At 47.0% G+C, this 285,792-nt stretch overlaps 5 protein-coding genes, 4 long non-coding RNA genes, 1 other non-coding gene and 1 pseudogene across 32 annotated transcripts; 6 read left to right on the forward strand and 5 right to left on the reverse strand.

Annotated features, from left to right (window-relative positions):
* Window positions 1-12,240: 12,240 nt before the first annotated feature.
* Window positions 12,241-53,371, reverse strand: LOC112673703 (tyrosine-protein phosphatase non-receptor type substrate 1-like). 3 transcript variants are annotated; one of them, XM_025469535.3, is made up of 9 exons: window positions 53,328-53,371; window positions 52,682-52,769; window positions 34,635-34,988; window positions 29,512-29,832; window positions 28,586-28,924; window positions 26,567-26,674; window positions 23,526-23,550; window positions 17,200-17,239; window positions 12,241-14,957 (listed from the first exon to the last, which is right to left on the reverse strand). In XM_025469535.3, exons 2-9 carry the CDS (start codon window positions 52,758-52,760, stop codon window positions 14,703-14,705), a joined length of 1,521 nt encoding a protein of 506 aa, XP_025325320.1. In that variant the 5' UTR covers window positions 52,761-52,769; window positions 53,328-53,371; the 3' UTR covers window positions 12,241-14,702. The 3 variants fall into 3 exon arrangements, with proteins under 3 accessions (XP_025325320.1, XP_025325317.1, XP_048956186.1); XM_025469532.3 differs by having other exon boundaries at window positions 17,188-17,239; XM_049100229.1 differs by lacking the exons at window positions 12,241-14,957; window positions 53,328-53,371 and adding an exon at window positions 14,986-15,602 and having other exon boundaries at window positions 52,682-52,813.
* Window positions 52,664-145,537, forward strand: LOC112673704 (uncharacterized). 6 transcript variants are annotated; one of them, XR_004809230.2, is made up of 5 exons: window positions 66,848-67,006; window positions 114,521-114,645; window positions 131,274-131,362; window positions 131,903-132,013; window positions 145,105-145,537. It is a non-coding gene; the product is annotated as an uncharacterized LOC112673704 (long non-coding RNA). The 6 variants fall into 6 exon arrangements; XR_004809229.2 differs by lacking the exon at window positions 66,848-67,006 and adding an exon at window positions 94,450-94,672; XR_003144987.2 differs by lacking the exon at window positions 66,848-67,006 and adding an exon at window positions 98,536-98,640.
* On the reverse strand, window positions 62,832-139,871 carry LOC125753478 (uncharacterized). The gene is made up of 2 exons (XR_007405430.1): window positions 139,537-139,871; window positions 62,832-63,304 (listed from the first exon to the last, which is right to left on the reverse strand). It is a non-coding gene; the product is annotated as an uncharacterized LOC125753478 (long non-coding RNA).
* Window positions 145,538-150,324: 4,787 nt separating the features above from the next.
* Window positions 150,325-173,670, forward strand: LOC112673706 (signal-regulatory protein beta-1-like). Of its 3 annotated transcripts, XM_049100299.1 has the most exons (10): window positions 150,325-150,665; window positions 151,973-152,049; window positions 153,198-153,274; window positions 153,616-155,477; window positions 157,142-157,453; window positions 158,315-158,635; window positions 161,726-162,034; window positions 166,064-166,390; window positions 166,505-166,614; window positions 173,021-173,670. In XM_049100299.1, the coding sequence occupies exons 4-9, from the start codon at window positions 155,414-155,416 to the stop codon at window positions 166,609-166,611; spliced, it is 1,440 nt and encodes a 479-aa protein (XP_048956256.1). In that variant the 5' UTR covers window positions 150,325-150,665; window positions 151,973-152,049; window positions 153,198-153,274; window positions 153,616-155,413; the 3' UTR covers window positions 166,612-166,614; window positions 173,021-173,670. The 3 variants fall into 3 exon arrangements, with proteins under 3 accessions (XP_048956256.1, XP_025325324.1, XP_025325322.1); XM_025469539.3 differs by lacking the exon at window positions 166,064-166,390; XM_025469537.3 differs by lacking the exon at window positions 153,616-155,477.
* Window positions 173,671-175,764: 2,094 nt separating this feature from the next.
* LOC112673707 (tyrosine-protein phosphatase non-receptor type substrate 1-like) lies at window positions 175,765-205,223 on the forward strand. 10 transcript variants are annotated; one of them, XR_004808888.2, is made up of 7 exons: window positions 175,765-175,922; window positions 191,059-191,412; window positions 193,268-193,588; window positions 194,186-194,524; window positions 195,126-195,279; window positions 199,752-199,850; window positions 203,335-205,223. XR_004808888.2 is itself a non-coding variant. In XM_025469543.3 (6 exons), coding segments are annotated over exons 1-6 (1,185 nt in total). In that variant the 5' UTR covers window positions 175,765-175,852; the 3' UTR covers window positions 203,337-205,223. The 10 variants fall into 10 exon arrangements, 5 of the variants coding, with proteins under 5 accessions (XP_025325328.1, XP_025325326.1, XP_025325327.1 ...); XR_004808887.2 differs by lacking the exon at window positions 195,126-195,279 and adding an exon at window positions 199,609-199,646; XR_003144996.3 differs by lacking the exon at window positions 203,335-205,223 and adding an exon at window positions 200,383-202,774.
* On the reverse strand, window positions 201,998-207,772 carry LOC112673709 (uncharacterized). Of its 2 annotated transcripts, XR_003145009.3 has the most exons (3): window positions 207,593-207,772; window positions 204,497-204,571; window positions 201,998-202,691 (listed from the first exon to the last, which is right to left on the reverse strand). It is a non-coding gene; the product is annotated as an uncharacterized LOC112673709 (long non-coding RNA). The 2 variants fall into 2 exon arrangements; XR_004808897.2 differs by having other exon boundaries at window positions 201,998-204,571.
* A 63-nt stretch (window positions 207,773-207,835) lies between these two features.
* Window positions 207,836-231,361, forward strand: LOC112673708 (signal-regulatory protein beta-1-like; annotated as a pseudogene).
* Window positions 222,187-222,293, reverse strand: LOC112674321 (U6 spliceosomal RNA). The gene has a single exon (XR_003145372.1). It is a non-coding gene; the product is annotated as a U6 spliceosomal RNA (small nuclear RNA).
* LOC125753488 (uncharacterized) lies at window positions 222,906-224,613 on the reverse strand. The gene is made up of 2 exons (XR_007405461.1): window positions 223,694-224,613; window positions 222,906-223,068 (listed from the first exon to the last, which is right to left on the reverse strand). It is a non-coding gene; the product is annotated as an uncharacterized LOC125753488 (long non-coding RNA).
* A 17,393-nt stretch (window positions 231,362-248,754) lies between the features above and the next one.
* Window positions 248,755-266,685, forward strand: LOC112673710 (signal-regulatory protein beta-1-like). Its single transcript, XM_025469546.3, has 5 exons — window positions 248,755-248,887; window positions 255,739-256,092; window positions 258,558-258,878; window positions 259,468-259,797; window positions 266,321-266,685. The coding sequence occupies exons 1-5, from the start codon at window positions 248,818-248,820 to the stop codon at window positions 266,449-266,451; spliced, it is 1,206 nt and encodes a 401-aa protein (XP_025325331.2). The 5' UTR covers window positions 248,755-248,817; the 3' UTR covers window positions 266,452-266,685.
* A 3,402-nt stretch (window positions 266,686-270,087) lies between these two features.
* Window positions 270,088-277,710, forward strand: LOC112673711 (signal-regulatory protein beta-2-like). 4 transcript variants are annotated; one of them, XM_025469551.3, is made up of 5 exons: window positions 270,088-270,346; window positions 270,851-271,011; window positions 274,373-274,720; window positions 276,575-276,912; window positions 277,307-277,710. In XM_025469551.3, exons 2-5 carry the CDS (start codon window positions 270,939-270,941, stop codon window positions 277,352-277,354), a joined length of 807 nt encoding a protein of 268 aa, XP_025325336.1. In that variant the 5' UTR covers window positions 270,088-270,346; window positions 270,851-270,938; the 3' UTR covers window positions 277,355-277,710. The 4 variants fall into 4 exon arrangements, with proteins under 4 accessions (XP_025325336.1, XP_025325332.1, XP_025325334.1 ...); XM_025469547.3 differs by having other exon boundaries at window positions 270,089-270,346; window positions 276,575-276,925; XM_025469549.3 differs by having other exon boundaries at window positions 270,089-270,346; window positions 276,575-276,898.
* The last annotated feature ends 8,082 nt before the right edge of the window (window positions 277,711-285,792 follow it).

A 285,792-nucleotide genomic window follows, 5' to 3' on the forward strand; every position in this document is an offset into this window, starting at 1 on the left:
TAACGCGGTGCGGTAACAGCTGCCTGAAGAGTAAAATGCTAGAAGCAGCCGGGTAGTAAATGTATTAGCACAGATGTTAACTCCTCACAGCCCTGCAAGGTGGGCACATCATCTCCACTTGGCTGGGGAAATGAGCAGGGCTGAAATGACTGGCTCAGGGTCCTGCGATTGGAACTGACAGGATGGAGATTTTAGCTTAGGACCGTCTGCTGGTTTTCCCTCCTCTAAGGGAGAGGGTGCCATTCCATGGGGTCAGCTTGGAAAGCCAAAATCAAGTCAAATAAAAATTGCACATGACATAGCCTTAGGAGACACCAGGTTGGGGACATCTCCTGGCGAGTCCGGCACAGCCAGGTTTTTCTGCAGCCCTGGAGCAGGTGGCTCTTCCACCTCTGAGCTCATGGGCCTGGTGTGATATTAGAGTGTAATGTTAGTGGGTGTTAGGTACTTATTTTACCCTCCCAACCTTCTGAAGCTGGTATTCTTACACTTACTTTATAGATAGGGAGCCTGAGGCACAGAGGGGTAGCGGCTGGTTCAGGTTATACAGGTAGTCAGTGGTAGAGCTGGAATCTGAATTTAGGCCAAACCCGGTCTCCCAAATCCTTCACTCTTGATGCTATACTGCTGATTTAAAAAAATAAAAAATCTTCAAGTCTAAACTACCTCAGGTAGTTATAGGATGAAAGACCCTCAGGGACTGAGCCCCAGAGAACAGATTCTCACCTGTATCTCACATCGGTCAGGACGTGCATGCGCATTGGGCCACCGATACTTTAATTTTCATCTTTATGTTCTCTTAAGAGGATATTAAACATGCGTAAGCTGTGAATCCCTTGTAACCTAAGCATGTAAGAAGCCCAAAGGGACAGAGAAATGAAGACAGGTGTCTCTCTGCCTGCAGTGGTCAGGGAAGACTCCTGGGAGGAGGTGGCATTAGAGGTATAAAGGGTCAATAGGAGTTTAAATAGCGGGGCAGCCCAGGTGGCTCAGCGGTTTTGCGCCCTCTTCAGCCCAGGGCGTGATCCTGGAGACCCCGGGGTCGAGTCCCACGTCGGGCTCCCTGCATGGAGCCTGCTTCTCCCTCTGCCTGTGTCTCTGCCTCTGTGTGTGTGTGTGTCTCTCATGAATAAATAAATAAAATATATTTTTTTAAAAGGAGTTGGAATAGCATTCAAGGGAGAGAGAGGCATTCAGGGCGAGAAGAGTCAAGGTAAGGTCCTACAAGTGAAAAGAGATTGTCTTTGGGGAAATATCAAGTCCTTCTAGGTGGTTGTGTGAACTGGGCAGAAGGTGAGATCTGGTGGCAGGCCGGGCCCTTGGATGCCTCAGTAAGGAATCAGGACTTTATCCTGAAGGTGATGATGACGAGTGTGGGGACTCTGAGTTCCCTGGGGACTTCATCGTTTCACAATGTAGCCTGAGGAAGAAACTGAGGCCCTGTAAGGACCAAGTGAAGCCTGTCCTACATCCTCCAAGGCTCTCAAATGCTGGCTGAGTGCTTATTCAAATGTTCTTGTTATCATATCTGTGAAGAAGAGGAAGAGGAAGAGGGCATCAATTGGGAGATATAGATGGGGGGCCAGATAAAATACACAGGCTGCCCACACTCAGTTAAATTTGAATTTCAGACAACAAATAATTTTTAATGTAAGTATTCCCCAAATATTCCATGAGATATACTCACTCTAAAAAAAAAGTATCCGTTTTTTGAGTGAAAGTCAAATTGAATCGACTGTTCTGTATTTTTATTTGCTAAACCTGTCAAATCTAGGCAGAGGGGCACAAGGCAATTTTCAAATAAAGTCCAAACTCCTGTAAACCGGTCAGGGTCCCATAGAGAAGCAGAGGCTTCATGAGTGATCTGGAAGGAAGAATTCATCACAGGGCTGTGACCTCATGTAATGGGGGAGCTGGCGGGGCCTCTGCACAGGCTGTCACCTCCACATCTCCTGTGGGCCAGCTGTGTCTATGGATCTGTCACAAAGGAGAGCTGGCACAGCAGGCCCAGGACTCAGAGAAGCTGAAGATCTGATGGGAGCTGCAGGATCCTGGGGATCTGAGCACTGAACCTTCCACCCCTCACCCCTCACCCCTCACCCCCTCACCCGCACACCCTGCCACCTAGATGAACAAATGGGTCAGTGACAATATGCGTGGGCTTTGTACCAACCCTCAGAGCATAAAGCAATGGTGCCTTCTTCACTTGCGTCTTCAAAACCTTGAGCGAAATGTTGCATGGGTCCAGCATCAGCGCAGAACCATACAGGAAAGGATTTCTGGGACACACAGCTCCAACTTGGCTAGGTTGACAGACACAGTTTAAGGCCTTGTGGCTGGTGAAAACCATGATCACAAAGGGAGGGCGCTGGGAGGGCCAGATTTGAGTTCCAGTTCTTGACTGGCTCTCAGATAAGTTGGCTTCTCAAAGGTTGGGTTTCTCACCTGTGAGATGTATAGAAAACTCAGACCTCCCTTACAGAATTGCTGAGAAGACAAAACGAGACAATGAGTCCCATCTAGCAGCTGACATCTCATAAGAAGCTAATGAATAATAATTCCTCTCTGTGTCAAAGACTTGGCTATCCAGCTATTTTGCTATGGGAAAAAAAAGTCCCTCGTCTTAAAAGATAAAATATTAAGAACGGTCTGTTGCAATATCTTCTCTCACATAACTCACCAGGTCAGTCTTGGAAAGATAACATAAACCGTCTTCAAAAGCATCTCCAAATGCCAAGATTAAAATCAGACACCGCATGCTAGCTGGTTGTGAATTACTGAGATCTGAGCACTCCTTCCCCTTCCCCAAAATAAACAACAGAAATAAGCCCTAAATGATGAGAAAAATAGTAAAATCATGCTCCCATACTGCTGCAGATGCTGTGGCTGCTGATTAATAGAGAATGCTTTCTTTTAAAAGGCCACTTATCGAAAGGAAATCTGGCATCGGAGCAGGCCCGGAATGGAAGCCACAAGGCCGAGGAGCAGGTGGTGGCCGTGGTCAGGGGACAGTGACAAGGCCAGACAGGCACCCCCCAGGGGTGGGAGGCAGAGGGCTCAGAGGACAGCAGCTCTCTCCATTCCTAGTGCTCAGAGAGCGGTAGAAAGGGAGGGGTTTCCAACTAGCCCTCCATCACATATAACCCCCGGGCCTGTTATCAATGTCATCTCTGTGCCGTGCCTTATTTTCACGGCTGAAAAGAAGAAAAAAAAAAGCGACTTCTCCGTGGTTGGAAGAATAAGGGTAAATTGGCCTCTTTGGGGTGTTGGAGGCCTGTCTCTGACTCCCACTGGAAAAGGCGGCCCATGGGCAGTCTTTTTAGCCACTTAGCCTGATTTTGAGATTTTTCTTCTCGACAACTTGCGATTCCAGATTGCAAGGAGAACTAACGAATGCATTCAGGCCTCGTGGGTTTGTGCCAGGGCCGGAGAGGTTGGGGAGAGTGTGGCCAGGAGCAGAGCAAGAGTTGCCGTTCAGGGGTGGCAGCTGGAGCTCCTGTGCGTGGGACGGGTGGCGCAACGTGGCGATCTGGACAGGATGAAACCAACAAACAAAAATGATCGCGTGTTAAAGCCGACCATCCCACTTCCAGGAATTTCTGTGCTGTGATGTTTACTGCAAAACTATTTGCAAGTAGGGAAAAATATAGAGGGAGCCCAAACCTCCGTCGATGGGGGAATTCGTGAGCGTCCTCCTCCTCCCATCACTGCTCCTCCAATCCGTCCTGCCCAACAGCTGGGGTGGTTTGTAAAAAGCCACATTGGAGCACACTGCTCCCGTGGTCTAGCAGCTCCCTATTTCAGTGTCTCAAGCTAAACCCCAAGCTCCTCAGAGTGGTCCCAGTCTGCCCATTTCAAAGATGCGCATTGTCTGCCTCCAGTCAAACCGCAGGGAGCTCAGTCCAGCCTCGGGGACTCTGCCCTTGCCGGTCCCTCTGCCTGGAGTCTTCTAGCCCTCCTGCCTCCTCTGCCTCCCCTTCTTTTCTGCTGGCGGCAGCGGGAATGCCGTGTCATGTCCTCGGGGAGTTACAGCACCATAGCCCAACTTTTTTCCCTCCCTAGCAGTACCTCTCCATCTCTTTACCTCCCGTCTTATTTTCTGCAAAGCAATCAGCCCAAGGTGAAATGATCTCAATTATTTGTATATTTATTAACTGTCACCCCACTAGGACTGAAAGCACCTCTATGTGTTCGGTGCCCTGGCCTGGTATATAGAAGCTGCCATTGTACACGTTTGGCAAATGCATGAATGGATGAACAAATAAACAAGAATACCATGAAGCTGTTTAAAAGCGTGAGGTTGGTCTCTGTGTGTTACTTGGAAAGGTGCCCCAGATACATAAACTCATTGGATATGAGCCCACTCATGTAGACAACAGTGTACACAGTAAGAAAGAGCTACCTGTTTTTGAAGACTCGCAATCATCTGGGCCCATTTGCAACCATGTTTGCATTTCTTGTCTTGTCTCCTTTGAGCTTCCTGGCAATCCTCTGGGTGTAGGTAGGGGTTTAGGGGCCGTTCTACGGAGGAGGTTACGCTGACATAGAGAGGTGGAGAATATTGCCCAAGGTCACACAGACGGAAAGTAGGGGGACCAGAAAAGAAATCCGGAGCATCTGACTTTCAAGAGTATATTCACTCAGTGGTATAGAGTGATGATCTCGGCTGGTGGAGAGGGGCCAAGGTGACAGTCAGGAGGCACGGAAGTCAGGAGAGGGGCCCAGAAGCCAGCACTGTGTGACCTCAGGCAAGTCATCTCCCTTCTCTTTTGTTTCCATCTCCTGGGGCCTGGGTGCTTGGATCAAGGTTAGGGTGTTCCCTCGGGGGTGGGGACCCAGGCACTCCCAGCTGTCGCCCCACCCTTCCTTCTGTTCCCACCAGGCTGGAATGTGACACCACCCCGCCCCTCTGCTACTGGGCTGGGGGAAATGCCCAGGGGCCATTCCTGAAATAGCTGAGCTGCAGGCTCAAGGTGCTAAGGGCAGGACAGGTGATTTCAAAGGGCCTTTGCCAATCTCTTGAAAGATGAGACCTTAGAACTTGTTCTTAGTCAGCAGAATACACAGCTTGGAAGGGAAATCAAGTTAGGAGTAGGTGGCTCAGGAATTTCGTGCAAGCCAGAATGGCACTGTTTCCACACATATATGAGAGAAGAAGGTGTGGTCTTGGGCTCACTCTCCCCGTGTGTTCGTCTGGATGTTGCATTTGGGTTCCCTGTTACCTCCCCTTCTGCACGCTCATTGCTCATTGCTAACTGCAGCTCCATATATACTTTGGGGATTATTTGGTGATTTCCAGCCCCTTACCCCAGCCCAAGACACCCCAGGAGCCTAGGACTTTTCTGTTGCTCCCTATGTGTCCACAGTATAACCTGCAGTAGACGGTGGGTAAAGCTTCCTTGAATGGATGAATTTTCCCCTTCCACCAGCTTTACCACGTTAGAAAGGCCCTGGGGTTTCATCCTGCCTCTGAGACTAATTAGTTGGGTAACTTTGAACTTGGCTTTCAAAACTCTAAGGCCCTGTAGTCAGCCTGTCTGGATCAGAACCCACGCTTTGCCTCTTCCTAGCCTCATCACCTTGGGAAAATTTCTTACCTTTCCTGTGCCTCGGTTTCTTCATTTGGGAAACGGGGAGCCCTGATGGCACCTGTGTCACAGGTTGAAGTGGAAGATGAGTAGCTTAGCACATGAAAAGTGCTTACAATAACGACTGGCACGGAGGAAATCTGGATAAACATTAACTCACACCATTTAATGTAATTTATTTTAAGAGGATTTTATTTATTTAACTCATTATTTTATTATTAAACCTCCTTTGCTGAGCTATAACTTACAAATGATGAAATGCACTCATTTTAAGTACACTGTTTGGTGAGTGCTGATGGCTGTCACACCCACGTGAGCACCACCTCAATCAACATAAAGGACATTTCCATCTCCCCAGAAATGCCCTCTGCCCCTTCAGCCAAGCCCTTCCTCTTCTCCAGCACCCGTGTCTCTGCTCTCTGGCACGGTAGATTGGTTTTGCTGGTTCTAGAACTTGATAGGAATGGACTCACACAGTGTGCACCCTCTAGGGTCTGGCTCCTGCTCAGCATCACACTTTTTTGAGATCCATCCATGTGGTTGTATCAGTACTCTGTTCCTTTTTATTGCTGTAACTCATCCTAGTACGGATTATTTTCTCCTCTGTAAAACGAGGGCAGGAAGTTCCATCTCAGGGTGGGTGGTGAAGGACCAAGCAGGACCCCGAGCCACACCTCTGCCCCGATGCAGCCACACCCCAGCAGTGCTGTCTCTCCATTCCCCCAAGAGGGCCCCCCCCTCCAATGCCCCAGGGAGCCCGGAGTGCAAAGGGTCAAGGGCTCTTCGGAGCAGCCCTCTGAATAGATGCAGGGCGGCGAGATGATGGCTGTGTTTATAAAGCAGATTTGTTATTTTTTAATTCTTCGCCTTGTGTCCTTTCCCCTACTTCTCTCTTTTAAGGATAATTAAAATGCAAGCAGGCACTCCCTGCGAGGAGACAGCTGAAGATTTAATTGCCCCAAGAAAAATTTTCCAGCTAAAGGTCCTGGGGTAATGGCAGCTCGGGGCCCGGCTGCCCCGGCGCCTCTGCCTCTCCACATGATCTTGGCGGTAATGCGTTAATCTGCACGTGCATGGGGTGCACTTGCCGGCACCCCTGCGAGCGCGGACAGGAGGGAGCCCACAGCCTCCGTGGGGCCACAGCCCGCTGGCCATTAAACCCTCACCCTGCCTCCTCCTGGAGACCGGTCCCTGGCCCAGATCCAGGCGACCACGACCAGCTGCCACACCAGCTGACCCTGCCCAGAGCGGGCCCCCAGGGGGCGGGAGGCCCGGTGGCCAGGACGCACCTTCCCCCACCAGGGCTGGGCCTGCTGTCCTTGAAGTGGGGCCAGGAGGACGCGTCTGTTGGGGCCTCCGAAGCCCCACCGGCTTCGAAGTGGGGGCCGGCCGCACCGGGGTTGTGCAACCTCAGGGTAGGGGAAGATCTTTGCAATGTCTCATCATGTTTTCTAAGACCAGCCCCACTCTCCCCAGAGGAGGCACCAAAGGCTCAGACAAGGGTCACTGGCTCCTTGCCTGCTGGGGAGCACGCAACCATTTTTTTTTTTTAAATAATTGCTCTGAACCCAGGATCATGATGAAAGGCAGAGGGACTCAGTGGGGAAAGTCAAATGGCTCAGGGTTTGAATCCTAGTTCCAAACCTGCCAGCAGAGGCACTTTCTGTTCTCCTAAGAGGCCTTGCAGTCTCTGGCTTCTGGGCTTTTCTATGTGATATCATTTCCTCACCTTTCTCCTCCCTTCCCACCCACACATCCATCCTCCAAAGCACATAACCTTCCACCCAGTCATCCTCCCTCCCATCCTTCTATCCATCCAACAAATATTTATTGGAAGTCTTGTGGGCCAGACACAGAAGTGTTACTGTTGAGTAAAGCCAACACCCTGGGAGGCTGCTCCCAGGGCAGTGGAAGAGGGGGATGTTAATTAAGGAACCACAAGGTCAATATCTAGCCACAAACAGTGACAAGGGTTACAAAGAGAGGTTCTGGACAGGGTTGTTACAGTGGTGTTTAACCAGGGAACTCGGCCCAATCTTTGCATTGGAAGAACAAGCAGGAAAGAGACCCAATGGGTGTTCCAAGCAGAGGGAGTAGCATGTGCAAAGGCCCTGTGGTTCATTCCAGGAACTGTTAGGAGGCTAGTGTTGCCAGTGCAAGAGTGATGGGGGTAGGGGTGTACGTGATGGAAGATGGGGCAGCAGAGCTTGGCAAGGACTGGAAGGATCATTTCTCCAAAGTATTAGCGCCACCGCACCCTCTTTGTTTGGCTCATTTCTTACTCATCCTTTGGGCCTCAGCTCTGGGTTTCCTCTTCAAAAGGCCTCGATTGCCCTTGATGCACACTGAGTGAGGTCAGTGTACTTTCTCCTAATAAGAAAATACTTGGAAGTAAGGCAAAGAAAGTGGGACCTTCTTTCAATGCCTACTGGGGCATTGTTTAAAAAGATCCACTGAAGGATCGGTTAATTCTACAAGCAGTGTAGCTGTGTTTGGCTTTGCTATTCTGTATTTGCATCCATCCTGTTCTACAACTTCCTGAAAATTACCCATGGACACCCCCTTGTCCAGATGCTCTGGCTCCCTTGTGCCCCATGAGCTCATAAGGGTGTGGCCTTGCTTTAGTCAGCGTGGCTCTCCAGGAGGCTTGCAGGGCCTGGTGCACAGCAGGAGCTACAGAAATAATTACTGGCTGAATGAGTGATCTTGTCTCTCCACCTCCCTGAGCCTAGATTTTCTTATCTGTGGAATGGACAACATAGTGCCCATCTTCAGAAGTAAGAGTTCACTGAAATAAAGAATTCAAGTGCCCAGGACCCTGTCTGGCACATGGTAAGCTTCAGTCCCCCTTCTCCCAGGGGCTGTATCCCAAAGGCAGGAAGTGACATGCTGGTGTTGGGGAGCTTGTGGTCTGCTTGGGGGACAGGCAGGAGGGAGGATGACCTACCATGGGGCCAGGGCAAAGGTAGCTCCACCTGGTACCTGATTGGACTAGGCTGGCCAGAGAGTCCATTCCAGGCCTGGGAGGAGCAGGACGTGTCCCTGAAGAGGTCAGGTGGGGTGTGAGGAAGAAGGGAAGAAGGAAGAGGGGACTGGGTGTTGGATTCCCCAGAGTTGGTAAGAGGGAGCCACCCCAGGCTAACGAAGGAGGGAGAAACCTAGTTAAAGTTGCTTCAGGCAGGAGGGGAGACCCACCATCGTCAAACTCCTCTGAGAACCTGGCCCTGGTGTATGAGTGTGAGTGTGTGTGTGTGTGGGAGTGTGATCGTGTGTGAGGATGTGTGCAAGAGTATGGGTGTGAGTGTAGGAGTGTGGATGTGTGTGTAAATGCAGTGGTGTGAGTGTGTGAATTGTGTGGGTCTGACCATGAGTGTGTGTGTGTGTGTGTGTGTGTGTGTGTGAATGCCTGTAGGTGTGGGGGTGTGAGCATGTGAGCATATCTGTGTGTGAGTGTGAATGTGAGTGTGTTGAGTGCTGTCTGCCCCACACTGTTGCAATGGGTCTTAGGTCTACTCTCTGTGTTACCTTCACTAGAGCCCCATGGTGAAGAGTCCACCCAACCTTCCAGGAGTACACACTGAGGCTCAGAGGCAAAGCCACTGCCCAAGGTGACAGGGTGAGGACTGTGCAGTGGCCTGTCATGCCTGAGTGGTGGGGCGAAGGGCGTGGGCGTGGGGTGAGTCAGTAAGGCAACCTCAGTAGACAGATGATGGCAGATAAGTAGCTTGTCCCATAGCCTTGGCCTTCCCCGTATTGCACTTTTTCTTTCACTGTATCATGTGCTTTTTTGGTCACCGAGATGCTATTTCTCAGAATTGCTCAACAGTGTTCCCAGAGCCATCCCTGGGCCAGGCCCTGGGCTGGGCTCCTGGACTGTCAGGTTGGGGCAGGCATCCAGGGTTGAAGGTGGGGGTTGAAGCCCCAGGGGGACATCCTATCTTTTTTGAGGTATAACTTACACGAGAAAATGCAGACATTAAATGTGCACTTGATGGAGTCTTACGTCTGTAAACCCCCACATCGGCCCACTCAAATGGAGGTACAGAACGTCTTGTCGCCCCAGAGAGCCCCTCAGACCCCTCCGCATGGCTGCCCCCGACAAGGATAGACCCCATCCTCCCAACCTCTGTCACCAAAGAGTTGCCAGTTTTTGAACATCTGGGGCACATATCTTTTGGGAAAGCATTTTCAATTTCAAAATCTTATGTTCAATAAAAACAACACAAAATCTTATGTTCAGAAAACAAACCCAGACCCCAGCAAACATAGTGCCACAGTTAAGGGCGGGGTGGTGGTGGAGTCGTAGAGATGCTGATGGTGCCAGGCTGAGCCCCAGGGAAGCTTAAGGACATGTTGGCTGGCCGGTGTCGAGGCAGGCGATGGGGGCTGCCCCAATACTCTGATGTTTCGGTGGTTGAGACTACGTGGCATTTCTTGGCTCCCAACAGACATCCCAGTGCACGCCAACACGGTCTGCGGCCCCTGCTGTATCTCCAGCAACCCTCCACATGCCCGTCCAGGACCCACCCACACCCACAGTGACACCATTTCCTGGATGGTGGCCCTTAAACAAGACGTGCAATCTCTCTGTGCTTCCATGTCTTTATTAAGCAGAGGATAATCATAGTACCCATCTTATAGGCTTGTTAAGAGAATGGAGTGAATTGATTTTAAATAAGTTAATATTTGTACAGAGTTTAGGAGACTATCTGATACGTAAAAAGTACTTATGTAAAAAATAAATAAACAAATCTTGGTCAAATTTTGGCTGGTGGAAATATGCACGCAGGGGTTTTCACAGCTGGGCATTGGAATCTGGAGATGGCAGAGATTTTCCTGATTATCATGTGAAAGGGGTGGGGGATGGGGGGAGGCTGCAAATGTCCTCTGGGTCTTCACGGGGGTTAGGGGTGGGGGTGGGGTATGTGGTGTCCTGTGGTTCTCCTTTGCATAAGGCAGAATCAGAGGAGATACCCGATAAATGCCAAATGTTTGACTGATTTCCTGGAGGGCAGGAAGGGGATCACTTGGCTCCTATCAACTTTCATTTTGCCTGCCAACCCACAGCCCTGGAAAGTGGGCCGTGAAGGAGGTGGGTCAGGTGCGCCAGGTGCTGCATAAAATACATCCCCCATGTCTCCTTGCCCAGACACGCAGTCCATCATTCCCCACCTTCCCAGAAAATGCAAGGCACTTCCCTGCCCACTCGGCCTGGATGCATGCCTTGAACACCTTATCCCCGCCAGCAGCACACAAATTGCCCGGGTTGGGCCCCAAGGGCAGCTGAGAGCTCAGCTCTCTGACCTGGCCTGCGAGGCAGGTGACTTCTCTGAGCCCTGCTGGAGTCTCCTTTGCCCTACGTGCCTTAGGTCCCTGATCACGGGGTCAGGCCGAAGGCTCAAGGATGATCCCATGTGGGCTCGCAGATCCAAGTGCAAGTCCCAACTTGATGACGGGTTCATTGCATGAGCTTGGAGGGGTGCCACGCATCTCCTACACCTCCACCTTCTTTCCCGGCCAAATGGGCACAGCCACGGCTATCTGGCCACTCTGAGAAGGGAACAGGGCAGTACGATGTGATGAGGAAGAGCCAGACTCTGCCACGGGACACTGGGGAAATGACTTAGCTTCTCTGGGCCTCGGTTTACTCATCTGTAAAACAGGGATGACAAGAGTTCCAGCCTCATCTGGTGGTTGGGGGGGATTAAATGAGATAAGGACTGTGAGATGCCGGGGCATTCCTTACCATATAGCCTGGTCAGTGCCAATACATGAGGTCTTAATTGTTGACTCAGGGCGCAGAAGCTGGGCACTGGGGTTGGGCAGCTGGAGCCGGAGTCTCAGCGACGTCACTCGGCAGCTGTGTGACCCTGCATACATTCTACCACTTTCCTGTGCCTTCCTTATTCACGGGGTCGGGAATATTTCCTACCTTAAGTCGTGAGGTTTGAAGAAGCTCATCAAGGGCAAGTGCTGACACTCAGTAAACATGACTTGTTAATATCATGACCATTATTATTTCAGTCATTAATATTATTAATATTCTAATGGAGGAGAGCTAAGAAAGCCAAATTTATTGAGCACTTATTATATGCCAGCATCTGGCAAGAATATTCTAGGGCCAGCACTGGGTTTCTGCATTCAGTGGAGGGGGAGGTGAGGTTCCCAGAGGGTGACCCACTTGTACATGATCCCACAGGTGGGGACATGTGACTAGTCCCAGCTATGCAATGTCTGGGGTGGGAAGGGAAGACCGACACTTAGTGAGGCAGGCAGGTGCCAAGTGTGGGGCTCGGCATCCCTTTGATCTGCACAAGAACCCTGGCTGGGGGTATGACTGTCTCCATTGCATCAATGACATAGTGAGTCTGAGTGTCCGGAAGGAGGTGAGCTCTTTGACCTCTGCCAAATGGCAAAGCCAGGATTCAAATGTGGTTGTCGGTCGGGATTTCGCATCCACAGGTGTCTGGAGCACAACTTTCCACCGACTCCCTGTGAGCAAGGCGAAACAAAGTCTTTGTGTCTAGAAAACCCAAGAGAGAGACCCAAACCCTTCAGCCTCCAATCCCCGAGGCCATACACCATCTTCTCCCAGGTTCCTGGGGATAGGGGCCCCCATTCCCAAAGACAAAGACACTCAACATCCGAGGGGTTGTTGTTACCCAGAAATCTTTATTACAAAAATATTTTGCAAGCCAAAAAGTTTAAGTTGCAACTATATACAAAATGGGGCCTGTTTCCTTCCTAGCAGTCTTAAAATAAACTCCCGAAACCACGCTCCTTCCGCAGTGTTGTTTCGACCTCTTCCTTTTCCTGGGGTTCGATACACAAGGTATGGGAATCTCCAGGCTGCCAGGCCGGAGCTAAAAGCTGCACAACTTCCTTGGCCTCATTCCCTTACTCCCCTTCCAAAATTCAAAATAAAATTAAATTAAAATGGCACCAAGAAAACATTCTCTTAAAATTCCGTTTGTGTGTGTGTGTGTGTATGTGTGTGTGTGCATGTGTGCACACGTGTGCACGCTCAAGCACATGTGCCTTCTCTGGGCAGAAGAGAGGGAGACCAAGGTTTACAAGCCATCCTTTTGGAATTTGGAAATAGCTTGAGCCAGGTGGCTGCACCGCTGTGCTCCCAGATGCCACAGAGAAACTGGCTCACTGGGCCAAAGCGGCCCACATGGCCTGTTGGCTCAGCCAATTCCTGGATGCCATCATGTAAAACACCAAATCACCGTCCCCAGAGAACTGGGTCTGAGCAGAGCTCCCGGTGTTCCATGCGTAGGACCTGCTGATGGACAAGATGGCTCAGCCTCTCGCTCTGATGGCCTGGAGTCCCTGGGACATCAAATGGCAGGACCCAGGGGGGCAGAGAATATGAACCTCTCAGCTCCAACAGTAGGTCGGTGATACGTGAAGACTGAATAAACAGGGCGTGCAACACATGCTGGCCCTGGGACCAGCCAGGCCCCCTTCACCCCATTGGAAGTGTGGGCGTCAGGGTAAGAGGTCGCAGCATCTGCCCAACCTCCTGCCCAAAATCCTGTCTTGGATTTATTCCAGTTTGATCTCGAAAGGATATGAGGGCGTCAGGGGTAAGAGGTCGCAGCATCTGCCCAACCTCCTGCCCAAAATCCTGTCTTGGATTTATTCCAGTTTGATCTCGAAAGGATATGAGAGCAGAAACAGAAGATTCCTCCTACAGGGATCAGCTCAGTGAGCTGGAATGGGAGCAGTCACTAAAGGGTGGGAACAACAGCCAGGCATAGCTTCCCTCCCCTGCACGGCATCCAGCACTTGTGAGATGGCAGAGAGCGGGGGTGGGGTGGGATGGGGGCATCTTTCTCCTCTTTCTGGATGAGAAGACTGAGGCCTCAGTTTTCGACAAGACTGCCCTGTGAAGGATGCAGCCTGGAGAAGTAGTGGGCAGGCTTGGACTTAGCACACTGGGGGCACGGAAGGCAGCAGTTTCAGCCACGTGGCTCAGCTGAGGACGTGGCCAGTTTTGTCCCGGAGAAAGAAGGCTAAGCACCTCCATGGAGCAGCCACACCACGACCTTCCTTGCCCCATCCTCAGGGTCTGGGACGGGGAAGGACTCGGTTTCTGCTGTAAGAAGATCCCTCCAGGACAATCAACTGGTAAACCTTAGACCGCACAAGACCCAACCAGGTACTTCAACACATGACAAAGAGCCAAGATAACGTTGCTGTCATTTTAAGAAAAAAAAAAACAAAACAAAACACCACAGATCAAATTTTCTAACACCTCAGTTTCAAGATTGCACATTTCACATTTCTCAATAATTTACAGGCGTCCACAGCGAGATGTTGCTGAGTTAGTGCGAGCTGGAGGAAGCAAGCTCAGGTCTAGAAAGGAGAGGAGGGGCCACGTGGAGCTTCACGGTTGGGATGATGGGTCCTCAAGGAGTCTCGGAGGGCCACCAGGAGGAGAAGGGCTTTGTTACTCAGTCCTTGGTGGTGGTGGTGGTGGTGGTTGTGTGGGAGTTCCTTGGAGGATCCTCCCCTCCCCCAGGGCTTGTGCCTCATTAGTCCTGGGATCGGGAGGCTAGGACTATTGGCAGCAATCTCACCAAGTCTTGGGATGCGGGTCCCAGAGGTTTTTTTTTAATTTAAATTTTTTTTCCAGCTTCTCCATGGATGGGGCAGTTCGATCTACAGGGAAAATTTTCCCCAAGCCTCAGTTGGGTGGTAGTGAAAGGAGGTGGGGTTCTCTCCCTCCTCATCCCGGAAGATCAGGCTGCAGAGCATTAAGGGCGAGGTCAGGTTCTCCAAGACCATGACCAAGACCCACATGTTGATGGAGACAGGCATGAGGATTCCCGGACCCCCAGCAGCTCTGGCCAGTTCCCAGGTCGGTCCCCCGGCGGGTCTGGCAACATTGGCCTCCATGTGTGGCCATGTGGGGGGACTGTGGCTGCCCTGGAAATGCTGGAGAGCCAGGCGGGTCGGGGAAACAAGAGCCAGCCTCATCCTGGGGTCCCAGGGCCTGCACCATCCCGGCCCTCTGGGAACTGGGCTGGCTGTCCCCATCACGGCTGTCCCACATGGGACAGGAAGGCTCATGAGGACAGACCCTAGAGACGACCATGGTCCTATTCACTTCCTCTGGACCTGGACGCTGGCGTACTCCGAGTAGGATGGCTCGGGCTTGGGGGCCGTCTGCTTGGGAGCCCGGTTGAGGTGGACCATGTCCAGGTCGGCGTAGGTGAGGGTGTCCTCGGGCGCGGGCGGCGGGCCAGTCTGAATGCTGGCATACTCTGTGTGGTTGTTGGGCTCGGCGGCCCGGGGGGCAGACTTCTTCCCCTTGGGCAGGTTCAAGTCTGCATACGTGATGTCATTGTTGTCCTGGATCTAAATGTAGTGGAAAGAAGTTCATTCTGGAGCCTCCCGCCGCTCATCCACCCCCTGGCATCAAGGCTGGATGCCTCTGGCTCCCCTTGGACCCCACTGGCTCAGCGCTAATTCACACCCTGCTCTAATCTGGCCCAGGTTCCCTGTTTCCAGCCTGACCCCTCCACTACTCTCATGGCCTGAAGGAGCTTCCCGAACACCTGTGGGGTCACTTCAGTGTTGCCTTGCTGTCCCTCCCCCGGAAGCTCTTGCCTGCCTTTTCACTGCTCTTCCCTCTGCCTGCTGTCCATCCCCCTTCTCCTTGAAATGAAACCCACCCCACCCTGTACATTCCAGAAAAAGCACTGCTTTATCCTAAGACCCTGCCCTTGGCTGGTTCCAGGGCCCCCAATCCATGCTTCTCCATTACAGCACCCACCACCCAGGACCGAGTCGGTGGGGGGGTCTGAGTAGATCCCAACGCCCAGTGGGTGGAGGTATTCACTCACTTACTGGTTTCTTCAACATCTATTCACTAGGTATCTGTTATAATGCAGGAACCAAGGCTGGCATTGAAGAAGCCTCATCAGTGTTGAATGAGTGAATGAATGGATGGATGGATGGATGGATGGATGGATGAATGGACAGATGGACAGCAATTTCAGCCTCACTCAGGAAGAAAAGGGATAGAAGCATGTGAGAAGGAGCCCCCAGGTAGCAGATGCAGTAAGAAGCCTGGACTTTGAATCTTGGTTGTGCTCCCTCTAGCTGAGGGACTTTGGGCAATTCACTTGACTCCTCTAGGCCTTGGCTTCCCCATCTGTAAAGCAGGGATATACTAGTGTCTATTTCCAGGGTCCCTGTGAAGATCAGATATGATCACCCAGATAAAACTCTTATTTTTTTTTTTCAGATAAAGCTCTTAGAACAGAGCCTGTCACAGAGCGAGTGATCGTGTATGTTCAATAAATATTAGCAATCATCAACCACCTAGCAAACTCGAGCATCTCGCAGGTGCTAATCTTCTCACTCACAACTGCCACCTTAACATTACTCACCATGAATCACAAACTCTGCTCCCCCTGTGCCCCACACCTATGCTGTAGAAGAGGAGGGGGTGACAGCAACCAATGCTCCTAGTTGGTGTGTGGTGATCACCACAGACTCAGCTCCCGAGGGCTTGCAGGCTCCATGCTATCACATGGACCATCTTCTCTAGGCCCTATCTCAGCCTCTTGATAGGAATTACCCCATTTTACAAGTGAAGAAACTGAAGCCCAGAGAGGTTAAGTAATTTGGTCAAAGTCATACTGCTGGAAAGGATCCCAAGCCTGTGGGACCCTAGAATGTGGTCTCCCCACGCAGTCTGCACACTCACTCAACTTCTCTCTGGGAAACCCACACTAGCAGCACTAAATTCCCTCCCTGGCAAGGGCTGGCATCTGGCACTGGGGAGTCTAGACACAAGGTGGCAAGCTCCAGAAGGGCTGGGTTGTGACTGCCTCGTTCACCGTCAGGAAGTCTTGGTGGGCTGTGAATTCTGGGCAGGTTTCCATGACCAGTTCTCACCGTCATCTTTTACCCCGAAAGTTCCAGAAAGAAGTCTGGAGGTAAAATGGCTGGGGAGAACGCCTTGTTTTCTAATTACCCCTCGAGCTTGAGCCCCACTGGGGGCCATACTGAGGCAGGAGAGCAGGCCACGGTGTTTAGGCCTACAAATGCTGTGTCTTTTAACAGCCCTCTCTACAACAGATTGTGTCTAAGACAACGACAACAGCCCAGGAAATGTCAAGGACACCTGGTGCTCTCTCGCTCCAGGTTCAGGGCAGAGGAGCCCTGTACCTCCAAGGTCTGATGGCATCAGCCAGTGAGAAAAGCAGGGCTAAGTTTCTCGGAATCAGGCCAACCATGTCGTCTGTCCAATTGCGTTAGCAGTGTTGAGAAAGCACCAGAAAGTGAGCATGCCCTTGCACAAGGCAATTAGTGAGCAAACTGTGGACAGCGCCCCCTGGAGTTGTGCGATGGGTGTGCTGGGTCAAGGAGGCTGTGACCTCTCTCCTGATTGAGGCAGAGGGAAAGAGTGTGCAGAGGATGAGGGGGAAATCAGAAATGTCAGGCTCCCCCAGTCTCCCCATCCCACTCTGGCCCCCCTCCCCGCACTGGGGAAGGACTCTTAATTTAGAACAGGATCTGGAACTTTGGTTGAGGCAAGGAAATCACACCATCAACATTCCCGGGAAGGGCATCTCACCAAGGACTGTACCTGGGTTATTTCTCTGGTGTTCTTCTCGGGCTCATGCAACCTAAAAAGGAAAGAGACGCACAGATAAAAATATCCTCACTATCTCAAGTGCTCATGCAAATCAGTAAGCATAACATTTCGTCCCATTTTCTATACGGGTGGAGCAAGTCTCAACAGAAACACAACTGTTTATCAAATGTTTGGACAACAGGGTCACTCTCACTAAGAAGGAATTTTAAGCAGTACACTTTTTTTTTCCCCCAACCTACATTTTTCAGCAAGATCTTTAAAAGTTAAACTACTGGGTGCTAGGGAAGGTATGGTGAAAACAGATACATTCATACATTGCTGGTGGGAAGGGCAAACCCATAGAACCCTTTTGGGAAGCAGCCTGGCAAAATCAAGATCTTGGAAGGTGTCCTCATCTTTTGACTCATAAACGCACATTTTGGGGGTAATTCAAAATACAGAAAAAGCTTTGTGCACAGAGGCATTTGCCACAAAGCAGGATAAGGAGGAAGGTTTATATGTTACAGCTCTGCCAATTGGGACTGGTTAAGGAAATAAGGATAGAGTCACAGATGAAGATTTAAAAGGTTTATGAGATTTTTTCTTTATTACAAATGATTACATTAAAATGATAAGTGAAAAGGCAACATCCTCTGTAGAACGATCTCAATTCTAAAAATGTGTGGATAACACGGCAAGGAAACATAGTAAAATGCTAACAGCAGTGGTCTTTGAGAGGCTTTCGCCCCCCGCCCCTTCCTTTTATTTCCCATATTTTCCACATGTTCTATATTCTACACATCTAGGTCTTAGCATTAAAAAAAAAAAAAAAGAAAGAAAGAAATAAAAGGGAAGGAACAGTGTCCTGGTTAATCAAAGAAGCTGTTCATGCACTTGATTCTGTAATTGGAGGCCATGGCTCGGCTCACTGCAGGGTCACAGTCAAGGTGGTGAGCAAACCAGAGCCACGGTTCTGCAGGAGTTGTGTAAATTCTCAGGCCGGCAACTCTGGGGATGTGAGCCTGGATAATGTCAGAAATGAGCAATGGGGCTTGGCAGCAGGGTTATTAATGGATTTGGCATGAGATCTTGGCTCAGAAAGCAGTTCTGGGGCATGACAAGCCCCACGTGGCCACAGAAACAGCCCTCTGGGAGCAGGGACACCGGCTGCTAAGGAAGATCACGAAGATCTCTATCCGCACCCCTACCTACTAATTCCAACCCTTCCAAGGCTCCCCACTGCCTCTGGTTCAAGTAAAACCCATCGCCCGGCTCATAAGCCCCTTGTGGGCTGGCCCCTGCTGACTGTCCAGGCCCTTTCACTGCCTCGGCCTTATTTACTCACATTTCCACCACCAAATATTTCACAACGGCTACTCAACGAGACATACTTTGCAATAACAATAGCCTGGGAAGCCACCCTCGACCACTTTTTCTCTCTGCTAACTTTTGGGCATTCTTCAAGACTCAACTATGGTGTCACCTCCTTGGCAAATCTTCTCTGACAGTGCTGGGCTAGCTGGGCTGCCCCTCCATGACACCTTCAAGCCTCCTTGCCTCTTTTCCCAGCTGGCATATGTGTCCACCTGCCGCCTGCCTGTTATGCATCCTCAGCACGTGGGTACAGGCACATAAAAGTGACTTGGAATGAAGACAGTCAGACTGTCCCAGGGCCTTTGCACATGTGGCCCTCCTCCTTGCCTCTTCATTTGCTTCACTGCTTCTCTTTCCTTGAATTTCATTTCAAACAGTCCTTTCTTGGGGAAACCTTCACTGAACCTCATCCATTCTCAGAACACTGGGTTCCTCTCTTTCAGAACAATACTGCAGACAAGAAGCAAGTATCCATTTTGTTGTGTCTGTCTCTCTCATCTCTGAGAATGGAGCTGCTATTATCCATCCCTGCGTGCAGGCTAAAAAGTGGGAATCTTCCCAGATTTTCCTCTGTCCTCCTTTACAACCCATGGTGTGAACCCATCACAACACTTGTTGACTCTGCTTCCAAAATCCTTATCAAACCCAGTGACTCAAGTCTCCTCCACCATCTCAGCTCTGTAGATTCCTGAAGAACCTCCTCCCTGGTGTCCCTGATTCTGTTCCCACCCCTCAGCGTGCCATTCTCCACATGGAAAAGGCATAGGTGATGTCATGGCATTTTCTGTTTAGAATGCTCAAACCCTTGTCACCACACAGTGAGATCCAGCTCCATACTCAGAATGGTGAACCCATGTGATTGGCCCTCCCTGAATGTTCTAGTCTCCCGTCTCTTCCCTTTGCCTGCTCCAGCCCAGCTGCCCTGGCCTCCTCCGTGTTCCATGAACATGTCCAACTGCTCCCGCCTCGGGGTCTTGGCACTGGCTGTTCCCTCTGCCTGGCTTACTCTTGCCCCAGATATTCCTATGGAAGGAGCCTTCCCGTCCTTCGGCTACTTTCTGAATGTCACCTCCATAGACCAGCTTTCTCTGACCACCCACTGCACCCCACCTCCTGCCCTGCTCCTTGCCCAGCTTAATTTTATTTAGCCAGCACCTGTATCACATTGTGTATCAACCTCCCACCCAGCTTGTTTGGTGACCTGCCTCTGGATGGATCACGGGCTCCACACTAGAGCCCTGACACCCCATGATGGGCTGATGCACTGTCAGCATGCCCTAAGTGTTGAATGAATGAACACCGAATCAAAAGGGCCACGAGACCAGGGCTGGTGTCTTCTTTGCTCTCCTTCGCAATGCCCCTCCCCGCCACCGACTTAAGGCCTGGCACTGAGCTGGGCTCGATTCAGATGAATAAATGAATCAGAGAAGCCCTAAATATTCCAAAAATAAACGCAGTGAATGTCTGACAAGTGAACAAATGGCCGAACCGAATGAACCCCAGTGCCCAATTAAGGGAGCAGGGACATATTTTTCTCTTGTCTGAGCTGGGGAAGATTACAGACAATGTTCTACTGGTAAGTCCCTAACCCAGGGAGTTAGAAATACCCAGTCCCTCCACCAGTCTCACAACCTGAAGGGCCCTCTGAGCTCAAAGCAGCTGTACCCGCCACTCGGCATCCTCCCCAAGGTGCTTGGTTGTTATCTACACCCGCGTCCTCGGGAAAGCGTCAGATCCCAGCCAGCTGACTGAAGCCAGAGCTGCATGGGAACCACCATTCCCGCTAGCCAGCCTCCGCTTTGGTTTAGGGAGATGAAAGGGAGCAAGCAATCTCACGGATCCCTTGGTAGGTTCATGTTGGAAAAAATAAAACAGAGGCAGAAAATGGTTGGCTGCTCTGGGGAAGAAAAAAATAGGCAGCGGGAGCCACCAGAGCCATGATGAGCAGCACCGGCTGCAGTGTCAGAGCAATCTGGGCTGGAGTCGGGAGTTCTGGCACTTGCCAGCTGTGGGGCCTTGGGAATGTCACACGACTTCTCTGAGCCTCGGTTTCTTCCGCATACAAGAGGACAAGAATAACCTTCTAGAATAGAGGTTCTCCAAGTCTGAGTTGGAAGCAGCAGCAGTAGCAGCACCTGGGAACTTGTCAGAAATGCAAGGTCTGCATCAGAAACTCTGGGAGGGGGGCGGGCAGTCATCCATGTTTTAATAAGCCATCCAGGGGATTCCGCTGCATGCCTGAGTTTGAGAAGCTCTGTTCAATTAATGTGGGGTGATAGTAAATCAGAGGGGTTTTGCCATAATTAAAATTACCATTGGGTTACTAGAGGGAAAGGGCACAGATCGGTTCCCAGGACGAGTAAGTGCCTGACAAATGTTAGCTGCTGACACGGTCATTACTATTATTGACGCTGCCCCTTTCTTTGGGGGAACTTCTTATCTAACTGGAGAGATAAGACAAGCAAAAAACAATGACAACAATAAAAACAAAATAAAAAAAGAACGATCCTCCTGTGTGTGAGGCCCTGAAGCCACCGAGGAGAGTTTTAAGGACTTGGAAGAGGGAGAGATTGGGGATCAGGGCTGTGGTTTGGGATGACATTCATTCATTCCTCATGCATTTGTTCATCAACAAACCTTACCTGAGCACCTATTCCATTCCAGGCATGGAGGCAGGTTCAGCAGAACCTGGGGGAAAGGCTCATGCCCTCAACGGGGGAGGGTCATAGCATGGGGCAGGTGCAGAGACAGCTTGAACACACTGTGGTGGCAATGCAGGGGCGCCAGGTGGGCTCCCAGGATGGGCCCTGGGGATGGTAATGCCCTCACTGAGTCTGGGGGAAGGGCGGGAGGTAAGCAGGTGAGAGGAGGGGTGCCCCCGGGAGCCCCCTTGTTGCACACCTCCAGGAGGTGCTGTTCACAGAGCCTACGGTGACTGCTGCCCCCTGGTGCAGTGGAGACCCTGGGTGGTGCGGGAGCACATCTCAGGGAGGGAGGCCAGCACGTGAGGACTGGGAGCAGAGTGAGGACACAGCGTGTGGGAGGCTGTGAAGGGAGTGTAGCGTGGCTGAGTCACCGAGCATGAGGGCTGGGGAGTGGCCGGAAGTGAGACTGTCCAAGTCAGCGGGGGCTGGACCATGAGGCGCTTGAGGGCCTCGGGAGCATCGCTGGATACTGTTTGGGGCTGTGGGGAGCCACTGAAGTTTTCAGGCAAAGGACAGAAGTCAAGTCTTGGGGTATCTGGGTGGCTCAGTCAGTTAAATGTTTGCCTTGGGCTCAAGTCATGATCTCGGGGTCCTGGGATCGAGCCCCACATCTGGCTCCCTGCTCAGGGGAGAGCCTGCTTCTCCCTCTTCCTCTGCCTCCCCTCTCCCCACTGCTTATGCCCTCTAAGTAATTTAATAAAAACCTTAAAAAAAAAGTCAAGTCTTGCCCTTGGAAAAGAGTATACTTGGTATACACACAGCACACCCATTGCCCTCAACAACTTTGGGACTGTCCTTGACTCTAATCCATCAGCAAATCCTCTTGCCTCTACCTCCAAAACATATCCAGAATCTGCCCCTTTCTCAGCCATCCCACCACCATCATCCAGACCACCAACATGTGCTTGGACCACTGCAGCAGCCTCCTCCTGGGCTTCTCTGCCTCCACCCTCACCTCCTACAGCCTGTTCCCCACAGGCCGGTCACGGCGGTACCTTTAAAACAAAAGTCAGATCATCTCCCTCCTATGGCTCCTTATCCCACTGGGAGTAAAACCCTAGACCACTGGCCTCCACTCCAGAACCTCAGCTCCTGCTCTGCAATTCTGAAATCCACAAAGCTCTAAAACGAAAAAGGAGAAGAAAAGATTTGCACAACCCATTTGTTAGCAAAACCTGACCTGAACCAACATAAAGCTATTTATGGCTTTTATTTATTGCCAATTGGGGCATACCCATGCAATTTATTTGTAGCTTCCATGCAGGTATATTTAAGTGGTAGATTATGGGGTTCTGGATCTCTCCACTGGGGGAGAAGATGGGGCACTCTCCTTTAAAAGCTAGGAAGTCTGAATTAGTAACAAACCGGGCTGCATGGCCTTGGGCAGAGACCATGGACCTGTATCTCCCTGGCTTCCTCTGGTCCTCAGGCCTTGGCCACGCCCACTCTTGGCCACCTCCACCCCCCACCCAGCAGACACATCCCCCTTCTCAGCTCCTGGGCTCAGGTCCCGGTTCACATCCCCTCTTCAGCAGAGGTCCCTCTCCCCACCCACCCCCCAAGCTAACCCCGGCCATTCATGTCCATCCCCTTGCCGGGCCTCATTTGTCACCACCTGACAAGACAGTACACATGGCTTTGCCTCTAGGCTTACTGCCTGCTTCTCTCCTGGATCCTGAGCCCCACGAAGGCCTGGATTCTTGCTTACTGCCCCAGCACCCGGACAACAGCTGACACATATAGGGATTCAGCAGAAGTCACCGAAAACATGAATCAGCAAAGTAATGTACTGTCTGCGGCATAATGTCATTGCTTTGGCCTCCGAGCAGGCCCTTGGCTGCAGGAGGGCAGATGGTTTCTACCCTACTTACCCGGCATCCCCAGGGCCAAAGGCAGCCAAGGTATGAAACACCTACTGAATGAATGAAAGCAAGAGCAAAGTACACAGCTGGGATCTGGGGGCTGTGTGTGTGGGTGGCGGGTTTCTGCCACCATCCAAATGGGATTTGATGAGGGTCTCGCTGTCTGTGGACAGCAGGCAGGAAATCAGAACCTCGGTGTGCCAAAATCCCCTCAAATCCCCTCATTTGAGACGATTATTAAAAACGAAGCTGGCAGAGCAGCTTAAAAAGGAAATAGAAAGGTTGCCTGGCACAGGGGTGAGGGTCAGTGGGTGAGGATCGGGCTTCACAATTTTGAGGGGCTGTCAACCATCCCACCGACAACTATGGAGGCATCCTAGCCCAGCAGTGCACTCACCTTGTAGAAGAAGTGGAGCCCTTGGCTGAAAGAGAAAAGAAACCAAAACCAGTTATTTAACCCAGAAACACACTGTTCTTATGTAACTTTTGTGGGGGGTAGGGCAAAGGTTTGCCTCCAGGGAAGCTGTGAGGAATTGCTGAAATCACCTCTGAATCACAGGAATCGCCTATGCTCACTCCAGTGGGGTGGCCCAGTATCTTCCAACAGGAGGACCAGTGGGCTGGGGCTTCCTGCTTTCCCATCTCTGGGGGTTCCCAAGGTCATATCCCAGAGCAGCCTTCAGCCCAGGAGGGGCCAACTGCCTTGCCTCTGCCTGGCCTTACTTCCACCCACTATATGCCTTACCTGAGACCCTAGAGGAGCCTGGATCCCAGCCAAGGTCCTTCACTGCTGGGGAAGAGATTCCAGCAGAGCTGGAGTTGGGGGAGCAGGTGCAAATCCTATGTCTGTCCTTAACTCACTGGCTGTGTGACCCTGGGTGGGTTACTTCCCCTCTCTGAGCTTGGATTTCAGCTCTCCAGCTCGCACAGTTGGGCTGGACATTCATTTATTCTCATGTCACCACTTTCCAAAAAAAGGATCTTACGAGGGAAGAAAGGGCCCATCTGGTTCAGAGATTTTAAGCCTATGATATGGGGCATCCCACAGAGAAGTTGCTGGTGTTTGGCCACTATCTGACTCCCATCTAATTGTAAAATTGTAATTAAAAAGCAACCTGCACACCAAATGTGCTCTGCACTGCACTTTACCAGGCAAGAAGCTGCCACCATGCAAGAATATTCCCTGCCGGCTGAACGCCTGGTACCAGGGCAAACAGTGGATTTTTAGGTGAGCTGGTACCAGTTGGGAAGCCTGTGGCTCAGCATCCAGCGTCTGAATGGAAGCTAATGGACTGCAGAATGCTGGGACACGAGCTGTCTTAGGGTGTCCAGTCATGAGACATCAATCACCCTCGTTTTACACTAGAGAGACTGGGTGGCTCCCTAGGGACCTCGCAAGGGTCACACAGCTGGTAAGCAGTAGAGCTGAAATCAGGACGTTTCACTGCGAGTATTGAAGTAGACGACGGGCAGACTCCTCGAGGGACCAATGAGAGAAGGGTCATCTCGTTAAGGAGGAGATGCTGCACAGAGTGGTCCCAGACACTGTTCCTGGAGACTGACCACGTTGGACTCTTGGCCTCACTCCTTAGCGGCCATGAGGCCCTGGGCAAGTTCTAGAACTTCTCCATGCCTCAGTTTGCTCATCTGTAAAAGGTTAGTGAAACCACTGCAGAGGTCTGTGGTGAGAACAATGCCTGGTGCATCAGAAAAACTGAGTGAGCGCTAGCTGTCACTGTCACCAGGGCCTCTGTGTGAGGGCTGGACTCTGCACACAACTAGACCCGTCACTCAGGGGCTGCGTGGCCTTCACCAGTGACTGCAGCTCTCCAAACCCCATCTCTCTTCTGGAACACTCAGTTCCTAACGCCCAAGCCCACAGTAATGAGAGTGCATGTGCCAGAGCCTGACATGGTACCCAGGGACGGGCCTGGGATTTCACTAATGGCCACCAGGGGTGCCATCCGATGGGCTGGCCTCAGTGGGCAGTGGAGCCCGCTTCTCCACCCTTCCTGCGTGAGGGCTCTCTGTGGACTTAAGGGAAAGACCACTGGGTAGATCACTTGGTGGAACCTCTTTCAGACTCCAGACAGGCAGGGCCAGACTCCAGCCCTCCTGGAGGGGAGCTAAGGCTCGGCCAGTACGGCCAGTACTCCCAGCAGAGTCCTTCCAGCCCAGCCAGGAGGGAGAGAAGCTTGAGGAGCCAAGGTGAGGGGGTGCAGAGATGTGTGACTGATGAACAACACGCCCATCGGAACCCCGCCCAGGGGTCCGGGTGCAGAAAGACAGCTCAGGACAGCACTTGGTGGTCTGTGGCACATGGTTGATCACAACCAGCATTTTAAGGAGAATTTAGTAAATATGACAGAAAAGAAAATATCAGAGTTCCAATTTTAACTATAGGAGTGTGGTGTGCATCAGGTGGAGACATAAAATGTGTTTTTCTAACTTCTAGTCAAGTAAGTTTCAGAAACACTGGCTTAAAATCGTCTCCTCCAAGAGTGGCAAAGAGAACACGTATTTTCTGAGGGCTGAGAATGCATGAGAACTGTTATTTTATGTGAGCTTATTTGTGTTTCCTAACTCTTCTCCAAGGGAGGAACAGCTATACCCATTTTACAGATGTGGAAACTGAGGCTCGCAAGGGCCAAACTGATTGTTTAGGGCAGATAACAAGGCTCTGGAATCCTGGTTGATGCAAATCCAAAGTCAGAAGCCTTGCCATGGCAACAACTACACACATAGGCCTGCACACAAACAAGGGCATGACGTCCTAGCTTTGCACTTATACCCTCCTGCTGTGGACTCCAAGGCTGTGCAGCTTGCCACCATGAGAAGAGCTTTCCAGGAAGGTGGCTTTTGTTTCTGGGCTCACATACTGATACTAACAACAGGAGCTAACATTTACTAAGCACCTGCTGTATGCCAGGCACTCTCCTAGCACTTTTCCATGACATCACCCACTTAATTTTTCCCAATAGTCTTGGAGGAGGTGCTGGTATGATCCCCACTTCCTCCAGTCTCCCACCTAGGGGTGGGCATGTACCTGGATGGGTAAGAGGAAAGTAGAAGTTTGCTAGGATTCCTGGAAAATCCTGTTTCTTTCTTGAGACCCTCCCTTCACACCCTGGCATCTCCCTGCTCCCCACGTTGGTAGTGGTCCCATGGGGATGAGGCCTGGAGTGGTGATGGCTATCTTGCAACTGCAAAGTGAGGCGGAGGGAGGCACCCACCAGGGGGAGGGAGCCACCCACACTCTGGCCTGGTAAAGGTGCTGTGCCGGCCCTGACAGGACTCTGCTACCACTGGGCTTCTTGTGGAAACAACTAGACTTCCTCACAGCTTAAGCTACGTTAGCCCAAAGCACCCTCATGGCCTCTCCTTCTTGGAGGGACAGCCCAGGGGCCAACTCCTGGAGGAAGAGGAGAATCCACGCACCTTTCTTCTGTCGGATTCGGAGGAGGTAGAGGGCTGCGATCAGCAGAGCCACCAGCAAGGCACAAACCACGCCCACCACAATGAAGATACTCCGGCTGTCATTATTGTCTAGGGACCACAGGGAATAGAGGCTTCATGTATGCAAATTAAAAACGGTGAAACTTAATACCCACCACCCCTTTTCACCGCTAGGTAGGCATCATTAACTGAGAACACCTGGCCATACATATTTTGAGCCACATGAGCATGTTCATGGGTATGCACACACTTCCCCACCTGGGTCACCTGTGGGCAATGCAAAACCATGCTGAGGTGCCAGGAGGAAAAATGTGTGTTGCTGACAGTGATGGAGGAACCCTGGCTCAGGATGTGGGCAGAAATCTCACTCCCAGGGGACAGAAACATGTTCCTTCTCATCTGGAATGAACCAGAATGGCCACCATGGCAGCACAGGTCCATCTGAAACTCTGAGTCACAACTGGCTGTCACACATAGGCTGGGGGTGGGGGGGTGGGGTGGGCGTTGAGGGACGGTGAGGACTGGCAGACGTGCAGCTGACTACTGGACTCTACAGAGCTCTCAGGAGCTGTCTACTCATCTGTGCCCGGGACCTGAGCAGAGGAGCTCTGAACTCGGGACCCTTGTAATGGAGACTGTGTAGGTAGGGCTGGCGCCAGGGCACAGATAGGGAATCCTGCACTAGTGCATTGTGGGTTGTCAGGAGCAGGGTTCGGAGTTGCAGAAACGTGGGTTCAAATCAGTGCACTTGGTTGTGTGACCTTGAGCAAGTCATTCAAACCTCCTTCTATATACTGACTTCTTCTTGTGTTATTGAGGCCAATAATAATCTCTACCTCATTGAACAGCTCTGAGGATTAACTTGCTAACTAAACAATCAACCAAGTCACTCACTTACTCTCTCCTTTTTAAGAGTATGTGCTGAGTGTCCACTATGTGCCAGGTCCTGAAGCTACGATGCTGAACAAGACAACCATGGTCCTTAGCAGCTGAGTCTTAAAGCTGAAGGGTCAAGCACATTTTCTTTGACACTACCATGAATAAGTGAAGAGGCCCAGAGGAGACAGTGACTTGTCCAAGGTCACTCAGCACATCTGCGACAGAGCCAGAGTCGAAATCCACATGTCCTATCTCCTAGTGTAGTGCTCATCCTATGAAAACCAGGCATCGGTGACATCAAAGGGTCACCCTGCAGGGCCCCAAGGCTCCTAGAGCTTCCCTGTTCCCTTAGAGATGCACTAAGGAAAGAAATGGCCTCTATTGTAATCCATTCAAAAGGACAGCCAGGTGCAAGGCAGAGCCATGCTAATGACAAGTGATGGAATATTCCATAGTGGCACCAAAATGCCAACGAGGTGCTGCTACTTTGAAGAGAGATATCTTGAGAACAGGTTGGAAGGGGCTGAGAAAAATCACATCCAACACCTCTCACTCTAACAACAGAGAGGCAGGGCTGTCACTGTCTTAAGTGGGCATGGACCTTGGCCTAGAAATGCTCTTGGGGAAATCGTCCCCCAGAAACAGCTGCACATGTAACAGAGTCTGTGCAAGGTCATTCATTACCGCAGTGATTCTACTTGAGATAAGCCGCAAAGATTCTGAAGCCCCCATCCCATTCCAGGGCTGCAGGCTTGCAAAGGAGGCCAGGGAGACAAAGCTGAGGTGAGAAAGAACAGCGGGAGGGGGTGGCTGGCCTGGCATGGTGACAATCTCAGTCAGGTGCAGGAGCAGGAGGCAGGAAGCTAGAAACAGACAAATGTCCCTCCCTCCCTTCTCTCTCGAATGTATGCTTCTGTCAAAAAGATCTACAAAGATATGTACCAAACTCTTACCAGTAGTCCCTCCTGAGGTGTAGGCTTTGGGCAAGGGGCACTCACTTTAAAATTCTACTTTGTATCTACAAGACTTCTAGATTATTCCATAATAAACATAAATGACTACTTTTAATGTTAAAAAAAGATAAAATTCAAAGTGCCAGGCCAGTCGGCATTGAGGCCTCACCCTCGGGTTTAAGTGTTTCCTGGTCCTTCTGGCGGGCAGAGGCCACAAGGGTATGGTTTTTGGTGACTGCAGGCTGCCCGTCATGCTGCACCTGGCAGGTGAACACCACATCTTCCCTGTGGGTGGATGAATTCACCAGGAGCCAGCTCGTCCAGTTAAAGGTCCCATCCTTGTTCTCTAGGAGGTTGGAGGCCACTGAGGGAGTTTCTGTTCGGGACACGTTTCCATTCTCCAACCAGGTCAGCTGTAGGCGCTGAGGGTAGAACTTCTTCACTTGGCAAGTGACATTCACCTGGTCCCCTGCCATGGGGTGCTGGGAAACCTCCAAGGTGGGCGGAACTGAAACAGCACAGAGCAGAAGCTCTGACCTTATGGAACAAACAGATCACAGCGGAGGAGCCGAGAACTTAGCTCCCACCACACAGCAAGGGAATCACCCAGAACACTGCCAGGCATGCAGCTGGTGCTCAAATACTGAGGGCAGTCTTCGCATATGAATGACACCCCTAAGTACAGTGCCAGCACACAGTAGGAGCTCAAGGACCGATAGCTCCTATTAGGGCAAGAATGAGTGAAATCAAGACACACAGCACCTGGCAGGCAGTTAAAACAGAGTAACTGTAGCAAAACAAATGAAATCACCAAGCACGCGGTGGCTTGGATTACAGCAGGTGCTCAATAATTGGAAGCGCTATGGTAAAGCAAATCAGACTACCTAGCACAGTGCTTGGCACATGGTAGGTGTTCACCAGGCAGCTGCCATGGAAACCGGGGAGGTGAGTGTACATCCAGGTGCAGGGTGACTGGGAGGGTCTGTCAGGAGTCAGACTCCAGGCAATGGAAAGCCTGGAGCAGAGTGGGGGAGGGGCAGGCTCCTAGGCTTGGGGGCCAGACCTGGGCTTGGGCTGAGGGTGAGGGGCGTCTACCTCGAAGGGTCTCAGACAAGTTGGCAGTCCCACGAAGAGGAGGGCCCCCCTGCAGGGTCACGTGGGCCACCTCGCAGATGACCTGGGAGCGAACGTCCCCCGGGGCCAGCACCAGCTTGGTTGTGCTAGAGATGCTGTAGGACGCGTTGTCTTCCTCTGGGTACACAGTGGTCTGAGAGGCTGTCAGTTCATTCCCGTTTTTGAACCATCTCAGGGTGATGTTTCTGGGAGAGAAGCCGTGCGACTTGCAGGTGAAGTTCACTGTCTGCTGAGGCGTGGCCCTGGCCGTGGGGCCGGACACCACGGGGGGAGAGGGTTTGGCTACAAGAGGAGCATCAATGAACAGTAAGCATGACGGTAGTCAACAGCACTAACCGTACGTGTGACACTGTGGAGAAGCCTCAGCCCTCCTGATAGTGTGAGGAGGGCAGTGTCATCTCCTCATCAACAGAGGAGGACACGAGGTTCCAGAGCTGAACTGTGAGTTGGGCCCAGGGGCTCAGGTGCAGTTCCAGGCCTGAGCTCAGAGTCCCTTCTCTCCTCTGCCAGGTGACTTCCCAGCAATCTGGGCACAGGAAGGACATTTCTGATGGCTCTCACTCTTGGTATCCAGGGTTCCTCGCTGCCTCCCTGGAAACCTCAGAGAGCCTGTGCAGCTTCCTTACAGGGGAAGCAGGGGCGGAGCAGGACCCCATGGAAGCCAGAACCAGGCTGGCTGGCTGACCAGAGGTGTGGCCATGGCACAGCGCGGCTCCCCCATCTGTGAAATGGGACAGGGGGCATTTCTCTTTCTCTGGGGTTGCAGTGAGGGGCAAGTGAGGCAATGATGCAGTTTTGCTTGGAATTTAACATGGAAATGCTTCTCAGAACGAAACACGGATCTATCTTTATCCCAAACTTAATTTATACCCAGAGCTCTCTGTTCAGGTATTTATGAATTTCCTCTCATTTTCACCCTTTTTTACAAATATTCCACAGGGTCTAATCTGTGCTACCCCTGAATCCGAGAGGGAGGGAATGAAGGGATGTTTTCGAATCTGCATTCTTTTCTCGGGTCAGTTTTGGGTTGAAAACCAAGATCATTATGTGCTGAGGAAGCCAAAGGTCATTAATTTCTTAGTCATGGCTTAATTTCAAGGACAGAAATACGGAACTACGAGTAGGCAGTAGCTGTCCCGTGTCCTGAAAGCACACCCACATTAGTGAATCAAAGGGGGGGGCATTTTACTCATAAAAGGTCCTATAGGGTACCTCCAAGTTGTTAATTATTACCCAACACCTTGTATAACAAACACAGGAAATATAAATATTTACATTTGTGAATATTTAACTTCCTAAAACTCATCAAACATGTTGAGGACATGGGAAGGAGGTGTCACTTGAATAAGTGAAGTCATGAAATCACCAACAGCCTGGATGCCCCTAGAGAGATGAGGTGCTGTGCTCAGCTGCCAGTCACGGGCAGCATCTTGGCCATCTGGCTCTGGGCTGGTCTCTCCTCGCCCCTCAGCTTCTTCATCCCTCTGCCAGCCCTTTTAAGGGGGGTGCCCAGTACGGTCCCGTTAATAGGACAAGGCTCCGGGAGGAACACGGCTGGTCCAGGGCATGCATGCAGTGAATATAGGGCAGAGCTCATCTCACCACACATACAACTGATTAATTTTAGCTTCTCTGTTCTTCCTTCCTGTGCCTCTGGGCCTGTTTTGGTACAAAGTGGATCCAAACACTACCTTGGTAACATGTGAGGATGGATGTAAAACACAGAATCTGGCATACAGTAGGTGCTTAATAAGCAACACCTATGATTATTATCATAAGATCTGGTCGTGACTACTTCTGAAACTACCTATTTGTTCTTTTGGCAGTAAGAAGGCAAAGCGAAAGCTTAGCAGAAACACAAGGAGAGTCCCAAAGCCTGCTCCCCGCAGCTGCCATGCAAAACCCCAAATGAGAAAAGCAGCAGAAACCAGCAAATTATGATTCTCTCCCTCTTCTTTTAATAATCCCCTCAGGAAACAAGTTTGGCGAATTGGCTTTCAAAACACAAACGAGATCACAGGCGTATTCCTGCAGATTAGCTATTTACAGAGAGCTGGGAGCATTCTGAAAGAAGGAGGACAGATTTTGTCCGTGACATTTTGGTGTGTTGAGGCTGCGAGGGCTCTGGGGCTGAGCGGCGAGCATTTGTGGGGATTCCAGCACCTGCTCAGACACACATGTGCTTGAAGACGGGAAGGTCCCCTAGCAGTGACGCTCAGATCTGAGCAGGGTGTCGGCTCCCCTCCTGGGGCTGGAGGACAGGAAGCAGCTCGGCCCTAGGCATGCTGTTTGGGAGGGTGTCCTGGCAGCTCCACTGGTGCTCATTTTCCCAGGAATTGCCACGGGCTCAGGTTATTCTGAAGCACCCAACCAACCAAAAGCTCCTCTCCCAGTCCCGGTAGCTCAGGGAGCCAGCTTTGTCAGGGGTAAAAATAATTCAACGTGTCCTCTGTGATCTCTGAATATCCAGCTCAGGGCTCTTCTGCCCATTAGCATCCTCAAGACTAGTTAAAAAATTCACCTGCCCAGGCTCATGTCTGATTAAGTTAGTTAGAATATGTAGAGGGGAGCCAGGGTCTGGAGAGCTTTTTTCCCCAGGCAATTCTAATGAGCAGCCCAGGTTGAAAGGTTCCCAAACCCCACTTACATTCGGGGCCTGGGAAGAAGGGTGACCCCGTCAAGGTCCTGTGGCTCGGGCATATCACTGCCATGTTCGTGGGATACTGACCACCTGCTAGGCCCTGCTCTAAGTGCTTTACGGGCATTTGCTTGTTCAGTCCCTGCAGCGGCTCTGTGGGGTCATGCTGTCGCTGTCACAGTCACAGACAGATGAGGACACAGGACCCAATGTGGGGATGACTCATCAGAGGTCACAAGCCAAAAGGCAGAGCTGGGTGGGAGCCCAGGCTGTGGGGGCTGGCCACGCCCTCTGACGCCCAAAAATCACCTAACCCCCACATCTGGAACTTTCTGGACCTCTTCTCCGATCCTCAGACCTCTGACTGGCAGCCTGATTGTTGCCAGGTCACAGATGGGACAGGGAGGACCTGAGGGAAACTGAGGCTAGCCCAGGGTCGCACAGTTCTGACAGGACCACCATCCAGGGCTCACTGAGGGTCTGTCCCCTCCTCCGGCTCACTATGTTCCCCCTAACGTGCTGCCAAGGCTGGCGTGCTGATTCACTTGCTCGGGGTAAGGAAACGAGTCCAGCAAAGGGAGCAGAGTCACAGCCCTGAAGGAACACCTGGATTTGGGGCTACCTCTCCTTGCTGGGTGATGCAGACGGAGCCTCAGATCTTCCAGTTGTCCTAAAAGGAGGACTCCACAATTATCACCATTTTATAAGTGAGAAAACTGAGGCCGAGGCAAACAAAGGGGTTGCTCCTCACCCCTCACTGCATCCCAGGGGGGCTTCCTGCGGCCCTTAGCTTTCACCGCCACAAAAGAGCAAGCATCCCACCTTCTCCAACCCGACAGTGACCACCACCCTCCTTGGCTCTCTGACATTCTCCCCTGTAAGCAGTTATGGGGAGGGGTCCCTCTGGGTGCCCAGACCTGCTGACCCTGCGGCAACAGAGGGAAGATGTGAGGTCCCAACATCTGAATCTAGAATATGAACTTTGGCTCAGGAGCCCAAGACACCATCCAGGATGTGTCTCCCAATCATCCTCAGTTTGCAGAGCCAGGAATGGGGTGCCCAGTATTGCTGGGATTGTGGGGGCCCCTCTGCTCTGTCCAGGCCACTGTCCCAGGCTGCTCAGTGAAGGAGCAACATCACACAACGAGAAAAGACTCCTGATGCTCTTACATGTGAGGAGCTGTCCCCCAGGAACAGGCTCAACACTTCATGAGATGTTGGCATGTCTATCTGATCTGGGCATGAGAGGCTAGCCCACCTCCCCACATCCCAGGACTCTTTTTTTAAATGCGTATTGCTGAAGAACAGAATACAGGATTTTAAAGGAGAGGGTTATAGCATTCTGAACCTTTGGAAAAATGATGAAAAGGAGAAATACTGGCTTATTATTGAAACGGTCAGTATAACCTGGTTTTATGAGGTACCTACGAGGCTCTTCCATGGAAACAGTATCCAAAGCTGGGGCAGGAAGGAACCTGCAGGAATCAGATGGGTTCTGGAATGATCTCCTCACTCACTGGATACATGAGCAGGAGCAAGACGCTGTCGTCTCATGACAGGCTCTGAATTTGTACAAGGGAGGTTGGGCTGGATGGGGCCTTCATGTGCTGACATCCCAGGGTTCTGGACCCTGGGCCTCTGGCAGAAAACCCTAAATGACCATTTTTGTGTCAACAGGGAAACCCTCCTCACCCACATGGGGCACCTCTGCCCTGGGTGAGGACATTCCGAGATGCCCCAGGTCTGCTGGGAGCCTGCCATGACCGTGAGTCAGTCCCTGAATCACATGAGGGTTTTCTGGATAGATCCACAGCAAATGCTAAACCTCCGGCATCTCCTCCAACCAGGGCTGTCAGGGTAAACAGTGCGTCTTTGCCTCTCAGGAATGTCTTTTCAGAGCGATGTTTCCGAAGATAAAATAAAGAAACACATTCTTCCTTCTCTCCACCCTGGATGGGTTTGTCCTCATTGGATAGGGAGGGAATGTACACTTCATGAGAGGGGAGCCCTTGTCTGTTTTGTTCCCTGCTGCTTCCCCAGCACCCAGAGCAGAGCGTGTATACAGCAGGTGCTCAGTAAGTGCTGAGTAGAGAGAGGAGTCAGCCACATGGAGGGGAGTGCTCTCTGGAACTTGGATTGAGGTCAGACCTTGTGACTGGGCAAGCCACTCAGACCTCCAGTCCCTCATCCCTGGAACCAGGGCTGGTCAGGATTGAAAAAGGTATGAGCTGTGGAGCCTGCAAACTGAGGTTCTATGTTTTCCCACCATTTTCTAGTCTGAGCAAATAGCACGACCCCCCAGGCCTCAACTTCCCTGATCTATGGAAGAGGCTGATATAGGGGCACCCACCACAACAGCCAATTCTTAGCTGGTGCTCAGACAATGGAGGGCATTCTTACTGACTTGTCACAACCAGGGGACAATGGAGGCTCAGGCCATACTCACCGCTCACAGTGACCAGGGTGCCTGGTCCAGACTTCAACTCCACATCGGGGTTTCCTTTCTGGAACTTCACACAGTAGTAGGTTCCCGTGTCTGCTGGGGTGATGTTACTGATGCGGATGGAAAAATCCGTGTTGTTCCTCTTTGTAGAGTCTGAAACATTTGTTACTCGGGGGAAGTGGCCTCCTTTGAAATGGAAGATCAACTCCCGGCCTGGCCCGGTCCCCCTGAACCACTCAACCTTCCCAACGGGGATCAGGGAGGTCAGGGTGCAGTGCAGAGTAGCTGTCTCTCCAGCTGCGACAGACACTGACTTCTCAGGCTGGATCACCTGCAGCTCTGCCTCACCTGCCACACCTGGAGGGGAAACAAAGTAGTCATTTATCCATCCTTATTTGATCCTGCATGTTTCCTCAAGGGTTGATCCACAACAGCACGTTGAGTACACCGTGAGCAGGCCTTGACTCAGCACGTTGCATGTACACGGCACAATGAGCCTGTGACGTGAGACCCTATCAAAACCCAGTAAACTGAGGTTAATGATGTGCCAGGGAGCAGGCTGGAGGGCCTGAGCCCTCTCCGGAAGCATCACGTCTGACCTGGGCTCTGAACCTACCAGGAGGTAAGGGGCACAGCGGGGCAGTGGCTCAGAGGTCGGGGTTGGGGGGCTAGTACGATGTGTGTGGGGCTCTACGGGGAGCTTAGATTCTCTTTGGGGCCTGGCTTAGGAAGCAGATCCCCGGGAGGGAAGCCACACCGAGCAGCTGGGGGGCGTCCAGGCAGTGGAGTAGTGAGGTGGGAGGACTTGGATTTGAGTCCTGGCTTGGGCCTCACTGCTCTGTGACAATGGCCATCCCTTGGGCCAAGAACATCCAACAGGAAATGGGTATGGATGGGAGTGCTGCCCTTGGTCTGAGCACATCCTTCAGGGCTCACAAGCCTCAGTTTCCTCATCTGTCAAACAGTTACTGCGATCCCATCTCGATGGATCTCTGGCATGACCAAACGACAAGCCTCGGCCAGGGACAGTTGCAAAAGAAGCATCTAGTCTTTGGAGCCATCTGACCTGGCCGGAAACGTGGCCCGCCTTTTATTTACACGTGACCTGAATTATCCATTGATTTCGAGTCTTAGTTTCCTTATCTACAAGACTGGTAGAGCAACCGCTAGCCCTCTGCTTTGTTCTCTGAGGAGAAAGTGCGATGGCACGTAGAAGTTACTTAGTATCACTGGGGGCACAGGGAAGCTACTACTGTCATTACACAACCAATAAATGATACAAGGGGGATGCTCTGCTGTGTGAACTTCATTCCTGCTCTTGTTGATGCACCTGCAGGCCAGGCCGTACTGGATGCTGGGGACACACAGGGGTTGGATACATGTCAGCCCTCAAGGGCTTCCAGGCTGGGTAGCTGGGAGGCTCCCTAGGAGTGGTGGAGGGGAGGAGCCTGAGCCCCAAACTGGAGAGGAGTGGGGCACTTGAGACAGAGGACAAGGTGGTGATGGGGGCGGGGGACACCAGGAAGGTGACCAGGCAGTGGGAAGTGGCTGGGAGAAGCCGCTGAGATACTCAGGTCGAGGTGCACCCAGGCACTGATTCTGAGCAAGGTAGGGTGGCGGGGAGAGAGGACAGATCATAAGGCCCTTGGAGAAACACAGAGACAGGGAGATAGAGAGAGGGACCTCAGACATACGCTGAGGGAGAGACATGGACAGGCATGGACAGTGAGTGAGGGGAATGGAGTGGGGGGAGAGAAGACAAAAGATAGGCAGGGAGTAGTGGCAGCCCGGGGTAGGGTGATCTGTCTCCTCCTGGTCACACGCTGACCCACAGTGTCGCCTTGTCCTGTTCTGACACCTTGCCTAGGTCACCTTTGCCTTGTACACCAGAAAGGATGCAGCCAATGCCCTGAGCAGCCCCCTCTGGCTCTGGCTGGGCAGGAGAGAGACCTCGGAGTCTGCCACCTGCCCATGGCCTGACACCACCCGCTGGCAGGGACAGGGCGCTTAAAGGCTGGGAAGCCCCCCGACTCCAGGCTGCCCTCATGGCTGGCAAGCCTGGGGCCTCAGAACAGGCCTCTCTACCCCTGTGCCTGTTGTCCCAATCCTGACTCCCAGGCTAGAGGTCACCCAGTTCTTCTGGAATGTGCCAGATAGGCAGAGCTGCAGCCAGAGGGTGGCCCGACCCTCACAGGGGAGAAACCAGAGTCCACAGGGGGGCAGGGGCTCGGGGTGAAGCTGGTGGCCAGGTGTGTGACAGGCACACGGAGGAGGCCCACCGAGGCAGCCAGCAGCCCTGAGACAGCACAGGCAGATGCCAACAGCATGCAGCCAAGAACAACCCCAGTGGGTCTGCATTCTAGCACGGGACACTGGAGGAACTGGAAATGCCGCCTGGGGGAAGCGCAGGCCCAAGCGCTGGTTTCCCTCTTGGCCAGCTCAGCACCCACCCTCTCTGGGCCTCCATCCCATCATCCATCAACTAGGGTACCGGTGTCTGCTCCATGGGATGGTCATGAGGACGAGGACACAGTGGGACATAACTGCCTGCCTCATGGGTGCTGGGTAAATTTTAGTTTCTGTTCCCATTATCATCACCGATCTAACGTTTATATCCTTGATTGTCATGTTCCCTCCCCCCCCCCCCCCACCAGGATGTAGCATCCACAAGGAACTGTTTCCAACCCCCTGCCTGGAACAGTGTCTGGCACACACCAGGCCCTCAATAAATACACGCTGAATGAACGCTCATGAATGAAGGAAGGAGGGATTTCACTTGCTCCTGGGCAAAGCCCCTCTCTGAGTCTTTGCTCATCTGTTGAATGGAGCTGCCACAGGCATACCCAGGAGACCGTGGGAACTGGGCGCCCGGGACCGTGCCTGGCCCCTGGGTGTGCAGAAGAGATGCCAGTTATTATTATCCTTATCAATAACACCACACAGGGCCGTGAGTCAGCAGCTGGTGAGGGGAGCGGCGCGAGCAGGAGATGGCTGCAGAACCAGGCGTGCAACGTGTTGGAGCAGGGCTATTCTTGGGGTGCAGCCGGAGGCCTGTAATCACACCCTGGGCAGGCGACAATAAAATCTGGAGTTGGGTAGGGCTGGTCCCCCCCCCCTTTTTTTAGCTCCTCTTGCGCTCTCTCCACCAACTGCAGCCAGATTTAGGCGGCTTAATTAATTAGCTAGTGTTTATAAAGCGTTTGAAGAATTTTAAAAGTGCGACGTAAGTGCCAAATATTATTTTAATCTGTGTATATGTGTGTTTTTTCCAGCAGAGAGGTTTTTTTTCTTGCTTGCTTGCTTTTCTTTTTCTCTGCAGGTTCTGTTCTGGGAACCGGGCTTGTTAAAAATCACTCCTGCGGTTCTGGGCCTGGGGTCATCATGCTGGCATCGCGGACAAAACCATTTCCTGCTCTCTCCTGCCCTCCTGGCAGGGAGAGCCGCTGTCCAGGGGCCTGAACCGTCTCCAGGAGAAGAGGGCGGCTGGGCAGGCATTCTCGCACGCTGCTGGTGGGAGTGGAAATTGGAACATCCTCTCGGGAAAGCAGTTTGGCAGGATGTACCAAAGGTGTGAAAGCTGTTCACCAGCCTTTGCGGGGCTGTTCCATGAGGACATAGCCCCAAACATGGCGTGGGGTTCCCACATGACGATCTTGAAAAAGTTGGGAAAAAACCCAGACAGTCGAGACGGGGATGGCTAAATGAATTACGGCCTATCCCTTACATGGAGTACAGGTAAGCCCAAAAAGCCACCACCAGGAAAACTGGTAATGTGGACATTTTTTGGACTTCATAATTTTAAACGACACTGTGATTATGCAAATAAAACCTGTTCGTTGTAAAGCTTTAGAAAAAAACAAAAACACAATCATAATCTCATAAAATACCATCAAAGGTAACTGCAATCAACATTTTGAGGTAGTTAAAACATGAGTGAGTAAAAACAATGTAAAATCGGACTCAGATAACTAAGATCATGAGCAAACATTCTGCTTCGTTCACTCAAGCGTTCTCACAAAAATAAAAAATTGGAAATATCCTAACGTCCAAGAGAAGGGGACTGATCGATCCCATGATGGTAAACCCCTATGAGGAACAAGTGTACAGCCATTAAAAATGATGGTGTAGAATCACAATTATCAACACAAAAATATATCATGAGATCAGGGACAGTGACCGAGTGACACATTCAGTGTGATCTCAGGCTTCCAAGTTTAAAAGGAAGTACATATTAAAGATTAGTAGTGGTTAATTCTGCAGTAGATTTACAAGGGATTTTCCTGTTTATGCTTTCTGTTTGCATGACTTGTGCAATAAAAAAGTAAGAAAAACTGTGCTTTCAGTATGATTATGACTTTGTAAAATAAAATAAAACTCTTTTTAAATAAACAACAGCAAGGTACTATATACAAGGCCATAAAACGCCACACTCTCTGGATCATGAATCTAAAACTGAGGGGTTTTTCCTTCTATTTTGGGGATTTTTCAGACTTCCTAAACTGGAGGAGTATTAAATATTTACACTATCCTATTTTATAAAAAGGAAAATCTATACATGTAATACATCTGTCACATACATGTTCACTGTTGAAATGAGCCTGCCCTCCAGGAATCTTGTCTGTGTGTTCACTAATGTTTTTCCCCAGCTCCTGACACAGTATCTGGCACAGATTAGATGCTCAAGAAACATCTGCAGATATGACTAGTCCCTGGAATATCTAGAGACAAAGGTCTAGAGTGACAAACACCATGATGCTGAGGTACATTATGTCCGGGAAATGAGGCCCAGGGTTGGCCCATTGTCTTTTTCACTTGAAAAAACAATATCACTGAAAAACAATATTCACTGAAAAAACAATATATTGAAATCTGTTTTTTCAGTGAGTATTTACTTCTTTTGGAAAAAAGTTTAATGAAATAAAACCTGGGAGTAATTTTTCTAACAGGAGAAGTCAGCACAGTGGGTGATGATGGCTCCCTGTATTTGTTGTAAGACAGGCTGGAGGCCACTGTCAGATCGCCACAAACTCAAGGTGCCCAGGGGCCTGGAGGCCATGGCCACAGCTCTGGCTCAGGACCCTGGTCAGGTGCAGACAACCCCTGGCTCCCACAGCAGGAGTAGTTCAGTGGCCCCTTCCCTATCCACGACCATTCCTGGCTGTTCTCGTGGGGGTAGCTGCTGGTTTATGATCCCCCACACACACCTTGTTAGGGGCTGCCTTTGGCCCCTTCTGGGTTATGATTTAGGGTTGTGGGTGAGAGTGCTTTTAATGCAAGAGTGTGGAGGAGTGTGCAGATGCAGATGCAGGAGTGTGCACATATGTGCACACATGTGCTGGGCAAAAGGGGCGTGTGCACCTGTGAGTATGTGCAGGAGATGATGCATGTGTGCAGGTGAGTACAACAGGGCTGCTCAAGAGTGTGCACGAATGGTGCCCAGTGAACAGTGGCACAAGGGGGTATGAGCTATGTGCGGGAGAGTATCTGAATCGTGGGCGGCCTGGGTATGTGTGAGCATGTCGGTGGCATGAGAGGGTGTGTCCGTGCCCAAGGGTGTGAGCAGATGTCTGGGAGGGGTATGAGTACGGGGCTGCCTGTGAATGTGTGTGCGGGCAGGGGAGCATAGGAGTGGGATGTGTACGTGCATGTGTAGGCATGTGTAGAGAGAGTGTGTGTGTGGGGAGCCTGAGTGCGATGGGAGTGGTGTACACACGAGTGTGAATGTGAGTGTGTGCACTGGCAGAGTGTTGTGGGCAGGGACAACAGTGTGTGTGGGGACCACTGTTGGCATAACATCTGTGTATCCACGTGCCCAGCTGCGAAGGTGTCTGACATGCATGGGTTTCCACACATAAGGGTGGTGGGGGGGTGGGGAAGAGCCACTTCCCTCAGGTTTGCCATCAGCTGCTGGTGGGCAAGGCCTGGCATGGCAGCTGGTCTCAGGCACCTGCTTATGCTTACTACGTGCTCATGTGGTGAAGAGGCCAGGCCCAAAGTCTGGAACCCATGGCCCAGGGCAGGTAGCAGACAGTCCCTGGGACTGATCCATGCAGGGCTGCCTGGTGGATGGCTTATGGATCCTATGGTTTCCCAGAGGCGGGGCTCAGGGCTGGATGCAAGTTTGCCAGGCCTCCAACAGCCACAGCGAGGCACTGACTTTCTCTGGAGGTGGCCTGGCTCTTTGTGTCCTCCTGAACCCCACTCCCATGCCAGGCCCAGTCCTAGATGCTACAAGACACAAAGCGGAGGGCAATGGGTCCTGGCCCTTGTGGGGCAGAGTCCTGGACATAGGCAATGACCACCTGTACAGAGATAAGTGAATGAAGAGGGGCTTGGGATAGGGTCTCGGGAAAGGGGTGGGATGTGGGGAGACCTACTGGAGGTTGGTGGCCCCTGAGTGGGGTCATGAAGGCTGACAGAGGCTGGGGAGATGAGAAAGCATTCCAGGAAAGGGGACCCATAGGAGCAAAGGTGCAGAGGAGAGGAAGAGCTCTGCACAATCCAGGGACCAGGGCAGAGTCCTTAGGACATGTTCGCCGGCCTTGAGCCAGCTAGGATGGGGCTAGCCCGGGACTGGGCTTCAGGAGCATGGGGCTAGCCAGGGACTGGGCTTCAGGAGCATGGGGCTAGCCGGGGATGGGCTTCAGGTGCATGGGGCTAGCCGGGGATGGGCTTCAGGTGCATGGGGATAGCCGGGGATGGGCCTCAGGTGCATGGGGCTAGCCGGGACCAGCCTTCAGGTGCTTGGGGCTAGCCAGGATGGGCTTCAGGTGCCATCCGCACGGTAGGCTATCACCAGCAGAGGTCTGGTGCCGTGGACAGACCTGTCGTGCTGCAGCAGGCACAACCCCAGCTGCATTGGAGCCAGCACAAATGGGGATGCACAGGGTCTCGTCCATAAGTAATTTGCATTACTTTCTCCTCCACCCCGACTCCAGGCAATTCTGGGCACTGTACCATATCCTTGCAGGGAGTGCGCAGACCCTGGCACCCCCTCCACACAGCAGGAGAACCCCTGCAGGGCCAGCAGTCTAGAATCAGGGCTCTGGGGCCAGAAGACCCGTATGTCTCATCCCCAGCGGGGGTACTTGGCAAAGTCCCTCTTCTCTGAGCCTCCGCTCTCTGCAATCTGTAAACAAGGAGGTACCAATGGCTCTCTCCCCAGGGTCGGAGGTTAGTGGCTCAAAGAACTGGACAGAGGATGGTCTCCCGCCCTGTCACGTCGCACAACCCATCTATGAGCAGATCTTGCCAGCTCCACTGCTAGGATTTGGCCAGACTCTGATCTCTTCTAGCCACCTGACCGCACCACTGTCCCTGACCTGGATCCTTGTCTCAGATTCCAGATTGGCCTTTTGTGCCTTCCCCTCCTTTTCTCTACAATACACGCTCTCCTTGTAGCTAGAGGAGCCTCTAAAATCTAAGCCAGATAACCTCTTTCTTTGCTGAAAACCCTCCTGCAGCCTTCACTGCACTGTGAGACTCAGAATCCTTCTGGTGGCTGCCAGGGCCCTACAGTAGCTTGCTCTCAATTGTGCGAGATCCTGAATGGATTCACCTCAGGCCCTTTGCACCTGCTGCTGCCTCTGCCTGGTACTCTCATCCCCTAGATACCTACACTCTGGCTCCTTTACCTCCTCAGGTCCACCTGAAAGGCCACCCCTAGCCACTCTGTATAAAACACTATCCCTTTTGTGTCCCTTGCTCTGTTTTATTTTCCTACGTATCACCCACCACCCAACATATTACCTAGGTATTTGCCGATTTCATTAGCACCACCTCCCTACCCTAGACTTACTTATGAGCCCTTTGAGAGAAGACACTTAGTTTTTTCCCCGCAATATGCTCCAGGTTTATGCCAATACCTGGTATTCGCTGAATGTATGTTCAGATTTAGATTCTAACTCGGCCACTTCTGAGACCCCAGGAAAGGTCTTGACCCCTCTGGACTTGTGGTTTCCCATCTGTAGAATGGGGATGATGATAATAACTCTAGGATCATGCTAGAATAAAACAGGCTGATGCATGTGAAGAGCCTAGTACTGTGCCTGGTAGAGAGGAAGCATGTAATGCCGGGCAGCTGTTACTGTGCTGCAGACATTTAAGGACAAAGGAGAGGATGGATGATCATGGTTTTAAGACTGAGAAGCTAAGGATTCTCTCCAATGCAGAACCTGCTCTGCCCCAACACAGGCATGAGATTGCTCACTGCTGCATCTGCTGGCTAGGAAGCCTGGAGGCGGGGAGGGCCAAAGAACCTTGTGAGTTTTTGCTCGGTGGCGAAGGGACCTGGAGGTGATGAAGCAACGCCTGCAGTGTGGCCTTCTCTGCCAAGCAGCAGGGAAAGAACTCTCAATATGTGTCCTTTGTATCTACCAGGCCCAGAAGGACCTCTCAGGCAGGGAGAACATACAGGGGACACAGCTACACCATCCACTGTGCTTGGTGCCTCAGTGACTTAAGGACCTTCTTCTCACCTTCCCATTTTGCAGATGGAGAAACTGAGGCTCAAAGGTGGGGCCTGGAAAGGCTGAGAATGCATGCATCCTCCCTACCACATGCCACATGGTTCCTCTAGGACAGGCCCCAGTGCTGCCCAGCTATGCTCCCATGGGTACCACATATGCATGAGGTCACATAACAGGGAGCCCCCACGTAACTGTCCTGAGCAGCCCAGAGAGAGGAGTGCTGTTGTCACCAACCCCCATCCAGGTGAGGCGGCTGTAACCCTGAGAGGCAGAGAAGGGGCAGAGGCAGGACTCAAAGAGAAATCTGCTCCCAGAGCTGGTGAGCGATCGTTTCTCCCTGTGATGATGGAGTCCCCTCCAGCTCAGGCTTCTGGATTCTCACGCTGCCAAGGATCGCACACATTTTCCCAGCCGAGATAAAGGCCCCCTTAAAAGCGACACGCATTTATTAAATGACATTTGCCAAGGCTTCAGCACACTCTGCTGCCGACAGCAGACAGTCTCTGGATGAGCTTTTTCCCCAAGCTGACACTATCCACTGATGCCTTTTATAGCGCTCCTTGCAGCTCACAAAGCACTTTCCACAGCTCTTAATTCCCTTAACCCTCAACAGTTCCCCGTGTGAGAGGAAACAGTGGTTCCAGGTTCCATTTTGCAGATGGAGAAACTGAGCCTCAAAACAGGGAAAGGCACTTGCTCCAGAGCACATGCTTACAGAGTAAGTGGCACATGCCAGATTCGAACTCAGCAATGGGCCCCAGAGCAAGCACCCACTCCACTGCCTCCCCTGCTAGAGAGGGGGCCTGGGGTCTCATAAAGACAAAGGGTGAGTGAGACAGGCATCTGGGTTGGAGCATCAGAGATGGCAGGAGCTCAATAGGAGGGCAACCAAGGTTGCCTCCGCATCACAGAAGGAGAAATTGAGGCTGAGAGGGGCAGCGTGTGGGTTTCAGGTCTTCCCGCCAGTGAATGATGGAATGGAGGTCCCACCTGTTCTCTCCAGCCCCAAACCAGGAAAAGATGACCATGCAATAAGAACAGCGATAGTAACCATGATGGGAAAGCATCACACATCACCATTACCAGGAGCACGACCGGCCTCGCCAAATCTCCACGGGGACCCAGCAAGGCGGGGCCGTTACTGCTCCCATTTCACAGAGGACAAGACTGAAGCTCAGGGAGGTACAGTCCCTTGGCCGAGGTCGTGGGGCTGCCGAGCAATCTGACTCCACCTGCATCTTCACCTGCTGAACTGGATGGCACTCACGCAATGAATGGCTCTTTGGGAGCGACTGACCTCAGGCTGGGCCCTCCACACCAAACCCTGCCCAGAGACTGGAGCACTAATGGCATCACGTTTCATGGGTTGCCAGCTCATTCATCACAGTGTCTACACCGGGGCAAGCAGTTTTGTGTAGCCAGAATTTTAAGTACAAATGTGGGGTCTCTTGGCTACCTCCCTCCACCCGGGCTGACCCTGATATTTGTGTGCTTCTTGATGCTTTGGGGATCCCTATGACAGCAAGATGGGTGGGGATTTGTGCAGTGGGCATGGCCCAACCACAGAAGTGAGACTGTGTAGTCGTCAGGGCATGACTCTGCTTTCAGACTAGGGTTGCTGCCTGTGTGCCCCGAAGGCTCTGAGCCCTCTCCTGAAAATGGGGATCGTAGCACCCACCTGTTCCTTCATTCAGCTGTATGTATTAACCTGCCTACTGCTGCCAGCCCCTGTGCAAAGGCCTCAAGAGGCCCAGCAGCGAATAAGACAAAAACAGTCCCTACTCTCATGTAGCTTACATTTTAGCAGGGAACACAAGGCTGAAAGAATGACACAAATATAGAAATGGCTGGGAGTGCTCAGAAACAAATTTGTTGTCATGACTGAGAATAACAAGGAGAAGCCGCTTTCAGAATGGGGTGGCTGGGAAAGGCATCTCTGACCAGGCGAGATGGTCACTGTTGAAACCTGAAGGAAGCAAGAGACAAGAAAGGTATAGGAGAGAAGAGCATGTGCAAAGGCCCTGAGGCAGGAAAGAAGCTGGTGTGTAAGACAACTAGAACGAAGGCTGCTGTGGCCAAAGCCCCCAGACGAAGGAGAGTGTGGTATGAGATGAGGTCAAATAGACAGATGTGGTCCAGAAAATGCCAAGCCCCATGGATCATGGTAAGAAATTTGGTATTATTCTAAGTGCAGTGGGAACCAGGAACTTGGGAGCAGGAACAAAGAGGATTTGATTCACCCAGCTGCTCTGGGTGATGAGACGGGAGGAGGCAAGAATGGAAGCAAGAAAGCGGTGATGAGGATGCTGAAGCACTTAGGGCCTAGGCTCGAATCCTAGCTCTGTACTTATAGGCTGTGTGATCTTGGGCAAGTCACTGCACTTCTCTGGGTCTCAATTTCTTCATCTGTCCAATAGGTATAATAATAGTTCCCGTCTCACAGAACTGTGGTGACAATTTAATGAGGTGATACATAGCATACTGATTCTATACATGGCCTGGCATGGTCAATGTCACAGTGCTCAGTGAACCAGACCCTATTTTGTCTGGCCCTGACCTCTCCCAACTGTCACACTGTCTATCTCCCTTCACTCCAGCCTCACTGACTCCTTGCTATTCCTGGAACTTATTCCAGCCTCAGGGCCTTTGCACTTGCCACTCCTGTGTGGCTTGCTCTTCTGATATTCCCATGGCTGCTCCTTTAGTGTTATTCAGGCCTCCGCTCCTCAGAAAGGCTCTCCCTCTGTCCCCACTCGACCTTCTATTCCTTTGTCCTGTTTTACCTTCTTTATAGCACCTGTTTCCACCTCATGCAATATTTACTTGGGTCTGTTTTGCTTCTTCGCTAGAACGTCAGCTCCATGAGAACAGGTGTTTTTGTCTACCCATGCTTGTATCCCCAGCAACTAGAGCCACCCTGACACATAGTAGATGCTCAAAAATATTTGTTAAATGAATATTTATAATTCAAATGATCATAACGAGAATAGTAAAGGAGTTAAGAGTAAACTGAGGCTGGGATCTGGCTTTAAATCTCACTGGCTACATGGCCATGGGAGGAGCCCGACTTGGCTTTCGGGAGCCTCGGTTTCCTTATCTGTGAAATGTGAGTGAAGGACTCCACACTTTTTGGCACACAGTGAGCGTCAGACGACAGGGCACATCGAGAGATGTGGGAACGGCTGAAGTGACAGCTGATGTCTAGCATTTGTTTTCTAAAATGTCCCTCGACCCCTCCACCCCCAGTAAAGTGAGGAGCAGGCACAGTAAGAATGATAGATCAGTTGAAGCCAGGGGTCCTCCCACCATTCCTTCTCATTTTTGTCTAGGTTTTAAATTTTCCAAAACGAAAAGGTAAGGAAGGGAAGGACAGCATGGATTCGAGGCTCAGCTCACTCCTAGCACCAAAGGCACTATTTCTTTCCACCGTGGGCTTCCATTTCTGGGGGACACTGTCGGCTTTAAAGAAGGGTGGCAATGGGGACGGGCCTGGCAGCAGCCCCCAGCGCTCCGGCCGGCTCTCCAGGCTGAGGCTCATGGCTCTCCTGGCTCCCCATCTCCCTCCTGATCCCCTTGGCTCCTGGCTCCAATCTGCGGCCATCTCACACCCTGCGCCCCCAAATGGATGTGCCAGGAAATCCTACAGACACAAAGAGCCGATTCGTATCATGTCTGACTTCCACCTCGGCTCTTCCACATCCCTCTGGATGGAGGGCCTGGCCAGGGGTCTGGCCAGACACCTGGCAGGGGAAAGCCATCTTGCGGAGGGCTCCATCAGAAGACCTGCCCCAGCAACACCCAAGTGAACAGGAAAGCAGTTTCAGCTGTGAAAATAGAGTCTTCCTTCTCCAGCATGGGACGGAAACCCATCTTGGGAACATCCGCCACTTCCGCCTCCTGGGACGATTCAGCGATTGATAGAAATATGAGAGAAGTGCCAAGAGAACGGGATATCAGCACCCTGGGGCCTCAGTTTCCCTACCTGTCAAACAGGGCTAAGAGATGTCTACTTAGCAGCCTGGGCTCTACAGTCGGGCTGATCTGGGTTATCAGCCGGACTCTGCCACTTACTGTGTGACCTTGGGTAAGTTACTCCACCACTCTAAGCCCAGTCTCCTCTTTGGTCAAATGGATCTGATAACCGTGCACAGCACCCAGGCTAACTGTGAGCACCACCGGGATCACACGGGCCAAGTGCTGAGTCCAGCAAGTGGCTGGAAACAATGGTTTCCATTATTATTACTTTAGTATTTTTCCATGGATTTCAGGATCCTGTCAGATTTCTGGCTTTAATGATGGAAACTTCCAGCACAGCCCAGTTTCAAAAAGCCTTGGCCGGAAGAGAGGGTGCTCAGTGTCCTACCTGGGCCTTGCAGTGGATCTGCTGTGCGAGCCCACCAGTCCCGTGCTGTCTCCCACAGTGGGGCACAGCAAGCTTTTCAGTGAGAGCACCAACAGCTCTCCCAGGCTTCCTCTGGTTTTCTGGGCCTGGGAACACACGATTCCAAACCTGTGGATCCGGACAGAGACACCTAGAGGCAGCCTGCGCCCATAGCCTCAGTCCCGGGAAAGGACAATTAAATCCCATCAGCCTGGGGTTCTGCTCAAGTTGTCCCTCCCCCTACGGCCCCAAAGCTACAGGGAAAAACCCCAAACTGAGCTGCACTCACTCCTGTAACAGCTTTTGTTATGTTGTGCCCGCTATGTGCAAGAAGCTGTGCGAGGTACTTGACAAAAGTCAGCCCCACTTTTGCAGAGGAGGAAATCTGAACAGAACACAACTGTGGCCACAAGGCTGGCTGGCACGTGCCGAGTGCTTACTATATGCCAGGCACATTACATGCATTACACGTGCATGTACAAGGACTTCACCCTTGAAACAAGAGTTGCTAATGTCATCTCTATGTCACAGATGAGGAAACCGAGACACAGAGTGCAGTAGATTGCCCAATACATGGTAGAGCAGGGATTCACACCCAGGGCTCCAGGTTCGAGCCTGGGACTTAGCACTAGGCTCTGCTTGCTCCAAATCCAGAACCCCCTGGCTGCCAGGGGCTGATCATGTATGCACATGGTGATAAAACAAGGAGACAGCAGGGAAACCTGGGTGGCTTAGTGGTTGAGCATTTGTCTTTGGCTCAGGGTGTGATCCGGGGTCCTGGGATCGAGTTCCGCATCAGGATCCTCAAGAGGAGCCTGCTTCTCCCTCTGCCTGTGTCTCTGCCTCTCTCTGTGTCTCTCATGAATGAATGAATGAATGAATAAATAAATAAATAAATAAATAAATAAATAAATAAATAATAAATCCTTAAAAGAAAAGGAGTGCAACAAGTAGCCTCAATCAGGGCCAGGATAAAAATCCTGGGGGTGGGGGAGGGGAGGGCTCAGAGAAGGAAGAGCTCCCATGGATCATAAGGCAGTACAAACTGAAGGAGGAATAGGCTTGGGCATAGGAAGATAAGGAAGTACAGGGAAGGGCATAGGAAGATAAAGAAGTACAGGGAAGGGCAGCTCTGATGGCAGGAATAGCGTAAGCGAAGGCATGGAGAGGAGAGAGTGTAGCTGAGGGCCCGGATTTGTACCAAAGTGTTTACCAAACTGGGTTAGGCCGCGTACTAATGAGCATTTCACAAGCCAAACGCCTTGTGTTCATATGTTTGGGGAATGCTTGGAGTAAACAGGGTCCACGTTGGGATCCTACAACTCTGGGCTCCTCAGGCCTCAGGTGCCAATGGGCGCGAGCGGCCAGGAAAGCCGTAGTGCGCGGGGAGGAGGCCTGGCTGTCTTGCAGCATCTCAGGTCAGCTTTTTGGAAAACATGTGGCTGAGAACCAAGGCCTGTCAGGGAGGAGGCCCGGCACACTGCTGCACTTTTCTTTTCAAGTGTTTTTGGAGAAAACTGGGACCCACTCAACAGTTTTGAGCCGGGGAGTGACATGATCTGCATTGTGTTGACAGGCCAGAAATCTGAGCACATTTAAAGGGGGGGGGGGGGGGAAGAAGAACCTTCCATCAGTCCAAGACTCTACAAATAAGAAAATAACCTGTCGCACGGAGCCATTGGAAGCAGCGAGCGAGTGTGTGTGGGCTCCGTACAACAGTTTTAGACTCCCTTCCTCTCACACACCCCCTCTCCATCTGTCGCAAAGGGCATCGGGAAGATGCAAGGAGGAATATTCCAGCTCTGGGGGCTCCAGAGCTCGGCAGCCCAGATGGGGGGCTCTGGTGGAAGCCACATCGCTCCTGTGAGCTGTTCCATCCTCTGTGTGCCTTCTGAGAGACGACCGTGACTCAGGGAAGGACTTCTGCCCCAGAGGAACTCCTCACGCACCTCCATCTAGGCCTGGAGGGAGCTCCTCTCGCTCCCTCCAGCCTGGACTAAAGTCACCCTGATTCAGTCAGTAAAGTTCTTCCCTCAGAGCCTACCCAGCCAGAAGGACTGGATTCAGAATCCCGGTGCCCTGCCACATACTCCTTAGGCAAGTTACTTCTCCAGTCTGGGACTCAATTTTCCTCATCTGCAAAATGGGGGTAACAGCCAACTCGTGCTTTGCCTTGCTGCTTAAGGAGATGACACAGACAGGCACTCGGCACAGTCAACTTTCAGAGACGTGGGTTCTCCTCCCTTCTCTCTCAACATGTGGTTCACATCAGGACTTTGTACACGCTGAATGACTACAAATAGAGCAATGAATCACACGGTGCGTCTCCAGGGAATTGGTAAAGGAATAATTAATGGCCAGAAAGTACCTGGAGAACACCATGGCTTTAAGGAAACTTCCAACAGCCTGAGCCCATTGAGGCCCAAGTGCCCCCCCACCCCCTATGTCTTCTTAAGAAAGAGGAAGTGAGATTAACTTCACCATTTAGGAAAGTACACAGGAGCTACCAGTATGTCCCCCCTCTACCAAAGGGTCAGAAGGTCACTGGAGAGCCCAGCTGTCCCCCAACACCTGAACCCCAACGTGGCCTGGCCTCCTCCAGGCCAGAGTGAGGAGCCAGTGGGAGCTCATCAAGGTCCACCCAGTAGGGGACCCAGAGGACCATGACCTCGGTGGGGCCACCCAAGGAGCCCACATGTTCTGCACCAGGTGCTGCAGGCTGCTGCAGAGCCGGGCTACCCAGGTGTCCCCAAGCCCCAAGCCCAGCTCCCAGGCTCCAAATCTCCCTCAGCGGGGTTGTTTTAGGAAACAGGCCTCACGTTGGCTCCAAGAACACAGGTTGGTGACTTCACTGGCATCGTTTTAGAATTTCCCTTTGGCAGCATTTGTGCTATAAGCAATCTTTAGAAACTTCTTCTCCTGCCTTCCCCAACCCAGATAATTCACATGACCAGCCCCCTGCAAACAGTGATCATGTGGAGTCCCAGTAATCATGTGACACCTCCCGGGCTGACAGTTCTGCCCGAGACACTAGTAGTCATTCAACCTAACGCCGCCTTCCTAAGCCTGACATTTGAGTTTCTCACTTGAACAAATCTATTTTCTTGGAAAATTGGACAACTGCCTCCTTCTACCTTCCTGCCCTCCTCTCCTGCCTCTCTTCTGCTTTGTCATAAACTCCATGCTGGGAGCAGCCGAGGGAGGGGCCCGAAACCCCATCCTGCCGTCAGCCCAGGTGAATCCCATGCCAGGGCCGAGAGTGTGACCAGCAGCCCAGAGGACACAGAGCGAAGGATGCTGGCAGGCTCCGCTATGATGGCAACACCCCACCCCTGCCCCAGCACCTTCTGCCAAAAAATTTATTCTTACCTCCTAAGATTTATTTATCTCAAAGTTAATCTAGGCCCCTCTGCTGCTCCCACTTTTTCAGGCTATTGGTGCTGAATGGATTGGAACGGAAGTTTTACGACCTAATCTTTACCATTCTATAGATTGTTTTTATAGGCAAAAAGGGGTGATTTGCTCACAAGAAGGGTGTTGGCGTTCCCAGCCAGGACCCCGGGAAAGGCAGGCTGCCCATCCGAACACTTGTTAATCAGTGTCACCGGTCATTTGCCAGAAACTGAACCACAGGGTCCTGGTTGGAGAAGGGTCTAGAATAGACATTTAGAAATTAATGTGGGCCCAGTTCCCTGTTTCAGGAAAATTAAGTACTTGCGAGAGACACTTGTGCATTTCCCGGCCAGGCCAGGCAGGACGTGGGGGCAGGAACTGGGACTTTTGCAGGGTGTAAATGGCTGGCTCGGGCAGGAAGGAGCAGATCGGAGATGCCACTCACCAGGCAGACATGAAATGTATCAGTGCTTCCTTCCTACCAGCCAGGACCCAACGAACATGGAACATGCCGCGGGAAGACCCAGGGTGGAGTGGGGTGGGGTGGGGGGGATGCCTACGCGGATTCCTGGGGTTCTGGGGAGACTGCAGGGCAGAGAGAAGCTGCTGTCCACCCCCACTTCTCCCTCCACCCACTCTGCCAGTTCTCCCTTCCTCACTGCTATCAGATGGTTACCAGTCTCTAGGCAAATGCAAAAGGCACGAGGGGGGGGGGGTGGACGGGAGGTGGGTACTGAGCTCATCTTTACCTCCCTCCTCAAGGATGGTGATGCAGACCCCTCTGCCTACCACACAGCTTCAAGTAGCCAAAAAACAAGATCCCCATTCGTCTCCCCACCCTAACTCCTTTAAAGCCATTACTCTGCTGCCTGTGCCCTCCCAGGAGACCCATGGTTTTGCAAAACCCCTTTAAGATGCAGGACTCCTGAATGGTGACCTCACCCCTTGGCGAACACACACACGGTAGCCTTCAGAGCCCGCCTGCTGGAGACAGCCAGGTGTTTGATGTAAGCCAACAAAAAGACATGCTCAGAGCCACAGGTAACAGCCCCATGGAGCACCTGAACTGCAGGGAGCTGCCTGGAAGCCGGGGGGGGGGGGGGGGGGGGGGGGGGGGGGATGGGGGATGGCAGGAGGAAGTGGGGGAGCCTAGAGAACAGCCAGGAGCAGACCATCCAGCAAGAGGCTTTGGCAAGCACAGGGACAATCCACCAGCGCTTTCGCATCGGGATCTGTTGATCACAGCAGCTCACCCAGAGTTACTGCGGCCTCCCTTCCTCTCTGTCTCTCATACACACACCAACACTATGTTACTCTGCACACCAGAGGGAGAGCTCACTCTTCCCTCATTGCAATAGGCTGCTTCTGTCCCCTTCCAGGTAGTACCTGGGGGACCTTTGCCTCTACCCCCTTCTCTCAGACCCCGAAGTCGGACTGTCAAGAGCATTAAGTCCAGGGAAAGAGCTTCTGGAGAAGCCAGGGGCACCTGGCTCTGAAAGCTGCTGACAGCCTGCCTCCCCCATCAGACTGGGCAGGGACTGGGTGGACCAATTCATCTGGGTATGTCCCAGTGCCCAGCACGATGCCCCCGCGATCAAAGTCCACGGAGAGTGGGTCCTACCCGTGGCTGTGTGACCTTGGGCAAGTGGCTGGCCGTCTCTGGGCCTCAGTTTCTGCCTCTGTAATCCCGGTTACAGACACGTCTCCCCTTACTACCGCTGGACATTAGCCCAGTGGCTCCCAGAGGCGCTCCGGCAGGCCTGGGTCCCCGGTCTGGCAACGGCAACGGCGGGGGCAGGGGTGCTTACCTGTCCAGGCGCAGGACGCGGCGAACAGGAGGCAGAGCAGCGGCCCGAGGCGGCCGGGGGCCGGGCCGGCGGGCTCCATGGGCCGCGGCTGCGGAGCGAGGAGGGAGAGCGGCGGTGAGTGCGCGCTCGGGCGGGCGCAGGCTGGAGCGGGGAAATGACTAAGGCTCCCCCTCCTCTCCCCCCACCTCCCCCCGGCCGGGCTTCCCCCCCACCTCCCCGGAACAGGCGCCTGGAGCGGCTTAGGAGCCGCCGTCGCCGCCGCGGTTTTCGGAGGAACCCCCAACCCCGGGAGATCGGGAGGCGGAGAGGGGGAGAGACCCCGAGCGCGCGAGAATCAAGCCGGGGACGGCCAGGGAGAGGCGGCGGGAGAGAGAAACAGACCCGAGGGAGCCAGGCGGAGAGCCAGAGGCGCCGAGAGGCGAGAGAGGGGGAGAGGGGAAGTGGGGAGAGGGGGAGAGAGAGAGGGAGAGAGGGAGAGAGGGAGAGAGGGAGGGAGAGGGAGGGAGAGGAGCGCGCGAGGCGGCGCGCGGATCGCGGCCCCAGCGCGGGAGAGAGGAGGACCGCGCAGGGGCGAGGGGCAGCCGCCGAGCCCCGCCGAGCCCCGCCGAGCCCCGCCGCCGCCCCCGCCGCCCCCGCCGCTGCCCACCTGCCCCTCCCGGGCTCCTCGCGGCGCCGGCGGCTCGGCGGGGCTCGCTCCCGGCCCGCAGTCCCGGCCGCTGCCCCCGCCCTCCCGGCAGCCCGGCCCCCTCCCGCGCGCCCGCCCGCCCGCCCTCCCCGCCTCCCTCCTTCCCGCCAGCCCGGGGAGGCTGCGGGGCTCGGGCCCGTCGGCCCCCTGTCGCCCGCCGGCCGCGCGCCCGGGGGAGGGGCGGGGAGGGGAGGAGCGGGGAGGGGAGGGGAGGGGAGGGGGGCGGGGGGCTGCGTCGGCCCCAGCCCTCCCGCCGGGCCCCGATCCCCGCCGCCGGCCGCCCCGCGAGCGCCCGGGACCGGACGGGCCGCCGGCCGCAACGCGGTGCCAGTTCGGGCGCCCGCGCCGCTCCCTCCCGCTTGCCGGGCCCCGGTCCCGGTCCCGGTCCCGGTCGCGGTCCCGGTCCCGGTCGCGGCGCCCCGTTCCGCCCGGACCTGCGCCGCCGCGGGGGCTGGGACGCAGGGCGAACGCCGCGGGGGCTGCCCAGAGGCCGGGCCCCGCTCCACTTTGCGCAAACTTGTTTTCCTAAGGTCAGCGCCGCGAGCCGGCTACATCGTCCTCTTAAGGTGGACCGGGGAAGTTGCGGCCGGCCTCCCCCTCGCCTCCGGACCCGGGCCGCGCGGCGGGGCCCCGCTTCCCGCCCGCTGGCGGCCGGCGAGCGGCTGGAGGCGGCGCGGGAGGGAGGGGGCCGGGGACGCGGCGGGGGTGCCCGCCTTCGGCCGCTCGGGGACTGCCCCTGCCCCTGGGCCCGAAGCCCGACGCCCCTCGGGGGGTAGGCGCGCGCTCCAGGGGCCCGGCTCTTTGAGAGCTGGGCCGAGGTGAAGGAAAAGCAGGAAGTAAGTGAATGTAGGGGGAAGGGGAGAGGAAGGAGAGAGTGATGGTACAAAAATAGCGTGTGTGTAGGAAGGACTTCAGTACCGCCTGGAAAAGAGGCGCAGGGAAGCAGGGAGGAGAGGGAACGCCAAGGGGGGCTGTGGCCGCCGAGAAGCCAGAGGGGCAGGGTCCCGACCAACCAGGGGCAGCGGGCTCTCTGGCAGGCAGAGCCAATTCAGGGGGTGCAGAAGGCCCAGGCCGGGGTGTGGGGGAGAGGTGGGGCTTGAAGGCCTGGGCTCCCGGAAGATGATGGGGGGCAGGAGTGGGGGAATGAGAGGTAGGGAGAGCAGGGGAAGGGGCCTGGAGACAGGACAGAGCTTCCTGGTGAAGCGCCTCTCTCTCTCTCTCTCTCTCTCTCTTCCCCTCACCCCCACCTCCCTCTCTCTCTTTTTCCTTGAGGGAAAGCTGTGTTCCCAACAGCACCCAGGTCAGTGAGAGGGACTGGGGGTGCCCTGGCCACCTGGCAAAGGGATACCACACGGTAGGCATCAGAGGAGTCCAGGACCCTCTGCACATTGGAGGGATCTGGGCTTGGAAATAAGCTATGACCAATTTTCTTCACAAGGCCTGTAGGAGAATATGAATGAAGCGAGGTGGAGAAAGAGCCAGTCCTATCAACAGAGAAGCAGTTGAGGCCCAGAGAGGGAGTGGACTTGCCTAAGGCCAAACAGCGAGGCCTGGAGTAACAACAAGATATCAATCTGGGATTTCCAGGCTGCAGAACTTTGCAAAGTGACTCCACCCCCGCCCCCACCCCAGACTCCCTGTCAGTGTCCGGACAGGGTGTTGTGCTAAGACAGGGAGGCAGCGCACACCTGTTGAGAGCATGAAGCAGTCTCCCTGGGTTGCAATCCTGCCAGCCTGCTCTTCTGATTGTACAGACTTGAGGAAATGCCTTGCCATGTCTGTGCCCCAGCTTCCCCATCTGCGATTAGGCTAACAGGAGGATCAACCTAAAAAGGCTGGTGCGGGGATCAGATGAATTCATATTTGTACAGTGCTTCAAAAAGTGCCTAGCATGTAATCTGAGTGCTACACAGCATTTGATAAATAAGTAAACTGCTTGGCAACCGTCCTTGGGAGCCCACAGGGTTCTGAGCGGTGTTTGAAGTGCAGGGGGATTTTCTTTTCTTGGGGTGTGGGAGGCACAGCAATGACCCACACAAGGTCCACGTCCGTAAGGAATTTACATGCTAGTGGGGAGACAGATAAGTAGACGAGTAGAAATAATTAATGAACAACAGAAGATTGAGCATAGAGAGTGAGAAGTGAGGGCAGGGCCTGCGTGAGATGCTGGGAGCAGAGTCACCAGATGGGGCAGCAAGATGAGGATTTGGGGACTCGACATTCCAGGTGAAGGAAACAGCGCATATCAAGGCCCTGGGGCCAGCTTGCCCAGAGAGGAATGAGCAAATATGGGGGAAAGCGCTCCAGCCCCATGGCCTTGAAGACCTTGGTAAAAAGCCGGCATGTATTCTGCAGGTAGGAAAATCATTGGAGGGCATTGAGCAGGGAAGCACCATGGTCTGATTTATATGTTTTAAAAGGCTACTCTGGTGGAGGCTAGAGGGTATGCTTGAGAGAGGGGAGCATGGAATCAGGGCACCAGTGAGGAGGTGGTTTTGGGGTCCTCTTCATATCTGAGGTAGGAGGCGGGCAGTCTCCGTCTCTGCAGGCCACATCTGGCTGAGACCATGAAGGTGACCCGCTGAGGCTCCTGGGAAAATCCATCACCCGAATCCTTCTGGGGTGCAAGGAGAGGGCAGGAGCTACCGCTGAAGGTCAAGAGACGAGGCGGTCTCCTGGCCTGGGCTTCCAGAAAGCTCTGCCATTCACTGTTCCCCAGCACACACACACACACACACACACACACACACACACACACACACAGACCTGCTCAGGATTAGGAAGCTGCGGATTAGGAAGGATAATAATTGAACCACCTGCTATTTATATAGAGCACCTTTGGCAAAGGCAGCCGGCAGGGCTGCCCCACGCAGGGGCCCCTTCCATCCTCCTCTCTGCCCCAGGAGGGGGTCTGGCCTGTTCTCCTGGTCCAGCCATCACAGAAAAATCACCGTTCGCTGTCAGGGCTGGAAGGTCACCGAGACCAATGGGCAGCTCGGTATGCTGAGGTTGGGTGACAATGTGCCTGAGGTCATGCAGATTATGGCAGATAATTGAGGTGAATCAGCTGCCTCCTCTGAGGAGGCGTCCTGGGTTGCCCTGGATTAAAATCGAACTGCTTTCATACATATATCCTTCATTATTCATGCACTCAACAATGTTTATGAAGCACCTACTGTGTGCAGGCACTGTGCTAGACCTTGGGGATATAGCAGTTGGGAAAAAAAAAAAAAAAAGACAAAAACTCCTGCCTGCAAGGGGCTGAAAGTTGCCAGCAGAGGGAAACAGACAACTCAACATGGAAGATGGGGTGAAGGCTACAGGGGAAAATGAGCAGGGAAGGGGCCCAGAGAGCCTGTGAGAGGAGATGGGTCAAGGAAGGCCTCCGAGGACATGATATTTGAGGGAAGACTGAGGGATTCGAGAAGCCAAGCCAGAGGCTGTCCCTCCTTGCTTTTTCTTCTCTGTCACTCCCTGTGGGCAACCTGTCAGCAATCCCTGGCTCTACCTTCCCGGCATGTCCAGAACCAAACCACTTCTGGGTGCCTTCATCATCTCCCACCTGGGCACCTTCTTGCTGCCTTGGGCCCTCCTTCCCCCATCTCCTCTCTACTCAGCAGCCGGAGGGGCCTTTAGGGAAATCAGGTGGCATCCTTCCCCTGTTGTCCAGGGTGCACTGGAAAGCAGACTGGAACAAGCATGAGGAGGGGCAGGGGGATCAGGGGCTTCGGAGCCAAGACTTTGCCAATTTGGGTTCTGTGGCTCAGGGAAACGTTTTTATGTGTGTGCGTGTTGTGTGAGCCTCAGTCTCTTTGTGAAACGGGAATAGGCAGGCCCACACTGACACGAGGGGTCACAGTCACGAAGCGGCCACAGTAGCTGGGGTGGGGGACGGGCCGTGTGTGCACACCAGCTCCCGTGATGTGTCATCTCACCAAAGCCCCAGCAACAGCACCATGTTCCCAGAGGCGGAAAACCACCGGGCCAGGGTCACTTTCCCGGGCAGGCTGGGACCTGCCGGCAGCCCGCTCTGCCTGGGCTCTGCTCCTGGCTTCCCGGAGCCCCGGGCTGGCGTCAGCAGGCAGGCGGGCCGGCCAGGCTGCCTTTGCACGGGTCCTTTCGGGAGACGAGAGATGCCAACCGCCTAGTTTTCTGGGCGAGAGGAGCCATGTGGAGTTACAGGCCTCAGCTATGGAGCCAGAACAATAAAAATAAAAATAGCCAGGACTCCCAGGCAGCCTGGGCCAGGGAGCCCACTGCCCCAGAGAGGAGCTCCTGGTGAGTGGTGAGCTAGCCTGGCGGGGGCAGGCGGTGAGAGCGTCCTCAGCTCCTCACCTCCTCACTGGGGGCTTGCTCTGCTCCCTGACCCATGCTCCCTGACCTGTATGCGGGCTCTGGCCGAGGTGCCCCTGCTCACGGGGATGGAGTGACCTGCCGGGGCCCCACAGCTGGTGAGTGGCCAAGCCAGTTAGGATTAGAACTCAGTTCTCCAGCTGCTGATCCCAGGACCTCATCTTGAGAACCACATGATGACCACATGATGGTTACAGCCAAGGAAACGGAGGCTCAGAGAGGTGAAGTGACCTGCCGAGTCCACATGGCTAGAAGGTGACCCCATTATAAAACCAACAACTGGGGGCACCTGGGTGGCTCAGTGGTTGAGCATTGGCCTTCAGCTCAGGGTGTGATCCTGGGGTCCTGGAATCAAGTCCCGCATCGGGGTCCCTGAGGGGAGCCTGCATCTCCCTCTACCTTCTCTGCCTCTCTCTGGGTGTCTCTCATGAATAAATAACATTTAAAAAGTAAATAAATAAAATAAAATGAAGGCACTGTCAAGTCCCCCTCCTTAGTGTGGTCTGAATATGTCATAAAGAACATGCCTGAAAAGCACGGTAGCTGCTGGACAAATGGGAACTGTTGTTTTCTGGAGAACAAATGGGAACTGTTGTTTTCTGAGTTTGTTGTTGTTTTTTAAGATTTTTTAAAAATTCTATTTATTCATGAGAGACACAGAGAAAGAGCCAGAAACATAGGCAGAGGGAGAAGCGAGCTCCCAGTGGGGAGCCTGATGCGGGACCCAGTCCCCGGACCCCAAGATCACAACCTGAGTCGAAGGTAGACGCTCAACCACTGAGCCACTCAGGTGCCCCAGTGCCTTCATTTTACAGACAGAAAGGTGCCTTACTGAAGTCTCTGCTCCCAGGTCACCTCCGCAGGCCCCCCTGTTAAAAGAGTCACCTCTTCAAACCCCAAAGTGCTCTACCCCCTTCCTAACTTTGTCTTCCTAGCACACAGCATGACCTGCCAGGGGTGGGGGTCTTTGTGGCATTGTGCATCTCCTTGACCAACCACAAGTCAGCCCGACCCAGGGGTCCAATGCCTGGCCCTGGAGGCATATCCTGTGGCTTAGATGTCAGTGCTACTCAGATTGGCTATGGGGCAAAATACCTTGCCCCTCTGGGCCTCACTTGCCCAGACTGGAGATTAATAGAAACATACCTCAAACGTCTCTTGCAAGGGATGAGTTCATATAGGAAAAGATCTTGCTGATTGCTATTGTTTTCAACCCATCCTGCAGCCCCAGGGCCTTCAACAGTAGAGAGTAGGTTGTCCGTAAATATGTACCCAGTTAAAAAAGATGCCAGGGTAAGAAATCAGCAGAGCCTAGATTTGAAGGGTCTCTCTGAGGCTGTGCTTTAAAGTACCCCACTTCTAATCACCTCTCCACAGCACCCCACCTTTCAACCATAGCTGCACAGGAATCAGAGCTGCGGTTCTTCTGAGCAGGCATCATCATCACCTGGAGGGGTTGTTAGTGGATCCCGGGGCTCCACCCTCTGATTAACTGATTCAGCGGGTCTTAGGTAAGGCCTGAGAACTTGCATTTCTAACAAGGTCCCGGGCACTGCTGCTGCTGCTGCTGCGGTCTGATCCAGGGACCACCAGATACAGTGACAGGAATGTTTCAGAGCTCAGTCCCAGCATTCCCACTGGTGGGTCTGTCTAGCCCTCTGTGTACTGTTCTCCCTGCCCAGGGGAGAACAGAGGGGGCAATGGTGTGGCTCAGAGATTGTAGCCAGTGCCCCGGAGCTGAGGGGCTGTGAGAGATCACCGAGCCAGGGCCTGGAGGAGCCATGCTGTAATTAGTGCTTTCCAGGGGAAGTCAGCATCTAAGTGTCTTGGCAGGCAAGCAGGCAGGCAGCTCGCCTGAGCTCCTTAGGGGTGGGACCAGGCTGTCAGGCCCTAAACACTGTTCTCAGGCTCTGGGGCTCTGGCTCCGCCAGGAGCTGAGCCCAGCTGTGTGGAGCCAAGCCTCCCCCAACACCTCTGGGTGGGGGTGCTCTGCAGGGTGGTGATGCAAGGGCTGGCGTCAGGACAGAGAGCTGATTGCTTTGGCGCCTACCGGGAAACCTGAGTTCAAGTGCGGACTCTGCCCGGTGGTGATATAATACAGCTACAGTGTAGATGCGCCTTCTGAGCCCCAGGCTTGAAGGACTCCAGCAGATTCTCTCATGCCCCTCACTCCAACTCACATGACCACAATTCTTATCCCCATTTCACAGATGAGAAAGCTGAGGCATAGGGAGGTTCAGGGTAAGCTTGTGAGCTGCAGCATTAGACTCTGAATCCAGGAATTCTCATCCTCCAGCCCCTGCTCCCAACTTCTGCATATTCTGACTTCCGCTTTGCTGGGAGCCCGGGGCCCCATGGTGCTGTGCTGCTGTCTTGGGGTCTCCCTTGGCACTGGAGGGCTGGCTTCCTGATTCCCATACCCCTCTGTGGCACCCAGCCTGGGCCTGTTGGCTGGCTGGAGGCACACGAGCAACTGACCTGTGAATGAAATAATGAATGGACAGATGAGTCTAACTCTTCCCAGTGGTGATGGGACAGTATATCTCAGAGGCTGGGATGTGCGTTCAACTCCAGGCTCTGGACGGCGCTAGCTGTGTGATCTTGGGTGCTTCCCAGCCTCAGTGTCCTTATCTGATAACAGGTTGAGGGCAGGCTTAATAGATAAAAAGGGCAAGGGTGTGTATGTGTGTGAGAGAGAGAATGCGACTGTGCTGGGGAGGAACAGCTGCCAAGAACCCTGTTTGGTGCCTGCTTCTGCCTTGACTTCTCCATCTCAGCTCTGTTCCTGTGTTCCTGTGCTTGCTCAGGTGTCCTCACTTTTTCTTCCTCCCTACTCACTGTCCTGCCCGACGATCCTCTGGATCTACCTTTCAAAGAGACTCCGAATCTGACCACTTCTTACTGCCTGTGTCACCCTCTGGCCCCACCATCTCCAGCTCTCACCTGGGTTAGAGCAGTTACCACCTCACTGGGTTCCTGCTTGCTCTCCAGCCTCCCCATCCTATCCTGCCTTGGGTCTAAACCTCCCAGTAGCCTTTCCTGTTGCCTCTTGCAGTAAAACCTAGGACTCAGTGTGGCCCACAAAGCCCTGCCTGACCTCACCGACTACCCCTTCTCTTGCCCTGGCTCACTCTACTCCAGCGATAGTCATCTCCTCTGCATTCCTTGAACATGCCGAGCAATTGCCCACCTCATGGCCTTTGTACTTGCTCCCTGGACCCAGGGCCCCCTCTCCCCAGCTAGCTACCTGGCTTGCTCCATCGCTTCCTTTGGGTCTCTACCTAAATGTCCCCTCCTCAGAGAAGCCCATCCCAACCACTCTGTCTAAAAATGTCCCATCATTTCTTACCCCACTTTTTCTTGATTGCATATAAATATTATATACTTCTTGGTGGCTCTGACTTTCCCCCTTTCAAATTTGAGCTCCATGCAGGGTCCTTATGTCTGTTCTCCTGTGCCTGGAGCTTTGCTTACACAGAGCAGGGCCTCAGTAAATAACATAGACGGAGTAAAAGAGGGGGATCAGTGGCCAGCAGCTCTGTCCAAGAGGCACCAGTTGTTCGACTGGGGGGCATGGGCTCCTCTGCCCTGACAGCCCTGCTTGGGCTGGGATTCCTCGAAGAACAGATGTCCTCATTGAAGTTGGGTTTCCTTCCCAGGCAGGCAGGCCAGGAGTCCAGTTGGCTTCATTCCTGTTCCCGAGAGGAAGTTTCTGTCCCTGGGCAGGAACTGGCCTGGCTCTCAGGGAAAACCAAAGTAACATACACCACTTTCTCCGCTCAGCTTCTGTGGCCTTGGGGACAGCAGGTGGCCACACCAGCCTCCACACTGCTGCTGCCTCCGGAGCAAGGAGGAAGGCGGGATGGGAGGTCCCCTCCAGAGCCCATTAAGTCATGGGAGCCTGGCAGCTGCTTGCCCTGTAGCTCCTCGGCTCCCATCTTGCCTGGCCAGAGTTGACTCCTCTCATGCCTCTTCATTTGTGCAGTTGAGCAAACTGAAGTTCCACGAGGGGCAGAGACCACTTGAGTGACATGGCATTGGCGGCAAACAAGGTGATGAACCAGACCCTTTGGTACCAAATCCCTTATGTGCCCTCCTTATCCACAACCCACTCTCCTCCCTCTCCTACTCCCAAGTGCCTGGAGCACTGGGTGGTCTCGTGCCTGAAATACACCACTGGAGTTTCCTCTCTCTGTGAGTGTCATGCCCTGTCCAGCCAAGAAAGTAGTAATTGACCCCCTGGAGCAGAGGAGACTGAGGCAAAGAGAGGGAAACAGGCCAAATTAGGCCATATTAGCCTGAGTCTGCGCCTCCGGGCTTTTCTCTCCCCAGCTTCCAGCAAATAATTGGGTGTAGTCAGTAGGTACTGCTGGGATTTGGGCAGAAGGGCGGCCCATAGTTAAGACTCTCTGACTTCTGGTCAAAGTCTCAAATGGAAGAAATTACTGGAGAGAATCAGGAGCAGCTGGGGTAGAGGAAGAACATGGTGGAGCAGCCGGGGCTTCCAGACTGGACGGGACCTGTGTGCGTGGGGACCTGGGGACATGGCCTTGGGGTAAGCATCAAGGGGTGGCTACAGGAAGCCAGCCCTGAGTTGCAAGGCCTCTGACCTCACTATAGACCCCAGGGCCACGCAGTGCTGCTGAGCCTGTGGGGCCCCTTGAGTGGGACAATGGTTTGGCCATCTTTGGGTCACAGATATGTACTGAGCACCTGCTGCGGCCCTGGGCCAGGGGGATGCTGGGGGACTCGGGGGGGACATTCCCTTTGGAGGGAGGGTGTGTAGATGAATGCATGGCTGATATGCACCGTTCTTGCTCAGGGAATGGGGTTTTGCTCAGGGAATGCAGTTTCCAGAAGGAAGTGAGAGGGAGAACCACATTCCAATATTAGCAAAAGGAGTAGCCTTTTGGCTTAATTTAGAGCAAGATGCGAGCTGAGGAGCTATAGGGCAAGCAGTGTAGACAGATTCCTGGGAGCCACCTCAGATTTTTGGGGACTCTCTAAGCCTCTGGAACTGAGCCAACTCCGCAGAGGAGGGAACCCCCAGAATGATCAAGGCTGGGCTTGCTTGCCTTCATCCCAGTGGGATGGGATCACAGACCAGATGAATTGAATGTAATCCAGACTTTAACCTTGTTAAATGTAGATTCTAACTCAGCCGGGTCAGGCTGGGGCCTGAGACTCTGCCCTGTAGAACCAACTCCAAGATGAGGCTCAAGCTTGCTGGTCTTTGAGTAGCAAAGTATGTGTCTCGCCCACCGTACTGGGTGGCCTGAGAATCCTATCTGCTGCTTAGTTGCAGGCCCAAATCCTTCGGGGTGTCATTTGAGGCTCTTGACAAATTTTATAGCCTCTTCCTCCCAGCCTGAGGGCCTCAAACTTGCCACCATTTGTACAAGAACCAAATGGATCTTTCCCCGACCCCATGCAAACCCCACCCCTTCACTGCTTGATGCCAAAGCTTCAGCGGGAAGCAGTGGGCTTCAGAGCCAGTCAGCTTGGGTCTGGATTCCAGCCTTGCCAGCTACAGGTGGCGTGACTTTGGGTAAGAGACTTTGCTTCTCTGTGCTTCAGTTTCTCATCTGTAAAGAGGGAAAAAAAAAAAAAAACATGATAGCCTCTTTACAGGGCTATTCTGAAGATTCAAAGAAATAATATATATCAAAAGTCTGGCACACAGGAGGCACTCAATAAATGTTCTATCACTTTCCCACCAGTTCTACCTGTCGTTTCAGGTAGTGATCTGTGTGTTTTCATCTCATTATTTCAAGTTTTTCTATTTTTGTGTCTGTGTGTCTGTATGTTCTATGAAGTATATAACGTGTCATCCAAAGAGGTATAAACATTTATAAATAAACATACATTGAGGATGTATGTTTAAAATGTTTTTACTGAAAAATAAAATAAAATAAGATAAAATAAAATGTTTTTTCTGATAGGGAATATGATAAAAATGTTGAAGATCACTGTTTTGAAACCCAGTAGAATTGATAGAAACAGAGAATATTAGAGCTGGATGGATTTTGAAGGCCTTCTTCAGTCCTGCCCCCCCAACCCAGCACTCTTTCTCCCATCTGATGCACAAACCTCTCTGTTACACTAGATTGCCTCTAGCAACGGGGAACTCATTACCTTTCTGGGCAATCCATTTTGTTCAGCTCTAGGAATGATTTCCTGAACTCAATGCCTGCGTGTGTTTCAGCTGTTTCTGAGCTGTGCTCCACTGTGTCACAGCTCCGGGATCTCTCTCCCAAGGGCCAAAAGCCAGGCTGTGTGCACAGTAGGCCTGCAGCTATGTCCCATGAATGAGTGGGAATGGCAGAGGGATGGGGGGGCATTGGAAGGATGACTCTCTTGTCAATTCTCCTTTGGCGGGTTCACTAACAACTTAGTGCTGTATGTATAATATGTATCTAAGTAATGTGTATCTTTGGGTTTGTCTAAAAGTGTTTGTGCATATATGTGCATACTATTGTGTTTCTCTGTGTGGCTCTGTCTCTATAGATGAGTGTGTGTTGCACAGCAAGTATCCATGTGTGCTACGCATGTCTTTCTCTTGGTCTTAATATATGTATGTGTTGGGGGGGGTGTCACTGTAGAGTTGTGTGTCTGCCTCTATTTGTTTGTCTTGTTTGCATGTGTGTGAGTGCCATGCTGTCTGCAGATGCCCATGTGTGATGTGCAAGCTCCTCTGTGTCTTTGTGTGTCTGTGTGCCTGGGGCCTGTGTGTGTGTGTGTGTGTGTGTGTGTGTGTCTGCATGAGTGTGTCTCCTCTCCCCTACTTAGCCTTATTGGGGAGCCAGGAGTGACTCCCCTGCAGCCTGGTCGCCCTCTGACTGGCAGGCAGCAAGAGCTCCACACCCCCCCTCTCCTGCTCCGCGGCTGTGCTAATCACTGGGTTATATGCAGATGGCAAATGTGTGGCTGCCAGCCTTGGAGGAGGGAATGTGGAGGGGGGTGTGCAGATGAGCAGACACCAAGGAGGGAGAAGACAATTTCAAGGCAGAAAGGGGAAAACAAGCCTGCTTGGCTTTGGAGTTAAGGGTGTAGGGTTCTCTCCAGAGGCATGAATTTTATTAAGAGAATGTGATGTCTATGATATTTTCCTTCTGATCAAGTTAGAGTCTTAGAATCACAGGATTCTAGAATTCTAGAATTGTAGATCTAGAGGATTCTAGAATCTCAGCCTCATGCAACTCTAGACTCTTAGAATGGTGTTCCAGGACTCTAATCCTCCTGGGATCTTAGGATGTTCAAACACAAATCTTCTCTTTCTCCCTGTTCTCTTGCTTTTCTTTGAATAGAATCATGGCCAAGGAATGACCTTGAAAGTTCATCCTGTCTACCCCCCTGACTCTGGGCCGGGCAGTGGAGAGAGTCTGGCCCACTCAGCTGGGACATTCTTGGGGATGTTGTACTGGAATCTTCCCTTGGCAAGAACTTGTCTCCCGAATGGTCTGGGCTCTCATATTACCCCCTCCACCTTCTGCGAGCACTGCCGCCTTCCTCTCAAAGACAAAGGCGCCTATGTTCCCAGGGTATGTTTTCAGCCATTCAGGAGCTGGCCTAACAGCCTGCAGGTATGAGGAAAGCCAGGGCAGGGCGCGGCTCCTCTGAGCAACTCTGCTGTGGAGGCTCAGTAACTCAGCTTGGGGTGGAGTGGGTGGCTAATCAGGCGGAGATACTCCCCAGGATGCCCAATAGGGTCTCTCCTTCCCCTTATGGCTTCTCAGGATGGCAGCTTAAAAGGCTAGTCCTATGGCAGGGATCCTGGGAGCCATGGACTGTCTCTGAGGGAGGCCACTCCACTGTACTTTGACCTCCTCCAGGACTCACCCAAACTTCTGAGCATGGCAGCTTTTCAGGCCCGGACTGCTTGCTAGCCAGCCCATCTCTCCCTCCACACGTGTCCAGCCACACTGAACTCCTTACTCACCTTGAATCTATTTAACTTCTTCATGCCTCCAAATCTGTGTGGGCTTGTTCCTTTCTACCTCTTCATCATGATGTAAAACTCTTATCCATCCGTGGAATGCAAGGTCTCACTCAACCTTAAGTGCCATGAAAGAGTTTGACTTATTTCATACTTTATTTTCGAGAATCTACAACAGTGTTTGACACGCCATAGGCACTCAATCAATGTTTGTTGAATGACTAACCGATTGAATGTATCTTTCAGTTTTTCCCCTCTGAAACCTCTATTCCCTATCCCTTTATAGGTGTCTCCCGGGGCCCACACCTCCCCTAGGATTACCTGTGGCCCAGAACTTCTGCCTTAGGTCATGAATCTTTGCTTTCTTTGTCTGTCTTCTCTACCAGACCAGGAACCCCTTGAAGTTAGACCAGTGCCCGATCAATCTTTCTACATATAGCGTCCAGTTCAGAGCCTGACACCCAGCAGTGCCCAGTCAATGCAGAGCAGTTGCCAGCAGCCCAGCTTGGTAACTTGAAATCCCCCATTGGTCCCAACTGTGAGCACTGGTCCAAGCTGTTGGCAACATCTGCTCCAAAGTCTCATTCGCAATTATATGTTCCCAGGCTCTTGCCACTTAATATTTAATAACCAGGCGGCTGGCCTTCTCTGGCAGCCACTTAAGCCCCTGATTGCCTCTTGTCTGAACTTGGCCCTGAGTGAGGCGGGGACCACACTGGGGTTAACTATGAGGCCTGTATCCTGAGACTGGGGCCAGCATTGGGCCAGAGCCTTGGGGACAGGAGGAAGGAATGCAGGTCGGTGTGAGGCTCCCGGATGACCTTCCCAGGGAGGCAGCCTGTGCATTTGCTCCAGCTGGCCCCACCTCTCCTCCCCACCACAGAAGGAAGGCTGTGCCAGCTCCATGCCCCCCCACTCCGACCCGTAAGCCAGGGAGCAGGATAGAGGAAAAATGTCAATGGGACCTTCCCTGACTCACATCCGAACTGGGTGAGGAGGAAGAAAGGGGCATTCCGCCTGGGCTGAATCCCAGCAGGAAAGGTGGGTCTATCCTCTGTGGCTTGGCCCCCAGGAGCCAGGGCCAGGCCCATCGGGTTGGGGGTGGGGAGGCCCTGGCGCCTCTGCGCGGGGCGGGAGTTGGCAGCTCTGCCGGCCTCTCCTGGTGCAGGGCTGGGGAGTCCTTCCAAGTGGGCTGTGCAAGGAGGTGAGGCAGGGCTACAGTGATCTGTCCCTCCGGATGCCCGAGCCGCTGCCCTGTACTGGGACATGCTGCAGGCTGCACAGGCCGCCTCTGCTGGACTGCTAGGGAAAGGGTGCGGAGGAGTCACGGGAAGGTTGAGAAAAGGCAAGGGTAAGTGCAAAGGCTCTGAGGTGGGACTCCTGGCACTGCTGAAGCCTCAGGGTCAGGAAACTGTCTTCAGGACAAGTTCATCAGTGGATTCTGGAGGAAGATGCCATTGGAATTCAAGCCTGGGAAATCGTAGACTTTTCAGATCCCAGAGGGGATTTTACAGCATCGGGAGACTTGGTTTCTGGGTCTTGCTCTGCCCCTGACAAGCTCAGTGACCGTGGGTGGGTCCCTGCCCAAGGCTCATGCTGTCCTTGCACACACTGGACGCTTCCAGTGTGGAGAGTCCTCCGTTCTTCCCTCAGAGGTCATCTGGCCCAAACCAGGGAACTGAGACCCGAAATGCCACCCTGCATAATATGCAGGGCTGGTCCTGGAAGAAGGTTGGGCAAGACACTCTGCTCTTTAATGGGCTGTATTTATTGAGCACGTCTATGTGCAAGGTGCCTTGCTAAATCAACCCTTGACTGGTGAAGACTCTCATGTAGTGCCCTGTCACCCTCATCCTCTCTCTTCCTCTCATCCCCTCACCCACTCACAGGGTCTGTTGACAGCACCTTTAAACCCCAGTTCTAGTCCATTTGCCTCTTTCTACCCTGGCCTATACTCCCGAACCCAAACAGCACCTGTCCTCCCCCAGACGCTGTGCCAGCCCTCTCCAGGGTCTCCCGCTCCCACCATGGCCCCTGCAATCCTTCCCCAACCAGCAGCCAGGAGGCCTTTGAATGATCTAAATTGGGTCATGTCCCTGCCCTGCTTTTGAACCTCCAGGGCTGCTGTGGTGCTTAGAATCAAACCTCAATCCTGTAGCTGACACTGCCCTCTATACGAGTCCCTCCATCTTCTCAGGTTGTATCATTTTTGCTGCTCACTTGGCCAGATTCAACCCAAGGCCTCCGTGCTTGCTGTTCCCTCTTCCAGAGACCCTCCTGGAACTGCTGCCACCGTGATATCAGGGACACGCTTCTTGATTTTGCTCCCCAGCTTGGTCTCCTACCGCCTGAGGTTGGAGGCTGAGGGTCTAGGATGAAGCCCAGCTTTGCTCAAGCCCCTCCACCCAGACACCACCCCTGGCAGCTCCTGGAAGCCCTCCCCCCACACTGGTTGCTGGGCAGTGATCTTAGCCCCCCTGCCCCTGCTGTGGGTTTCCAGCACTTTTCCTCTCTGCTGCAGACATTTCTATACAAATTAATGGAATAACAAGGTATTTCTCCATTATCTGATGCAAATACCTTTTTGTTGCTCCTGCCATCTCTCTGTGATCTGGCCCATGGGCCTCCTGCTGCAGGCTCCAGCCAAGGCCAGGACAGGGCACTCCCCCTGCCCCCACCATAGTCCCTGAAATGCTAGGGCCCAGGAAGTCACCAGTCCTCTTCCAGCCACCGTGTGCAGATCTTTTTGCATGTTCAGTCTTCACACGGTTGCATACAATTCTGGCACCCGTTGTGCAGACTTGGAGATGGAAGTCTGTGTATGCTCAAATGAGGGGGTCCAGTGAGGTCTGGACATGCACTCCAGGGCCTGACCCCCTCCACCACCCCTCCTTCAGGGCTTTATCCTCATGACCCCTTTAGACCATTTCTCTATCAATTACATATTAGCATCTCCATTTACAGGTGGAGATGAGGGTGGTGACTGGCTCACAGCCATATTGGTGGGGAGTGGGACTACGTGCCCTGACCAGGGTGCCCAGGAGGGTGGATGTTTGAATATGAGGGTGTAGTGGAATAGAGGGACTCCCAAAGCTTGCTCCCTTGGAAACTTCCATCCTGTGACCCCACATCACCAAGCATATCTGGCTTAGTTCCCATTTAGTGCCTCAAGCATGTCCAGGGCAACTGGAAGGTATCCTGGGGTCACTGGCAAACTCTGGGGTCACCCAGAGAGATAAGATACCTCTCTACCAAATGACTGTGTGTTTCTGAGAAGACAGCAGCACAAACAGCAGCCCCCCCATCCCTGGCTGAGGATATGGGGAGGGAAGAAAAAGGTGTGAGGCTCTATAGAGGTTGTGATGCTCTGCAGGGGAGAGGTCTGCTCAAGGTAGGACTCCCAGGGTGGGCAAAGGTTGAGAGGTTAGGAGTTGAGGGGTGTCCCAAAAGAGCCTCCCCCTCCTGCTTCTCCTCTTAGTGGGTCACCTAAGCCACCTCAGACTGAAGGTTTGCCCCTACAATGACTGCCAAGTATCTCTGACTCTTCCTGGACGTCCCTCTTGGATGCCCCATTAGCCCTAGGAAAGAACTTGCCAGCTACCCACCCACCCACCCTTAGGCCATGGTTCTTCCATCTGGCCTCCACAAGCATGGGTCAGACTTTCTGCAAGTCAGGACAGTTCTCTACCTCTCAGTGGCGGTCCCAGGACTCCAAGGGCTTTCCAAGCCGCCAAGTGCTCCTCCAGCCCCATGGAGCTGTCACATGACATTTCTCTGACTCTGCCTCCAGGTGATTGTGCAAGAGCACTATCTTGCCACATTTGCCCGGTAAACTCTTACTCATCTGTCAGGGCCCAGCTCTCAAGGACCTCCTTTAGGAGGCTTTCCAAAACAAGCTCCCCATCCCAGGTTAAGGGTTCCAGCCTATGCAGCTCCCTCCCTTAGTGAGTGTCTCCATGAAGCTTACAGCCTGCACATGCTTCTTCCTTTCCCACTAGACAGTGGGATCCAGGAGAGTTGGGCTGGTAGCTGTGGGAAGGCAGAGACAGACCCTGATCACAGCATAGCACTAGGAAGGCAGGCTCTGGAGCCTCCATTTGAGGGGTCTTGAGTTCAACTCCTGCCTCTATCAGGAAGGACAGAGCTGCACAACCTTGTACAGCGAAACTTAAGCTCCCTGTCCTCCACTTTCTCATCTGTAAAATGGACAAAATATTCCTTCTTCTCTGCGGCTGTTTTGAGTATGGAATAAGCGTGAGGGTGCTTAGAAGAGGGCCTAGCACATAGTAAATGCTCAATAAATACTAGTTCTCATTGTCACCTCCAGATCCCATACAAGTGGCACTTTGAAAGGTCTATTCACCTAACAAATAAAAAACTCGTTCTGTCTAGGTCAGAATCGTCTTTAAGCCACTGTTTCTCAAACTCAGATGAGCATCAGAATCAGTTAGGGTGGTGTGAAAAAGACAGATTAGTCAGCCCCAGCAGGTCCTAGGTGGACCTGGGAACAAGCTTTTTAGCAAGAACCTTGTATCCCATTTTTTAAGATTTATTTATTTAATAGAGTGAGTGTGTGTGCAAGAGGGGGGAGGGGCAGAAGGAGAGGGAGACAAGGAGGCTCCCCGCTGATCAGGGAGTCCAATGCGGGGCTCCATCCCAGGACCCTGAGATCATGACCTGAGGTGAAAGGAAGGTGCTTAACCAACCGAGCCCCTCGGGCGCCCCTCCCTGTATCCCATTCTGATGCAGGTGGTCCAAGACCAGTCTCAGACCCACTGCTCTGGCAGGGATGGAAGTGTGTGTGTGTGTGTGTGTGTGTGTGTGTGTGTGTGTGATAAAAGAGGGCTTTGCCAGGGAAGTATGACTCCAGTGACCAGCTTCTCCTACTGCCATCCACTACCCCAGCCGGGAAGGTTTGGGGATATAGAGCAGAGCAGTCAAGGCCCTGCCTCTGGAGACAGGAGGCCCGGGGTTCCAATCCTGACTCCCCTCTTCCAGGCAGGCGGCTTTTCCTCCGTGTCCGTTCCCCTCCCTGAGACGTGGAGCTTCCAGAGGCTTCCACCTCCCTGCTGGGAGGGTTGGATGAGTCTTCTTTCAGAGACACCCCTGAGAGCAAGACACAGTGAGCACTCAGCAGGCAAGGGTGGCTGCTACCTTCGCCCTGCAGCCGTTTGTCTTCTGAGGCCGGCTCTCCCTGAGTGTTTTATTTTCTGGTGATGGATTCCAGCTCATGTTCGGGGCCTGCACCGGCATACAAATGCCAAGAGCAGAGGCGGCCCCAGGATCTGTCCTCGCCTGCTCTCTGCCAAGCACCAGGCTGTGAGTTTCCAGCAGGCCCGGAAGTCCCAGGGCCTCTTCTGAGGCCGGGACCACCATGCCCCATGGTGGCCGGAAGCAGCCTGACTGCCGGTCCCTTTGAGAGTGGTGTCCCTTTGAGAGAGTGACGGCTGGGAGGTCTTCGGGGACTCGGGAGCTGCTGGGACAATCGGTCGCTGTTTGGGGGAGTGAGGTTGGCAAGGCCTCGCCCCTCGGCACTGAGCCCCTGCCAGCCCCTGCCGAGCCCTGCCAAGCCTGGGCCTGGTTTCCCACTGCCGGGCGCCTCCAGGGCTCTTGAGGAGGGGGCACAGGGGGACTCACTGCCTTAGCTCTGGTACAAGAGGCCCAAGCAGGTTTGCAGAGCAGCAGACATGCTCTGCCGGGGCCTTGTCATCTGCCAGGCTGAGGGCGGATTGCTTAGAGCCAGCCCCACGCAGGCACCTCACTGGGCCGCACAGGCCTCAGGGATGTGGAAGGTCCATGCACTTGGGTGGTCCTTGTCACGTGCCTTGGTTGGAGAAACAACTGTGGACAAAACAGGCTCTGGCCATTGTGCAGCCTAGAGAAAAATAAGGGAAAAAAAGAAGGAGCACAAGGGGACAGAAATTCATGGTGTGGGGCTTTTTCTTTTAATTGCAGTCTAGCTGATACATGAAGTTACACTGAGTTTCAGGCGTACAACATAGCAATTCGACAAGTCTCTATGTTCCCGTGTGCTCACCGCGAGCGTAGCTGCTGTCTGTGTCTGGCCTGGGTTGTATCCTACTTTGTACCCACTAGTCAATGGGCTTTTCTGGGCCTTAGCTTGATTATCTGTGTACTGGGGCTAATTCCCCATACGTTAGAGACTGGCAAGAGGTGGGTGGGGTCAGGATATGATGGTGATAAGAAAACCTCAGCCCCCCACCCCCTCCAGGCGGCTAAAGCTGTGGCCTTACACCTCAGAGCAGCCATCCCTGAGATGTGTTCAGGAGGAAGCATCCCTATGCAGGGATGCTAGTCTGTGGGCCTGGTGGGCTTCAACAGACTTCCCCAGGGGGTTCTGGTGCAGGGAGCTGCAGGACCACCCCAGGGGCGAGGTTGCTGTTAAACCTTGTGCAAATGAGAGACCTCAGTGGCCCCCCTCTGGTCCCCTCCCAGGGCTCTGTCTGCTTTTCCTCTGTGGCATCCATCACGCTCATAATTACTTGTGTAGCATCTGTCTGCTTCTCTGGGCTGGTTCTCATTCTCCACTGGCCATGTTCATGGCTGGGTCCCCAGCACCGAGCAGCCTGCCTGGGGCGTAATAACTGTTTGTTGGGAAAACAAACAAACAGACGCCTGGCTGGCTGAATGAATGCATGGAAGCTCTTTGGAGCAGCAGGACTCAGTGTTCCCCCCAGGACTGGGTTCTAACACAGGCTCTGCAGCCATATCCTTTTTGTGTGATCTTGGGCAAGTCACAGTGTCCTCTGAAGAATTTGGTTCGTGAGGAAGGGTGGGTTCAGAGGATCTTGGAGGATTCTGGACAGACATATGGGAACAATTCCAGGGAGAGGGAGCATGACAGCACACAGCTTATTCAGCGGGCAGCCAGATGTCCGGGGGCAGGAACCAGTGGTCCTCCTGCCCTGTGCCACGTGTGGGAATGTGCTGCGTGCGCTGGTGTGATGTATATCTTGGTGTGTATGAGTGTGCAAGGAAGCGAAGGCCCAGAGAGAGGTAAAGCCCTCGCTCACTCTGATGCCCCTAGGGTTGGGGGGCAAGCAGCTCCCATCCTTTCTCAGGTTGGAACCAGGTTGAGGGGGCTATGCTGTGCAGCAGGAGGACAAGGCAGGCCTCTTTGGGGAGCGGTAGGAGCTGTGAAGACCAGGCTGATGAGCCCCCACATGGGCCTGGAGGCACCAGGAGCCCAGGGAGCCCAAGGAGCCCAGGGAAGCTTTGAGGGAGAAAATGCACCATCAGATAAGTTCCTTGGCTGCTGATGCTGCTGAGGTAGCCGCAGGGCACTGGGCATTGCCGATGGAGTCATCACCCAGACCTCAGGCTCACTCCTTCCTTCTGGAGGAATCACAACGGAGCGTTTCTTAAATTGGGGCTGGGGTGGGAGGGAGTGCTGTTTGTGCAGCTTAGGTCAGTGGCTGTGTGTGTGTGTGTGTGTGTGTGTTGTGTGTGTGTGTTCCTTCGGGGGTGACTCTGAGTGGACCCCCGTGCCTCTACAAGAGGGAATTCTATCATGGAAATCGTTTGGTGGCCCCCGGGTGGCACAGGGTCGCACAGCAAGCTGGCACTAGAATATTTTGAGCTTGCAGTAATGAAAGCAAACGGCAATTTGGCGTGTCTTCAGGCTTGAAAGCCGCAGCCCTGCGTTCAGTCACTGGCGGCCGTGATTACCCACCGCTAATGGGGGCTGCAATCCCGGGCCAGTGGGGAGGGAGAGAGGGCTCAGAGAGGTTAAGTGACTTGCCCAGCGTCACAGGGCGCCCAGCTGGTAATGAGAGGGCAAGGTCCTAGGCGCAGAGTTTGGCCTCTGCCCCTCCCCCAAGGCCAGGCCGCTCCCCAGAATGGATCATCTCTTCGAGCGTTCCTAAGCGCTGGTTTCCATAGCAGCAGGGCCATTCCTGCACAATGGATCCCCCATCTTCCCTGGGCTTTGCTGCTGTGGGGGCTGCAGGGGCGGGAGAGGCTCGGGGTGGGGGGGGGGGGGACAGCTGGTGTGAGGCAGAGAGGATTCCAGAGAGGATTCCGATGGTCACGGGGCTCCCGGCTCTTACAGAAGGGCCACTCTTATTTTTTCAGTTCTTCCCTTTCGGCTCCCCGGTTGGGTTCACTTCTAGGCAAAGGGTGTGGAGAGAAGAGAGAGAAATATGAAAACACCAGAGACAGAGAATGGGAAAGATAGACACAAAAGAAATCACACAGAAGGCAAGACAGAGGAAAATGGAGAAGCATGTGCCGCTTGGCAGACAAATCATTTCATCTTTACCACCTTGAGAAGTGGGTTCTGTTTACTCCCATTTTACAGATGATGAAACTGAGGGCAAATGTAGGGCTTCTCAGAGTGTAGCCCGAGAGCCAGCCTGTCTCACCCGGGCAGTGGTGGGGAGGGTGCTGGGCAAAACACAGGTTCTCTGACTTTGCCCTGGACCCATGCCATCAGATTCTCTGGAGTGGGGCCAGGAATCTGCACTTAGGAATTCCCGAGGAGAATTTTCTAGAGTAAAGTTTGAGAGTGTCCACTGCTGGGATGGCTGCACTTCACTCTGCCTAAGCTTAGGCAGCAGGGAAATACAGAGCCAGGATTTAGGACCCAGGAGGACGCAAGAAAGAAAGGAAAGGGACAAAGAGAAGCTTTTCAAAGCAAGACAGATATGCCTCTGAAGAAGAGGCAGAGAGGGAAATAGGTAGAAAGAGACTGGGGGGGAAAGTCCATAGAACTTTAGGGAAGGCGCCATCTGCTAGGATTGGAGCGAGTTCTGTTGACCATAGACCATCTTCCCTCTGAACACAGTCCCTCACTCAAGTCTTAGGATGAGATAGGTCCTGTTGCTCTCATTTTCTGGATAATGAAACACAAAGAGCGGAGCCAGGCTTGAGCCCCCGGGGCCCCGGCTTTGGAAAAGGTGCTGGCTCTCATAAGCAGGCCAGCCGCCTCTTACACAGAAATCTTATGGAGAGAGGGTCAGGTAGGTGGAGAGCCAACAGAGCTCACCCCTATCCCCAGAGAGGACCCCAACAACAGCCCCAGTGAGGCCAGGAGTCCCAGAGGCCTGGGCCACTGGCTGGTGGCCTATCTGCTTTCCCTCCCTGATTAGGCAAACAGAGAGGAGGCTCGGACCTGGACCCAGATCTTGGCCCTACCACTTGCTACCCATGTGGCCCTGGGCAAGCTTCTTTGCCTTTCTGTGCCTCAGTTCCTTTACTCACAAATTGGGGATACTAATGAGATGCAGCTCAAAGGGTTGTCGTGAGGCCCCATCTGACATAGACATGAGCAGTGCCTAGAGCAGAACCTGTGCTAGAGAGTGTTCCGTAACAGAGAGCCGTCAGGAAGTACTGGGAAGCACAGGGGTCACATAGAAGGTCCTCACAGACGGTGTGTTTCTTGGGGCTCTCTGGCCGGAACTGGGGCAAGGGATGGGGAGAGGCTCCTAGGAAGCCCTGCTCTTCTCTGAGTGCAGGTCAAACGTAGCAAACACAGAATCACTGGTGGGGCAGAAACCATCACCCCACTCATCCCAACACCTGCTGCTACAGGCCCCCCAGGCCCAGCGAGCCTCAGTGGGTCTTACTGGGGAGCTCTCAGCCCCTGACTCATGAGAGCTCACACCCCAATCTGCTCTGCCCAGAGACTTCAGTGGCTCTGATGGGCACCACTGTGTCCACTGGGCCTCTTTGCCAGGTATCCTCTGGGCACCTTAGTGAAGCACCCAGGTGAGGCATGGGAGCCCTAAGGATTCCCTCTTCACCGTCCTGGGAGGAATGAGTAGTTCCATTTTACAGATGAGGAGACAGAGGCTCAGAGCAGTAGAGTGACTCACCCCAGGCTGCAAGGTAAATGGTACAGCTGGGACCCACCTGTAGCTGTGCTCTAGTTACCTCCAATGAGCATTTATCGGCTCCTGCTATATACTGAGCTTTGGTGATACACGTGAGTAGGTCCTTACCTGCATCTCTCACAGGCTGGGACCAAGCAGAGGAGGAAGGAAGTCCTTCCCATGTGATGTGATGGGAGCTGCGGCAGCAGCTGACATTTCCCGAATATGCCAGGTGCACTCCCCAGGATGGTTCACATAGAGACTCGTTACCCCTCTCCACAGGTGGTGACATCACTTGGGTGGTGATGAACAGCCACCCTTGGTCCAGCACCTGTTTTGAAATGTGGGCAGTCTTGGGTTGAGTGGAAAGTGGAGTGGGGGCGGTTGGGAATGAGCCTTGTGATCCCTGGGCCTTTCTTCATGCGAGAATTTCCTGCCTTCACTCTTCTGAAAATGCAGACCAGCTAAAAGCTCCGGTGTCCCTTAACCACCACGATTGCACTGGCTGCATTTTCCATGATTGGATCTTTGGGACTCCATTTACCATATGAGGGTGAGTCTGTTAGCATTACTCCATCTCTGGATGAAGAACACCATGGCGCAGGGGTTCCAAGTAGGGAGGATTTGAACCTGGTACGTGGATGATGAGACCTTTTCCCCCACTCCTGCTTCCTGGTTCTCCAGGAAGGGAGGGAGGAGGGCAGGTTAGCAGGTGGGACATGGGCTAGAGTGGAAAGGAAGCAGGAGTCAAGCCTGAGAAGAGGGGAGAAGAGGGTGGAGGAGGGGACCGGGGTGTGGAGGGCTAGTCCAGGGCTTGCTGGGCGGCCGACTAGGCTGCAGGGCAGAGTGAGCGGGGAGCATCCACCAAGGCAGGTGGCGGTCTGTGAGCCCCACAAGTATTCTCCTGCAGGGTGGTGACGGCTGCTGCCTCTTGTCGACCAGATGATGCTCTGCTAGGAAAATGCAAGACAGGTCATGCCTTCCTCTGCCCAGAAACCCCTATGGCTCCCTGTTGCATGCAGAGAAAAGTCGAAGTCCTTGCAGTAGCCTGGAGGCCTTGCCCTGTTGGCCCCTGCCTCTGCCCTGACCTTGCCTTCATCCAGTCTCCCCTTGCCCAGGTGCTTCTGGAACGTGTCTATCTGCAAAGCTCTTCCCTGAGATATCGTGTGGTCCTCTCACTTTGCCAAACTCTTTTTTTAGGGAGGTCTTCCCTGACTACTCTTCTTCCCACCCCACTCCCCTTCCCCTTTCTTGGTTTAATTATTACTTCCCTTATCCTCATCCAGTATATCATGTATTTTAATTATTTCTTTAGTGTGTGGCAGCCCTGTGATAACATCAGCTCTCTCAGAACCAGGATGTTGTCTACTTTGTTCACTGCCATGTCCCCAGAGCCTAAAATGATGCCTGGCACATAGTAGGTGCTCAATAAAGCAATTGTGGCATGAATATAAATAGCAACAAGAATTATATTTCATCATTGTCAACCCTCTGCAAGTTACCTCCTCTGAGGCTCAGAGAAAACAAGGGACCCAAGGTCACACAGCAGGTAAGGGGGTGTGGTGGGTACCCAGCTCCACCGTAGGAAGGAAAGATTTATTGCCTGGCTGCTGGGGTGTAGTAAGTAGAGTCTCAGAGATCCAAAGACCTTAAAAAGCAACATAATGCAATCACAGGGCTAGGGAACATCAAAGCTTTTAAGTGGTCTGCACTGTCACAAGAGTAAAGACGTGAAATTCACACTGCCCACCATCCCCAGAGAGACCCAGGGGCCACAGTGGTGCCATGCACCTGACTCACATTAACTCTGTCATTCTTCCCAACAACGTGCAGGATGGTTACTATTATTATCATCCCACTTTATAGATGGGAAAACTGAGGCTCAGATAAGCTAAGTAGTCCAAAGTCTCAGAGCTAGTACGTAGCCAGAGCCAGGATCTAAACCCAGGCATTCTGGCTGCGAAGCTCAGGCTATGCTGAGACCTTTCCCCCACTCCTGCTTCCTGGTTCTCCACTTGTTATGCTGCTTGGGCACGCCAGCCCAGCCCCAGCTGCCCAGTTGTGCACTTTGGACATTATCTGGGGAGTCTTGGGCCAAATCCCTGGAACCTGTCTTGGGCAAGTAGACTCAGTGCAAGGAGTTAACATTTCGAGACGAGATCATAAACTGCTAAGGGAAAGCTTTTCCCCAGAAGCATATCAGGCATCCCACATCCACCTCCATAGGGAGACAAAGGTGAGAAGTCTGCTCCAAGGCTGCTCATGTAGCAAAAGCCTTCGGAGTGATGTTTCCTGATGTGTCTCCTCACCCCGACTGCAGTCCCAACCCCCCCATCCCATTGGTGCCCCGGGAATGGGGTTCCTTGAGAGAAGCGTTGGTTTCCCCCACTGCCTGCTTTGTTCCAGTTCTGCCTCCTGCGTGGACTCTGGGACCAACCAGGAACCAGAAAACGGACTCTGGAGGGGATGGCATAGGACAGCCCTGGCTAACATCTGCCCTCCCTCTGGGCACCTTCCCCAGCCCACAGGTATCGTTGTTAGCTCCTTTTACTCTGTATTTCCTGAGGAATTGCTGTGTGCCATGTGGCCTCACAGTCAGAACCCCACTGAAGCCTCAAACAATTCTGTGTATGTAGTCATTTTGCAAAGCAGCTAATCAATATTTATTGAGTACTTACTGTATGCCTGGCACTTAACTAGACCCTGGGATACAGCATAGAAGAAGAAGACAGACTAAGAACCTGGCTTTTGGGGAACTTAGGGTCCAGGCAGGTAAGACAGATAGATGGGGAAGGAGGCCATTGAGGCCAGAGTAGAATAAAGAGAAATGCAGAGGGGCTGTGCAAGCACAGAATCAATAAATCAATAAAAAATTAATAAATATCTTTGGTGGAATGAAAGCTCTGATACTCCGCAGGGTCATAGCTCTCAGGTATGACCTCCAAAGTACCATCCTATTTAGTGATCAGGGCGGGATGGTTGCTGTAACAAACAAGCCCAAACTCTCAGTGGTCAATTCAATAGTGTGTTTCTCACTCATGCTAAAACCCTGTGTGGGTCAACTCATCACAGTCATTGGGACACCTCTCCTACTACCCAGTGGCTCTGACATACTTTTAGGTGTTGGAGCTCCTTTCTGGATCTTTTGCCTCCCCCAGTGGAGGAGAAGAAAAGGTAGGACTAGGGCCATGTAGGAGATTTCATGGGCATGCTTGGAAGGGGCTCATGGCCATCTCACCTGGTCTGTTTGGGGACCCAGGTAGTGACCTAGCAGTGATGGAAGTACAGGGTCACGACCCAGGAACTTGCCTGATCTTCTCAGGGTGTATAGAAAGGGGGGCATGGATTCGGGTGGCCACCAGCTTCTGCCCAGTAGATGTCTGTTCCACTATGTTGGTCAGAATTCCGTCAGTTTCAATAGATAAGAAGCCAACTTGTACTTACTTAAGAAAGAAAGGGAATGTACTGGTTCTAAGGTAGGAAGGCAGTTTCAGGAATAGCTGGACAGAGGGATTCGACAGTCATCTTTTCTTTTCTTTTTTAAGATTTTATTTATTTATTCATAAGACAGAGAGAGAGAGAGAGAGAGAGAGGCAGAGACACAGGCAGAGGGAGAAGCAGGCTTCCTGCAAGGAGCCCAATATGGGACTCGATCCTGGATCCTGGGATCAGGCCCTAAGCCGAAGGCAGACTCTTAACTGCTGAGCCACCCAGGTGTCCTGACAGTCATCTTTTTGCTTTATCCTATAAGCCCACTCTCCACATGTAATAGGGAAGAGGGCCACTAACAAGCAGACTAAGACTCGTGTACCCCAAGATCAGCAATCTGGCCAGAGAAAGGGCTCCTTTCTCCTACATATCATATATCCATGTATATGTCCCTACATCAATAACAGAAAAATCACTTTGATCCTCCATGACGCCCATGACCACCCTTGTCTGAATGCTGTTAAAGGAAGCTCCAAGAAGTCCACATGATGTGGCCAAAGGATCATTTTTCCAACAACAGATTCAGACGGATATCATCAAGTCCACCACGGGGGCCTATGAGACCTTCCCATGAGCACTGATTGAGCATGTCACACAATCCTAGGTGTCAAACTAGATAGGGAACCTGAGAAAAAACAGTGGCTAATATCTTTATGAATAGCCAGTTTCTAGGATCCAGGTACAGCCCTTGTGGTTCGATGATGTCTATGCAACTTTCCTTTCTCTCCCACTCAAGTTCAGAAACAGAGGGGCCGAGGAGCCTAGAGATGAAGTACAAATGTCAGCATATAGAAAGCCATCTAGAGAACGAGGCTTGGACATGCAGGCCCGTGGGACTGCTCGCATGGATCCACAGCACTGTTCTGCTCTGTCTCTCTGGTCACAGGTCGAGGGACACACACAGACCGTGTCCTTAGACCCCTGGGGCAGAGGCCATCTTCACAGGCAGACTGACAGGGAGCTCAACTCTTCCTTCCAACTCACAGTCAGGCAGTCAGTCCAGGACCGGAGATCCGATGACTCCCCTCCAGCCCTGGCGCACCGTGCACCCCGCTGGGGATGCAGAGGCCAGGTTCTGGGACCCCGGCAAGCACCAGTGAGCCGCCCCTAGTTGGGGGAGCTCCTGCGCCCCGAGAAAGCAGATAAAGTGTACAAAGGGTAGGGAAGCCAGAGAAAGAAACATGTTTGTTTTCTTTTCTTTTTGGAAAATGGGTATTTAAATAATACAATCCACGGTGAAATTTTTAAAAGAAAAAAACAGAAAAGAATTGTAAAAATGCAAGCCACCTTCAATTCTTCCATCTAGTGTTAAGTATCGTTACATGTTGGTGTATATCCCTCGGGCCTTTGTGAGAGTGTGTGTTTAAACAAAATTAGAATCAAGCTTTATGCATAATTTCCTATCTTGCTTTCTTTAACGTTCTATATAAAGCACTTCAGCATGTCCACGAGGCTGTATGCAGCACGAGGGCAGGGGCAGGAACAGTGTGTGTGTGTGTGTGTGTGTGTGTGTGTGTGTGATGACTGCTGTATCCCTGGGGGCCTGACATGTGTGCTGTGCTCAAAAATATTGCCCCAAATAACAATAACAGGTCATCTTTACTAGGTGACTTCCAAGCATCACGAAGCAGCACCTAATGACATCCTCACAACGAGCCTGTGCAGTAGGCACTTCTATAAACCGCATCTCATTACAGAGGGGGAACTGAGGCCGGGAAAGGTGAAGTCACTCGCCCAAGGTCACACATCCATGCTACCTCTCTATGTGAATACTTCCCTGCATGTGCATATTCTCAAATGACGCATTTTCTTGCCACATTCCACATGGGATGGACTAGGGGATAGCTCTGCATCCCTGAGACCAGAGTCCCTCCATTCGGAAGGAAGGTCTGGCCCCTCCCGTGTGGGCCCCGAGGGCTGCTCTGGGGGCTCCTGCCCTGTATCTGATCAGTGTCCATCCAGCCAGCCCTAACCCGCCTGGATCCAGAGGGCTTCGGGTCCATCCCTACTTGGGGCATGTTGCCCTGTAGCGGCTGCCTCAGCTAGGGCGTCTGCCCATCCCCGCAGATGTCGGGGGTCCTTATGCCCACTTATTGTCTTGTAGAACTTCACTCGGGCATGAGATGAGACTGATGCCTTGTCCCTATCTCTTTGGTCCTTTTTTCCCCTTTTGGGGTGTTCTGGTCCTGAGTCCAGCTGCCAGCACAGGAGTCTGTGTGGGGACTTCCTCTGGCCACCGGAGCTGCTCTGCTCCTAAGCCTGCAGGTCAGCCGTGCCAGGGACCTGCTGCTTCCCGGGAACAGCCTCAGCCAATTAGTATAGACACTGGCATTTAAGTCCTCTGGGTACTTTGCCATCAGGGGCCACAACCCTAGACGCTGACTCTAGAGCAGCCCAGCAGAGCTCAGCTCCAGTGGCTTCTCATTAAACACCTAATGGCTTCCTCTCTTTTCTTTTCACTTCCCCACCTGCAATCAATGCTTCTGGGGATGGCCTCTCACATACATTTGAGCCCTTGGCTTGGGGTCTGCTTCTTAGGGAGCCCAAATTGAGACTCCTTTCTGCCCTGCAGCCACCAAACCCTTTAGACCACTCCCTGCTGCATAGCCCACAGTCTGTCTCCCCTCCATCCCCTCTGATCCATTCTCCACACTTGACCCCAGATCATCTCTTAAAATATGTTTTGTCCACCCCCCATACTTTGCTGGTTTGCCCTTGCCTCCAAGCAGAAGTCCTCAGCATAGTGATATAGGCTCTATGTGCTTATACCCACCCCCTGACCTCTCTAGCATTCCACTGAGGCAGAGCCTACGTCCTGTGTGTGGGCCCCACCAACCGGTCTCCCATGTCTCTGCCTTTGCACTTCCATTCCACCTGCCTGGCATGCCCTTTCCTATGTTTGGTACTCAGAAAACTTCTGCTCATCAGCAAGACCCATCTCAGAAGTCACCTCCTCTCTGAAGCCTTCCCAGACCACCCTAGATATTGAAACCTCTTCCTTCTTTTGTGCCCTATTTGTGTACATGATCCGCCCCTTTTATCCAAGACTTGTCTTCTCTTATTGCAATGATCTATTGTTTTTTTTTAATGTTTTATTATTATTTTTAAGTGAGCTCAGTGCTGGAAGCCCAGTGTGGGGCTTGAATTCATGACCCTGAGCTGATATCAAGGGGCAGACACTCGACCTGCCTGAGCCACCCAGGCGCCCCTGCAATGATCTCTTTATATGTCTGTCTCCCCCACAGGACTTTGGACTTCTGGAATGTGGGCTTAGTCTTCTTTGGCTCTTTCACCCAGTGCCCGGCACTGACCCTGGGACAAATTAGGTTTGCAGTGAATACAGGTGTTCCTTGCTAGCCAGACTCTTAGTAGACTCTCCTGTCTACTCAAAACTTAGGAACCAAATATATTAGGAAACATGGCCTCCCTCAAGATTCTGAACCCAATGTCTAACATTCCCTTACCCAAACTCAGGAGTGGTGTGGATTTGGGTGACAAGAGGCACTTGCATACGAATGAATGAATTGCTTGATGAATAAGGGAGTTCAAGGCTGAGAACATTCATCCACTCTGGGCACAGACCTGCGTGAAGTTGGTAGAGAGGAGGGAAGGAGGGAACATGGAGATGCCAAGCCAGAGCCAAGAAAGTTGTTTTGCTTTGGAATATATTATTTTTGCAGGTTGCTATAGTTACCGCTGTGAAATTAAAAATTAAAACCTTGTGAAAGAGAGAGGGTTGACTGAGATGAGGCAGTTCCTTGACAGGCTGAGTTATTTATCTTTTCCCCATGTAACATCTGGTTATGTGCTTGCAAATTTATTTTTAATTCAGGGCTCTAAAAAGGATTTCGCGGTGGTGCAAGGTGCCCGGATGATCAGCTCGGAAGGGGAAGGTGAAAGGGGTGGTATCCCAGGGCGACTGGTGACCTCCAGCTTGTCCCCTGGAACCTTGCTCCGGCTTCTGACACAACCTCTAGGAACCAGGGGCTTGCTCGAAGGCGTTCTGGATCCCCTACCCGTCAAAAGGCAACTGTAACCATGGTTCCCAGATGCTGAGCCAGGATGGGGGCTGCTCACTGTGGGTTCCTGTGGTTCTCTGAGCATGAGGACAAGCACGGCTGGAAGAGGGGGGATGCTTTGTGTTTCTCTGTCTCCAGATTGTCCCTGAACCCATGTGACCCTCTGTCTTCTGGGATCTTCCTGACCCCTTAATGTGACATCTAGAAAGGCAATGAGTGGTTCTGTGAAGACAGCACCAGCTGGAGTTAGGAGGTGTGCCCTCGCTGGCTCTGTGACCTTGGGAAACCCCCTTCCCTCTCTCTTCCTTGTTCTCCCAACTCATCAGAGCTGGAGTTGGCTTCTGAGATAACCTCTCAAGCCCTTATTCTAGGAGTCTGAGTGAGTCCAGGGAGTCACCAGGCTTTATCTGTGCCTGTTTTTGTGTTTTTGCCTGATCACGTGTGGTGGCCAGCTGGGAGCCGAGGACAGGCTACCCGGTGGGGCTCAGATGTCACCTCCGCAGCGAGATGTTCCCTCAACAGCCAGTTTGGAATGGTCCTTTCTCCCTACCTTCTCCTAGCATCCACACCTGAGGGCACAGTACACTCTTGCCTGTCCTCCGTCTTCCCTTTGAGATGGAAACTCCACAAGGCAGGACTTGTACGTATCTCATTCACAAAAGGACCGGCACTCTGTAGGACTTCATGGATTTTGTCCAGCGAATGAATGAATGGCTGGGTGAACAAGGGCATGAGTTGAAGGAAACAGTCACTGGGAGGTCCCTGCTAAACTCCAGATGAGACTAGGACAAGTTAGGAGACTTTGGGACAGAGGGAAAATGAATGAGACAAAAAGCTTGCAGGGTAGGAATTATGACTGTCAAAGGCAACTTTGGAGGAAGATATAAATTCCCTCAAAAGATCTGGCACATGTGTGTACAGCAAACGGGGGAATCTTCTCTGCTGTGGTAACAATGATCACACAAGGTGGGTGATGGAAAAGAATTGTATATATAAAGCCTCAATTCTCTTATAATAACAAAAGTCATAACAACCAGGAGTGAAGTCCTTACTAATATGGGCCACGATGCTGTACTCCAACCTTTACAAAAGCCCCACTGTGAGAGCAAGGCTTGGTTTGTTATTTTCACTGCTGTATCCCAAGTGCCTGGAGCACGGTAGGAACCCAATACACATTCATGGGATGAATCAATCTCCATTTCATACTCAAGGGACCTGAACAGAAAGGGTAAATGACTTGTCCAAGGACACACAGCTAGCCAATAACAAAACCAAGATATAAGCCAGGTCTGTTTCACTCTGTCCATGTTGAGAAATGAGATCTTATCTGGTGGCTTCTTCAAACCACTGAACCACTGCCTCCCCGCAGTTCCCCTGGAGAAATGACCACCTCCCGCCCCTACCCATCACCTACCCTCACAACTTCCTCTGCTTAGCTCGAAGTCTGAAAGACCTTGAGCTGGATGGGATGGAAATCAGGCCAAGAGGTTTGAGCCCTCAAAACTGCAAACTCTGCCCAGGCCGTGGTGTCTTTGAAGCATCCTGGCTCGTTGTCGTACTCTGCTATGCCTGATGGGGCTGGTGTGGGAGGACCAGGGAACATTTTGTGGGCAGACAGATTCCAAACTTCTTGACAGGTCTGGACTCATTACCCAGGCTCCCGCACGGGTGAGCTCCAAAAAACCATGGCTGAAGCCCTGGGCCTGTGTTCAGCGGGGATGAATAATTAAAGAACCATCAGGCGCCAACAGCTTGACGAGGGGGTTGTTGTGTAGCTGGCAATGCTGTGTCCCAGCCCAACTCTGCTTTTGGGTGGAGGCCTTTTATTTCTGATGGTTGTTCTGTGGCGCCCAGAGCAACAAATGCTGATGGCAGAGGGACCTGCTTTGATTGTTCTGGTGACAGAAGACATACCTTGAGGGGGCCATTGCAACCAGACTGACCAAGGTTCAAAACTTGTTGCCTCTGGGACATGGGTGGCTGGGTGATCTTGGGGAAGTCTCTACTTAGTTTTTTTTTTTTTTTTCTTTTAAGATTTATTTATTTATTTATTTATTCATTCATTCATTCATTCATTCATTCATGCATGCATGCATGAGAGACACAGGCAGAGGGAGAAGCAGGCTCCCCAAGGGGAGCCCAATGCAGGACCCGATCCCAGGACTCGAGGATCATGCCCTGAGCTGAAGGCAGACGCTCAGCTACTGAGCCACCCAGGCGTCCCTCTACTTAGTTCTTTGTTTCTTCTGTAAAATCAATCCCTACTGTGCAGGGTCACTGAGGGGTGGAGTTAGATAATGTTAACTGTAAAGAGCTTTACAAAGGTGAGGGGTGGTATCAAGAGGAACACATCTGCTGGCTTGCTTCTTGTCTGCCTCTCCGCGAGACCTGGCTAGCTTTGTCCACCTGTGAGCACCTGAACCTTGGCATGCCCTCAATTAATATTTGTTTAGTAGTCAAACGAAGGGTAGAGATATCAGATAATTGTGGGCCAAGTCAAATGTGGTGCCTGGAGGTCCAAGTTTCTGGATACTTGGTACCCTGGAATTTTCACGTCAGTGGGTTCAGGGCAAGACTCCATTCCTTACAATTCTCCTGCACGTTCACACCAGGTGGTCTGGTGGCTGGTGACAGTGTGGCCTGAGGGGCAATTAATTGCTCAGGAGTCTTTTCTGAGCTCTGTTCCAGGCAGAGGCCTAATGCTGTTGCATTTGGGGAGAGACAGGAAGGGGAAAGGAGTGACCCCTGGGAGGCGGTGGGATTCCATAGAGCATGGGCTTGGAGTCACGCAGGCCTGCGGGGCCATCTCATTCCCACCATCAGCAAAGTTAGTAATACATTCAGCAGCAAATAACAGGAACCCTGCTATCGAGGCAGAACCTGGTTGGTGCTCGCTGTACTACACGGCAAGAAGTCCAGGGTAGGTCCCCCGGAACCAGCTCTTGCTGATGCCGCAGAGACCGGGGCTCTATTCGCCAGTGTCTTTGCCATCTTCAGCATGTAGCCCTTTGTCCTCATTCCTGGTGCCTCAAAGTTCCAAGATGACTGCCAGGTCTCATGCATTGCATCTTTGTTCCACGGAGGGAGAAGGGAAAGGAGTAAGTACAAAAGAAAAGGCTTTCTTGTTGTGGAGAAATACAGTCTCTGAGGCATCTCCCTTAATCTCATTGATCATATCAGTGTCGCCTGCTACTCATGGCCACAAGGGAATCTGGAAAAATCAGTTGTTTGGCTTTTCTGAAGCTAGTGTGAGAGGAATATTAGCTGTGTGGAAGGCAGCTGCCCACACATGGTTTCTATAGCTCTACAGTGGTTCCCCAAACGCTAATGTCCCCTTTACCCGTGTTTGCTAATGCTTGAACTTCCAGAAAGAAGATCCTTTTCCCACTGACAAAGTAGCTGTCAAGTCATGGGGTGTGTGATCCCCACCCGACCAAGTACCAGCTGCATGCCAGGCACGTTCTGTAACCTAGATGTGCCTCATCTGTGGAATGGGGAGCATGATCCTTCCCCGTGGGGTTGTTTTACGAGGACTTCGAGTTGTGCCTGCCCTATAGCTGGCATTCAAACACATGTAGTTCATAAATTGTTGTTGTTCTTATGATACGCTTGGATAACCCCACTGCCCCTCTCTCGGCTGGTGTCCCCTCCGTAAAGTGAGGGTCTGGAACCCGATGGTCTCTGCAGGCCTCTCCTGGTGGGATTCAGACCGAATCCTATCAGACAGGACATCTTGGGCAGCCTGTGACCATGCCTTCCCCGAGAGCCAGTCCCAGCGCGGAGGGCAGCAGGGTCCTGGTGGGGGTGGTGGGGGAGTCTGAGTGCTGCCCTAGGTTTGCCAAATGTAGGTTCCTCCCTCCCAGGCTTGGCAAGTGGTGCCAGGCAGGGCCTTTCTCTGTCTCTGAGAGGCCTGTGCTGCCTCCCCGCCCCCCCTCCCACCTCAACCTTCTCTCTTCTTGCCACCCTTCTTTCCTTCTCTAAATATCACTTCCTCTTGCTAACTTTCCAGCAGGCCACAACTGTTCTCAGAAGCCAATTTCCTGCCATGGGAGGCCCTGCTTTGTGGAAGGAGTGATGAAGAGGCTCTCAGGGCCCCTCTGTGACCTGGTGTTTGTTTTTTTTTCCCCTGGAAATGGGGCTGAGAAGCCCCTCTGCCTTGTCAAGGGAACTTGTCCCTAACTGGCTGGTGCCCTGAGCAAGCTCCCATTTCTCTCTGGACCTCAGTTTCTCCATCTGTAAAATGTGGCTGCTGAACATCATCGTTTTGAGAACCCTGAATAGACCAGATTTTGATGGCAGGGAGCATTTCTGAGCCTGTGAGGTGGGGGATCTGCAGTGGCATAGGCTGTGGTTGGCACATCAGCCACGCAGACCCTTGATGTGGTACTGAGATTGTCACAGGAAGGGGGCAGATTCGACAGGGCTCCCCCACTTCCTCGGGCAAGCAGCTTTTCTTTGATCTATTTCTTATATCGTCATCCACGAAAGTTTGGCTAGGAAGATCGGACTCCAAAGTTAAAATCAAAAGTTTGAAAGTAATAGCCAATGCTTTAAACTTATATGCTATAAACTTGTCATGTGCCAGATACTCTGCTAAATACTCTTCCCACATATTAATTTGTGTAATCTTACAGCCATGCAATGAGAGGGCCTATTACTAGTTCTGTTCTAAATGCAAGGACACAGAGCTAAAAGAAGCTTAGTAACCTGCCCAAGGTCAGAGGGCAAAGGAGGTAGGCTTTGAACCTAGGCAGTCTGACTCCTCACTTCTATTTTCTCCCCAAGAAAGCTGCTGCTTTAGCTCATACTCTGTCTCCCCATCTGGTGTTGGAAACTCTGCTACAGCATTCCCCTGAATTCATTGTCCTGCCTTAGCTTGCACACCTGCAAGCACGGGGAGCTTACTACCTCCCTGGGGATTGGTAGTCACCTGGACCAATTTAAAAACTCTAGCCCAAGTTTGTGGACTCCTTAATAAGTCCGCAGGGCTCAGAATGGTTTCCTGGGAAACAAGAGCAATTCACTCAGCCCCCAGGGATCTGCTGTGGCCTGGACTGCAGATGGAGAAATTTAGAAGGAGCCAACGTGCCTCATGTTCAGGGGCCAAGGGACAGGGTGTGGGGTGGACATCGGAGTGATGCCTCAGAGACTGTGCTCTAGGTAATTTCCCTTGCTGGCCTTGAATCTCGTCTCTGGAAAATGACACTTACAATACAGCCTTGTCTGTAAGGCTGCCATGAGGCTTAAACCGGAGAGTCCACATTAGGTGCCCGGCTTGTAGGTTGCATGGAAACACTGTTAGCTGGTATCTTGGCATCATCCTCCTTGCTACCACCATCTACAGCATCTGTCTTCTTACTCTGGAATTTAGCAATCACCTTGGTCAGTGACTTGATCATAGACCTAATGAGGTCAGGAACTTGATTCTTGGGTCTAAACAGTCCTCTTTGGCACACAAGGATACAGAGTCCCAGAGAAGGGTAGGGTCTTCTGTAAAGCCTGAGGCTAGTCAGTGGCAGAAGGAAACAGTCCCATGGTGCTCTCAGGGTCCCAAAGTGAGAGGCAGTTGGTCAGTCCCATTTGACTCTCTTGGAAATGTGAAGTCAGAAATCAGAAGCAGACCCAGTGGGATGGGGAGGCTGGCTCATGGGCACTTGGTTCTAGAAACAGCAGGGAGTTACCTCTAGAAGCACAGCATAGGTGAGTTGACCAGGTGTCCAAATCCAAACACTTAGATGTGTTGTCTGTCTAGGGATTTCTATGCTCCACCTGGGTGTGAGGCACAGTTGGGAGGGGTGTAGCCAGACTGGGCAGCAACCGTAGACTTTCTGGAATATGTTTAGGTGGCTTGGGGACACAAGGGGCAAGACACCTGGGACTCAGGAAGTACATGTAGGCTTGAATCCCAGCTTTTCCACTAACTTGCTGGTGACCACTCTGAGCCTGTCTCCTCATCTAGAAGAGAGTTTGTTGAAAAGATTAAATGTGACAATAACAGCTGACTAGCTAGAAACCTGGGATTTATTTTAACTATATTTTAAAATGAGGAGATTTGCGATCCAAATCCAGTTTGCTTCTGTCTTTCAAGTAATCAGGAAGATCCAGCCACCTTGAACTGCTTTCTCAAGATGTTGAGCTGAGCATCTCGGACCTAGAACTGGGCAGAGGAGCATGTGCTCTCAGGTTTGTCAATCCATCCCTTGACTGCAGGCAGGCCAGAGGTCAGCTGGTCCAGCCCTCCACCCCAGCAAACCTGCCCCGGGCCACCGAGTCAGCTGCCGGGGTTCGAGGAGGAGAGATCCCTGGGAGAAGGAAATCCCCCCACTCCTGGAGGTGTTTGCTCAGGGCTGCTACAGGATGAATATTTCCTTTCATAATGTGGCTAATCATTTTCCCCTCCAGGCAGGAATGCAGGCTGTCCCAAGCTCCTGTAGCAGCGGTGCCCTGTGGGCTCTTAATCAATGTTACATGGTAATTAATAATAGATCCTCCGGCTCCAGCGCCATCACTCCCAGCTCTCCTCTCCCTCTGACAAGCTGGCATCTTCCCCTTCAGATGAGGCCAAAATCAAAGGCCTCAAATGTGAGCCAAACACTTTTCCTCCAGGAGCTTGTGGGGAAGAACCAGGAAAGCTGGAGCCCCTGCCAGGTCGGGTACTGGAGGAGATTCTCACTCTGCCCTCACTAAGACCCTACTGAATGACTAGCCCATCTTTAGGGACGGAGCAACAGTCAGGGGCTTCTGTTCACTGATCCCTGGGTTCTGACACTCTAGGCACACACTGTTGTGACTCAATCGGTCTGCAGCTGACAGAGATTCAACATGTCTAACAAGTTCCCAATGCTGCTGCTGATCCAGGGACTGGACTTTGAGAACCGCTGATTTATTTAACTAATTCTCATCCAGAGCAAGTTAGTGCCAGACACAGGGTATACAGCTATGAATAATGCAAATATAGCACTGCCCTCTCATTGGGTGGCATCCACCTAGCACATCATCACGTGGTGGGTAGGGAAGTAAGCTCTAGAATTCAGGTTCTTCTGGTGATGCAATGATTCTGGGCAATGCAGCTGACTCTTTGGGGCCTCAGCCTCTGCAGCTGTCTAATGGAAATAGGTCTACCTCCTGCCTCAGATGGTCCACTTGAGGGTTAAATGAAGAATGTAAAAATATGTGCTCAGAAATGTTAGTTATAGTAATAATAACGTGCCATTAATAATTATGCTATTATTATTGTCGTTGGGTCATTGTCCAAGCTCATATAGCTAGGTCCTGAGGGGATTGGGATTCGTTTATTTACTCACTAATTCATTTGACACTTGGGTCTTAAACACCAGGTATGCACCAAGTGTTGGAAACACAGGTGAACCCCAAAGCTGAACTCCCTACTATCACAGAGCCCACTGTTTTGTCATTAGCAAATACATACAGAAGACAGGTGGTAAGTGCTATGAAGAGAAATCAAGCAGGGTAGGGCAGGGCATAGATATTGGGGTTGGAGTTATGGGCAAGTGATGCTCTTTTATGTAGAGGAGTCAACTGAGGCCCCTCTGGTAAGGGGAGTTTGGAGCAGAGCCAACTGGGGAGTTAGAATAAGCCAGTAGAGGTCAGTGGGGCATTTCAGTCAGAGGGCACAGCGTATGCAAAGGCAAGGTAAGGTTTGTGCATGTATCTCATCTGGATGTCTGATGGCATTGTCTCTCTCCTCTCCTCTCCCATCCCCTCCCTCCCATCCCCTCCTTCCCTTCCCCTCCTCCTCTTTCCCCTCCCCCTCCTGTCTTTTCCTCCCTTCCCTTCCCTTCTCCCCTCCCTCCCCTCCCCTTTGCTGGAGGACCAGAGGTGCCACATCCTTGTGTCCCAGCACTGTCTGGCCTGGTCATAGGCACCACCAGCTTCCAACTTGGCTGGGCCCTCAGTGACCTTGCACAAATCACTTCCCTCTCTGAGCCCCATTTGACTTAACTGCAAACTGGGGACAATCATCTCACACCTCAGGTTGTGCCCAGGGGCAGAGGAGCTCTAGGTTGGGAAACTGACTTGAAAGCTGGACCTTTAGTAGGTGCTCAGGGAATGGGGGTCATCACTACTATTCCCCCTCCCCTGTCCCCACCTCCACCCGCCCAGCTCAGTGAGACCCAGGAATCCAGGTGGAAGCTCAGGCCCAGAATTCTCACTTAGCCAGGGACCGCATCTTATTTGCATAGATTTGCATAAGGCCTGGAATGGTGCGTACCTCCTCTTGTCTTTAGTTCCTGTAAGCTTACGTCAGCATTTAAAAATAGGGTGTTGATCTTCCCCTTTCCCCACCACTCCCTTTGCCTGTTGAAAGAATTTCAAGCTATTAATCAAATATGCCAGGTTTGGAAGCTTGTTTTTATTTTGGCCCAGTGCAGAAAGGGTCACCGGCTCTCGGAAGCCCTTGATTATCTGCTTTACTGGAGGGGAGATGACAGCAATGATCTCATGCAGTGGAGGGTCCTGGAAGCTTTTAAAAGAAGAGTCAATTTTGTTCTTTCTGCTTACAAAAGTAGAACATATAGGCAAAATGGGAAAATAGAGAACAGCAGGAAAAATCCGCCCCCTGCCCCAAAGTAGTCAGAGTAACCCCAACCAGGCACAACTGCTGTTAACATCTCAGTCTATTTCTTTCCTCACTGCTGCAATCTTTGTGTAACTGAGATTATACCATATATATAAGATGGTGTGACTGGCTTTCTTAGTAACAAACATTATGTGTATTTCCTTTTGCTATTATCAACTTTGTAAGCATCATTTTCACATCCGTGTAATATTCCATCAAACAGTTTCTTAATCTTTCCCTTGTGTTAAGGCATTTAGATTTGTTCTGTTTTTTGGCTATGGTATATCTGGCTGTGATGATAATGTTTGTGTTCTTGGCTTTTTCTCTTCTTATTTTGGAGTATTTTCTCAGGAGAGACCCCAGAATGACTGGGACGGAAAGGGGAGTATGTTTAGGGCTCTGGATAGATTTTTCTGAACCCCAACGATATCTGGAATGAAGGATGTGCTTTTGTGTTGGCGTTGCTAAAGGCCTCTGAAATCAGTCCTACAACAGCCCTGGGACACCCTGAGATGGGGGCAAAAGAGGCAGTGGCTGCCTTCTGCAGCCTGCCATTTGGCATGTGGCTCCTGGTACCCTGCTCGAACAGGGAGCACTCGACCCCCTGCTGGAGTGGATAAAGGCTTGGATAATCTGCTTTCTCACAAACATCCAGGGGGCAGTCTGTGTTTAAGAAGTCTTTGGGATTCAATGAAACATGAACCATGCCTTCCAGGCTGTGTCTCTTGCCCACACAAGTCCAAGTTTGCAAAAAACAGCTCGGCCTTGTGTCAGTTAGAAATGCCTTTGGCTTAAACAAATACGAATTTCTAATTTCGTACTGAAGATAGCAGTCCAGGGCCTACGCAGCTGCCTGGCGATGCTGTCTAGGCCTTGGGACCTGTCCTTCTGTCCTGCCATCTCTAGCATGGTGGTGTTAGCTTTCAATTGCTGCCTCATGGTCCCAAGAGGGCTGCTGCACCTCTAAGGCATCAGATCCTCATTCTGGGTTTGATGAAGAAGGAATGGTAACAGGGCAAAAGGGCATACCAGCCTGGTCTGTTCTTTATATCAGAAAGGCGAAAGTTTTGCTAGAAGCCCCACCCAGCAGGTATTTGTTTGCATCTCATTAGCGAAACAAGTCTTACAGCCATTCCTGAACCAACTGTGAGTGAAGAGGATTACATGGCTTTTGGACAAATCAAGATTTACATGCAGGGCTCTGGAAGGGCCCTAACCATCCTCAGGATCTTAGCAGGAAGAAATGGGGTGGGGGTAGGTGGGATGAGGGGACATCGCCATAGGCTTTGTAGAAAACACGACGACTTCATCCTTGGTGGGCTTTCCAGGCGTTCCTCTTGCCCGGTGATTGGCTCAGGGATGAGCACTGAATCTAAATAGGGCCAGGACTTGCAGTCCATAGAGAAGGCTTCTCTTGCTCTGTGAAGTGTGTGCTCAAATGGGGTGGCCAGAACTCCTGCAGCCATTTGTTGCCATGAGGGAAGTCAGACGCGAGGGGATTCCCCAGCAACGGGGCTGAGCCCTTGATGTAACTGTACCTGAGGCCCTCATGGCTTCGAGACTTTTCAGTCACAAAAGCTAGCACACTCTTTTTGTTGTATAGACTAGCTCGATTGAGGTTTTTGATGTAACACACAGCCTGCTAACCAATAGACATGCAAACAGGAACTTGGAAAAAAAGTGTGTGGTTAAATAAGTCTGAAGAACCAGATCAGGCAAAGTTTGACAAACTTTTTTTCGCCTGAGTGAGATTCTTTTATGTGCTAATATGTAACGCGAAGCTTCACAAGGGGGACGATCTTACACAGAATTTCCAAGACCTATGTCCCCAGAATCCTTTTATCGGTGGACATGGGACATTACTGAGAAATGCTGTCAAGCCTACCCTTGACCCCAACAACCTTGGCTTTTAACTTGCGATGAGACACAACAGTCAATGTAGACAGTGTGGGGGGAAGAGTTGAGAGAGGGTGAAGGTTTCAGTTCCCCAAATTTCTCCTCAAACCGTCTGTGAGTTTCCTCCTAAGGGAGGCCCAAAGTTGAGCAGGGTAGACACAAATGCCCATTGGAATTGGGTGCAAAGGACATTCTGAGAATGAGAGCCTCTGCTGGGCAAGGGAGGTAGAGATGACCCGGCTCCTGTCCTAGGGGTGCTCTCTGCCCTTCCAGGTAGCTTCAGGGGAGGGGGACAAAGACCATTGTTGTCTGGCCTGTGAAAGGGGATAGAATCAGATTGTCAGTGAGGCACTTGCCAGCTATCTCTAGGCCACAGGTAGGGGTTGAGTGGAGGATGAGCCTTGGTGAGCACTTACGCAGTGCCAGCCCTCCTGTGGCATCCTGGAGAGAGTGAGATGAATAAGACACTTAACCCTGCCCTCTAGGAAGCCATGGTCTATAGGTGGTTGTGTGTGTGTGTGTGTGTGTGTGTATGTGTGTGTGTGTGGTGTATAACTATGAACAGGCAATTGGAGATGAAAAAAAAATAGGTTTTAACCTATTTATTCACCTCTTTCTTTCTTTCTTTCTTTCTTTCTTTCTTTCTTTCTTTCTTTCTCTCTCTCTCTCTCTCTTTCTTTCTTTCTTTCTTCTTCTTTCTCTCTCTCTCTTTTTCTTTCTTTTTTTAATATTTTATTTATTTCTTTGAGAGAGAGAGAGAACCCAAGAAGGGGAAGGGGTAGAGGGAGAGGGAAAGGAAGAAGCAGACTCCTGCTGAACAGGGAGCCTGACAACATGAGGCTCAATCAGGACTTGGGCCAAAGGCAGACACTTCACCAACTGAGCCAGCCAGGCGTCCCTGTTCACATCTTTCTAGTTACAATTAGTCCTAGGATGCCATGATCCCAAGGCTGGATCTGGGCTCAGTAGCAAAGCGTGTCCTGATTGCTTAGTGAGGTCTGCCATGGCCAGTGGGGAGGGGCATGTGTGCCCTATTCATCCTTGTAATGCAGTGTGAATCAATGAAGAGGAGGGCACACTGGGGCTGTGGGAGCCAGAAGCAGCAGCCAGCCAGCAGGTGGTTAAGGAAGGCCCTTCTGGAGAGGAGAGCATTGATGTTGGACGTGATGGATGAATGGAAGTTTGCCCGATATCTAAAGGTAGGAAGAGGACTCCACGCTGTTGTATTTTTCAGAAAGGCCCCTCTGCTGTTCTGAGTGGGGTGGACGGAAAAGGATGGGATGGATGCAGAGGCCCCAGCAAGGAGCCCTTGGGAGCCAGCCAGGTGGAGGGCAGGGGCCCTGAGCAGAGCTTGGGCAGTGCAGTGCAGTGCAGGAGAGGGAGGGGTGGGGAATCTTGCAGGAGGTGGGTTGTCTAGGAGAGGGTGCTTCCTCTCCCCACAAGGACTCAGCGGGTGAGATGGGGCCACCTGGTGCTGCAGGGACCAGCTTCTCCAGTCGAATCTGCTGTTGACCTTTGCTGATTGGGAGTAAACAAATGATTCAACCTCACAGCGGAGGGGCTGACAGAGCAGACCTGGGCCTGCCACCTGTCCTGGGCTGCCTGGGAGCCAGGAGCCTGCCCCATCTTCCAGAGATGGAAGGTCACTGGTAGCTCGCCACCTAGCAGGATCAATGAGATTCCCCCAACAGGAGGGGCCAGGTGGGCAGCTTCTCTGGGTGGGGGTCCCTCACAAAGCTTCCTAGGTGTTGATTAGCCCTAATAACAGCAATGGTAGCAATTACGATTCTCCCAACATCAGCCCCATCTTCAAAGTGCACCCCAAATCCCAAACCTGCCATGGCCTCCACTGCCATTACCTCCACTCCAGGTGCCATAATTGTACCTAGAAGTCTCTGGGACACTTCCCACTGGCCTCCCTGTTTCACCTGGTCCCCTCCTGTCTGTTCTCCACATAATAATCAGACGGATCCCATTGAAACAGAAGTTTTGTCATGTGAGTCCTCTGGCTAAAATCTTCCAAAGTCTCCCATTTCCTTCACAGTTGAAGTCAAAATCCTTACATGATCATCTGCCTCCGGCCTGGTGGCTCTCATCTCCCCATTTACCTCTCTGACCTTATTTTCCATTCTTGATCACTCAGTTCTGGCTACCCTGGCCTTCCAGATGTCCCACTAATGCTGTGAGCACTCATGCTCCAGGACCTTTGCACCAGCTGCTCTTCTGCCCCGAATGCTCTTCCAGATAATCACAAGGTTCCTTCCATTACTTCCAGTCTTTGCTCAAATCACCTTATTGAGGCCTTTCCCAAATACCCTTCTAAAAGTGCATCTCCCCTTCTCTCCCTGACGCCCTTCTGAATTTTTTCTGCATAGGATAGAACACCTATACATGCTATATGTTTTACTTATTTATTATTAGTCTGACTCACCTCTCAGACGTGTGCTCCATGAGGGCAGGAACCTCTATTCTTTTGCTCACATTGTGATCCTAGTACCAAGAACACTGTCAGGCACATCTTTTTCTTATTTTTTTTTTAAGAAGGTCAATCTCATCTTAAGTATTTTTTTTAAGATTTTATTTATTTATTCATGAGAGACATACAGAGAGAAGTAGAGACACAGGCATAGGGAGAAGCAGGCCCCATGCAGGGAGCCTGATGAGGGACTCCATCCCAGGACTCCGGGATCATACCCTGTGCTGAAGGCAGATGCTCAACTGGTGAGCCACCCAGGCGTCCCCTGTCTGGTACATCTTAACAGTGCAATACATATTTGCTGGGTGAGTGAGGGACTGACCCTACTGGCCAGCACGTAGCTGGCACTGGGCTTCAACCATCTTAAAAAATCTAGGAAGCCTGCACCATGAATTTTTACTCTCCTTTTCACTTTCCAGTTTGGAGAATTTCTCATGACCCATCACCAAGTTCACTTTCCTCTCTTAGGTCCAGTCTACTGATAACTTCATCAAAAGAACACTTCCTCTCTGATACTGTATTTTTTTTTTTCAGCATAGTTCTGGAATTTTTAGTCAGCTTTTTGCCCACCATCTTTTCCCTTTGTCTTCCTAAACTCCCCATCTGTTTGTGCATGTTGTCCACCTTTTCCACTGGATCTTTCCATTGTTTTTTTTCCAGATCTTTTAAAGTCCTTGTTTGCCAATAGAGGATCATTTATTGAATACTATATATTAAACACTGGGCTAATAACTTGGATCTCTTCAGCACATTGATTTAGATGAGAAGCTTGAGGTTTGATAACAGGAGGTGCCTTGCCCCCGGGGCCCCTGGCCAGAAAGCAAGGGCATTGGGGTTCCAGCCCCAGACTGGCTGCAGAGCTTTTGTTCTACCCGGCTCCCTCAGTCCACCTTCAGCCATGAGCTCCTGGAGGCCTGGACTCAGCTTACCAATCTATCCACAAAGAAGGATCCAGGTGGCCTGTCCCCATGGCACCTCAGTGTGGCCAGGTCTCTGAAGAGTGAAGCCGGCTGAGTCCAGCCCCTCTGCTTGGCCCCACAGACCCCCACCATCTGGCCCCATCCTCCTTCCCCTCCCATTCCCAGGGCTTCCCAGCAGGGCACCAAGCTGGTCCCCTCTTCTGCCAGAATCACTTGCCACCTTTTTCTCAGCCTCCTCAGCCCACTCCAAACCTTGTTCTCCGTCTCTCTCATTCACTGATTCATTCATTTCACAGAAATTTAATCGGTAAATGTAACTCATCTATTTAACTCAGAGTGCCTGATGCAGGGCCTGGCACCTAATTGCAGCTTCTGGAGCCTGACAACTAGGGTCAAATCCTGGTATTTTACTTACTAGCTGTGTGATTTAAATAAGCAATTCATCTCTCTGTGCCTCAGTTTCCACATCTGTAAAGTGGGGACAATGGGAGGACCTATCCCAGAAAGCTGCTGTGAAGAATCAGCAGGTCGGGCTATGTTTGAGTGTAGACCAGGGCCTGGCACTCAGCCAGTTCACAGTGTCTCAGATTGAATGCTGATACATGGGGACTCAGAGGTGGCTCAGACATGGCCCTGCCCTCTGAGATCTCCCAATCCTAGGAGCATCGGAGCATAAACCCCAGCCCTGGGGCCAGGGCTAGTGATGGCTCCAGCAGAGGCCCGTGGCAGCCCAGCGAGGGGCACCTCCTTTGCCTGCCTGTCTAGCCGCTTGGCCATTCTGAGGGACTGAGGCACTGGGCTGTGAAAAGTCCAGCTGGCCAGGCCATGGAGGGAGCCCCCGCATGCCAGTCCTTCCCTCGGCCCCCATCCCAGCCGGCACATTTGCTCTCAGAGTCCAGAGAGGAGACCAAGCCCTACAAACACAAAGCTAGAACTGAGGCTGTGCCTGTGGACAGACACACAGACGGGCTCACTTACATTCAGACAGGCAGACGTCTGCAGACAGATCCCTAACTAACGACAGCTCACACATTGCTCTTTGCATGTGCTGGGCACCGTCCCAGCATCTCACTTATATTAATTTATTGGATCCTCACAACAACCTTATGAAATATGTCTTATTAATATCCCCATTTCTCTGATGGGGGAAGTGAGGCAGAGAAGGGTTAGGTGATTTGTTTTAAGTCATACTAAGTAAGTGGTGGAACCTAGACTCCATCCCAGGAATCATGCTGTGGAGACAGTGGCTCACTGTTGCACATGACCTTGAGGCCCCCACGCAGTGACACACTCTCCGCTTTAGACACGTGGACACATAACATGCCCCGTGACAGACACTGTGGCCATTCCGGGATGCACAACCACAAGGGCAAGACAGGAGCGCCCACGCTCACTCACACTCACCTGGATGTGGGGTGCTAACTAAGTAAACCACCACTTCACTCCAGACCCCTCCCTGGCCGGGTGCAGCATATGTGCTCACACACACACTCAGAACACACGCTGCGTGCCCAGGCACCTGGGTCCCCCGCCCCCACCCGGTCAACACACACAGACATGGAAACGGCGTCACATGCATTCTTGCAGAAACCAGGCTCCCTCTCAGCTGACTCCTCGCAGGTTCCTCCCCTTTTTCCTTTGGGGCAGCAGCCCCAGGAGGGTGGGGCTTCACCCACATGGTTACCCAGAGTGCCTGATGCAGGGCCTGGCACCTAATCTGCTCTCAACCCATTCCACTTTCCTCCCTAGGACGGCATCAGGCCCTTTGTAGGTAAGAACCCTGGCTTTCCAGTCGGGCCCAGCATAACTGCTCTCAGCTGCCCTCCTTGTGAGGCAGGTGACTTCACCCTTCTGAGCCTCCCCTACCTAGAGCATGCCCTGTGGCCACAGTGGCTTCCTCACTAGTGCTCCAGCACCCCAGGGACACTCCTGCCTCAGGGCCTTTGCACTGGCCTTTCCCTGCATAGATCCAAGTGGCTTGCATCCTCCCTCACCTCCTTCTGGTCTTTGCTTCTATGTCACCTTCCCTGCGAGGGTCTTTATGATCTCTCCCTACTTCAACTGCAGCCCCTCCCCCATGTACCTCCCTTGTTCCCCCAAGCCCCCACCCTGTCACTCTTTTTCATTTATTGATACCATTATTCCCCTGTAGATAAGTTCTATTTATCTGTTCACTGCTTGTCTCCCCCACTAAAGCGTAAGCTCCACGAAGGTGAGATTGTTTCTTCACTCTGGTGTCTCTGAGCCCAGAACAGTGCCTGGCATGTAGTGACTCTCTGAGGGATGGAGAATGAGATGTATTGGGAAATGGGGGTGGTGGTAGCCATGCCCCCCAGGGCTGCTGGAAGGATAGATGACAAAAATCACACGGGGATATTACTACATGGCACATAGTATCACAACCTCAGACCTCTTTTTTAAAAGATCGCGAAAGTGCCACATGACTGCTCGTGTTCACTGCTGTAGGTCTCAGGCAATACCTGGGTGTACTAAGTAAATCATGAAAGGTCCACTGCCAGGAGCCCCTCCTGCCCACTCTCCTTGGTTCACCACTGTATGCCCGGTGGGCATCCTTCCAGGCCTTTCCTGTATATTAACACCTGCACAGATAGAACAAATACTGTACATCAATGGGGTCCTCTTTTCTCTCTTCAAAAACGGTTTAGTGAGCACCTACTCTGTGCCAGGTATCGTTCTAGGGCACATAAAAGCAAGAGATTCCTGCCTTCTGGAGTTGACATTCTAATAAAGTAGACAGCCGGTTAAGTATTACATCTTTCTTCAGGTAGTGATAGATGTGATGAAGAGAGACATATATTCAGGTAAAGGGGGGAAGGAATGATAGGAGCAGGGCTGGGGCACCGTGGGTCCAGGTGGTTGGGGAGTGCTCAGAGGAGGTGACATCTGACCTGAGCGTTGGCGGATGAGGAGGAGGCAGCCCTGTAGAAATCTGGGGCAGAGCTTTCCCGGCAGAAGGGACAGCGGGTGCCAAGGCCCCAAGGCTGGCATGAAATTAGTGGGTTGGAAAAAGAGCAAAGAGGCCAATGGGGCTGGAGCAGAGTGAGTGGGGGAGGGAGGCAGTGTGGCCAGAGAGGTTGGGGTGCAGAGCACAGGGGAGAGGGTGCTGTGGGGGCTGCAGTGAGCCGCAAGTGTGGTGAGAGCCACAGGAAGATGTTGAGCAGAAGAGAGGCTTGATCTAGTGTGGATTTTTTGTACGTGTGTGCGTGCATGCACGTGACTTTTCATTGTGATAAAGTGTACATGTGCAACATAAAATTTATCATTTTAACCGTTTGTAAGTATAAGGTCAGCGACATTAAATATCATTGTTGTGCCACCACTGCCACCATCCAGAACTCTTTTCATCTTGAAAATCTGAAGCTCTGTCCTTATTAAATAGCGACCCCCCATTTCACCTGTCTCCCAGCCCCTGGCCACCACCTTTCCACTCTGTCTCTATGGATTTAACTACTCGAGGGACTCCATATAAACGGAATCATACAGTATTTGTCTTTTGGCTCATGTCACTTAGCATCAATGTCCTCGAGTTTCCTCCACGTTGTAGCAGGTATCAGAATGTCCTTCCTTTTAAAGGCTGAATAATACTCCATTGTATGGGTCTACCGCATTTTCTTTATCCATTCATCCATCAGTGGTCACCTGGATTGCTCCCACCTCTTAGATGTTGTGAAAATGCTGCTGTGGTGTATAAAAATCTGCTCGAGTCCCTGCTTTGGGTTCTTTTGGATTTATACCCAGAAGTGGCATTGCTGGGTCCTATGGTCATTCTCCAATATGGGCATTTTGCTAAGGGAATCCCAGGGCTGTGGGGAGAGGGACCTCAGGAAGGCCAGCAGGTGCCGCCTCAGACTCCCCTGCGGTGGCACACGGTCTACCTGCCCCCCTCATGTTTTAGGGCACTCTGACTTCCGTGCTTTAATCTATCTCATCCTGGCCCTGGATGTCAGGGGGAAAAGGCTTCTGATACCTTTTGAACGAATAAGGATGAGGCTTGGGCAGGGATGGGGTGCTCCTCAGTCAGCTGCCTGAACCCAGGCCTGCCTTGGGGGTGACGGGGTGTGGAGTTGTCCCACGTCACTGCAGATCCCCCTCTGGTTCCCCACTCCTGCCAGGCAGGGCTGGGCAGCCAGAAAGCTCACAGCCAGAGAGGTTCTGCTCATCTCTGCCAAGACACTAACAAGCCTGAAATCTATCCCAGAGCATCCCCGGTCCTGGAGAGCAGTGGGAGGCAGCACCCCGATGAACTGCTTGCCGACTGGGAAATCCATTCTGTCACCCGAAGCTAAAGGGGTTCGCCTCCGGGAACCACCTGCTACCCTGCATCAAGGCTGGGGTGTCGGGACACCTGGGTGGCTTAGAGGTTGAGCACCTGCCTTCAGGCCAGGGCGTGATCCTGGAGTCCCGGGATCGAGTCCCACATCAGGCTCCCTGCATGGAGCCTGCTTCTCCCTCTGCCTGTGTCTCTGCCTCTCTCTCTCTCTCTCTCTCTCTCTCTGTCTCTCATGAATAAATAAATAACATCTTTAAAAAAAAGGTTGGGTTGTCTTTGAGCAGGTTTGGGAGCCCTGAAGCCTGTCACCAGGGGTCCTGCGTCCTTTTCTGTGACTTCTCAGGGCCTGCCGGACCAGTCTGAGGGTAGTCCCCTCAGCCTCAGGCCCCCTAAGATATCTGCTCGGGAAAATGAATGAAGGAAACCAGCCTTCCCTGAGTTCTGTTGGATGAGGGAGGAGGGTAGGTCAGGCCACCAGCAGGTACTCGGGGGTGACCTGCCCAAGTCACACTGGGAGAAAGTGCTAGACTCTGAAGCTGTTTGCCATCCACCCTCACCCCCCACCCTCCCTTAGCACCTGAGGGCAGCAGGAATTGTGACAGAGCCATGGGAAGAAGTCTCTTCTCACCTGGCCAGGAGTCTGTGCTGAGTGAGGGCACAATTGCAGTGGCTTCCCTTTCAAGGGATGTTTTTTTCCCTCCCCCTCATCCCTTTATTTTTAGTTTTTGGCTGATGAAGTTTTAGGAGATAAAAGGAGGAAATTCTGCTTCCTTGGGTCAGATCTCCCTGGGCAAAGGGGGATGGGGCAAGGCCTGACTCTGAGCTCTTATCCTCCCCTACTAGCTTCCCTCTGTCCTATAAGTACCCAAGTCCCTCTCTCTGCCTCCTCTTCTCCCTCCCTCCCTTCCTCCTCCTGTCTCCCCTTCCCTCTCTTCCCTTCACTCTATCTTACTTCACCACAGTCACAAGGACCTCCTTGCTCTCCTCAAACACACCAGCTATAAGCCTGCCTCAGGGCTTTTGCACTTGCACTTTTGCTGTTCCCTTTGCCTGGAACTCTCTGATTTTATTCCTGTACCTCCTTAAGATCTTTGCTCAAATGTCGCCTTTTCCATGAAGCCTTTGTGCCCCTCTCTGGCCTCCCCACTCCTCCCTTCTCTGCTTTGTTTTTCTCCACAGCACTCAATACCATGCATCACCTGCTGATCATTCTGTTATAATTTATTTACTCATGTACCTTTCTCTTCCCTCTAGATCATACACCTCATGAGGGCAGGGATTTCTGTTTTGTTTGCTGGCGTGTCTCCAGTGCCTGGAACAGTGCTTGGCACAGTGTAGGAGCTCAACAAAACTGCACAAATTCATGGGCCTCACTGTGGTCATCCTGTGTCCAGTGCTGCCCCATCCAGATACTTTCCTCCCAGCAGCCAAAGTGAACTTACTAAAATGCAATTCTGATGAGGTCATCTCCTGATAGAAACTCTTTAGTGGGTCCCGTCTCATGTGGAATGAAACCCACAGTCCACCACTTGGCCTGAGAAGTTCTACATGATCTGGTCCCTGGTTACTATTGAACTCATCAAGCACCCTTCACGGCCGCCCTGAGGCCACACCGTCCTCCTTAGTGCTCCAGGAGCACTCTGCTCTGACCTCAGGGCCTTTGCACCCACTGCTTCTGCTGACTGGAATGCTCTTCTCATGTCCTTCCAAGTCTGGAAACATCATCCAACTCAAGCTTATATTGCCTCCTCTCGGAGAAGCCTTTCCTGACTACCCTAATCTCTCTCTCTCTCTTTCTTACAGAATCACTTATTTTGTTTTATTGTCTCCGTGGAAAGTCTCACAATTCAAAATTATTTTATGTGTTTATCTCCTCAACTAGATTGCAAGCTTCTTGAGAGCAGACCCTCATTAGCTCACTTCTTGCAGCTCAGCAGAGATACCTGGCAGATAGTAGGAGCACAGGACATATTGTTGAGTAGATGAACGAAGGCATCTAAGGACTTGGAGGCATTTTTCTCATTACTCCTCCCCTGTCCTCATGAGCTGGGGTTGATGATGCCCACCTAACGGGTGACAAGACAGTCTCAGAGAGGTCAGGCAATGTGCCTAGGTCACACAGTTGGGGAGGGGTGCATGTCTACACATCCTTTTGTATGTCTATATGTGGGTCTGCATGTGTCTCTGGGTGCTCAGGTGTCCTGTGTGTGTGTCTCTGGACACCTGAGCATCCCTCCGTCTTTCTCCGTGGCTGCCATGTATATATCTCTGTTTCTGTATGTGTGCGTGTGAGTCTGTGTGTGACTATGTATACCACTGGGAGGGCTTTTGTGTTGGCTGTCCTTGCATCGGTGTGCGTCTCCGAGCATGTGGATCTACCTTTCCAGCTCTGTAGGCTCTCCATGCACCTGTTCAGTGGCCCATCTCATTTCCCAGTCAACCCCAGGACTCCAGGGTCACCATGATCTCCCAGCTGTCAGGTCCCTGAGCTCCTAGGCACCTAGGAGCAGGAGCAGAGTGGAGCAGAGGGACAGGTAGGCACCATGCATCCCTGGGGCCCCACAGACCCCAACCTTTGAATCCCCATCACCCCCTAGGATCAGCTCCTGACTTAAAATTGCCAATCCCAGATGGAGCTGCCAGGAGTCCGCACCAGGCTGGTTCCCATGGTAACGTGGAAGCCGCCAGGCCGTGTTCATAAAACAGGTCATAAAGCAGAGGGATGGGAAGAGGAGTGGGGGCTGCAGAGCTGAGAGATGGACCCCTTCCTTCAGAGACCTCACCATCCACCGGCCCGTTCCTGTCTCTGCCCCCACCTGTGCCCCCCGGGAGAGCTCCTGTCTCTCCTGACCTCAGCTTTCTTCTCCATGAATGGGAGTAAATCTGCCCCATGGTACTGTCTCTGGGAACCAGGAAGGCTCTGGTGAAAGACCCAGTAGAACTGGAGCCCAAGACTGAGTTCTCTGAGCCTCAGTTTCCCCCATCAGTGTAACATACCGCAGTGAGTGAGAGAGGCAGATTCGATAGAGCACTGGGTTTACACCCAGCTTTACCTGCAAGCTGTGTGACCTTGGGCAAGGCACAGAAGTCTCTGAGCCAAATGTGTTCACCTCTCAAATGGAGACAAAAAAAAAGTCATAGAGTTTTTGTGAGATTAAATCAAAGTTAGTAAAACATTTAGCATGGTGCCTGGTCCAAATATGGCTGCGTCTATTAATAATAATAACAGCTAATACTCAAATAATGGCATTCTGTGTCAAGCACCTGTCTAAATGTTTTGCACATAACATTTTACTTCACCCTCACACGTTATGATTATTCCCATTTTCCAGATGAGGGCACCTAGGCACAGGAGGCTGAGCTGCTCGCTGCAAGTTGCACAGATCCCAGGGGTGGGGGGGGAGGTGGGGGGGTGTGGAGCTCCAGGTTAGATCTGGACTTCATGTGTTCTTTTTTTTTTTTTTTTTGACTTCATGTGTTCTAAGCCCCAACTTCATGCTGCTTCTTGCCCCAGGCAAGGCTCCTCCTAGCCCTTCCTATAAAGGAAGGTGAGAGGGCAGCAAGGGACCTCCCTGGTGTGCACCACACAGAGAGGGATGGTCTTCCAGAAGGACCAGAGGGTGGGGTGGGGGAGGCAAGCTGCAGAACCATGGGGACTGTCTCCTTCCACACTTCGTACTCCCATTCCTCAGATGGAGAACTGGAGGCCCAGAGAGGGCTAGCAACTTGTGCAAAGTCACACAGCAAGGCAGCAGCTACTAGGGTTCAAACCCAGGTCCGCTTTCCCCGAAAACCAAGTATACTGTTAAGAAACCCCCCTGCTGCCCAAATACCTTGGGCCCTGGCAAAATTGAGAAGAAAGCAAAACGATAGCAATCACTGTGATAGTAGTTGCCATGTACTGTGTGCCTGGTAGGTACCAGGTGCAGTGCTATGCTCTTCCCTTAGTAATGTATTCATTACAGAATACAAAAGGCCGGGAGGTGTGAGGTGCACACCATCCCCATTATCACCACCCATTTGAGAGATGAGAGAACTGAGGATCAGAGAGGTGGTGTGATTGGCCCCAGGTCACAGGGCTAGACAGCTGGAGAGCAGAGATGGGGACCCAGACCTGCTGATCCCAGAGCAGTGCACCAGAGCCTGGGTCTCCAGTCTTGGGATGTTCCTGCAATGTGACTCTGGGGGGTGCCCATGGGGTGGGTGGCCTTGGACTGGCTCTAGACAGGGCCCCGGGGTGGAGTCACTGACAGTAGGGAGCTAGATGGGCAAGTGGTATTTACCTATTTGGTTTTTTTAAAAATTCATTTATTTATTCATTCATCCACTCAACAAACATTTACTAAGCCTGTTCTGTGCAGGCAATACTGCGGGCAGTGTAGACAGAGCAGCGAACAAAACCGGCGGTCCTGGCCTCACGGACCTCGTGTCCGAGTGGGAAGAGGCAGACAATAAACAGAGAAACAATAAAGATGTATGTCAGGTGGTGGTAAATGCTATGGAGGAAAAAAAAGCAGGAGGAGGGGACAGCACATGATGGTGCCGGAGGAGTCCTCTTGCAGGTGGTGACATTTGGAGGGGATCTGAAGGTGAGGGCGCGAGCCATGAGGGGCACCCCTAGAAGGTTGTGTGGCAGAGGGAGGAGCTGGAGCCACTGCCCCGGGGTGGGAGCGTGTCTGGCAGGTTGGAGGAGCTGCAGCAGAGCGAGCGGAGCGGGAGGCGGGTGTTGGCAGGGAGGGGCGGCGGGGGTCAGTGGGAGTCAGGCCGGGCAGGGAGCGAGTGAGATGGGAATCGTTGGAGGTTCTGCGCGGAGGAGTGGAATAATCTGATTTCATTTTTAAGAGGATCCTCTGGATGCAGGGGTGAGGAAGCGCTGCAGGGGCGAGGGCAGAGGTGGGCTGCAAAGTTATTACAGTAAGTGCAGGACGAAGGAGGCTGGTGCCCCGGGAGTGGAGGAGGTGGTGAGCGGGGGTCACCCTTAGACACGTGTTTTTTAATTGAAGCATAGTTAGCATCCCATATTAGATTCGCTTCAGGTGTACGGCATCGTGATTTGACATTTATATACGTTACGCAGTGCTCACCATCAGTCCCGTTACCATCTGTCACTGTACAGAGTTATTACAATATCATCGACTATATTCCCTATGTTGTACTTTACATCCCCGGGATGGATTTATTTTGTAACTGGAAGTTTGTATCTCCCAGTGGAAACTAAAGTTGCAGCTACAGGCTCATGGTAGGAGAACCCTGATCCACAGGCTCGGGGCTGTTTGGCGGGGAGGCTACAGGCAATGCAGGCTTGCGCCTGGGCTTTGCACGTCTCCTTCAGTTTAAGCCTCACTTTATACCAATGGTTGTCACACTTGAGCGAGCATCAGACACCTGAGAGACTTGTTAAAACGCAGAGTTCTGGGCCCCGTGGCCAGGGTTTCTATTTAGCAGACATGGGGTGGGGCCTGAGAATATGCATTGCTCATCAGTTCCCTGGGGTGCTGATGCTGCTGATCCCAGGACCTCATCTTGAGAACCACATGATGACCACATGATGGTTACAGCCAAGGAAACGGAGGCTCAGAGAGGTGAAGTGACCTGCCGAGTCCACGTGGCTGGAAGGTGACCCCATTACAAAACCAACAACTGGGGGCACCTGGGTGGCTTAGTGAATGAGCGTCGGCCTTCGGCTCAGGCTGTGATCCCAGGGTCCTGGGATCGAGTCCTGCATCGGGGTTCACACATGGAGCCTGCATCTCCCTCTACCTTCTCTGCCTCTCTCTCTGTGTGTCTCATGAATAAATAAATAAAATCTTAAAACAAAACAAAAACTCCAGCAATTGAGCCAAGACCTCTTGGGTCGTTGATTAGCTTCTGGTCCCTGATGGGGAGAGAAGAGAGCTCCTGGGAGTCTACTCCCAAGATGCCCTTCACCCCCCAGGCTCCCAACATACAAACATTCAAGGCTGCATCCTAAGGAAAGGCCCCAAGGATCCTCTGGTCTTACACTTGTTGCTGCTATACATAGGTGCCATTATAAAGTCGGGAAGCAAGGCTGGGGTGCCAGGTCTGTTTTCTCTACCCCCTGGGCTTGAGCCCGCCTGGCTTAGCTGAACCCTGTGCCCACTAGAAAGTCTGGTGAGGTTTGCTGCAATACATGGCGACCTCATCCCTTCCTGTCAACACCGTTGGCCATGCTCACGTGCTGCAGTCCTCAGGAGTGCTGCCCACTGGCCATTCCTGACTCTCCTCATGTAGAGCACATGGAGAGGATATATTTCCTGCCCCTGAAGTTAGGTGTGGCTTCGGGGCTTGGTTTAGCCAAAGACCTGTGTGCACAAGCGAGGCATACCTCTTCCCAGGGGACGCCTTAAGAGCGGTGAGCATTTACTATCCCCACCCCTGCCTGCAGGGGAGACTTGGTGGGCTCTTTACGGGAGCAGAGGCCCCGCCAGCTATAGATGGACATGTAACGGGAGTAAGAAACAAACCTTTGTGTTTTTAAGCCGGCGTTGGCAACTTTCTCCACCACATAATGAGTACTTTAGGCTCGTCAGGGCCACTCAATGCTGCCACTGTCGCAAGGAAGTAGCTGCGGACAACGTGCGTGTGAATGAGTGCTTGTGGCTACGTTCTGATGCAACTCTGCTTACAAAGTCAAGTGGCCGGCTAGCAGGCCATAAAGTTTTCACCCTGTTCGAAGCCTTAAGAATTGGAGGCTGTGTGTTTTTGCATCGTGATCTGGCCATACAGACACCTGCATGTTCCTACATGACCTTGCTGGTCTAGGTAACAGGACCTGCCGGTGCACGCACAGGGCACATAAATAGGGTGAATGCATGTGACTTTGGCTGGAGATCTTGTGGTTTTCCTCTTGGATCCTCCTCCCACCCTTCTCCCTGCTCTCTGTCCTGGGATGCTGGCCTTTAGGGATCAGGTCAGTGACATTGCCTGTCCTCTGGCGCCAGTTGGATCTGGCCGGTGGGGATCACCGTGGAGACACGGGAGGAAGGAGGGTAAGGTCGGGGTATGTATTCCCCAGCTCTCTCCTTGCAGGGTCATCTCATACTGGCCAACAGAAGGCCAGGGCTGCTGTCAGGGAGCTCGCCCTGTCTCCTGGTGATGGTGGCTTCCCTTATACATAATCCCTTTATTTAACTCAAATCAAATGACCCAGCTGGAAGGTTCCATCTGTTCCTGCCGGGACCCTGACTGAGATCACTTTGAAGCACACATGTCTTGGCTCTGATTCCTATAGGGTCGCTGGGTTGAGTGGATCATTTCATTTCTCTGAGCCCCCTGGGCTTTCTCTTCTGTACTATGGAGTAAAAATAGCTTCCAGAAAAGGGAAAGGGGTTTCATAAACTCTGCTGTCTACAAATTCAGGAGGCATCGTCATTGGCATTAGAGGAGGAAGGGAGACAGGAGGAAGGAATCCTCACAACAGCTTCAGGGGGGCCAGGCCATCAGTCCATTTGCCAGCGAGGGACCTAGCCTGCGGCAGGCAGGGTAGGCCTCGGAAGGGTCTGACGCCAGGGCAGCCATCTCTGATTCGGTCCCTTCTGGGGATACTGCTAGAAAAGTGTCCCTGAAAGCAAAGGGCGAGTTCTCCCTCAGCCAGGCCCAGCCTCAAAAGTGGGCTTTGCCACTCATTGCTGTGTGATAGTGGACGAGCGACACCACATCTCTGTGCCTCATCCAAACACGGCGATAAAAATCCCTAATTAGATTATAAGCTGTAGGAAGGTAGGCATCCTGACTCTCTTTTTGACAGCTGTACGCCTGGTGTCTGACCTACGGTGGCTTCTCAATGTTTATTGGATGCGCAAATGAGTCCGTGAATGCGTTCTCACGGAGCACTTAGTTAGCATAGTCCCTGCCATTGTAAGTGCCAAAGAATAGTAGCTTCGGATAAACAGCCATTAGTATTACCTGGGTCTGGTCTGTGCCTGCTTAGAGAGGCAGGCTGCCTTCTGGGTAGCTGCCTGGGCCCTGGAGCCCACCTGCCTGCCTGCATTCAGGTCCCGGTTCTACCAGTTTGCAGCTCTGTTGGCCTTTGGCACCTCATTTCAGCTTCGTCGTGTTGACGATGAGATCCACAGTAATGCCTGCCTCGTGGCACTGCTGAGGAGTGCATGGATCTTCACGCCAGCCTGCCAGAGTCCGCACGGGCGAATGGCAGCCGTCGGTCTCTGCTCCTTTGCTGGGGGCCAGGCTCTTCACGCACCAGTGGGCTTGCTGAAATCACGGGAGCCCTGAGCAAGCTGCGGTGAGACGTTGGACTCTCACTGCCCTCCAAGAGCCTCAGCTCTCCCATCTGCTATGTGGGAGGTACGGGTTCAATGGGCGACCTCTGAGGTCCCTTGCAGCCTGCCACCGCCCGCCAGCCACTCTTCTGACCAGGTCCACACTTGCCATGCCCTCTGCATGGCCCAGAAGATGGGACATCTGGATGTGAACAGGCCCTGGGCAGGGTGGGGACGAGAGTCCTCCTCGCATACCTGGGCCCCTACAAGAATAATGATTTCATAAACAATTCTAGTAAGGGTATCTTTGTGCTTATTATGATCGTTTCAAAGGTTTCCAGGTGGGAGGAAGGTGTAGTCTCATGGGAGTGAGGGTTTCTGCCCTTTCCAGGCCCCGCCCCCCGTGTGCCTTTTCCTCCACCCCCACCCCACCCAGTGCTAGAACCCAGCTGCTGGGTGCCCCAGCCCCTTGGCTCCCAAAGCTGGGAGATGCATCCTTCAACAAGCGCTACCAAGGCTCTTCTTCTTTTTTTTTTTTTTTTAAGATTATTTATTTATTTATTCATGATAGACGTGGGGGCGGGGACAGAGACACAGGCAGAGGGAGAAGCAGGCCCCACGCCGGGAGCCCGACATGGGAGCCTGGGACTCCAGGATCGTGCCCTGGGCCAAAGGCAGGCACTAAACAGCTGAGCCACCCAGGGATCCCCCCAAGGCTTCTTTTTTTAACCACCGAGAGCTGACTAATGCCCAAGAGTGCAGTCCCTCCTGCGCCGGGTGGCAACACAGGTGGCCAGGAGTACGCAGTGTGAGGTGGGGAACCACGGTGGGGTGGGGTGGGGGGAGAGAAGCCTGATGCCTCCAAGAGCTGCCAGCATGTCTGGGACCCTTGTGAGTCCCCAGAGCCTGAACCCAGCCATCGGCCATGCACTTCCTGGTTCCATCTCTCTGTCAGGGTTCCCATCTTCTTTTTTTTTTTTTTTTTTTTTTAAGATTTTATTTATTCATGAGAGACAGACAGAGAGAGAGAGAGAGAGAGAGAGAGAGAGAGAGGCGGAGACACAGGCAGAGGGAGAAGCAGGCTCCATGTAGAGAGTCTGACATGGGACTCGATCCAGGGTCTCCAGGATCACACCCTGGGCTGCAGGCAGTGCTAAACCACTGTGCCACCGGGGCTGCCCAGGGCTCCCATCTTCTGAGCTACATCCCCCTCAGACTGTCCAGCTCCTTCTTAAGTTCTCATACTTCTCTCTGAACCTCAGCCTCCTTGCTGAGTTCTCACATCCCTTTCAGGATGTAATCCTGTGTTCTCTCTGTGCCCATCCAGCTCCTTCTCTGGGCCTCTGCGCCCCCTCCTGCCTCCCTCCCACTTCTCACAGCAGACCCTTGGTCCATGCTCACCACAGGTAGCTGTCGGGGACTCAGTGCTGCTCTGGGAGGTGGGAATCCTGGCTCAAGACTCAGCTCAGCAGCTTGTAACTCTTAGGGGACTGTGTGTGGCTCTTGACCTCATTCAGGTCTCAATTTCTCTATCATTGGACCAGATGAGTGAAAAGGTCCCTTCCTACCTTGGGCAGGGACATTTCCTTAGAAACCCCTTCCGACTGGGGTGGGGGAGACTCAGGCTCCCCAGCGATCTTTCTTCCATGGAGTAGATACCCTCCCCAGAGTTCTCCTCCCCTGAACAGCGAGGGCTCTCTCAGCAGCTGTCTCCTTGGTGTATTTTTGGATTTGTCTTACTGTCGCAAGAGTGGTTCTAACTTCCCTTTCCTGAAATCAGCAGTGTCTGGTCCAAATGGGACCTCATTTTGTTTGGTTCCCATAATATTTTCCATCTTGCACAATCTAAAACTTGTCCAGGGGGTGTGTGTCTCTTGACATTGGCCAAGCACCCTCACCATAGTTCCCCTAGCTGGTTAACTTCTTTCACGGAGGGCACAGATGCTGCAGGACCTCGTCATGACAGGCTGGTGGAGGATATGGGGACTCTCTGTCTCCAGGGCCGAGTCTGGTCTCTAGGCAACTGCGAACACGTACCACTCAGCCATCCTGCTGTAAGGGGCATGTCTGCCCCTTGGGCTACAGCACCTTGCTCAAGCTGAGCCCCTGCTTCCCATGTGTGGCTCTCAGCCCTTGACTGTACACGATGGGGACGCCGAGGCAAGCCGTCCTGGAAAGCCACAATACTCCTCCAATACCGACTTTGGCTCAAGGACTTCCCATCAGCATGGCAGAAACTTTCTTGGAATTGGGCTGCTGTTCTGGATTCTTCCTACCTGGTCTACTTTTTGCTCTACTCTCCATCCCCAACTGTCAGACCTGTGGCATTACAGCCAGAAGCCTCTGTCTTCTCCCGAACTCGCTCTCCCTCTCTCCCCCTGTCTCTCAGAATCTCCTGCCTGTCTAATTCAATCTTGACACCTGCTTCTTAGTGGACCACACTAACACAGATATCAACCAGTAGGTTGTTGAAGTGATGTCACCTGCAGCAGTCGATCACAGCAACAGCTGGTATTTCAGGAGCACATATTGTGGGCCAGGCCGCATCTTCTCCAACCCTTACCATGACCCCATGAGGGAGCGACCCAAACCCTACTTTACGAGAGGAAACTGAAGCTCTGAGAAGGAAGTAACTTGCTCAAAGCCACAGTTAGAAAATGACTCGCCTCCAAAAGTGTTTGCTACTATCTGTCTCACCCTCTGTGGGACAAGCTGGGGAGTAGGGGCACTGAGTCACTCCTCGTTAATTGCTGTGTGCCCCTCCTCAGAGCCTCCCATCATCCCTGACAGTAGGATGCTGTCAATAAATACTTGCCAAATGTACACATAAAATAAACGAGCAGCAAAAGAGCTGTGAACAATGGCCAAGTGGCTTATCCACACTGGAAAAAAAGCTGTACTTAGGCTGTAAAAAGAAGCTTTTGTTGAAAGTCCTCAGCCCTGGTTAAGCATGCGGATGTGAATTTGAGTTTCTCTATGTATTCTTTTTTAAGATTTTATTTATTTATTCATGAGAGACACAGAAAGAGAGACAGAGACACAGGCAGAGGGAGAAGCAGGCTCCATGCAGGAAGCCTGATGCGGGACTCGATCCCAGGACCCTAGGATCATGACCTGAGCCAAAGGCAGATGCTCAACTACTGAGCCACCCAGGTGCCCCAGAGTTTCCCTATGTACTAAAAGATATTTAGCTTCTCTTTCTTTCTCTTTCACCCCTGTCATCTCCATACTTAGGAAGCAGAGTAGAGCAATGCAAGGTAATGAATTAGTCAAATCTAGTACGATGCTGGAGTTGGCCACCCACAACTTTCTGGGCCTCAGTTTGCCCATCAATAACATGGGGTAGTAACGTCTACTTCATCAAGTGCCTGCCAGAGAGAGGATGGAGTGGGCGCACCATGGGTCCTGTTCTCTTACCACCAGCTCCTGATAGCCCACAGATGTTGGGCAGAGAGCCAAGCGTGGGCTGAGAGGAACATATTGTGGCTCCAGTGGCTGGAACGTCAGTCCTTGGAGGGGATCAGAAGCCCAGTGCTGGCAGCCGGCTCCCTTCCCCCAGCTGTGTGGTGGCATCCTGCCAGCCTTTCCAAGCCTGCGGGCGAGTCTCTGGCCCCTGGCTGTCCCAGTTTCTGCTGACAGCAGAAGGACCAAGCGTGAGTCACTGCATCAACACCAGGTTTCTGCAGCTGCCCTTGGGCCAGCCAGGCCTGACTGGATTAGTAACTGGATCACAGTCCCCGCCTCTGAGAATGGCAGGGGCTCTGGGACTCTACGCGGGCTGTCCCTGCCTCTGCCACAGGAGACCTTGGTGTCAGCTGTTCTGGCCTCCTTGGCCCTCGCTTCGTAAATGGGGAAACCGAGGCCTCCAGAGGGGAAGGGGTTCCCTAGGGTCACACTGATACTCAGTGACAAGATAGGAGTTAGCATCTACATTTGCTAGCTCTCACCTCAAGGGTTCATTCATCTGTTCAGTCATTCGTTCATATTCTGCATCCCAGCTCTAAAAAGTACATCTCAATTCTGTCCACCTTCCCCACCCTGTCACCCACTGTGGGCCCAGCACCCGGGGCCTCTCACCTGGGGGGCTGCAGCAGAGAAGTTTTTCAAATAATAAAAATTGGATCATGTTGCCCCCTTGCACACTCAAAATAAAAGTCCAAAGCATCACTAAGGATCCACCATGCCCTGCAGATCTGGTCCTTCCTCTTGCCACTGTCCCCCCTCATGCACTTGGTTCCAATCATATTGGCCTCCCTAGTGTCTCCGGAGGATTCCAAGTTGGTCCCACTTCAGAGCCTTCCTATGCACTGTTGTGCAAGAATACTTATCCCCCAGCATCCCCATGCCTGGATCCTTCCATCCTCCCCTCTTCAGGGCAAACATCCCTCATCCAGCAGCCCCCACTTAAGCCCCAGCTACTCTCTGCTCTGCTACCTTGCCTTATTTCCTCATGGTACATGGCTGCATCCTGGTTATTCTGTTAGTTCTTCTGCTTATTTGTTTATTTTTAAAAAGATTTTATTTATTTACTCATGAGAGACACACAGAGAGAGGTAGAGACATAGGCAGAGGGAGAAACAGGGTCCTTACGGGGAGCCCGATGAGGGACTGATCCCAGGATCCCAGGATCATAACCTGAGCCAAAGGCAGATGCTCAACCACTGAGCCACCCAGGTGTTCCTGTTTATTTATTTATTAATGGGAGCTCCCACAAGAGTGGATGCTTCCCCAAGGCAGGGGTCTTATTCTCCATTGTGGCCTTAGTGTCTAAAAGAATTTCTGGCACAGAGTAGGTTCTCAACAGATATTTCTTGGATGGATGGATAGTTGGATGGATAGGTGAAAAAACTAAGTAATAGGTGTTGGTAGATGTGGATAGAGAAGGACTAATCTTGAGAGGAAATAACCAAAGAAAAAAGTCTACTTATATTTCCTCATTCCCACTTCATCTGTGAGTGGTACCATCCTCCTTTCTCCTAAGCCTCCTCCTGGGAACCTAGCGGCCCCTCTCTGATGTTTGTTCAGTCTTGCTACTGACTCACCCCTATTTTCAGGAAAACTAATTCACACTCAAGTGCGATGGCAGAGCACTCCCATTCAAATGAAGTTTTCATTTTCAGCTGCCTTCAAAGGTTGAAGCCAAAGAAGTGAATAGCTAATGGTGGAATCTTTGCAATAGTGAAGTTGCGGGACTGTCCTGGCTCCCTGAGATCAGATTCAGAATGCAGCGATCCCTCTGTCTCAGGTAAGGGCTAGATGCCCATCCCTAAGTCAAGCTAGACTATATGGCCTTCTGGATCTTGCCGGTCTCTGTCACCTCACTCCCCTCCTTCGCCCACCACTTTCCCAAGATAAATCAACCAGGTCAGTCAACACGTTTTGATGAAAAAGAAACAAGTTAGTCTTTTGACTCGACAAAGTGGGCCTTTCTTGTGGCAGAGGGGCTGGGGCAGTCGGGAGCATGTGGAATAAGCGCTCCCGGGCCAAGACAAGGCCCCTTTTGTGTCCAGGGACAAAGATAGAGTGTCCCGGCAAGATGGGGCCAGGGCCTTTCCAACACCAGCTCCGGCAGCCCGGATTGGCTGGCGGTCCGACAAGTCCACCCCGTGACGGGACAGCCCAGGCTCCTAGCCACCGGTCAGCCCCACCCCTCCCTTTGGCAAACAATTGGGTGGGAGTGAAATAAATCATGAAACCAGACTGTCTGCCCTATCTTGGCCACCTGGTACACATGGAATTGGGAATTTTCATATCCTACAGACCTGATTCTTGAAGGGTTGAGAGGCCCTGAAGCTTCCACCACCTTTGGAGATGAACAGACCTCTTGGGTTTGGTTCCAGCTCGATGACCTTGGACAAGTTACCCCAGCTCTCTGACCCAGCTGCAAAATGGCACAAGAATAATTCACCTCCCGCCGTTGTGTAGACTCAGTGAGATGGTGTCTCTAAAGAATAAGGCACATGCCTGGCACAAGGAGGGCACTCAGTCATTGTGATGCACAGTACTTCACAGTTTATGTATCACTTCACATCCATCACCTTGTTATATGCTCAGAAGGCCACCTTCAACCCTCTCTAAGGAGGCAGGATAATCATTTCTACTGGCTGAAGAAGAAACTGAGGCTTGAAATTTAGAGAATCTGAATCCCTGGGGAGTTGAGCTTTTCTGGAAGGGCACCAGCCACCTTATGAGTGGCACGGACTGACAGATCGAGAGATACTGAAAGAGTCGCCAAGGCAGAAATATTGCAAGAGCCAGAGACTAGTGCCAGCTCACACCTCCAGGCCTTTGCACGTGCTGTGTCCTCTGTAGGAAATGCCATGTCCTTTTTTAGGGGGTGGGGTGGAGAAACGGGGGTAGGTTAATGCTGCCTTGCCTTTTAAGATTCAACTTAGCCCAGGAAAGGAAGATTCACTCTTCACTGGGAGCCTGCCTCAGGATTCTCTCCCTCTCCCTCTGCCCCTCCCTGCTCACATGCTTTCTCTCTCTCTTTCTAAAATAAATAATAAATTTAAAAAATCTTAAAAAAAAAAAGATAACTTGGTCCGAAGGGACCACGGGGGAGGTGACATTGGAGCAGGAGGGACCCAAAGAAAGTGGGGGACTGAATCATGGGAAATCTGAGGGAAAGGGGTGGCCAGGTTAAGATTCTAGATGAACAGATGAATCATTGGCCAAGAAAAAGTTCTGAGGCCATTGCTCTTACTGATGGGGAAGTCCCAGCAGCCTGGCTCCCCAGGCCGGACAGAATGAATGCCGTGTTGGGGTCCCGACACTCTTCCTCTTCCTGCCTGTGTCTCCTTGGCGGATTTTCTTCCCCCTGGCCCTGGTAACCCCAGTAGAAGGTGGCAAGAAGAGCCCGATCTGAATATTGGGATTGTCCTCACCTGTCCCTATATACTCACAATGGGATCAGAACCAGCCTCTTCCTCCTTCCCCTCACCACCCCAGCCCAGCACAGCCCATAGAAGCATGAGGCTTGGTGAGGTGGTAAGGTAGCCACCAGAGGCCAAGGAGCCCCCCACCCCATGTCTCTGGCAGATGTATCCTCTATAAGGCTGAGAAGCTGAGTTCATCTGACCTGGGTCCTGCGGGGCCCCCGGAGCAGGGGAGTGCCCTGGCCTTGCAGATCAGAGACAGACTGAGTATGGCCAGATGCCAGGGGGCCATGAGCACCGGTCAGCACTCCCGGGCCTCTCAGTGTCACCTTCTCCAGTGGAATTCGGAGGCTTAGAATCTCAGAGTCCTCGGTATTAGAGCAATAACTTAAAAAGTTATTTTAGAATGTTGCATTAGAATTGTGTTCAAATAATATAGAAATGTCATACCGTCTTAGCAGCTTAGATTAGAATGTTTGTGTTACAACGTCTTATAATATTGTAGCAGGACGTTATGTAATGTTGTGTTAGAGTAGTGTGTTGCTTTGGAGTGTTAGATTAGAATGTAGGCTAGAAGCGCCCTAAAACGTCGAATTAGAATATGAAGCTGTGTCAGAATGTTACATTTGAATGTTCTGTTCAAAGAGTGTATTGGAGTGCTACAGCAATATATCGCGTTGGGGAAGGCCCGGGTGGCTCAGTGGTTGAGCGTCTGCCTTCGGCTCAGGTCATGATCCTGGGGTCCTGGGATCGAGTCTTGCATCGGGCTCCCCACAGGGAGCCTGCTTCTCCCTTGCCTGTGTCTCTGTCTCTCTCTCTGTGTCTCTCATTAATAAATAAAATCGTAAAAAAAAAATCGTGTCGTAATGTTTCATTAGCACGTTTTCTGAGGATAGCATGTTGAATCTTAAAATCAAAAGCCAGCTTGTTGGAATTGTTGGGTGCTTTGAGAAGGTGCAGCATGACTCCTGGCCTATAAGCCTAAGGAGGCTGGGTTAGGGTTCAGCTCACACTGACCCTTCCTCGACTCTTGTCTCCGAGGCCTCAGTTTCCTCATTTGTAAGACTAAGGCTGTTGGACAGCGTGCTCTCTAAAGCCTCCCTTGTGATGAATGTTTATGGGGCTCTGAGTGCAGGAATCTCACCCTTTCCCTCCTCCCGGGCAGGAAGTAAGAATTCTGGTTAACAATGAGATTGATCTTATCAGGAATGAATGACTTTCTGGGAGTAAACAGCTTCCTCACTGACAGGAAAAGTAAGAGAATCAAGTGACCAGGGTGAGAGAAGCTCCGTCAGCCAGAATGCAGGGCCTCCAGCCAACTGCTCACTGCCTTCCTAAAGGCACAGGGGTGCCATCCCTCCCCTGACCAGGGATGAACCAGGGACCCCATTCCCTGCCACCAGAAACATTCCCTACTCCCCCACACCCCCAGACCTCTCCAGACCCCATGGTTGGCCACAGTCCTGGGTCACCCACCAGTGACTGGAGGGAAGCACTGCTGAGTTCTGAGCCCCCAGTGCCCCCCACCCCCCCACCCCCCCACCCCCCCCACCTCTGCCACCCAGCCTTGGTCACACCCCCACCATCTTGCATGGAGTTTTGTCTCGTCTGCATGTGAGTCAGGCCCTTTTAGAAGAAGGCTTTGGACAAGTGGTTTGAGCAAAAATATCCTAGGGTTGGCCTCCTCAACCCCTCAAACCTCACAGCTCCTTACTCCTGAGAAGAGAAATCCTGTGATGCCAGGGTGGCCTGGGAAAAAAACCACATAGTCACACAGACTCCGTTCCATACATTTCCAGGGTTTTCACACACCCCCTCCCATAGACCCCAGTGGCCCATGATTGAAGCCACCGAAGGGGTTAAGAACATAGTCAACAGACCAGCTAATGGCCATTAGAACTCTTGTGCAAGCACCTTCCTCTTCTGAACCTGTGTTCTCTACTGTGAAACGGGAGTGAGTGAGGGCTTTGAGCTTATTGGTCAGGGTAGGGATGAACTTGAGATCATATCTGCAAAGCATTTAGCTTGGTTGCTATCAAGAGGCAAGTGCACTGAGTTTGTTGAGGTGGAAGTTGTCCACCGTGGCACACCCCACACCGTCATGGGCACACCCCACACCGTCATGCACACCCCACACCGTCATGCTCCAGGCTGGTGTCCGGGGCTCCTGCCTCTCTGCATGCTCCAGTCTGCAGAGTAACATCTATACCCAAGGCCATCCTGAGATGAAAGGAGAGCTCCATAGGAGAAAGGGAGCCAGGAGCTCTCGTGCCTAGAAGACTTTCCTAGGAGGTGAGGATGATGGGTTTTGCTGAAACAAGTCTCTTGGTACCTACAAGGGCATCTGATAAGGCACACCTGGAGTCAAGGGGCTGGGCAAGGTTCCAGCCCCACATTGCTTCATTGGCTGATCTCTTCCCATCTCATGGCTTTGCTTATCTTATCTGTAAAGTGAGGTTTAAAAAGGCACTTCTTTCTTGTGCCATCGCAGGGGTCAAATAAGGTGATGTAACTCTTAGACTCAGAAAAGGCCCTCAGTGGCCATGTGTGGTACAGGGTTGGAGAACACAGACTGTGGTGCAGAAATAGAGAAACAAGGGAAAATTTAAAGGGAAAGTGTGGAGGGAGTGGATAATTTAGGGGAGCTGCCATGTTATGAGCCATCCCTGGGGTAGTTTCCTGGGCAACTTACAGAAATAGCTTGTGGTGAGAAGTCAGCAGACTTGGGTCTGCATGCCAGCTCTGCCATTAGCTTGCTGTATGACCTTTGGCTGGTCTCCTGCCCTCTCTGGGCCTCAGGGTTTTCATAGGCAACACCAGCCAGTCAGACTGGGTGGCCTCCACTGGGGCACTCTCCCTTGGGCTCTTTGTCTCCTTGTTGAGCAGCCACAAGTGCTTGGCTGGGGAGATTCAAAGTTGCCTCCAGTTTCTAAACACCTTCCTTTTCACCCTCATGATTGCCCCAAGGATGGCAAAGAGAGGTTCTTAAACTCCTGGAAGGGCCAATTGGGAGAGCTAAGGAGAGTCCGAGGCCAGTACCCCTGCCAGACAAATACCCCAGGTTCTTGTCTGCTTTTCCAGTGATCACCTGCCAGGAGTGGTGGGAACAGAACAGATGTGTGCTAGGCACAGTGCCCCACACTGGAGCAAAGCAGTGAGCAACACAGATCCAGTGCTTGCTCTCATGGAACTAATATTCCATGAGAGCATAATAGATGATGCAGTAGACCCCTGCTGTTTGCTACATATACATTTATTATTTTTAGATTTTCTAGTAGAATCAACATTTTTATCAATATATAATGCCCTTCTTTTTCTCTTATAACAGTGTTTGGTTTAAAGTCTGTTTTGTCTGATATTAGCACAGCCGCCCTAGCTCTCTTTTGGTTACTATTTGCATGGTGTATTTTCCCCATCCATTCACTTTCAACCTATTTGTGTTTTGGGATCCAAAGTGAGTCTTTTGTAGCCAGCCTATGGTTGGATATATATTTTTTAATCTGCTCTGTCAACCTATGTTCTTTGATTGGAGAATTGAATCCATTTTTTAAAAATATTTTATTTATTTATTCATGAGAGATACAGAGAGAGGTAGAGACACAGGCAGAGGTTGAAGCAGGCTCCATGCAGGGAGCCTGATGTGGGACTCAATCCCTGGTCTCCAGGATCACTCCCTGGGCCGAAGGCGGCGCTAAACTGCTGAGCCACCCAGGCTGCCCGAGTTCAATCCATTTTTATTTAAAGTAATTACCAAGAAGGAAGAATTTACTTTTGTCATTTTGCTCTTCTCTATGTCATAGAGCCTTTCATCCCTCATTCCCTCCACTATTTCCTTCTTTTGTGTTCATTTGATTTTGTTGTAGTGACATGTTTTGATTCCCTTCTCATTTCCTTTTGTGTATATGCTATAGGAATTGGTGACATCTATAGAAATATCTACAAAATATAGATCTTCTAATGGTTACCATGGGGATTATATAGAACCTCCTAAAGTTATAACAATCTACTTTGAATTGATACCAACTTAATTTCAATTGCATGCAAAAATTCTACTCCAATCCAGCTTCAGGCAGCCCCTTATATTATTGATGTCACAAATTACATCTTTATACATTGTATACCTACTCACATAGATTTATAATTATTCTTTATTCATTTGTCTTTTAAATCTTGTAGAAAATTTAAAAATGGAGTCACAGACCAAAATTATAAAATTTGCTCAAGTATTTACCTTTACTAGAGGTCTTTACTTTATACAGCTTTGAGGTATAGTGTCTTTTATTTCAGCCCAAAGGAATCCCTACCCTACCCTTGTAGGGTAGGTTTAGTGGTAATGAACTCCCTTAATTTTTGTTTATCTTGAAATGTCTTAACTTCTCTCTCATTTCTAAAGGACAACTTTGCTGAATATAGGCAGGTTGTTTGTTTTTGGATGTAGAATTATTGGTTGAAAGATTTTTTTCTCTTTTAATGCTATAAATGTATTCCCCTTCCCCCTACCCTCCACTTTCTAGCCTTTGTAATTGCTGCTGACAAATAGGCTGATAATCATATTGAGGATCCCTTGAATGTGATGAGTCACTTCTCTCATGCTGCTTTCAAGATTTTGTCTTTGGCTTTGACTTTTTACAGTTTGACTATAAATGTATCTCAGTGTGGATCAGAGAATATACCCCACTGGGGGATTGGTTTAACTTCTTGGACATGTATGTATGTATATTGTATCAAATTTGGGAAATTTTAACCATTATTTCTTCAAATAATCTCTCTGCCCCTTTCTTCTTCTTCTGGGACTCTCATAATACGTATATTGCTCCTTTAATGCTGTCCACAGTCCTTTAGGCTTTGTTCACTTTTCTTCATTCTTTTTTTTCTTTCTGATCTTCAGACTCGGTAATTTCAACGGCCTTATCTTCTGGTTCACAGATTCTTCCTTCAGCTTGCTCAAATGTATCACTCATCATCATAGGCAGCACAATGGCAAACTCAGTCTAGGAGTTACAAGCTCTCATCCTTCCCATGGATGCATCAAAAACAAAACAAAAATAAAAACCAGAAACTGCACTGAACTAATTAATATAGGAGCTTGGAAAAACAGTCAAAGGTTTACAGCAACTAAGTGAACATCTAGTCAAATTGCCTGAGGCATTTGTCTATGGTACATACCATAGACTGTCTATGGGCTCAGGCATCTGTGGTCCTATAGTCTCCCTGCAGTTTTCATGAGCAATGCCTGGTGCTTCTTCCTGCCTGAGATTCAAGTTAGATGAAACAGGGACCAGTCCCTCATCAAGTTAGAATGTTGTGAATAAGGTCTGCTTTGCAACCTCTGAGTTGAGAGAGGGAACTAGGAATTGGGCTGCTGACTTCTCCAGATCAAGAACACTGTTTTTCCAGGGAGAACAAAGGACAAGGGATAGTAAAACTACCACAAAACCTTTTCTACTATTTTGAAGGTGGCCTTTTCTTTTCTTTTTTAAAGATTTTATTTATTTATTTGACAGAGAGAGAGAGAGAGAGAGAGAACAATCAGGGGAGCAACAAAGGAGAGGAGAGAAGCAGGCTCTCCATTGAACAGGGGGCCTGATGTGAAGCTCAATCCCAGGACCCTGGTATTGTGACCTGAGCCGAAAACAGACATTCAACTGCCTGAGCCACTCAGGTGCCCCAAAGGTATCCTTTTCCTGATTGGATATTCATTAGGTTGCTGCAAACCTTTGACTATTTTCCAGAGCTTTTATATTATTAGTTCAGCCCAGTTTCTGGATTCTTGTTTTTGTTTTTGATGCTTCCAGGAGAGGGAGGAGAGCTTCGAGCTTCCCAGTCTGCCATTTTGCTGCCTCTGATGGACAATACACTAGAAATGCTCAGTGTCTGAATGCACAATACAAAGAAATGAACTGCATTGCTCATGTGAAAGAGTGCAGGGTAGAAGCTGCTATGGATAATTGGAATCAGGAAAGGCCTTGGAAAAGGGATGATTTTTGAACTGAGGAAGGGAAAGGAAAAATCCAAGAAAGAACCTGAGAAAAGAGTAAGAACAAAGGTACCAAGGTAGAAAAGAAACTAGAAACTAGTTGGCCCTGAGCCCTATTAGAAGGCTCCTATGCCTGAGGCCCAGGGAGGCCTGGGTGGCCCAAAGCAAGTAGGGCCTGCAAGGAGCAGTTTGGGCTTTATTCTAACTGTAAAGAAAACCCACAGAGGCCTTTACGAACTAGAGAGACCTTGTGATTTCTGTTTAAAATGACAAGGCTGCTGTGTAGATAAAGGCCGAGAGTGGAAGCAGAGAGACCAGTGAGGAGGAAGCCCTAGTAAGAAATGAAGCTGGTGGGGGGGGGGGGGGGGGGCGCACCGGGCGGGGGGCTCAACGGTTGAGCCTTTGGCTCAGATCCTGGGATCAAGTCCCACATCAGGCTCCCTGTGAGGAGCCTGCTTCTCCCTCTGCCTGTGTCTCTGTCTCTCACGAAAAAATAAATAAAATCTTAAAAGGAAAAAAAAGAAAAGAAATGAAGCTAGGGAGTCTGCAAAGGAGGAGCCAGCCCTTTTAGAAGTCACCACAGCAGCATTCCTGAGGGCTTTCAGAGGTGGAGCAGGGAAGAGCTCTGGCCAAGCCAGACCTGGTGCTGGGGCAGGAGGTGGAAGGTGCTGGGGCAGGAGGTGGAAGGGGGCTGTTTCTGCGCGGGCACACATGCACGCACACACACACATGCACACAACACCATGGGATCCTTTTGCAGTTTCTTGCTCCTTCTCTCCCAGCTGTGGCTTTTCTGAGGAATAGATGACAAGCTATGCCCTCTGAGGTTTACAGAGCTGGCAGCTGAAAGGTCTCTGTTTCTTAAATGGGAACTTGACCATTGAGAAGATGGGGAAGGTAGAGCCTGAAGAAGGGGATATGGCCCCAGCCTCACAGTAAGTGGGTCTTCTTCAGGGGAGCTGAGTTAGGCAGCACTGAGTCAGTTCCTGCCGCTACTGAGGTGTCAGGATTCTCAGTGCGTCTGAGATTAAACACAAAGATTCCAGAGTTGGGGGGATTCCCGGGTGGCTCAGAGCTGTAGCGCCTGCCTTCAGCCCAGGGCATGATCCTGGAATCCTGGGATCGAGTCCAATGTTGGGCTCCTTACATGGAGCCTGCTTCTCCCTCTGCCTGTGTCTCTGCTTCTCTCTCTCTCTTTCTCTCTCTCGAATAAATAAATTAATAAATCTTAAAAAAAAAAAAAAAAAGATTCCAGAGTTGGGCTGGCCTCACCAGAGTCCCGACCTTCTGACTCACAGTGGGATGTTAGACGGGTTGTAGCCCCTGTTTGGGCCTCCATTTCTTCGTGTGTGCCACTGAGACGATAATACCCCCGCAATATTGGGTCATCATGAACTACGTGAGGTCGTGTGCACAAAGCACTAAGTAGGTGTCTGGCTTACCGTACAAGCTCAGCAATTGATCTTTGCCATGACATTGCTCATTACTGTGACAACCATAGTTATTAGCGGGGGACCCTGCCAACAACTTTCGGAACCCACCCAGAACCACAGAATCCAGCTTGGTTTGGTGTGAGAAAATGTCTTAGCCACGGAGTTCATTCACCTGCTCTCAGGCCTCACGGCCGATCTCATGTTCAAAGTGACATGTCACAGGTCAAAGAGAAAGAAAAAGAACCCACATTAAGAAGGACAATGAGCAATTACCTCCGTGCCTCACAGATGGGTGTCACTTGAGAGGGACCTTGAGAGGAGGTAGGAGCTACATATGCCAAGACAGCAGGATGGCATTCCAGGGGAAGGGAGGAGGTTCAGCCAAGGCCTGGAGGTGGGAAAACCTTTATTTCTTATTCCTTTTGGGTAGACAGAAAAGAGTGGCTCATGTTGGGCCACAGTGAAGAGTTCGTGGTGGGAAGGTGAGCATAAGGAAATCAAGTTGTTGGATTGTGGCTGGATCGTGGAGGCCAGAGTGGGGGAGTTTGGTCTGCATCCTGGAGGTGGTGGGGAGGACTATTTCCGAGGAAGGGAGGACCATCATTAGAGCTGGTCTTCCAGAAGATTGCTCTCCACCTCTACACGGTCTTGTGGCCGTTCCTTCAACCTAGAGCCAGGACAGTGGTCTAGGCCAGGGATGCTGAGGCCCAAGGTTAGCCAATGAGAGAGTGTGGATGGAGGAAGATTCCAGACATATGAGGTGGTCAACAGGCTTGACAACCGCCTAAAGGTGGCAGGGGTGAGGGAGGACCCATCGAGGACTCCCAGACTGCCAGCTCAGCACCTGGACAGCTGAGAAGAAGGCCAAGGACAGCAGAGATGTAAGAAGGAAGATTGTGACCACTCTGGGCACATCCAGCTCAAGGAGCCTGTGAGGCCTCTGCCTGGGCAGTTGGCTCTGTAGGTCTGGACCCAGGGGAGGGGTGTCTCAGGATTAGGGCCAAGTATGTGACAATGGTCATACCTTGAGTTTGGATGGTTTGTTGTGGAACAGGTGCAAATGAGAGAAGGGTCAGGCAGGTTGCTGTCTACTGCTGTCCCTTGGCCCCCATGTGGCCTGTCTGACCCTGGAACCAGCCTGTCCCTCTCTGTTGCCACCCCACTTCTCATCTTACACTTCCTTTCTGGCCCTTGCTTAGCTGCGTCATTTTAGGGAACTTGGAAACCAGGCCTCGTGTCTTTAACTTACAAAATTATACACTCCAATGAGCCGGAAAGGGGCTTTTGGAATAATTCTATTGAAAATATGTGGGTTTTCGCCTTGAAATGATCTTCCTGAAATTATCCCCTTTCTCTCTTTATAAATATTAAAAAGAAGGAATCAGAGCTTAGTGCTTTAAATCCCTATTCAGGGACTTTCTTGTCTGCCTCCCAGGAAAGCAGCCAGTCATTTCCAAGGAAGAAGAGAGAAGGCTGGCTCAGTTCCCTTTTGCATGACCCTGCCCCACCAAGTCCACCTTTTGGAGTATCCCTGACCAATCCTTTCTTGTCCCCCTACCGCTACACTGGGATTTGCTGCAATATGTCGTGTCAGTGTGTTGTGGTATGAGAGAGGGAGAGCCGATCAGGAAGAGAGGGAGGAGGGAAGGAGTGCTGCAGAGATGGAGGCAGGCAGAGATGGAGAGAGTGAGAGAGAAACAGCTCTGGGGAGAACAGGAGAGGCGTGTTACACCCGCAGAGAGGGCTGATGAGAGAGAGGCATAGAGCTCAGGTGGAAGATTAGGGAAGACCCAGACCCAGAATGTGGAGGCAGAAGGCCACACTCAGATGCAGGGTAGACACAGAAGCAGAGACACCGGGAGGGTCAGAGGAGGCCATGAGGCCAGAGGCCCGCAGAATGGAGTCCACACTGCCTGACGGGTCGGGTAGAAAAGACCCATGGGGAAGAGACACAGCGAGTCAGTGACACACAGGTGTTGTGGGGTGGGGGGTGGGGGTCACAGGGAGACCAGCTGGGCCTGTGCCACCCTCAGGCTGAAGTCCAGCTCATGTTTAGGTTGGCATCAAATGGAGGGAAGCTCCTCATCCCCAGCTTGGGCCCTCCGGCATCTGCCTCAATCCCAGGACTCTAGTCAAGCATTGCCGTGACCTTTGACCCACAGGGAGGGATGGGGCAGAGGGCATACGTCAACAGGAGCTGGGCTTAGGAGGCAGGTGGACCTGAGTTCAAGCAGCAGCTCTGTCAATCACTGCCGTTTCACCTGAAGCCTGGTTTTCAGTCTTGGGAACCTTGGTTTTCTCATCTGCAGAATGGGGATGGTGATACTTAATTACAGGATTGTGGGGCCACCCATGAGGCACCCCTGTGAAGTCCTCAGGATGGGGCCAGGATGGCCACCTGGCAGGAATCCGTGACATCATCCATCTTGGAGTTTAAAGTTCAACCACAATCTTCTGTAATCTCAAAACTGACTGGTGCTGGAGACCTAGGGGTAAAACCCCTACCCCTTGGGCACCCCAAAAGGGGAAATCTGTGGAGGGAAGGGAACAGGAAGTTTTCATGGCTGGGAGAGATTCTGAGAAGACTTTCCCAGGCAGCCCTGATGGGTACACAAGGTAAGGGGGGGGCTCAGATTCACCTGACTGGTCTCCGCCTCCCTGAAGGGGGACCTGGTAAGAAGGGAAATACACTGGCCCCTGGCTCCCGTGTGACCCGGAGCCCTTCCAGGGCTTCAGCCTGTCCGTCTGACCCAGGGTGTCAGCCTACAGGCTCTGGCAGGGCCATTGAGACCTCACGCTCACAGTCCTGGAAGTCCAGCATTGTGAGCAGCCTGCCCTGGGGTGGGGTGGGGGTGGGAAGGGTGTTCCCTGCTCCCCTTCCCCCACAGACTGCAGCAGGATCCGGGGCCTTCTGAAGGCTCCGTCACAAAGCGCGGTGGTCGGTCACCGGTTACCACATAAGCCAAGCCCTTGATCTGCTGTGTTTGAGGAAATTCTTTGTTCCTTTCAAGCCTCTATTCTCTCAGCTGGGCCTGGTGCGCAGACCGAAGCAGTGAGTTTGCTCTTTCTTCCTTTTCTTTTTGGATTTTTAAAAATAACTGGCTTGTGTGTTCAGGCAGTGTTCCAGAACTGGGTTCCCAAGCTGGGGTTCAAGGCCAGGCACTCCAATAGCCCCTCACTCCTGGGAAGGCCTGGGTAGAGGGAAAGCCGAAAAGCCTGGGTGAGGGGGCAGTGCATGAAACTTCTGGCCCCCCCAGAGACTCAGGCTCAGGTGCCAGCCCCGGAGAACCCACTGCAGCAGCACCCCCAAGCTGGCCGGCCCTGGTGCCCCCTCCCACTCTCAATTTGTTAAGTGTAAGATAAGAGGCCAGAGGAGAGAGGCTGCCTCTCCATCGCTGGGTCCGTGCCAGACATCTCTGATCGATCGCCCTCCCCCACGGAGCTTGGATGAGCCCTGAGAATCCTTTCAACACATGGCTCAGGGTATCACTACCAATTGGATCTGGCTTGCAAGCAGACCCACCTTCTGTCCTGGAACATGATTTTCTCCGAGGGGCCAAAATGAAGTGGGCACTCCATAAATATTTGTTGGATGAACGAACTTTTATTTATTTATTTTTAAATCTTTGTGGCATGCCAGGCACTATTTTCGAAGTACTTTCTAGGCTATGAACAAAGCACAGTTCTTGACCTCAATCCAACGTGTGGGGGAGACAGGCAATAAGCAAATAAGCAGAGAATTGCATCAGATGTCAGGCGGTGAGCAGTGCTGGGAAAGAAAAATGAAGCCGAGTAAAACAATAGAGTGACAGAGAGTGGGTGTACACGGGCACGCATTGCAGGTAAGGTCATCAGAGAAGGTCTTCTGAAGCGTGACTCGGGATCAGAGAACTCAACTCAGTGAGAGGATCTCTGAGAGTCCATCCCTCTGAGGCTTTGAGACTAAACTGATTTGACACTAAGATACTAATCTCTGTTGTATAAGATTCTAGAATTCCATGAATCTAAGAACCTCTAATGAAAACGACAGTTTTTTTTACTCTTCTCACATTCCATGAAAATGATTCTAGAATTTTGTGACTCTGAAATGTTAGGATTCACTGAAGCATCTTTTTGCTTGAATAGACCAGGATTCATTGCCTACCCTCTCCCCGCTACCCCCAGGAAATGGAGCTGAAAATAGAAACCGTCAAAACAACAAGCCATTCCAGCTCTAAGTGCCATAGTAAACAAATGGTCCAATGTTGCTCCGATGGTTTAATTGCAGCAGTTCCAGACAAGCCCATTCATGAGGGATCATCAGTTGATGGAGAGGAGGAGTGAGTCCCTGGGTGAAGGGGTGGCTTATGGCTAGCCCCCTGGGGGGACATGTGTACCACCACCCCAAGTGGGGCTCATGCTCTGGGACCCCATTGGATTTCAGCAGCCAAAACCTCTGGATGGCTGGCTCAGGGCCCCTTTGCCTTTGGGGGTCAAGATGGTGGATATTTGGACTGGCAGGAGGGGTAAAGAAAGGCCTCTCTGAGGAAGTGGCATTAGAGGTGCACCTGAGGACTAAGAGGATGCCAGGTTCACAAACAGCCAAGGGAGGACAGTCTCAGGTAAAGAGAACAGCTGATTCAAAGGGCCTGCGGTGAGGAAGCCTAGCTGGTTCCCAAAGTAGTCAAAGTGCAGGACAATAAGATGAGATCAGAAGGTCAGGAAGGGGCTGGATCCTACAGGGGTTTATAGGCGAGGGTTAGGAAGGTAGAAGCTACTGGAAGGTTTTAAATAGTGAGTGATGTAATATAAGTTCATATTTAAAAGATTCTGAGTGCTTTAAGTACAATGGACTATTGGGGGCACAAGTGGAACCTGGAAGGCCAATAAGGGACGGTGGTGTTTGTCCCTATAAGAAGTGGTTGCAGCTTGGATCTACCTAGTAGCAGTGGCATTAAAGTGGCATCCATCTGTTCACCAATCCCTTCTTTCTTTCCTCCCTTCCTCCACCCCTTCATGCACCCACATTTAAAAAAAAATTATTTATTTATTTGAGAGAGCAAGAAAGAACACAAGTGGTGAAGTGGGACGGGCAGAGGGAGAGGGAGAAGCAGACTTACTGCTGAGCCAGGAGCCTGACGTGGGGCTTGATCCCAGGATCCCAGGATCCCAGGATCCTGACCTGTGCTGAAGGCAGACGCTCAACCTACTGAGCCACTGGGATCCCCAGCCATCCACTTATTAACCAAATACTTAAGTGTCTACGGGGAGTCGGGCACAATACTGGGATTATAAAGATGAATTAAACTTGGTTTATACCACAAGGACCTCACAGAATGGCAGGGGCTGTGACATCGCAATGTAACGGTACGAAATGCTCCAATACAAAGTACCGCACGAGCTCATGGGAGGTGAGTCACTGAGTCTGGGACATTGGAAAAGGCCTCTGGAGGAGATGTTGATGTTTGAGTAGTTGGAAGGTCATGGAGGAGCTGGACAGGCAGGAGGGTCAGCCTGAGTGAAGGCGAGGAGGTAGCAGGGGTGAGCATGGGATCCTGCAAATGTGTGGATGTCCAGGTCGGTGGGATCGACAAATGGGCATGCGGAGGGGTGCCCCGGGAAAGGAGTTTGGGCCAACTTGGGGAGGAGTGGAATACACGCTTGTGCTTTGGGCCTGCCCCTTCCAGCTCGGCTCTGCCTGCCCCTACCGGAGCGGAGTAATTTAATTAAGTACCAGCCCTCAAATAAGATGCAGCTGTTTAGCAGATGTTGCCTTCCACCCCAGATGGAGGCGCATCTTGGCGACGGGCGCAGCATTTCCAGGGCGCCTCGTTTGTGAGGCTGTGCAGAGGAAAGAGATTCAAGACGCAGGCATTATTGTTTAAGGGCCATCATTCATCACACACCCCCTCCCTCCAGTGCCACTACCACATGGCCACCATCCCTGTCGGCTGGGACTGGAGACAGAGGCGCGCTGGGGAGTGGGGCTTGCTGGTTCTCACTCAGAGAACAAGAGAAGAATGAATTAAAAGATCACCAATCTACAGAACCCCCCAGAACATTTAGGATAGTGGAAAGTGACTTATCCCCCACTTGCCATGAAAGAGGTGCAAATAATGACCACTGTGTATTGAGCTCCAGCCCAGAGCCAGGAGCTGTGCCAGTTGCTCCACATGCCTTGTTTCTGCTTCTCTAATCCTCCCAACAGTCATGCTCTGTCCTACCTACTTACCTCAGGACCTTTGCTTGCTTTCTCCCCTGGCTGGGGAAGCTCTTCTTCCAGATGCCCACGGGGCCAATTCCCCCAAGACCCTCAGGCCTCAGCTTAAATGTTGCCTCCCCAGAGTCCTTCCCTGACCACCCTACATCAAAAGGCACCCTTCTCCATCATTCTACACCCCTTGCCTTGCTTGCTTTTCCTCCATCACCTGAAATGTATATATTGGTCCCACATCTCTTTTTTTCCTCCAGAGCTTAAGCTTCCAAGGGCAAGGATTTTTGTCTGTTTTATCCATTGCCAGCTCCCCAACATGCAGAAGAATGCCTGACTCAAGATGGAATCCTATAAATATTTGTTCAATGGGTGGATGAATGATCAACGGATCTTACTGAACATATGAAAAGATTGTAAGAGAGATAAAATTACTCTCCCAAGAGTCACACACCCAGCAAGGGGTGAGCTGGGATTTGAATTTGGGTCTGTCTGATTTTAAAGCTCTGCACCTTTCATAAGAACTTTTCTCTTCCTTTTCCGTAGCACTTGTCACCACTTATGGATAATTTCTGTTCCCGTGTTTGGTGTCTGTCTCCCCCACTGGGATAGTGGCTCCAAGGAGAGCAGAGGTCATCTGTTTTGTTCATAGCTGACTCCCCAGCACCCAAACAGTGCCGGGTACCCAGGAAGCACCTCATAAATATACACTGAATGAAGGAAGGAAGGGCTGGAAGGTGGGACGCTGTGCTCCCTACCCGCTGCTGTGCCTCCAATTGGGTGGGAGGATGGAGAGTTCCAACATGTCTTCCACTTTCCTGCCTCCTTCCTCATACATACTTCTTTAATCTTGAAAGCAACTCTGCCAAGTTTGTTTCATCCATGCCATTTTACAGACACTGTGCCTCAATCAGAGAAATGGTTTGCCTTGCCCAAGGTCATCTGGCTAACTAGTAGAGAGCTGAGATTTGAACTCAGGCCTCCCAAGCTCATTGGTCATGTAAAAGGGACCCCCGTTCACCCTTCACCACTTGCTGGCTCAGTTCCCCCAAAGGCAACAGCTGCCGGGCCAGAAGCTTCACTCACAACCTACCAGGGCATGCATTTCCCCCTCAAGGTCAGCAGTGTCAGGGCCAATGTGAAACTCACCCTTAATTCACGACTCCCCAGTTTCACCCCTTTAAGTGCAAACTTTGATGTTATTTAAACCCAAATCCCCCGTTGACTTCAATGGAAGCTTTGAATCCATAAGGAAGGTCAGACAGCGTTTTTGGAGGTAACGTGGGCGCCCAATGGAAATCACATTAGCATACTCATTATCATCAGGGCCCTTTGAATGTGTTTTTTAGCTGTTCCCTTAAAGTGACTGGGTGACAACGGATCCTTTCTGTTCAGGAATTACAGGGCCAAAGAGGAGTTGTGGTCGGCTCCTGTGTGCCTCTGTGTGCTTTCCAAATGGTGACAGTGAACCCGTGTTGCATAAGGTAATGGAAAGAACGTCATCCACCAGGCACCCTGGTGGTAAATGAAGTACATTGTTTGGGTTTGAAAGAAAGAACTCTAAGTGAGTTGTGGTGGGACCCTAGGGATGGGCTCAGGTGACAAAAGGTATTGCTAAAATGCCTTCCAAGAAAGCTGGGCCCTGTTAACAGGAGGCCCCTGGCTGCAGGGGGAAAAAAAATCAGGGATTAGTCTTGGTTGACAAGACAGTTGCTCAACTCAGAATTGGCTGGGGAGCATTTACTACACCCCGTGCCCAGCACCTTCACACCAGACTATTTGGTTCCAAATCTTGGGAAGTGGGGAAGCAAGAGGGCACCAAAGGTTTCTAAGTGTCCTCAGATGACTCCAGCATGCCAACATGCTGCTGGTAAGTGGAGCCGAACTGATCTCTTGTCAAACCAGAGGGGAGGGGAAGAGAGAAGTTGTGGGTGGTGATGGTGGAGAGGGAAGGGCGATAGGAAGTCCTCTGGGAATGTGTTGGACAGAAGGAACTTCAGAGAAAACATTTTTTTTTTTAAAAGGAAACTTTCAAACTTACAGAAGAGTGGAGAGACTCGCACAAAGATGCCATTACCCGTTACCAGCCTCACAGTCAGCAATGTGGAGTCCCCTCCTGAATGAGGGGGCTTGAGGTAGGTGCCATAGGGAGGCGATGTGTCCCCGGCTTCCCTGGGAACCCCCTGTAAAGCCCACACGGCTGGCTCACCAGTGATTCCGTGACCGCAGATCCTTGGCTGGAATACACAGCACCAGCGCCGAGCTCTCAGGGTAAAATGTGATTTGACAGGAAGGAGAGCCAACAGCTGCGGCACGGGACTTTTGTATTAAAGGCAGAAAATAAAGTTATATTTAAAAAGAGATCACCACTTATTTGTACTAATTCCTCCTTGACTGGTCTCCTTGGTTCTCCTGTTTGGGCCAGGGCCCTGGGGCTTACCCCTGGCAGGATCAAGGAGGTGAGCAAGTAGCCTGGGAATACCCAGAAGGTGGCAGCGGGGCCAGGACGTCTCCAGGAAGTCCTCATTTGTGTGCTTCTTTGTTCATCCAGCAGAGATTCACAGACCACCTGCTACCTGCCAGGTGTTGGTTCTAAATTGTGGGTTCACAGTAAACCTGGTGGATAATAGTGCTTCCCCACACGTAGCTCACCCAGCCTAGTGCAAGATATAGGCAATAGCAAGTCAGATTGTGATTTAGAGCACTCATGCTACCGAAAAAAATAAATCGGGGAAGTAGACGGGGCGGGTGGGCGTGGGGGTGACAATCGTTAGTAAGGTGCCCAGGGAAGGCTTCTCTGCCAAGGTGACCCAACCAAGGTGAGGGGACCCATGAGGGAGGAACACTCTGGGCAGAGGGAACAGCAAGTGCAAAGGCCCAGGGGTAAGAATGTTCCTTCCAAGAACATGAAGCACCCTCCCTGTGTGGCTGGAGCGGAGGGAGAGCGAGGCACATGGCTGGCAGGTGAGGTCAGGGAGGCAAGTGCATATGAGAAACTGGTCAGGCCAGAGTGTAAGACCTTGAAGACCTTTGTAAAGACCTCTGTTTTTCCTCAGTGAGAAGAGAAGCCATCAGTGGGTTTTGAGCAAGGGGACTGGCAGATTTGCTTTTGTTTTAACAGAACCCCTCTGGCTGCTAAGCACAGAAGCTGGAGAAGGCTACTGAGGTCATCCCAAGGGGCAGAGGATGGCGACCTAGACCTCAGTGGGCGTGGTGGTTGTACTCAGAGGTGGTCAGTTGCTGGAAATGTTTGAAAGGAAGAGCCAGTGGGATTTGTTGGCTCAAGGAATGTTGGAGTATAAGACCAGGAGAGGGGTCAGGGATGACGCCAAGATGTTTAATCTCAGCAACTAGAAGTGGAAGTTTGGCATTTCCTGAAATGGAAATCCTGCAGAAGGGATGGGTTTGGGAGGCATGGTGGGAAGTTCTGTTTGGAACAGGTTAAAATTGAGATGCGTGGGCAACACCAAATGCAGATATCGAGCCATCCACTGGACATAGGAACCTGGGGTGCAGGGGAGAGGCCTGGCCTGGCGTCCCCCTCCCCACCAGATGGTGTGTGAGCATCTGATCATAGATATGGAAGTGGACCAAGGACTGACTTAGGCTTCTGGTGTACCAGGCACTGGGCCAGGCTGTGTCTCCTGGCCTCCTCTGGATGGAGCTACTGTCCATCTCCATTTGCCACTTCCCATTTTTAGCATTTACCCTAAGGTTAAAGATGAGCTGATATAGATTCATTTGGGATGAAAAGGCAGAAACTCTCAGGTTAACTGATCTTGCCCGGTCTTCCAGCTTCTGTTCATTTGACCCAACCCTCCTGGATCCCAACCCAAACTGGCAGCTCTGGTTGGTGCTGATTAGTTAACTGAGCTCAGCCACGCTGGGTGGAGCTGTGGCCATAGGCTATGTCATTGGCTGCTGCTGGCCAGCCCATCTCTCAGCAACCTTTGGGTCAGGTGACTTCACCTGCTCCAATCAACTGTTGTATTTTTTAACTGATATATTGGCCAGTATACTGATATAATTGGCCAAATATACTGCCAAGTATATTTGGTGGGTACCTAATATAAGGGCAACAATAATAACGCCAATAGTACTAACATGAGCATGGCCTATCGATTAAGGTGGACTCTGGATCAGATAGCTTGGGTTCAGGTTCAAAGCCTGCCTTCAACACTTAAGGTGGGTCACCTTGGGCAGCTTTCCACCTAACCGCACCTACATCTCTACATTTTTAAATGGGGAATTAATCACGTTAACTACATCTTAGCGTTGCAGTGAGGAGTACCAAGCTAGTCAATGAAACACCTCTAGGACATATTTAATTAGTGCTTTTTCAAAAATGTAATTAAAAATGTGATCACTGTTGTCATTACGGCTGGTTGGACAGGTCATCTGCACTTAAGTGTTCTAAGGGCACGTTTTCACTCTATTCTTCCAAAATGCCAATGCAATAGATGCTCTGGTTAATCCCACTGTATAGATGTGAAAATGGAGGTACAGAGGAGTTATGACTTGTCCAGGGGTCCCGCAGCTAGTGGAGGTGGGTAGAGCTGCGATTCCAACACAGGTTTGGCTGGCTTCAGAACCACTGCTCTGGATCACCACATCCCTTGACAGGGCCTCTATGTGTAATTGCCCACTGTGGGCCACTTCCTCTATGAGGTTGTGGGTAGGAGTCCTCCAGCAGAAGCAGCACTCCGCCTGCCCCTGCCCTCATCCCTCCCCAAGCTCTCCCTGCTCCCCACAGGGAGACAATGCAATCTGCCCAAGTGGGTTCTGCATGCCTCACCAGTTCTGTTCTGCAAAGACCAGTCCTATCCCTTGTCCTGTGTGGTCCTCAGCACCTGTTTAAGTCAGCAGAGGAGGGATTATTCCTCCCATTTGACAGATGCAAAGACTGAGACTCCCAGAAAGGATGGAATCAGGATTTGAACCTGGGTTTGTCTGTCTCTTTCCCTTCCTGTACTCTCCCTGAGCCCTCTACCTCCCCCTCACGGCAAAGCTGAAGCCAAGAGGGTGTGGAAGCCACTGGATGTTCTGGAACAGGGTGAGGTAAAGGCAAGAAGATCCTGGGGTTAGAATAGAGAACCTCAGAGCTGGAAGGCACCTCATTGTATTTTGGGCCCAGAGAGGATGGAAGTCACTGACCATAGCTTAGCAAGGTAGCCAATTCTACAGTCTCCTGCTCGTGGTCTGGGGTTCATTCCGGGTATAAAGGAAATGGGAATGACATGAATTCCTGGTGCCAGCTTGATATCATGGACTGTGCCTGCCTGACCTCCGACCAAGGATTGCAGGGACATGGGGGCATCTGCAGGTCCGTGGCTCATGTAGGCCTCTTCTAACACTTCCACTCCAACCATGGGCCATGTCCATGTTCCAGAGTGGTTACCAGTAAATGGTCCCTGGGTTTCACATGTGTGGGTGCTTCAGTACATCCTTGGAATCTGACAGACAAGGATTTGAATCTCCACCTTGTACCTATTCACTGTGTAGCCTGGGACAAGCCACCTAACCTCTCTGAGCTCTTGTTTCCTCATGTATGATCCTTTCTCATCTAGTTACTATGAGGACAGAGTAAGATATGTTCATCTGGTGCTTGGTAAAGTGCCTGGTGTATGACCAATGCTTTTATTGTTATTTTAGGCATTAAGATCCTCCCCACAGTCCCCACACAAAAAACCTTCAGAACTTGCTGTTGGCATGGGGATGATTAAAAGATTTACCTTTTAGGAACATAAAACAATAATTAAAAAGGAAAGGTTATTTTGGTGGTAGTGTGGAGGATGTGTCAGGAGAGGCAAGATTGGAATTGAAACATGCCCTTTAAGAATGTATTTGGTTAGGGGCACCTGGGTGGCTCAGTCCGTTAAGTGGCCAACTTGGTTTCAGTTCAGGTCATGAACTCGGGGTGCTGGGATCGAGGCCCACATCAGGCTCCACTCTCGGTGGGGGGTCTGCTTATGGAATCTCTCTCTCCCTCTGCCTCTGCCCCTTCTCCTCTTCCCCTGCTCATTCGCGCGCGCTCTCTCAAATACATAAATAAATCTTAAAGGAAAGAAAGAAACAATATGTATGGCTGTTGGCAGCAAAAAGTCCAACAGTACAGCAGATTTCCGGTTTTTCCTCAGTATTCACGCTCTTCTTCCCTAGTTAATCGAATCACTAATTTCAACAGGCACATGGCAGCCTGGAATGAAGATTACTCTTCCCTGCTTCCTTCCCATATCCTAGTATGGCCATGTGAGTTCTTACCAAAGAGAAATGTTTAGAGTGGCTTCTGAAAAATGTCTTAAAAGGGAGAGTATGTACCTTACTTTTCTCTTTCTCTTTTTGCTGGTTAGAATTTGAGATGTGATGACTGGGTCTCAAGCAGCCATCTTGGACCATGTGATTAAAATGGCTCCTGATTCTTTGGCCCTTCTTCTGCCAAGAGGAAGAGTTTATTTGGCAGAGTCTACTTCTTCTCCTCTTGAATCTGGGCCGGCCTGTGACTTCTTAGACAGAGTATAATGGTGGAAATGATGCTCTGCCAAATCTGAGCCTTACCCTTAAAAAAAAAAAAATTGGCAGCTTTCACCATGGCCTCTTGGATTCATGAGCTGCCATGGAAAAGGTCAAACCATTCTTCTGGAGAGACAACCTGGAGAGGCCCTGAGACTTCATGAAAGAAATAGGGACCCAGTTGAGCTCAGCATTGCAGTCTTCCCAATAAAACCTTCTTGATCCTCCAGATGAACCCAGCCATGAGCTGAACATGACCAAGTGACTAGTCAATATCCATGGATCAGAAGGATCACCCAGCTGAGCCCTGCCCACAAATTTCTGACCTACAAAATTATAGAAAATAATAAAATGATCATTGTTTGGGGGTTGTTTGTCATGTAGCAATAAATAACCGGAACAGACCATGAAGTCAAAAGTATTTGTTGAGGATAGAACAACAGTTACACCATTTGGAGGTCTGGCCACCTCCAGATTTCTTGTCATACAAGAAAAGTAAACCCTATTTGTTCAAGCTTTGATGATACCTTGGGTTATTTCTCACGGCTTTGGTTTCCCCACAATTGTTCAATGGAGCATTAATGCCTGCCCTGTTACTTCCCAAAGTACCTTAGAGGATAGACTAAGAATCAAGAAGAGACCATTTTTGTGTAATATAGACAGTGCATATATCCGACAAGACCAAGTGACATGATCAAGCTGCTATAATACATTTCATGTGTTCATAATGGGTGTGAACTTGTCAGGAACCAACTACAATGGATTTTAGAATTAGATACGTTAGGGCTAAGAGCCTCAGCTCTGCTACCTTCTAATGTGACAAATTGGACCAGTCACTAAATCTCTCCAAGCTTAGTTTCCTCATCAATAAAAAACAGACGATGCTATTTCCCTTGTAGAGTCTGTGTGAGGATTAAATTAAATGAGATTAATCCATCTGGCTGATAAATACTGAATATCTCCTATGTGCTGGGCCAGAGCTGCTCCTGGTATTGGTGGGAACTGGGGCCCACTCACCCCCCAAAACTGAAATATTTAAACATTATACATCAAGCTAATAATATTGTTTTTAAAATGTTCTTTTTCCTTGATGAATTTAACTTCCAAACAACCTGGAAGGCCAGATTCAGTTTGGAAATCTCAGACTTCTCAGGTACCTGCCCTGAAATGCAGAATGGTGGCAGTGGGGAGAGCAAGCCCCCAGTCCCCAGGCCACCCCCTTCCCTTCTATCTCCAGCTCCACTGCCGGCCAGCTGCACTGCAGACCCCACATGCATATGCGTTAACCTCCCATGCCTTTACAAGCTCCTTCTACCCTCATGCCCCTTCCCCCCACAGTCTTGTGTTCTGCCTCCAGAGAACATGCCAGGAAGGGGGTTGCATAGGTCCTGGAAGCAAGCTTGGGACCTTTGTATTTCAGGGATGCTGGGATCCCACAGTATGCCTAGAAAGAGGATAAAGGTTTGGGTGGCTGTGTCCCCTTGGCCCTAAGATGGGGCAGGGGGTCATAAACAGCTGGAGGAGGGCTGGAGAGAGGCCCTTTAATGCCTGAAGACAAGGGCAGGGTCCCCGTTGCCTGGGTCTAAGGGCCAGATTGGGCTATGCTGGTGGGGTACATTGGCGACTGAAACGTACCAACAAGATACTTGACCCCTCCCTTCAGTCTGGGCCTCACCCTGTCTATAAAATGAGGGCTTAGCTGATCTGACATCTCCAAGTTTGTGCTGGAAGAGACCAAGGGCTGGTGAATGTCACCATGAATCTCGTAGAGGCCAGGAGATCAGAAGGCAAGAGAGTGTGTTTAAGAGCTAAGTGACCAACTTCCTCTTCGAGGATTCCTGGCAGAGCAGGGAGGGCCTCTGCTGCCTCGTCCAACCCATTCATCCTCACAGCACCTTCAGCGCCAGACCAACAGGACTTCCCATCACAACAACAATGAAATCCCAACTCCTTGCAAAACCTGCTCCACCTGGTCCCTGGCCACCTGCAATTTCCTCTCCCACCCTCTTGCTGTTGCTCACTCACCTCCAGCACCCTTGACCTTGCTTGTATTTATGAAGTAGCAGTGCCATTGCTCCCACCTCAAGGCTGTCACCCTGCTTGTTCCCTCACCCCGGTGCACACAGCTCTTTGCATGGCTCGGTCCTCTCATGGTTCAAGCCTCAGCTTATATGCCCCCCTCAACCCTGCGCCAGAGACCCTTGTTGACATCCTTTCAGAATAGCTCTGCTCCAGCCTCAGAAGCTCTCCTGACATCGCACAGCCGGAGTGACAGACTGGAGTATCAAGAGACCACACTTGGTGCCCAGCTGTCGCATGCAGTCCAAATCTGGTCTCCACCATTTGCTGGACACTCGAGGAAATTGCTCAACTGCTTTCCCATGAACAGATTCTTCAACTTCTCATTTCCCTCCAATAGGTGATTCAACCTCCATTTTCCCATCTGTGAAAGGGGTGATAATTACTCTATCTCAAGTTTGCTGTGCCCTTGGCAGGGCTGATGCACATCCTACAGCATTCAGAACAGAGCCTGGCACAAGCTGTACACTCGTGCTTCCATTATATTTACACTTGCTCTGATTTCAAATTATCTTGTCTGTTTTTTCCTTTACTTGTTTATTGTCTTACTCCTCCCGGGAACACAAACTCCCCACAGCAGCCTCCCTGTCTGCCCTGCTCTCTGCTGCCTGCCTCCCGCAGTGCCTGGAAAAAACGCCTTCCAGCCCAGACGGAGCTGGCACTGGGCTGAGCTTACGCACGCCATCTCCCAGTGCAGATGGACACAGTGAGGCAGGGGCGGGGTGCCGGGGAGCGAAGGCCCGAAGGGACCAGCCCCGCCGCGCCTACCCTACCCGGAGACGCGCGCGCCCCAAGCTCGGGTTTCCGCCACGCAGCGTGTTTGGTTCCCGGCGCGCGTGTGTTTCTGGACGCAACAGGAGCGATCGCGCAAGAGCGGCGGTTCGGTCCCCTCGGTCCCCTCGGTCCCCTGTGCGCCAACAAAGGCCTGAGCTCGCAAACCCGAACTGCGCTCGCTGAAGCGCGGGGTTTGCGGAGTGCAGCCCGGGCCCCCGCAGGCCGGGGGCGGTGGGGGGGGGGAGCTGGGGCGCCCCGGGGAGGACGCCGCTGCGCGTTGGTGTAGACTACTCACCGGGGCGCGGGGCACAGGAGCCTGTCCCAAGGGGGCGCGAAGGTCACGCGGCCTATCTCCAGGGGAACGCAGCTTCCCTGAAGGATGCGCGCAGGCACGCATCAGCAGGGAACAGGGTGAACTCGGTGAGCCCGGCCTCCAGCCCCCTTCCAGCGCACTTTCACAGCCACCTCTCCTGTGCAATCCCTTGCGCAGCCCTCAGAGGCAAGATGAGTTAAGTGGTAAGAAGAGCAGGGGACGTCAGGAGCCTGGGAAACCTGGATTCAAATCCTGTTCTGCCTCTTGCCACCTGGGTAGCTAGGAACAAGCTACTCTGCGGCTCCAGGCTTCAGCTTCTGTAAAATGGGGATAAAACAGTCTAGAAGGTCCTTTGTTCAATGGCCCAAATTAATTGCTTTATTCATTCTTACAATCACCGCTTCCAGTTTACCGCTTCCAGATGTGAGTGGGTTCAAGGTTGAAAGGGGCTTTTTCAAGGTCGAGCAGGGAGATGTGAATGGCCAACCCTCCAGATCTCCTGAGTATAAGGATTGTTAGTCTTAGCAGCCTGAAGATCGAGTTTTCCCAATGGTTTTCTAGAGCCTGGTGGAGGCCAGGGGCCAGGAGGTTTGAGTCATCTCCTTCCTTTTCCCCCATGCCCTCTGACAGACACCCTCAAACCTGCCCCAACCCCAGAAGATGCACAGGTTTCCCTTGGGGACGCTGTGGGTAATGGCAGGGTGATCCAGGGCCTGGAGGGGGTTCTGGGAGGAGTTTGTTCTTGGATCGAAATCATTTATTTTATTTACTATTATTGTTTTCCTTCCTTCCTTCCTTCCTTCCTTCCTTCCTTCCTTCCTTCCTTCCTTCCTTCCTTCCTTCCTTCCTTCCTTCCTTCCTTCCTTCCTTCCTTCCTTCCTTCCTCCCATCCTCCCATCCTCCCATCCTTCCTATATGGAAAGCCAGAGCCCTTTCTGTATGAGCCCACCAGCCTGCTATGCTGTTCAGGGCCGGCCCTGAGCTCTCCGCCACTCCTTACCGGGAAGGAAGCCTCCTGCTGCCCTCCAGTGGCAGGCGAGGTTGTGTGCAACAAGGAGAGCAAGAGAACTGGGCTTCTCTAGGTGCGGGTGGAGGCTGCCTGGAGGAGGGAGGGAGAAAATACAGCTTGGCTCTCCCACTGCTATTTGTAGCCCTGTGGATCTGGGAAATCTTGGGATTAGAAAATAATAGACTGAAATTGAAAGGCACAGGAAGGTTTTTGTTCATTCTGCTTTTATTTTTGAATAGATAACACATCTACATGATTCAAAAGATAAAAAAAGATGGTAGAGTGAAAAGGAAGTGTCTCCTCCACTTGTTCCCAGTTGACAAGTTCCCCTTCCTAGGGGCAGCTGTTGTCATGTTTCTTGTGTATCCTCCAGCAGAAAGCCTACACACATATAAATATTTTACAGGATCAGTTGCTTCCTCTATATGCTCTTCTGCATCTGGCTGCTTCACTTAGAAAACATATCATGGGATTTGTTACATAGCAATTCATCATAAGAGTGGCCTTGTTCTTTTGAACAGCTGCATAATATTCCGTTGTTATGCATCTCATAATTATTTGATCAGTTTCCTACTGATGAGGCTTTAGGTGGCTCCTAATCTTTTATAATCATATTGTTACAACAAATAACCTTGTACACACACCATTACGCTCAGGTATGAATGAATCATTTAGCTATTGCTGTATAACAACCAGCTTTTGTTATCATCGTTCCTATGAATCACTGGTGGCCCTGCTGATGGGGTAAGGCGGGGCTCATTTTGCCTTGCCTCTTTGCATCTAAATAAGAGGGCAGGTGTGCTGGGGACTAGCTCATTTTAGAAGAATGGACTCAGTCACATGTCTGACATTTGACTGGCTGTTGGCTGGGGTAAGAAGGGTGCCTGGGCCATGTCTCTCATCATACTGTGACTTGCAGGGCCTCTGGAAACTCCAAGACTGGTATCACATTTTTTCAGTCTGAGCAAGTCCTGGGCTAATCCAGATTCAAGGGGGAAATAGAAACCAGCTCTCCAGGGGAGGAGCGGCAAAGTCGCATTGCAAAGGGTATGATGTGGAGGACATGAACTATTGTGATCATTAAAAAAAATCTATTTACATGCTGTTTTTATTTTACAGTAGTTAGATTTACAAAAAAAAAAGTTGCAAAGATGATACAGGGAGTTCCTATATACCCCTGTACCCAGTTTCCCCTATTGGTAATAGCTTATATTACTATGGCACATTTGTCATAACTAAAGAACCAATAGTGATGCATTACTATCAGCTAAACTCCATACTTTATTCAGATTTCATTAGTTCTTCCTCAATGTCTTGTTTCTGTTCCAGGATCCCATCCAGAATACCATAATATACTTAATCATCTTAGCTCCCTTAGTTCAGCTTCTCTTGGTTGTGACAGTTTCTCAGACATCCCTTGTATTCGATTCTTTGACAGTTTTGAGATATGTTGGTCAGGGTTTTTTTTTGTAGATGGTCCCTCAATTAGGGTTTGTTGGGTGTTTTTCCCATGTTTGAATGGCATTCTGGGTTTTGAGGAAGAAGACCATAGAAGTGAAGTGTCCTTTTCAATACAGGGCATCAAGAGAACGTGCTGTCGACATCATTTACCATTAAGGATGTTAACCTTAATCACCTAGTTAAGATAGTAGTTGCCAGATTTCGCCGCTGAAATGTTAGTTACTCTTTTTCTTCCCTTTCCATCTTGTTCTCTGTAAAAGGAAGTCACTGTGCACAGCCCACACTTAAGATGAAGAGTTACTCTTTGCCTCCTTAAGGGAACAGTACATAAGTTATTTGGCATTCTGTTATTTGTTTATTCAGTCACTTATTAGATCAATGTGGACTCATTGGTATTTGATTATACTTTGTACCATCATCTAATACTATGTTATCTGTTTTTTTGCTCACATTGTTCCAGTTTGGGCTATTACGATGAGTGTTGTGGCCTTTTGACCTACCCTCATCATTTTTTGCTTGTTTTTATTTTTGTTTTTGAGCACTTTCTTACTTCCTGGCACTGTAAAAGCATCCAAGTTCATCTATTTTATTTTCTGCGCCAGCTCTAGAATCAGCCATTTCTCCAAGGAGCCTGTTTCCTTTTGTTGGAGAATGGTATTAAAAATCAAGATCTGGGTGCTGAGTATGCCTGTTACAACTGGGGCCCATTCTCAGTGGGTGCCGTGTGCACATACACACACACACACACACACACACACACTAACCTATATATACAAATCACTGTGACTATTTCTATATCTATCCATTAGTATCTATACTAAGCTAAACATGAATTCATGCTAATGGCTCCAACTCACATCCATTCATAGTGTTCATTCTATCTTTCTCCCCTTGCTTATCTATAATCCCCCACTTCAACAGTGAGACGCCTGCTCCCACCATCTGGTGCCCTAATTTATGTAATTGTTCAATTCTAGCACACATGCACAAGAGTTTCAGAATTATCAACCCATACTCCTGTGAGGAGTAACTTTGCAACTAGAGTACAGTGCTTATGGACAGTTCTTTGGTCTTTAATCTTGTTTCCAGTTATTCCTAAGTTATTTAGATCTGCACATCATGCAGTGAGACTATGTCATACCTTTGTAATATAGTTAAATTCTTTTATAAGACCCACCTACATTAGGATTCACTTTGATTCTTATTCTGTAAAGTTCTATGAGTTTTGACATAGATAGTCATGTATCCACTACTATAGTGCCATGCAGAATGGTTTCATGGCAATGAAATATCCATGGTGCTTTACCTAATCAACTGTCTCCCTCTCTTTAAAACCCTGGCTGCTACTGGTCTCTTTGATCTCTATAGTTTTGTCTTTTTGTTAATCATATAAATGGACTCAAACAGTATGTAACCTTTGGAGACTGACTTCTTTCATTTGGAAATATGCATTTAAGATTCATCCATACTGTTGTATGGCTTAACAGTTGGTTTCTTTTGATCATTGAATACTATTCTATAGTATAGATGTACCACTGTTATCCATTCTATCCATCCACCTATTAAAGGACATCTTAGCTGTTTCAGGCTTTATTAGGAATATAAGGCTGCTATAAATATTTGATGCAGTGGATGCATGACTATCCATTTTGTGCAGATTTTTTTGTGTAAGCGTACTATTTCTAATCAATTGGGTAAATTGCTGGGTTTTCTAATAAATCTATGATTAGCTTCATAAGAAACTGCCAAAGTGTTTTCTAAAGTACTGTGCCATCTTGCATTCCCAACAGCAATGAATAAGAGTTTCGGCTCTGCTGCATCTTCATCCGCACTTGGTTTTGCCAATTTTTGGTGGTGAGGGTGTGGAATATGTCCATTTTAATAGGCATGTAGTTGTTGTTTTCGTTTGCATTTTCTTTTAATTTGCATTTCCCCGAAGAGAAATGACACTGCGAATCCTTTCTTTTTTTTCTTTTTTTTTTTTTTTATGATAGTCACAGAGAGAGAGAGAGGCAGAGACACAGGCAGAGGGAGAAGCAGGCTCCATGCACCGGGAGCCCGATGTGGGATTCGATCCCGGGTCTCCAGGATCGCGCCCTGGGCCAAAGGTGGCTCTAAACCTCTGGGCCACTGGGGCTGCCACCCGCCCCCCCCCTGCGAATCCTTTCATATGCTTATTTGCCACCTGTGTATCTTGGTGAGGTGTCTGTTCATATCTTTTGCCCATTTTAAAATTGGGCTGTTTGTTTTCTTCTTGGTGAGGTTTAGAAGTTTTGTGCATCTTCTGGATATAATCTTTTATCAGAGATGTGATTTGTAAATATTTACTCCCATTCTGTGGCCTGTCTTTTCATCCTCTTAACAGTGCATTTTACAGAGCAAAAGCTTAACAAAGTCCAACTTAGCAATTTTTTTTCTCTCATAAATTATAGTTTTGGCATTATATCTAAAAACTCACTACCAAACCCAAAGTCAAACAGACTTTCTCCTATTTTCTTCTAGACTTTTATTGTTTTATGCTTTATATTTAGGTCTATGATCTATTTGAGTTCCCTTTAGTTACTTTTCATGTAAGGTATAAGCTCTACACCAAAGATCTTTTTCTTTTATGCATATGACATCTAATTGTTCCACAGCACTGGTTGTTAAAAGACCGTCTTTTCTCCATATAATTTTAGTATTCTAATATTTATTAAGACTTTTTATGGCCTAACATATGGAACCCTGAAAAAAGTTTTTCTTCTCTTATTTTTCTTTTATTAGATTTTATTTATTTATTAGAGAGAGAGAGAGAGAGAGAGAGAAAACAAGTGGTGGGGAGGGGCAGAGGGAGAGAGAGAGAAGCAGACTCCCTGTTGAGTAAGAAGTCTGATGTGGAGCTTGATCCCAGGACCTGGAGATCATGACCTGAACCAAAGGCAGATGTTTAACTGCATGAACCACCCAGGTGTTCCCTGGAGAATATTTTCCCATTAGAATCTTTAACATTATAGTTGTAGTTACTTGAAATTCCCTGTCTGATCATTCCAACATCAGTGTCATATCTGAGTCTGCCTCTCATATCTGTTTTGTCTCTGCAGTCTGCATTTTTTTCTTGCCTTTGAGATGGGAAGATTATCCTGGATTATCCAGGATGTGTGCAATCACATCCATTCATGAATCACACAGAAGAGGAAAAAGTGATGTGACAATGGAGAAAACAAATAGAGTGACTCAACCACGAGCCAAGGAATGGCAGCTCCCGCCAGAAGCTGGAAGATACAAGGAAGAGATTCTCCCCTAGAGCCTTGAGGGGGAGGCAGGCCTGATGACATTTTGATTTCAGCCCAGTGATAGTAACAATGGATTTCTGGCTTCCGAGACAGTAGGGAAATACTTTTCTGTTGTTTTAAGCCACTAAGCTTGTGGTAATTCATTATAGCAGCCTCAGGAAACTAATACAAGCATGCTTTGTAAATTTTTGTTGAAAGCTGGACATGTTGTATAGGATAATAAATACTAAGGGAGACAGACCTTTGGTGTGAGGATTGGTGTTAATCTTTCTAGGAGTTGCACTCAATGCTTGTTGTAGCTCCAGACACCGGAGGTTCTAAGTTCCTCTGTATCCATGTTCTTTTTCGTTTTTGGCTCTGGAATTTCCCTTTGTACTCTTCCTCAGGAAAAAATGTGGTTTACAGCCATTTTGGCTGTAATTCACTGTTATTATATTGGAGCTTTACTGGTATGATGGTAGAGCTGGGTGGAGGGTGGGCATTTCTAACCTTCTAATGAAGTTTCAGGGTTTTAGTAGAGTTCCTCTTATCTGAGGGATGTGGCCTTTTGGAAGTATTTCTGTTCCTCCTTCCAAGGTTGAGCTCTCCTCCCCCTGCTTTGGATTCCTCCTCTGGCTACAACAGCCCAGCCTATTTAGTATATTGTCATATATATATATATATATATATATATATATATATATATATATCCTCCCACTCCCCCAGCCCCTGGCTGGGGGATGAAACAGGAAGTCTGGAGGGGGTTAGAATCATGCAGAGTTCCTTTTGCCTTAGCTACGTTCAGAGCTGGACTCTGAAGTGCCCTTTGGCAAAGTCCTATCCACCAGAGTTGAAGAGGAAGGTTCTAGGAGGGCCTCACCGTAGCCACTCTGCCTCTCCCTGTCAGAGCCACATGGGGAGCTCTATCAGATTCTCCCCATTGGAACTTGTTGAGGTTCCTGAGGGAAAAAAATCTGTAAACCTAAGAGGTCTTCTCCACTGCCCATGACCAGGACGCCCCCGGGGCTTTTTTTTTTATTAGATTTTTAATTTATTCATGACAGACAGAGAGGCAGAGACACAGGCAGAGGGAGAAGCAGGCTCCATGCAGGGAGCCCGACGTGGGACTCAATCCCAGGTCTCCAGGATCACACCCCAGGCCGAAGGTGGCTCTAAACCTCTGGGCCACTGGGGCTGCCACCCGCCCGCCCCCCTCCCCGGGGCTTCTGTATGTTATGCTGGTGTCCAAATTGTCTTCAGCAATTCATCAAGAATTACTGCCTAAGCATTCCCACCAACTTTTGGCATTGCTATAGCTAAGCCAGTCCGGGTTGATACATCTTTTTGGATGCACCTGACTCCACAGACTCTGGGGTAGCCGTTTGCCTTGTGACCTCAGTTTTCTGGTTTATTCAAGAAAAGTCATGTGTTTTTCAGTTCACCCAACTTTTTCTTATTGTTAAGACAGAAGTAATGGCTTTTAAGCTCTTTACGTGTCAGAGTTGAAACCAGAAGTCCCTATTATGGCCATTTTTTCTATCAATCTACCACTGCAAGTAAGAAATATTAAGGGTCACAAAACCATAGGACTATAATCTTGGGATCATAAAGACTTTGGCATGTAGACTTAGAGTTTTGCACCTGGAGAATCATAAATTCTAAGAGTAAAAATTCCCCAGATTAAAAATTACCATGGGTTCTCCACTGCTTACAGGGTGACGTGACATAAAATGTTTCTAATTATCTGACCCGTCTCATCTCTCCAGCCTCATTTCTCATCACCCATTTTGCCTCTCACTCAAATCCTGCCCCGCTGCCACTTCCCACCAGAAGACAAACTCAAAATCACACTCAGGGTTCCAGTCATGTACTGAACTAAATGAGACTCTCATGCACCTAGAACATTACCTGCAACATGGTGACCACTCAATAGTTATATGTTAATCTAAGTAATGAATAAAATTATAAACCTTTTATCACAGCATGTAGCACATGGAAGTATTAACAGTGGCCAATCTCTATCATGCACCTGATTTGTGCCTGATGCTCTTCAAAGCACTTAACATGTAATGATTCATTTTCGTAGCCTTAGGTGGTAGATACTATTATTATTTCCATTTTAAAGATGAGGCACAGAGAGGTGAGTAACTTGCCCAAGGTCACCCAGAGAGATGGTAAGTGTCAAAGCTGGGATTTGAACCGAGGGAAACCTCATCAATGGGTTATAATCAGCGTGAAGCTCCTACTGTTGTGCTAAATGCTAGACGAATTACATATGGGATTTCTAATCTAATGCTAACCGTCTCCCACCCCATGAAGAAATGGAGGCCCAGAGAGGTTAGGCGACTTGCCCAGGGTCACACAGCTAGTAAAAGCTGGAACTAAAGTTCATACCAGGTCTGCCTGCTTTAAAATCCCACCATTTCCTATTCTCAGCATGGTTCCTGGCTGTCTCCTGAGGAAAGGAATGCCTCTTCCACCTTGTCTAGCCATCTCATCATTCTACTCTTCCTTCAAGATTGGTTAAGGGTCCCTTCTGCTGTCACACTCTCCCTGACTCTCTCTAACCAATGCCAGCTGCTAATCAGATCCTCCTCCTTGAACTTCCACACCCCCGACTTGTACCCCTAGGTGGTCTTGGGTGCAAATTAGAGCTCTGCTGAGTGTCCTTGATTACTCCTTTGTGTGACCATTTGAGTCTTGATTTTTTTTTTCCCTCATCTGCAGAATGGTGCTGAGAAAAGCATTCCACTCATAGGTTTGGGTGAAATATGCACACATTTTGGCCAAGTGCTTACTGAACCACTTACTACACTATATATAATGATCTGTTTAAATGTCTGTCTCCATCACTTGACTTGAGAGCAGGGACTGATTCTGATCTATCTCCATGCCTCTAGCACCTAGCATGGCTTATAAGAGCTATTAAATAAATGTGAAGTAAATGAATGAAAAATAAATAAGTGAATCTTGGATTTCCAGCCTCATAATTTCATACATAAAATCTAAGAATCTTTCCTCACATGACTGCAAAGTTGGGGGGTTCTTGGAGAAGAACTTCTTGAGACTTTCAATCTTTCTGACTAGCACCCATGGTAAGTAATGCACTTTAGGTCGCCATCCAGTGCGAATACACACACACACACACACACATACACACATGCACAGAAAGCTTCAAGAAACAGCATTTTTCCTTCCTACATGGGATAAACCCAGACATTTCCTCTTGTCTTCTCTTGTCTCATCTCCTACCTTTTCTTGTTAAAAAAAATACTGCGTTAGGTCCTTTCAATTGATTTCATGCCCCACCATCACACTGTGGCCCATGGTTTGAAACAGACACTTCCCTAGTTCCACTGTTCCTTCAGAACCTTTCTTCAGCATCTGTGACATGCGTCCTGTCCTGTGACATGCGTGACTTGCACACCCTTGGTGCAGGGAAGTTCCGCCTCAGAAGGTAAGAGGTTTCACTATTGGACAGCATTCATTGTTAAAAAGCCCTTCTTTCTCTGAAGGTGAAAGACACCTCCCTGGAACTTCCCCATTGGCTTCTGTGTGGCTGTGGGTCTCTATCAAACGAGTCACTTCATCTCCCCTGGCTTCACTTTCTTCCTACTGCTCCCACACATGTGCCCCCCTCTAAGTGCATGGAGCCCGCAAGTCCATCATCAAAGCCACTCTTTGGGCCTTGATCTTCACCTGTCATCTCCTGTTATTTGCTTTTATTTTCTTTTGCTTTATGGGAGTGGGGTCACTGGAGTCAATCCATCCAAGTGGTCCAAGTCTTCAGTCCTGGAACAGGGAAGTTATTGGGACTGTAGGGGGGATATCAGAGAGTCTGGAGGGGCGGGGAGGTGCTGGTGACAGGGAGCCCAGCCAGGGTCCCCCATCTTGGTGCTCAGTGGCCTGGGGGGCCTCCTACCTTATCTGTTACCACCCTGCAGGATGCCTGCTACCTACCTCTGTGGCAGTTCACCTCCTCTCGGCAAGGAGGCCAAGGCCAGGTGGTGGCACAGGCCACATAATTAACAGTACAAACTGAGAATGCAGGGCCCCTTGTTCAGAAATCATTACGAGTTTCAAGGTCGTGATGGCAGAGCAGGACATCAGGTGCAAGTCTGTCATAGTGCATGCCCTGCGCAGCTGCAGGGGTCTCACACCTGTAGTGCTCACTCTGCCCTTTGCTTGGAGAAGCAGGCTTAGCAGGCACTGTGTGTGGGAGGCCTGGGCTGGGGAGGACCCCTGTCTGCAGGAAAGGAACCCAGCTGGTGAATATTCAAGCAAGAGGGTCCTTGGAGGTCACCTGACTCAAACCTCTCCAAGTCCAGTTGTAGAATCTGAGGCCCAGAGAGGTGGCCCAAGGTCACCCTGCAAACTGGTAGCAGAGCCCAGATCACAACCCCAGCCCTGGGACCCTCCCCCTCTCCGTCCTCTCCATTTTTTCCCAATTGCCCCTACCTCATGCAGTATGGAAACCCTTCACCTGCTGACACTTTGCAAATGTCTATCTCCCCCTCCCCACTATCCTTGTCTCTCCCCCAAGCTCCAGACTCCACAGCTACAGTGGCCTCTTGCTTTACCTCCTCCACTCCCCATACCACCCTCCTCCCCCGCCATCCTGACCCTCCTCCTACCCCGCTCCCAGCCACCTGCGAGTACGTTTTTTAATTTACAAATCAGATCTTATCACACCTCTGCCCTCAGCCTATTGATGCATTGCATACAATTGTAATCCAACCTCTTTACCACAGCCCATGAGACAAGGCCTTGTGGTTTCTGCCATGACCATTTGTCCCCCTCCCCCTGCTCCTGTTTGATGACCTGCTGTCAACCAGCTGCACCCAGCTCACACCCACCTTGCATGCTGAGTCCTTCTCTGCAGCTCTTTTCTCCAAGATGGGCCCGTGGCTTCCCTTCATTCAGGTCTCAGTTCACATGCATCTCCCTCCACCACCCCCCCCCCTCCCCGAGGTTTTCCCATGCAGTCTTTCATATCAGTTAACCCTCCCTGAAATGATGGTGCATACTTGTTCTTTTATTTTCAGGCTCCCTTCTAGAACATAGCTTCCTGAGAATGGAGGGTGGAGACCAAGTGAGCAAGTGCTCACTGCTCACTTGCTCAGCGGCTTGCTGGCTCCTGGCATGTAATTGGTGCTCTATAAAGAGCTGTTGTGGGAATGAGAAAACTCATAATGAAATGAAATCATTTAGCAAACATGTGTCAGGTGCTGTGCTAGGTACTGAAGACTCAGACATGGAGCAAGTGGACAGTGGTTCCTGTCCTCAAGGAGATGGATCACCGTCTTGGGAGACACACATTTTTGGAGGAGCAGCAGGGTGACAGGAGTGGCTTGTCTAGGCTGAATCTAAGCCTCATCTGAGAAGATGAGGTAGGGGGAATGGTGATGGATCCTTGCAAGACGGGGTTGGATTTTAGGGATCACTGTTGTCTCTTTTCTGAGGAACTAGGTTCTGTCTCTCTGACTCTTCAGCCCATTAGGCCAGGGCTCGGGTCCACACTCATGATGCATTATTCTCTTGGGGCCTTCCATCCATAAGACATTGTACTTGCAAATTGTTTGAGATCCACTTCCTGCTGTCACTGGAATCAAGAAGATTGGTGTGGCTCCCCTCGCCTAGCCTCGCCCAATGGGCACAAGGTCCAGCTTGGCTGAGCCTTGTGGTTACCTTGGCACTCCTCAGGCAACCCCAGAGAGGATTCTAATCTCCCACTTCTCCTCAAGACATCCAGCTTCAGCTGCCCTTCATAGGCAGATTGCCCACGGTTATACCCCTTAGAGCCCCAGCCTGGTGTTGCCAGTCCCTTCCTTTCTTGCAGGTGGCATGATTGAAGACTAAGGGAAGAACAGGGCCCTTGGGGACAAAGTCAATTCCTCCAGGAAGCCTTCTCTGCTTTCTCATTAGCAGTGCCTCCTCCTTTTCCTTACCCCCAGAGCACACATCCTTTCTTGTTTGTTTATCCAAACATTCGTTCATCCAACCAACAAACATTCATTGAGCACCTACCATGCCTCCGGCACTTATTCACAGTGGTAAACAAAAACATGGGCACTGCCCTCACAGAGCTTACAGTTTAATAAAGGAAATTATGCAACTAATTGCAAGTTATAAAATAAGTTAGATCGGTGAAAAGTGCTATGCTAGAGAAGTACCCAAATTTGTGTGTGTGTGTGTGTGGGGGGGGGGGGGTTGAACATCAGGGTAAAGATGGCTTTCCTAAGGAAGGAATGTTTCACCCAAGACAGTACTATCCAAAATGGCAACCAATGGCTACTGAACATTTGAAATGTGGCCAGTGCCACAAAGGAAGTGAATTAAAAAAAATATATACATATTTATAAAATGTATTTAAAAAAATATATATATACACACACACACATATTTTAAAATTGAAGTAAACATATGGTATTATATGAGTTTTGGGTGTGCAATATAATGATTCAGCAATACTATACATTACTCATTGCTCATTATGATAAGTGTACTCCTAATCCCCATCACCTATCTCACTCATCCTCCCACCCATTCTCCCCTTGGGAACTATCAGTTTGCTTTCTGTATTCAAGAGTCTGGAGTTTTGTTTGCTTGTCTCTTTTTTTCTTAGTTTGTTCATTTGCTTTGTTTCTTAAATTCCACATATGCATGAAATCATATGGTATTTGCCTTTCTCTTTCAGACTTACTTCACTTACCATTGTACTGTCTAGCTCTATCCATGTTGTTGCAAACGGCCAGATTTCCTCTTCTTTTAGGGGTGAGTAATATTCCATTGTGTGTGTATATATATAATATCTTCTCTATCTATGGGTGGATATTTAGGTTATATCTCTATCTTGGCTATTGTAAATATTGCAATAATATAGGGATACATATATCTTTTCAAATTACTGTTTTCATTTTCTTTGGATAAACAGTGGATAAGTGGATAAATAGTGGATAAGTAGTGGAATTACTGGATCATAGGGTTCTATTTTCAATTTTTTGACGGACCTCCATATTGTTTTCCACAGTGGCTGCACTAATATGCATTCCCACCAACAGTGCACGAGGGTTCCTTTTCCTTCCCATCCTCAGCAACACTTATTGTTTCTTATCTTTTTGATTCTGGTCATTCTGACAGGTGTGAAGTGATACCTCATTGTGATTTTGATTTGCAGTTCCCTGATAGTGAGTGATGCTGAGCATGTGTCTGTTGGCCAACTGCATGTCTTCTTTGGAAAAATGTTTATTCAGGTCTTCTGCCCATTTTAAAATCAGGTTGGAGAGGTTTTTTTGGTGTTGAGTTGTAGAAGTTATTTATATATTTGAATAATAATCCCTTATTGGGTACACCTTTTGCAAATAACTTCTCCCGTTTGGTAGGTTGGCTTGTCATTTTGTTGATGGTTTCCTTTCCTGTGCAAAAACCTTTTATTTTGATGTAGCCACAAGAGTTTATTTTTGCTTCTGTTTTCCTTGCCCCAGGAAACATATCGAAAAAAATGTTAGTAAGGCCAATGTCCGAGATATTATTGATCTGTGTTTTCTTTAAGAAGTTTTGTGATTTCAGGTGTCATATTTAGATCTTTAATACATTTGGAGGTTTTATTGTGTATAGGATGAGAAAGCAGTCCAGTTTCATTCTTTTGCATGGGGCAAAATGCAGGTGGAGGAACTGAATTTTTAATTGCATCTAATTCTAATTAATTGAAATTTAAAAACTGAAGTGGTTTCTTTATTAAACACAACTTTATTTTTTGGTAAGACTACATTTCATTTTGTTGAAATTTTCAGAGACTAAAGAAAAAAGTGTAAACATCACAGTATTTTTATAGCGTTTACTTTTTGAAATGATAGGATTTCAGATGTTGAGTTAAAATATAGTAGTTAAAATTAATTTCATGTTTCTTTTTACTTTTTCAGCATGGATACTAGAAATCTAAAGCTCCCTGTGGCTCTCACTGTCTTTCCACTGAGAGAGCTGAGATAAGAGCAGAAAGGTGAGTAGGAGGAGTTAACAGGTGGAAGAAGCCTAAGAGGTATTGGGACTGGGTCGCACTTCTCAGGATGGAAGCTCACATTTATTTAGCTTTTATCTTATGCTCAGGACTTCAGACATTATATACACAAGACTCAGTCACAGATAAATATCACTAGCCTCTTGCTACATGTTAGGAAACTGAAGCTCGGGTTTGACCAAGGTCCTGTGACTGGTGCAACCACTTCATTGAGCTGCTGAACTTGGCAGGGGTCCCGGCCTACACTAGTTTTATTTATTCTCTGAGCCCTGCTTCCAGCCTAGCTCTGTCACATTTCTTCTGCTTGCCTCTCCATCTCTTAGGCAAAGCCCACATTTCTGGACACTTGCCGGAAGATGCTCTAGGAGAGTTGAAAGAATGGGTGGCCACAGATGAATCATTTCATCAAACTCTTATGAAAAAGCTCTTCTGTGTTAGGCCCTGTCTAAAGCCTAGCCCCATCAAAACGGTTTCCAGATGCCAACAATACATCCAGCACAGGGCCAACACTACTCCTTCCCTCCCCACCACCAGCGCAGCCCCCAAATCTCTGCTGTGAGATCTGGAAGGGTTGGAGGCAAAGTGGTCCTTTTGTTCCTCATCCAGTCCCTAATCGGGTCCCAGATGTGAGTCCTTCTGAGGGCCCTGTGGGAGTGCACGTTCGTGTGGGCATGCATGCATGCATGTGTATGTGTGTAGGGAATGCACGTGCATGTGGGTGTGGGGAGTGCATGTGCATGTGGGCATGCGCATGTGTGGGCATGCACGTGTGTGTGGAATGGGGGTGCCCACAGCACAGCTGTCTCTCCTGCCCGGTCTGATCCAGCTCTGCAGCTCTGCCCTCAGAGTCCATGCTTCAATCTCTTGCTTCTGGGACCCTTGTGAGCAGGCTGCTGACAGGACACTCTGAGCTTAGCCATCCTCCTTCCTGGGGGCTCTCTGAGGACCTGGCTCCCAGCCAGTCCACAGGGGGGAAGTGCGGGCTGTACCTCCACTGCCCCATCTCTTTTCACTTCCTTTTTCTCCTTTTAGTGTAGGAAGCCCACTGGTGGTTGGCCTCAGGAGAAACCTGGAGGAGGAAAAGCTTACTTCTCCTTCCTGCAGGCACCCCATCCCTAGGAACTATATTTGGGGGGATGCCATGCCTGGCTGAGGTGACAAAGGGAGAGATTCCAAGGCAGTCTCCCCAAGGCTAACCACTCTCTCCACAGCTGGGTAGGTGAAACAGACAGCATGGGGGCAGTGAGATGGCTGGGGGCCCAGCCAGTTTTTGCCACTTTTTATTAGCCCTGAGAAGGTACCTGGTCCCATTTATTATTATTGAGTCCCTACCATGTGCCCAGCACATTGCTAGAGGCTGGTGACAGCAATGAAGGAAAGACAGCAATCCTCACTGCCAATCATTGTTCGTTGGGAAAAGGGATCAAGAACGAATAAGTATACATGTCAGAGCTAGCCATTGGGAAGCCAAATCTAGTAGCATAAGGGGGTGGGGAGTGGCCAAGGGGAGAGACCAGGGTCTTGGTAGCTGTATTTAACATTTGGCTTCCCCCAACTCAGAGCCTGCTAGATCATTCTGGGCACCAGGAGAAGCCCCACCACACTGCGCCAGCCTAGTGAAACTGGGTTTCCGTCTGTGCCCTTTCCTTGGTTTTATTTGGTTGCATATGTCCCAGCTCACTTTATCCAACCCATTCTGTAGACCCAGGAGGCATAGTGGGCTGGGCGGAGCAGGCCATTAGTCACATTTGTTCAGTGTCGAGGACGCTCCGCACATCCCAGGGAGCTCTGTGGCTCTAAACTCAGGGTGGAGTCCGGCCTCCTCCCACTGCCGCTCATGCGGCTTCAGGGATAGTCAGCACCCAGGCTAAAAGTAGCAGACATCTCCCTGGCTACAGGCCCCAGGCTTGGGAGTTTGGGCTTAGAAAGGAGGCCTGGGCCACAGAGACCACTTCTCTCTCTGTGGCTCAAGCCACTGCTCCAGACTCTGAGTGGGCATGTGTCCAGGAAGTGTGTGACTGGTCCTCAACTGTTGGGAGACCAAGCAGTAGCTTCCAGGCTCATTCAGAGTCATCCAGGGTTGGTGCCCAGCACGGACCTGGGACACTGAGCCTCCTCACCATGGCCACTACACGTGGGCAGGCCCTGGGCACCCTGCTGCCCACCCTTCTGCTGGGACTCACAGGTAAGTCCTGGGTGCTGCCCAAAGACACCCTCAGAGCTGGCAGGGAGGCCCTGGGGAATCCCTAAACCCAGCTGTCTTGTGTTGCAGGGGTCTGGGCCCTAGAGGACTTAGCTTAGCCCTTTGCCTACGACAAGGTGTTTGTTTGTGTCCTTTCCTCACTGTAGACATGGTAGGAAATGAAGGTGGTGGGAGGTTGGGGGTCAGGAGGACACGAGGGCTAGAGACTGAGGAAGCACAGGGAGAGAAAAAGAGTCCACCTCCCACCTGGGCTCCCTGATGTCAGCTCTGGTCTGAGTGGCTAGCAGACCTAGGTCAGAGAGGGCAAGAGGGCCAGAGAGACAGAGTTAGAGGGCCCTCGAGTGTTGGTATCTCTGGCGTTGCGGGAAGAGTACAGGACTCTCAATCAGATAGACCTGCCTGACATTCCTTCTTAGCCCGCAGCAGGCTGGATGATCCTGTACAGGTCACTAAACCTCGTTGTCTCTGTCTCCTTTTCTGGGATGAATTCCCCCATCTTCCACGGGGAGGAAGATGTTTTGTAGATGTGCAGCTTCATTCTAAGACTTCTGATCAGTTTCTTGGGTGTTCAGAGTGCCTGGAGGGGGAAGAGAATCTAGTTCTGCAGTTGTCCTGGGATGACACTAGGATGCAGATGCTAGGCTAGAAGAGGATGGGCAATACTGCCTCAGGTAGAGAGAGCTCCCCAACCCTGGAGGTGAGCAAGCAGAGGGTAGATGCCAATGAGATGTGCACATTGAAGGACCTGATTAGGAGGGCCAAACGTCTCTGCCCCAGGTGGCTTTCGACTTCACACTGATGTCCAAGAGGGAAATCTCAAGTCCTCACCACATCTCTCCCCAAAACCAGAACCATCCACCTGATGTCCAAGAGAAAAGCCTGGGAGACATTTCCCCATAATCCACGGTGTCCCCCATAGTGGAGGACAGACCTTTTCAGTCACCAAGTCCTGCTGGCTGTATCTGTCACATGGGTCTCGGGTCCCCCCATTACCCACCACCCTGATCCAGGCAGGCCTGTGCTGCCTCCTTACTGGTGTCCCTACTCCCATCCTGCCATCCTCCCTTCCATCCTCCACACAGCAACCAGTTTCCTTCTAAACCACGTCCACGAGGCCACCTGCCCTTGCGTTCACAATCTCCAATGGCTTCCCGTCACACTCAGAATAGAGTCAGAGGCATCACCCTGTACCACAGGCTCTTCCCCATGTGGACCTCTCGGTTCATGATGCTTGGTTCTCTCAGCCTCTCAAGCCCACCAAGCTCTTCCTTCCAAGGTATTCTTCCAAGGCTGTTCCCACTTTCTAGAACATTCTTCCTTTGCCCTTTCTCATGGCTGCCTCCTATCCATCCCTCAGGTTCAGCTCGAAATGTCACCTTCTTCAGGAAGACTTCTACATTCTCTTCTAGAATAAGCCTTCTGGCACTTTTTTTACCTTGCACTTCACATTTCCCTGAAGCTGAGCCCCAGTTTTAATGACATATTTGCTTGTTTACTTGTAATCTTCCGTTTTATGCTCCCCATGGCTGGAACGAGACACAGTGCGTAGTTAAGCCCACAAGGCCTGACGTGCCATGGGCAGCCCTCAAGGGCCATTGAGTGTCGTATGCATCCTGTTCTGTGTGGTCACAAGCTCTCTTTCATAGCTGGGCAGCCCTTCATCTCTCTGATGGGCCCATCTCAGAGGACAACCCCAGGAAATCCGGTGCCTTTCAACTGTACTGCTGGCCCCTTTAGCTCCTGGGACTTCAATGTCACCTGGAAGAAGGGCAGAGACGAGCATCCAGCCTCAGCTCAGTACCTGGTGATTAATGACAAAGGCAACTATTCTATCACCAGTAAGGTGTGGGTGACACTGGCCCACCAAGATATCTTATTGGGGATCACCTGTGAAGTCACCTACACGGCGCTGAAAGAGCCTCTGCGAAAGACCATGAATCTCTCCCAAGTGCTCCAAGGTGGGGGTGCAGTAGGTGGCGGCGCGGGGTCACGACCTGAGCAGAAGGCAAATGCTCAACCACTGAGCCACCCAGGCGTCCCTTAAAAAATATCTTATTTGTTCAACCAGTAGTGAATGTCTACCGTGTGCCAGGCATTATTGTAGGTGCTGGGGATACAGCAATAAAGTTAAATCCCTGTCCTTGTGGGCATCATATTTTACTCATTTGTAAAATTACATTTCATGAGGTGAACTATTTCAAACATACAAAAACTGATATACCAGACACCCTACCCATTTTTAAAAATTTTTTTTTATTTTTTATTTTTTTTTTTATGATAGACACACAGTGAGAGAGAGAGAGGCAGAGACACAGGCAGAGGGAGAAGCAGGCTCCACGCACTGGGAGCCCGACGTGGGACTCGATCCCGGGTCTCCAGGATCGCGCCCTGGGCCAAAGGCAGGCGCTAAACCACTGCGCCACCCAGGGATCCCCGCCTACCCATTTTTAATGAACAGTAACATTTCACTTTATTTGCCTTACATTGAGGATACAAGAAAATATTATTTCTTAAAAAAAAAAAGTAGGGATCCCTGGGTGGCGCAGCGGTTTGGCGCCTGCCTTTGGCCCAGGGCGCGATCCTGGAGACTCGGGATCGAATCCCACGTCGGGCTCCCGGTGCATGGAGCCTGCTTCTCCCTCTGCCTGTGTCTCTGCCTCTCTCTCTCTATCTGTGTGTGACTATCATAAATAAATAAAAATTTAAAAAAAAAAAAAAAGTAACCGAGGAGAGAGTGGGAGGTCTTGTGGTGGGTTCCTGGGAGAAGGAACAGGCTGGGCAGGCAGGGGTAATTTCAACAGATGTTTCTGTTTGTCTAGTTGTCCCCACCCTGAAGATCAGCACCAAGACCTCTAGGACGCACATCCACGTGCATCAGAGAGTGAATCTCACTTGCCACGTGAGCCACTTCTACCCCTCCCCCCTACGTCTCATCTGGATGGAGAACAGACACAAGGTCCAGGAGGTGGAGTCCCCACAGGTCACGAGAAACCCAGATGGGACCTACTCTCTGGAGCACACATGGCAGGCAGAGGCCACGCTGAATGGGAGTGAGTTTGCTTGCTGGGTGGTCCAGGATGAGCAGCCCCCAGTCCAAGCCAATATCACCCTGCATGCCCAGGCGCCCAGGTTGGGAAAAGGTGGGTTCCATCTCTTGCTGGCTCTCCAGGTGGCGTGGCTAGGTGGTGTCAGGCATGAACACTCCCACCTACCCTCGGACTAGGGTGCAGGCAGTAGTAGGTCCAGGACTCAGGGAAGCATCGGATGAAGGTGAAGGAAGGGAGGATGCCTTGGGCTGGTGACAAAACTCAGTCATTCACCCTAAACTCCACACCCCCTTCTTCCCCCACACTCCCACCAAGAAGGAGCAGGACTTTCCTTTTCCAATACTAGGCACTTCTCAGGTAGGAATTTCTCTGCCTTAACGCTTGACTGCAGGAAACGGCAGAGACTGTGGACTGCTGGGTGCCAAGATCTCTTCCAAGAAGGCCTTTCTTTCTTTCTTTCTTTCTTGATTTATTATTGAAGTTTTTTGTGGTTTTTGTTTGTTTTTTGGAAGGCTTTTAATCAAGACTGGTTCAGCTGAAAGTTTCTGGGAGTCAATTTTAAAGAGAGGCCAGAATTCTTCACTCCCTTAGCTGGGAAACAGAATGGATGCTGGAGCAAGACTCTCCTCTCTACTATCCAGTGTTCTCTGTCTCTCTGTCCTTTCTCTTTCCTCCTACCATCTCCTCCTCTTCCTCTTTCTACCCTCCCCCCTCCCCATCCTAACCCCCTCCCCCCTCCCCATCCTAACCCCCTCCCCCCCTCCCCGTCCTAACCCCCTCCCCCCTCCCCGTCCTAACCCCCTCCCTCCACCCCATCCTAACCCCCTCCCTCCATCCCATCCTAAACCCCTCCCCCCTCCCCTTCCTAACCGCCTCCCCCCTCCCCATCCTAACCCCCTCCCCCTCCCCATCCTACCCCCCTCCCTCCCTCCTCCCCACCTCCTGTCCTTTGTGGCCGCGGATGACTTTGTCCACTAGGGGGAGCTGCCTGCTAGCAGTTCCTCCCGAGAAGCGCACGCGGCGGGACCAACCTTGGGGCTGCCTCCTTCAGCTCGGGAGAAGGAATGACTGGCCCGGCGGGCCGACCCACAGCCTCCAGGGCCGGGGCAAGCGGGGAAGCGGGGAGGCGGCTGCCGCGTGCGCGGGTCTCGGCCCCCGCTGCTGCCCGCGAAGGTGGGGTGCTGGGGGGCGTGGCTGGCCAGACCGCGGTGTGCGCCCCCGCGTCCCCGCGTCCCCGCGGGCCGGCCTGCTCCCAGGCGAGGGGAGACGTCCCACGCCCCGTTCAGTTTCTCCGGGTCCTTTTCGGTTGTTGCCCGGCACGAATAAGAGAAACGTTCGCCCAGTGGGACACGCAGATCTGGGTGGGAACGTCCAAACTGGTCTTTGCTCTTGGGAGGCCAGCGTCGGTTCTTTCTTTCTTTCTTTTTTAATAATAAATTTATTTTTTATTGGTGTTCAATTTGCCGACATACAGAATAACGCCCAGTGCTCATCCCGTCAAGGGCCCCCCTCGGTATTTCTTTCTGACTCCCTTCTCCACTGGCTCACTCCAGCTTCGGCCTGGCCGTCTCTCCTCCTGCCTTTTCCAGGGTTGGGGCCCCCTTTCTGTTATGTGTGAGAGGACCTTGGGACCCGCGCAGCTTCAGCATCCCCACCTCGGGCCTCCGTTGACGTGTTGGCTGACACCTGTAGGGCGCTGACCCTGTCCCCCAGGCCCTCCATGGCTTGGCTGGCACATGACAGGACGGGCAGCAGAGGAGCGAGATCTCAGCCGTCTGAGCTGGGGTCATACCCGTCGATATGCTCTTTCCTATTTTTCTCCCCCTCCTGCCTGAGAATAAGGGCCTCAGCGTGATCTCACTGCTCCTCTCAAATCTCAGTCTCACATGCTCTGTTTCTGGTATTTCCTTCTCCCTGAATGCCCCCCGCCCCCCACGACCAGGCACATGGTTTGGTCCCCACAGTGGCACTTAGCCCCGGGGCCCTCCTGCTATGGGGCTCTGTTTGCTTACACCTCTCCTCGTGATGGGACTCTCACTCCTCTGAAGCAGATTCTGGATCTTGTGTTTGGAGGTGGCCAGACTCTGGAGCTAAGCTGATCGGTGTTCCACCACAGAGCTGCCACCAGCCATCTGTGTCCTGGGTTCAGTTCCTCATCTGTGCCCTGACAGCTGTGGCACCTGCCTCGCGGGACCTGCCAGGGATTCCTTTCCTTGGCCCCTGCTTGGCAACTGAACAATGAGGCTCACAAAGGGTGCTGTGTCACGACTGCTTGCAGTCTCCAGGGTGCCCAACCCAAAGCCTGCTGCAAGAAGTAAAATATTGAAGTTCACTGTTCATGATGGTACCAATAGTAGGAAAGTAAAGGCCTGTAACAGAAAGAGCCCATGACATGAAGTCACAAGCCTTGATTTGGAATATGGATGCTGTTTGCTGTGAGGCCCGTGGGCAAGTCACTAACCCTCTCTGAGCCTTTTCTTTCTCTAACATTAGAAATAAACAACAATTTCTCAGATGGTTCTTGTGAGTATAGGATGATGATAGGATCATTTATGGAATGATCACTATGTGATCACTATATTCTACTCTAGTTACTTTACTTAATTTACCGGCTAAAAATTAAGAATGCTCCCCAGTTTGCAGATGGGGAAGCTGAGTCTTAGAGAGCCAAGTTGCCCAGGCTAAGCCAGTGGAGGGGCCAGGAATGCAAACCTGGGTTGGATGTGACCTCATAGCCTATGCTCCTAACCTATTCTCTGTACCACCTGCTTTTATATGATCTGGGCCTTGAGCATGGAGCTGCTATACTCTTTCTGGGGATGGAAGACAGACCTGAGGCCTGTGACCTGTGACCACAGATCTGTGACCACAGACACAGACCCCGGGGCCAGACTGCCTGGCTAAGAACCCTGGCTCTGTCACTGGCTGGCTGAGGACCATGGAGAGGTTACCTAGCCTGTCTGGGCCTTATTTAGTTTCTTCACCTGTAAAATGGAGATAGTAACAGTCCCTACTCCTAGGGTTGCAGGGAGAACCTGGTGAGTTAGCCGAGCTGGAAAGCAAGAATTCAGCGATGTGGGTGTTTGCTGGGAGGTGTGGGTGGGAGTCAGCCCCATACCCGCTGCTGTGCTCCAGGCATCTGGGCACCTCTGTGCCTCTCACGGGAGGGGTCTCTCCCTGCAGGCCAGAGCACCCACTCTTACTCCCTGCAAGGCCCCCTCCAGCGATCAGAGCCCGGCACGAACATCCAGCTGACCTACATGTCCTCCGGATTCCCCTCACGTCACGTTACTGTGACCTGGCTTAAGAAGAACCACAAGCTCCCCAAGTGGCAGACCCATGTCCACCTCAGCAGAGACACGTACAATGTGACCAGCAGAGTGCTCGTCCCGCTGCAGGCTGATGACGTGCTCTCCTTTGTCCAGTGCCATGTCAATCACAAGTCCACACTACTCTTCCAGAAAACCATCAGCCTGGACCAGTACCTCCGTGGTAAGAATATTCTCTCGGCTCAGGTGGGTCAGTGCAGAGTTGGGCTGTGCATGTCTCTGCCTCCATTTCCTCCTCTGAAAATGGTACAGCCCTCACTTGGTTGTGGCAAGGATTCAGTGATATAATACCTGTTAAGTACATAACACAGGCCTTGCTTATATGAATCACTCAGAGTGGCACTTCTCTGGACTCAGTTTCCTCATCTGTAAAATGGAGAAGAGTATCTTTCAGGAACTTCATATTTTTATTATTATTGTTTTATATGGAGTGGACATAAAAGTCTTTTTTTCATCTGATTTTTGTTGTTGATTTTCCTGGCCTGAACCAGTGCTTGGCAGGTCTATAAATTCAGTGAGGTTGTGTGTATCATGCTTAGAAGGAATTATAGCTCTCATCCCATTGTTTATGACAACTCTAAAGCCCAGAGAAGGCAAGTGAGTGGTCCAAGGTTGCACAGCAGAAAATAATTCCTTAAATGTGTGTAGGACTTTTAAGTGTACAAAATATTTTCCTCAATATTTTTGCTATTATCATGGCAATAAAGACATCATTTTATATGAATAAAAATATTGTTATTAACACTTCAAATGAGCATAGCACACAGTCATTAAGGCACATTCGTGTGGGTTCACTTATTAAGTTTGTGTCACTGCCCTATACTGTTTGTGCTCACTATATTGGTGACTTACACAAGCAAATTGAGGTTCAAAGAAGTAAAGTCTGCCCCAGGTTGTAAAGCTGGTGAGTGAGAGACCTTTCATATGAATTCAGGCTTCTAGCTGCTTTTTACCATCTGTGGGATCGCCTGCTTAGTTACTTAGGCTCTCCCACTCCTATCTTTGAGTGTAAAGCAGGAAAATGATCATTCAGGGGGGTCCTCCTTATCTGAGTATTTATTATATAATTTCCTTGAAGCTGAACACATATATAGAAAAGCAAAAATCATAGAAAATACAAATATTCACAAATGAATAATTACTTATAAAATTAGCCCCCCCTCAAACCTCTGGCTGCTTAACACTGGCTGCATCTCTGTTAGGTTTCCCATCAGGGAAATGCCATTGTGGGCATCTTTATCTGGGCTCCCCTGAAAACAGAGCCTCAAAACAGGTCTGGGTGCAGGCATTTGGGAAATGATCCACAGAGGCACAGGTTGGGACAAGGGATGGGGAGCATCAGACAGGGACAATGGGACACCCAAGAGAGGGTGAGTTATTGAATGGGTGCCCCTGTGGACAACTGAGGCTCAACAGCACTGGGACCCTCTCAGGACCTGCGTAGACTGTTCCTCAGGATTGTCCCTGGGTGGGGTAAGGAAGTTGGGATGTGCTTGCATGGTTTGGGTTTGGGTGTCATTTCATGGTCATGGAGAAAGCCCAAGACGGAGAATCTGGGAAGTGTTGTGGGAGTTGCAGGAGGTATGAGGCACCTCCCAGCTTGGCTGCCCTGAGATAGGGCAGCAAGGTGTAGGTGGTGTGGAGCTCAGAGACCCTCTGTTGGAGATCAGCATTGCTTTGATTGAAGTGTGGCAAACAAGAGACCACACTGTGCAGAAAGAATCTGCATTCCTTGCAAAGTGAAATCAGAGTTCTTGCAAAAGTTGTATTTCAAGAAGTTGATGCCAATGATGTGGGGAAACTGCTGGGATCACAGGCAAAGCCTCTGAGTGCTTCAAGATGGAAAAAGAAGAAAAAGATCCATGATGCTCATGATTCCATTGGCACTTCAAAAGAGGACACTTTGAAAGAGGCCCCTGTGAAAATTGGTAGAACATTCAAATGCTTTCACGTAATTTTTCAATTACTTTTAATGATGGTGCTGTGAATGTGATATCTGTAGATACTATATGGATTTGTTGGTACTGTAGTATAAGGTTTTGGGAAAAAGTATATTTACCTTCTTACACTCCCAACACCTGTTCCTTCTAAGAGTTGGTGCACAGGTGTGCTTATATTTTACATTTAATGAAAACAAATTAAATAAAATTAGTTTTATCACTGAAATGTTTTTCAAGATGAAATTTCAACCAACTCTTCCTTGACAAATTCTATGAAATTGTGGCCCATTTTGTATAGATTCCTTATAGTGGCTTTTTGTTGTTGCTTTCTGATACCAAGTACCCTTCCGTGTTTAGCTCATTTGATTCTGTGAGGATTAGAGGAGATATCATATGCACTGCTGTTCTGTGTGTGGAAGCAGTGATCATCTCCTGTGTCTGGGTCTCTGTCTTCCTAATACTGCTGGGGGACCACACAGCCAGGAGAACTCACTGGCAGCTAGAATTGGCATTTGGGCCTCTCCCTCCTTTGACTTCCACAGTCCATAACACTTGCTTGGGGGTACCTTACCTTGGCCTATCCTTCCTGGACATCACCCCAGTTACTAGGCCTGATTCCTTCTCCGGCTCCACTTCTTTGCTTGGGAATCATCCCTGCAAAGGGGAAATGCTGAGTACAGATAGAGACCTCCTGGGGTGTTTACCTGCCTTGGCTGTCCATCCATTAAATAACTCTGACAGAATTTTATAGAGCTAGCTGGGTTGATTATGGAAAAAGGATATTTGGGGGTTAGATGCTCCTTGTTCTTTGTTTTGCACTACCTAAGGAGTTACTCTCTCTACCCTAGACCAAGGGGTGAAATCTATCTTAACTAGATCTGTAAGACATGATCTGACCTTGGGCTATTGCATAATTTAAGAATTCCAGAGACAAAAAAAAAAAAAAAGAATTCCAGAGACAGAGGGAAAGTGACTCACACAAGCTCTTGCATTTGGCTGTGGTTTCACTGTGGGGACCACAACCTGGATCTCCTTGCCCTTGGTTTAGGTTACACTCTACCATGCTTTTGTGTTCATATGAATTCTACTGAAATATATAACATTTAATAGAATTTAAAAATCTTCCAGATTTTCTTCATTATGATTACATTCTACTGCACAGCTAAAAATCAGTTGAAAGGAATTCTAGAAGTCATAGAATGTAATTTCAGAAGACAAGAATCACAAATGCATATAGTCTTAAAGTTGGGGTGTTAGATCAGCATCATGGTAAAACATACTGTGTCTTGCTCCCTTGTGACCTTGGGAAAGTTACTAAACCTCTCCAAACCCTATGTAAACCCTTCTCCTTCCTTTTTTTAAAATTTTTAAAAAGATTTTTAATTTATTTATGTATTCATAGAGACACAGAGAGAGAGAGAGTGTCAGAGACACAAGCAGGCTCCATGCAGAGAGCCCGATCCAAGGTCTCCAGGATCAGGACCTGGGCTGCAGGCGGCGCTAAACTGCTGCGCCACTGGGGCTGCCCCCCTTCTCCTTCCTATGCAAAATCTCAGTATCTTGGATTCATAACCATGTAGAATCTGTGAATCTTCAAATCTTAGAATTATCAAGTCACAGAGTAAGGCAACTAACTTGTAGGTTATTAAGTTCTTTTTTTAAAAAAAGATTTTATTTATTCATGAGAGAGAGAGAGAAGAGACACACAGGCGAGAGAGAGCAGGCTCTATGCAGGGAGCCCGATGTGGGACTCGATCCTGGGTCTTCAAGATCAGGCCCCAGGCTGAAGGCGGCGCTAAACCGCTGAGCCACCAGGGCTGCCCCTTTTTTAAGTTCTTTTTTTTTTAAGATGTTATTTATTTATTCATGAGAGAGAGAGAGAGAGGTTTTTAAGATTTTCTTTATTTATTCGAGAGAGAGAGAGAGGAACTTGTAGGTTATTAAATGGAATTTAATACTTATCTTTGCATATTTCATAGCCAAAGTGGGGGAAAAAACAGAGAGATTTTGATGACTTTCCTCAATCTCATCATTCTTTCATCCATGCATTCCTCTATCCACCTATGCATCAAGCATGCATTCACTCAATGCACACTCTCATTCAGACATCATTTACTCATGCATGCACCTGTTAACAGATACCTGAATCCTCCTCTGGGGCAAGCCCTGAGCAGATTACCCATGTTAGGAGCCCCCAGACTCTCACAGTGGATTTCCTATAGTAATTGTCTGCTTTATCTGGGCTGTGTCAGTTTCTCCTACAGTGACAGTGTCTCAGTCTTCACCCTCCTTGGGCTTGGTGGCTATTACCTGCCACGTGCAGAGATTCTACCCACAGAGTGTACATCTCACCTGGATAGACAACTGTCATATGTTCAAGGGAGCTGAGCAACTCACATCCAAGCGGAATGGTGATGGAACCTACACCATGGAAAGCTTGTATTTGGTGAATGTGTCCAGGCAGGAGTCTGAGCGGGTGCTCACCTGTAAGGTGCAACATGAGGCACAGCCTCCCATCCAGGCCAAGCTCATATTGTCCACAGCAGCCCATGGCACATACAAGCCCATTGGAAGCTCAAGTAAGCTCACCTCTACTGCTTTGAGCTACTGGGTCACCTTGTCTCCTGAGTGGAGTGAGGTATTTAAACTCACGGAGCCCCATTTGCTGTCTCCTTCTGTCCATTGGTACTTAGGTCCAGAGATGCCTGTCCTTCTCTTTGTGGCTTTCCTTCTGGGCTTCAAGGTACTGCTGGTGATGAGTTTCATAGTCACCTACATCTGCAGGCGACAGAACCTATAACAGGTGAGTTGGGGGCAGGCCTTAGTACATAGGGAGAAGGTCATGTCACCATCATGGACTGTCCAGAGGAGTCCAAGGTGAGCCCACTATTTCACACAGCACATACCAGGGGGATATAGTCTTACAAAAATGTTGGGAATGCTCTTGTTTTCTCTAAATGTTTTTGGAAATCTCAGAGGCTTCCAGCTCCCACGCATCCTGAGTTTGTACATCTTGGCTTTGAAAGTTTTTGAATGAAGTGTCTTTGAATCTGGGGTGGGGTTACAAGGTGTGGAGTTGGGATGAAGGTCAAAGCTTTGAGCTCCAAACTCCAAAGAGTCCCCCATATACTGTATATATGTCAGTTTTCATAGGACTCGTTTTTGGAATGAATAAGGAAAGTATTACTAAAACTATTAATGGAGCCCATCGAGGGACTGGGAGGCTCTAAATAGTGGCAAAGATGAACATGGGTGTGGGAGAGCTCAGAACTCATACAGAGAGGCTGGGGAGTAGGGAGTAGAGGTGTTTTTTCTGATCTTCACCCTGAGTCCAGACATGCAGAGTGCCTGCCACATAGTGCTCAAGAAGTATTTCGGGAATTAATACAAGAAAGAATGAATGAGTGAATGAATGATTGATTTCCCTAAACTATACCTGCATGCTCTACAGTACATTGCTTGATTTTATCAATTTTCCACAGCTCTATAGCTCTCTGTTATAAGAATATGATACAACTTAGGGATTCTTCATAGAATATTATGAAAGCTCTATCTGCTGTTTGGGTAATACAGTTTGCAACCAGCATTTTTCTTTCTGTTTCCATGGGCTTACATGGGAGGGAGAGTCCCTCTTGCTCCTTTGCTGTGGTCCACACAGCAACAGTGTTAGTATCCTTTGAGAGCTTTTGTAATACAAAAAAAAAAAAAAAGCTTTTAATTTTTGATGAAGTTTTGCTCTTTCCATTTATACCTTTGATCTAGCTTTATTCTTCTGAGCTGTGTGTGTGTGTGTCTGTGCATTATAAATGGTAAGGATCTTGTGTTTTTTCTCCCATTGGGATAAATTATCCAGCACTCACTGATCAGCACAGCTGCTTTTGCCATATAACAAACTACTCCATAAATGTGTGGTTCTTTTTATGAGGTCTTACTGCAATGAGCTACTTCTCTATCTCTGTCAAAGCTTCCCTGCCCTATAAGTCATGGGAATGACAGGGGAATACAATCAATAGTATTGGAATAATGTGGTGATAGATGGTGATTACACTTACTTTGATGAACATTACATAATGCATAGAACTTTCAAATTACTATGTTGTACATATAAAACTAATACAGCACTGTATGAAACTTTAATAATAAAAATTTTAAAAATATCTTAAAAATAAAATTTCCTGTGGCATCTAGAAAATGAAGAAATAGACCCACACACAATATTTATCTGGCCAAGTGATTTTTGACAGAGGTGCCAAAGCAATTCAGTGTGGAAAGGATCTTTTCAACAAATGATGATGAAACAATAGATATTCATATGTTTTTTTTAAAAAGAAAAACCTTAAAAATTTTTTTATTGGAGTTCAATTTGCCAACATATACCATAACACCCAGTGCTCATCCCGCCAAGTGCCCCCCTCAGTGCCCATCACCCAGTCACCCCAACCCCCCGCCCACCTCCCCTTCACCATCCCTTGTTCGTTTCCCAGAGTTAGGTGTCTCACATGCTTTGTCACCCTCACTGATATTTTCACTCATTTTCTCTCCTTTCCCTTTATTCCCTTTCATTAATTTTTATATTCCCCAAATGAATGAGACCATATAATGTTTGTCCTTCTCTGATTGACTTATTTCACTCAGCATAATACCCTCCAGGTCCATCCACATCGAAGCAAATAATGGGTATTTGTCGTTTCTAATGGCTGAGTAACATTCCATTATATACATAGACCACAGCTTCTGTATCCATTCATCTTTCGATGGACACTGAGGCTCCTCCCACAGTTTGGCTATTGTGGACATTGCTGCTATGAACATTGGGGTGCAGGTGTCCCAGCGTTTCACTGCATCTGTATCTTTGGGGTAAATCCCCAGCAGTGCAATTGCTGGGTCGTGGGGCAGGTCTATTTTTAACTCTTTGAGGAACCTCCACACAGTTTTCCAGAGTGGCTGCACCAGTTCACATTCCCACCAACAGTGTAAGAGGGGTTCCCTTTTCTCCACATCCTCTCCAACATTTATGGTTTCCTGCCTTGTTAATTTTCCCCATTCTCACTGGTGTGAGGTGGTATCTCATTGTGGTTTTGATTTATATTTCCCTGATGTCCAGTGATGCGGAGCATTTTCTTATGTGCGTGTTGGCCATGTCTATGTCTTCCTCTGTGAGATTTCTGTTCATGTCTTTTGCCCATTACATGATTGGATTGTTTGTTTCTTTGCTGTTGAGTTTAATAAGTTCTTTATAGATCTTGGATACTAGCCCTTTATCTGATAGGTCATTTGCAAATATCTTCTCCCATTCTGTAGGTTGTCTTTTAGTTTTGTTGACTGTTTCTTTTGCTGTGCAGAAGCTTCTTATATTGACGAAGTCCCAATAATTCATTTTTGCTTTTGTTTCTCTCGCCTTCATGGATGTATCTTGCAAGAAGTTGCTGTGGCCAAGTTCAAAAAGGCTGTTGCCTGTGTTCTCCTCTAGGATTTTGATGGAATCTTATCTCACATTTAGATCTTTTATCCATTTTGAGTTTATCTTTGTGTATGGCGCAAGAGAGTGGTCTAGTTTCATTCTTCTGCATGTGGATGTCCAATATTTCCAGCACCATTTATTGAAGAGACTGTCCTTTTTCCAGTGAATAGTCTTTCCTGCTTTGTTGAATATTAGTTGACCATAAAGTTGAGGGTCCACTTCTGGATTCTTTATTCTGTTCCATTGATCTATGTGTCTGTTTTTGTGCTAGTACCACACTGTATTGATGACCACAACTTTGTAGTACAACCTGAAATCTGGTATTGTGATGCCCCCCCAGCTATGGTTTTCTTTTTAAAATATTCCTCTGGCTATTCGGGGTCTTTTCTGATTCCACACAAATCTTAAGACGATTTGTTCCAACTCTCTGAAGGAAGTCCATGGCATTTTGATAGGGATTGCATCCCTATCAAATGTGTGAATTGCCCTGGGTAGCATTGACATTTTCACAATATTAATTCTTCCAATCCATGAGCATGGAATATTTTTCCATCTCTTTGTGTCTTCCTCAATTTCTTTCACAAGTGTTTTGTAGTTTTTAGGGTATAGATCCTTTATCTCTTTGGTTAGGTTTATTCTTAGGTATCTTATGCTTTTGGGTGCAATTGTAAATGGGATTGACTCCTTAATTTCTCTTTCTTCAGTCTCATTGTTTGTGTATAGAAATGCCACTGGTTTCTGGGCATTGACTTTGTATCCTGCCACACTGCCGAATTGCTGTATGAGGTCTAGCAATCTTGGGGTGGAGTCTTTTGGGTATTCTACGTACAGTATCATGTCATCTGCGAAGAGGGAGAGTTTGGCTTCTTCTTTGCCAATTTGATGCCTTTTATTTCTTTTTGTTGCCTGATTGCTGAGGCTAGGACTTCTAGTACTATGTTGAATAGCAGTGGTTAGACTGGACATCCCTGTCTTGTTTCTGATCTTAGGGGAAAGGCTCCCAGTGTTTCCCCATTGAGAATGATATTTGCTGTGGGCTTTTTGTAGATGGCTTTTAAGATGCTGAGGAGTGTTCCCTCTATCCCTACACTCTGGGGAGTTTTGATCAGGAATGGATGCTGTATTTTGTCAAATGCTTTCTCTGCATCTATTGAGAGGATCACATGGTTCTTGTTTTTTCTCTTGTTGATGTAATCTATCACATTGATTGCTTTACGAGTGTTGAACCAGCCTTGCATCCCGGGGATAAATCCCACTTGGTCATGGTGAATCATCTTCTTAATGGATCTTCTTAATTGGATCCTATTGGCTAGTATCTTGCTGAGAATTTTTGCATCCGTGTTCATCAGGGATATTGGTCTATAATTCTCCTTTTTGGTGGGGTCTTTGTCTGGTTTTGGAATTAAGGTGATGCTGGCCTCATAGAATGAGTTTGGAAGTACTCCATCTCTTTCTATCTTTCCAAACAGCTTTAGTAGAATAGGTATGGTTTCTTCTTTAAACGTTTGATAGAATTCCCCTGGGAAGCCATCTGGCCCTGGACTTTTGTGTCTTGGGAGGTTTTTGATGACTGCTTCAATTTCCTCCCTGGTTATTGGCCTGTTTAGGTTTTCTATTTCTTCCTGTTCCAGTTTTGGTAGTTTGTGGTTTTCCAGAAATGCGTCCATTTCTTCTAGATTGCCTAATTTATTGGCATATAGCTGCTCATAATAAGTCTTTAAAATTGTTTGTATATCTTTGGTATTGGTGGTGATCTCTCCTTTCTCATTCATGGTTTTATTAATTTGAGTTTTTTCTCTTTTGTTTTTAATAAGGCTAGCTAATGGTTTATCTATCTTATTAATTCTTTCAAAGAACCAACTCCTGGTATTGTTAATATGTTCCACAGTTCTTCTTGTCTCTATTTCATTGAGTTCTGCTCGAATCTTTATTAACTCTCTTCTTCTGCTGGGTGAAGGTTTTTTTTTTAAATATAAATTTATTTTTTATTGGTGTTCTTTTTAAAACATTTTTATTTATTTTATTTTTTAAAATTTACTTATGATAGTCACACACAGAGAGAGAGAGAGGCAGAGACATAGGCAGAGGGAGAAGCAGGCTCCATGCACCGGGAGCCCGATGTGGGATTCGATCCCGGGTCTCCAGGATCGCGCCCTGGGCCAAAGGCAGGCGCTAAACGGCTGCGCCACCCAGGGATCCCCTTTTTGTTGGTGTTCAATTTGCCAACATATAGAATAATACCCAGTGCTCATTCGTCAAGTGCCCACCTCAGTGCCCGTCACCCAGTCACCCCCACCCCCCGCCCACCTCCCCTTGTACCACCCCTAGTTCGTTTCCCAGAGTTAGGAGTCTTTCATGTTCTGTCTCCCTTTCTGATATTTCTGGGTGAAGGTTTTATTTGCTGTTCCTTCTCCAGCTCCTTTAGGTGCAAAGTTAGCTTTTGTATTTGAGTTCTTTCCAGTTTTTGGATGGATGCTTGTATTGCGATGTATTTCCCCCTTGGGACTGCTTTTGCTATATCCCAAAGATTTTGAAAGGTTGTATCTTCATTCTCATTAGTTTCCATGAATCTTTTTAATTCTCCTCTAATTTCCTGGTTGACCCTTTCATCTTTTCGCAGGATGGTCTTTAACCTCCACGTGTTCTAAATCCTTCCAAACTTCTTGTGGTTTAGTTCTAGTTTCAAAGCATTATGGTCTGAAAATATGCAGAGGACGATCCCAATCTTTTGGTATCGGTTAAGACCTGATTTGTGACCCAGTATGTGGTTTAAGTTCCATGTGCACTTGAGAAGGATGTGTATTCAACTGCATTTGGATGTAAAGTTCTGTAACTATCTGTGAAATCCATCTGGTCCAGTGTATTATTTAAAGCTCTTGTTTTTTTTGGAAATGTTGTGTTTAGAATATCTATCAATTGTAGAAAGCACCGTGTTCAAGTCTCCATGTATAAGTGTATTATTATCTAAGTATGTCTTAACTTTGGTTATTAATTGATTGATATACTTGGCAGCTCCTGCATTTGGGGCATAAATATTCATGATTGTTAGGTCCTCTTGTTGGATAGATCCTTTAAGTATGATATAGTGTTCCTCTTCCTCTCTTCCTACAGTCTTTGGGATAAACTTTAATTTATCTGATATGAAGATTGCTCCCCCTGCTTTCTTTTGAGGACCATTTGAATGGTAAATCGTTCTCCAACCTTTTATTTTCAGGATGTAGGTGACCTTATGTCTAAAATGAGTCTCTTGTAGACAGCAAATAGATGGGTCTTGCTAAAAAAGAAAATATTGACCATTCCCTTATAGCATACACAAAATTTAATTGTCTTAAAAAATCACCTAATATCAGTATTACTGAACAACTTACACAAAAGTACTAAGAACAAATTAATACAAACAGATAGATCATAGACTTAAATTTAAAACCTAAAACTATGAAGCTTATAGAAGAAACCATAGATAGGGATAAAAAAAAACAAAAATAATCTTTTTGGTCTTGGGTTAGCAGGGACTTTATAGATAAGACAGGGGGAAGACAATCTATAAAGGAAAATATTGAGCCATTTGACTTCATAAAACTTTAAAACTTTTATTCTTTGAAAGATACTGTTAATAAAAAGAAAAGGAAGGTTACCGACTAGGAGAAAATGTTTGCAAAGTGAATTTAATAAGGACTTGCATTTGGTACAGAGGTGGGCAAGTGACAGCTGCCTGTTTGTCAGATTTATTATCTGTGGCTTCTTTCAGGCTGAAATCAGAGAGAAGTGATTGCAGCCCAGACTGATGGCCTATGAGCATGAAGCATTTACTGTCCGACCTTCTAACAAAAAGTTTGCCAGCGCCTGAGAGAGAATATTTAAAAAGCTGTAACAACAAAATAGCAAGAAGATAGTCGCATTTTTAACTGCATGAAAGATTTGACCGGGGGTGCCTGGGTGGCTCAGTCAGTTAAGCTTCTGCCTTCAGCTCAGGTCATGATCCTAGAGTCCTGGGATCAAGCCCTCCTGTTGGATTCTCTCTCTGTGGGGAGCCTGCTTCTCCCTTGCCTTCTTCCCCACTCATGTTCTCTCTTGCTCGCTCGGCTCTCTGTCTCAAGTAAATAAATAAATCTTTTTTTTAAAAAAAAGATATGACCAGAACTCTCCCAACGAACTGAAGAACATGTACAAGCAGCAATGAGATGCTAATACAAATTAGCATAATTTGCTAATGCAAAATGTATTTTTTTTTAACTGCTTTGTCTTAATTAGAATAGCTTTTTAATAAGTTTCCATACCTCTTTGGGGCAAACCTTCCCACCTTGTCCTGTTGCTCAGAACTTCTATGTCTCTTCTCACCCCAGATACATTTTAGAATCACTTTATCAACTTTCATTAAAAACCCTTTTACAATTATGATTCAATTGTATTGACTTTGTATATTCATGTGAGCAAATTAATATCTTTCCAATGCTGATTTTTGCCACTCACAGACATGAGGTAGCTCAATTTAGGTTTTGTTTGATGACTTTTAGTTCACCAGTTTAAGAAGAATTTTGGACCCCATGACGGTCTTATGTATCCCTACTTAGAGATATTTTTAATACTTTCTCATTTATGGAATCCTTAAAAATTAGTATTACTGTTTGCAGTGGGTTTGGGACTTCTGTATATGAATGTAAATAAGTTTTGAGCATAGAACTTATCCAAGCTTATCACACTCATACTAATGCTCATAGTGTGGACATTCTCTTATGTGTAACTCTTATAACATCAATTGACTCACCTAGATTAGTTTTTACCTTCCTTCCTTATAGTTACATACGCACATGCTTCAAGAGGTAAATAGTTCTATACAATCTACATATGAAAACTGGAGTTTCCCTACCTCCCACTATTTGCCACCTCTTAGGGGCAGCCATTTCCCACTCCTTTGATTATTTTTAACTGATTCTTCTAGATTCTATAGTCAGAACGCATAGAGCATGCTTCTATTCTTACTTCTAGACTTTTCACTCAAAGGCGTTATACAGTCACTTCCACTGTGGATGATGGGGATACAATGCTCTGTTACTCCTGACCCCACACCACATGTATGTATTTCTACCCCACCACTTTAGTATTTTAATTTTAGACAACATCATAGTCAGTGTCCACATTATAATGGCAATGACATTGTGTTTTATAGCACAATCCTTCCCCCCGCCCCAAGATTTTATTTAAGTTAAAGTTAGTTCACATGGAGTGTAGTATTAGTTTCAGGGGTAGAACTTAGTGATTCACTTGTTACATGCAACACCCAGTGCTCATTACGTCAAGTGTCTCAATCTTGTGTAACATGCCCAGCTTTGTTTGTGTCAGTCTGCTCATGTATATTTTGTATAACCACCACCGTATTCGGGGTACAGAACAATTCTATGGCCACAGAGGTTACCCTTGTGCTACCCTTTCTTAGGGACAACCAGCCCCATCACTCCAAACGTCCTGCACATGCCAATCTGTTCTCTATAACTTCAAGAATATTGTGTCAGTGGAGTCACACAGTATGTGACATTTTGATATTGATTTGATTAATGTAACATAATGCCTTTGGAAACTTACAAGCTGTGCACATGTAAATACATTATTCCTTTTTATTGCTGAATAATACATCCTCATAGGAATGCAGCACAGTTGGTTCAACCAATCACTTCTCACTGGATATTTTGCATGTTTCCAGTATTTCCCATTACAAAGAAAGCTGATCTAAACATTTATGCAGAGATTGCATGAAGCCATGGTCTTCATTTAGCTCAGATAAATGCCTGGGAGTATGATTTCTGGGACATAGAAAACACTTCCTCTCCTGAAAGAATGGAGGAAATGATGCATTTTGTTGGAGACAGCACATACAACTTCTCTTTATTTTAAGATTTTATTTCTTTTTAAAGTAATTTTTACACCCATCTCACTAACCTGAGATCAAAAGTTGCTCATTTCACCAAGTGAGCCAGCCAGGTGCCTCAAGCACATACAATCTCTGAGGTCCACACTGCACTGTGCATTGGGGTGAAATTTTATCAGTTCCATCAATAAAGGGTTGGAATAGGGAGTCATTTCTGGAGCAGACCTCATTCAATCCTCAAATTTTTAAGTCCCTGATGAACCCATTCCTACCTCCAACTGAGTAGTTCTTGGTGGAGGCTGGTGCAGAATGAGGCCACAAGCCAGTCACCCTCAAGTGTTCTGGGCTCAGGAGTTTGGGACACAGCCACCAACCATAGATCCTTCTTGGCCTGGGGCTCCCAAGTGGAGGATCTCCCTGAAGACCTCAAGATTGGAGGAGAGGCCAAATGCAGAGAGCAGATGCCCCAGGAGGGCAGAAAGCATCATTTCTACTAATCTGTCCACTCTCTCTGAAACATAAGAAGAGGCCCTCCTCACCCTGTGAGGCCTTGTCTGCCTGACTTCGGTTTCACAATCCAGAAGCAGAATGTGGCCTCACAGCTATGTCACTGGATCATAGATACTTCCTCTTATTTCACAAGAGGGGCAGAGAGAACAGAGGCCCGTTCTCCCCAGAACACACATTTGTACGGAGCAGGGTCCTCTGGCCTCCACAATGTCAACTTCTGCCTCTGGACCTAGCCCTCCTGCTTACCTGCTGCTGGCTCTGCTGTTGGGACTCACAGGTGAGCATTGCTGTGGAGGAGATTCCCCTTTCCCTGCCCCCTCAGTTTCCCTTGCTCCTGGACATTGAAGGCCTCTAAGTATGCACAGATATGCTATCAGGCCTGTCACATGAGGCCAAGAACTGGGTGTCATCTGAGAGCATGAAATAAGGGATCTGAGCACTTCCTCTATGGATCCATCACCTGTAGCTGGGTACCAGAGGTGTCCAAACAGACAATGATAACAATGACAATGACAATATTGTGTGTGTTCATTGATCTAATCTTCACAATACCCTGACTGGTAGCTCAGACAGTCCTCCTGATTGTAGATGGGGAACCTGAGGCAGAGAGGGCAACGGGCCCAATTTCACTTATCTAAGTCAGAGTGGCCCAGCTGGGATTCATGTCCAGGCCACCCAGCTCCATAGAGCATTCTGTTAACCACGTTATGCTATTTTGTTCTTAGTGGAGGCTAATTGCAGAAACATCAGAAAATACAGAGAGGCAAACAGAAGAAGAGCCATCACTTATCATACTCAGGGGTCTCTAGAGTTCCAATTCTGCTCTGTGTACTTCCAAACTTGTGAATGATGTGTTAGATATTTCCTATATGCCAAATTTTTTACTGAACTTTAACATGTATTAACATTTCATTTAATCCTCAAAATGATCTGCATACTAGCATGCTAGGCCACACATTGTATATACTTGGGAATGCACTTATGTGTGCGTGTGTGAGAGGAAGGCTGCATACATGGATTTGCTTACACATGCAGGATTTTTATCTTTCTTTTCCTTTTTAATTTAAAACCAATAATTAATATATACTTTGTTATTAGTTTCAGAGGTAATTTAGTGACCATCAGTTGCATATAACACCCAGTGCTCATTACATCACATACCCTCCTTAATGCCCATCCCCCACTTACCCCACGCCCCTCTTCCCCTCCCCTCCAGCAACCCTCACTTTGTTTCCTAGAGTTAGGAATCTATTGTGGCTTGTCTCCTTCTCTGATTTTGTCTTATTTTCCCTCTCTACTCCTATTCTCTGTTTTGTTTCTTAAATTTCACATATGAGTGAGATCATATAACTGTCTTTCTCTGATTGACTTATTTCACTTAACATAATACCCTTTAGTTCAACCCACATCATTGCAAATGGCAAGATTTCAGTTTTTGGATGGTTGAGTAATATTCCACTGTATATATACCCCATATCTTCCTTATCCATTTATCTGTCCATGGACAACTGGGCTCTTTCTATGTTTTGGCTATTGGGGACATTCCTGCCAGAAACATTGGGGTACAGGTGCCCCTTCGAATCACTATGTATCCTTTGGGTAAATACCTAATAGTGTAATTGCTGGGTTGTAGGGTAGCTCTATTTTTAACTTCTTGAGGAACCTCCACACTGTTTCCCAGAGTGGCTGCACCAGGTTGCATTTCCCACCAATAAGAGGGTTCTCCTTTCTCTGCATCCCTGCCAACATCTGTCGTTTCCTGACTTGTTAATTTTAGCCATTCTGACTGCCATGAGGTAGTATCTCATTGTGGTTTTGATTTGCATTTCTCTGCTGTGGAGTACTGCTGAGTATTTTTCCCACATGTTTGTTGGCCATTTGTATGCCTTCTTTGGAGAAATATGTGTTCATGTCTTCTGCCCATTTCTTGACTGGATTATTTTTTTGGGGGTGTTGAATTTGACAAGTTCTTTATAGATTTTGGATACTAGACCTTTATCTGATAAGGCATTTATAAATATCTTCTTCTATTCTGTAAGCTGTCTTTGAGTTTTATTAACTGTTTCATTTGCTGTGCATAAACTTTTTATCTTGATGAAGTCCCAATAGTTCATTTTTGCTTTTGTTTTTCTTGCCTTTGGAGGTGTGTCTAGCAAGAAATTGCTGTGGCTGAGGTCAAAGAGATTGCTGCCTGTATTCTCCTCTAGGATTTGGATGGATTCCTGTCTCACATTTAGGTCTTTCATCCATTTTGAGTTTATTTTTCTGTATCTGTAAGAAAATGATCCAGTTTCATTCTTCTGCATGTGTCTGTCCAATTTTCCAACACCATTTGTTGAAGAGACTTTTTTCCATTGGATATTCTTTTCTGTCGGTAGGTAAAAGATCAAAATATCAAAGATTAGTTGACCATAGAGTTGGGGGTCCATTTCTGGGCTCTCACTTCAGTCCCATTGATCTATGTGTCTGTTTTTCTGCCAGTACCATACTGTCTTAATGATCTCAGAATTGTCATACAGCTTGAAGTTCAGAACTGTGATTTCTCCAGCTCTGGTTTTCTTTTTCAACATTCCTTTGGCTTTTCAGGGTCTTTTCTGGTTCCACACAAATTTTAGGATTATTTGTTCCAGCTCTGTGGAAAATGCTGATGATATTTTGATAAGGATAGCATTGAATATGTAGATTGCTTTGGGTAGCAGACATTTTAACAATATTCGTTCTTCCAGTCCATGAGCATGGAAAGTTTTTCCAATCCTTTGTGTCTTCTGCAATTTCTTTTATAAGTGTTCTATAATTTTCAGAGTAAAGATTCTTTACTTCTTTGGTTAGGTTTATCCATAGGTATTTTATGGTTTTTGGTGCAATTAAGTGGGATCAACTCCTTAATTTCTCTTTCTTCTGTCTCATTGTTAACGTATACAAGTGCAACTGACTTCTGTGCATTGATTTTATATCCTGCTGCTTGAATTCCTACATGAGTTCTAGCAACTTTGGGGAGAAGTCTTTTGGGTTTTCCACATAAGGTATCATTTCATCTGCGAAGAGTGAAATTTGACTTCTTTGCCACTTTGGATGCCTTTTATTTCTTTTTGTTGTCTGAACGCTGAGGTAGGATTTCCAGTACTATGTTGAACAACAGTGGTGAAAATGGACATCCCTGTTTTGCTCCTGTCCTTATGGGAAGAGTTCTCAGTTTTTGCCATTGAGGATGATATCTGCTGTGGATTTTTCACATATGGCTTTTATAACATTGAGGTATGTTCCCTCGATCCCCACACTGCAAAGAGCTTTAATCAGGAAAGGATGCCATCTTTTGTCAAATGCTTTTTCTGCATCTATTGAGAGGATCATATGGTTCTTGTCCTTTATTTTTTTTAAAAAAGTTTATTTGTTTTTTTGAGAGAGATAGCAGCAGCAGGAGGAGTGACAGAAGGAAAGGAAGAGGCAGGATCCCCGCTGAGCAGGGAGCACAACATGGGGCTCATTCTAAGGATCCCAACAAGATCATTACCTGAACTGAAGGCAGACACTTAACTAACTGAGCCACCCAGGTATCCCAGTTCTCGTCCTTTCTTTTATTAATATGATGAATCACATTGATTGATTTGCTGATGTTGAACCACCCTAGCTGCTCAGGAATAAATTCCACCTGGTCAGGATGAATAATCTTTTTAAGGTACTGTTGGATCCTATTATTATTAGCGTCTTGGTGAGAATTTTGGCATCCATGTTCATCAGGGATACTGGTCTGTAATTCTTCTTTTTGGTGGGGGTCTTCGTCTGGTTTTGGGATCAAGGTAATGCTGGCCTCATAGAACAAATGTGGAAGTTTTCCTTCCATTTCTATTTTTTGAAACAGTTTCAGGAGAATAGCTATGAAATCTTCTTTAAATATGTGGTAGAATTCTGCTAGGAGATTGTTGGGTCCTGAACTCTTGATTGTTGGGGGATTTTTAATTACTGCTATAATTTCTTTCCTGGTTATGAGTCTGTTCAGTTTTTCTATTTCTTCCCGTTTCAGTTTTGGTAGTTTATATGTTTGTAGGAATGTGTCCATTTCTCCCAGATTGCCTAATTTGTTGGCATATAGTTGCTCATAATATGTTCTTATAATTGTTTGTATTTCTTCAATGTGGGCTGTGAGCTCTCCTCTTTCATTTATGATTTTCTGTATTTGGTTCCTTTCCTTTTTCTTTTTGATAAGTCTGGCCAGGTGTTTATCAATCCTATGAATTCTTTCAAAGAATCATGTCCTAGTTTCATTAATCTGTTCTACTGTTCTTTTGGTTTCTATTTCATTGAGTTCTCCTCTAATCTTCTTTTATAAATTTATTTTTTATTGGTGTTCAATTTGCCAACATATAGAATAATTCCCAGTGCTCATCTCGTCAAGTGCCCACCTCAGTGCCCATCACCCAGTCACCCCCACCCCCCACCCACCTCTCCTCCCACCCTCCCTAGTTAGTTTCCCAGAGTTAGGAGTCCTCTAATCTTTATTAATTCTATTCACCTGCTGGGGTCAGGTTTTCTTCACTGTTCTTACTCTGGCTCCTTTAGATGTAAGGTTGTGTTGTGTATTTGAGACTTTAATATTTCTTGAGAACGATCTGTATTACTATATACAACCCACCTAAGATCACCTTTACTGCATCCCAAAGGTTCTGAACTCTTGTGTTTTCATTTTCATTTGTTTCCCTGAATTAAAAAAAATTCATCTTTAATTTCCTTGTTGACCCATTCAATCTTTAGTAGGATGCTCTTTAACCTCCGTGTATTTGTGTTCCTTCCAGATTTTCTCTTGTGATTTAGTTCAAGCTTTAAAGCATTGTGGTCTGAAAATATGCAGGGAATGATCCCAATCTTTGGCACCAGTTGAGACCTGATTTATGACTCAGTATATGATCTATTCTAGAGAGTGTTCCATGTGCACTCTAGAAAAATGAGTATTCTGTTGATTTAGGAGGAAATGCTTTGAAAATATCTGTGAAGTCCATCTGGTCTAGTGTGTCATTCAAAGACCTTGTTTCCTTGTTGATCTTCTGTTTAGAATATCTGTCCACTGTGGTGAGTATGGTGTTAAAGTTCCCTACTAATATATTTGGTGAGTATGGTGTTAAAGTTCCCTACTAATATTATATTATTACCAATGTGTTTCTTTGATTTGTTATTAACTGTTTTATATAATTGGCCTCTTCCACATTAGGGGCATAAATATTTAGAATCTTCTTGTTGTGCAGACCCTTTAATTATGATATATTGTCCTTCATCATCTCTTGGTTTAAAATCTAGCTTGTCTGGTATAAGGATTGCTACCCCATCTCTCTTTTGAATGTCCATTAGCATGATAAACAGTTCTCCACCCCATCACTTTCAATCTGGAGGTGTCTTTGGGTTTATAATGAGTCTCTTGCAGACACAATATCAATGGGTTTTGCTTTTTCATCCAATATGATACCCTGTCTTTTGATTGGGGCTTTTAGCCCATTTATATTCAGAGTTATTATTGAAAGATAGGAATTTAGTTCCATTGTATTACTTGTAAACTCCCTGTTTTTTTAGATTATCCATGTTCCTTTCTAGTCTATGTTACTTTTGGGCTCTCTCTTTGCTCCAAGACTCCCATTTAATATTTCTTGCAGTGCTGGTTTAGTATTCACAAATTCCTTTGGTTTCTGTTTGTCCTAGAATTTCTTTATCTCTCCTTCTATTCTGATTGACTGCCTTTCTGGGTAAAGTATTCCTGGCCGCATATTTTTCTCATTTATCATCTTGAATATATCACGCCAGTCCTTTCTGTCCTGCCAGGTCTCTACGGACAGGTCTGCAGCTAGCCTTACGTTTCTACCCTTGTAGGTTTCAGACCTCTTGTTCTGAGCTGCTTTCAGGGTTTTTTCCTTCTCTCTGAGATTTGTAAGTTTTGCTATTATATGTTGAGGTACTGACCTATTTTTATTGATTTGGAGGGGGAGTTCTCTGTGCCTCCTAGACTTGAATGCCTGATTCCTTCTCCAGATTACAGAAGTTCTTAACTACAATTTGTTCAAATAAAACTTCTGCCTCTCTCTCTGTCTCACTTTCTGCTCTCTGTTTCTCCTCTTCCTATTGCGACCTATTATTCTAATATTATTCTAATATTATTTTCCTTTACAGTATCACTGATCTCTCTTTATGATCTAGTAGCTGTTTTTCTCTTTTTCAGTTGCCTTATTCTCTTATCATTTTGCCTTCTATATCACTAATTCTCTCTTTTACCTCATTTATCTTCACAGTTAGAGCCTCCATTTTTGACCATATATCTATTAGTAGTAGCTTTTTAAATTTCAGCCTGATTAGATTTTAGTTCTTTTATTTCTCCAGTAAGGGATTCTCTAGTGTCCTCTATATTTTTTTTTCCAAGCCCAGCTAGTATCTTTAGAATCACTATTTTGAATTCTAGTACTGACATCGTACTTATACCCATGTTGGTTTAATCTCTAGCAGTATGCACTGCCTCTTGTTGTCTGTTTTGTGGTGAGTTTGGCCGTCTTGTCATTATGTCCAGAAAAGAATAGATGAAAGAGGGAGAAAATACAAAAACACCAACCACACCAGAAAAATACAAACAAATCAAAAGACAATAGAAAGGGGAGAGAGAGAGAGAGAGAAATCAAAGAAGAAGTGAAATAGAACACAACAATAAACTAGATCCTGGATGTATCTTGATCGATTTGTTAGAAGAAACTAGATCCCAAAATAGGAAAGAAGGAAAAATATGTATACAAAAATAAAATGGAATACAATGAAAGGAAATGAAAAAAATATATATTAAGTAAATGTAAATTTTTTAAATTTATGTATTCATTTATTCAAGAAAGACACATAGAGAGAGAAAGACAGAGACACAGGCAGAGGGAGAAGCAGGCTCCATGCCCAGAGCCCGACGTGGGACCCGACACCGGGAATCCAGGATCACGCCCTGGGCCATAGGCAAGCACCAAACCGCTGAGCCACCCAGGGATCCCCTGTATATGTAAAAATCAGACTTAAAAAAAGACCTTAAAAATTGATATAATAAGAAAATAGCTGTAAAGGAAAAAAAATAAAGAAAAGAAGAAAACCACGAATGCTATATACTGTTTTTCCCAAGAACTAGAGGTTTGCAGTTCTGTATGATTGGCAAACTTGGTATTAGCCAGATGTCCCTACTGATCTGGGGGAGGCGCCTGTTGCGTTGGTTCATGAGTGTCCTTGCTCTGGTGGAATTACACCATCCTTGCCAGGGGACCAGGTTAAGGATTCTTCTATGTGGATTTTGTTCTCTGAAGGCTTTGCATGCCTTTTAGGGGATAAAAATTGAAATGGTGTCAACCCTACTCCAGCCCCAGAGCTGAAAGATTGTAGCCCCCATTCTTCAATGCACCATCAGGGAAAAGCAATCACTTTTTTCTCCTTAGTTTCTATCCACACTCTGTGTTCACCCAGCTTGTTACCAAGTGTTTATATCTCAGAGGGCAACATCATTTGAAGTCTCAAATTTTAGGGACTACTCTGATACCCACCATTCCTCCTGGGGAAGAAGGGAATTTCATGGGGTTCTGCAGCTTCCTGGGCCCTTGCTTGGAGAGTGGTCACCGACCATGCCACCATTCATTGTTTATGGCAACACCTAGCCGAAAGCCCACTCCTGGGCATGCTGTTTGCAATAGGCTTCCCCACTCTGATGCCTGCAAACTCTGCTGCCTTCCCTGTTATTCCTGTGACCCCGGGGATCCTGACGTCCCAGTCCCACCTAGGATTCAGCCCCATTCACCACCTGAGCCTTTCAGAAAGGAGCACTGGAACAGACTTCTAAAAGTTCCAACTTTGTGCTCCACTGCTATATCACTTTCTGGTACCTGGCTTATGGAGGCTCCTTCTCCTCCCAATTTATCTTCTCACATATCACCCTGGATTCACATCACTGCACCTCCTACCTTGCAAAAAGTGGTCATTATTCTATTTGTAGAATTGCAGCAATTCATTTCTCAGATCTCTAGTTGATTTCACATGTGCTCAGAATGACTTGATAACCATCTAGATGAATTCCAGGAACCAACAAAATTAGGGTCCCCTCCCCTTCTGTCATTCTACCTCTGTAGAAGTCCACACCTGGGATTTTTGAAAACATTTTGTTTTTTTTCTTCATAGCATGTCTAGTCTCCACGAAATGAACACTGAACAGATATTTGGATCCTTGTCTCTCAGCTACTCACTTTTTTGAATTGTCTAAACCTATTGCTCACCCTCTACTAAGTTCTTAAGTAAAGCAAGTTTCTCTCTTGACCAAATGACTATAACTTTGTTCATTACTACTATGGAGATCCCCCTTCATGTTGGATCTGGGTGGGAAGAGGGGAAAGAAGGATAAAACATTGTGGAGCCTACTGACTGTATGATCTGCATCTATAATTATATCCTATCTACGTCCCAATCCCAGTTATCTGATGTTGGGTGATGCCTCCATGTCAGGAAATCTCATGAGGAATAAGTGTCCAATTTCTTGAACACTCACCATGTAGCACACACACCTGGAAATGCCTACGTCTCTTATGTCATGTGATATTAGTATCCAAGCTAGACATTCTTGTCCCTCCTATCTTACAGATAAGAAGAGGAGGCAGGCAAAGGTCCAAATCCCTCAATGGTACATGGGAGGGGTATGAGTGATTTTAGGCAATCTGATGCTAAATCTCATGGGCCTAGGCATTGATCTTCTCAAAGCCTACAGCCCCACTGCCATCCCATGAGATTCCTGTAGATCTGCCAAACAGTGTGGGAAGGGTGGAGTGTGGAGAAAAGCATTTGTGGTTTGCTTCTCTCAGACTCTTCTCTTTCCTGGGTATATGCAAATAGTTGTTTCTCCCAAGCCATGCATGTGGGAAACTCAGATTCTGATGTAACTCCCTGAGAAATTCTCCAATGAAGATAGACCTCAGGGTCTCAGAACATGGTCACATTGCACTCTTCACACATTGCACAAATATTTACTATACACATACTAAGCAACAAGGAGTATTACACGAACATAGGGCACACTGGTGAATAGAAGAGACAAAGTAGTAGCACTCATGGAATGTATGTCATAATGGAGGAAAGGACAGGAAACAATAGACATAACAAATCGGAAATAACTGCATTCAGCAACTTTTGAGTATTAAGGGAAAAAAACATGACAGAACATCTGGATAAGACAATGAGAGAATCTTCATGGTGGGATGTATTTACACAGGTGCCTGAGTGGCCATCGTGAGAAGGGAGATAGAGCACAGATTATAAAAAGGTTGGCCATGATTTTCTGGGGGAAGAACCTTGCTGAACAGCATGGGAACAGCATGAGAGTAGAATCCTCTGGCTCTATTCAAGGACTTGGGCATTGACTCTGACTGAAATGGTTGCCATTACAAGGTTTGGAAGAATAAGTGATGCGATCCCATATAAGTTCTAAATTATTCTAGTATTTGGTGTAGAAAGGCATAGACAGAAGCAACTAGAGCATTCAAGAGCTCATTGTGTTCATGCAAACGAGGAAAAGTCTTGAGCAAGCTAGCAGCCAAGAGAAAGGGGAAAGAGGTCAGATGGTGGTCCATGCAGAAGGAGAGGTCAGGATTTCCTGATATGTAGGATTTGGGGTGGGAAAGAAAAGCTCCAAGGCCTTGGGACTTGAGCGTCTGGGAAATGTGCAAGAATGTGGAGGCAATTGAGGAGTTCAGTTTGGGAAATATTAACTGTGATATGTTGATTTCTATCTAAGGAAAATGTCAAGAGGCTGGTTGGACACACAAATCTGGAGTCAGGAGCAAGGCCTGGGCTAGAGGTAGAAATGTGAACTTTATAGATACAAAATGACAGATTTTCACCTTTCACTGGGTCCTCTTGAACCTTGACCCTCGCAATCTTCTTCCCTTTGTCCTCCAATATTCTCTCCATTTTACCATCCAACACACATTCCTATTTCTTCCCCTTTTTATCTTAACAGTTCAGTTTCTGTTTTTTTTTTATTTTTATTTATTTATGATAGTCACAGAGAGAGAAAGAGAGAGAGAGAGAGAGGCAGAGATATAGGCAGAGGGAGAAGCAGGCTCCATACAGGAAGCCCGACGTGGGATTCGATACTGGGTCTCCAGGATCGCGCCCTGGGCCAAAGGCAGGCGTTAAACCGCTGCGCCACCCAGGGATCCCCAGCAGTTCAGTTTCTTGATCCCAATCTTCTTCTCTAGACTTACAAACCACACCACCTGATGTTCTTGCCACGCCTGCAACCTGCCTGTAACAGCATGTGCCCTCCTGAGGAGACATGTTTGCTTGCAAACTGCTAAGTGCATGGGTTTTACCAGTTCCCACTCAGCAAGGGTGAATGACAATGTTCTCGCTGAGGAGTAACCAAGAGATAGAAAAGAACCCTGGGTGTATGTGTGGAGCCACAGCAGCTGCTCCTCTGATTTATGTCTCTGCCTGGTTTTTAGGACACTTCAAGGAAGAAGGAGTGATTTTGTATTTCTTGATGACTCCAGAGACTGGCTGGTCACTGAGACCGGAAATCCACCTGCAAAGTCTTGCAGCTGCAATTAAAGGATTGCCTGAGGGTGACTCAGATCCCTTCAACACATAGTTCATTGTCCAGATATAGCCAGTCACCCATAATTCTTTTCAGAACATGAGTTTGAAGCCTGCTATTTCCCCTGCTTTGTGGCTCCCATGGCTCTATCTCCCCCTTGAAGGGCAGGTTTCTCAAATCTACCAGCCTTTGGAACAATATCTTTTCTCTTTTCCCACCAACCATTTATTTCCAATACAAAACTTTACATGGGGGTGATTACCTTCTGTGAGCATACAATTCTTACTGTGCTAAAATACATGTAACATAAAATCTACTGTTTCAGCCATTCTTAAGGATACAATTCAGTGGCTTAAGTGCTTTCACAATATTGTGAAAGCATCACCACTGTACATTTCAGGAACTCTTTCAACATCACAAGCAGACACTCCCCATCCATTGGACAAGAATTCCTCATTCCTTCTTCAGCTACAACTATTGGTAAACTCTGTCCTACTTTTTTGTATGTATGAATTTGTCTTTTCTCAATACTTCATGTCACTGGAATCATATATCTGTCCTTTTGTATATGGCTTATCACTTACAATAGTATTTTTTAGGTTTACCCATAGAGTATATCAGAATGTCATAGTTTATTAAGGCTGAGTAATATTCCATCGAATATATCTACATTAACATTTTGTTTATCCTTCATCACTTGATGGAAATGAATTTTTTCTACTACCCTTCGATTATTAAGAATAATGCTGGTGTGAACATTGATGTCCTGACTACATACTTATAATTTAGTGGATATTTACCTAAGAATTGAATTGTTTGATCATATGGTAAATTATATATTTTAAATTTGAAGAACACCATTATTTCTACTGTGGCTGCACCATTTTATATTCCTACCAATGATGTACAAGAGTTTCAATTTCCCCACAACTTAGTCAACCTTTATTTTCTGATTTCTTATTGTATTGTATTGTTTTGTTTTTGATAAAAGCCAGCCATTCTAAGAAATGAAGGGATATCTAACTGTGGTTTTGATTTTCATTTTTCCAATGACTGGTGATCTTCAACATCTTGTCATGTGCTTTCTCACCATTTGAATACCTTCTTTGGAGAAATGTCTATTCTAGTCTTTGCTCCATTTTTTAACTGGGCATTTTGTTATTTGGTTGTTCAATTATACGAGTTCTAAAGAACTAAATGCTAGTTATTAATCCATTGTGAGAAATATGCTTTGCATCATTGAGTTAACTTTCTCCTATTCTCTGAGTTACTTTGTCACTTTTGATTTTGTCTTCTGCTGTACAAAAGCTTTTAATTTTGGTAAAGTCCAATTCATATATTTTATATTTTCTTATGTGTGCTTTTGGGGTCATGCCCTAGAAATCACTGTCAAATCCAATATCATGAGTTTTGCCTATATTTTTTCCTCAGATGTTTATGGTTTTAGCTCTTACACATAAGTCCCTTCAACCAATTTGAGTTCATTTTTCTAAGTAGAGCAAGATAAGGGTTCAATTTTATTCTTCACATTTAGATATCTTGTTTTCCTAGAACCTTATGTTGAAAAGGCTGTTCCTTCCTCTATTGAATAGTCTTGGCACTCTTGTTGAAAATCATTGGACCTTACATGTGAGGGTTTGTTAGGGTCTCTATTATATTCCATTGTTGTATATCTGTATTCTATTCTCAGTATCACAGTACCATGATTATTACAGCTTGTAATAGATTTTCAAATAAAGAAGTGTGAGTTCCCCAACTATGTTCTTTTCCAGGATTGTTTGGTGATTTGGCGTCCCTTGAGATGAATTTTAGAGGGGGGATTTTCGGTTTGGCAAAAAAAAAAAAAAAAAAAAAAAAAGCCATGTTGATTTTGATAGTGATAGTGTTTGAATCTCAAGATTGCTTTAGGTAATCCTGATGAAGTCTGCCAATCCACCAATGCAGGATGTTTTTCCATTTACTTATGGCTTCTTTCATTTCTTTCAGCAATGTTTTGCATTTTTCAGTGTTTTGTGTCCATGCAAAAATTTACTTCTAAGTATTTTATATTTTTTGATGTTAGTATAAGTGGAATTGTTTGCTGAATTACCTTTTTGAGTTGCTCATCACTAGCATATAGAACGCTCCTGGTTCGTGACTATTGATTTTGTATAACACAAATGAGCTGAATCAATTATTAAGTCTAACAGTTTATGTTTATGTGAGGAATCTTTAGGATTCTACTCATGAAATCAGGTCATGTACAAAAGACATAGTTTTACCTATTCCTCTACAGTTTAAGTGCTATTTACTTATTTTTCTTGCCTAATTGCATTTCTGGAATCTCCAGTATTGTGTTGATACAAGTGGTGAAAGTAGGCATCTTTGCCATGTTCCTGGTCTTAGAGAAAGCCTTTCAGACTTTCCCCATGAAGAACGATGTCAGCTATGGTTTTGCATGTATTACTTTATCGTTTTATAGAAGTTTCCATCTATTGGTAGTTTACTTGTTTTTATCATGAAAAATCTTTAATTTTGTTGACTGATTTTCCTGCATCAAATGAGATATCATGTTCATGTATTCTTAATTCTGAAATTTGGTCTATTACACTGTCTGATTTTCATGTGTGAATCATCCCTGTATTCCACGAGGAATTTCACTTGGTCATTGTGTATAATTCTTTTAATATGGTGTTGAACTGGTGTTGCTGATGCTTTGTTGAGCATTGTTCCATCAATATTCAGACAAGATATTGGTGTGCAGTTTTCTTGTAGTTCCTTTGTTGGCTTTGCTATCAGCATAACGCTGCCCTAGGATGAGTCTCAGAAACGAGAAATGACTTAGGAGACTTTTTTTCCTCTTAAATTTTTTGGAATAGTTTGAAGAGGATTAGTGTTAGTTTTGTGTTTGTTTGTTTTTTAATTTTTGGAAAGAGTCTCTCATGAAGCTATATGGTCCTGGGCTTTTCTTTGTTGGGAGATTTTTGATTATCAGTTCAGTCCCTTTACTAGTGATACCCTATTCAGAAGTTCTATGTGTTCATGATTCAGTCATAGTAAGTTGAGGGTGTCTCGAAATTTGTCCATTTAATCTCGGATATCTGGTTAATTGGTGTACAATGTTTGAGATATTCTTTTAGCATCCCCTTTATTTTTATCGAATGGTTAGTAATATATTCCTCTTATTTCTGACTTTAGGTGGTGAAATCATTTCTGTTTTCTTTGTAGTCAATCTAGTTCAAATTTGTCAACTCTGTTGGTCATTCTGAAAAGGTACTCGAGTTTGTTTATTTTCCCTCTTGTTTTCCATGCACAGTTTTTAAATCTCTAGTCTTCTTTACTTCCTTCATTGCGCTGGCTTCGGGTTTATTTTTCATGTCTTTTTCTAATGTCTTACAATGATAGTTGTTAATAGATTTGTGATCTTGCCTCTCTCTAAATCTAAGCATTACACCTATAAATTTTGGCTGGCACTGCTGTCACCTCAGACCATAGGTTTGGGCATGTTGTGTTTCCATTTTCTCTTTTTTCTTTTTTGTGTGTGTTTCTATTTACATTTATCTCAAGATGTCCTCTAAATCCTCTGTGATTCCTACCTCACCCTTTTGCTTATTAAGAGTGTGTTGTTTCATTTCAATAGATTTGAGAATATTGATTTCCTCTTCTGTTACTGATTTCTAGTTTTATTTTACAAAGAGCTTCATCAGCTCCCTGCTTGAATAGTCCTTCTAGTAAGTTGCCTGCTCACTCAGCCTGTGCTATACAAAAGGTTATCTAACTAACTGGTTTCTATAATTGCCTGGGAAGACATGTGGTCAATGTGGCCTAGCACAGAGGTCCGTATCCTAATACCCAGAACCTGTGAACAGTTTTCTCTAACACAGCCAAGGAGATTTTGCAGAAGTGGTTATGAATCTTGATGTGGGATTATTTTAGATTATCAAAATGGCCCCGACATAGTCACAAGAGTCTTTGTAAGAAGGAGGCAGGAAAGCCAAAGGTAGAAAAGGAGAAGTGGGAATAGAGGCAAGAATTTGATATGTTAGAATATGGGAACTATGAGTAAAGGAATGTGGACAGCTTCTAGAATTTGGAAAAGCAGGGAAGAGATCTCCGGAAGAAAGGCATCATGACTGACCCTTGGTGTTAGCCCAACAACACTAATTTTGGATTCCTGATCCCAGAATTTTAAGATACTACATTTATACAGTTTTCAGGCACTAAATGTTTAATAATTTGTTACAACAGCATTTGGAAACTAATATAATGTGATTTCAGAATGGGAAAAAAATCCCAGAGATTTAAAACGTTGTGTTACTTCTCATTTAAACTACCTGTTCCTTGTGTATTGGAGGCTCTGCCATCACTGTCACTCAAGTATCCAGACAAAGGAAGGGACCTCAGCATGGGATTTGCATGTGAAAGAGGAAAGTTGGTCCACAGAGGTTCTTGAAGTTAAATGCACAGCCCAGAAAATACATGTTCCCTTCAGCTCACACACAGTGGTCTAACGAAGTCTCGTGGTCCTGCTGAATGCCAGGGATCAGAAAGTACAAACTTTCATGAGGCTAGAAAGTGGACACCCAGAGACTTTTGGTGAAGTATGATGCTTCCAGAGTGTTGAGGCACTCAGACCTGGTGTGCCACACCACTGTGTCTCTCTGTGCCTTAGTTTCCTCATTTCGGATAGGGTCTCACCTTATAAGCTCATTTTGAGGGCTGCATGCATGTACATGCAACATGCCGAGTCACGTCCCACTCACGGGGTGCACTCAGTCAATGAGCTGTTGTGGATCAACCCTTGAGGAAACATGCAGGATCACATAAGGATGGATAAATGACTGCTTTGTTTCCCCTCCAGGTGTGGCAGGTGAGGCAGAGCTGCAGGTGATCCAGCCTGAGAAGTCAGTGTCTGTCGCGGCTGGAGAGACAGCTACTCTGCACTGCACCGTGACCTCCGTTTTCCCCGTTGGGAAGGTTGAGTGGTTCAGGGGAAATGGGCCAGGCCGGGAGTTGATCTTCCATTTCAAAGGAGGCCACTTCCCCAGAGTAACAAATGTTTCAGACTCTACAAAGAGGAACAACACGGATTTTTCCATCCACATCAGTAATACCACCCCAGCAGACACGGGAACCTACTATTGTGTGAAGTTCCAGAAAGGAAACCCCGATGTGGAGTTGAAGTCTGGACCAGGCACCCTGGTCACCGTGAGTGGTGGGTATGGCATGACATCCTTCTTCCCCTGGTTGTGACAAGTCAATAAGAATGCCCTCCATTGTCTAGGCAACCGCTAAGAATCAGGTGTTGTAGTGGGTGCCCCTGATTTCAGCCCCTTCCACAGATCAGAGAAGTTGAGGTCTAGAGATGTTATGCTATTTGCTCAAAGTGTGCAGTGGGAAAATCTAGAATCGCAGGCTGAGGGCTCCACAGCTCTTACCTTTTCCAATCCTGACCAGCCCTCTGGTTCCAGGGATAAGGGAATGAAAGTCTGAGTGACTTACCCAGTCACGAGATCTGACCTCAACCCTGGCTCCAGAGAGCACTCCCCTCAATGTATCACTGTTCTCTTTACTCAGCACTTATTGAGCACCTGTTGTGTGCAGGCTCTGCTCTGGGTGCTGGGGAAGCAGCAGGGAACAAAACGGGCAAGAGCTTCTCTCTCATGAAGCTTAAGTTCCCTTCCCTTCCAGTGACAATAAATGCCCCCTTGGCAGAGAGGTGGGTCAATGTCTTTCTTTCAGCTTCAGAAAAATCACAGTGAGAAGAGGCACAGGCTCAATGTTCACTCTGACATCTCACTTTGGAAATGATGCCAGAGTTTGGGCATATGTTGTGAGTCTGTAAAGAAAGCTTCATGCAATTCGAGTTCTAAATCACAAAATAGTGACTTAATCTCCCCACAGCCCCTGGACAGAGACAGGGAAGGTAGCTTCATCCTGATGGTGCAAGTATTACAGAACTTCCCAGTGGCACATCCCCTGAGGACGACTGGGGGGCATCTTCTGGAGGGTGTTTTAGGTCCCTTGAGCAAGAGTTCCTATTCTAGACTCAGTTCTTGGGACCCCACGTCTTCCCTCTGTTGCTGTGGCGTCAGCAAGTCTTGGCAGCCAGAAGGACCCTTCCCCATAATTGCTTGCAGTGCAGAAACTCAGAGGAAAAGGAGGATGGTGTCACTGTCGGGCAGGGAAAGTGGGACACTTGCTCAGTTGTGGACAAGAAGCCTGGAGGCCACAGGAAGTCCCTAGGGATGCAGTAAGGGGTCGGAGTAACCTCTTTGTACCCGGATGAAAATAGTTTGGTTCCTTGGTGAGGTATAGACAGAGACTATCCAGGGGGGTTCTCTCACAAAGTTGTCTTCATTTTTACAGATAAGGAAATCATAGGGAAAAATTTCCAAAGCCAAGCTCTGCACAGGGGCAAGCAGCTCCATTTACTAGGGCTTGAGGAGAATATTCACAGGGGGATTCAACATTATAATGAGGTTGACTTAATTGTAGGTCACTTTCTGATTCATCTGCTCCTTTCATCTGCATTTCTGTGTTAAATTCCAAACAACTGCATCATTGCCTCACTTGCCCCTCACTGCAACCCCAGGGAAAGAGAAATGCCTGCTGTCCCATTTCACAAATGGGGGAGCCTTGCTGTGCCATGGCCACACCTCTGGTCAGCCAACCAGCCTGGTTCTGGCTTCCATGGGGTCCTGCTCCGCCCCTGCTTCCTCTGTAAGAAAGCTGCACAGGCTCTCTGAGGTTTCCAGGATGACAGGGAGGAACCCTGGATACCAAGAGTGAGAGCCATCAGAAATGTCCTTCCTGTGCCCAGATTGCTGGGAAGTCACCTGGCAGAGGAGAGAAGGGACTCTGAGGTCAGGCCTGGAACTGCACCTGAGCCCCTGGGCCCAACTCACAGTTCAGCTCTGGAACCTTGTGTCCTCCTCTGTTGATGAGGAGATGACACTGACCTCCTCACACTATCAGGAGGCTCTGAGGCTTCTCCACAGTGTCACACACGTACGGTTAGTGCTGATGACCACAGTCATGCTTACTGTTCATTGATGCTCCTCTTGTAGCCAAACCCTCTCCCCCCGTGGTGTCCGGCCCCACGGCCAGGGCCACGCCTCAGCAGACAGTGAGCTTCACCTGCAAGTCGCACGGCTTCTCCCCCAGAAACATCACCCTGAGATGGTTCAAAAACGGGAATGAACTGATAGCCTCTCAGACCAGTGTGTACCCAGAAGAAGACAACGCTTCCTACAGCATCTCTAGCACAACCAAGCTGGTGCTGGCCCTGGGGGACATTCGCTCCCAGGTCATCTGCGAGGTGGCCCACGTGACCCTGCAGGGGGGCCCTCCTCTTCGTGGGACTGCCAACTTGTCTGAGACCCTTCGAGGTAGACGCCCCTCACCCTCAGCCCAAGCCCAGGTTGCCCCCAAGCCTAGGACCCTGCCGCTCCCCTACTCTCTACTCTTGGCCTTCCATTGCCTGGAGTCTGACTCCTCACAGGCCCTCCCAGTCACCCTGCACCTACATGTACAGTCACCTACAGTCACCTCCCTTGTTTCCATGGCAGCTGCCTAGTAGACACCTACCACGTGCCGAGCACTGTGCTAGGCAGTCTCATTTACTTTACCATAGCGCTTCTAATTATTGAGCACCTGCTGTAACCCAAGCCACCGCGTGCTTGGTGATTTCATTTATTTTGCTACAGTTATTCTATTCCAACTGCCTGCCAGGGGCTGTGTGTCTTGATTTCACTCATTCTTGCCCTAATAGGAGCTATCGGTCCTTGAGCACCTACTGTGTGCTGGCACTGTACTTAGGGGTGTCATTCATATGCGAAGACTGCCCTCAGTATTTGAGCACCAGCTGCATGCCTGGCAGTGTTCTGGGTGATTCCCTTGCTGTGTGGTGGGAGCTAAGTTTTCAGCCCCTCCCCTGTGATCTGTTTGTTCCATAAGGTCAGAGCTTCTGCTCTGTGCTGTTTCAGTTCCGCCCACCTTGGAGGTTTCCCAGCACCCCATGGCAAGGGACCAGATCTATGTCATTTGCCAAGTGGAGGAGTTCTACCCTCAGCGCCTACAGCTGACCTGGTTGGAGAATGGAAACGTGTCCCGAACAGAAACTCCCTCAGTGGCCTCCAACCTCCTAGAGAACAAGGATGGGACCTTTAACTGGATGAGCTGGCTCCTGGTGAATTCATCCACCCACAGGGAAGATGTGGTGTTCACCTGCCAGGTGCAGCATGACGGGCAGCCTGCAGTCACCAAAAACCATACCCTTGTGGCCTCTGCCTCCCAAAAGGACCAGAAAACACAGAAAACCCAAGGTGAGGTCTCAGTGAGCTTATTCCTAGCACCCTCCCCTTTGCCTCTTACCACAGTGATTAAGTCACTGTGCCAGGCCAGCCACCTCGTCCCCCAGTTCTTTCTCACCTAAGGGTGGTCTCTACCCTTCTAGAACTTCCCATCATCACCAATGCAAGTATCTGTACCTGCCTCTCTGAAATCCTGGAAGGTAGCCCTGGGGACCTGGAGTTTTAAGTTTTAGGTGACCATGGGTAGTCACAGCATGGGCCTCCTCTCTCCCACGATTTGGGACAACAGGGCATCAATAATCATGATCGCTTACAGCACATTTACTTTATGTCCAGTTCTTTTCTGATCTCCTTTCCTGCTTCAACCAACCCTGTGACCTTGGAATTTTCAGAAGGGACTCAGGGAGCAAAGTGGGACAGATGGTAAAGATTTCTTGCCCTTAGACTAGGTGATGAGAAAAACGATTGAAAGGAAACTGGAGTTCCTAAAACAGGTCAGAGACTTGTACAACAAACACGTGTTCATTATCGCAGCAGGGCATTGACTCAAGGGCGTAGAGAGTCCCCTTTCCATGATCAGAATATTTCTTATTTCTCTCTCCTGTAACATCAGGAGGAGGTTGAGCCAGGTTTCCAGAAGTCTGCTCTGGAGTCCCTCTCAAAGGCCCATGATCCTTCTAACATGCCCTATGGCATTGTCTTCACTGCTCAGTCAGCACTGGGTCATCGAGTGTCCATGTTCTTGCTGGCTCTGAGAGTAGAGAGAGGTAGGTTGGGGACACCTAATGATTTCCCTTAATACGAGAGGTATGCAGAAGTTGCATCGTTGTGTCCAGTAATGACCTAGTCATGGGTGCACATCCAGTTGCAAATGGAGTTCATAATGGTGTGGTCGTGTGATTAATGACATTGGTTTTTCTACAAAAGCGATACCGTTAAATACTGTAAATACTGTAAATCTGTAAATACTTCGAGGAATTTTCCTGTGAAACCCCTGGGCCTCCACAATTCTTTCTTTGTTTTGAAAAGAATCTGAATAGCTAAGGCTACTCAAATTCTTCATTTCATATTGGATGTTTGTGCCAGGCTGTGCTTTTGAGGAATTTGGTCCTTTTCCTTTCCGGTGTCAAGGTTCTGCCCATAGATTGCTCGTAATGTTACCTTGTTATCCTTGATGTCTGTGGTGATACCTCGTTTCATTCCTGATACTGCAAGTATGTCATTTGTCTCTTTTTTTGTTGTCAGAATTGTTAGAAGTTTTTCATTTTATTGAGCTTTTCAAAGAACCCGCTTTTGTTTCAGTGATTTTTCTCTATTGTTTCTCTTTCCAATTTCATTGCTTTTTCCCTCATTTTTCTTGTTTGAGTTTATTTTGAAATGGGAACTGGTATTATTGAGTATAGACTTTTCTTAGTCCGAATGCCACTCTTGGGCCTCCTTCTGTGCTGGTGGAGTCAGGAATGTGGAGCCAGGGTACCTGGAGCCGTGTTCTTCCTCCAGTCCAGGGCACCCATCGTGCCTGCATTCCTCTTCCATCTCCAGGGCCCTCCTATGCTTGGACCTCATGTGATTTCCAGAGGTCAGGCTTGTACTAAACCAGGAGAGCAGGGAGAGAGAACTCTACATAATCATGTCTGGTCTACCTGGGTTGGGTTTTTGTCTTTGGTCTTGCCCGAGGCTCAGACCAAGGCTGTTACTTCTTATACTTCCAGTGGTCTGGAACTGACAACTTTCCTGTGTGCTAAGGATCGAAATGGATATTGGGGTTGTCTGGCTTGGCCTTCTGGGCGCAAGTACGATATGCCTATGTGTCCCTGATGTACAAGGGTGCCACCTCCCCTGGACATCCCAAGGCAGTGACCACTGCCATCACAGGACCAACGAGTGTGGTGTAAGGATGCATATCTTTTTGTTCATGTTTATGGTACTGAGGAATTTTACAATACTTCTAGCTTAAAAGAGCTCCCTTCTCTCAGCATAGCATGACCAGGTATGTTCCTAGGGCTTGGGGTTGGTTGGCTGGTTCGGAGAGTAGGAGAGAGGTTCTGAGTCCTCTGATCTTTCTAGTACTTTGTGAGGAACCCAAGTTTGCCTCCTCCATTGTTCTTTCTTCGCTTCATCACTCAATTTGGAAACAGCACTTCTTTCTTCTTTTTTGCCTTTGCCCCCCACAAATTATGCATTTTCATCAAGACTCTCCCCTTTATTCACATTTGTTGGCCTAAAATGTCCCTATCCCCTTGTATTAGGTTCCTATTACTGCTATAATAGTTAGCAAGTGAATAGTGGCTTGAACACAAATTTATTTCGTCCATTTCTAGAGATGGGATGGCAGGGCTGTGTTCTTTCAGGGGACTCTGGGGGAGAGCGGGCATCCTTGCTCTTCCAGCTTCTAGAGGCAGCCACACTCTTTGGCAGAGGGCCCCACACACTCTGACCTCTGCTGTGGTCGTCATGCATCCTGCTCCCACTCTCTTGCCTCCTTCTTTCACTTGTAAGGATCTCTGTGATTAAGTTGGCTCGGCTCAGGTACTCCAAGATAAACCCACTCAAAACCCTAGCTAATTTCCACACAGTCTTTCTTGCCATTTAAGGTACCAATTGTTTCCAGACTCTAGGGGTTCTGGGCCAGCCCTCTTAGGTCAAGCATACTTGGAAACCCCCTCTGTGACCTGATCTGCAGGACACTTTTCCAATATTTTTCTACTTTTAGCTGTATTTTATATGGGAGTGGCATTTCTAAATACCTCTCAGGCTCCTTGGCTAGCTACCCTTGTCTGCTGCACTTGCCCTTCCCTGAGCAAGTGAGCGTGAGAGGGCAACATGTAAAGAGTAGTGCATTTGGATTTGGTGGCTTTTCCCTTTTTTCTCCCAGAGATTTTGCAGTTTGGGCATTGTTCTCCAAGGACTACTGAGAGCCAATTTTCCATAGCATTTAGTGTCCTTTTGTTGTGTTTTCTTTGGGTTCAGAGTCTGTGTTTGGAGATGAGTAGCCAAGCTGCTACTTTGTCCTCAGCAGACCCAAGTGTCCTGAGGGTTTTGAATGCCTTGGCCCGGAAGTCCTTATCCCACATCTCCGTATCAATCTCCCATATTTCCCCCAACACGTTCCCTGTTCTGGCACAGCAGGTGCCCTGTAGCTGTAGACTTCGATCCTCTTTGTAGCACTGATGCTCTTAGGATTATGTTGAACCCAATCATGTCCTCAGCTTTTCCTCCCTTTGCCTGTAGGAGGTAAGAGTCTACAATGTTGCCCAGAATTTCTGACTTTCCAAGAACCTTTCACATGTGATCAGTCGGACTTGGCTTTCTTTTGTTTTAGTTTTTTTCATCAGCTTTCTCTTTGCATTGTCCTTTTCCAAAGAGTTGATGCCCAGTAACATCCACCCAATCCCATAGTTCTCATAATTACCAACTCATTTCCAGAATTCCAGGGCACTCCCCTCCTATGCTTACACCCTCCGGGGTCACCACAGTGAGGTTCCAGCAGTGACAATAGCAGAGCAAGCTGATACCTACCTTACTCTACCTCCTGCCAGGACTGGGGCCCTCTTGGCCAGCCAGTTGATAGAGATCCTGGTCCAAATGTGCACTTTAGAGCTGGCTTTCCAGACCCCTCCCAGACAAGATCCACATGTCATGTGTCCTGGGAAGCAAACTCCAAGATGCTATGAGAAGGGGTAAAGCTCACTCTGAAATGCTGCCCAATCCATATGTGTGAGAGAGGGAAGGAGACAGGACTGGCAAAGGGAGATGTTGAACACAATCTAGCACAACAAGACGGGGAGCTCAGAGAGAGCTGGCAATCGGGATGCTCTTTGTGAGTTGTTTTAACTGGAGTGAAGAGGCTAGTGTCCACTTAGCCTCCACTTCTTCAGTCCTCTACTTCAGGCTGCCTGCTAGAAGCAGGTGCAAAAGTGGGCAATGCAGCTCTTTCTACTGAGAGAACACTAGGTCGGGACCCAGCTGTGACCTACCATCCTCCAACACCCCAAGGGCAAATATGGTGTGTTCTCAACAGCTTCCTTTCTTCTAGTTTAAAAAATTTTATGTATTTATTCATGAGAGACACACACACACACACACAGAGGCAGAGACACAGGCAGAGGGAGAAGCGTACAAGCAAAAACCAGTCATTGTGAAAAGGCAAATATAAAGTTGTGCTTCCTGACCCAAGCTCTATGTCCACAGAAACAGAGCAGCTGGTGTAGGTACTGGGGTCCAGGTGGGCTGGATGGTGTTTAAATGCACTCCTAAGCATTAGACTCCATTTCCTTCCCTCCCCAGGAGGTTTCAAGAGATCAGGCCACCTTGAGGCCTCCCTCAGCACATGAGAACTTGAGGTCATCAAGCCCCACACACGGAGCAAAGCAGGGCAGCCTTCACCTTGTTCATATGACACCTGTCCTCACTCTACTCAAGGCTGGGCTGACATTTGTTCTTATTACCCTGGTATTGAACTTGTCCTGGCCCAAGGACAAGGTCTCAGAGTTATCCCATGAGACACCAATGAGGGAATGCCTGGGATTTCTCACTTTTCTGTGACCCTCCTTCAACTATGAGCTTATTCCCTCTTCAGAAAGAGGATATGTGACCTGACCCATGGTGTTTAAGGACTAGGTTAGTAAACCACACTTACAGGTTACTGAGCCCCATTCTCTCCACTCCTTCCCTCAAGAAGGACATTGAGGGAAATGTCCTGAGAAAGGTGAGCAAGATAAGGAGCTTCTTACTCTGAATTCTGCCTCAACTTGAGTGCAAGGGCGATTCATGACTTTCAGAGTGTTGATGGGGCCCAGGTGACCCAGATGGAATAATTGGAGGCCCCACAGAATGGACTCCACGGTGCCCCTTCTTCTGCTTTTTCAAGATCTTATTTATTTACTCATGAGAGACACACAGAGAGGCAGAGACATAGGCAGAGGGAGAAGCAGCCTCCCTGCAGGGAAGCTGTTGCAAGACTCGATCCCAGGACTCTGGGATCATGCCCTGAGCCAAAGGCGGATGCTCAACCACTGAGCCACCCAGGTGCCACTCAGGTGCCATATTAAAGAGGGTGCTCCTTAATATGGTGCCTTATATCCCTCCATTTCCAGACCCAGATTCCTGCCAAGCCCCAGATTTCCCAGCCTTGGTGAGGTTCCCCATTGTGTCTTGAATAGAAATGAATTCCATCCTGGTCTGATGAAGAGAAATGATTCTCCTTCTTCTGCCTCCATGTCCTACTCCTCAATCCCAGTGTCTGCTCCACTGCTGACAGCCCTCCTCCTGAGCCCAAAGCTGCTGCTGCTCATCACTGTCTCTGCCATCTATGCCCACAGGAAGCAAGGACCTAACTGTAAGTTTGGGTCAGGGAAGGCAGGCCAAGGTCAGTCCCAGTAGGATCCAGGTCAGGAAGAGGGGCAGCCCACAGAGCACAGAGGGTCAGCACCCATCTGGAGTAAAGAGCAGGTGAGACACGTCCCTTGATGCCCTCAGAAATCTCAGGGACCCTCCAGGAGGTTCCCAATCCCAGGGAGTGTGTGTGTGGGGGGGCTGTAGTTGGTGGTTGAGGTTCAAGGCCTTCAAGAGTGTGCACAGAGTCCTAGAGATTCTGGGAAGGGAGTGGGCAGAGGGCCTGAGTTAGGGGCAGCTGGGTGCAAGGAATCCCTTGGAGACCATCCCTAGATTATCGAGCATGGGGCTTCTAAGGATACAAGGAGTCTGCTTCTAGGAGATGCTGATAGATGCCAGATAGTTGCTCTGAGGAGGGCTCCTGGCTGACCCTCTGTGGGACAGACTGGATGGGATGGGGAAGGGGGGTGACAACCTGGGGGAGAGCCTGAGGTGGCAGTGTCCTATATCAGGGGCTGCCTGACCTCCCACAACAGGTGCCCCAGGAGGAAAATAGCACCAAGGACATAGCAGACACGTGGGGAACATTTCTGGAATGATGAGCAGATAATTAAATGTGGACATGGATCCCACACCTCCTTCCTCCTCCCCTGCCACACGCCACCATCAGTGTCTGCTGCCTCCTTCCTTCCCTGAGAGGCCCAGCCTAAGAGAAGGAACAACTAGACGCTTCCACAATTCTGCTCCATATGCATTGCTTCCCCCAGACGCCAGCCTACCCACAGATCTTGCGGCTCCTTCTCACAGTCCTTCTGCCCTCAGCACTGGGTCTTCATCCCTGGGCCTGAGCAGGATCCATGGGAACTTGCTCTGGGGACTTATGTAAGGACATATGTCTGGAATATGAGGAACAGTTCACATCTACACATATCAGGCATCTCAACCATCTCCTGGGGACTGTGGCCATGAACTACACAGTCACGTCCATACTCTCAGGACGTATTCCTGCCAAGACCCAGATTTCCCAGCCTTGGTGAGGTTCCCCATTGTGTCTTGAACAGAAATGAATTCCATCCTGGTCTGATGAAGAGAAATGATTCTCCTTCTTCTGCCTCCATGTCCTACTCCTCAATCCCAGAGAGAAAATTCCTTCCTCCCAGTGATTGAAAGGTTAGCTCTTCTGTCATCTTCAGCCTTCCCAACCCCACTGCTCATGTACACCAGCTGGCAGTCCAGGAGGCCGGAGCCATCCTTGATATCCTTTCATTATATACCACATTCAATTCTGCCTTTGGAATACTAAGTCCCAATGTTAAACAATCTACTCCCAGAAAGGAAAAGAAACCTGATTTGTAGTGCTTATGGACATCTGTGGTGTCAACACTCTGACGTGGCCAATGACAAGCTGCCAGCACTTTCACAATTAGCTCACAAAACTCTCAGGAGTGAGTGTAAGCCTCCTCCCGCACACCAGTGAGCTCTACCCAGAGTCTGCACACTGTTCCCTCCCAGGGCTGCTTGCTCCCTGATCCTGGCCACCAGCATCTGTTCCTGGACCATTGCTTCCTCTCTAGCAGGCCCTCTAGTTTCAGCCACAGTGATTCCTTAAAAATGGAAGTCAAAGTATATGTCTCCTCTGTTTCCTCCCCCTAAGGATCTGCATGACCGTCTCTCCCTCTTTCAAGTTCTGCTGACATGTCACTTTATTTAAAGCCCCTTACATAAACCACCCTTATAAAATATCAATTCCTTTCTCTTGCTCTGTGTTCTGATAGATCATAGCTGAATTGAATTGTTTCCCTAGAACTTATGGTCAGCGGACATGATAAATGGAGGCCGAATAAATAAATAAATAAGTAAATAAGTAAATAAATAAATAAATAAATAAATAATAAAAAATAAAATAAAAAAATAAATGGAGGCCAGTGCTCATTTTGTTGGAGATTGCGGGACAGAAACTATCACTGTTTGGCTGAAACATGCAACGTTAACTCAGTAATCAACGGGCAAAATAATGATTCTTCTGTGACCTTCACAAATGTTTTTCAAAACATAGAAAAACTCTTTAGCTATCTATTGTGAAAGTTATAGGGAAATTAAAAAACAATAAAACTATTGTTTACTTGATATACGGTCATTTGAAACATTAGCAACACTGAGAAGGCTTGTGTTTTATTTTTTGTAAAGACCTATCAAGAGTAGTTTGCACAGTGCTTGCATTCTTCTGACCTCACACTTGACAATATAGAGTCAGCATCTGAGTTATCTCACTCTGTTCTCAATGGGATCAGCTTCCAACATTCCAACTCTTGCACTTTCTTTTTGTTTTTTTTAATTGTTTTTTAACTCTTGCACTTTCAATGTTGTGAAATCTTTACAGTATTAATTTAATTATTTGCTGGTGTCACTTCCTTGGGACATTTTCACACATCGCCCCTGCTTCAACCACCACTCTCCTGTTTCACGGGGTAAGTTTGCCTTCATTCTGTTCCTTAGGCTGCATATCCACACACTGGGGACCAGCATCCCTGTCACCATTCCCATGGTAGCTAGGCCTTTATGAGCTCCACTCACATTCAACGTGAACTTCACCTGCAGCCTCATCTCTTCTTGTTTCTCCATTGCACTCTCAGCTTTGTGCCAATTCCCTTTTGTCATTTTTTCCAGCTTTATGCAATGTCGCTGTGGTTCATTGCTGAGAGAACAGAGCACAACACAACAGCCTGTGCTGCTGTGTGTGGTAAAATAAGTAACGGAGTCACAGAGATGAACCATTACAGTCTTTGAAAGATGTGATGCTTACTTATCGTGATGAGCATTTGCTAGTTACATAGGGATTTGTGGCCTGAGGAAGAAGCAGCAGTAAAGTTTGTACTTCATGCCGTTGCTCGTGGTAAATTCCTTGTGGTCAATAAAACTTGAAATGTGTGTTTGGGGACTAAGTGGTTTTTTTTTTTCTTTTTTTTTAAGATTTTATTTATTTATTCATGAAAGACACAAAGGAGAGAGAGAGGCAGAGATACAGGCCGAGGGAGAAGCAGGCTCTATGCAGGGAGCCTGATGTGGAACTTCATCCGGGGACTCCAGGATCACGCCCTGGGCCAAAGGCAGGCACTAAACCACTGAGCCACCCAGGGATTCCCGGGACTAATGTTCTTTAACTGACTTGTGCAACTGACATTCGTGCACTTCAGCACCATGCAGTATGAGAATTCCTGTGTGTATTTGTCTCTTCCTCAAATAGGATGTCAACTCTGACAGAGAAGGGACCATACCTGTGTCCTTGGTTCCCAGAACAATGACTGCCATGTGTTAGGCCATCACATTTTTAAAAAACATATTGGTGAATACTTCATGGAAGATATCAGTGTCTACTAGATGTCAGATTATAAAATAATATTTCACTTCATTCAATCAACTGGTGCATGTACCTAAAACCTTTTCATTAAATACTACTCCCTCTTCTTTGTGTTGAAAAATTCTACCAGAACATCATATCCTCCAGAAATAAGCAAGTGGATTTCCAAAAAAACACAACAATAGCCCACTGATTGGAGTACGTCAAATGAGTACAGGAACCTCCTGGAAGAGCTCCCGATGACCAAAGTGCAACAGTTTGAGCAACAAATAAGTAAAGCATTATATCCGGTTCTGCTATGGTCTGAATGTTTGAGTCCTCACAAAATTCAAGTGTTAGAATATTCAAGCCCACATGCTGCTGTCAGAAGGTGGGGCCTCTGGATAGTAAGTAGGTCATGAGGATCCACCCTCATGAGTGGTATTAGCCCTTTTAAAAGAAACCCCATGGGGTGCCTGAGTGGCTCAGAGGTTAAGCATCTGCCTTTGGCTCAGTTCCTGATCCCAGGTCCTGGGATCGAGTCCCACATTGGAATCCTAATAAGGAGCATCTTCTCCTACTGCCTGTGTCTCTGCCCCTTTCTGTCTGTGTCTGTCATGAATAAATAAATAAAATCTTTTAAAAATAAATGAATGAATAAATGAATAAATAAATAAATAAATAAATAAATAAATAAATAAGACCCCAGCCCCTTCAGCCATGTGAGGACAAAATGAAAAACCTAGAGGCCCTCTCCCAAGCAGGCTGACTCCCTGATCTCAGGTTCCAGCCTCCACAAGAATGAGCAGGTACTTTCTTTTGTTATAAGCCACCTAGTTGGGATATTTTGTTATAGCTCCTTCTAAGACCGATTACACTCCCACATACAAAATAAATATCTTTAAGCCCAAATTGGTATAAATTAATAATTGAGTAAATAGATAAATTGAAGAGAAGAAATAATGTCCTGTGCAGAAAGGTCCCAGATGATTTACGTAGATACTTTACCCTAAGGACAGGAAGCCTAACCGCCCACTCCTGAAGGGTGGGCTGGTTGTGGTGACTCTTCTAAAAAGGATAGCATGGAAAAGTGGAAAAAGGAGTAACTACAGAGAGGACACTTGACAAATAGAGTTCAGCCACATGATCATGAGTTCACCGACAGCCACGAGCCATGGCCACAGTGTGCACCCTGGATATAATGTCATGAAAGCAGCACTTTTCCTCTGTGACCTTCCTCCCCAAACCCGTCACCCCAGTCTGCTTATGAGGAAAGCATCTGACAAATTGCAGAGAGACATTCCATGAGATACCTGAGCAGGACTGCTCTAACTGTCAGGCCATCACCAACAAGGAAAGGCAGATAAGCTGTCAGAGCTGAGAGCAATCTAAAGAAAAAAGACAAGAAAATGTCATGTGGTAACCTGCATGGAATTCTGAAAGACAAAAGGTCATTGGGGTAAAAACTAAATAAATGTTTGCTGGGCTGAGTATCTGTGTCTCCCCAAAGTTCAAATGTTGAATTCTAAAATCCAGTGTGATGGGATTTGAAAGTGAGATCATTGATGGGTGTTGAGGTCATGAGGATGGAGTCCTCACGAAGGGGATCATTGCCCTTATGAAGAGAGGCCAGGCAACCAGCTTGCCCCATCCACCAGGTGAGAATACAGGTAATCGGCAGTCTACAACCACAAGCCCAACCATCACAGCCCAACCATCCTGGCACCCTGATTTCAGACTTCCAGCCTCCAGGTCTGTGAGAGATAAGTTCCTGTTGTTTCAAGGCATCCGGTTTATGGTGCTATGTTATAGCAGCCCAAGCTAAGAAAAAATCTGAATAAACTATGCCTTTGGTTAATAGTAATGTACCAAGTTTTGGTTCACTAATTATCACAGGTGCACCATATTTCCATTAGATGCTAATAAGAGGGAAACTGTGTGCAGTTATATATGGAACTCTGTGTGATTGTCATAATTTTTGTGTAAATGTAAATTGTTCCAAAATAGGAACTATTAAAAAATGTCATTATCCTGTCCTCAGCTGAATCTCGCCTCTTGCACCTCACTGGGGGACAACACAAGACAATGTGTGTTGGGGAGACTTCTGTGTTTTTATACCCAGGGTTTTTTGGTTGGTTTGTTTGTTTGTTTAAAGATTTCCATTTACTTATTCGTGAGAGACAAAGAGAGAGGCAGAGACACAGGCAGAGGGAGAAGCAAACTCTCTGAAGGAGCAGGTCGTGAGGCTCCATCCCAAACCCTGGGATCAGGCCCCGAGCCAAAGGCAGAATGCTCAACTGCTGAGCCACCCAGGCGTCTTCATAGCCAGGTTTCATTTCACTTCACAGTCTGAGGTCCTTCTCCTCCTTTCTCTGTCCACTGCCAGAGCTCACTCCAGAGCCAAGCACTCAGAGATCCCAAAAGAAGCTGCTCCTCGGTCCTCTATGACATTCCCCTAAATATTTCCAGTTTGTAAAGCCCATGTTAGACCAAGTGGGGTCAGCACACTCTGAGACTCTGAGTGAGGTGGGAGGGCTGTAAGACCTCATGGGAGGGGAAGTGAAGTTATACCATATCCTGAGCCCAAGGACCTGAAGTGGAAGGGGCTCAGCAGAGGGTGGTGAGTGCTATGATGAACCAGACCTCAGGAGATGGCCCTGAGCTGTCAGCCCTCTTGGGATGGCCTCAGCTGAGGAAAGCCACAATGCCAAGGTCACGCCTGGGAACCTGCCATATCCAGTGGCTCATCAACATGGGGATGTAAAGGTCCAGCCCTCTCACCCCAGTTCAGGACAACTTTAAAGGAACATCCTAGTACCAGAGATCCGTGGGAGATCAGCTGAAGTTTTCTTTGGGACTTCACTGCCACCCACTTCTTCTGAACAATCTCGCTCCCTTCTCCTCACTACCATGTTGGATTCTAGTGTTTTCCCTGAAAATGACCTGCTTGCTAATATTCATGTCAGCACGTTTCCCAGGAAACCTGATGGGGAGTAGAGAGGCTGTGGTGGGTACCAGAAAGGGTGGGATCATTTTATCCCCTGTGGCCAAGCCAATCATGGAAGGATGGGCTTTTTAACGTACCACATACCACATACCTTGTATCATATACCATATGCCACATACCAAATCCACATGCCATTTACAATATGCCTCTACCATATATCACCCACTATATGGCATAAACAATACACCAGATACCACATACCACACACCACACACCACACACCACAGACCATATACCAAACAATCTAACTATGCAAGAACAATGAGAATCCACAAAAATGTTTATGCAAGAATGGGATGTCCTCAGATCTGTGTGTTGGAAAAACACCCTGGATGAAGTAGAAAGAAGAGCAACAGCGGGCAAAGGAGTTACGGATAGCTTATCCGGAAGTAACAGTTTTCACCCAGGCAGAAGATGATGTGGAAATGGGGACATAGATTCTAGAGGTGTTTAGGAGGTAAAATTAATAGGGGCTGGTAGGAGAGAGACGAGGGTGTAGAACATGGGTCCCTTCTTGGTTTGACCAAATGGTTACAAGTTGTGCCAAACACTGAACAGGGGCTAAGCGGAGAAGAGAAAGTCCAAGTGCAGACTATGAACACAGTTTTGAGTATTAGAGCTATACAAATGAACATTTCAAGGTCAAAGTTTACACAGCTCAGCCACCAAGAAGTGCATTCAAGGTTTGAACCTTAACTGCTTCTGTTTGCAAAGCCAGTGCTCTTGACTGTGAAGGCACTAAAAATCCCAGGCTCTAAAGAGTTAAGAGTCTAATGGAAGGTGTGAGGTCTGCTAGAGAAGTATTACATGGCAGGTTTCCTGAAAGCTGGGGTAAGATCCTGCCCAGCTCTCAGCAGGGCTAATCCAGCACGGACTTCCTCATTCCAGAACAATGTGATAGGATGGTGTCATAAGTGGAGGAGGGGACTCTTGTCATCTCCCATAGGCAGTTTGGGACTGTTCTGCATTCTCCTCTTGTTCTAACACCTCTCCTGGCCCTAACATTCTGTCGATCCCTAGAGGATGTGGGGCTAACAAAGAAGCAAAGCGAAATAGCCTTAGCGGTCAGTGCTGACAATGCACTCGTGGATATTAAAGGTTCACTAGCTGAGTGTGGGCTGAGAGGCCCGGGACACAACTTTGTGCTTGGATTGAGCCCGTTCCGGAGGTGAGAGAAGGAGGCCAACATGCTGTTTCTCCTCTCTTTCTGAGAGCTTTTCTTCTGTCCTCCACTCAGCTTCTTCCAGAGCTACCCCCTACCGGCACAGATAGAATAGGCAGCCCTCACCTTCCAGGCGTGTTTCTAGGTGCATTGCTTTTGCTCCTGCACAGTGGTCTCACGCTCCCTGTAGCACCCTCAATTCTATAAACCACAAATTATCACCATCGCCAAAAGTCTAACCTCTTTCCCGCATCATGTCTACCTCTACAGCAGCAGGGGTGTGGGTTGGGGAGATCTCAGATGGGATGAGGCTGAGCAATGAGCATAAGTTCATGGGTGTCATGCCCTTAACTCTGGAGACCCCAAACATTTCAAGCAGCATCTTCTCAGCTTGTGGCCGCCTTGCCTGTCCCTTGATAATCTCAAAGAAAAAGTGTTAAAGTCCCGTGGTCTTTCCTCTCATCACAGTCCCCTTCTTCTGACATCACAGAGGCAGGGAGTATCTTCTCTCTTCAGAGCACAGAGTCCTGGGCCTCCCAGGACAACACTCAGACAGGAAGGCTCTAAGACCATGATGAAGCCTGTCCCTGGCTCTGCATCTGCCCACCTCTGCCATCCCTGCTGCTGACTCTGCTGCTGGAATTCCCCAGTGAGTGGAGCTTCAGATGTGTGTGGTGGGGACTCCCTTATGCCTGTTTACTCTGTTCTCACCAGTTTACCTAGAATTTCTTGGAGGAGAATTTCTCTGTCTGAGCCCGAATTGATAGAACTAGGTTGGAATAGCTCTTGGCTCAGAAAATCTCCCAGTGGCTGTGTGGAACAGTCCACACCATTATGTTCAAGGAAAGACACTCCTCTATGGTCACAAGCCTGAGCACAGCACATTTTAGAGTTCTCATCCCCCGCCCCCCGCCCCCAGGGTTACATAGGAACAAAAAAATCTGTCCTTTAATTTTTTACCACCATACAGATGCTACCTCTCAATGGACAACAAATGTGGGAAAATATGAAATTATAAAGCAAGAAAAGAATCCTTAATGTTCCATCTAAACATAATCACTGTGAAAATTTGCAGAGGTTTGCATGCTAATGGAACACTGGCCAGAAGTGGTCACTAGGGGTCTCTCTGGGTCAGTGATGGAAGCTGAACACTGCAGGCTCTCCAACAGAACTTAAGGTTCTGACTCTACTTGCTGAAAAAGCTAAACAAGCATGTGGAATCTCTTCCCCAAGGCCATTGGTTCATGTTGCAGAGGCTTTTTTTTTTTTTAATTTTTATTTATTTATGATAGTCACAGAGAGAGAGAGAGAGGCAGAGACACAGGCAGAGGGAGAAGCAGGCTCCATGCACCAGGAGCCTGATGTGGGATTCGATCCCAGGTCTCCAGGATCGCGCCCTGGGCCAAAGGCAGGCGCCAAACCGCTGCGCCACCCAGGGATCCCCGAGGCTTTGAGTCCCAATTGCCAGAGCAGAAGGCTTGAGAGGTGCACATCTGATGGAAGAGGACGCCAAAACCATTTTCTGAGTATAAGGAAGGAAGAAGAAAGCTTGGATATTTTTTGAGCGAGTAAAATATATGAGACATCTAGACCCCTTGCAAAATGTTAGTAAACATTTGCAGAAGAATTAGTACCAATTTTATACAATCTTCCAGAAAATAAAAGAGGATGACACATTCCTTATTCATTTGTTGGGTCTATTATTACCTTGATAGCAAAACCAGATTGAATGTACATTAAAAAAGATAACTACAGACGTATATCTCTCATGATTCTACATGCAAGGATTTTCAACATAATGCTAGCAAATAGAATTTCAGAATGTAAAGTTCTATACCGTGGTATTTAATCCTAGGAAGGATTTATTCAGGCATGGAAGACTGTTTCACTGCTTATAAATCAATTATTGTAATCTATCACATCAACAGGTTAAAAAAGAAAACTACATGATAATATCAGTTGATGCAGAAAAAGCCTTTGACAAATCCAAAACGTATTCATGATGCAAACTCTCAGCCAACTGGAAATAGCAGAGAATTTCCTCAACTTGATGAAAAACATCTGCAGAATGTCCCACACCTTTCATTGCACTTAGTGGTAAATGTCTGAATGGCTTTTTTCCCCCTAAGGTAAGGAATGAGGGAGGTTTTTCATTCTCACAACTCATATTCAACACAGTACTAGAAGTTATAGGAGAACAAGGGAGAAGAAGAAAGGAAGAGAAGGGAAGAAACGGAGGGGAAAGGAATCTAAACTGAGAAGGTAGAAATTTTTTAAAAGTTAGAAATAAAACTTCCTTATTTGCAGATGAAAATCTCAGAGGATCTGCTTTTTAAGAAACTCTTTAAGTTGATAAGTGAGATCAGCAAGGATCCAAGATCAACATACAAAAATCAATTGTGCTTCTATATACTAAAAACACATATGATCATTTTCATTAGCATGCAAAAAAGGAGAAATACTCAGGTATTAATCTCATATAATATGTATAAGACCTAAATAAGAATGCTAGAAAACTGACGAAACAATCAAAGAAGAACTAAAGAAATAGAGCTACATCCCATGTTCAGGGATAGAAAGACTCAATATTGTCAGGGTATCCATACTTTCCAAGTTGACCTAGGGATTAAAAGCAATCTCGATCAAAATACCTGAAAAGTACTTTATGTATAGTAACAAACTGATTCTAAAGTTTATATAGAGAAATTAAAGATCCAGAATAGCCAACTCAATGTTGGGGAAGAATAAACTAGAAGATTGACATCATTCCACTATAAGACTTACTAGGGAACTCCAGGAATCAAAAAAGTGGCATTGGTGAGGGACTAGACACACAAAGCAAAGCAAGAGAATAGAAAGTCCAGAAATAGACCCACATAAATACAGCCAACTGATCTTTCGGGAAGTACCAAGATAGTCTTTAACAAATGTTGATGGAGCTACTGGACATGTGAACATACGTGAAAACAAATTGACTCCAGACACAGACCTCCCAACAGCCTTCATAAAAGTAACTCAAATGTAGACATGAAACTATAAAAATATCTAGAGGATATCTTGGAATAAAATCTAGATGACCTTTGATATGGATTGTTTTAATGGATTGACTTCATAGTTTAAAGTAGATTTAGGTTCACACCAGAATTGAGCAGAATGTGCAGATTTCCCATAGGACTCCCCACCTCCACACATCACAGCTGCTGCCATTATCAATATCCTCCAGCAGGGGTACATTTCTTACAAATGATTAGCCTCCTACACTGATAGGTCCTTAACATCCAATGTCCACAGTTCACATTATGATTCACTCTTGGTATTGTAGAGTCTGCGGGTTTGGACAAGTTTGTCCTGTAATTCACTACAAATTATCCTATTAGGGCACAGAGTAGTTTCACTTCCCCAAAAATCCTCTGTGCTCTGCCTATTTATCTCTCTCTACCCTAATCCCTGGGAATCACTGACATATTACTGTCTCCCAAGTTTTGCCATTTCCAGAACGTCATATAGTTGGGATGATGCAGGCTTTTCCTTTGATTAACAATAAGCATTTAAGGTTCTTCCTCATCTTTTCAAGGCCTAATAGGTCATTTCTTTATAGCACTGGGTAATATTCCACTGTCTGGTGTACAATCACAATTTCTTTATGCACTCTTTATTGAAGGTCATTTTGGTTGCTTTCAAACTTGGCAAGTATAACTAAAGCTGTCTTATACTGTGAGGGGGAACCTGTTACAGGCCTCTCTCCCAGCCTCTGGTAGCCCCAGAAAAGGCCTTCTTCCTGTGTCTTTACATCATCTTCCTTCCGTCTGTGCATGAGAGCTAAGCTAACCTACGCCTGAACTCCTGGTCCACAGGAACTATGAAATAATATGTGTTTCCGTAAACCACTAAGTTTGTAGTAATGTGTTGTTCAGCAAGTCCCCTTGTTTATATAATGTCTACTATGCTCCAAGCCATCCCCCTGTTATGATGCAGAAGGTATGTACCATCTTCCTCTTTGTACATTGGTCTCCTTCCCCTCCTGCCATATGGCAACCCAATTTGTAATTTTCATATATTGGTGCCAGGATATGTTACTAAGAGTATGTAGTGAGTCCCCACCTTGACCTAACCAGGCCGTCAGACATTGGGCCAAGACAAAGAACATGAGAAATGAAGCAAAACTTCTTTCCAGGAATTTCAGTAAACAGTTCCAGGTGAATTAGCCTGAGAGTTTCATCAATACTATTCATTCTTTCATCCGTGCATTCCTGCATCCAACCATGCATCAAGCATGGACTCAATTCACTTTCATTCTGCTATGCATTTACTTAATGGGTACCTGAATCTTCCTCTGAGGTGGACCTCCCACAGATGACCCATCTTCAAGGAACTCCCAGGCTCCCACAGTGGACATCCTCAAGTAGGAGTCTGCTCTCTCTAATCTGTATCATTTCCCTGTTCAGTGACAGTGTCCCAGTCATCACCCTCCTTGGATTGGTGGCTATCTGCCACGTGCAGAGACTCTATCCAGAGAGTGTGCATCTCAGTTGGTTAGAGAACTGTCCTACATTCAAGGGAACTGAGCAACTCACATCCAAGGAGAATAGTGATGGGCACTACACCTTGGGAAGCTTGCATTTGGTGAATGTGTCAGGCCAGGAGTCTGAGCGGGTGCTCACCTGTAGGGTGCAACATGAAGTACAATCTCCCATCCAGGCCAACCTCATACTGTCCACAGCACCCCATGGCACATACAAGCCCACTGGAAGCCCAGTTAAGCTCACCTCTACTGCTGAGCTCCTGGTTCACCTTGTCTCCTGAGTGGAGTGAGGTATTTAAACTCACAGAGCCCCCCATTTGATGTCTCCTGTTGCCCATTGGGATGCCTGTTCTTTTCTTTGTAGCTTTGTTTCTGGGCTTCAAGGTGCTGCTGGTGATGAGCTTCATAGTCACCTACATCTGCAGGCGACAGAACCTGTAACAGGTGATTTGGAGGTAGGCCTTAGTGCCTAGAGAGAGAAGTCATGTCACCATCATGGGCTGTCCAAAGGAGTCCAAAGTGAGCCCACTATTTTACACAGTACACCAGGGGGATCTAGCTTCAAGTGAAGGTTGGGAAGCTCTTGTTTTCTCTAAATGTTGTTGGAAATCTCAGAGGCTTCCAGCTCTCATGCATCCTACAGTGCCCTTGGGTCTGAAGATTTTTAAATGAAGTCCCTTGGAGTCCTGGGTGGGGATCCCAGTTGTGGAGTTGGGATGAAGGTCAAAGCTTTGATCTTCAAAGTCCAAGAGTGCCCTCATATAATTTTATATATCTCAGGATTCATAGGACTTATCTTTGGAATGATTAAGGAAAGTATTACTAAGACTATGAATGGAGCCCACTAAGCGACTGCAAGGCTCTGACTAGTGGGAAAGATAAATGTGGGTGTGAAAGAGCTCAGAACTGAGACAGGGGGGCTGGGGTGAGGTGAGTTGGCGTCTTTTTTCTGATCTGCACCATGAGTCCAGTTTTGCAGAGTGCCTGCCACATGGTAGGTGCTCAAGAGGTATTTGGGGAATTAATACAAGAATGAATGAATGAGCGCATGATTTTCCCGACTGCTCCTGCATGCTCTGCAATCCATTGCCTCCCACTCTGTCCAAGAAGCTCACGCGGGGGCGGGGGGTGGGGGGAGAAGCTGCCAGTCTTAACTCCTACCCTGGACACGATCCCTTCCTCACATCTCTGATGTTCCTTCTCTCTGAGCTTCAGAGCTGCATGGAGGATGGACTTTGATCTGTGGGACCCAGAGATGTCTGAATCCTGATGGACTGAGCTTCAAACTGGCCCTACCTCTGTCTTAAAGGAGAATCAAGTGGGTCAAGAAAACAAGGTTTCCATTCTGCTCCTGATCAGGAACAACCCTTAATTTTCAGAGCACATTTGACTTTTGTTTTTTATTTTTTTAATGTTAATTCCAGTGTAGTTACCATACAGTGTTATATTAGTTTTAGGTGTACAATATAGTGATTCAATAATTCTATACATTACTCAATGCGCATCCTGTTAGGTGTAATGTTAATCTCCTTCACCAATCACCCATTCCCACACCCGATCTCCTCTGGTGACCATCAGTTTGTTCTCTATAGTCAAGCTTGTCAAGCTTCTGTTTTTTGGTTTGGGTTTTTTAACCTTTTGTTTTGTTTCTTCAATTCCACATATAAGGGAAATTAGGTGGTGTTTTTCTTTCTCTGAGTGACTTATTTCACTCAGCATTGCACTCTCTAGCTCCAACCATGTTGTTGCAAATGGCAAGATTTCATCCTTTTCAAGCTGAGTGATACAGCATTATATGTGTATAATTATATGGCATATATATACACACATATCACGTCTGTATGTATATGTATATGTATATGTGTATGTATATGTATATGTATATGTATATGTATATGTATACACACACACATACACCACCTTTTTTATCCATTCATCTACAATGGTCACTTAGACTGCTTCCATATTTTGAATGAGCACATTTTACTTTTCGACAGAAGTTCCGCAAGTAAGATTTTAATTTAACATCGATCTATTTTGAAATGTCTACATGGAAAGCATTTTTCAGTTCTGAAATATAGAGAAATAGAATAAAAATCCTCAGTCCTACCGCCGGATCTATGCCAAATATTAACATTTAGCCGTGATGTTCTGTTTCTTTTGAAAACACTGAGTGAATTTAGAGTTTTTCATTCTCCCTTTTTTTATTGGAGTTTGACTTTCCAACATATAGTATAACACCCAGTGTGCATCCCATCCAGTGCTCCCCTCAGTGCCCATCACCCAGTCACCCCATCCCCCTACCCACCTCCTTTCCACCACCCCTCGTTCATTTCCCAAAGTTAGGAGCCTCTCATGTCACCCTCACTGTCACCCTCACTGATTTTTCTCACTCATTTTCTCTTCTTTCCCCTATAATCCCTTTCACTATTTTTTATATTCCCCGTATGAGTGTAACCATAGAATGTTTGTCCTTCTCCGATTGACTTCTTTCACTCAGCATAATACCCTCCAGTTCCATCCACGTCGAAGGAAATGGTGGGTATTCGTCATTTCTAATGGCTGAGGAATATTCCATTGTATACATAGACCGCATCTTCTTTATCCATTCATCTCCTGATGGACCCCGAGACTCCTTCCACAGTTTAGCTATTGTGGATATTGCTGCTATGTGTCTGTTTTTGTGCCAGTACCACAATGTCTTGATGACCACAGCATTGTAGTACAACTCGTAATACAGCATTGTGATGCCCCTGGCTCTGGTTTTCTTTTTCAATATTCCCCTGGCTATTCAGGGTCTTGTTGGATTCCAGACAGATTTTAAGATGATTTGTTCCAACTCACTGAAGAAAGTCCATGGTATTTTGATAGGGATTGCATTGAACATGCAAATTGCCATGGGTAGTATAGATATTTTGGCAATATTAATTCTTCCAATCCATGAGCATGGCCATCTCTTTGTGTCTTCCTCAATTTCTTTCAGAAGTTTTCTGCAATTTTTAGGGTATAGATCCCTTACCTCTTTGGTTGTGTTTGTTACTAGGTACCTTATGGTTTTGGGTGCAATTATAAATGGGACTGATTCCTTAATTTCTCTTTTTGCAGTCTCATTGTTAGTGTATAGAAATGCCATTGATTTCTGGGCATTGATTTTGTATCCTGCCACACTGCCAAATTGTATGAGTTCTAGCAATCTTGAGGTGGAAACTTTTGGGTTTTCTATATACAGTATCATGTCATCTGTGAAGAGGGAGAGTTTGACCTCTTCTTTGCCAATTTGAATGCCTTTTATTTCTTTTTGTTGTCTGATTGCTGAGGCTAGGACTTCTAGTACTATGTTGAATAACAGTGGGGAAAGGGGAAAGGCTCTCAGTTTTTCCCCACCGAGAATGATATTTCCTGTGGGCTTTTCATAGATGCCTCTTAAGATACTGAGAGATGTTCCCTCTTTCTCTACACTCTGAAGAGTTTTTTTTTTTTGAAGTTAGAGGTATGTTTTAATATTGCAACCAAGATTTTTCTTTGCTTTCCTTCTTCTTTTTCTTTTCTTTTCCAAATTGATAGACTTTTTATTATTTTTTTTGTTTCTTTATTTATTTTTTATAAATTTATTTTTTTATTGGTGTTCAATTTGCCAACTTAACGAATAACATCGAGTGCTCATCCCATCAAGTGCCCCCCTCAGTGCCCATCACCCAGTTACCTCCACCCCCACTCACCTCCCCTTCTGACACCCCTAGTTCGTTTCCCAGAGTTAGGAGTCTCATGTTCTGTCTCCCTTTCTGATATTTCCCACTTATTTTTTCTCCTTTCCCCTTTATTCCCTTTCACTATTTTGTATATTCCCCATATGAGTGTAACCATATAATGTTTGTCCTTCTCTGAATGACTTATTTCACTCAGCATTATACCCTCCAGTTCCATTCACGTCGAAGAAAATGTTGTGTATTTGTCATTTCTAATGGCTGAGTAATATTCCATTGTATACATAAAACCACATCTTCTTTATCCATTCATCTTTCGATGGACACCGAGGCTCCTTCCACAGTTTGGCTATTGTGGACATTGCTGCTATGAACATCGGGGTGCAGGTGTCCCAGCGTTTCATTGCATCTGTATCTTTCGGGTAAATCCCCAGCAGTGCAATTGCTGGGTCGTAGGGCAGATCTATTTTTAACTCTTTGAGGAACCTCCACACAGTTTTCCAGAGTGGCTGCACCAGTTCACATTCCCACCAACAGTGCAGGAGGGTTCCCCTTTCTCCACATCCTCTCCAACAATTGAGGTTTTCTGCCTTGTTAATTTTCCCCATTCTCACTGGTGTCAGGTGGTATCTCATTGTGGTTTTGATTTGTATTTCCCTGATGGCAAGTGATGCAAAGCATTTTCTCATGTGCTTGTTGGCCATGTCTATGTCTTCCTCTGTGAGATTTCTGTTCATATGTGAGATTTCTGTTCATTCTCTGAAGAGTTTTGATCAGGAATGGATTCTGTGTTTCTTCAAATACTTTCTCTGCATCTATTGAGAGGATCATATGGTTCTTGTTTTTTCTCTTGTTGATGTTTTCTATCATGTTGATTGTTTTATGAGTGTTGAACCAACCTTGCATCCGAGGGATGAATCATCCCTGGTGATGATCATGGTGAATCATCTTAATGTACTGTTGGATCCTATTGGTTAGTATCTTGTTGAGAATTTTTGCTTCTGTGTTCATCAGGGATATTGGTCTATGCTTGTCCTTTTTGGTGGGGTCTTTGTCTGGTTTTGGAATCAAGGTGATGCTAGACTCATAAACAAGTTTGGAAATATTCCATCCTTTTCTATCCTTTGGAACAGCTTTAATAGAATAGGTATTATTTCTTCTTTAAACATTTGACAGAGGGCAGCCAGGGTGGCTCAGCGGTTTAGTGCCGCCTTCTGCCCAGGGCGTCATCCTGGGGACCTGGGATCGAGTCCCATGTCAGACTCCCTGCATGGAGCCTGCTTCTTCCTCTGCTTGTGTCTCTGCCTCTCTCTCTCTTTCTGTGTGTCTATCATGAATAAATAAATAAAATCTTTTTAAAAAAGAAACATTTGATAGAATTCCCCCTGAGAAGCCATCTGGCCATGGACTTGTGTGTCTTGGGAAGTTTTTGATGATTGCTTCAATTTCCTCATTGGTCATTGTCCTGTTGAAGTTTCCTATTTCTTCCTGTTACAGTTTTGGTAATTGTGGTTTTCCAGAAATGCATCCATTCCTTCTAGATTGCCTAATTTGTTGGCATATAGCTGCTCATAATAAGTTTTTAAAATCGTTTGTATTTCCTTGTTATTGGTTGTGATCTCTCCTCTTTCATGCATGATTTTATTAATTTGAGTCTTTTTTCTTTTTAATAAGTCTGGCTAGTGGTTTATCTATCTTATTAATTCTTTCAAAGAAACAACTCCTGGTTTAGTTGATCTGTTCTACAGTTCTTCTGGTCCCTATTTCATTGAGTTCTGCTTGAATCTTTATTATTTCCCTTCTTCTGCCTGGTGTAGGTTTTACTTGCTGTTCTTTCTCCAGTTCCTTTAGGTGCAAGGTTAGCTTGTGTATTTGGTTTTTTCCCAGTTTTTTGAGGGTTGCTTGTATTGCGATGTATTCCCCTCTCAGGACTGCTTTTGCTGTATCCCAAAGATTTTGAATGGTCGTATCATCATTTTCATGACTTTCCATGAATCTTTTTAGTTCTTCTCTAATTTCCTGGTTGACCCTTTCCTCTTTTAGTAGGATGCTCTTTAACCTCCATATGTTTGACTTTCTTCCAAATTTCTTCTTCTGCTTGAGTCCTGGTTTCAAAGCATTGTGGTCTGAAAATAAGCAGCGGACATCCCAATCTTTTTTGGTATCGGTTGAGATCTGATTTGTGAGCCAGTATGTGGTCTATTCTGTAGAAAGTTCCATATGCCCTGAGAAGAATGTGTATTCAGTTGCATTCGGATGGAAAGTTCTGTATATATCTGAAATCCATCTGGTCCAGTATGTCATATAAGGCCCTTGTTTCTTTGGTGATGTTCTGCTTAGAAAATCTGTCATTTGCAGAAAGAGCTGTGTTGAAGTCTCCTACAACTGGTGTATTAGTATCTAAGTATCTCTTTACTTTGGTTATTAATTGATATACTTGGCAGCTCCCAGATTAGGGGCATAAATATTCTTGATTGTTAAGTCTTCTTGTTGGATAGACCCTTTAAGTATGATATAGTGTCTCTCTTCATCTCTTACTACAGTCTTTGGGATAAACTTTAATTTATCTGCTATGAGGATGCCTACCCCTGCTTTCTTTTGAGGATCATTTGAATGATAAGTAGTTCTCCACTGTTTCGTTTTCAGGTGGGAGGTGTCCTTAGGTCTAAAATGATTCTCTTGTAGACAGCAAATAGATGGGTCTTGATTTTTCATCCAGTTCAATATCATGCTCCTTTTGATGCGATCATTTAGCCCATTCATGTCCAGAGAATAATTGAAAGATATGAATTGAAAGATATGAATTTAGTGTCATCATAATACCTATTCAGTCCTGTGTTTGTGGATTACTACTTTGGACTTCTTCTTTCTTTTACGGAGTCCCCCTTAATATTTCTTGCAGAGTTGGTTTGGTGGTCACATATTCTTTCAGCTTCTGCCTATTTAGAAGCTCTTTCTCTCTCCTTCTATTCTGAATGACAGCTTTGCTGGATAAAGTATTCTTGGCTGCATGTTCTTCTCTTTCAGTACCCTGAATATATGCTGCCAGCCCTTTCTGGCCTGCCAGGTCTCTGTGGATGGGTCTGCTGTTAATCTGCTGTTATGTTTCTCCCCATATAAGTTAAGAATCTCTAGTCTCTTGTCGCTTTCATGATTTTCTCTTTATCTTTGGAATTTGCAAGTTTCACTAATAAATGTTGAGGTGTTGAATGGTTTTTATTGATTTTTGGGAGGGACCTCTCTATCTCTTGGATTTGAATGCCTGGTTCCCACCCCAAATTAGGGAAGTTCTCAGCTATGATTTGTTCAAATATACTTTGTGGCACTCTCCCTCTTGGCCTCCTCTGTAACCACAGTTATATTCCCATGCTATCATTTATTTCCCTAAGCCTTTCCTCATTGTCTCTTAATTGGCTTTCCCTTTTTTCCTCAGCTTCCTTCCTTACCATCAACTTGTCTTCTATGTCACTCACTCTTCCTTCCACCTCATTAACCCTAGAAGTTAGGACATCAAGTTTGGATTGCATCTCATTTAACTTATTTTTAATTTCAGCCTGATTAGATCTCAACTCTACAGCAATGAAATCTCTAGAGTCTTTTATTTATTTTTTTTCCAGAGCCACGAGTAGCTTTATAATTGTGCTTCTGAATTGGCTTTCTGACATCGAATTGAAATCCATATTCTGTAACTCTGTGGCAGAGAGTACTGATTCTGGTTCTTTCTTTTGTGGTGAGTTCTTTCTTCTAGTCATTTTGTTCAGTGCAGAGTGGCTGTATGAGCAGGCTGAGTCAAAAATATCAGCCACAACCTATGTAAAGTACACCCTAGATGATTCCAAAGAGGTCAGAGACCAGAAAATGAAAAAGAAGATCAGAACAAAATAAAACAAAAGGACCACTAATGTGAAAAATAAATTTTAAAACAAAGTAGAAAAAATAAGAGGCCAAAAACCCCAAAGAAGAAGAAAAAGAAAACAAAAGTAAAGCAGAAAAAGAGAACAAAGAAAAAAAGGGGGGTAGAGAGAGAATGTATTCTACCTGAGGAGTCCTAGAGGGTGATTCTCTTGGTTCTGAGTGTATTTTGTTCTGTATGTTAGAACATGCTCAACCCCAGATTTATATAAAACAGCAACACTTATAGAATTATAGCCCCAACAATGACCACCAAAACATAAACAAGATAAAAGAGGGGTGCAGAATGGGAGTGAGGAGAGAATGTAATCTCACAGAATGAACCAGCACAGTATTCCACTTGGTTCTCAGTCTACGCTGGTCATGTTTTAGAAGTTATTACCTTCCACATTGTAGAACAAAACGAGGCAGGGAAAACACAAAACACAAAGCATTAATCCATTTCTCGTGTATCTCCCAAAATTAAACTGAATAGGTTGAAGGAAATCCAGAAGTGAAAAATGTATCTAAGACATGTAATTGTAGAAATATGAAAGTGAAAAAGGAAAAGAACTTAAAACTGAACAGCTGGTAAAATATTGTAGTTAAGGTGGAAAAAGAGAAAAAAATATTGGAAGTTTTTAGTCTGATACAAAAACAGGTTGTAATGGAAAAAGGAAAAAAAAGGTTAAAAAATAAAGGGGGGGGGGCTTTAGTTCTATATACTATTTTCCCTTGGTCCTGGAGGTTTCCATCACTGCTTGGTCAAGAACTTGGTCCTGCCCTGTACTTCCAGCTGGTCTTCAGGGGGAGCAGTCTGCTGTGCTGATTCTCAGGTGTCTGTGCCTGGGCGGAGATGTCCCGCCCCTTGCCAGGTGCCCGGCTCAGTAAGAGCTGTTTATCCTGTGAGGCCTTTGTTCCCTGGCGGCCGCACCTCTCCCGGGCACTTGGTGAAACCAGGAGGAAACAGAATGGTGGCGGTGGCCAGCTCTCCAGCTCTGGAGTCAGCTCCCCGAGAGGAACTAATGCAGTCTTCCAGTCCACACTGGCCTACGTGCTCCCGGGGCAGGCGCGGGTGCACTGATCTGCACAACTTGGAGTCACCTAGTGGCAGGACAGTTCTCAGTGTCCTGTGCCCTCCCCTGTTCCGCCTGTCCCGGGGGAACGCAGGATCCCCGGCTTGGATGGCCTGGGATCCGGGGCCCTGTGCTGCTGGGCCCCAGCTCCTGGGGGCCGCCTCTCCCAAAGGGAATGGGGCACAGCCACCTCCGTCTAGAGCAGGCCCACCTGACCAACCGGGGCTGTGGTGCTCCAGCCCTTTATGGATATCGGACCCGAGGTTTGCGGTGAGCTTTCCCCCGGGAGCCCCTCCTCTAATAGTGACTCGGGGAATCTTGAGGCTTCACGGCCCCTCCTGGGATTTTGCCCGATTTCCCTACTAAGCACTTTTCCATCAGGGAAAATTCTGGCGTAGGTTTTTCAAGTTCCCACTTCTCCAGAGCTGGGCTTTCCTGTCCCTGAGGCTCCCGCTGCTCCCCTTTAGCCCTGCTACTCGCGGTGCCCCTCCTCCACGTGATTCTTTTTCATTCATTTATTTATTTTTTTCTCGCCTTCGTACCTTGTTAGAAGTGAAAACCCTTCTGTCGGTAGCATTCCAGTTGTTCTCTCTTTGAATCTCAGGTCAAATTCGTAGGTGTTCAGGATGTTTTGAAAGTCATCTAGGTAAGTTGGTGGGACCAGGTGAGTCGAGGACCCCTACTCTTCTGCCATCTTGCCCTTCCTCTGGAGTTTCTCATTCTCAAATTTGATTTTATAATTTCACAGCATACGATAATCCTTAAGCATTATCCAATTTTACTTGCATGTTTTATATTTTATATAAATGCTATTACACCCTATACGACATTCTGCAACTTTTATTTTTTATGCTTAATACAGCTTGTGGGATTTCTTCATGTTGCTATACGTAGCTCCACTTTATTAACTTTCCACAGCTCTATAGCTGTGTATTATAAGAATATGCTACTGCTTAGAGATTCTTCTGAGGATGATATTAAAGCTAACCTACTATTTGGGTAAGACAACTTTACAAGTATTTCTCTCTACCCTTGGGCACACATGAGAGGATCCCTCGTGTTCTTCTGCCATGGTCCACATAGCAGCAGAGTTAGTATCATTTGGGAGCTACTGTAGCACAAAATAAGCTGTTAATCTTTGATGAAGTTTTGCTCTTTCCATTTATACCTGATCTAGCTTTGTTCTTCTGAGTTGCGTGTGTGTATGTGTGTGTGTGTGTGTGTGTGTGTGTGTGATAAATGACAGGAATCTTGCATTTTTTCTCCCATTGGGATAAATTATCCAGCACTCACTGGTCAGCACAAACATCTTTGCCATATAATAAACCACTCCATCCATGTATGGTTCTTTTTATGAAGCATATCGCCTTTGAGGCTTGGAACTGCTTTATAGGATTGTAATTGAGTTTTGAACATCAATCTTATTCCAACAAGCTTATCACACTCATACTAATGCTCAAAGTATGGACATTCTCTTATGTGTAACTCTTCCAACACCAATCAGCTCAACTAGCTTAGTTTTTACCTTCATTAAACTTACATATGCACATGGTTTCAGAGGCAAATAGTTCTATACGTTCTACATATGAAGATTAGAGTCTCCCTACCTCCCACTATTCTCTATCTCCCAGAGGCAACCATTTTATAGTCTTTTAATTGATTATTTTGCATGTCATTCCTGTGCAGGGGCCATGCTAACCCTCTCTGTACCATTCCAATTTTAGTATATGTGCTGCCAAAGCGAGCACTTACTTGGTTATTTTTAACTGCTTCTTCTAGAGATGATAGCCAGAACTCAGATAGCATGCTTATATTGCCACTTCTTGACTTCTCACCCGTCGGAAATATTCACTGACTTCCCACTATGGATGATTGGGATACAATGCTCTGTCACTCCTGACCCACCCACGTATGCACATCTTTACCCCATCAACATAATATTTTAATGTTGGATAACATCATAGTCAGTGTCCTCATTATAATGATATTGGATTTTATAGCTCAATCGTGTAACACCCCTAGCTTTTGTGCGTGTCCACCTGCTTATGTGTATTTTGTGAAACCACCACCATATTCAGGGTACAAACGGTTCTGTGGCCACAGAAGTTACCCTTGTGCTACTCTTTCTTAGGGACAGTCCGCTCCATCACACCAACCTCTGGCACATGCCAATCTGTTCTCTATAATGTCAAGAATGTTGTGTCAGTGGAGTCACACAGTATGTGACATCATGAGATTGATTTTGTTCACACAGTGTAATGCCTTTGGAAACTTACAAGCTGTGCACATGAAAATAAATTATTCCTTTTTATTGCTGAGTAGTATTTCCTCGTAGAAATGTAGCACACTTGGTTCCACCATTCACTTATCACTGGATATTTTACTTGTTACCAGCTTTTTACCATTACAAAGAAGGCTTCTGTAGACATTCACACACAGGTTTTTGTGAGGCTGTAGTCTTCATATCCATCAGATAAATGCCTGGGAATGTGATTTTGAGGACAGCGAAACCCACTTCCTCTCCTGAAAGAAAAGAAATGATGCAAACACATGCAACTTCTTCTTTTTTATAGACTTTTTATAGATTGTTTGTTATAGATTGTTTTATAGATTGTTTTTTCTAGACAAAAAGTTATCTCTATACCCACTTGGGGCCCAAAAACACAACCCTGAATCAAGAGTTACTAACTCCACCAATAAGCCAGTGAGGTGCCCCAAGCACAACCCTTTCTGAGGTCCACAGTGCACTGTGCATTGAGGTGAAGTTTTACCAGTTCCATCAATAAAGGGTTACAATAGGGAGTCAGTTGTGGAGCAGACCTCATTTGATCCCCAAGTTTTTCAGGTCCTGTCAAACCCATTCCTTCCTCCAGTACAGTAGCTCTTGGTGGAGGAAGGTACCGAATGAGGGCACAAGCTAGCCACCCCCAAGTGTCATTGGCTCAGGAGTTTAGGACAAGCCCCCAAATACAGATTCTTCTTGGCTTGGAGATTCTAAGTGAAGAATCACCTGGAAGACCTCCAGATGGGGGGAGGGGCCCAGTGCAAAGCGCAGAGGCCCCAGGTTGGCAGGAACCATTGTTTCTGCTAGAACTGTCCACTCCCTCTGAAACATAAGAAAAGGCCTCTTCCTACATTTCCTCCTCACCATGTAAGGTCTTCTGTACATGACTTCTGTTTCACAATGCAGAAGCAGATTGCTGCCTCACAGCTATGTCACTGCATCAGAGATGCTTCCCTTATATCACATGAGGGGTGGGTATTTCTTTTCTACAGAACAGAGGCTCATTTTCCCCAGCACACACGTTTGCACAGAGCAGGGTCCTCTGGCCTCCACAATGTCAGCTCCTGCCTCTGAACCCAGCCCCCCTCCCTACCTGCTGCTGGCTCTGCTGTTGGGACTCACAGGTGAGCATTCCCTTGGGGGAGACTCCCCTTTCCCTGACTCCTCAACCTCTCCCTGCCCGTGGACACTGAAGGCCTCCAGGTAAGCACAGATGTGCTACCTAGGTCTGCCAAAGAAGGCCAAGGACTGGGTATCATCTGAGAGCATGACATTAGGGATCTGAGCATTTCCTCTATGAATCCATCACCTGCAGCTGGTTACCAGAGGTGTCCAAACAGTTGATGCTTCAATGGGTAACAATGACAATGTTGTGTGTGTTCGTTGATCTAATCCTCACAATGCCCTGCCTGGTAGCTCAGACTGTCCTGATCGCAGATGGGGAACCTGAGGCAGGAAGAGCAGCAGGCCCAATATCACTTACTTAAGTCAGAGTGGCCCAGCTGGGATTCATGTCCAGGCCACCCAGCTGCACAGATCATTCTGTTAACCATGTTATGCTCCTTCATTTTCAGTGGAGGCTAATTTCAGAAACATCAGAAAACACAGAGAGTCAAACAGAAGAAGAGCCATCACTTATCACACTCAGGGGTCTCTAGAGTTCCAGTTCTGCTCTGTGAACTCAGAAACTTTTATGAATGATGTGCTGGACGTTTCCTATGTGTCAAATTTTTTACTGAATTTTAACATGTTTTATAATTTCATTTATTCCTCAAAATGAACTCTATACTAACATGCTAGGCCACACATTATATATATGCGGGAATGCACTTGTGTGTGTTTGTGTGTGTGTGTGTGTGTGTGTGTCTTCATATGTGTACATGTATAGGTGGGTGTGTAAATGCTGCATACACAAATGCTCATGCTCATGGAATGTTTCTTTCCTTTTTAAATTTAAAATAAAAAATTAACATATAGTGTATTGTTAGTTTCAGAGGTAGAGGTTAATGATTCAACAGTTGCATATAACACCCTGTGCTCATTACATCACGTGCCCTCCTTAATGCCTATAACCCCATTCTCCCCACCCCTCTCCAGCAACCCTCAGTTTGCTTCCTAGGGTTAAGGGTCTCTTGTGGTTTCTCTCTCTCCCTCTGATTTTGTCTTATTTTATTTTTTCCTCCCTTCCCTATGATCCTTTGTTGTTTCTTAAATTCCACATATGAGTTAGGTCATATGATAATTGTCTTTCTCTGATTGACTAATTTCACTTTGTTCAACCCACATCATTGCAAATGGCAAGATTCAGTTCTTTGATGGCTGAGTAATATTCCACTGTATATATACCCCATATCTTCCTTATCCATTCATCCGTCCATGGACATCTGGGCTCTTTCCATAGTTTGACTATTGTGGACATTGTGTTATAAACATTGGGGTACAGGTGCCCCTTCAAATCACTATGTCTGTATCCTTTGGATAAATACCTAATAGTGTAACTGCTGGGTTGTAGGGTTGCTCTATTTTCAACTTCTTGAAGAACCTCCATACTGTTTTCCAGAATGACTGCACCAGCTTGCATTCCCACCAACAGTATAAGAGGCTTCTCCTTTCCCTGCATCCCTGCCAACACCTTTCATTTCCTGACTTGTTAATTTTAGCCATTCTGACTGCCATGAGGTGGTATGTCATTGTGGTTTTGATTTGCACTTCCTTGATGTGGAGTACTGCTGAGCATTTTTTCATATGTCTGTTGGCCATTTGTGTGCCTTCTTTGGAGAAATGTCTGTTCATGTCTTCTACCCATTTCTTGACTGGATTATTTGTTTTTTTGGCTGTTGAGTTTGATAAGTTCTTTATAGATTTTGGATACTAGACCTTTATCTGATAAGGCATTTATAAATATCTTCTCCCTTTCTGTAAGCTGTCTTTGGGTTTTATTAACTGTTTCATTTGCTGTGCATAAGTTTTTTATCTTGATCAAGTCCCAGTAGTTCATTTTTGCTTTTGTTTCCCTTGTCTTTGGAGATGTGTCTAGCAAGAAGTTGCTACAACCAAGGTCAAAGAGATTGCTGCCTGTATTCTCCTCTAGGATTTGGATGGATTCCTGCCCACATTAGGTCTTTCATCCATTTTGAGTTATTTTATTCTGTATGTGTAAGAAAATGGTCCAGTTTCATTCTTCAGTATGTGGCTATCCAATTTTCCAACACAATTTGCTGAAAATATTTTTTCCATTGGATATTCTTTTCTTTCAATAAATAAAAGATTAAAATATCAAAGATTAGTTGACCATAGAGTTGAGGGTTCATTTATGGGATCTCTCTTCAGTTCTACTGATGTATGTGTCTATTTTTCTGTCTTACTGATCACAACTTTGTAATACAGCTTGAAGTTCAAAATTGTGATACCACCAGCTTTGGTTTTTCTTTTTTCAACATTCCTTTGGCTTTTCAGGGTCTTTTCTGATTCTATACAAATTTTAGCATTATTTTTTCCAGCTCTCTGAAAAATTCTGATGATGTATTGTTAAGGATAGCATTGAATATATAGATTGTTTGGGGTAGCAGATATTTTAACAATATTGGTTCTTCCCGTCCATGAGCACAGGAAGTTTTTCCAATTTTTTATGTCTTCCTCAATTTCTTTTATAAGTGTTCTATAGTTTTCAGAGTACAGATCCTTTACCTTTTGGTTAGGTTTATTCCTAGGTATCTATAGCTTTTCTGATTTCTTATTGTATTGTATTGTTTTGTTTTTGATAAAAGCCAGCCATTCTAAGGAATGAAGAGATATCTCACTGTGGTTTTGATTTTCATTTTTCCAATGACTGGTGATCTTCAACATCTTGTCATGTGCTTTCTCACCATTTGAATACCTTCTTTGGAGAAATGTCTATTCTAATCTTTGCTCCATTTTTTAACTGGGCATTTTGTTATTTGGTTGTTCAATTATACGAGTTCTAAAGAACTAAATGCTAGTTATTAATCCATTGTGAGAAATATGCTTTGCATCATTGAGTTAACTTTCTCCTATTCTGTGAGTTATTTTGTCACTTTTGATATTGTCCTCTGCTGTACAAAAGCTTTTAATTTTGGTGAAGACCAATTCATATATTTTTTATTTTCTTATGTGTGCTTTTGGGGTCATGCCCTAGAAATCACTGCTAAATTCAATATCATGAGTTTTGCCTATAGTTTTTCCTCAGATGTTTATGGTTTTAGCTCTTAAACTTAAGTCCTTTCAAACAATCTGAGTTCATTTCTCTATGTAGAGCAAAGTAAGGGTTCAATTTTGTTCTTCACATTTAGATATCTTGTTTTCCCAGCACTTAGTGTTGTTCTTTATGAAAAGGCTGTTCTTACTCCATTGAATAATCTAAGCACTGTTGTTGAAAACTATTGGACTTTATATGTGAGGATTCATTGCTGGGGCCTCTATGCTATTCCATTGCTCTATATTTGTATCTTATTCTCAGTATCATAGTACTCTGATTATTACAGTTTGTAATAAGTATTCAAATAAAAAGTATGAGTTCCCCAATTATGTTCTTTTCCAGGATTGTTTGGTGATTTGACATCCCTTGAGATTGTATATGAATTTTAGAATGGGCTTTTCTGTTTCTGAAAAAAAATGCCGTGGGATTTTGATAGTGATTGTTTGAATATCAAGATTGCTTTAGGTAGTACTGATGAAGCCTTCCAACCCACCAGTGGGGGATGTTTTTCCATTTATTTATGGCTTCTTTTATTTCTTTCAGCAATGTTTTGCATTTTTCAGTGTTTTTTCCATACAAAAATTTACTCCTAAGTATTTTATAGTTTTTGATGTCAGTGTAAGTGGAATTGTTTGAATTTCCTTTTTGAGTTGTTCATCACTAGCATATAGAATGCTCCTGGTTCATGACTATTGTATTTGTATAGCACAAAAGAGCTGAATCAATTATTAACTCTAACAGTTTATATTTATGTGTGGAACCTTTAAGATTGTTACTCATGAAATCATGTCATGTGCAAAGAAATATAGTTTTACTCAGTCCTTTGCAGTTTGGATGCTACTTATTTATTTTTCTTGCCTAATTACATTTCTGGAATTTCTACTATTGTGTTGATACAAGTGGTGAAAGTAGGCATCTTTGCCATGTTCCTGGTCTTAGAGGAAACCTTTCAGACCTTCCCCATGTAGGATGATGTTAGTTATAGGTATTTCATATATGACTTTATCATTTTGTGTAGGTTTCCATCTATTCCTAGTTTATTGATTGTTTTTATCACGAAATATCTTTAATTTTGTTGACCGATTTTCTGAATCAAAAGAAATGATCATGTTCATTTTCCTTCATTCTATAAATGTGGACTATTACACTGTCTGACTTTCATATGTTGAATCTGCATTCTGCATTCCAGGAAGATATTCCACTTGGATATTGTGTATAATTCTTTTAATATGCTGTTGAGCTTGATTTGCTAATGTTTTGTTGAGCATTGTTGCATCAATATTCAAACAAGATATTGGTGTGTAGTTTTCTTGGAGTGCCTTTGTTGGCTTTGGTATCAGCATAATGCTGCCCTAGGATGAGTCTCAAATAACTAGAAATTACTTAGAAGACTTCTTTCCTCTTATGTTTTTTGGAATAGTTTAAAGAGGATTAGTGTTACTTTTTTGATTTTTTTTTTTTAATTTTTGGAAAGAGTCTCTCGTGAAGCTATATGGTCCTGGGCTTTTCTTTGTTGGGAAATTTTTGATTATTGATTCAATCCCTTTATTAGTGATATTCTATTCAGAAGTTCTATGTGTTCATGATTCAGCCATGGTAAGTTGTGTGTGTCTAAAAAGTCATCCATTTTATCTAGGATTTCCCATTTATTGGTGTACAATGTTCAGTGTATTCTTTTTGAATCTCCTTTATTTCTACGATATTCTTTGTAATGTCTTCCTCTTATTTCTGACTTTAGTTAGAGAAGTCATTTCTCTCTCTCTCTCTCTCTCTCTTTTGTTAGTCAATCTAGCTAATGTTTTGTCAACTATGTTGGTTATTCTGAAGAGGTACTCTTCAGTTTGTTTAATTTCCCTCTTGTTTTTTATTCAAATTATTTTTTATCTCTATACTAGCCCTTTTTACTTCGTTCTGCTAGCTTTGGGTTTATTTTTCACTTATTTCTCTGATATCTTACAATGAGAGTTGTTAATAGATTTGTGATCTTGCCTCTCTCTAAATGTAGGCATTACACCTATAAATTTTGACTTGGCACTGCTGTCACCACAGACCATTGGGTTTGAGCATGTTGTGTTTTCATTTTCATTTATCCCAAGGTGTTTTCTAAATCCTCTATGATTCCTTCTTTGCCCTTTTGGGTTTTTTAGAGTGTGTTGTTTCATTTCAATACATTTGAGGGCACCTGGGTGGCTCAGTGGTTGAGCATCTGTCTTTGGCTCAGGTCCTGATCCGGGAATCCCTGGATCAGGTCCTGCATCGGGCTCCTGATAGGTCGCCTGCTTCTCTCTCTGCCTCTATCTCTGTGTTTCTCATGAACAAATAAATAAAATCTTTAAAAAAATACATTTGAGAATATTGATTACTTCTTCTGCTATTGATTTCTAGTTTTATTTTGCAAAGAACTCCATCAATTGACTGCTTGAATAGTCCTTTCAGATTCTTTTTTTATAAATTTATTTTTTATTGGTGTTCAATTTGCTAACATCTAGAATAACACCCAGTACTCATCCCATCAAGTGCCCCTCTCAGTGCCCATCACCCAGTCACCCCCACCCCCCGCCCACCTCCCCTTCCACAACCCCTAGTTCGTTTCCCAGAGTTAGGAGTCTCTCATGTCTGTCTCCCTTTCTGATATTTCCCATTCACTTTTTCTGCTTTCCCCTTTATTTCCTTCCACTATTTTTTATATTCCCCAAATGAATGAGGCCATATAATGTTTGTCCTTCTCCGATTGATTTATTTCACTCAGCCTGCTCACTCAGCCTGTATGATAGTGGCCCATACAAAATTTTTTTTTATGCTAACCTATTTCTATAATAGTCTGCGGAGACATGTAGTTGACAGAACAATGGCCCTGCAAAGAGGTCTGTATCCTAATACCCAGAACCTGTGAATAGTTTCCTCTTACACAGGAAATGAGATTTTGCAGAAGTAGTTAAGTCATAACTCTCTATTAAGAGATTATCCTAGATCATCAAAGTGGCTCTGACATAGTCACAGGAGTCCTTGTAAGAAGGAGGCAGGAAAGTCAAAGTCAGAAAAGGAGAAGTGAGAATAAAGGCAAGAATTTGATACGGTAAGAAAATGGGAACCATGAGTAAAGGAATGTGGGCAGCTTCTAGAATTTGGAAAAGCAAGGAAGAGATCGCCAGAAGAAATGCATCATGACTGACCCTTGGTGTTAGCCCAACAACACTAATTTTGGATTCCTGATCCCAGAATTATAAGATAGTACATTTCAGGCACTACATTTTTAATAATTTATTACAATAGCATTTGAAAACTAATATAATGTGATTTCAGTATGGGAAAAAAAAATCCCAGAGATTTAAAACATTGTGTTACTTCTCATTTGAACTGCCTGTTCATTGTGTTTTTGGAAGCTCTGCCATCACTGTCACGTAAGTATCCAAACTAATGAAGGGATCTCAGCATAGATTTGCATGTGGAAGAGAGAAGTTGATCCACAGAGGTTTTTGATGTTAAATGCACAGCCCAGAAAATACACCCATTCCATTAGCTCATACACAACGCTCTAAAGAAGTCTCATGGTCCTGAGAGTGTCTGATCAGAAAGTGCAACACTCCATGAGGCCAGAAAGTGAACACTCAGAAACATTTGGTGAAGTATGATGCTTCCAGAGAGTACTGAGGCACTTAGACCTACTGTGTGACACATCACTGAGTCTCGGTGTCCCTTCGCTTCCTCATTTGTGATAGGGTCTCATCTTATAGGCTCATTGTGAGGGTCACATGCCATGTATGTGCAACGTGCTGAGTCCAGGCCTGCTCGCGGGGTGCACTCAGTCAATGAGCTGTTGTGAATAAACCCTTGAAGAAATATGTAGGATCACATAAGGATGGATAAATGACTGCTTTGTTTTACCTCCAGGTGTGGCAGGTGAGTTGGAGCTGCAAGTGATCCAGCCTGAGAAGTCAATATCTGTTGCAGCTGGACAGACTGCCACTCTGCGCTGCACCCTGACCTCCATGATCCCCACTGGGATGGTTAAGTGGTTCAAGGGGACAGGGCCATGCTGGGAGTTAATCTTCTCCTTCCATTGGGACCACTTCCTCTGAGTAACAAAAGTTTCAGATGCCACAAAGAGAAACAACATGGACTTAACCATAAGCATCAGTAATATCACCCCAACAGACACAGGATCCTACTATTGCGTGAAGTTCCAGAAAGGAAACTCCATGTAGAGTTCAAGTCTGGACCAGGCACCTAGGCCACCATGAGTATGACTATGGCATGACATCCTTCTTCCCCTGGTTATGACAAGTCAATAAGAATGCCCTCCATTGTCTAAGCAACAGCTAAGAATCAGGTGTTGTAGTGGGTGCCCCTGATTTCAGCCCCTTCCACATATCAGAGAATTTGAAGCCTAGAGATGTTATGCTATTTGCTCAAGGTGCCCCACTGGGAAAACAGTGGGAAACTCTAGAATCCCCAGTCTGAGGGCTCCGCAGCTCTTGCCTTTTCCAATCCTGACCAGCCCTCTGGTTCCAGGGATGAGGGAATGAAAGTCTGAGTGACTTACCCAGTCACAAGATCTGACCTCAACCCTGACTCCAGAGAGCACTCCCCTCAATGTATTACTGTTCTCTTTACTCAGCACTTATTGAGCACCTGCTGTATACAGGCTCTGCTCTGGGTGCTGGGGAAGCAGCAGGGAACAAAACAGGCAGAGCTTCTCTCTCATGAAGCTTAAGTTCCCTTCCCTTCCAGTGAGAATAAATGCCCCCTTGGCAGAGAGGTGGGTCAATGTCTTTCTTTCAGCTTCAGAAAAATCACAGTGAGAAGAAGCACAGGCTCACTGTTTATTCTGGCATCTCACGTTGGAAATGATGACGGTGAGTCTGAAAGAAAAGCTTCATGTAATTTGGGGACTGACTCACAAAATAGTGACCGAATCTCCCCATAACTCCTGGACATAGGCAGAGAAGTTAGCTGTATCCTGATGGTACAAGTATTACAGAACTTTTTAGTAGCACATTCCCTGAGGATGACTGGGGGCATTTCCTGGAGGGTGTTTTGAGTCCCTTGAGCAAAAGTTCATATTCTAGACTCAGCTGTTGGGACCCCACATTTTCTCTCTGTTGCTGAGGCGTCAGCAGGTCTTGGCACCCAGAAGGACCCCTCCCCATAATTGTTTGCAGTGCAGAAACTCAGAGGGAAAAGGAGGATGGTGTCACTGTCGGGCTGGAGAAGGTGGGACACTTGCTCAGTTGTGGACAACAAGACTGGAGGCCACAGGAAGTCCCTAGGGATGCAGTAAGGGATCGGAGTAACCTCTTTGTACCTGGATGAAAATAGTTTGGCTCCTTGGTGAGGTATAGAGAGAGACTATCCAGGGCAGTTCTCTCACAAAGTTGTCTTCATTTTTACAGATAAGGAGATCATAGGGAAAAATTTCCAGAGCCAAGCTCTGCAAAGGGGCTAGCAGCTCCATTTACTAGGGCTTGAGAAGAATATTCACAGGGGGATTCAACATTATAATGAGGTTGATCTAACAGTCAGCCACTATCTGATTCATCTGCTCTTTTCATCTGCATTTCCATATTAAATTCCAAACAACTGTTTGCATTGCCTCACTTGCCCCTCACTGCAACCCTGGGAAAAAGAGAAATGCCTGCTGTTCCATTTCACAGAGGAGGGCCACACTGTGCCATGGTCCCATCTGGTTCTGGCTTCCATGGGGTCCTGCTCCACCCCTGCTTCCCCTGTAAGAAAGCTGCACAGGCTCTCTGAGGTTTCCAGGGAGGCAGCGAGGAACCCTGGATACCAAGAGTGAGAGCCATCAGAAATGTCCTTCCTGTGCCCAGATTGGTGGGAAGTCACCTGGCAGAGGAGAGAAGGGACTCTGAACTCAGGCCTGGAACTGCACCTGGGCCCTGCGCCCAACTCACAGTTCAGCTCTGGAACCTCGTGTCCTCCTCTGTGTGATGAGGAGATGACACTGCCCTCCTCACACTATCAGGAGGGCTGAGGCTTCTCCACAGTGTCACACACGTACGGTTAGTGCTGTTGACTACCGTCATGCTTACTGTTCATTGATGCTCCTCTTGTAGCCAAACTCTCTCCCCACATGGTGTCTGGCCCCATGGCCAGGGCCACACCTCAGCAGACAATGAGTTTCACCTGCAAGTCGCACGGCTTCTCCCCCAGAAGCAGCACCCTGAGATGGTTCAAAAATGGGAATGAACTGGCAGTCCTTCAGACCACTCTGTACCCAGAGGGAGACAATGCTTCCTAGAGCATCTCTAGCACAACCAAGCTGGTGCTTGCCCGGGGGACATTCGCTCCCAGGTCATCTGCGAGGTGGCCCACATGACCCTGGAGGGGAGCCCTCCTCTTTGTGGGGCTGCCAACTTGTCTGAGACCTTCCAAGGTAGATGCCCCTCACCCCCAGCCCAATCCCAGGTCTGGCCCCCAAGCCTAGGAGCCTGCCCCTCCCCCACTCTGCTCCAGGCCTTCCATTGTCTGGAGTCTGAATCCTGAAAGACCCTCCCAGTCATCTGACACATAGATGTATAGTCATCTGCTACTGCTTCTATGGCAGCTTCCAGGTGAACACCTATCATGTGCTGAGCATTGTGTTAGGTTTCATTTACTTTACCATGGCAATTCCAATTATTAAGCACCTGCTGTAACCCAAGCTATCATGTGCTTGGTGATTTCATTTGTTTTGCTACAGTTATTCTGTTTTACTGCATGCCAGGAACTTGCAGTGTCTTGATTTCACTCATTCTTATCCTAATAGCTATCAGTCCTTGAGCACCTACTGTGTGCTGGGCACTGTACTTAGGGATGTCATTCACATGCAGACTACCCTCAGTGTTTGAGCACCAGCTGCATGCCTAGCACTGTTTTGGGTGATTCCCTTGCTGTGCGGTGGGAGCTAGGTTCTCAAGCCTCCCCCCTCCCCCATGATCTGTCTGTTCCATAAGGTCAGAACTTCTGCTCTGTGCTGTTTCAGTTCCACTCACCTTGGAGTGGTACTCTAAGGCACCCCATGGCAGGGGACCAGGTGAATGTCACTTGCCAAGTGAAGAAGTTCCACCCTCAGTGCCTACAGCCGACCTGTTTGGAGAATGGAAATGTGTCCCGAACAGAAATGGCCTTGGTGGCCTCCAACCTCCTAGAGAACAAGGATGGGACTGGTGAATTCATCCACCCACAGGGAAGATGTAGTGTTCACCTGCCTGGTCCAGCTTGAGGGGCAGTTCACCGTCATCAAAAACCATACCCTGGAAAAAAAAAAAAAAACCATACCCTGTGGCTTCTGCCTGCCAGAAGGACCAGAAAAACACTTAAACCCCAGGGTGAGGCTTCAGTGATCCTGTTCCTAGTATCCTACCTCCTGCTCCTTCACCTGACAGTGATTAACTCACTATGCCAGGCCAGCCATCCCTCCCCCTGCTCTTTCTCACCTAAGGGTGGTCTGTATCCTTTCTAGACCTTTCCATCCTCACTCCAGCAAATGTCTATACCTGCCACTCTGAAATTCCAAGAAGTAGCCCTGGAGACCGGAGTTTTAAGTTTGAATCAGGTTCCTGGGTGACCATGGGTAGTCACAGCACAGCCTCCTTTTGTCCCATTTGTGATAACGGATCAGCACTAATCATGATTACTTACTGCAGTATTACTTTATGCGAATTCCAGTTCATTTCTGATCTCCTTTCCTGCTTCAACCAACCCTGTGACCTTGGAATTTTACAGAAGGGACTTGGGAAGCAATGAAAGACAGGTGGTGAAGATTTCTTGCCTTTAGATGATGAGATAAACTATTCAAGGGATACTGGAGTCCTTAAAATAGGACCAGAGACCTATACAACAAACATGTGTCAATTATAGCAGCAGGGAATTTTCCCAAGGACCTACAGAGTCCCTTTTCTACAATCAAAATATTTATTTCTCTCTCATGTAACATCAGGAGGAGGTTGAGCCAGGTTTCCAGGAGTCTGCTCTGGAGTACCTCTCAAAGGCCCATGATCCTTCTAACATGCCCTATGGCATTGTCCTCGCTGCTGGGTCAGCACTGGATCACTGAGTGTCCATGTCTGCACTGGCTGGGAGAGTAGAGATAGGAAGGGAAGAACTAATGATTTCACTTAAAACTAGAGGTATGCAAATGTTACATATTGTGTCCACTAATGACTTAGTCATGGATATACATCCAGTTGCAAATGGAGTTCACAATTATATGGTCACGTGATTAATGACATTGGTTTTTCTATGAAATCAATGCAACTACACACTTCCAAAAATTAATAATAATTGCCTAATAGCATCTAAAATGGAGTATATATTCACATCCTCCAAAATTTCTTCTGTAATTTTATTTTTTGCACTTAACATGGTTTTGAGTTAACTGTAAATTCAACTGTAAATGCTTGAAAGAATTTTCCTGTGAAACATGTGGGCCTCCACACTTCTTTGATTTGAAAAGAATCTGAATAGCTAACTAAGGCTACTCAAATTCTTTATTTCATTTTGGATGTTTGTGACAGGGAGTGCTTTGAGGAACTTGTTCCATTTTGTCAAATTTCTGTCCACAGAGCTGCTTATAATATTACCTTATTTTCTTTTCAATGACTGTAGGTACTGTAGTGATATCTCATCATTTTTCTTTTTTTTTCATTGTCAGACTGCTAAAAGTTTTTCAATTTTATCACTCTTTCCAAAAAACCCACTTTTGTTTCAGTGATTTTCTCAATTGTTTGTTTTTAATTTCATTGCCTTTCTCTCTCCTTTTTTTAAATTTCCTTCTGCTTGCTCTGGGTTTATTTTACTCCTCATTTTTTTTTAAATGGGAATCAAGGTTATTAAACTAGACCTTTTTTATTTGAATGCCATATCTGAGCCTTCATCTGTGCCCAGCAATCAGAAGTGTGGAGCCAGGATATCTTGGACCTATCCTGTTCTACCTCCCACCAGGCCTTGGGACTTCATCAGCCAGCTGAAAGAGACCAAGGTCCAAATATGCACATTAGGGCTAGCCTTCTAGATGCTTCCCATACAAACTTCACACATCAAGTGCCCTGGGAAGCAGAATCTAAGATGATATTAGAAAGGGAAACTCACTGTGGAGTGCTGCCCAATCCACATGCATGAAAGAGGGAAGGAGGCAGGACTGGCAAAGGGAGATTTTGAACACAATGCAGCACAGCAAGACATGGCCCCTGGACATAGGATTGGCTAGTTGGATGCACTTTTTGAGTTATTTTAAATGGAGTGGAGGGGCTAAGCCTCAGTACCCCCACTTTTTCCAGTCCTCTGCTGCAGGCTCCCTTCTAAGCAAGTGCAAACATGGGCAATAGAGCTCTTTCAACTGAAAAAAAAAAGCCCAGAAGTTTACCCATCTAAGACCTACCATCCTCCAATATGCCAGGGGGCAAATATGGTGAGCTCTCTGTTCCTTCCTTTAAGATTATTCCATGTATTTCAAAAATTATTTGCATTTCTTAATGTAAATATACAAGAAAAAACCAGTTATTGGGAAAAGAGAAAGAATATGAAGCTGTCACAGTGATCAATCACTATAGGCTTTAAAAGATGTGATGCTTACTTATCGTGAGATGAGCACCTATTCGTTACATAGGGATTTGTGGCCTGAGGAAGAGCTGGCAGCAAAGTTTGTACTTCATGCAATTGCTCATGGTAAATTCCACATGATAAAAAGAAATGTGTGTTGGGGGACTGATGCTATTTAACTGACCTGTGGCAACTGACATTCATAGGCATCAGCACCATGCAAAGTGAGAACTGCCTGTGTGTGTCTCTTCCTCAAATAGGGTGTCAACTCTGACAGAGAAGGGACCATACCTGTGTCCTCAGTTCCCAGAACAATGACTGCCATGTGGTAGGCCATCACATTAAAAAAACAAACAAACAAATTGGTGAATACTTCATTGAAGATATCAGTTTCTACTAGATGTCAGATTGTAAAATAACATTTCACTTAATTCAATCAACTGGTACATGTACCTAAAAACTTTTCGTTAAATACTACTCTCTCTTCTTTGTGTTGAAAAATTCTACCAGAACTTCATATCCTCCAGAAAGTAAGCAAGTGGATTTTCAAAAAACAAAACAATAACCCTTTCCTGAGTGTGTCAAATGAGTACAGGAACCTCCTGGAAGAGCAATGGCCAAAGTGCAACAGTTTGAGCAACAAATAAGTAAAGCAGTATATCTGGTTCTGCTATGATCTGAATGTTCAAGTCTCCACAATATTCAAGTGTTAGAATCTTCAAGCCCACTTGTTGGTGTTAGAAGATGGGGCCTCTGGGGGCACTGGGTGGCTCAGTGGTTGAGCGTCTGCCTTTGCTCAGGTTGTGATCCTGGGGTCTTGGAATTGAGTCCCACATCGGGCTCCCCACAGGAAGCCTGCTTCTCCCTCTGCTTATGTCTCTGCCTCTCTCTGTGTCTCTCATGAAAAAAAATAAAATGTTTAAGAAAAAAAAGAAGATAGGTCTTCTGGACAGTGAGAAGGTCATGAATGTTCCACCCTCATGAGTGGGATTAGTCCTTATAAAAGAAACCCCCCCGGTGCTCCCCAGCCACTTCAGCCACATGAAGACACAATGAAAAATCCATAGAGGGCCCTCCTCCAACCACACTGGCTCCCTGATCTCAGGTTCCAGCTTCCACAACTGTGAGCAAGAATTTTCCTTTGTGATAAGCCACCTAGTCTGGGATATTTTGTTATAGCTGCTTGAATTGACCAAGACTGATTATATAACCCCACACATGAGATAAATATCTTTGAGCTCATATTGATAAAAATTAATAAATGAATAAATTGATAAATTGAAGAGAAGAAATAATGTATAATGACTGATATATTTACTATTCCATTTTCCAGAATGCCATATAGTTGGAGCCATGCAGTATGCAGGATTTTCCTTTCGATTAATAATAAACATTTAAGATTCTTCCCTATCTTTTCAGGGCTTTCAGGTGCTCATTTCCTTTAGCACCATATAATATTCCACTGTCTGGATATACCACAATTTCTTTATCCATTTACCTACTGAAGGTCATCTGGATTGCTTTCATGCTTGGCAATTATGACTAAAGCTTCTATAAATTGTGAGAAGGAATCTGTTCTAGGCCTCTCTCCTACCTTCTGGCAGACTCAGACCACCCACAGATTGTACATGGCCTTCTCCTTGTGGTTTCACATCATCTTCCCTCTGTACATGACAGCTAAGCTAAACTGTGCCTGAACTCCTGGTCCACAGGAACTATGAAAAGTATATGTTTTTTAAACCAGTAAGTTTGTGGCAGTTTGTTATTCAGCAAGTCCCCTTGTTTATATAGTGAGTACTACTCCAGGCCATTTTCCTATTGTGATGCAGAAGGAAGGTATCCTCTTCCTTTCTGTACATTGGCCTCCTTCCTCTCATCTCATATGGCAACTCAATTTGTAATCTTCATGCATTGGTATCGGTACATGTTGCTAAAAGAGTGTATAATGAGTCCTCACCTTGACCTAGAACCAGACCCTCAGTTTATCTTGGTCCAAGACAAAAAAACAAGAGAAATGATGCAAAATTTCTTTCCAGGGAACTTTGGGTGAAGAATTCTAGGTGAGCCAACCTGAGAATCCAGTTTCAGTCAGAAGTGGAGAGACCTTAACCCTGGGCATTCCCCAGTAGGACCTGTCTTGTGGTTTAGGGAGAGTGTCCAGAATGACAACTTGTCTACAATTTCAATGGAAGTTGCTGCCCCTGAGTAAATGAAGTAGAAAACACAGAGGTCAACCAAACAGACTATTCTATCTGCATTAGTGATGTGTTGCCCAAATATGTGGGCATCTATTACTGTGTGAAGTGAATAATAGGGCATCCAGGTGTCTGGTGGCTCTGTCAGTTAAGCATCCGATTCTTGGTTTCAGCTCATCTCATGATCTCAGAGTCATGAGATCAAGCCTCAGGTCAGGCGCTCTCTTGCACTCTCTCTCATTCAAATAAAGTAAATCTTTTTTAATGAAATCTTTTTTAATCTTTTCATGAACCTATGTGTTCATGAAGGGTGACTACAGTCTGAGAAACCTCAGTCTTTTGGTTTGTAAAAATAAATTTTTCAAAATTTGAAACACTTACCAAATCATCACCATACATTGGACACTGTGCCCCTTCATCTGCAAACAACCCTTAGGCTGGGATTCAATAAATGGCCCCTCTGTCCCTTGGAGGCCCTGTGCCCCATATTCAATCAAGCCATGTTGACAGACTATGCTTTTCTCTGATGGCCCAACCACCAAAACCTAAACATAGGGCAAGAGAAATTCAAAAATAAAAAGATATTCAGTAGGTAAATTGCAACCACAAGTGTGCACTGCATGGTTCAAAACATTGGTAAACTGAATCTAGAAGTCTGACTGGCTTGAACTCAGGGATAAACCTGAGCTCAAGAATAGACATTGTGTCTATTGTGCCTATTTCCTGACTCCACATATCAGTCACAGAACCTTGCCGCCACATGTATTAGCTTCTGAATTTGGATGAAATCTCAACATGAGTGAAGTGAGTCCCCAAACCTAATATCTCCTGAGTCAAAGCAAAGGGATCTATAGGTAGGCAGAACCTCTACAAGCCTGCACAATTCCACTCACCCATTTCTAACTGGAATGTGATTGAGGCCTGGTGGCACGTCCCTGAGGGCCACCACAATGCAGGCAGGGACCCCATTCCCCACACAGGAAGTCAGTGGGTAGATGTGGTCTCCTACTATGGCTTTGGGGGAGCCAGGAGACCAGAAGGAGGGGTTTTGGATATCACCACCCCCAGATATTGTTTGAAAAAGCTGTCCTGGAGGGGTTGAATCATTCTGTTGGCACTTGATCTTTCCCTGATCTGCCTTACCTCCAGTTCTGCTCTTCTCTTATTTTCTGAAGACAATCAGTGTTTCCTACTTCTTACCACTCTCTGAATTAATTACATTAAATACAATGAGATCAGTGTATCCATCTGTTCTGCTGGGAAAACCAGCCTTCTTCAGTAATGTTTTCTTCAAGTCCAACCACATTCCACGCCATCCAACTGGCCATGGAAAATTTACATATTTCCCTCAAGCTGAAAAATATAGTATAGGTGGCTTACCTGCCATTCTCTTGCATTTGTCTGTGGTTTCACTGTAGGTACCACAAGCTGGATCTCCCTGCCCTTGGTTTAGTGTTAGACTATACCATGCTGTGTGTTCGTATGAATTCTACTGAAATACATAACATTTTATCATATATAAACATCTTCCAGATTTTCCTCATTATGAATACATTCTACTGCATAGCTGAAATCAGTTGAAAAGAATTCTAGAAGTCGTTAGATTATAATTTCAGAAGCCAGGAATCACAAACATATAGTCTTAAAGTTGTAAGATCAGTATGATGGTAAACATGCTGCGTCTGGCATAATCTCAGCTTTGCCCCTTGTGACCTTGGGCAAGTTACTGAACTTCCCCAAACCCTAGTTCCTTCTTATGTAAAATCTCAGTATCTTGGACTCATAACTGTGTAGAGTCTGTGAATATTCAAATCTTAGAATTATCAAGTCACAGAGTAAGGAAACTGACTTGTAGGTTCTTAAATGGAATGTAACGCTCATCTTTGCATCTTTCATAGCCAAAGTGGAAAAAAAAAACAGAGAGAAAGAGAGAGAGAGAGAGAGAGAGAGAGAGAGAGATTTTGATGGCTTTCCTCAATCTCATCATTCTTTCATCCATGCATTCCTCCATTCCCCCTTGCATCAAGCATACATTCAAAATGTACACTTTCATTCAGCCATGCATTTATTTATGCATACCTCTGTTAATAGATACCTGTGTCCTCCCCTGGGGTTGGCCCTGGGCAGATGACCCATCTTCAAGGAACCCCCAGGCTCTCACAGCGAATTTCCTATAGTAACTGATTACTTTCCTGGACTGTGTCAGTTTCCCCTACAGTGATAGTGTCCCAGTCTCCATTCTCTTCAGACCTGGTGTCTATTATCTGCTACATGCAGAAATTCTAACTACAGAGTGTGCATCTCACCTGGATAGAAAACTGTCATATCTTCAAGGGAGCTGAGCAACTCACATCCAAGCAGAATAGCAATGGGAACTACACCATTAGAAAAGCTTACATTAAAAAAAAAAAAAAGAAAGAAAGAAAGAAAAAAAGAAAAGAAAAGCTTACATTTGGTGTATGTGTCGGCACAGGAGTCCGAAAGAGTGCTCACTGTAAGGTGCAACATGAGGTACACTCTCCCATCCAGGCCAACCTCACAGTCCACACACCCCATGGCACATACAAGCCCATTGGAAGCCCAGATAAGCTCATCTCTACTGCTTTGAGCTACTGTGTCACTCTTATATCCTAGGTGGAGTGAGGTATTAAACTCACAGAGAGCCATTTGCTGCCCCATTCTGCCTATTGGTACTCAGGTCCAGAGATGCCTGTCCTTATGTTCACGGCTTTCCTTCTGGGCTTCAAGGTGCTTCAACTTTCATAGTCATCTACATCTACAGGTGGCAGACCCTATCACAGGTGAGTTTGAGGCAGGCCTATACAGGAAGAGAGGTCATAGTCACCATCATGGGCTGACCAGAGGAGTCCAAAGTGAGCCCGCTATTTCACACAGCACATACCAGGGGGATCTAGCCTCAAGGTAAAGTTGGAAACATTCTTGTTTTCTTTAAATGTCTGTTGGAAATCTCAGAGGCTTCCAGTTCTCATGCAACCTACAGTGCCCTGGGGTTTGAAGGTTTTTGAATGAAGTCCCTTGGAATCCTGGGTGTGGGTCCAAGGTGTGGAGGTAGGATAAAGGTCAAAGCTTTGAGCTCCAATTTCCAAAGGGTGCCCCCATATACTGCTATATATGTCAAATTTCATAGAATTTATTTTTGGAATGAATAAGGAAAGTAATGCTAAACTCTACTAATGGAGCCCATCAAGAGACTGGAAGGCTCTAAATAGTGGCAAAGAGGAACATGAGTGTGGAAAAGTTCAAAACTCAGACAGAGGGGTTGGAGTGTAGTGAGTAGGGGACTTTTTTCTGATCAACACCATAAATCCAGGCACATAGAGTGCTTGCCACACAGTGATGCTCAATAAGTATTTGGGGAATTAATACAAGAATGAATGAATGAATGAATTTTTTCCCAATTGCTCCTGTATGCTCTACAATATATTGCCTCCCACCCTGTCCAAGAGGCTTACATTGGGGGAGAAGCTGCTGCCCTCACTTCTACTTTGAACATGCTCCCTTCCTCATACCCCGTGATGTTCCTTCTTTCTGAGCTCCAGAGCTGAGTCAAGGAACGGACTTTGGTCTGAGGGACCTGGGAATGTTTGTACCCTGATGCATTGAGTTTCAAACTGGCCCTGCCTCTGCCCAAAAGAGAATCAAGTGGGTCAAGAAAACAAGATTTCCATTCTGCTCCTGATCAAGAACAATCCTTAATTTTCAGAGCACATTTTATCTTTATTTTATTTTTTATTTTTAAATGTTAATTCCAGTGTACTTAACATAGAGTATTATATTCGTTCAGGTGTACAATATAGAATATAACAATTCTTTTTTAAAAATATTTTATTTATTCATTCATGAGAGACATAGGCAGAGGGAGAAGCAGGCTCCATGCAGGGAGCCCAATATGGGACTCAATCCCAGGACCCCAGGATCACGACCTGAGCTGAAGGCAGACGCTCAACCACTGAGCCACCAGGCGTCCCGAATATAACGATTCTATACGTTACTCAGTGCTCATCCTGACAAATGTACTCTTAATCCCTTCACCAATCATCCACCCCTGCACCCACCTCTCCTCTGGTGACCATCAGTTTGTTCTTTATAGTTGAGTCTCTTTTTTTTATTTGACTCTTCCTTTTTCCTTCATTTGTTTTGTTTCTTCAATTCCACATATAAGTGAAATCAGATGGTATTTGTCCTTCTCTGAGTGACTTATTTTGTTGTGTTATACTCTCTAGCTCCATCCATTGTTGTTGCAAATGGCAAGATTTCATTTCTTTTATGACTGAATATATTCATATATATACACACATCTTCTTTATCCATTCATCTATTGATGAATACTTGGCCTGTTTCCATAATCTGGATGAGCACATTTTACTTTTATACAGAGCTTCCCCCAGTATGATTTTATTTTGACATCTACATATTTTGAAATCACTACATGAAATAAGCACTTTTTGGTTCTGAAATATTCAAGAAATATATTTTAAAAAATCCTTGGTCCTACCATCCTATCTTGCAAAATGCTAACATTTTGCCATTATGGTCTTCTGTTTCTTTTAAAAACACTGTCCTGAGTTCAGAGTTTATCATTCTCAAAGTTGATTTTATAATTTTACAACATATTAGAAATCTCTAACCAATTCATATTTTATATAAATGCTGTTATACTGTATACAACATTCTGGAACTTTTATTTTTATGCTCAACACAGTGCATGGGATTTGTTCATGCTGATATGCAGAGTTCCATTTTATTAATTTTCCATGACTCTATAGTTCTCTATATAAGCATATGCTACAACTTAGGGATTCTTCTCAGGATGGTATGAAAGTTCTATTTGGTGTTTGGGTAATACAACTTTGCAATGAGCATTTTTCTGTCTGTTTCCTTGGGCACATATGGTAGAGTCCCTCTAGTTCCTCTGCTGTTGTCCATGGAGCAGGAGTGTTAGTATTGTTTGGGAGCGTTTGTAATACTAAAAAAAAAAAAAAAAAAAAAAAAAAAAAAAGGTGCTTTTTTATGAAGTTTTGCTCTTTCCATATGTCTTTGACCTAGCTTTTTTTCCCCTAACGTGTGTGTGTGTGTGTGTGTGTGTGTGTTATAATTGGTAGGGATCTTATTTTTTTCTCCCTTTGGGATAAATTATCTAGCACTCACTGATAAGCACAGCTGCCTTTGCCTTTTAGCAAACCACTCCATAAATGTATGGTTCTTTTTATGAGATCTTATTGCCGTCGAGCTGCTTGTCTGTCTCTGTCAAAACTACCCTATCCTATATAAGTCATGGGGATGAAAGTATAGCATAGGGAAATACAGTCAACAATATTGGAATAATGTTGTATGGTGATAGCTAGTAACTACTCTTACTATGCCGTGACCATTGCATAATGCATAGAATTCTTGAATTACTATGCTGTGGACCTAAAACTATTATAGTACTGCATATCGGCTCTAATAATAAAATTTTAAAAAAATATTTTAAAAATAAAATTTGCCCTGGCATAAAAAAAAGAGAAATAGATCCATACATAATATGTACTTGGCTAAATGATTTTTGAAAAAGTTGCCAGAGAAATTCAGTGTGGAAAGGATTGTCTTCTCAACAAATGGTGTTGAAACAATTAGATACTCATGTGTAAAGAAGAAGAAGCAGAAGCAAAAGCAGAAGAATAATCTTGACTGTTTCCTTATAACATACACAAAATTTAATATTGTTTTAAAATCAAGCTACCTTATAGCAATATTACTACACATTTTATAGCAAAATACTAAGAACAAATATGAGATGGATCATAGACCTAAATTCAAAACCTAAAGCTATAAAGCTTCTAAAAGAAATCATAGGATTTACCCCAAAGATACAGATGCAGTGAAACGCCGGGACACCTGCACCCCGATGTTTCTGGCAGCAGTGTCCACAGTACCCAAACTGTGGAAGGAGCCTCGGTGTCCATCGAAAGATGAATGGATAAAGAAGATGTGGTTTATGTATACAATGGAATATTCCTCAGCCATTAGAAACGACAAATACCCACCATTTGCTTCAACGTGGATGGACCTGGAGGGTATTATGCTGAGTGAAGTAAGTCAATTGGAGAAGGACAAACATTATATGGCCTCATTTATATGGGGAATATAAAAAATAGTGAAAGGGAATAAAAGGGAAAGGAGAAAAAATGAGTGGGAAATATCAGAAAGGAAGACAGAACATGAGAGACTCCTAACTCTAGGAAACGAACTAGGGGTGGTGGAAGGGGAGGTGGGTGAGGGGTGGGGGTGACTGGGTGACGGGCACTGAGGGGGGCACTTGATGGGATGAGCACTGGGTGTTATGCTATATGTTGGCAAATTGAACTCCAATAAAAAAAAAAAAGGAAAAAACAAAACTAAATCTTTATAGTCTTTGGTTCCCAGAGACTTTATTTTTTTTATTTTTATTATTAATTTTTTGTTAACATATACTGTATTTAGTTTCAGACATAGAATTTAGTGATTCATCAGTTGCATACAACACCCAGTGCTCATTACTTCACGTGCCCTCCTTAATGCTCATCACCCAGTTATCCCATCCCCCCATCCACCTTCCCTCCAGCAACTTAGTTTGTTTCTTAGAGTTAAGAGTCTCTTATGGCTTGCCTCCTTCTCTGTTTTCATCTTATTTTATTTTTTTCCTTCCCTTCCCCTATGTCCATGTGTTTTGTTTCTTAAATGACATATATAACAATCACATTTTTTATGCGCATAAAAGATTTGACCAGATGCTCCACCAAAGAACATATATGAGAAGTAATGAGAGTTTTGCTGATGTAAAATGTATTTTTTTTAACTGCTCTGTCTTAATAAGAACAGCTTTATAATAAGTTTCAATACCTCTTTTGCAAACTTTCCCACCTCGCCCTGTTGCTCAGAACTGCCATGGCATCTCCTCAGGCCAGATGTATCAACTTTCATTAAAAACCGTTGTGTGGAATGTGAACTGGTGCAGCCACTCTGGAAAACTGTGTGGAGGTTCCTCAAACAGTTAAAAATATACCTGCCCTACGACCCAGCAATTGCACTGTTGGGGATTTACCCCAAAGATACAAATGCAATGAAACGCCGGGACACCTGCACCCCGATGTTTCTAGCAGCAATGGCCACTATAGCCAAACTGTGGAAGGAGCCTCGGTGTCCAACGAAAGATGAATGGATAAAGAAGATGTGGTTTATGTATACAATGGAATATTACTCAGCTATTAGAAATGACAAATACCCACCATTTGCTTCAACGTGGATGGAACTGGAGGGTATTATGCTGAGTGAAGTAAGTCAGTCGGAGAAGGACAAACATTATATGTTCTCATTCATTTGGGGAATATAAATAATAGTGAAAGGGAAAATAAGGGAAGGGAGAAGAAATGGGTGGGAAATATCAGAAAGGGAGACAGAACGTAAAGACTGCTAACTCTGGGAAACGAACTAGGGGTGGTAGAAGGGGAGGAGGGCGGGGGGTGGGAGTGAATGGGTGACGGGCACTGGGTGTTATTCTGTATGTTAGTAAATTGAACACCAATAAAAAAATAAAAATAAAAAAAAAAAAAACGTTGTGTGGGGTAGCCCGGGTGGCTTAGCAGTTTAGCGCCGCCTTTGGCCCAGGGCCTGATCCTGGAGACCCCAGATCAGGTCCCAAGTCGGGCTCCCTGCATGGAGCCTGCTTCTCCCTCTGCCTGTGTCTCTGCCTCTCTCTCTATCTCTCTCTCTCATGAATAAATAAATAAAATCTTTAAAAAAACCCACAAAAACAAAAAACAAAAAAACCACTTCTGTGGAGCACCTGGGTAGCTCAGCAATTGAGTGTCTGCTTTCCGCTTAGGTCATGATCCCAGAGTCCTGGGATCAAGTTCCGCATCAGGTTCCCCACAGGGAGCCTGCTTCTTCTTCCTCTGCCTATGTCTCTGCCTTTGTGTATATGTGTCTCGTGAATAAATAAATAAAATCTTTAAAATAAATAAATAAATACCACTTTTACAATTATGATTCAATTGCATTGACTTTGTATATTCATGTGAGCAATTTAGGTTTCTCTTTGATGACTTTCAATTCACCAGTTTACAGGGATTTTTAGTCCTGTGATGGTCTTATGTATACTTACTTAGAGCTATCTTTAATATTTTCTAGTTTATGAAAACTTTAAAATTATTATAATGTTTGCAGTGGGTTTGGGACTGCCGTATATGAACGTAAATGAGTTTTGAACATAGATATTATATCCAGCAAGCTTATCACATTCATACTAGTGCTCATAGTATGGACATTCTCTTACGTGTAACTCTCATAACACCAGTCGATTCACCTAGATTCATTTTTACCATCATTAAACTTACATATGCACAAGGTTTAAGAAGCCAATAGTTCCATACATTCTACACATGAAAACTGGAGTCTCCCTACCTCCCAGTATTTGCCACCTCTCAGGGGCAACAATTTCCCCTCTTTCAATTGATTATTTTTAACTGATTCTTCTAGATGTTACAGCCCGATTTCATATAGCATCTTATATTGTCACTTCTTGATCTCACCCATAGGAAATGTTCAATGACTTCTCACTCTAGATGATGGGGATACAATGCTCTGTTACTATTAACCTCACACCACATGTGCACATCTCTACCCCATCAACATAATGTTTTAGTTTTGGATAACATCATAGTCAGTGTCCACATTATAATAACATTGTGTTTTATAGCTTGATCTTGTAACATGCCCAGCTTTTGTTTGTGTCCATCTGCTCATGTGTACTTTGTATAACCACCACCATATTCAGGGTACAGAACAATTCTATGACCGCAGAGGTTACCCTTGTGCTACCTTTTCTTAGGGACAGTCAGCCCCATCACATCAAACTCCTGGCACATGCCAATCTTTTCTGTATAATGTCAAGAATATTGTGTCAGTGGAGTCACACAGTATGTTACATTATGAGACTGATTTTGTTCATGCAACATAATGCCTTTGGAAACTTATAAGCTGTGCACATGTAAATACATTATTACTTTTTATTGCTGAGTAATATTTTCTGGTAGGAATGCGCCACAGTTGGTTTAGTCATTGACTTATCATTAGATATTTTGCATGTTTCCGGTATTTTCCATTACAAAGAAAGCTGCTCTAAACATTTATGCAGAGACTGTGTGAAGCCATGGTCTTCATATCTCTCAGATAAATGCCTGGGAGCGTGATTTCTGGGACATAGAAACCACTTCCTCTCCTGAAAGAATGGAGGAAATGATGCTTTTTGTTGGAGGCAACACATACAACTTCTTTTTTTAAAAAAGATTTTATTTATTTTTAAGTAATCTCTACACCAAACTTGGAGCCCAAACCATAACACCCAAGATCAAGAGCCCCTGCTCTACCGATGAGCCAGCCAGGTGCCTCAAGCACATATAATTTCTGCGGTCCACACTGTACTGTACATTGGGGTGAAATTTTACCAGTTCCATCAATAAAGGGTTGGAATAGGGAGTCATTTCTGGAGCAGACTTCATTTTATCCGAAGTTCTTTAGGCCCTGTCAAACCTATTTCTTCCTCCAGCTGAGCAGCTCTTGGTGGAGAGTGGTACAGAATGAGGCCACAAGTCAGCCACTCGCAAGTGTCCTGGGCTCAGGAGTTTGGGACACAGCCACCAACCACAGATCCTTCTTGGCCTGGGGCTCCCAAGTGGAGGATCACCCTGAAGACCTCAAGATGGAGGGAAGGGCCCAGTGCAAAGGGCAGATGACCCAGGAGGGCAGGAAGCATCATTTCTGCTGGGCCTGTCCACTCTCTCTGAAACATAAGAAGAGGCTCTCCTCACCATGTGAGGTCTTCTTTGCATGACTTTTGTTTCACAATCCAGAAGCAGAATGCTCCCTCACAGCCATGTCGCTGCATCAGATGCTTCCTCTTACATCACAAGAGGGGCGGGCTTTTCCTCTACATAGAATAGAGGCCTGTTCTCCCCAGCACACACATTTGTATAGAGCAGAGTCCTCAGGCCTCCACAATGTCAGCTCCTGCCTCCGGACTCAGCCCTCCTACTTACCTGCTGCTGGCTCTGCTGTTGGGACTCACAGGTGAGCATTGCCTTAGGGGAAACTCCTCATTCTCTGCTCCCTCAATCTCCCCTACCCTTGGACATTTAGGGCCTCCAGGTGTGCTACCCAGGCCTGCCACAAAAGGCCAAGGACTGGGTGTCATCTGAGAGCATGAAATAAGGGCTAAGAGCATTCCCTCCATGGATCCATCACCTGTAGCTAGTTACCAGAGGCATCCAGGCTTCATTCAGCAGCAACAAAAATTTTGCATGTATTATATGACCTAATCTTCATGACGTCCCTGCCTGATAGCTCAGACTGTACTCCTGATTGCAGATGAGGAAACTAAGGCAGAAAGAGCAATGGGCCCAATGTCACCTATGAAGTCAGCAGCGCAGCTAAGATTCATGTCCAGGCCACCCAGCTCCACAGATCATTCTGTTAACCATATCATGCTGCTTGGCTCCTCAGTGGAGGTTAACTGCAGATACGTTAGAAAACAGAGAGGCAAACAGAAGAAGAGCCATCACTTATCACACTCAGAAGTCTCAGAGTTCCACTTGTACTGTGCGTACTCCCAAACTTTCATTAATGATGTGTTAGGTGTTATATATGTGTCAATTTTTTTTACTGAACTTTAACATGTATTACAATTTCATTTAATCCTCAAAGTACTCTATATATTAGCTTGCTTAGCCATACTTTTTAAAAAGAAATTATTTATGGAGCCTCAGTCACTCAGTCCTTTAAGTGTCTGCCTTCAGCTCAGGTCATGATCCCAGGGTCCTAGGATGGAACCCTGTGATGGACTCCTTGCTCAGCAAGAGAGTCTGTTTCTACCTCTCCCTCTGTCCCTCCCTACTACTTATTCTCAGAGTCTCTCTCTATCTCTTGCTCTCTCTCAAATAAATAAATAAAAAGAGAAAGGAAGAGCCAGAGAAATCATAGAGCGAGAGGAAAAGGGAGAACTGACTCACCACTGAGCAGAGAGCTCAACGTGGGAGTAGATCCCAAAACCCTGAGATCATGATCTGAGCCAAAGGCAGACACTTAACCAACTGAACCACCCATGCGCCCCTAGGCGTCACTTTATATATGTTTGAGAACACACTTATGTGTATGTATGTATGCATATGAGTGGGCATGAGGAAAAGTACATACCCCAGGTGTGCACGCACACAGGATTCTTGAAAACACTATCTGTATTTTTCTCTTTACATCAGGTCCGGTCTACACAAGATGCACATTGAACAGATGCTTGGTTCCCTGTCTCTCAGCTATTCACCCTCTTTATTACTTCTCCTAATGCACGGCTCTCCCTCCACCAAGCTCTTAAGCAAATTTCTCTCTTGGTAAAGTGAATAGAAATTTGGACATTACTATCTTGGAAATCTTCCATGCTGGATTGGGGATGGGAGGAAAAGGGGGATATAAAATGCAGAGACTCCTGTCATATGATCTGCAACTATAATTATACCCATATCTACATCCCGATCCGTCATCTAGTGCCTGATGATGCCTCCATACCTCAGGAAATCTCATAAGTCATAACTTTCCAATTTCTTAAATACTCACCATGTGCTACCCATACCTGAAAATGCATGTTTGTTATGTCATGTGATCTTTGTATCCAACTTAGACTTTTTCATCACCCCTACCTTATAGATAAGAAAAGGAGACCCAGAAAGGTCCAAGGTCTTTCAGTGGTAAATGATAAGGCTAGGATTTGAGCTCAGGCAGTCTGATTCTAGGTCTCATGGATCTAACCATTGCTCTTCTCAAACTCTGTGGCCCCACTTCCATCCCATGAGATTTCTACAGAACTGCCAATGATTGTAGGGAAGAGTGGGGTGGGGGAAGAGCATTTGTGGTTTGTTTCTCTCAGCTTTTTTGCTTCCTGGGTATATGCAAGTAGTTTCCCCCAGGCAACTATGTGGGAATCTCAGCTTCTGATATAATTTCCAGAGAAATTCTCCATTGAAAATAGACTTTAAGGTCTCAGGAGGGGGGCACACTGGGCAATTCACATATTACAGAAATATTTCCTATATACCTACTTGGTGGCTAGAACTATTACAAGAACTTAGGTCACACTGTGGATAAAAGAGACAAAGTAGTTGCCTTCATGCTAGATCCTAGTGAAGGAAAAAACAGGAAACAATAGACATAAATCAATAGATGACAGAATGCAGAAAGTAATGAGCATTAAGAAAAAAGCATGATGGTGCAAGTGAATAAGGCAATGAGAGAATCTTCCAGGATGGGTGTATTTAAACAGGTAGCCTGAATGGGTATCAGTGAGAAGGGAGATTTGAGCAAAGATTATAAGAAGGTGGGGGAGTGAGCCATGTGATTTCCTTGGAGAAGAGGCTTCCTGAACAGCATGAGAACAACATGTAAGTAGAATTCTCCAACTCTGTTCAAGGATTTGGGCTTTTATTCTGAGTGAAATGGTTGCCATTGCAATGTGTTTTGTTTTTTGTAGTAAGCGTTTTTATTTCTTTTTTAAAAATTAGTTTCAGCATTAGAATTTAGTGATTTACCAGTTGCATATAACACCAAGTGCTCGTTCCATCAAGTGCCCTCCTTAATGCACATCATGCAATTATCCCTTCCCCCCAACCACCTTCCCTCCAGCAACCTTCAATTTGTTTCCTAGAGTTCACCCTCTCTTATGGTTTGTCTCCCTCTCAATTTTCATCTTATTTTTTTCCTTCCCTTCCCCTATGTTCATCTATTTTGATTCTTAAATTCCACCTATGAGTGAAATCATATGGAATTTGTCTTTCTTGGACTGACTTACTTTGCTTTCACATCGCAAGGTTTTGAAGACAGAAATGACATGATCAACATGAGTTTTAAATTATTTTAGCATTTGATTGATAATAGAGTACCACAGAACATAGATAGAAGCAACTAGAGCATTAGAGCTCATTGCACTCAGGCAAACAACGAAAAGAGGTTTCATGAAGACAGCAGACGGCAGAGAAAGGGGAAAGAGGTCAGATTGTGGGTACATGCAGAGGGGAGTCAACAGGATTTCCTGATGCATGGAATTTGGGGTGGGAAAGAAAGGCTCCAAGGGCTTGGGACCTGAGCATCTGGGAGAATAATGTGTCTCAGTTAAGATGTGCAAGGATGTGGGGGACTGAGGAGTTCAGTCTGAGATGTGTTAACTGTGAGAGGTTTTGTTTGTTTGTTTTTGAGAGGTTTACTTCTATCTAAGAAAAATGTTGAGTGGCTGTTTGGACATACAAATTGGAGTTCAGGGGCAAGGCCTGGGCTACAGATGAAACATGAGGATTATTGATACATAGATGGCAGACTTTTCACCTTTTCCTGGCTCCTCTTAAACCTTCTGATTCCTCTTACTTCTTGCCTTCCATATTCCCTCCGTTTCTCCCTCCATGATGCATTACTATTACTTATCCTTTTTATCCTAGAAGTTCAGCTTTCTCACCTCAATCTTCTGCAGTTTCAGAAACCAAACCATCTGATGTTCTTGGCATATCCAAGATCTGTCTGTAATAGCATATGCTCTCCTTAGAGGCATTTTTGGTAGCAAATAGTACTAAGTGCATGGTTTTTACCAACTCACACTCTGCAAAGGTGAACCACAAATGTTCTCGCTGAGGAGTAGCTAAGAAATAGAAAAGAACACTGGGTGTATGTGTGGTGCCACAACAGCCTGCTCCTCTGATTTATATCCCTGTCTGGTCTTCAGAATACTTGAAGTAAAAAGGAGTGATTTTGTATTTCTCGATGTCTCCAGAGACTGACTAGTCACTGAGGCAGGTAAATCCAACTGCAAAGTCTTGCACTCGCAGTTAAATGATTGCCTGAAGGTGATTCATGTTCCTTCAATGCATAACTCAATTGTCCAGACATAGGATCCCCTACAATTCTTTTCAGAACACGAATTTGAATCTTCTTGTTATTCTTACTTGATTGCTCCCATGGTTTTATCTCTCCCTTCAAGGGCAGGTTTCTCAAATCTACTAGCCCTTTTTTCTTGAGTCATTTAGTACAATCAATGGACTCTACAAGGGGTGATCCCTTTGTTTGAATACATATATCTTATTGAGCTAAAATTTAGATAACGTGAAATCTTGTGTTTCAACCATTTTCAGTGGCATTAAGTACATTCACAATATTGTGAAACCAGCACAGCTGTACATTTCAGGAATGGTTTCAATACCTTAAGCAGACACTATGCACCCATTAAACATGAATTCTCCATTCTTTTTCCCCCATAGCCACTGACCACCTCTATTGTACTTTTTTGTGTCTGTGAGCTTGTCTTTTCTAGGTACTTCATATAAGTGGAATCATATATTTGTCCTTTTGTATCTGCCTTATTTCACTTCAAGTATTTTTTAGATTCATCCATATTCTAGAACATACTAGACTGTCATTGCTTATAAAGGCTGAATAAAGGTCCATTGTATATATCTACATACAACATTTTATTTACCTATTTATCTACTCATGAAAATGAATTTTGTCTGCTACCTTTCAGTTATCATCAATAATGCTGCTATAAACATTGATGTACAATTATCTCAGTACCTTCTTGTAATTTGGGGAAGGGGGTATTTACCTAAGAATGGAGTTGTTGGATCATATGGTAAATTATATATATTTAAACTTTAAAGAAAACATTACTGTTTCCACAGTGGCTGCATCATTTTATATTCCTACCAATGGTGTACAAGAATTTCAAATTCTCTACAACTTATGCAACACTTATTTTCTGATATTTTTGTATTATATTTTGTTTTGCTTTGTTTTGATTTTGATAAAAGCCATTCATTCGAAGGAATGAAGGGTATCTCACTGTGGTTTTGAATTTCATTTTTTCTAATGACTAGTGAAGTTCAACTTCTTTTCATGTAAACATTCTCACCATTTGAATATCTTCTTTGGACAAATGTCTTTTCCAGTCTTTCATCCATTTTTTAATTGGGCATTTTGTTATTTTGTTGTTGAATTATAGGAGTTCCTTATATATGCCGATTATTAATCCTTTATGAGACATACACTTTGCAAATATTTTCTCCCATTCTGTGAGTTGTCTTTTCACTTTTGATATTGTCCTCTGCTGCACAAATTCTTAAATTTTGGTGAAGCCCTATTTATATGTTTTTTTATTTTGTTATGTATGCTTTTGGTGTCATGTCCAAGAAACCTTTGCCAAATCCAATATCATGAGTTTTACCTACAGTTTTTTCTCAGAATTTTATAGTTAAGTTCTTACATTTAGATCCCTTCATCCAACTCGAGTTCATTTACTTATACAGATAGGGTGAGGGTTCAACTTCATTCTTTATATATAGATATCCAGTTTTCCCAGAATCTTATGTAGAAAAGATTATTCTTTTTTGGGGGGGTTAGTCAGCCTAGCTAAAGTTTTGTCAACTATGTTGGTCTTTCTGAAGAACTACTCCTGGGCTTCCTGATTTTCTCTGTTGCTTTCTATTCACATTGTAGTTATCTCTACACTAGTCCCTTTAGTTTCCTTTATTCTGCCAGCTTTTGGGTTTGGGGTTTATTTTTCTCATATTTTTCTGATTTATTAAGATGATAGTTGTTAATAGATTTGTGATCTTTCCTTTCTTTAAGTGTAGACATTACAATTATAAATTTCCCTCTTGTGCTGATTTCACTGCAAACTGGCATGTTCTCTTTCCATTTTCATTCATGTAAAGGTATTCTCTAATTTCCCCTATGATTCCTTCTTGGCCCTTTTGATTTTTTAAGAGTGTGTTGTTTTATTTCAATATATTTAAGAAATCCAATTTCTTCTTCTCCGTCCAGGAGATGAGTGTGGTCAACACAACAATGGTCCTCAAAAGACATTCATATCCTAATACCCAAAACTTGTGAATAGTTTTAAACAGCAAAAGAAATTTTGCAGGAATGATTAACTTAAGACTCTTGACATGAGGCAATTATCCTAATTCATCAAAGTGGCCCTGGTATATTCACAGGGTCCTTTTAAGAAGGAGGCAGGAAAGTCAACATTAGTGAAGGACAAGAGACAATAGAGGCAAAATTTAGAGTGATAGGAAAGATGGGAACAATAAGTAAAGAATGTAGGCAGCTTCTAGAATTTGGAAAAGCAAGGAACAACCCTCCAGAAGAAATGCAACCTGGCTAACCCTTGGTGTTAGTCCAGCCACACCAATTTCGGACTCTAGGTCTCCAGAATTATAAAATACCACATATATGCAGTTTCCAGGCACTATATTTTTAATAATTTGTACAGCAGCATTTGGAAACTAATATAACATGATTGCACTATGGGGGAAAAAAATCCCAGAGATTTGAAACACTGTTTTGTCTCTCATTTAAATTACCTGTTCCTTGTGTATTGGAAGCTCTGCCACCACTGCCACTCAAGTATACAGACTAATGAAGGGACCCCAACATGTGGATGTGCATGTGGAAGAGGAAGCTGATCCATAGAGGTTCTTGAAGTTAAATGCACAGCCCGGAAAATATATCCATCCCTTTAGCTCACACACAGTGGTCTAAGGAGGTATTATGGTCCCACTGAGTGCAAGGGACCAGAAAGTGCAATACTCCATGAGGCTGGAAATGGACAACCAGAAATATTTGGTGAAACATGATGCTTTCAGTGAGTGATGAGGCACTCAGACGTGCTGTGTGCCACATCACTGAGTCTCTCTGTCCCTTAGTTTCCTCATTTGTGATAGGGTCTCACCTTACAGGCTCATTGTGAGGGTCACATGCCATGTATGTGCAATGCGCTGAGTCAAGGCCTGCTCACGGGGTGCACTCAATCAATGAGCTGCTGTGAATAAACCCTTGAGGAAACATGCAGGATCACATAAGGATGGATAAATACTGCTTTGTTTCCCCTCCAGATGTGGCAGGTGAGGTGGAGCTACAGGTGATCCAGCCTGAGAAGTCAGTGTCTGTTGCAGCTGGACAGACTGCCACTCTGCACTGCACCCTGACCTCTATGCTCCCCACTGGGACGGTTAAGTGGTTCAGGGGGACAGGGCCAGGCCGACAATTAATCTTCAGCTTCAAAGGAGGCCACTTTCCCCGAATAACAAATCTTTCAGATGTCACAAAGAGAAACAACATGGACTTTTCCATCCGCATCAATAACATCACTCCAACAGACACGGGAACCTACTATTGTGTAAAGTGCCAGAAAGGAAACCCCGATGTGGAGTTCAAATCTGGACCAGGCACTCAGGTCACTGTGAGTGGTGAGTATGGCATGACATCCTTCTTCCCCTGGTTGTGACAAGTCAGTAAGAATGTCCTCCCTCCATTGTCTGAGTAACAGCTAAGAATCAGGTGTTGTAGTGGGTGCCCCTGATTTCAGCCCCTTCCACAGATCAGAGAAGTTGAGGCCTAGAGATGTTATGCTATTTGCTCAAGGTGCCCCACTGGGAAAACAGTGGGAAACTCTAGAATCCCAGTCTGAGGGCTCCACAGCTCTTACCTTTTCCAATCCTAAACAGTCCTCTGGTTCCAGGAATGAGGGAATGAAAGTCTGAGTGACTTGTCTAGTCACGAGGTCTGACCTCAACCCTGGCTCCGGAGAGCACTCCCCTCAACGTATTACTGTTCTCTTTACTCAGCACTTATTGAGCACCTGCTGTGTGCAGGCTCTGCTCTGGGTGCTGGGGAAGCAGCAGGGAACAAAACAGGCAAGAGCTTCTCTCTCATGAAGTTTAAGTTCCCTTCCCTTCCGGTGAGGACATATGCACCCAGGGCAGAGAAGTGGGTCAATGTCTTTCTTTCAGCTTCAGAAAAATCAGTGAGAAGAGGCACAGGCTCACTGTTTACTCTGACAGCCCAGGTTGGAGAAGATGCCAGATTTTGGGCCTTTGCATGAGTCTGTCCAGAAAATCCTCAGCAGTTTACTGACTGACTATACAACAGCAACTGAGTCTCCCCACAGCCTCTAAACATAGGCAGGGAACGTGGTTTTATCCTGATGGTGCCGGTATTACAGAAGTTCCCAGTGGTGTATCCCTTGCCAGGCACCACAGTTAGTACATGGCTCCACCGCCAGACAAATTTGTGCCTCTGAGGCACTCCTTCCTCTTCCCCAATCTGCCCAGATGGTATTGCCCTAGATGGGAATGGATGGAGACAGTGGGGCCATCTCAGCCCCTTTTACAGGTGAGGACACTGAGGCTCAGGAAACCTAACCTGAGCAGGCAGAGGAGACAAGATTTAACCCAAGTAGCCTGACTCACAGCCTTGTTCTTTGCACAATCACTGTGCTGGTCAGAGTGGGAGAAAATTCTAACTTTTCTCCTGAAAATCTTGTATTGTTCTCTTTTTCAGCAGTAGGAATTTTTTTTTCCCGCCCCTCAGCAGTAGGAATTTTAAAACAATATGAGAGGTATTTGGGTAGCTTTGCACCCCCAGATCAGACAGATACACTTACATCTCATGAATTGTTAACCCTGTTGCTTGAGGACATGGTTCATCACACCCAAGAGCATCAGGAGTCTTTCCCATTGTGTAATGTTGCTCCTTCACTGAGCAGCCTGGGACAGTAGCTTAGACAGAGCAGAGGAGCCACTATATTCCAGCAATACTGGGCATCCCATTCATGGCTCTGCAGACTGGGGATGATTGGGAGACACATCTTGGAGGGTGTCTGGGGCCCCATGAGCAAAAGAGTTCATATTCTAGACTCAGCTATAGGGACCCCACATCTTTCCTCTGTTGCTGGAGGGTCAGCAGGTCTGGACACCAAGAAGGACTCTCACCATAACTGCTTGCAGGGGAGAATGTCAGAAGGACAAGGAAGGTAGAGGTCACTGTTGGGCTGGGAAGTTAGGACACTTACTCTGTTGTGGACAAGAAAACTGGAGGTCATAGGAAGTCCCCCAGGAATGCAGGGGTAGGAGTAATCCCTTTGTAGCTGGATCAAAGTAGTTTGGCTCCTTGGTGAGGTATAGACAGAGACTAGCTCAGGGGAGTTCCCTTAAAAAGTTGCCTTTATTTGTACAGATAAGGAGATCACAGGGAGTGATTTCCAAGGCCATGACCCCAAACGTCAAGCAGGCTCCATTTATTAGGGTTTGAGATCAATATTCAGAGAAGGATTTAATATTATAATGAAGCTGACTTAACTGTCAGCCACATTCTGATTTTTTTACTCCTTTCATCCGCATTTCCATGTTAAATTCCAAACAACTACAACATTGCCTCACTTGCCCCTCACTGCAACCCCAGGGAAAGAGAAATGCCCGCTGTCCCATTTCACAGATGGGGGAGCTGTGCTGTGCCATGGCCACACCTCTGGTCAGCCAGCCAGCCTGGTTCTGGCTTCCATGGGGTCCTGCTCCGCCCCTGCTTCCCCTGTAAGGAAGCTGCACAGGCTCTCTGAGGTTTCCAGGGAGGCAGCGAGGAACCCTGGATACCAAGAGTGAGAGCCATCAGAAATGTCCTTCCTGTGCCCAGATTGCTGGGAAGTCACCTGGCAGAGGAGAGAAGGGACTCTGAGCTCAGGCCTGGAACTGCACCTGAGCCCCTGGGCCCAACTCACAGTTCAGCTCTGGAACCTCGTGTCCTCCTCTGTTGATGAGGAGATGACACTGCCCTCCTCACACTATCAGGAGGGCTGAGGCTTCTCCACAGTGTCACACGTACGGTTAGTGCTGTTGACTACCGTCATGCTTACTGTTCATTGATGCTCCTCTTGTAGCCAAACCCTCTCCCCCCGTGGTGTCCGGCCCCACGGCCAGGGCCACGCCTCAGCAGACAGTGAGCTTCACCTGCAAGTCTCACGGCTTCTCCCCCAGAAGCATCACCCTGAGATGGTTCAAAAATGGGAATGAACTGACAGCCTCTCAGACCACTGTGTACCCAGACGAAGACAACGCTTCCTACAGCATCTCTAGCACAACCAAGCTGGTGCTGGCCCCGGGGGACGTTCGCTCCCAGGTCATCTGCGAGGTGGCCCACGTGACCCTGCAGGGAGGCCCTCCTCTTCGTGGGACTGCCAACTTGTCTGAGGTCCTCCGAGGTAGATCCCCCTCATCCCCAGTCCAATCCAGGTCTGGCCCCCAAGCCTAGGAGCCTGCCCCTCCCCCACTCTGCTCCAGGCCTTCCATTGCCTGGAGTCTGACTCCTGACAGACCCTCCCAGTCACCCTGCACCTGGATGTACACTCACCTCCCCTGTTTCCATGGTAGCTGCCTGGTGAACACCTACCATGTGCCAAGCACTATGCTAGGCAGTCTCATTTACTTTACTGTAGCGCTTCCAATTATTGAGCACCTGCTGTAATCCAAGCCACCGCGTGCTTGGTGATTTCATTTGTTTTGCTACAGTTACTCTGTTTTAACTGCATGCCAGGGGCTGTGTGTCTTGATTTCACTCATTCTTGCCCTAATAGGAGCTATGGGTCCTTGAGCTCCTACTGTGTGCTGGCACTGTACTTAGGGGTGTCATTCATATGCGAAGACTGCCCTCAGTATTTGAGCACCAGCTGCATGCCTGGCAGTGTTCTGGGTGATTCCCTTGCTGTATGTGGTGGGAGCTAAGTACTCAAGCCCCTCCCCTGTGATGTGTCTTTTCCATAAGGTCAGAGCTTCTGCTCTGTGCTGTTTCAGTTCCGCCCACCTTGGTGGTTGCCCAGAAATTCGTGGCAGGGGATCAGGTGAATGTCACTTGTGAAGCCAAGAAGTTCTACCCACAGCATCTGCAGGTGACTTGGTTGGAAAATGGAAACATGTCCCAAACAGAAACAGTCTTGAGCTTCATAGAGAACAAGGATGGGACCTTTAACTGGATGAGCTGGCTCCTGGTAAATTTATCTGTCCACACGGAGGAAGTGGTGCTCACTTGCAAGGTGCAGCATGATGGGCAGCGGGCAGTTGCCAAAAGCTGTATACTGGAGACCTCTGCCCACCAAAAGGACCAATGCAGAGATAAAAACTTTGGTAAGACTCAATGCCAGGTGACCTGGTATTTAAATTTTATCTTTTGTTTTTTTTTTTGTGAAACTTAACTATTCCAGAATTCTATAAATACAAAGTAAAATGTGCACTGTGTTCCCTTCCCCCAAAGCCCACATGCCAAGAATGACCACTGGTAAGAGTTTGGTACATATCTTTATAGATCTTTTGATATAAACACACATTAGAGAAAGAAAGAAGAGGAGGAGGGAGATGATCCTGTTGTTAGTGTCCTACCTCCTGCTCCCTCACCTGACAAGGATTATGTCAGGACATAGGCCAGCCACCCCCTCTTCCTGCTCTTTCCTACCTGGGTCTGGTCTCTATCTCGTCTAGACCTTTTCATCTTCAACCCAGCAAACATCTCTTAAAACTAGAAGTATTCAGAAGTTGCATCATTTTGTCCACTAATGGATGCACATCTAGTTGCAAATAGAGTCCATAATTGTGTGCTCATGTGATTGATGACATTAGTTTTTCTACAAAACCAACACCATTACATAATATGAAAAATTAACAATAATTCCCTAATAGCATCTAAAATGGAGTATATATTCAGACTTTCCAAAATGTTTACTGTAACTTCATTTTGTACACCTACCTTGCTTTTAATTCATCTGTTAATGTTTCAAAGAATATTCCTGTGAAGCACCTGGGCCTCCACAATTCTTTTGCTGATTTGAAAAGAATCTGAATACCTAGAGCTACTCGAATTCATTTCATATTGGATGCTCATGGCAGGCTGTGCTCTTGAGGAATTTGGTCCATTTTCTCTGAGTTATCAGATTTCTGCCCATACATTGCTCATAATATTACCTTGTTATCCTTTACACATCTGTAGGGTCTGTAGTGATTTCTTATTTCATTCCTAATATTGGAAATGTGTCATTTCTCATTGTGTTCATTGTCAGAATTGCTAGAAAGTTTTCAATTTTATCAGTCTTTTCAAAGAATGTACTTTTGTTTCAATGATTTTCTATATTGATTCTGTTTTCTATTTTATTGCTTTTCTCCTCTTTCTTCCCCCCTTTTGCTTGATTTCTGTTTAATTTGCTCCTTCTCATTTTTTGAAATGGGAACTAAGATTATTGATACTAGACTTTACTTTGTCCAAATGGCACACCTGAGTTTCCTTCTGTGCCCAGGGAGTCAAGAGTGTGGAGACAGAATACTTAGTGTTGTGTTCTTCCTCCAGTCTGCAAGCACCTAGCCTGCCTGCCTTGCTCTTCCACCTTTCAGAACCCTTCTATGCTTGGACCTCATGTGATTTCCAGAGATCAGGCTTTTACTGAACAAGGAAAGCAAAGAAAGAGAAGTTCATCTTCTCTGAGGGGCTTAGGTTTAGTTTTCAGTCTTTGTCTTGCACTGAGCTAAGACCAAGGATGTTATTCTGGTGCTTCCAGTGTCCCTGAACTAGCAAGCCTGTTAGTGTGCTAAGCCTGTAAATAGATTATAGGATTGTCTGGGTTGGCATACTGGAGCCAAGTGCAAGATGCCTATGTGACCCTGCTGTACAAGGATGCTACCTCCCCTGGGCATCCCAAGTCTCTGACCACTGCCATCATGGGTCCAGTGGGTCTGGTGTAAAGATGCACATCTTTGGGGGAGCCCGGGTGGCTCAGTGGTTTAGCACCTCCTTGAGCCCAGGATGTGATCCTGGAGACCAGAGATCGAGTACCACAACAGGCTCCCTGCATGGAGCCTGCTTCTCCCTCTGCCTATGTCTCTGCCTCTCTCTGTGTGTCTCTCATGAATAAATAAATTTAAAAAATTTAAAAATATGCACATCTTTTTTGTTCATGTTATGGTATTTTACAATACTTTTACCTTAAAAGAATTCCCTTCTCTCAGCATAGCATGACCAAGTATGCTACTGTAGCTTGAGGCTAGTTGGTTTGTTTGGACAGTGGGAGAGAGGTTCTGAGTCCTCTGATCTTTCTTCTTCTTTCAGGACCCCATGTGTGCCTCCCACATTTTCCTTTATCCCTTCACCACTTAATTTTGAAACCGCACCTCTTCCTTCTTTTTTGCCTTTCCCCCCCAAAATATGCATTTTAAATCATGCCTGTCCCTTTTATTCACATCTATCCTTTTAAAATGTCCCTGCCTCCTTGTATTAGGTTCCTATTGCTACTGTAATAATTAGCACACATTTAGTGGCTTAAAACAACACACATTCATTATCTTCCATTTCTAGAGGTTGTAAAGTCTAAAATGGGGTGGGGGGGAGGCAGGACTCCGTTCCTTCTGGGGGCTCTAGGGAAGAGTCTGTGTCCTTAGTGTTCCAACTCTTAGAAACAGCCTCACTCCTCTGCCAAGGCCCCTGCATGCACTGACCTCTTCTGTGGTCATCACACCTCCTGCTCCCACTCTCCTACCTCCCTCCTTCACTTGGTAGAGTCCCTGCAATTAAGTTTTCTCTACCTCCCATAGTCCAAAATAATGACTCACTCAAGACTGTAGCTAATTACCATGTAGTCTCTCTTGCAGTATAAGGTACCATATTCACAGACTCTATGAGTTCTGAGCCAACCCTCTTGAGTCAGGCATATTTTGAACCTCTTTATATGATCTGTGTCCATATCTGCAGAACATATTTCCAATATTTTCTAATTTAAGCTGGATTTAGCATTGCTGGCGAGATTTCCAAATAACTCTCAGGCTCCTTGGCTGTCTACCCTTGTCTGTTTCTCCTGCCCTTTCCTGTGGCTGGTGAAGGTAAGACTTAAGGTATTGTGCATTTGAATTTCATTTTTCTCTATTGTGTCCTGGAGATTTTGCAGTTTGCGCATTGCTCCTCAATGACTACTGAAAGCAGTTTTCCATTGAGTTTACTGTTTTTTTATTGTTTGTGTGTGTGTGTGTGTGTGTGTGTGTGTGTGTGTGTGTGTGGCGGGTGTGGAGGGACGTGGAGGGTGGTTGAGAGGCCATATTTGGACACAAATAGCTATGCTTCTGCCTTGTCCTCAGCAGCTCACAAGTGCCCTGAGGGCTTTGAATGCCTTAGCCCTAATGTTCCTATCCCACATCTCAGTATCTATTCCCATATTTCCACATCATGGCCCTATTCTGGCAGAGCAGGTGCACTGTAACTGAGAGTTCAATCCTCTCTACAGTACTGATGCTTATGAGTATGTCGGACCCAATTATGTACTCAAGCTTTTTCTGCCCTCCAGCTCTAAGAGGCAATAGTCTACAGTGTTGCCCAGAAGTCCTCTGATGTTTACACATAACCTTTCATGTGTGATCAGTTGGTCTTCAGGATGTACTGTCTTTCTGCGAAGGATTGATGCCCAGCAATAGCCATTCAACCTGTAGTTCTTATAATTACCAACGCATTTCCAGAATACCAGGGTACTCCCCTCTTCTGCTTACACTGTCCCAGGACAACACAGTGAGGTTTCAGCAGTGACAATAGCAGGGCTAGCTGGGACTTACCTTTCTACCTTCCACAAGAGCTGGGGGCTTCTTGGCCAGCCAACTGATAGAGACCCAAGTTCAAATCTGCACATTAGAGAGGGTTTTTCAGATCCCTCCCAGACAAACTCCACATGTCAGGTGCCCTGGGAAGCAGACTATAAGATGCTATTAGAAAGGGAAATTCACTATGGAGTGCTCCCTGATCCACATGCATGAGAAAGAGGAGGCAGGACTGGCAAAGTGAGATGTTGAACACAGTGCAGCACAACAAACATGGCTTTGGACAGATTGCTGGCTAACTGTATGCTCTGTGTGAGTTGTTTTAAATGGAATGAAAGACCTAAACCTCTATACTCCCACTTCTTCCAGTCCTTTAATGCGGGCTGCCCTCTAGAAGCAGGTGCAAAGTGGGCAATGCAATTCTTTCAACAGAGAAAGCCCAGAGGGCCACCCAGCTGAGGCCTGCCATCCTACAACAACCCAGGGGCAAATATGGTGAGGTCTCTGCTCCTTCCTTTAAGATTATCCCATATATTTCAAAAAATTATTTAAATTTCTTTATGTAAGTGAAAAGCAAAATCTGGTCATCATAAAACAAATCTTTTTTTGTATATTTTTTTATTGGCGTTCGATTTGCTAACATATAGCATAACACCCAGTGCTCATCCCATCAAGTGCCCCCCCAGTGCCCATCACCCAGTCCCCCCATCCCCCCACCCACCTCCCTCCCTTTCCACTACCCCTTTCGTTCATTTCCCAGAGTTAGCAGTCTCTCATGTTCTGTCTCTCTCACTGATATTTCCCACTCACTTTCTCTCCTTTCCCATTTATTCCCTTTCACTACTTTTTATATTCCCCAAATGAATGAGACCATATAATGTTTGCCCTTCTCCAATTGACTTACTTCACTCAGCATAATACCCTCCAGTTCCATCCACGTCGAAGCAAATGGTGGGTATTCGTCGTTTCTAATGGCTGAGTAACATTCCATTGTATACATAAACCACATCTTCTTTATCCATTCATCTTTCGATGGACACCGAGGCTCCTTCCACAGTTGGCTATTGTGTACACTGTTGCTATAAACATCGGGGTGTAGGTGTCCCAGCGTTTCACTGCATCTGTATCTTTGGGGTAAATCCCCAACAGTGCAATTGCTGGGTCATAGGGCAGATCTACTTTTAACTCTTTGAGGAACCTCCACACAGTTTTCCAGAGTGGCTGCACCAGTTCACATTCCCACCAACAGTGCAAGAGGGTTCCCCTTTCTCCACATCCTCTCCAACATTTGTTGTTTCCTGCCTTGTTAATTTTCATCATTCTCACTGGTGTGAGGTGGCATCTCGTTGTGGTTTTGATTTGTATTTCCCTGATGGCCAGTGATGCCGAGCATTTTCTCATGTGCTTGTTGGCCGTGTCTGTCTTCTTTGATGAAATTTCTGTTCATGTCTTTTGCCCATTTCATGATTGGATTGTTTCTTTGCTGTTGAGTTTAATAAGTTCTTTATAGATCTTGGATACTAACCCTTTACCTGATATGCCATTTACAAATATTTCTCCCATTCTGTGGTTGTCTTTTAGTTTTGTTGACTGTTTTTTTTTCTTGCTGTGCAGAAGCTTTTTATCTTGATTAAGTCTCAATAATTCATTTTTGCTTTTGTTTCCTTTGCCTTCATAGATGTATCTTGCAAGAAGTTGCTGTGGCCAAGTTCAAAAAGGGTGTTGCCTGTGTTCTCTTACAGGATTTTTTTCTTTTTTCTTGTTTTTGTTTTGTTTTGTTTTGTTTAGATTTTATTTATTTATTCAGACACACACACACACAGTTTGAGAGAGAGAGAGAGAGAGAGAGAGAGAGAGAGAGAGACAAGGGCAGAGGGAGAAGTAGGCTCCATGGAAGGAGCCCGACATGAAACTTGATCCCAGGTCTCCAGGATCAGGCCCTGGGCTGAAGGGAGACGCTCAGCCACTGAGCCGCCCAGGGATCCCTCTTCTCTAGGATTTTGATGGAATTTTTTTTAAAAGATTTTATTTATTTATTCATGACAGACACACAGAGAGAGAGAGAGAGAGAGAGAGAGAAAGAGGCAGAGACACAGGCAGAGGGAGAAGCAGGCTCCATGCAGGGAGCCCGATGTGGGACCCGATCCCGGGGCCTCAGGATCACACCCTGGGCTGAAGGCAAGTGCTAAACCACTGGGCCACCGGGGCTGCCTGATTTTGATGGATTTTTGTCTCACATTTAGATCTTTCATCCATTTTGAGTTTATCTTTGTGTATGGTGTAAGAGAATGGTCTAGTTTCATTCTTCTGCACGTGGCTGTCCAATTTTCCCAGCACAAAAGGCAACAAATCTTAAGCTATGCTTCCAGATCCAACTTTCTGTGCTCAACAGAAAAATGTCAACTGATGTTGGCACTGGCGTCGAGATGGGCAGGATGGGTTTTGAACACTTTCCCCCAAATATTAGACCCCATTTCCTTACCTCTCCAGGATGCTATCCAAGAGCAGGTCTCATGAGGTCAGGCGACCATGAAGCCTCCCTTAGCACTTGAGTGCATGGGTTCATCAAGCCCCATGGAGCAAAGCAGGGAAGCCTTGCACCTTTCTCACCATGACACCTGTCCTTACTCCACTCAAGGTCAGGCTGACATTTATTTCTATGATCCTAAGAGTTTGGTCTTATTTTGGCCCAAACACAAAGTCTGAGTCATCCTGTAGGACAGCAGTGAGGGACTCCCTGGGTTTGAATCCACTCATCTTATGACCCTCTCTAAATTATGAGCCTGTTCCTTCACCAGAAAGAGGATATAGGATCGGGCCCATAGGTCCTGGGAAACAAGTAAACCATGTGTGCATGTTACTAGGCACTCATTCTCTCCATCTCTTCCCTCAAGAAGGCAGCCTGAGAAAGGATTAACAAAATGGGGAACTTCTTATCCCAAATTCTGCCTGAGTCTGACTGCAGGGAAGATTCATGACCTTTAGAGAATTGATGAAGCCAGTCACCTCAGATAGAGTAAGTGGAGGCTCGAGGGAATGGACTCCTGGGTGCCCCATCTAATGGTGTCTCTGGTCCATTCATTTTCAGACCCAAAGCTATCTACTCTACTCCTGGTGATTGTCTTCCTGGGCCCCAAGCTGCTGTTGCTCATCACTGTCTCTGCCACTTATGCCCACAGGAAGCAAGGGCCTGACTATGAGTTTGTAAATAAAACTTGAACCATGTGTTGGGAGACTAATGTTATTTAACTGATCTGTGGCAACTGACATCAGCACCATGCAAAGTGAAAACTGCCTATGTGTGTTTGTCTCTTCCTCAAATAGGATGTCGACTCTGACAGAGAAAGGACTATCTGTGTCCTCAGTTGCCAGAACAATGACTGCCATGTGTTAGGTCATCACATTATTTAAAAGTAAATTGGCGACTACTTTGAAAACATGTTTCTATTAAATAGCGATTTTAAAATAAAATATTTCTTCATTCCATCACGTGGTGCATGTATCTAAAACCATTTTGCTAAATAATACTCTTTTAGGAGCTTAAAAATTCTCATAAACCATATCAGAAAACCATATCATCCAGAGTGTAAGCAAGTGGAATTAAAAAAAAATAAATAAATCACTGATTGGAGTATGTCAAACGAGCACAAGAATAACCTGGAAGAGCCCTCAATGGCCAAACTACAACATTTTGAGCAACAAAGAAGTAAAATAGTATCTGGTTCTTCCATGCCCTAAATGTTCTTGTCCTCACAAAATTGAGTTTTGGAATTCTCAAGCCCATATCATGGTGTTAGAAGGTGGGGGCCTCTGGAAGGTGAGCAGGTCATGAGTGCTCCACCCTCATGAGTGGGATTAGCCCTTAAAAAAGAAACCCCCTGAGAGCTCCCTAGCCCCTTCTACCATGTGAGGAAACAATCAGAAATCCATGTAGGACCCTCTCCCAACCAGACAAGCCACCTGATATTGGACTCCAGCCTCCACAACAGTAAGCAAGAATTTATTTATAAGCAACCTGGGCTGGGATATTTTGTTATAGCTGTCTGAGTTGGCTAAGACTGGTTATAGCTTCACACATAAAATAAATATCTTTGAGCCCATATTGATATAAATAAATAATTGAATAAATAATTGAAAAGAAAAAATGGCCTGTGCAAGAAACTATGAAATTATTTAAACAGATACTTTACCCTAAGGAAGGGAAACTTAACTGCCCACTCCTGACATCCAGGCTACTTGAGGTGACTCCCTTCCAAAGAGGACAGAATGGGAGGACATATGACAAACATAGTTCAGCCAGGTAATCACAAGTTTGCCAATAGTCATGAATCATGGCCATAGTGTGCACACTGATATAATGTCATGAAAACAGCACTTTTTCTCTTCCTCCCCAAACCCATCACCCCAGTCTGCTTATGAGAAGAGCATATGACAAATTGAAAAGAGAAACATTCTGTGAGTAGCACTCCTCAAAACTGACAGGCCATCAGCCACAAGGAAAGTCAGAGAAGTTGTCACAGCTGAGAGGAGCCTAAAGGGACATGACAAGTAAATATAATGTGGTACAGAATTCTGGAAGACAAAGGGACATGCAGGTAAAAACTAAGGAAATATTTTCTAGAATGAATGTTTGTGTCTCTCCCAAGTTCACATGTTAAAATCTAATCACTAGTGTAATGGGATTTGGAGGTGGGATCATCGATGGGTAATGAGGTTGTGAGGGTTGTGAGGGTCCTCATGAAAAGAGGCCAGCTCACCCCCCCCCCCATTCACCAGGTGAAAATACAAGTAGTTGGCAGTCTGCAACCACAAAGAGGATTCTCTTCACAACCCAACTATCCTGGCATGCTGATCTCAGACTTCCAGCCTCCAGGACTGTGAGAAATAAGTTCCTGTTCAAGGCATCCAGTTTGTGATGTTTGTTATAGCAGCCAAAACTACGACAAAATCTCAATAAACCATGCCCTTTGGTTAATAATAATGTACCAATATTGGTACAATAAAATAATTACCACAGATGCACCAAATTAATGTAAGATGCTAATAAGAGGAGAAATTGTGTGCAGCTGTATATTGGAACTCTGTACTATTGTCACAATTTTTTTCTAAATGTAAAACCGTTCCAAAAAATTAAGTATATATTTTAAAATGTCAACATTTTGTCGTCAGCTGGATCTCTGCCTCTTACACCCCCTTCGGGGACAATGCAAAGACGTATGTGGTGACGAGACATTTGTGTTTCTATACTGAGGTTTCATCTCACTTCACAAGTCTGAGGTTCCCTTCTCCTCCTTCCTCTGTCCCCTGACAGAGCTCACTCCAGAGCACTCAGAGATCCCAGAAGAAACTGTTTCTCAGTCCCTCATGATATTCATCCTTAATGTTTCCAACTAGTAAAGCGCAAGTTGGTTAGACCAAGTGAGGCGAGAGAACTCTGGGCTCCTGGGTGCAGTGGGATAGCTTTATTTACTTATTTAAATTTTGTTAGTTAAATAAATAAATAAATAAATAAATAAATAAATAAATAAATAAATTTTGTTAGTTAACATACAGTGCAATATTAGTTTCTGGAGTAGAATTCAGTGATACTGGGGGCAGTTAATCCCTGTCATGTGCCCAAGGAACTGAGGTAGAAGGGGCTCTGCAGAGTGGATGCTGTGATGAACCAAGCTTCAGGAGATGGCCCTCAGCTGTCAGCCCTCTTTGGGATGGCCTCCTGAAAAGAGCCACTATGCCCAAGGTTATGTCTGGGAACTTGCCATATCCAGTGGCTCATCAACATGGAAACGTAAAGGAACAGCCCTCTCACCCCAGCTCAGGACAACTTTAAAGGAACATCCTAGCACCAGAGGTCCATGGAAGATCAGCTGAAGTTTTCTTTGGGACTTCATTGTAACTCAACTTCTTCTAAACAGTTCTGCTCCCCTCTACCATTGGATCCTGAAGTATTCCTTAAAAATAACCTGCTTGTTAATATTTATCTCAGCCCCTATTTCCCAGGGAACCTGATGTGGAAGAGAGGCTGTGGTGGGTACCAGAAAAGATTGGGATCCCTTTGTCTGTGGGGGCCAAGCCAGTCATGGAAGGATGAATTGTTTACACTATCATATACCATATACCACATACCATATACAATAAATCACATACTATATGTCATACACCATATATCATCACACAGCAAACAGTCTTAATATAAGGAGCAATGAGAATCCACAGAATTCTTTATACAAAAAAAAAAAGGAATGCACTCAGATCTGTGTTGTAAAAGACCACTCTGGATGAAGTAGAAGGTAGATCTACAGCAGGCAAAAGATTTGAGGATAGCCTATTAAGAAGTATTAGTTATCATTCTAGCAGGAGATGACAATGAACATAGAGACATAGACTCAAGAAGTATTTAGGAGGTAAAATGAACAGGGTCTGGTACAAAGCAGACATGATTTGACAAGTGAGGGTGTAGAACATGGGCCCCTTCTCAGTTTGACCAAGTGGGTAGAGGATGTGCCACACACTGAACAGAGTATAAGGGGAGAAGAGAATGTCCGAGTTTTGAATATTTGAGCTATACAAATGAAAATTTCAAGGACAAAGGATATATAGGTCAGCCATGAAGAAGTAGACTCAGGATTGGAACCTAACTTGCATCTGGTTGCAAAGCCAGTGCTCTTGATCAGGGCACTAAAATCCCAGGCTCTGTAGAGTATTGGATCCAATGGAAGGTATGAGGTCTGCTGGAGGTGGAAGGGTAGGATGCTGGAACCTGGAGGAAAGATCCTGTCCAGCCCTCAGCAAGGGCCATGGATGGCCTTCCAGCATGGAATTCATCATTCCAGAACAATGTGATAAGATGGTGACATCACAAGAGGAGAGGAGTCTTGTCATCTCCTACAGGCAGTTTGCACTTACTGTGGACTCTCCCCTTGTTGTAACACCTCTCCTGGCCTTAACATCCTATTGATCTCTGAGAGGAGGCAGGGATCACAAGGAAGCAACAGGAAAATCACCCTAGAGTCAGTGCCTGACAGTAGACTTGTGGACATCAGAGGGTCACCAGCTGAGTGTGGACTGAGAGTCTCACCACAACCTTTGTGCTTGGGTAGAGTCTTTTGCAGAGGTGAGAAAAAAAGAAGCCGAAATTCTGGTTTCTCTCTCTTTCCAAGAGCATTTCTTATGTCCCTCCACTTCCTTCCTCCTGAGCTAGCCCCAAACTCAGCATAGACAGCAGAGGCAGCCCTCACCTTTCAAATGTATTTCTAGGTGCATTGCTTTCCATCCTGCAAAGTAGTCCCCCAGCCCCACCTTCCCTGTAGCCCCTTCTATCCTCTAAGACACAAATCATCACCATCTCCTAAGCTCCAATCTCTTTCCCACACCATATCTCTGGGCCTCTAAATTGGCAGAGATGCAGGGTGAAGAGACCTCAGATGAGAGGAGGCTCAGGAAAGAGCACAAGCCTATAAGTGTCATGCCTTCAACTATAGAAAACCAATCATTTCTAGCAGCTACTTATCAGTAGCTTGTGATCACCTTCTCTGTCCATTTGATAATCTCAAAGAAAAAGTGATAAGTCCTGCGGTCTTTCTTCTCATCACAATCCCCTTCCTCTGACCTCATGGAGGCAGGGAGTGTCTTCTCTCCTCAGAGCACAGAGTCCTGGGACCCGCTAGAACAACACTCAGACAGAGAAGGATCCAGGGGCCACCACAATGCCTGTACTTGCCTCCCAAACCTGCCCACTTCTGCCATCCCTGCTGCTGACTCTGCTGCTGAGATTCACAGGTGAGTTGTGTCTCAGATATGTGTGGTGGAGACCCCTATACTTGTTTACTTTTTCTCCTCATCTGTTTCCCTAGAATTTTCTGGGGAGGGGGGAGGTTCTATATCACAGCCAGAATTTATAGAACTAGATTGGAATGGCTCCCAGCTCACAAAATTTCCCAATGGCCAAGTCTGTTCCAGACCCTTTTGTTTGGGAATGGACACCCCTAATGGTCAAAGGGTTGAGCACAGCACACAAAGAACCTATCTTTCAAATGTATTACCACCACACAGGTGCAGTTCTCAACAAAGAAAAACATGTTGGAGAACATGAAATTATGAAGCATGAAAAGAATCCACAATGTTTCCACCCTAAGATAGTCACTATTAAAAATTTGCAAAAGTTTGTGTGCTCATGGAATATTGGTGGGAAGTGGTCACTAGAGGTCTCTCTGGGTCAGTGATGGAAGCTGAACCCTGCAGGCTTGCTGAAACCCTACTTGCTGAAAAAGCTGAACAAACACGTGGAATTTCTTCCCCAAGGCTATTGGTCCATCTTAGCAGAGGCTTTGAGTTCCAATTGCCAGAGTAGATGAAAGAGGAGGGGTTCAAATCAGATGAAAGAGAAAGCCAAGGCTCTTATCTGATCTAAGAAAGGAAGAAGAAACCTTGGGTGTTTTAGGAAAGAGTAAAATATATGAAACACCCAGGCCCACTGTAAAATATTAGCAAATATTTAAATGGGAATTAATACCAAGTTCATAAATCTCTTCCAGAAAATAGAAGAGGAGGAAACACTTCCCTACTTATTTTATGAGGCCATTATTATTTTGATGGCAAAACCAGATAGACTGTACATAAAAAAGAACTACAGACCAATATCCCTCATGAATCTAAATGCAAGAATCCTCAACAAAAGGTTGGCAAGTGAAATTTCACAATGTATAAAGTTATATACCATGACGAAGAAGGATTTATCCCAGGCATGCAAAGCTGTTTTAATATTTGAAAATTAATTACTGTAACCCATCACATCAACAAGTTAAAGAAGAAAAATGGCATGATCATATCAGTTGATGCAGAAAAAAAGCATTTGGCAAATCTAACACCCATTCACAATACAAACTCTTAGCAAACTAGAAATAGGGGAGAACTTCCTCAATTTCATGAAGAACATCTACAAAAATTCCTACAGCTATCATTATACTTAATGGTGAAAGACTGAATTTTTTTTTGTAAGATAAGGACTGAGGCAGGATGCCCCTACTCTAAACTTTTATTCAACACTGTTCTGGAACTTATAGGAAAGAGGGACAGGAAGAAAGGAATGGAGGGGAAGGGACAGAAGGGGAAAGGAAAGGAAAGGAAAGGAAAGGAAAGGAAAGGAAAGGAAAGGAAAGGAAAGGAAAGGAAACTGAAAAGGAGAAATAAAACTTCCTTATTTGCAGATGACATGATTATCTACATAGAAAATCCCAAAGAATCTACAAAAAAAAAAAAAAAAAAAAACAAGCCTTCTTAGGGTTAATAAGCACATTCAGCAAGGATACAAGATCAACACACAAAAATCAATAGTGTTTCTATATACCAAAAAAACACGTGACAATTTACATCATCACCCCCCAAAAAAGAGAAATAGGTATAAATCTCATATTATGTGTAAAAGATCTATATAAAGAAAGCTAGAAAACTGATTGAAGCAATCAAAAAAGAACTGAATAGAGATACATCCCATATCATGGATGGGAAGACTCAATATTTTCAGGATATCCATTCTTCCCAACTTGATCTAAGGATTAAATACAATCCCAATCAATATGAGCAAATTATTCGGTGAATATTGATTAACTGAATCTAAAGTTTATATGGAGAAGTTAAAGATCCAGAATAGCCAACTCAATGTTGGAGAAGAACAAAGTCAGAGAACTCACAACATTTGACTACAAGACATACTAGAAAAAAAAAAAAAAAGACTTACTAGAAAGGCACAGTAATCAAAACAGTGGCATTGGTGTGAGAAGAGACAGATCAATGCAACAGAATAGTCCAGAAATAGACCGACATAAATACGGCCAACTGATCATTAGGAATGGAGCAAATATAGTCTTTTCAACAAATGTTGCTGGAGCAATTGGACGTCTGGAAATCTGTGTGCAAAAAGAAAAATTGATTCTAGACACAGACCTAACAGCCTTCATAAAAATAACTCACATATAAAACACAAAACTATAAAACGCTTACAAGATATCATAGAAGAAAATCTAGTTGACCTTTGATACGGTCATGGTATGACTTTTATATATTGACTTCATATTTTTTAAAGCAGTTTTAGGTTCACTCCAGAATTGAGCAGAAGGTGCAGAGATTTCCCATAGGACTCCCCACCTCCACACATCACAGCTGCTGCCATTATCAATATCCTCCACCAGTGGTATATTTATTACAAATGATTAACCTACACTGATATGTCATTAACATCCAAAGTCCACAGTTCACATTATGGTTCACTCTTGGTTTTGTATAGTCTATGGGTTTGGACAAAGGTAGAGTGATATCCACCTTTATAGAATTATACAGAGTAGTTTCGCTGCCCTAAAAGTCCTCTGCATTCTAAAGTCCTCTGTTTCCACCCTAACCCCTGGCAATCACTTAAATATTTACCATCCCATAGTTTTGCGTTTTCCAGAATGTCATATAGTTAGCATCATGCAGTATGCAGGCTTTTCCTTTTGATTAATAATAAGCATTTAAGTTCTTTCATACCTTTGCAGGCCTTGAGAGCTCATTTCCTTTAGCACTGGATAATATTCCACAGTCTGCATGTATCACAATTTCTTTATCCATTCACCTACTGAAGGTCATCTTGGTTGCTTTCATATTTGGCAATCATAACTAAAGCTGCTATAAACTGTGAGGGGGAATCTGTTCCAGGCCTCTCTCCTAGCTTCTGGTAGCCTCAGACCACAATCTTCAGATTCTAAATGGCCTTCTTCCTGCATCTTCACATCATCTTCCTTCCCTCTGTGCATGACAGCTAAGCTAAACTGTGCCTGAACTCCTGGTCCACAGGAACTATGAAATAATATGTGTTTCCTTAAACTAAGTTTGTGATAATTTGTTATTCAGCACGTTCCCTTGTTTGTCTAGCACCTACTATGCTCCAGGCCATTCTCCTATTGTGATGCAGAAGAAAGGTACCTTTCCCCTTTCTGTACGTTGGTCGCCTTCCTCTCATCCCATATGGCAACCCAGTTTGTAATTTTCATATTTTGGCAAGAGTACATGTTGCTAAAAGAGTATGTATGTTGATGTAGAACCAGAACCTCAGAACATCTTGGGCCAAGACAAATAACATGGGAAATGATGCAAAATTTCTTTCCAGGAACTTCAGATCAAGAGTTCCAGGTGACCCAGCCTGAGAGTTCAATTTCAGTCAGAGCTGGAGAGATCTTAACACTGGGCTGCAACGTGTCTGCTCGCTCCCCAGCAGGGCCTGTCTTGTGGTTCAGGGAGAATGGGCAAGAACGACGATTAATCTACAATTTCAATGGAAGCCAATTTCCCCGAGTAACCCAAGTAGAAGACACAGAGTTCAACCAAACAGACTATTCCATCCGCATCAGTAATGTGTCACCCAAAGATGTGGGCACCTATTACTGTGTGAAGCTAACAATAGGCCACCCTGACATGTCGTATGTATCAGGTTCAGGCACCTATGTGTCTGTGAATGGTGAGTATAGTCTGACAAACTCCATCCCTTTGGTTTATAAAAATAAATTTTTTAAAATCTGAAACATGTATAAATCATCATACACACTAGATTCTGTTCCCTTTCAATCACAAACCACCTTTAAGTTAAGATTCTGCAGACGGCCCTACTGATTAACCATTCTTCAATCCTGTGCCTGATATTGAATCAAGCCATGTTGACAGGCCATGCCTTTCCCTGACAGACAACTCCACCAAACCAGTGACATATGGCAAGGGGAACCCTCACATAAAAAGACACCAAATAGACAAAATGCAACTACAGGTATGCACTTGATGATCCAAAAAGTGAGAAAAGTGAGACCTAGATGGCTGACTGGCTTTTCTAAGGTCTGGGGGACAATCCTGGCATGAAGTTATCCATTGAGTCTCTTCTAACCTATGCTCTGAGACCCAATTTTCATTCACTAACCCTTGTAGCCACATCTTATCTCACAGATTTAGGACAAAATCTTAACATGTACTCCCCTAAGCTTGATAATACCTCCTGAGCCAAAACAAAGGGATCCACAGGCTAGCAGAACCTCTACCAGCCTGCACCATTCTACTCACCCATTTCTAACTGGAATGTAATGGGCCCTGGTGGCAGGTCCCTGAGGGCCACCACAATGCAGGCAGGGACCCCGTTCCCCACACAGGAAGCCAGTGAGTGGGTGTGGTCTCCTATTATGGTTTCTGGGGAGCCAGAAGACCAGAAAGAGGGGTCTCGGGTATCACTCACCCCCAGATCTTCTTTGGAAAAGCTGTCCTGGAGGGGTTGAGTCACTCTTCTGGCACTTGATCTTTCCCTGGTCTGCCCTAGTCTACCCCCAGCTCTGCTCTCCTCCTCTTCTCTGAGGACAACCAGTGCTTCCTGGTTCTTGCCACTCTCTGAATTCATTTCATCAAATACAGTGAGATCATGTGTCCATCGGTTCTTCTGGGAAAACCAGTAATGTTCTCTTCAAGTCCAGCCACATTCCATGCCACCCAATGGCCATGGGAAATTTACATATTTCCCTCAAGCTGAGAAATGAGAGTGTAGGCAGCTTACCTGCCATTCTCTCCCAGAGTTCTCTTGTTGCTCCAACCCACACCTTAGCCCATCTGTGGTTTTGACAGTTTGCCAACCTGAAAGGAGAGAGATTACCAGGACCTGACTAATATGGGGGAGTGATGCTGGTGGTAGCAAATGTTGGGGGTCAGTTGTGGGCCCTCCAAAATTGACAAGGTCCCTTGAGGTTCTACTCTTTTTTTTTTTGTGGAGAAGAGGAAACTGTCTGTCTCTTCCCTCTTGACAGATAAGCAGAGGAAACATACTCTGCCTGCATGAACCTTAGTAGTCCTAAATGGCTCCCGATTCTTTAGGCTTGCTGTCTCATGACTTACCCTTTCTCCACACCTCTCAGAATTAATATCTCCACAAGTTCAGTGGCTGCTCACCCTTCAGAAAAGAGATGAATGTCAATCTGAGGTTGGCAGAGGGCACTTGGACCCATCTCCAAGTGCACTGTGTGATTTGGGGCATTTAGATAGGGGAGAGACTAGTGTCTCTCTCCATGAATTCATAATCCCAGCCCTCTCCTTCCCTGTCCTCTTCTTTCCTTGGTTCAGAGCTGAGACATGGACCCGGGGAGGAAATACATCTGATCCACTGTACTGACTTCCCTCCGTCAGGTCAGGAGCTTCCACCACCTGCAGAGGCCTCTCTAAATTCAGTGTGTGTGTGCTCACACATGTCATTAAATGAAGTCCACCCATGATCTAGATCCAAGTTCTTCAGTCCTGCCTGGGTCAAAGGATGGGAAATGGGAAATGATTTTGTATTTCTTTGCAGGAACCACACATGAGATATTCCAGGTGCAACAATCTGAGATGACACAGACTGTATCAATTGGAGAGACAGTCACCTTGAGTTGCAGTGTACCAGATTCATTCCCAAAAGGACCTGTCTTATGGTTCAAGGGATCTGGGCCAAGCCGGGAATTAATCTACAATTTCAAAGAAGGTCTCTTTCCCAGAGTAAAAGAAATTGGACACATCACCAAAGCTGGCAACACAGACTTTTCCATCCGCATCAGTGATATCTCTCTTGCCGATGCCGGCACTTACTACTGCGTGAAGTTCAAAGAGGGGAAACCTGACAGAGAGTTCCAGTCAGGTCCGGGCACTGAGGTGTTTGTGACTAGTTGAGTTTGTCTCCTCCACCTCCTATCATGAGCTATCATCTCAGTTAACCAATCCTTCATTTATTGAATTACTAGATAATGCTAAATATTATTGTAGGTGCATTAAACATATGATATGTCATTCTCTCAGCAACCTGTGAGTTAAGTGTTTAACATGAGGAGAAACAGACTCAGAAAGGTCATTTGAGTAATGAGGGATATTTTGGTTGATGTCCCAATATTCTCCTAACAGCTAGACTAAACTAAGATAATTTCATGACTCTTTACTAGTGATTAGCTCAAATATGAGACTGGCTTAAGCCAATTTGTGTCCATAATGAAAAGGACAGACTTGCTGAGAAATCCGGGAAACTAATGCAATTCTCTCTCCTGTTGGCTAGGAACAAGCAATCATTTTGCCCCAGGTGATCCAGAGAGCCATCTTATGACCATGAGGGGAACCAAGTTGAGGAAAAATCTACTCTAGTGAAGTGCAAAGATGTAAAGAATGTGGGTTGACAACATTGCACGGCAATATTGTTCCTGGTTCCAACCCCACTTCTGGACCTTCAGTAATGGGAGAGAAAACATCTCCTTGTTAAGCCAGTTTGCTTAAAGTCAGCACTGTCCTAAGGGATGCCAGGTGATAAAGTTCCCACATCCACAGAGCACTGACGTACAATTTCAAATCATTTTTTTTTCTGTTCCAAAAGCCTTACTTTTTTATTTTGTCTATTTTGTTATAATCTCTGAACTCTGAGCAATATCCATCTTGAAAAATGATTAAATTGGTGATACTACAATACTACTATTTGTTGGGCATCTACTGTGTACTAAGCATCTACTTTTCCCATATTATTATATTTACCTGCATAGCAACTTGAGTATAAGAATGATTGTCCTTGTATGAATGAGGAAACTGAGACTCAAGGCGATTCAGAGATACAGATAATAGAAGAGGTAAAGGGTCTGGGCTCTCTCCAGAATGCTCTACGTATTAGTGAAGAACCTTTCTTTACAAGGGATAAGAACCCAAAATATTAGTTTAATGTGATCCTGTAGCTGAGAAGGATTCTAGGTTTCTCAAAGCATCCAATGCAGAGCTTTAGGACTAAGGGCTCAGTGCCACTGAGACTCTTATTCTTTGGAATTCTCTCATCTTTATTCATCTCTGCCTGGCTTTGTCTATCTTGCTGCACATAGATCTTTTTCATATAATGGAAGAGATTAAGTATAGAAAATGTTAATATCCATTACCTCATCTTAGAATCCCAGGGAATCATTTGAAATTTCCTTTCCTATGCCTTTCATTTACTCTTTATTACAAGGGACAGAAGGAGCTAGGTAGGGAATCCATCAACCCAATGAAATAGATGTTCAATAGACTAAAAACAACATTACGTCCATCTCAAGGTCCAATCCTTCATGTAACATAGGAGAAAGTTCAGATCCAGAGATTGGGCTTGCCTAAAATTATGCAGACAATGGATACCAGAACTCAAATCTCTTACTCCCATAATCCTGGGGTTTATGGCTTTGTCTTCTTCCTAATAGGAAGACTATAGTTAGAATTGGAGGTGTGGATATGCATGAAGATGATTTCGAGGAAAAATATTGTGAATGAGTTCAATCTCCCTGTTAAAAGCCAAAGAGTCAGAAATGTATTAGATTTACACCATTTCTACATAATAAATAAAAGGCATATATACATATAGTTTTAAAATATTGAGCTAAGTATATTTGCTATGGTTGATGTAACAAACTTTGTCACAAACTTTGGTGTTTAAAACAGGAATAGTCCTATGTGGATGGTATGACAGTGTGAGAAGTTCCATGCATCTTCTCAGATACTGGTGAGAAAAATTTTTTTAAATCATTTAGGGTAGTGACAGCAGTAAAATGACAGACTACGAAGTCTCCAAACCCTCTCCAATGGAGACAACCAAATAACAACAATCTGTGGATTGTTTGAATGCCTTTGTAAGAATGCTAGAAACCAACTAAGAAGCAGCAGCAACCAGGCCAATGGAAAACCAGGAAAGGATTTCAATGAAAGTTATGGGAACTTTTGCAGAGTTTTGTACACTTGTACACCACCCCCAACCTGGTGTAGTGGCACCATTAGGAGGAAATTTCCCATATCTGCTCCACCCTCAGAATGAAAATAGAACAGACCATGCGTCGAACAATCTGGATTGTCTGAGGGATGCCTGAGGGGATGGATTCTGTGTCTTCTCATTCAGAACACTAGTAGGAACAGCAGAACTGTTTAGAAGTGACAGAGACCATTGAAGTGGCTCAGCTACAGACATTTTGCAGTTCCACAAGAAGACGCTGGGGGAATAAGATTGTGATCTCCTGAGAAGAAGAAAGGCAAGCTGCTTAGAGAATTTGAGATAGCTAAAAAAAAAACCCACAAAGACAGTATCTTCAACAAATGGTGTTGGGAAGACTGGACAGTGACATGCAGAAGAATGAAACTGGACCACTTTCTTACACCATACAGAAAAATTTTAAATGGATGAAGGAACTAAATGTGAGACAGGAAACCATCAAAATCTTAAAGGAGAAAACAGGCAGCAACCTCTTTGTCCTCAGCTGCAGCAACTTCTTTCTTTTTTTTTTTTTTTTTTTTTTTAGCAACTTCTTTCTAGACACGTCTCTGGAGGCAAGGAAAACAAAGGCAAAAATGAGCTATTGGGACCTTATTAAGATAAAAAGCTTCTGCAACGCAAAGGAAACAATTAACAAAACTAAAAGCAACCAATAGAATGGGAGAAGATATTTGTAAATGACATATCGGATAAAGGACTAGTATCCAGCATCTATAAAGAACTCATGAGAATCAACACTTAAAAAACAAATTATCCTTAAGAAATGGGCAGAAGACATAAACAGACATTTCTCCAAAGAAGACATACAAACGACCAACAGACAAATTAAAAAATGCTCAACATCATTCATCATCAAGGAAATACAAATCAAAACCACAATGAGATACCACCTCACACCAGTCAGAATGGCTAAAACTAACTCAGGAAACAACATGTTGGCAAGAATGCCGAGACAGTTTGCACTGTTGGTGGGAATCCAAACTGTTACAGCCATTCTGGAAAAGTTAAGAGTTTCCTCAAAAAGTTAGAACTACCCCATGACCTAGCAGTTGCATTACTAGGTATTTATCCAAAGGATTAAAAATGCTTATCCAAAGGGGCACATGTACCCCCAATGTTTATAGCAACATTATCAATAATAGCCAAATTATGGAAAGAGCCCAAATGTCCACTGACTGATGAATGGATATAGAAGATGTGATTGATATATATTAGAATATTACCCAGCCATCAAAAAGAATATCTTGCCATTTGTAATGACATGGTGGAACTAGAGGGTTTTATGCTAAGTGAAATAAGTAAGAGAAAGATAAGTATAATATAGTTTCACTTATATGTGGGATTTAAGAAACAAAGCAGAGAAACATAGGGGAAGGGAGGGGAAAATAAGATAAAAATATAGAGGGAGGCAAACCATAAGCGACTCTTAACTATAGAGCACAAACTGAGTGTGCTAAGGGGAAGTGGGTGGGAGGATGGACTAAATGGGTGGTGGGCATTTAGGAGGGCACTTGTTGGGATGAGCAGTGGGTGTTATATATAAGTGATGAATAATTAAATTTTACTCCTGAAGCTAATACTAGACTATTATGATTAGTTAACTAACTTGAATTTAAAATATTTTGTGTGCAACTGAAATTGAGTTGTTATCAGCTTAAAATGGACTGTTATAACTTTAGGGTTTTGCAATGGTAACCACAAAGAAAATACCTATAGATATAGACAAAGCAACATGAGAAAGGAGTCAAAACATGTCACTACAAAAATATCAGTAAAAAACAAAAGAAGGCAGTAAGAGAGGAAAGAAAGAGTAAGAAGGGTACAAGACATACAGGAAACAATTAACAAAATATCTACAGTAAATCCTTCCCCATTAGTAAATCTTTAAATGTAAATGGATTAAACTCCCCAACAAAAAGATATAGATTGGCTAAAATAGATTTTAAAAGGGGACATAACTGGGTGGCTAAAGTCACTCGACTGAGTTGAGCATCTGTCTGACTGTTGATCTCAGCTCAAGTCTTGATCTCAGGGTTGTGTGTTCAAGCCCTGCATTGGGAAGCCATAAATAAATAAATAAATAAATAAATAAATAAATAAATAAATAAATCCAACTATATACTGTTTATAAGAGATTCACTTTACATTTAAGAGCACACATAGGCTAAAAGTGAAAGAAGGGAAAAAGATGTTCCATGCCAATGGTAACCAAAAGAGATTAGATGTGGCTATTCTAGTATCAGATAAAATAGACTTTATATGAAAATCTGGTAGAACAGACAAAGCAGACATTACATAATAAAAGGGTTGGTTCAACCAAAAGTATATAAAAATATTTATGCACCATACATCAGATCTCTAAATTTTTAAAGCAAATATCGGCAGAATTGAAGGGAGAAATAGGTAGAAACACAGTAACAGGAGATTTCAATACCTCACTTTCAATAATGGTTGGACAATCAGAAGATTAATTAAGAAACAGAGGAATTGAACACTATAAACAATCTGAATTTAACAGACATATATAGAACATGCCACCCAACAGCAGCAGAATATACGTTCTTCTCAAGTGTACTTGGAACATTCTCCAAGATAGACCATATGTTAGGCCATAGAACAAGTCTTCACAAATTTTAAAATATAGAAATTATAGAAAGCTTTTTTTCTGATTACAATGAAATGTAGAGATCAATAGCAAAAGAAAAAGAGGAAAATAAAAAATATGTAGAAATTAATGCAATCTTAAATAACCAAGAGTCAAAGAAGAAATCACTAAGTAAATTAGTAAATACCTTAAGACAAATAAAAACAGGGGCACCTGGTTGCCTCAGTTGGTTGAGCATCTGACCCTTGATTTTGGTTTAGGTCATGATCTCAGAGTCCTGGAATTGAGCCCTGAGTTAGGCTTCATGCTCAGCAGGGAGTCTGCTTGAAGATTCTCTCTCTCTCTCTCTCTCTCTCTCACTCTCTCTCTCTCTCCTCTCCTCTCCCTCCTTTCACTCATTCACTCTCTTACTCTCCAATAAACAAATAAGTAAAAAGACAAAAACAAAAATACAACATAACAAAACAGGGGACACAGTGAAGGCAGTTCTAAGAGGGAAGTTTATGGGGGTAAATGTATACATCAAAAAAACAAGGTATTACGCTAAGTGAAGTAAGTCAATTGGAGAAGGACAATCATTATATGGTTTCACTCATACGGGGAATATAAAAAATAGTGAAAGGGATTATAGGGGAAAGGAGAGAAAATGAGTGGGAAAAATCAGAGAGGGTGACAAAACATGAGAGACTTCTAACTCTGGGAAGTGAACAAGGGGTAGTGGAAAGGGAGGTGGGTGGGAGTGTGGAGTGACTGGGTGACGGGCAGTGAGGGGGGCACTTGACGGGATGAGCACTGGGTGTTATACTATATGTTGGCAAACCGAACTCCAAAAAAATACAAGAAGAAGAACAAGAAGAAGAACAAGAAGAAGAAGAAGAAGAAGAAGAAGAAGAAGAAGAAGAAGAAGAAGAAGAAGAAAGATCTCAAAAGCCTAATTTTCATCTTAAAAAAATTAGAAAAACAAACTAAACACAAAGCAAACAGGAGAAATTCAAAAATTAGAGCAGAAGTGGGCAGCCTGGGTGGCTCAGGGCAGCCTGGGTGGCTCAGCAGTTTAGCACCACCTTCAGCCCAGGGCCTGATCCTGGAGACCGGGGATTGAATCCCACATCAGGCTCCGTGCATGGAGCCTGCTTCTCCCTCTGCCTCTCTCTCTCTCTATGTCTCTCATGCATAAATAAATAAAATCTTTAAAAAAAATTAGAGCAGAAGTAAACAATTTTTAAAATCCAGTGAAACTGAGAGTTGGTTTTTTTAAACCAACTGAGAGTTGGTTTTTTTAAAGACCAACAAAACTGAGAAATCTTTTGCTAGATTAAAAAAAGAAGAATATTCAACTAAAATTAGAAATGTAAGAGGGGACACTGCAACTAATGCACAGAAGTAAAATGGATTATAAGGGAATGCTGTAAACAATGATACGTCAATAAATTGGACAACCTAGAACAAATAAAAACCTAGAGTATCTAGGTTTATCAGACATGAATACTATCTACATATTGTAGATACAAGAAATACAAGACTTACCAATACTGAATCATGAAGAAATAGAAAACCTGAACAGACCAATAACTAGTAAGTATATTGAATTGGTTATCATAAACTACCCAACAAAGAATAGCCCAGGACTATATAACTTCACTGGTTTATCAGACATGAATACTATCTACATATTGTAGATACAAGAAATACAAGACTTACCAATACTGAATCATGAAGAAATAGAAAATCTGAACAGACCAATAACTAGTAAGTATATTGAATTGGTTATCATAAACTACCCAACAAAGAATAGCCCAGGACTATATAACTTCACTGGAAAATTCTACCAAATATATAAAGAAGATTAAGCATCAATTCTCCTCAAACTCTTCCAAAGAATTCAAGAAGAGGAAACACTTCCAAACTTGTTTTATGAAGCCAGCATTACTCTGATACCGAAGTCAAAGACACTACAAGAAAAGAAAGACTACAGACTGTATTCCTGATAATAATTGATGTGAGAGATCTTCAGTGAAATACTAGCAAACCAGGGGCTCCTGGGTTGCTCAGTTGGTTAAGTATCTGACTCTTGATTTGGGCTCAGGTCTTGATCACAGGGTCATGAGTTCAAGCCCTACATTGGGCTCCACAATGGGTGTTGAGCCTTTTTAGAAAAAACATTAGCAAACCAAATTCAACCACCTATTAAAAGGATTATACCCCCATGACCTACTGGGATTTATTCCCAGAACGTAAGGATGGTTTAACATATGAAAATCAATGTAATACACCACATTAACAGAATGAAGGAAAAAAAAAAAACACAGTCATCTCAATTGTGACAGAGAAGCATTTGACAAAATTCAGTAGCCATCATTAAAAAAAAAAAAAAAAAAAAAAACAGGAATAGAAAGGAACTACCTCAACAGAGTAAATACTATATATGGAAAGCTCACAGCTAATATCATACTTAATGTTGAAAGCCTAAAAGCTTTTCCTCTAAGATTAGGAGCAAACACCACTCTATTCAACATAGTATTAAAAGTCTTACAGGAATTAGGCAAGAAAAAGAAATAAAAGGCATTCTAATTAGAAAGGAAGAAGTAAAAGTATTTCTATCCACAGTTGATGTGATTTTATGGAAAACACTAAAGATTACATGCACACACTATTATGACTAATAAAATAATTCAGCAAAGTTACAGAGATAAAAAATCAGCATATAAAAATCAGTTTGTTTCTATTCAATGAATCATCCTAAAAGGAAATTTTTAAAAACAATTCCATTTATAATGGCAGCAAAAAGAATAAAATACTCAGGAATAAATCTAACCAAGATGGTGAAAGATTTGTATACTGAAAACTACAAAACAATGCTAAAAGAAATTAAATAAGGTATAAAAAAAGAAATTAAATAAGGTATAAATAAATGGAATGACGTCCTATGATCATGGATTAGTAATACTCAATATTGTATGTCAATACTACCAAAAGCAATCTGCGGATACAATGCAATCTCTATCAAAATCCCAATGACAATTTTTTTTCAGAAATAGAAAAATCCATCTTAATATTCATAGCAAATCTCAAGGAACCCCAAATAGTCAAATAATATTGAAAAAGAAGAGCAAAGTTGTATGTCTTACATTTCCTGATTTCAGACCTTTGTATGAAGAAACAGTAATCAAAACACTGTGTGATACCAGCACAGACATATAAATCAATAAAATAAAATAGCCAAAAATAAACCCTCATGTATCAATCAAATGATCTTCAACAAGGATGCCAAGAGCACTCGTTTGGGAAAGGACAATCTCTTCAAAAAATAGGGTTGAGTAACCTGAATATCCACCTGCAAAAGAATGATATTGAACCTTTATCTTACACCAAACATATATAAAATTTAGTCAAAATGGATTAACTAAGTTAAATTTAAGACCCAAAGCTACAATACTCCTACAAGAAAACAAGAAGGAAAATCTTCGTGATGTTGGCTATGGCAATAATTTCTTGGATATGACACCAAAAACACAGGCAATAAAAGCAAAAACAGACAAATGGAACCACATCAAACTTAAAAATTTTTATGTATTTGAGGACACAATCAAGTAAGAGTAAAAAGGCCACCTGTAGAATAGAAGAAAATATTTGCAAATCATGTGTCTGATAAGCAGTAATATCCAGAAAATATAATGAATTCCTACAAACCAACAACAAAAAATTAATGAACCTAATTAAAAAGTGGGAAAAGAAATAGAACAAATATTTCTCCTTCCAATTATCAGATGAAAAAGTTGCTTAACTTCACTAATGATTAGAAAAATGTAAATCAAAACTACAAAGAGAAAAAAATTTTAAAAAAATAAAATTAAATTTAAAAAAACTACAAAGAGATATCACTTCACATCCATTTAGGATTTGATACAATTTTTTAAAAAGGATATAGTGATGAGGCTGTGGAAAAATTGAAACTCGTGTGCATGGAGGATTGCATAATGGTGTAGGCTCTATGGAAAACAGCATGAGAGTTCCCTGAAAGGTTAAAAACACAACTATCATATGTTCCAGTAATCCTACTTTTCGATTTACATCCAAAAGAATTGAAATCAAGGTCTCAAAGAGATATCAATACACCCTGTTCATTGCAGCACTATTTCAAAAGTCATGAAATATAAACTACTCAAAT

This window comes from Canis lupus, chromosome 24 (assembly GCF_003254725.2).
Source record: "Canis lupus dingo isolate Sandy chromosome 24, ASM325472v2, whole genome shotgun sequence".
Classification (NCBI taxonomy): Eukaryota; Metazoa; Chordata; class Mammalia; order Carnivora; family Canidae; genus Canis; species Canis lupus.

Bases quoted from the DNA above. Each gene is read 5' to 3' on its own strand.
- LOC112673703 (XM_025469532.3), bottom strand. From the start codon at position 52,760: ATGGAGCCCGCCGGCCCGGCCCCCGGCCGCCTCGGGCCGCTGCTCTGC. The intron at 29,833-34,634 runs GTGAGTATGGCC...CTCCTCTTGTAG, and splicing joins CACCCTGGTCACTGTGAGCG to CCAAACCCTCTCCCCCCGTG. The intron at 23,551-26,566 runs GTGCGTGGATTC...TTTCTCTTTCAG, and splicing joins CCGAATCCGACAGAAGAAAG to CCAAGGGCTCCACTTCTTCT.
- LOC112673706 (XM_049100299.1), top strand. From the start codon at position 155,414: ATGGCCACTACACGTGGGCAGGCCCTGGGCACCCTGCTGCCCACCCTT. The intron at 157,454-158,314 runs GTGGGGGTGCAG...CTGTTTGTCTAG, and splicing joins TCTCTCCCAAGTGCTCCAAG to TTGTCCCCACCCTGAAGATC. The intron at 162,035-166,063 runs GTAAGAATATTC...GGGCTGTGTCAG, and splicing joins CCTGGACCAGTACCTCCGTG to TTTCTCCTACAGTGACAGTG.
- LOC112673707 (XM_025469541.3), top strand. From the start codon at position 175,853: ATGTCAACTTCTGCCTCTGGACCTAGCCCTCCTGCTTACCTGCTGCTG. The intron at 193,589-194,185 runs GTAGACGCCCCT...GTGCTGTTTCAG, and splicing joins CTTGTCTGAGACCCTTCGAG to TTCCGCCCACCTTGGAGGTT. The intron at 199,851-200,382 runs GTAAGTTTGGGT...CTCCCACAACAG, and splicing joins CAGGAAGCAAGGACCTAACT to GTGCCCCAGGAGGAAAATAG.
- LOC112673710 (XM_025469546.3), top strand. From the start codon at position 248,818: ATGTCAGCTCCTGCCTCCGGACTCAGCCCTCCTACTTACCTGCTGCTG. The intron at 248,888-255,738 runs GTGAGCATTGCC...TTTCCCCTCCAG, and splicing joins TCTGCTGTTGGGACTCACAG to ATGTGGCAGGTGAGGTGGAG. The intron at 259,798-266,320 runs GTAAGACTCAAT...ATTCATTTTCAG, and splicing joins ATGCAGAGATAAAAACTTTG to ACCCAAAGCTATCTACTCTA.
- LOC112673711 (XM_025469547.3), top strand. From the start codon at position 270,939: ATGCCTGTACTTGCCTCCCAAACCTGCCCACTTCTGCCATCCCTGCTG. The intron at 274,721-276,574 runs GTGAGTATAGTC...ATTTCTTTGCAG, and splicing joins CACCTATGTGTCTGTGAATG to GAACCACACATGAGATATTC. The intron at 276,926-277,306 runs GTTGAGTTTGTC...CCTGTTGGCTAG, and splicing joins CACTGAGGTGTTTGTGACTA to GAACAAGCAATCATTTTGCC.